This window comes from Zophobas morio, unplaced genomic scaffold, assembly GCF_036711695.1.
Source record: "Zophobas morio isolate AGI-343-1 ecotype UQ-CSIRO unplaced genomic scaffold, CSIRO_AGI_Zmor_V1 ptg000023l, whole genome shotgun sequence".
In the NCBI taxonomy this organism is placed as follows: domain Eukaryota; kingdom Metazoa; phylum Arthropoda; class Insecta; order Coleoptera; family Tenebrionidae; genus Zophobas; species Zophobas morio.
The window spans coordinates 3,574,605-3,836,111 of NW_026972128.1; the positions used below are offsets into that span (position 1 = coordinate 3,574,605).

Consider the following 261,507-nt stretch of genomic DNA (forward strand, 5'->3'; position numbering starts at 1 on the left):
CACAGTGAATTTTTTTAAGAACTTCCTTTGAAGTGAAATTTATGGGCTCTCCCATTCAATTTGAAATTGCCTTCTTCCTAAAGTTTAACTTAAAAGCAGCGTAGTTTTTCCAAAATGATCTTACAAAGCGCTTTTCAAACTTTTTAATTAATAGGTGCGGTGTATGAAAAATCAAACTACAATTTTCTCAGGCATTTTTGAACTTGTAGTATCATCAGCGTGGAAAGTAAAAATTATCACCTGTAACCTGTAGACGATGTATGATGTTTTTATCATTTGTTTTAACATATCTGCAGATGACTTTAAAATTTACTATGTAATCAGTTGTCCAGATGATGTCGTACATAAAATTATATGATTTTAAATGTGGATAGTTACTTTATCACTATTATCAGTAATAATATTGTTGAAACTCCCACCTTGTTTCCAGATTATAAACTGCATATATGTACATTGTACATACACTACACTATATTCTTAAACAGTTGAAGCTGAACAAAATTTTCAATGGATTCAGCATGAAAATGGTTTACATCTTGTGACATAGTCTTTCAAATCGTCTCCGTAACCCAAGGGGCAACATATAATTGTACAGACTATAAAAAGATATTATATTATTTATTTAAAAACAAAACATAATCACACTGCTATGTTACATTTCTTGCATGTTATTATATTTAAAGTAAAGCGTGTTCTAACAGGGACCATTTGACGTTTTACGTCTTGTATAATATGAAACATTCCGTCTTCTATGTCTGTCTGTCGTCTACCTACTCTTTTAAATACGTGATCCTCGAAACTCTTAGATACTGATAGAATTTTGTACGTTAAGAACATTGTTTAAATACGTAAACGCTAACCAAAATGTGTTTATTTATCTCTGAATTTTCCTGGGAAAATCATGTTTGAAGTTTCTAAAATAATATGGTTATATATATTATATACTTGTGGTTTATTACTTCATCCTTTTTAGCTTAGAGATCTGGATCCAGATAAGTTTGAAAATGTATTTAGAAAATACAAATTCGGCTTGTAAACTCATTACGGCTATCGTACACATGGGGAATCGGGAAACAAAATTTCCTTCCAAAAATTTAATTTGATTTCAATAATAATTATTTATTCCGTCCAAAAATTTAATTTGATTTCAATAATGATGTCACTTCAAAATTTTACTTGATAAATCCTCTCTAAATAAATAAAAATTGGTCTAAAGAGTTTAGACAGTACTTCCCTCGCTGTCGGAAACTTGACGACTGCATGGCTATTGTGTTTTTTTCTCATTACATTTTTGTAGTGGGAATTTAAAAAAAATTGCGATGACGTCATCAACATTTTTCCAAGGACACGTATATCAGTTGGGATAGATGTAGTGTAATACTAAGAATAAAATTATTGTATTCCCAAATTTTCGGGAAAATGAATTGGGTCGTTTTGAATATTGATTTTTTATAATCAATAAAATAACGAAACAATTTACTCACGTATACGGCAACTGAAAATCGTTTATGTATAAACATTCTTAATTTAAGATGACAAGCGTAACAGCATACGTGAGAGTCAAACAGAGAAACTGTAAACAAAACGACCATCGGTTTTATTGCTTCGACTTCCGCTTATTATATAAAACATTGGGTTTTATTTTAATTCTTGACGGTGAAATTCACAATTGGTTGATTATAAACATGTCTATTTCACATTCGCGGAACCAAGTGAGCGCATAACACAAATGCAGGTCTGTAATGTTAAAGTCGATGTAAATAAGCGTGCTACCCTTATGTTTCAACCGAGTTTTTCCTTTAACAAATTTTGTGTCTACCAAATTGGGTTGGTTGGGGTGTAATACTAATAATAAGTGTTGCCTTTAATTTAATCAATAAAATAAATTGACTTCATTAATTTTTTTGAACCACCTCTTAAGAAAATCTAAAAAATATGAATGGAATGATAAATCACAAGTACAAACTCATCATATTTTTTGCATTTTAGACAGGATTTATTCAGCAAAATTTAAGGGTGACGTCATCAATTTTTTTTAGGAGGGATGAACAAATACATTTTGAACAAAAGTTTACCATGCTTATAATAACTTTAAAATATTCCCAAGATTTCAAAGCATTCGGTTTTGTAATTCCTGATTAAATCGATAAAATAAATTCACGCCTTCATTAATTTTTTTGAGTCACCCTGCATATGCAAATCCAAAAATATGAATGGAATGATAAATTACAAGTACAAACTCATCATATTTTGTACATTTTAGATACGATTTATTCGGCAAACTTTTGAGCTGACGTCATCAGTTTTTGGTAGAAGATAACCAAATATATTTTGACTAAAAATTTATTATGCTCTTTATAACCTTAAAACATCTGCAAGATTTCAAAGCATTCGGTTTTGTAGTTCCTGATTAAATCAATAAAATAAATTTACGCATTCATTAATTTTTTTGAGTCACCCTGTATATGCAAATCCAAAAAATTTGAATGGAGTGATAGATCACAAGTACAGACTCATCATATTTTGTACATTTTAGATAGGATTTATTCAGCAAAATTTTGTGGTGACGTCATAAATTTTTTAGGGGGGACGACCAAATACATTTTGATCAAAAATTTACCATGCTTATGATAATTTTAAAATATCTTCAAGATTTCGAAGCATTCGGTTTTGTAGTTCCTGAGTAAATCAGTAAAATAAATTTACGCTTTCATTTATTTTCTTGAATCACCCTGTATATGCAAATCCAAAAAATATGAATGGAGTGATAGATCACAAGTACAGACTGATCATATTTTGTACATTTTAGATATGATTTATTCGGCAAATTTTCGAGCTGACGTCATCAAGTTTTTGGAGGGGATAAGCAAATATATTTTGACTAAACATTTATTATGCTCTTTATAACCTTAAAACATCTGCAAGATGTCAGAGCATTCCGTTTTGTAGTTCCTGATTAAATCAATAAAATATATTTACGCATTCATTAATTTTTTTGAATCACTCTGTATATGCAAATCCAAAAAATATGAATGGAGTGATAAATGACAAGTACAGACTCATCATTATTTGTACACTTTAGATATGATTTATTCGGCAAACTTTCGAGCTGACGTCATCAATTTTTTGGAGGGGATAAGCAAATATATCTTGACTAAACATTTATTATGCTCTTTATAACCTTAAAACATCTGCAAGATTTCAAAGCATTCGGTTTTGTAGTTTCTGAGTAAATCAGTAAAATAAATTTACGCATTCATTAATTTTTTTGAGTCACCCTGTATATGCAAATCCAAAAAATTTGAATGGAGTGATAGATCACAAGTACAGACTCATCATATTTTGTACATTTTAGATATGATTTATTCCACAAACTTTTGAGCTGACGTCATCAAGTTTTTGGAGGGGATAAGCAAATATTTTTTGACTAAAGATTTATGATGCTCTTTATAGCCTTAAAACATCTGCAACATTTCAAAGCATTCTGGTTAGCAGATTAAAAATTAAATTTCAAAATGTTGTTTTATAATTTTGATTTTTTTTCCAAAAATCTGGACGTTTCGGGTGAAAAGTCGATTCAGAGTTGTAAACTACATGTGTAGGACTATGTTATTTTATACAATTGAAAACCCATTTACTACGTACAATTTTGAAGTGACGTCATCGCATTAGTGGTGGGGATGATTAGACAAATTTTGGTTAGCGTTTTACCATCTACATGATATTCTTAATATAAGTACAAAATTTCACAACAATCGGTCGAGTACTTTCGGAGATTATCTGTCTAATAAAAATCCGGGACGGCAGACGGACAGACGGACGGACAGACGGACGGACAGACGGACAGACGGACAGACGGACAGACGGACAGACGGACAGACGGACAGACGGACAGACAGACGGAAATGGGAGACCTATTTCTTCGTCTTCTAGGGGTCATGAAAGATCGAAATAACGTAAAAGTAGAGAGTCGGCCGACGGACTCGATTACAATACTTCCTTTGCTTACGCTCGGGAAGTAAAAAGTGCAACAATATTATGCATGTTCACTTGTTGACTTATCATCGCACCTATATGTTAATTCTCTACGTGCATATGTTTATATAAAAATCGAAATTGTAAAAGATACATGTACGTAGCAAGAAATTTTATTTTTTTGTAATTTCATTTTTTGCTCTTGTAAACTAACAAGACTTCCATTAAAAATAAATATGGATAATCTCACTTTTGTGACATCGTCAGTGAAAAATAATCAAAGTGGATTATATAATATAACCCGTATAAAATTTCTTGCCAATTATCAAATCCCAGTTTTTTAACGTCTTTGTTTCAGACCATAATGTAAAAATAAGACCTAAAACCAGATTCTTTATACAATAACATAAACATTATTCACAAAAAAACAGTGTCAAGCTGACTCTGATACACCTTGTTAGAAATCTTATAATTAATATTGTTCATACATTTAAAAGTGGCTACTACGTCAGCTTATATTATTTTAGATAAAACTAAAATTTAATTTTCGGGTTTAACAGTACTGTTACGAAATAAATCCACACGACGCCTATGGGGTCTAGTATGTATGGCGATTATGACTCATTGTCGATGACCCCGGCCGGAGAAGAGCCTGGAAGCTGCGTTCTCAATCCATCGAGAGGAACGTATAGGTTAAATAGAGGCGTTCAGTTAATAAGTCGGGTCCAGAGAGTGTCGAGAACCTAGCCAAGTTGCGCCGGACTTATTTTGTACATAATCGTTGTGTAATTTGACGTGCAAATTTGAGTTACTAAGAAATAAATTGTTAAGTTTAACCCACGCCGATTTTATTCACCGATCAACGTAACAGTATTTATGTTTAAAAGATGAGAGTGTGATTTAATAATATTTTATTACAAAACAATAACATTTTATTCGAAGTTATGTATATCTTTTTATAACATAAGCAAACAACTTATTTCAAACCACACTAACTCGTTGCATAATCGTTCAATTTCACTTCTCGTAAATGCGTATTTTTTCAACTTCTTTAAATATTTTAAATCAAGTGTTTTTAGGAAATTATTTCCGTAATAAAACAAATACGTAAACAGATTTAAAATTGAAAGCGAAATATCGACTTTATTCTTGATCATAAAAACAGTTTTCTTTTGTAGAAAATTGTCGTCGTAAATTGAAATTGTAAATTTTTTGATACACAAAACTTTATGTAGGTAATAGTAATTTTGTAATATGACGTGATCAACTTTTTCCAGAGCATGAATAAATAGATCTTATTTATAAATTTCCAAGAAATCCATTACATATGAACCTTCTGAAATTTAATTTGATTTTAATGCCCTAAAATCTTTTCTAATTTTACTACTTTGACCTTACATTTTAAGACTGTGCTTGCACATTTTAAAAATAAGTGATTAAATTTCGTGTTAAGTTTACTTAATGCTATTTCAAGATGACGTAATCATTTTTGGCAGGAAAAAATATTATATTTTGGTCAGTGTTTTACCGTTTTCACGACACACTTGAATTAATCTCAGAAGTTGATTTTATCAGATGTATTTCTAATAAATTTTTAACAAAAAGCCCGCAACAGGAAACTTGCTTTTCCGCATTCTACTTTGTGAAACGCTACTCAGAATTAAAAAGGAAAAAGTTGTGTCCACTTATTAAAACATGTACCTAAAACTACAACAAAAGTTTGTTAAGCTGAAGTTAACTTTTGTTCTAACTCTTTACTTTCACGTTTACGTAATAATCAGTTTTCGGATATCAAAACTATTACTGACCTCCATTTTCTGTGTGGGAACATGAAAACTATCATTAATAATAAACACAAATCATAAGGTCATCGGCCAGGTCGCTAAATAACCTAGCGGATTTTCTGTCACGTCCAATTTTTTTCTAAAACTCAAAATACCAACTGCACTAACACTGAGAATTCGTCTAACTGTACATGGATACAGGAAAAGAAATACACGCTAAGCAACCGCTGCGATAATTAACAAAAAAGTGTAAACCGTGAGTAAACAAATTACACAGGCCTACAAAAAACAAAAAAAATTTTGGTGCAGCGTTTTTTGTATTTGTCATCCATAAGATAGGTACAGTACAGTATATTGACATTTGTCATTTCAACCCATCAGCTCTAGTGTGCCTACCATCTTCATTTTCATTTTTTTCCCGGTTTTATTCGAAACAGTCAATCTTACAAGAGCACAGATAAAATGTATCTACTTATTTCATTATGGCTAGTAAGTTTAGACGTTGTATTAACAACCCTGATATGTTTTGTTACGTTTGTGGTGAATACATATTCAATAATCAGCGAAAATCGATTACGGACTCTGTGATCCGCTTGTATTTTCCTAACTACGGTATCTAAATACAGAACCAAGATAAGCCGTGGGTGCCTCATAGTGCATGTAAAATGTGCATTGAACATTTGCGACAATGGGTGAAAGGAACGTATGAAGTTTGGAGTACCTATGATTTGGCAAGAACAAAAAAATCATCATGACGACTGTTATTTTTGTATGACCAATATAGTGGGCATCAACAAAAACAATCGACACTAATGGAAATATCCCAATGTATCTTCAGCAGAAAGACCTATTTAACCCATTCAGAAAATGATAATAATAATAATAATAATAATTTCTTTGCTTTAGATACTTAACCCAATGACAGGAAATATAAAAGAATAAGTGTTTACAATATGAAAACGAACAACGAGAACCAACGGAACTATTAACTACTAAACAACTAACCTTTGATCTTATTAACGAACTAAAACTTTTTTGAAAAGCTAGCTTGTACATATTATTTTTGTTTTTACAAAAATCCTTTCAATAAAGTATTGTAGATGTTTTAAACGAAATGAAAATTTGCGAAAATTATTATTTTTTTTGGTTCATTTGAAGTCCGAATTCAAAAATATTCGGCCTCAAATTAGAATGTTTAAAAAATTATAAAATCGGTTTCGATTATTTTCAGAATTGATCAAAAGTTTCATATTGGAAAATCGTCATTTTGAAAAAATCTAAAAATCTACAAAAAAATTTGGGATTTAGATCTGGGTGTGCTTATTCCAGAAATATAGCGTGTTCAAAGTTCCAAGGGAACATTTTACAAATATCCGGTTTGACTGTCCGACAAAATCACTTAAAAGACAATTTCTCGAAGTATAAATTGAAAATAAACCGGTAGTTCTGTAAAAATGCATTTTTTTTTCTATCTCGTAAACAAGAGCTGATACAGAAAAATAAGTAGTAATTTTGATATCATTTGATAAGACATATTTAAAATCAGGTCTAAAATTCTAGGCACCAAAATGTGTGTAGGCCAGTGTTATTATTGCTAATACATGCAAAATTGGCGATAATTTCTAGAACAAAGCACGAGCCCACATTCCTGAAAACCGCAGGAATCTTCTCCCACAAGGTCGCAATGGAATTGTCCTGGATTATTCAGCAAAACCAGATGTTTCCTGCAACGTGCACTCCAAATAAAACAAAAACAGGAATTTACTACAACGGTCCTGAAAAAGCTCCCTTTCCTCTAATTGCTGCTAAAGAATTTACACTTTCATCACACAGGAATGTCTAGCAAAAAATTAGCGTGGCATTTACGTTTCGTTGAACACCAAACAAGACTGAATTTCAGTTATCAATAAAGTGGACATTGAACCACGACGGGCGATGGGTGAATTCTTTAACCACAAGTGACAAAAACACGCATTTAAGAGATCACAATAATAAAGTTCCAGTTAGCGCCAAAGAAAAATGACGGATGGAAAATTGATTGGAAACGCGAACAGGACCGGCTTCCAAAAAGTGTTCGGATTCACAGGTATGCGTATGAATTGAGTGTGTAATTTAAACTCGCATGTTGTCAGAGTGATATGTTCGATTACTGTTTACTACAAGGAAGGCAGTTTTGAATGTGTAATGTACAACAAGCTTGGTTGAGTGTTCGAAATTGCATAGCACGCCAGGTGAGATTCGATAATTAGTGTGTCGAGGGAGCAGTATATTAAAGAGAGATATGTAAGTGTCGCTTCAGAGTAGCTATATTTTAACGTGGATTTAATGATGATGTGTTTTATAAGTTGTAGATCGTGGCATTTATATAAAAACCACTTAATTTTTTTATGACGGACCTGACTGTAATAATAAAATTATTTTATATTTCACTTCGACGTCTAAATCTTTCGGGTCGGAAAGGAATTTATTGACACCTTCATAAAAGTGACAATAAAAATATTTAGCGCGACTTTTTCAAAAGTTTTACTTTAATTTCTATGCATAAAAGTCTGTGAAGGTATGCACACGAAATGTAGTAGTTATATTTGTTGCAAAGTTTAGTAGATAATTTTTAAATTACGTCATCGGCTACTTGGTGGGGACAAATAAGTAATCTCGAACATAACCTCACTGATAATAATTTGGGGAAAATTACATAAAAGATGATTTTTAAATAATCCATAGAATAAATGAGCTTTTAGATTTTTTTGGCACATCACAATAGCCTGGTCCATGAAATATGTATAATCCGACAAATCTCGCTTCTTTAAAAAATTATAAAATTCGATTTTGCCATTTTCGTTTTTGTGATAATTTCTATAAAGTAAAAACTAGCGGAATAAATAACACCCCCACAGCCCCTGCGCCAAGAATTTGCGCTCCCAAGTGCAGACAATATAAAATATATTTAAAGCTCCTCTCACTAATAACAAGCGTTAGTTCAGGTGTTTATGTTTATAAATCGAAACAATGTCACGTAGAAATCAGTTTGATTTGAATGAATTTGTCTCCTCACTTAAATTAATATCAATTAAACCATTCATATTTTTTATGGTAAGTCAAATGCTAAAAAAAAAAATAAAAGATAAATAATTATAATTATTGAGTCAGACCAAATTTCCAAGCTCACTTTTTCAATCTTTATTGCAATACAACAAATTCTCAACTGTACTTACCTGATAAAGGGATACTGATTATTCATTAAACGAGAAAGTTTTAACATTAGTGAAATTACCATTCCTAATGTAATTTCGACATTCTAGTAACTAATTTATGTTACAAAGTTGTTTAGTTCATATCATAAAAGCATCCATATAAAAATGAAACCTTAAATAGATACTTAAAAAGCAAAAAAATTGAACTCCACAAAACGCAAATGAGTGCTGATTACATAATTGAGTAAATCGAAAAAGTGAACTATTTCACAAAATTTACCTATCAAACCAGACAGGTTGCAGAATTATGAAAGCAATAAATAACATTTATAGCGCTGTGGTAAACAAAGCTGATAATATGTAAATGGAAAATTCGATGAGTTAATTTAACATTTTAATTTGTCCTGCTCATTAATGCATCTTTTGATTAGAAGCGTCTAGAAAAATCACTTGAAAAGTTCGAAAATTATAGATCCATCTCAGAAAATATTTGATCCAGTATGTAGTAGGAAAAAAGCGCAAAACAAAAAGTAAATGATGAGGATGAAAACGATTCACTGCCAAATACTGATAGTAAAAATCTTGAAGTAAAAAAATTAAAAGTTGAAGTTTGCTTTATTATAATTTTAATATTATTTGATGTTTAAATACTTATTCAAACTAAATAGCTGACTTTTTTGTTTATTGCTTACAAAATTAACACAAATTTCCTGCTAAGACCTTGCGTTTTTAGCAAATGTATTACAACTGATAATTTTATCACAACTTTGGATAAGGGGCCAAAAGTAATGTCGCCCCCACCATTATTACGTATACTCATTAGTGTTACAATACGAATTATGTTACTTAAAATCGTTGGAACATGAAATGAATTGATCGTTAATTAAGTTAACAATCACACAGTTGTATAGAGAGTAAATGTTTTGGTGATTCCTAGAAAATTAGATATGCGAAACGGACAAATAAAAATGATAAAATTAAATGCAAGATAAACGAAAAAGCAGCACAAAAATATTAATAAACAAGTTTTCCGTTTGAAGTTGGCTGTGTATTGATTTTAAACTAAGTCATAACCAGCTGTAAGTATTAAGCTTATTACACACTGAACATTGTAAAGATAAAATAAGAAAAACTTAAAATTTGCTAGAAGAAATTTTATAAGGATAAAAATATTGGTAATGTATTGTAATAATCATCATAACCTAACGGGTAGCACCGTAGTTAATGGAGAGTAAAGCTGGAAAAATTAAAGCATTAGAAAACGTTTACGATAAATATCTGAGAAAGTTACAAGTATAGTCTGATCAAATTTTTGCACATTTTCTAAAAAATTTATTCGGCAAAATTTTGAGATGACGTAATCAATTTTTTGGGGTTAATAAACATTTTGATTAAAAAGTTACTATAATAACTTCACAACGCAACGTCAAGATTTCAAAGTAATATTCAGTTTTGCAATTCTTGCTTTAATCAATAAAATAAATTGACTCAGTCATTAATTTTTTTCAGACACCCCGTATAAGCAAATCTAATAAAAAATCCAAATAAAAAATTTTAATGCAGTGATAAATCACAAGTATGGACTCATCATACTTTACACATTTAAGATAGGATTTTTTGAGCAAAATTTTTGGGTGGCGTCATCAGTTTTTTAGGGGAGATGAGCATGTAAATTTTGATAAAAAATTTACCATGCTTATGATAACTTTAAAATATCTCCAAAATTTCAAACCATTCGGTTTTACAGTTCCTGATTAAATCATTTAAATACATTCACGCATTCATTGATTCTTTTGAGTCACCCTGTATATGCAAATCCAAAAAATATGAATGGAATGATGAATCACAAATACAGACTCATCATATTTTGTACATTTTGGATAAGATTTTTTCAGCAAAATTTTGGATAAGATTTTTTCAGCAAAATTTTGGGGTGGCGTCATCAATTTTTTAGGGGGGATGAGCAAATATATATTTTGATCAAAAATTTACCTGTCCTAAGATAACTTTAAAACATATCCAACACTTCAAATCATTCGGTTTTGCAGTCCCTGATTAAATCAATAAAATAAATTCACCCATTCATTAATTTTTTTGACTAATCCTGTATATGCAAATTCAAAAAATATGAATGGAATGATAAATTACAAGTATAGACTCATCATATTTTGATATTTTAGATAGGATTTGTTCAGCAAAATTTTGGGGTGACGTCATCAATCTTCTAGGGGGGATAAGTAAATATATTGTGATTAAAATTTTATCATAGTTATCATAACTGTAAACCATCTGCAAGATTTCAAAGCGTTCGATTGTGTAGATTCCAAATTAAATGTCAAAATGTTTTTTCCTAATTCTGATTTTTTCTCCAAAAATCTGGACGTTTCGGGTAAAATTTCAATTCGGGGTCATAAACTACATCTGTAAGACTATGTTATTTGATACAATTTAAAACCCAGTTACTATGTACAATTTTGAAGTGACGTCATCACATTAGTGGTGGGGTTTTTACCATACTTTCGGAGATTATCTGTCTAATAAAAATGCGGGACGGCAGACAAACGGACAGACGGACGGACAGACGAACGGACACACGGACAGACAGACGGAAACGGGAGACCTATTTCTTCGTCCTCTAGGGTCGAGAAAATACAAAAGTAGAGAGTCGACCGATGGACTCAATTACAATACTTTCTTTGCTTACGCTCGGGAAGTAAAAAAAGAAAAGCCAAGTTTGGAATCGAACGCGCTATGCCCGATCCGTATTTCTCAAGCTCAACAACACCGCCACTACCGGGATGCTTTACACTGATGGTCAACTACTATTATACCGTCCATTATGTTTTTGCAAAAATTTGGAGGGTTAGGGTAAAACTCAAAACGGATTCGTAAACCACAATTATAGGAATATACTGTTATCTATATGATACTTCTAATATATGTACAAAATTTGAGAACAATCGGTCGAGCTGTTTCGGAGATTACGTGTCTAATAAAAGTGGATACAGACAGACAGACAGACATACAGAAACGGGGGACTACTTTTTTCGTACTTTAGGGGTCAAGAAACGTCGAGAAAATATAAAAGTGGCCGTTCGTCCGATGGACTCGATTACTATACTTCCTTAGCATACGCTCGGGAAATAAAAATTTTTCTGAAACAACGCAAACAATAAATTAAGATTAAACGAATTTAATGATATTAAAAAGTGAGAAAAAGATGTAAAACAAATAAAATATCTAAGAAAATGAATAATAATGAAACAAGAACTGCAAGCCAAAACAAATAACTTGAAGTACACATAACAGAAATTACAAAAATATGTATAGAAAAGAAGACAGAAAGCTGATCAAAAATAATACGAGTATATATATCATACCAAATAAAGTTGAAAATATATATTCAAATTTTCTGGCAAATGAGGTGAAGCGTTTTTGATTTCACCAATGAAATAAATTGCCCCATTTATGAATATCTTTGAGTAATAAGTAATTCTAAAAAATATAAATGCATTGATAACCCACAAATATAGATAAATGTAGATTTTTTTATATTTCAGATACGGTATATTCGGTAAAATTTTGAGATGACGTCAACAATTTTTTGGGAGGGGACAAAAGGATACATTTTTGAGGAACGATTCACCATGATGGTTATAACCTTAAAAAGTTTACAAGATTTCAGAACATTCGGTTTTACAGTTTCAAAGTTATATGGCAAAATGTTATTATATGTACATTTTAGATTTTTTTCCAGAAATCTGTCTGTCTATGGTAAAACCTCAAGACTGACTTATATACCAATTATTAAATTTAAACAACAAATTTACTTCTGTAAATTTTTAAGACGACGTCATCCCATTGACGTAGGTATAATAAACATGTAACATTTGGCAACAATCAGTCCAGTAGTTTCGGATATTATCAGTCGAATAAAAATCGACACAGACATACAGACGACAGACAAGCGGAAATGCGATATCTGCTTTTGCATACTCTAGGAGTTATGAAACGTCAAGGAAACATGAAAGTAGTAATTCGTTGTATGGACCCTAATACAATGTTTCCTAATTAGCTTACACTCGGGAAGCTGAAAACTTAAAAAAAATCTCCGTATTATTTTCGGTCATTCAACAATATTTTCATTTAACATTCATTCCTTCAGACGACTGGATCCATGAATAATCACTTAACAACGTTCCGCCCAATAAACCCCTCTTACTCAACTTTTAATTGCCAAAATCAGAAGTGAACAGCGAAACCTAATTAGCACCCGCTCAGAAAATGAACGATTTCCGTCGAAAAAGTTCAAGTTCACATTGCTCTATGTCAGTGCATTTTTAACTCCGTAAAAAGGCAGAAAAAATCCATTAAATTCGCTAATTAAACCGCACGAAGCGCTTCAGCACCACCAAGACACTCTAGACCGCCTCGGAGTTCGAGAGCTTTTTAACCCGCTCAATTAGCGTCAACTATCAACTTGAATGCATGAAATCACCGAATTATCGAAAGCTCCTCCGGAAGCGCATGTGCGTGGTGTTAGAGCGAGCACTTCTTCATGAATGAAGGAAAGCTTTTAGTGTTATTCGCGCCACCACCAAGTCACAAGTTGAATGGACTTGGCAATGAAACGCGCTCATCAGTTTTGCGGACCCACTCGCGAGTGTTGTAAACGCCGCTTTCGAGTCCACACGAGCGGTTTTTTCGCCAAGATTTAAACTCTGTTGGTAGTTGTGGAGAAAAGTGACTCGTTTTTAATTTTCGATTTTTTTTACGGATTTAGTGTTAAATAAGTTTTGTTTCAAACTTTTTCGAATAGTGTTAGGTGTATCTTGGAGCGACGATGACTTCAGGACCGGTCTAATGACTTTTTGCAACATAGCTGGAAATCAAGCGGTAAAATAGTCAAGGTAAGTTATTTTTTGTTTACTTGTTGTTATTTATGACCGGTTGGTTAAGTATAGATAAATATTGCGAGCACGCGGGAAAAAGTTTAATATCAGTTGTATCTACCAGTAGTAGTGACATAATCGGGGAAGTTTAGTGGAAAGTTTTTGAATTTTTTTTCACTTTTAATTTCACTTCTCGTATAAAATATTTTATTACATCAGTGTCGTTTTTCTACAAGTTTTATGTTGTAAAAAATAATTCGACTAAATGTCAAACTAGATGTTATTACTAACAGTCGTGTGAAATAACAGAGGAAAAAAATATAAGTAAATCTTTTGGATAAATATAAATTTTTGAGTCATTGATGACATCAATAGTGACGATATTCTTGTGTCTAGTAATTTTTTATGTGTAAAATGGTGCTTATTAAAACTTCAAAGAAGGAAAGAAAAATTATCCGTTGAATTGAATAAACACACAGTTTGTTATTTTTCACCAAATGAAAATAAATATAAAATTAAATTAAACAGAGACATAACTGTGTTTTACTGTCTGCTTGTATCTAAGGAAGTGAAACGTTTAAAGGTGCGCTAAAATATTGTGATGTTGGATCAAAACGTCCTCGTACAAAGTAGGTTATTTTGGAATTGAATGTTGTTAACTTAGTTTATCAAAAAATAAATAAAAAAAATACAAAAAACAATGTTGGACGATACTAAGCGTAATATGTGAAATAATAGCTAATCAAAAAATTTCTGGAATAATTTACTACCCCTCGTTTGATTACAGATACCCAAATATATTACAAGATAGAGTTGAATGAAAAAAATCAATAGAGACCAAACATGAAAAATGTAATGAAAGGCAATTCAATTTTTTTCTGAAAAAACGGGTAACCTTGACGAGCGTTTCTGCAAAATAATAGATTTATTTTTTTTATTATTAAAGTGAAGGAAGTTATCTAATTTTTGTAAATAATAGTTGCTTCTTTTATATTATATGTGGAAAACGAAAGTTTTCAAAACAATACGCACAAATTTTAAGTTATAAGGTAAAAATTGCAAAATTTCTTCTTTGTTGTAAAAATTATTTTTAAAATTTTCGCACAATTATAGTACTGGTCCCTTTTAAAAACCAAAAGTTATTTTTTTTTTAATTCAAAAAATAAAAAAAGAACACAAAAATGAAACCATGCCAAAATATAGTTAGAGATGGATTTTTTCGCAATGCTCACTTACATAGAGCTCAGAGAACCGAAACAAATCAAGTGGCAACTAAAACTGCACTAACATCTTTTAATCATGACTTATGATTAATTAGTTTAAAAATACATAAATGTGGGCGCGTGTTATAAAAATTTCTAATTTAAATTATTACCATAAGAAGTCGTGATATAATAAACAACAAATTATGCAATAATTTTTAAACCTTTATGGAAAGTTTATATCAAATTCGATTCTAATCAAACTATTATTCTGCAACTATTAGTTTAGACAAAGTACTGACATTTCGAACTTTGGAACTGAAATAAAACAAAAATTTTAATTCAAATTAAATGACCAAAATTAGTATTTGTTTCGTCAGGCGATTATTGTTTATATATTGTTCTTTAATAATTACAGTTTCAGTCCATAGCATTTTTTACTGACAGTGCAGTAGTAGTACAAAAATAATATAATCAGATTATTTTTTTCTTTTATTGTGTACGTTTATATGTATGAATTAGTAAATTCATTTTATAAAAATGTGTACAAAAAAATAAAAAATTTGCTTCCTTATTTGTTTGTCTCAAGTAGGGAAAAACCGACTCCGTTGCAATTACTGCTTTATTAACTTCAGTTGCATTCGTGTTTCATCTTTAAACCTCTTGTCATAAATGTGTTTACTCTTTTATTTTGTTTTCGTGTATATTTTAAACCGGTATATAATTAACGAAAAAATGTCCTCTTTTTCAGTAATTTGAATAACATTTAACAACTTCATTAACGCAGCAGTTTGATTGTGTTTACTTCATTCAATATTTATAATTGCAGTTTAAAATGAATATTTAAAAATTATGTAATTAATTAACTTGAGGTAACCTGCCTTCACTTTTCACTCGAATGTAAAAAAAATTAAGTACGCAACACCCCTCAAAATATTCTTTTTACAATAAAATCATTGTACACGTTGCCCCGAGGCTCGTTCTATGTATAATTTAACTCTGCGAACAAAACTCGTCACTCAGGTACTTTTTTAGAATTTTTTTTTATTGATGAATTCGACATACACAAATTTTTATTTGTGTGGGACGAAAATGTGTAATTTAAAATATTTCCGCTACAAAGAGCGATACAATCAGCGTAGGCTAAATTTTTAATTTTCGGGCTTTGGTGGAAAAATTGTGTTTTTTTTTTATTTTGGTCTTTTAATTTCGCTTGTTGCAACTTACTTATAAAAATGTTGTTCTGCTGTTCGTTAACAACACTGGTATTCAGCCTGGTGTTATTATTGAAAATGCATTTAATTTATTGAGTGAAATATTTTTATTGCGTGAGACCACAATTTCTTTGCAGGTTTCTGTTTATGTCGAAAGTCGAATCCACATTCAATGAGGCAAAAAACCTGTCCCGGCATTAATATTTTGCCAAGATAGTCAATAAACAATTCCAACATTATCGATGTAAAATACCTATGGATTTTTATTGTGAATAAAGTAACAACTTCTTTTCTTTTTGTTAGTGTATTTTTTTAATCCCATTTTTCTACACTTTGAAATTCTGGCCAACATGGTTAGTTTAAGAATTTACTCTACAACATAACACAAAATTAATTTTGTGGTTTTTAACTCACCTCCTTAAGAATACCTCCAGGACCTTGGCACGTGTTCTGGTTATGTAAATTAAACACGAGATGGATTCACCCATCATTTCGAGAAATTAACAGTTTATATTCGAATTCTTCAAAAAGTTTAGTATGTTTTTTAGAACTCATCAGAGACTAGTGTTGGTAGGGATAAGTTTAGGGCTATTAGAGAACTCACAAATCTATTTTTTTATTTATCGTTGATTAATAAATAGGCGACGCTACATTTTTGTAGTCTAATAATTGGAGAATTTTTATTACTCGGACACTTGATCTTATTGTTGTAGTTTTAAGTTCACTTTCGACATACAGCAACCTCGACTCGCGATTTTAAAAAAATAGTTATGCGACCGCTTTTATTTTAAGCGTGTGGTGACGCTTTATTTTTGATATTATCGAAACCATATTCAAATTAAATGTCCAAAAAAAATTTTAAATAAACATATTTATCACGATATTCTTGTTGCACTATTTGGAGGTTTCGTGTTTATGTTCTAAAGTAGAATAACTTTCAACGATTCTGGTTTTTGCCTTAACCATAAAGTTAATATTTCGTAAACCACGAGTGGCCCTTATGTATGCTTTTATGTTTTGCTTAAATATAATTTGGGACAATTTCACAGCTAATAATTTCAGTATGATTTTATAACCATAGTAATGCAGTAAAAACATTGGAAGCTGTCAATGGCCATATAAAAAAGAATGTAATGTTGAAAAGCAATTAATTTAAATCTGGTGGTTTATACATAAGGTATGGTAAGCTTATGATGCCGTTGATTTAAATAAATTACAAAAAAAAAGTCATAAAACATGAACAGAAGACGTTATTGTATGAGATAAATAGGCGAGAGTGCTTCGTATTCGACAGCAGGTTATGAACCTAAGACACGTCCATTTGATTGATTGGGTACGTGATAGAAATAAAGAAGTAATCTAATCATTATGAATGTAAACATTTAAGATCCATTATCAAAAATTAACTACGATACGTGATTACAAGTGTAAACTGCTTAATTAGGGGTGGAATAATAGTATTAATGGAACATATAAGAATTTAGTACAGAAAATTTTCTGCTCACACTTGGAAACAGATAAAATCTTGTAGTACTTCAAAAGGTGTTTGTTAAAATTATTATTATAAGTATGAATTTGTGAACCATGTGAAAAAAATCCTCCCTGTGGCAAACGTTATTATCTAATTTTTATTAATATAAATTTCGTTATATAAATTATGCATTTACATAATCATAAATTACGTTGTATTCAAACAATCTGCGCTCTGTGTCTCTGTGTCGTGTTTAAATATAACAAGACTGGTTAAGCAAAACTGTAGATTAGTTTCATAGATAAACTATAAAATTTTATGGTGACCTTATCAACTTTTAAGCGAGGAGAGTTTTATACCTCAGTATAACAGTGTTCTCAAAATGTCGGCAAATTTAATTCATTCGTTTTTTATTTAATCAGTAAAATTAATTACATCATCCATTAATTTTTTTGAACACCCTGTATAAACAATTCTAAAAAAAGTAGAATTAGAATGGGCAGAGTTCTTTGTACATACATTGCAACCGAGATCCACTGTGTAATAACATGACGTCATCAAATGTTGAAAGGGATAAACAAATAAATTCTAATTACGATTTTGTTCAAATCTATGCAAAATTTCGGAGCAATTTGTAGTTACTAGGATAGATAATCACATTTTGATATGTTTCCTAAAAACTACTTCCCCAGAGTTAAAAACATGAGTAGCTAATAAACTAATGTACATAAACATGATATTTTTAAATATTTACTTAACAATATTTTGAGACCACGTTGGGGATACAGCATACACATAAAAATTTTGGTTGCCAATCTTAAAGTTCACCTAAAATGTTACAGTATTCTGTGCGGTAATTTTAAATATTAGTTATTTATTAATACAATCTGCAACAAACAAACAGACAAGCGATCGCCAAACGGAATTAGCAGTACTAATTTTTTTTTTATTCTACGAGCTATGAAAAGTCGAGAAAACATTAAATTAACCTAATGGATCTGATTACAATATTTTCTTATCTTACGCTTTGCAAATAAAATTTATCGTTGTAACTGCACTTTTTTAATTATATGTTCAATTATTTTCTTTCTTCTCGTCTTGATTTCATTTATACATAATAATGTTAAAAAAACATTTCAAGATATGTAAAGAATTAGTGATCACATTCAAGCCACTGACTGACAAAATAGAAGTGTTGTAGATAAAATCTCTCGTTATTTAAAAAAAATATATGATCCGAACTAGTTTAAAATCATACTGAATCATCCAGGTAAAATCAAAACGCTACACGATGAACTACCAAATTTTGCTAAATGGGATTTAACTGGAAATTCGGAAGTCACACAAGATCCCTTTTTCTTATATATGTTCATGCATTAAATAATTTAGGAAAAAGATTATTATATTTTTTGACTTAAATTTAGTGGCCCAACAGCATTAAGCATTTTTTTTAAATAACTAATTTTTTGTAAGCACAAAAACATATCTTTGGCAGAAAAAGGAAATCACATTAAAGTTTGATTTTAGAAATTTGTAACTATTTTTTAAGTACTGCGTGGAATAATTTTTTTAAGTGCACATATCGTGATAATCTATTCATGAGCGGTGGGAAATCAGCTCAAAAACTATTTATATAACTTATACGCTTTTTGCTCATTTAATTTCCAGCAGAATTACTCAGACTTTATATGTATATCGATTGAACTAAAAACACAAATCATTTCTAGTATGTGTTGTTATTGAAAATGTGATGAAAAACTTACAGAATGGTTACTGAATTGTACATCACGACAAACATGAAACTTTCATGAGCCTACATTTTCCACATAGAGAATGCATGACAATGTTATGAAAATTTAAATAATATTACCTCGATATTACAACCAGTGTGAAAGGTCGTGAGAAGTGATGTATGGAAAATAGTTTCCAAACGCTAGTCTACTAACAACGCAATAAATCTTAAACATAAATTTGAGTCTAGATTTACCGACAAATAACAGTAAGCAAATTACATAAACAGAACCTAACCCAATAATTTTTAGCTAATACAATCGTAAACTCAACCGTAGCGACTCTCTCCGTAAGTCTCATGTTATTATATTTCTAAAATAATAATCTCTTCGACAAACTGTAAAAGCTAACTTTATCCTTGACGAAACCAAAAGTATTGCTCAAGTTCATGACATTTTTAAGAGAATGTTTTTTTGAATTAATTATTTCATAAAGATCTCGCACTTTTAAAATAATTTAGTCGCACATTTACGGTAATTTTGAGATAACAAAGATTAAATCCTGTAACGGAATTATAATTTTATTAGTGTTTTTTTATCCTTATGAAGTTGTTGTGTAGACAGGTATAACAAGATTTATATTCACGTTTGCAAGCAACGAAGAATTTTTTTTTTTTTTTTTTGGTTGTTTGAATGAAATAATTGTTCCACTTTTTTAAAACTGTTGGTTTAAATATTGCGGAAAAATCATATATACACTATCATGCGGTTTAAAAAAAGAGTGATATAAAGTTCGTCTGCAACATTTAATTTGCATATTTTTCTGCGCAGCTCAGTCAGCACTTTAAACTTTAAGATGCGCATTGCACAAACTTCGTAATATTTTTTTACCGATATCGTGAGCATTGATTTATTTGCAAACTTCAAATACAATGTTGATTTTTCCGCTATTTCACATTTCTACTAAACACGTATCGCATATTTTCAACATTTCTAAAGTATATCTGTTCACTTTAAATATTTCCAAAGTGTTTGTTTATTCATAAATGCCCAAACTATGTTATCGGCTCTTTAATTTAGCGATAAGCATGCTTCTCATTACCTGCTTAACATTTTTGAGGTTTTTGGCGTATACAAAAAAGGTAAATAACAAGTAACAACTACAGTAAATAAAGTTAACCATGTCAAGTCGGTGTACTTAAATATTTAGCAACCCAGTTGATATACGGGACACGTTCAAGGTAATAATACAGAATTACTTCCATAGTTACTTAGCAACTCAGATTTTTTTTTTGTTTTATTCATTTATGTTAAAATACCACTGGTCGTCGTTGGATATTTATAGTTCTAGAGAATCATGAACTATTGTTGGCATTTTTGGGTTGGCAATTCTAAATTATTGGCAGCAATTTTTAATATGCCACCAACTTGACAAAAAAGTCTCAAATAGTCACTCGGCATTTACACCACTTGGCTTTATTTAATTCGATTGTTACTGGAAAATATTGTTCTGCTCTGAATATATCGGCGTTTTAAAATTCTATTGTATGCAAATGTTTACGATTTTTTTAAATTATTGATTAAATTTAATGTATACCCACATTTTAGGGACAATCGAAACCAGTGTTCATGGCTGTGCAAATAATGCACGCATCATAGATAAAAAGATAATTTTTGTTTATTATCAGTGATTTATTTTGTCACAAATTTTGAGCTAATACAACACATTCATTTACCTTAAAGTTTAACTCAAACAAGAGAGAACAAATGTCAACATATTTCGCCAACAATATCGGCACCTGCACAGAATAAAAACAATTAAACTACTGAACCGCTAAAAATGCCTAAGAATATATATAGAAATCTTCCATAACCGAATTTAAACAAATTCAGTTTTTATGTCTTGTAGTCTTCGGTCTTTTTAAGAATATGTTGAGCTAACCATTATTTTTTCCAACCTACTAAGCTTGATAAAACCTGTTTAAAGTACGTGGTGATTGAGTTCGCGTCTAATCTTGTTTGCCAAATAGACTTTTAATTGCAGTCTCTACAATTAATTTTATAAATCTCCAAGTTCCCATGAAGATTAGCTTTATCCTTCGAGTGGAACGAAAATTCTAACGGCTCAGTCGCAAATCGTAATTGATTTTCATACCGAGTTCGACAGCTTTTTCTTACCCTGTGATATTTAAAGGAGTCAATAAAAGTGTAGCCAAAACTGTCTGCTTTTATTTATCGATTTAACGGACACTTTTCTCTTTCTCGCCACAGGCTGCAATTTGTATCATTTGAAAGTTTTTTTCTTGCCCAGGTACAAAACATATGTATTCAAAACTGTATATATTCAGTATCTACCGGAGTTGTAGATAACATACATGTGTGAACATATTTTTGGAAATTTCGGCATTTTTAGAAATTCCCCGTGTCAATACTGTTGTGTCCAGGAAGATGGCAACATAGTTGGCGAAACGTGTCAACCAATTTTTTAAATTAACTTTTTGGACGATTTGTACTATGCACGAAAATTAAGTAAAAATTCTACTTGCAATTATTTTTGTTTAAACTGAACTAAAAAAGAAGTAGGACATATTGAGTATTTGCTTCTGTTCACCACCCAAAAATTTAGACAGATATGCACTTTGTTGCAATTATTGGGATGGTTGATAATTTTTTAACAGTCTAAAATAAGAATCTGATTTACATTATGTTTTGTGAGTGACAAAAATACTACATCGCTATACATTTTTATTTGTAACATTATTTTTGTTTTATGACTTTTTTATTATACATATTTTCCAGTTTTTCCCCTGACTTAATTGATATCATAACAAGTTTTGTTTGAAATACTACTGTAATTACTACTAAACACTGTATTTACATTAATTTTATTATCAGTAGACAGGAAACAGTAATAATGTAAAAAGAAATAAATAAAATGTTGCAACTAAACAACATATATAACTACTGAATCCATAGTTCACACCTGCCTATTAAATTTAAAGACAAAGGAATTAATAGTAAGTAAATGACCCGATAAGACTACAACGATAACTACATATTATATTTATTCCTACCTCTAAAAAATTAATGACGTCATTTTATTCAAAAGTCTGTTACTTAGACGAAATTTTCGAAATGTGTGGGTTCCTTGTCTCCCAATTTAATATTTCTTAACTAACTATTATCGGATACACCATACATTAAAGAAGATAAGTAAATCAAGAAGGTTTCTAAACATCGATATTGGTTGTCCTTGTGTGGTACGTTCGACCAAAATAAATTCTCTATTAAAAAATCGTCCCAATCAACGTTACAAGTTTGACAATCAACTACCATAAAATGTCATGATATCATATATTACTAAATATTTACATGATTTTTTTTTGTTACGATTTGAGGGAGTTGTATTTTTTATTGTTTCATCGATTTGAATGCTTTTAAATTTGTGTGTTACTGGAACAAATATTTGATTACTTAAATTCAAAATATAACCTGCTTGATCACGAATTTTAGAGTGAGTAGGTGTAGATCGTTTTAATGAATTAGCAGTTGTTTGATTTTAGGGACAAATTATTAACACCTCATTTAGTTTTTGTAAATTATTGAAACCTGCTTAAGCAATCACTGGTGTATTTTTTATTTTTAAATCTAATGGATACTATAAACAAGAATGACTTTACAACCGTTTTAAAAACTTCTTTTATACAGTGTTATCTCTCAATATACTACTTTTAACATTGCAAACGATTCGATGATTATGTTTGTACTATCAACATCAGTTTCGCAGCTTTGGCCATTTAATAACCGTTATCGTACGACTTATTATCACCGTTGGATTATACACAGGAAAGTAATAATAAGGAAACATTCACAGTAATCCAAAAATCTTCCAATTTTCTGCGATTGTAAAGCCACTAAAAATATTTTTCCATTTTAAATATGGCGGAGTTGAGGTCTTTTAATTTACTTAAAAAGCCAAATATATTGGAAATTGTTAATTAAAAAATCTTCATATATATGTTACTCCCTATAGTTTTTCTACTTTTTCATTATATATACATAAAACTAAATCTGAAAAAACCTATAAGGTCTTAAGTTAATAAAATTACAACTATAATGTCTAAGTAACCTTCAACCTAAACATCCTGTATACGAAATCAAGTCTCATCTTGTTGAAAGTTTTGATAGTTTTTCCCAAGCTTCAATGCATATGGAAAGGCGATTATTTTTCAGAATTTTAAAATTAAACAAATATATTTAGATTATACAGTATCTACTCATGCATGTAAATCACAGTTTGGACAAAAATGTCATTTTTATTTAGCCAAAGATGTAATTATTTCCATATTTGTAATTTATCCCTTTCTGCTCGTAGTACTCATTCGGATAATCAGATGGAAATATTTTCACATATTTTGCGAATACCGAATTTGGTTATAATTAGGTAAACGTTTTACCTACTAGTTATGGTTAGAGGAAAAATTTCCACACAAATGCCCGAGACAAACAAATTGCTAAAGACGACGCAAATATGTTAAAGAGAAAAATTGTATATCTTAAAAATATAGAGAAATAACTTTAATTTTGTTTATTTATTTAGTGGACACAAAAATAAGATTCAACAGTCAAACAAGTTTTTAGTCAATTGAGAGAAAAAATGCAACACCAATAAATCTTCCCTCCGTTCTATTCTAATTGGTGCGTGTAGAAATTACCAGCACGATACGTTTTTCGAGCACTTATATCATCAACCCACATTACGAGCAAAAAACACCTCCTACAAGTTCGTCTACCTGGGGCCTGTTGCACAATACTTACAAGTCTAATAATATTAGTCTTGTAAATTGTAATTTGTGGAATTTTGTTGCACAATCATTTAATAAATTTCTACAAGTTACAACTAATAGTTTTCAAACCCATTAGTATAATTTCTACGAATTTACAAGTGTTTGTTGCACAAATAAAATAATTTTCATTAGTTTGTAGAAATTTTGACGTTTCAGTAATGAAATTTCTACAAGTCGGTAGTCTCCAATAATTTTGTTTACAAGTATAAAAATATGTTGCGACACTTGTTATTTGACTCGTCTAGTGAAGATGAAGAACCAAATAGGTGGCAGGTAAACCGGAGAAGAAAAATATTTCGTCCGAGGATCAATTTCAATTTTCAAACAAGTGTAAAACATACGGAAAGATTTAGAATGTCCGCAGAAAAATTGGATTTGCTTCTAAATGAAATAGGGCCTCTACTCCTGCATAATACTAGTAAAAGTGGTGCTTTAACCCCAAAGCAACAGTTATCTGTTTCTGTAGCTTTACACTGGCTTGGATGTGGCGCCCAATACCACATAGTCGGTGATGCACATGGAGTTGACAAGAGCACTGTTTGCCGTACTGTTCAAAGAGTAGTGAATGTAGTGAATAATGTTCTTTTAAATCGAATTGTTAGATGGCCAGAAAATTTTCCTAACGAAATAGAAAAGTTTTATAGAGTCGCCCACTTCCCCCACGTTTTTTTTTGTTTTTTTTTTTAATTTTCTTTGTTCATCGCGCTTGCCCATTTTGACAAAACTTAAAAACTATTTGACAAATTCTCTGAGAGTCACAACCTTTACTAATATATTGTTTTAACTACTTGTAGAATTGTCGCTCAATCTACAAGTAATTATTTTTAGATTGTGCAATACGATTTACTAGTTCTAATATTTTGTAACTTGTAAATTGTATTTTGTAACTTGTAAAATTATTTTAATTGTGCAACAGGCCCCTGTTGTTTGCTGAAATGTCTCAGAAAACACTTACTAATTCATTATTTTAAATACTTGGCCGAAATTACTCAAATTTAAATTTCACATTTGTTTTGGGCGTTTTCAGTAAACTTAAAACAAACCATTAACATTTGACCATAACTGCAAGTGCTAATAGCCACCACCTTTCTAATTTTGTTGAAATTTTAGCACCGTATTAGACCCCAGCCATTAACCTGTTCTGCTTATCTCTGCAATACCCACGGGGCATGCAAATATTTGCCACCTTCAGTCAATATTAAAACCGAAGGGACTCATTTAAAGCATGCAGGTTGGGTAATTGGTGCAGTTTACGGTCTATAAATTTGTCACACACTCTCAAGCCATAAACACAATTTAGCCCTTTTGTTGTTAGATTTCACTGCCTTTTAAATCGCCAGTATGAATATTCACAGTACTTAATTCGCCTACATAATTAAAGGGCTTCAGTGAGACTATGACATCCCTTTGGCCCAAATGCAAATGTAATTCAACATGTTTTGTGATGAAAAAAAATGACATAAATTATGAAGAGGGTCACAGCTTTGCGGTATGCTTAAAACGATAAACCAGAATTAGGTCAGTGCAATTTTCTTCCTGGGATGTTGTTTTGCGAAGAATTAGAGTACAAACAGCTTGCAAAGTTTTGTGAAGGGAGGAAATTTCCCTTATTTTCCACATAAGCAAGAATTTATGGAGGTACACTTAGATAACAAAATATTAAATTGCGGCGTTATTGTGCCATTAGAAGGGCGCTGATAAAATAAAAAGGCAGAATAATAGCATCTACTAACATTCAAAAATAAGGAAAGGTATAAATTTTCTTGAAAAACCTTTAACTCATTAACATACAAATTGGAATCATTTTGCAAACCATCAAAAGTGGCAATGTTTTAACAACAACAACAACAAAAGTGATAAAACCGCAATAACCAGCACCGTAATTTATCGTTTGCGAAAATTACATTTTAAATTTGTGTTTTGTTTTTTTAACGGTTATCAGTTGTCGCTACCGTTAGCTTTGTTTTTGTGGCGTTTATTTTCTCTTTTACCCTTTCACAGAGAGCAACGCCTCCTACTTGGGATTCCTTTCAGACGCCTCTTCTCTTTAACAACTCAATAACCATAAAACGCCACGTTGAAATTTTAAAAGAAGGATTTTGCATGTTTGTACATTTCAAAGAAAAAGGCGGCACATAATCTTGTTTCATGCATGTTTGTTGAAGTTGTCGATGCCTTCGCAATCGAAATTCGTTTGTGAAACTGCCTCCGACTTTCATCCTATTCAAAAAGTAGCTTCGATCCGATGTAAATTTGTTCAACTCTTTTTATTTCATAGATTCGATCTAAATTTTTAACTTGACGAACGCACATGGTGATACTGAGGTGATATTAAGGAAACTAGTTCGGCGTTTCATAATTAAAAATGAAAATGTGGAGTTTGCATACATAAGGAGGTTAGAAGGTTAAATTTATACCGAAGGTTAAAAGATAGTTGAAGGATAGTTTAGCTTCGTTACGAGGTTTTCAAGATATGAAAATAATAACACTTGGCACTTGGTTAACCAAGTTTCTTCATGTGTATTTGTTTAATTTAAATTGTGTCTGCGTTATCCGAAGGCGATAAAACAGCGACATTATTTTACACTTGCTACGAGTGTTTGGGCGAGTTAAATTCTGTTCAGAGGAGTTCATGGGATTTTTAACATATTTTCAAAACGTAATGTCTTCGTTATTGTTATGAAATTTAAAATGTAATCGTTTTTTTTTAATAGTTCATCGTCATCTTTGTTTTAACATTTTGGTGAAATGTTTCATAACGTATCTTTAAAAATCAATATCTCTACTATTTATGGAAATTTCGTAACGTACTTTTCACCACTGTTTTCAGTGTACAGAACTCTATACGTTACCTGGAAAATATTGTCGATATTTTGTTATTCATTTGCATATAAAAATTCACAAATCTTTAAAACTAAAAAAATATAAAATATGTGCGTGACACCAAAAATAATGAGATATGCACATGAAATGCTAAAATATGCACAGACATAGTAATAAATGCCATACCTTAATACAGTTTTTAAAATTTTATTGCATTTATACAACACAACATACAAAACATGACAATGTTATTATAAAATAGGTACAGTGATTTAAAAAGTCATATAAACTAATAAACAAAAAGCATTGTACCAAAGTTTTTTAGACCCAACTTTCCCATCCTCGAAGTACAATCAAACAAATCCGGTTTTTTAGGTAAATTCTAAACTTTGATTCCGCGAATTTTTTGTTATAACCCAGATAAATTAGACTAAAAATATGTATGTATCGTCAAACTCCAGGTAAAGACGCCCATGATGCGTATATTCCTGGTGAATTTTTTCTAACAAAATTTTATGAAAGCGTCATCAACTTTTTAGAAAGAACACATATATACATTTTGACAGGTACAATATAATACTAATAATAATGGTGTTATGCACTTGATATGCCTTAGACGGTACCTTGTTTGTTAACAAACTACAAAATATTTACAACAGAAGTCATTCACCGCAGCACCGATCGATTGTTACTATTTAAAGTAAGATAAACGTCAGTATTTGCATATTTATGAGGATTCTTTTTTATTTTAGAGTGTCAAAAAATACCGTTTATCATCAACATATAACCGAGGAGATATGTCTTAGTTTTACTAACAAAAACTAAATAATTTCCTACAGCTGAAGATTTTTTTCTATATATATCTCTAATGTAAAAGATTTTCATTTGGCAGTTCATCAGTTCATAATTTTTTTGCTCTGAGTCACTACTAGTAAATTATAATACATTCAAAACTGGTTTGAACTCAAGTTTTAAAAACTTTAATTGAGTTGCAGTTATTCTTTTAAAAACGCTTTATACTGATATTAGTAGAAATAACTTCCATCAGAACTTTAGGAGAGTCAATAAAAGCGAAATGGAGCTATACCAAGAAGCCTCATTTTGTATAAAAACTACACCCTCTGCACCAACTGTTGTCTCTCAACCAAGCTTTTAAACATTTTACGGTAAAACTTAAGTGTCGTAATTTTTTTAACTGAAAACTTTTATCTAAAATCTTAATAAGATGGTTTGTTTTGACATTCACTCGTTCTTTTAAAGTGAATCTAATATATGAGCGATATTTTTTAAGTAAATTTTTATTAATAATCGTGAGAAAGTGTTAAAAAATTTGAAAGAACTTGAAACCAATCTAGAAATAAATTGTAATAATTGCGTTTGTGACTAAAATGAACGGTCCTGGAACATTGCGTGGAAATGGGTTCCGTTTGATTAAATCTATATTTTATGAAAAACCACTCGTGTTTTAATTAAATAAAGTTGTAGAATATTTCAGTTTCAATCACGAATTCATTCTCCCATCTCCTGTCTACTGTCATCTTGATTAAGACGGCAGAATTACGCTCATCGCAAAAAACCGTACCTACGCAAAATAGTAAAGACTACCTACAGAAATTAAGTGGTATTTAAATTTTATAGTGAAATTGTTATTTTTATTTATACATTTCTAAACAAATCACAAAATACATAAGGTTTCTTCTATTCTTCATGAAATGTGTAACATGTGACAATCTGTAGAGCTAACGGCATAAATATCCCTGTTCCAGACTGTTAAATTGTTACGTGACCAGTTGATTAATGGAAACCCTTATTATTACCGAACTTCGTAAATCATCAGCTACTCCATTAACGATGTAGTGGAACCAGAAGAATTCTTGAAAAAGAATAATTAAAGAGTGACAGAACATATCCGCTAAGTGAAACGAACGATTTTTTCCTTTCACTAAAAGATCTTTACGCTTGTCATCCCGATGCTATCAAGGTAGAAGCCTCTACAATTAAAAAAAAAGCCTGCTTTATTAAAAAAAGAAACAACGATATCTGTTTCATATAAAGACTTCATAGATAACCTTTTCTTCCACCACTAATCTACTACATATTCATAAAAATGGGGCATTTATTATCGCTAAGGTGAGAGCCATTTTTTTGTAGGTCATAACTTTTTAATGTCACTTACAAAATTATTAAAGTAGCGAATTCAAAACTAGACACAACTTTTTTGTTGTGTTAAATAATAGATTAAAAAATTCTCTGCAGGTGCGTCATTTGAAATTGTACTTGACATTAAATATTTCCCATGCGACGCATTTTCTAAAATCTAATTTAAATTCTCTATTCCGAGTTTCCGCTTCCTCGAAAGCAAACACTGTTCGCTACAAAAGTTACTTAAAATACCAAATTAATACCCATTTCACGTGTACCTACTCATCACACGTACACACACATCTTCATAATTAGAACTTGGTCGTTCCGCAAAGTGTCCTGACACCTAGGACCGGATTAAACAGAAGATCGAATGGGGAGGATTTTCGACAAGATTTTAATTTCTTAATGAACTTTTTTATTAAACCTAACAAAACAGGTGCCCAAAAATTCAAAGCAGATTTTCAAGAAGAAATAAGATACGAGAAAAAGAAATTAGAGCAACAGAATTGAAAGAAACAAAGCTCAATGGGAAAAAGACAAAAGCACTGCAAAGGAGAATCAAGAACCAAAGTGATAACGAAAATGTACAAAGAAACAAATAAACCGTAGAAAAAAGGTGGACTGAAGAAACAAGTAAGTTATAACGAGAATATTCGAAATTAATGAACAAGGTAAAATTGAGCACAAAGTTGAAAAAAAAAATGAGACAATAATTGATTACGAAATCTGCGCAAGTTACACAAAATTGAAAAAATAAAGGAACGAAATGTGAAAAATGTAATATACATTCTTTTAATCTGCTGGTGAGACGTTAGCGGTTTTCATTTTTGAAATATACATATTTTTAAAATATCACTGGAACAATTACAAATTGTACAAAGAGCAAACATTATTCCCGCTAGTATGATAACAGGTTTTCCAACACAAACAATCAGGTGTTGTGCGAACAATTTATAGGAAAATTCGCCAAGGGCAGCCAAGATGTTCACCAAAGTCCGTCGAAACAGCCGATCCGGCCCTGCCCTCAACTACCCTCAAGTAATTAAATCCATCCAGAAACTTGACTTAAACCTGGCATGCTTGTCAGATTTACGATCCGAAATAACAATGCTAATTTGGTTGTTTTCAAAGGGATGAACTTAAGAGGCTTCCGAGACCCAGTTTTGAGTGTTTATCAACTCAGTGCGACGTTATTTAAAGCTACCGTCTTACGTAATAAATCAAATCGCAATCTTTCTCTCTACAGAATTAAAAAATCCCTGAAATAATAGTGCAAACATTGTCGGACCGGAATTTCTGCTACATAAGTACCGGCAGAACGTGTTTTTGGTAAAAAATACGGCCTGAGGTTATTATTATGCTCAATTTTTTAAACTTGAGTTGCTACAAACTTGTTCCTCTTATTTTTAATGAAATAAGGTTAATTTATGCACTTTTTTTTACTGAACGGTATGTGGTAAGTACGTTTTTTGACTACCTGAATGTAGATGAGGGTCGAACTTGTAGTTGCCTTACACAAATAAATTGGGCTTTAAGGATATATAGCGCCGGTTTTTATAGCAGTTATCATCGGAAAAATTTTAAGGCGATTTGACTTGCAGGAATTTTATTTATTAATTATTCCGAGAAATGTTGTCTGGATTTTTGTCGTTTTTGATGAATATTATTAGGTGTAATTTAGACCCAGCCGGAAATAAAAATGGTATGTTATTATAAAGCGTCAAAACTATGAAAATTATAGCCGGAGAGAAGGTCATCTTAGCAGCGAATTATTTATTTGGTTGTGAAATCCCTAAATACCGAACTTTTATGGCGTTTATTAGGCTGTGAAAACAAATTATTGCTGGCAATGGTCGGCGTAAAAGAGCCGACTTTATTTTTGTAAAAGATTTGTTAATTTTTGTACAAGGTATCACAGTTTATAAGCAATTATAATTTTTATAGTGCGACGTATTTTAATGTAATATCTAATGAGTCATCAAATTTAAGTTTGACTAGTAGAATTAAGCATATTTGTATAATTTTTCAGTATTAAATGAAATGTTAAAACAGTGACGAATTAAAATATTCGGAGAGATTTAAAAATTTTGAACACAACGACCAGCGCCTGCACTGGACTTGCTCGGCCTTGGTCAACGATTACGAAGATACATAACCTCATGTACAATTCAGTAACCTGTAACAATAAAATATGTGTAATACCATGTGTAATAAGTTAACAATTGGTCCGGTAGTTTCGGAAATTATCTGTCTAACAAAAATCAACATAGACAGACAAACAGAAAGACAGACGAGAAAGGGAGATCACTTTTTCGTACTCTAGGGGTTATGGAACGTCGAGAAAATATGAAACTGGCAAGTCCCCCGATGGACTTGATTACTATACTTCCTTACGCTCGGGAAGTAGTAAACCAGTGAGTCTCTAACTGAGACAGCTCAAACGACAATTTTTTTCTGGACGAAATGGCATTTCGGTAAAAATATGGAGTTTCTTTGTGTTTTAGACTCTCATAGTTTCAAATTTAATTTATTACGCTGATAACGAGAAATTTAGTTAATTAAAATTAAATGAAATAAAAATTAAGAATTTGTACTTAGTTACCGTTTCACAACTCATAGAATACGACAGTGTGGTTTTTCACTTGCCTTTTCTATTGTATATTAACTTTTATAAATTTTGATACTGACCGTTTTTTTGCTTCATGTATTTCCTTGTGTTCTTCGCGACTTCAATAATTAACTGAGAAATAACAGCTCTTAAAATTTCTGGCAATTTTCATATTCCAAGCAGCGAACTTTTGGAAGTTATAATTTAAAGTCGCTTTCATTCGTGCTATAAATAAACGAACGTTTTATTTGACTTTTTTGTGAAAATAAACTCTTAAATACAAGAAGACGTGCATTAAATAAATATTTTCGAATACGAATCGTGGTTAGTTTGCAAAAACGTTCACATAAAAAATAAACAATCGTGAACTCTGCGGCTATCAAATAACAATTCAACGACAAGGACAGAATTGCTTTCAGGAATCTGTTAAGGGTGCATTTTTTTACAAAGAAAAATATCGTACGCTGAAAAAGCAGAGATTAAAGCAAAATATTTTCATTATTTTAAGTAAAATCAGTCTCTTTGGATTTTTAAAAGTTATCAATGCTACAGAGTGCAAAACAATAGGCCTGAGGCTTATCCAGCTAGGAGAATGCCGAGACGTATATTTTTCTCCGACATCATTAAAAGAAAAAACTAATATATAAACTTTCCACGTAATTTAGATTAAGAATAGAATTGAAGCAGTTGTTGAATAACATGATTGCAGACAAAATGTGCTTGTTTTTTGAGTAAATTGCAATTCGAAAAGTAATTTTCGATTTTAATATTTACCTAAATTCATGACCTAATAGTTATTCGCATATATATCTTTTTTTGCTTCCCGAGCGTAAACAAAGGAAGTATTGCAATCTAGTCCGTCGGCCGACTCTCTAATTTTACGTTTTCTCGACCTTTCATGACCCCTAGAGTACGAAGAAATAGGTCTCCCTTTTCCATCTGTCTGTCTGTCCGTCTGTCTGTCTGCCTGTCCGTCTATGTGTCCATTTGCCTGTCCGTCTGTCTGTCCGTCTCTCTGTCCGTCTCTCCTTCCGTCCGTCCGTCCGTCCGTCCGTCCGTCCGTCCGTCCGTCCGTCCGTCTGTCCGTCCATCTGTCCGTCCGTCTGTCTGTCCGTCGTCACGGATTTTTATTAAACAGATAATCTCCGAAACTACTGGGCCGATTGTTGTCAAATTTTGTGTTTACATTAGGAATATCATGTAGATAGTGAAACACTAACCAAAATTTCTCTAATCATCCCCATCAGCAATTTGATGACATCGCCGCAAAATTTTGTATAATTAATATATCTTAAATTTTATAAAATACTATACTCCCACACTTGTGATTTGTGATTCCACCCTGCTTTTGTTTATTATTATTATTATTATTGCTCGGCATCACTGTTTTTCTACCATATAATACCTCGCCCAGTAATAGCAGAAAATGGCTCAGGTATCTGTGTATGTGGGTTCCAAACAGAAGACACGGGTATGATTCCCGGCGTTTCCAACTTTATTTCCCCTTTCAAATCAGAAACAGCACATCCCATTTTCACAATGTGAGAATACAATAATAAAATAGATAACTGGTATTATTACACCGTAGTCTATCCATGTGTTTTACAACGCATTCATACTTTTCCATAATTACGCTCCATCAATCAATGCACTGGATATAATAAACAAAATTAAAGTATGATTCATTAATGAATGCATAAAAAAGTCTTTCCCGGGAACTTTACAAGAATAACGTGTAAGTACTTGCTTATCGGCGGAATGACCATCGCCGTCGCGCCCAGACATATAAACAGTTCGTGCAAATATATAAACAAGCGTAATGTGGATGCTGTAGCGAAGTAAAGTGTGTTACATCACTGAAAGTTGAACAAAAATGTGGTTTAGGGTTACCTATACACAACTTCCCTCGCCCTTGAAATACAAGCGAACAAATACAGAGTTTAGCTTTGTCTAGATAATTCCAACATGGTTGGCGAAAGACGTCGAGAAAGTCCTATAAAATACAAAACGTTCGAAAAATTATAAATTTTAATTTTAATTTTATTTTTACTTCCTAAGCGTAAGCAAAGAAAGTATTGTAATCGAATTTATCGGGGGCGACTGGACAATTTTATGTCTTCTCAACATTTCATGACCCATGAAAAGTATGAAAAATTAGGTCTCCCCTGGTTCAGTCTCTACCGTCTATTCAGATTTTTTATAATAAATTTTATAAAAAAGCATACTCTTATATTTGCTTTATTGAATACAAAATCAAATTTTTTTTATTTTTCAAAGAAGCGGGATTTGTGGCACTGCACTTCGGGGGCGATGGAAGTCCTAAACTTCCGGCCAATTCTTTTAATGACATTATATTTTTCTGTGTTCTCTTTTCTCTTGATTTTTTCAGAGCATGCATTTAAGAACACACCCGCTTTTTTACAGCATAACCGTAATTTATATTTTTCAACGATTTCAATTAATCTGAATTAAAGAACATTTAGCCGAGATTTAAAGATGAAACGGAACATGTGGTTTAACGTTTACAAAAACCAACTGCTTTTATTTGCTTCAAACTATTGGCGATTTAGAGAAGTTTGTTGCAGGACAAACAAACTCTGTAAATGTAATTCTGCTGTTGTTAAAAGCAGCAAAAGTATTTTTTGAATAAGTTTCCTATCTGGCATCAAGAAACTTCCATAGCTGAGCGAATAACGTAAAATCTTTTACTCCTAGTATTTTTTTGTTCCAAACAATGTCACTAAAATCTGATGTTTGAAGTGTATTTGTTCCTGCCTCTTGCTTTAATTTATATGTAATTTTTCAAGCTGTATAATGCCTATATAATGCCTAATTAGTAGCGCTTTATTTATTAATTACACCGTTGCACGCTGTACATGCACTTCATTATTTCTTGTTATAAGCCCGCGTTTTGCTGATGCAAATCACCATAATTAATTGTACACAATCTGCACAAATTCGGGCTTCTGCTCTAATTTTGAATCACGCTATAAATGATGACTTATAAATATAATTATCAATAACTAATAACTGTTGAGTAGCTTTCAAAACGCTCCAGGAGCATCCACTGGGAATTAACTCGTCATGGAGGCTTTAATGGATACCGACCAGTCCAAATAGCCTATTTCCATAGATTAATCTCTCCACCGTGAGATTAATTGTTTGGACGTAAAATGCGAGATGAGAATCCAAGACATCTGATGGCTACAGAAAAACTCAATTGCTGTTTTGAGAATAAATCCAATCTGCTTTAGATTCAGCAATAAAATTACCAAGCGGATGTTTTTGCTGCTATTTTTACCCCCGAAGACTGATAATGGCGATTATTTTGTCCCGACATTGAGATGAGTACGCACAACAGTCGAAAACGTGGATGTGGAGGTGTGAAAATAAATAGTGCAAAAGACGTCAGCTTGAGTGATTTGTGCAGTTATATCCCAAAGAAAACGTCTGTCTTCATTACTCCACATTTGATTGATGTCGCTACTAGTGTTTTGGATTTCTAGATGTTGATTTAGTGAGTGATATAATCTTGGCATAAATCAAGATTTGCTGTTATAGTAGATAGGCGGCAGCGTGTGCTCGCGTGGTTTCTTAGTTGCCTCTTAATATTTTTTATTAATAATAATGTTAACAGTAATAAGAATAATTCTATTTGTTTGTGCTACAAATACCGAAGTATTTTTACATACGTCAGTAATATACTCAAAGGAAATATCTACCTATAATCCTCTGCGTGAGGTCAATATTTAAATTGACCCAACGAACTCCGAATAAAAATTGTCTTGTTGAATTTGTAATTCTGACAAAAAAAATATTTTATTCAGTCCTTATTTTTTGGGGGTCATTTACCAGCTGACCCCATGAATGAGCCGCCAGTGATCATGTCCACATGCCTATGACACATTAAAAGTAGCTCAATATATATTCGCAAAAATTTGACATCTTGACCTTCATGTTAGTAGCCCAAGCTCTATTCAGCTAAGCTTGGCGAATGTGGCTTTTATAAAACGTTAGGATACAATTGTGATTTTAAATTTCAAATACAAGATATACTATTTCATAAAATTTAAATACCATATCGGACGATAGATCTTACAGTCGTTAGACATATTAATTAGACTTCTATATGTTCATCATAATTAAATGTTTATGAAGTTGCTGAAGCAGTATTTTTCATTTTAAATTTTGTAGTACCAGAGTTTCTTTGAATTACTTATTAGGAATGTTTTGCTAAACCTAACGTAATTATTATTTATTAATACCTACTCCTATTAAACAATCTAAATTCTCTATCAAAGGTATTTGTTTGGATTCTAAATTGACCTTAAATTGCTGTCAATGTTCATAATTTCGTTTCAAATTATCTAGTAGCTTCTACAAAGAAATAACAGCTGACCTGAAAAGCATTTTAAGCATCACTTTTGACAATATTTAAAATCTTAAAATTGAATTTAAGCGACAGGCGACACTAACTATATAATTACCCTTTAATTTGTACAGCCTTTGAGTGTATTATCTCAAGAACTTCGTATTTCACCACTCCCAGAGTTCGTGAGTAATTAGAACGCCCACTATAATATTCCCCACAGACAAATTGGCTAAAAAACCTAAACAAATAAAACAAAAAAATTCACCTTCTATCAGAAAAACGTCCGTCTTATTTACGACGCTCTACATTTCAGCGTACGTTTTTAAACAACGCCTGTCGAATTTCTGTCGGGTGTGAATGTACAGCGAAATGGCAGCCCTCACACCATCTGAATTATTAAATTTCTCGAAAAGGGTGCATATTGTGTGCGAGGCAAAGGATAATAAGCGGAAGACTCAAATTCAATCATCTCCAAGGGTTGCACACTCAATTTGCCTAATTGGAGAGATTTTCTTGAGGAGATTTCCTCTCGATTGTTTTTTATTTCCCGCGTGGTTCCAATTTCCAAACGGCATTAGAAGCACACGAAGTCGTCTGAGTCTCGTTATGTTATTGTTTGAGCATACAAGGTGAAATCAAAATGTGTTGTTGATTGGGTTATGAAGGTTTGGAGACAACGAGAGTTGGACTGAGGTTGGGGTAAATGATGTGCAGGCACGCAAGTGTTGGGAAGTAATCAAATTTTATAACTGGTCTTAAATGGACATTAATTTATCATCTTTAACGTTGCCGTTTGACATGAAAGGGTAAATTTGTAGTTTAGCGGTCGGGGGTGGAACAATTATTTAGTTCCAGAGTTTGTGGGAAGTTTGGGCAGGGAGTGTAGAGGCGGAGTGGATTAAAAAAGAAATAAGTCGTGAATAATTATTACGCGACGAACTTTCTTACTTTTGTTTCTATAAAACTACTAGATATACAAAAAGTAGTTTAAAGTTATTTAAACAGAGTTCCCAACAATAAAAACACAAGGATCCTCATGATTTTTTCAAATTCTTTTAAACACGAACCAACAGGAGTGTTTTGCGCGAAATAAAAATCACCTTTTAGTTACACGGTTTATTTAATCGCACAAAAATTATAAATTGCCGGTCTCTCGGGTCGGCACGTCTTTACCCTCACGATACTTCTCGACGACTCCCCGAGAGCATGAAATAATAAAAATTAGGTAAACTACCCTAAAACGGGTGGGAGTAGGGTGGACAAATTGGCTACGCCCAAACCCCTGTTCAGGTAAACTGAACATAGTCCCCCCGTTGAAGTACTAACTTCAAGGATGACCTACTTATTGAGATAAACAATACATAATAATAAAGAAACAAAAAATGACTAATTAAATGAATACATGTCAACTAATATTATATGACAGGAATTAAATGTAAATTAACAAGAGTGCAATAATAAAATGAAATATATATATATACATGTATAGCCCAATTGCGCATTACATTGGTAACGGGCTCAATTTCCGCACTGATCTTTGCACTATCCCGTTTCTGGTTCGCACTGACACAGTCCTTATTTCACCATCGCGACCTGGATGTACGATTTCAACCCGACCGAAACACCAACACAACGGGGCCACGTTATCCTCGTGCACGATGACGATGTCGCCCACATCAGGTGCGGCAAGTGACGTAAGTGCAGTACCGATCAAAAAATGGCCAGGGGTAAGTACGGATAGATCGTCGGGATTTGAGGATAATGGGAGTTATAGGTTGAGAGTTAAGACACGCCTCGATCAATGTCAAATAGGTATACATTCCCTCATATGTGAACAATGACTGCCCTATAACTCGTTTTAGATAATATTTAATGGTCTTAATACTTGCTTCCCAAATTCCACCAACGTGTGGTGAGCGAGGTGGGATAAAATGCATCAGATTTAATAACACCGAAATGTGTGACTCGTAATTCGCGATTGGCTCCCTTAAAATTTAATGCGTTATCGTAGTAAATATTTGAAGGTTTCTCTCTTCGAGACATACATTTTTTGAAGGCTCCAGTAAAGGCTGACGAAGTACAGTCGGTGACTATTTCTAGGTGAATTGCCTTGGTGGCAAAACAAATAAACAAACAAATATAAGCCTTTATAGACTTTTTTCCACGACCCCTCCCTTCTCGAATTAGTAAATTATCGTCTAGAAAGGGGTTTAATTTGATTAAAGGAGTAGATTTTGGTAAGGCATTACCTTTTATGAGACACTTGAATTCCTCAGGAAATGATTCCTGTTGGACTATTTTAATAATAACGTTGCGACTATTTTCAATTTCCTTTACAGTTAGTGCGCTATTTACAGTTTGTCTATATTTGACTCTGTTGTAAAATCGTAAACAAAAGGCTACTACGTTTATTAATTTTGAAAATGATGAGTACCTTAATAATAAATCTGATGGTGATTGACCTTTATTGTGTACTACTACTTTTAAATAGACGGCCTGACGTCGTTCTTCAATTTCGAAAATAATATTTGTTAGTACCTTAAGATCATTAGAATGTGTGACATTTTCACGTAATAAAATTGGATATAAAAACGAGTGGATTTTTGGACCAACTAATAACTCGTCATTTAAGCTTTTATAATTACATGATCTAAATGATGTGTCAAACAAAATACGTAATTGTGGCGTGGTACTTTCTTTAAGAACACCGTGGTGTGGTAAATAATAACTATGTGGATTATCAATTTCGTCTTCAGGAACTTGTTCCGCATGACCTTGTTGTAAATAATTTGTAATTACTGCCGAAAAGGATAATTTAAAATTCTCGTCCTTTCGGAATTTGCATTCTAAAGATTTAAAAAGTTTTATGGCTCCTTCCCGAGAAGTACCTAAGTTTGGGTTTTCCGCCTTGAACGGAAGTGGTACCGAATACCTTCCCATTTCTAAGCGTTTATGACCCTTCATAAATTTCTTTTCGCATAGGATTTCGTCGGCCGATTGAAGTTTTACGGAAGTTTTAAATTTATCTAATTGCCAAAACTTTCCAACCATCCGTTCTAGGACGGGTTGGACATAATAAGAAGAACCCTGTTTTACAACCCCCGGATTATCTCCATGAGCATTAACCACTACCCAACCGAATTTAGTTTCCTGTAGAATAAAATCCTTATTCAAACATCTCCGATTAGGCTGTAAAATTTCGAAGAAGGCTTGAGCACCTAACAATAAATCTATCGTCCCTTTGACATGAAATGCGGGATCTGGTGATTTGTTGTGGTGCGGAAATTCTAAATTAGCGATTGAAAATGACGTGGATGGTAAAAATTCCGAGATTTGTGGTAAAATAACACATGAAAGGTTTAAATCATAATGTCGGTAATTAGAATTAATTTTAATACTTGCTAATTGTGAGGCACTAGTATTACAACGGTTGACACCAGCGATTGACAAAACGTTCGGTTGTGATTTAAGATTTAATAATTTTCGCTCTGAAATAAAATTTAATTCGGAGCCGGTATCTAACAGTGGCCGCACTTGATGTGTATTTCCAAATTTACCATAAATTTGTACTTGGGCTGTTGGAAGTACTTTACTAAAATAAACTTGTTGAGAATTTGCCTTAAGAACAATTGATTGATCTGATTCGACTTGATTATTTTCACTGCTCGTACTTGGTATTTCGTTTGGCTCGGGATTGTCTACATGTAACAACGTATTGTGATGTCCTTTACAAATTTTACAGACATACGATGATTTACATTCCGTAACTTTATGACTGTTCTGAAAACAATTAGAACATAGTTTTTTGGACCTCACGATCCTTAACCTATCTGTTACCATTAGGTTAATGAATTTTGCGCAACAAAATAAATTATGAGGATCGGAACAATATGGGCACGTTACCGATCTTTTTGAATTGGTATTTAAATTTGTTTTCTTGTTTTTATTTGTTGATTTTGCTGCTACTCTAAATGTTAATTCTGGCAGTTTTACATTAACAGCGCTATTTTGAACGATAGGAATATCATATTTTTTTGCAGATTTGGCTGAATATTTGGCTTCCAATGCCTCTAATTCGCACACAACGGTATAACATTCCTTGTCAAAAGTGATACACTCACTGCCGTAGATGTTTGTTTTAAAATAATTTCCAGTTCCTCAATTTGACTTTGAATGTTGAAAAATTCGTCATACATTGACCTGGTTCTAGTCAAATATTCTTGTATTATTGACAAACAAGTTGTACTTTCTTTAGATGACTTTAAATCGTTTATGAAGTTTTGAGCCATGGTTAATTTGCGTTTTAGCGCTCCCCGCCTCATATTTAAACCAGAAAGTTGTTCAGTAGTCATTGTTCACTAATGATTCAACGATAATCTACTTGACACTGATACGAAATACAGGACTAATGAAAAAAGGAATGAACTGCACTTACTGGTTGTCGTCAGATGTCACGATGCTCAAGATTGCCTTGGACGTGAAGCTGCTGAAGCAGTCGTCTACGCTTTGTGGATGTCGTCGTTGGATGCCACGATGCTCAAGATTGCCTTGGACGTGAAGCTGTTGCAGAAGTTCTGGGGATGCTGTCGTCGTTGGATGCCACGATGCTCAAGATTGTCTTGGACGTGAAGCTTTTATCGACGATACAGGCGAGAACAGTACCACTAATTCCGCGAGAAATCCGGCTCGAAGGACCAAAATGTTTTGCGCGAAATAAAAATCACCTTTTAGTTACACGGTTTATTTAATCGCACAAAAATTATAAATTGCCGGTCTCTCGGGTCGGCACGTCTTTACCCTCACGATACTTCTCGACGACTCCCCGAGAGCATGAAATAATAAAAATTAGGTAAACTACCCTAAAACGGGTGGGAGTAGGGTGGACAAATTGGCTACGCCCAAACCCCTGTTCAGGTAAACTGAACAAGGAGTCATCATTGTTTAAGTTCTTCAAAAATGAAAATACCCAGGGGCCCCAAGGCTCTTATGAGTCTAAAAAAAAAATAATTCTGCGAATTTTGTGGATTGTTAAACTACAGCTAAAAGGCATGTTGTGGATTTTTTGAGACTATTTTTTGAAATTTCGAAAACGTTATTTTGGCTTCAGACACAGATGTCAAAGTAAAACACTTTCGTTGTCGAAGATTACTCTGTAATTCATTAAAGTTGATAAATGTTAAACTACTAACAAAATTTGTCCTTGCTGATTATAAAAAAAACTTTACACAGGCTGAGTCACTGCGCTCGCTCTTCGATATCTCATTAATTATAGGAAATAGAAAAAAGTCTAAAATTAATCTTGTAGTGTTCTTTGAGGACCACATATAGAAATTATTTTTAACTAAAAAAATTTAAATTACATATCACAATTTTCAAATATCGTTGTTTCAGGTTTTTCAATTAGAGCAGCCTGTATTTCGTTACTTTGTTTTTTTTTTTTTGTTAAATACCTATTTTCTATATTTAAAGTTGATGATTATTGAATTTTTTTACTTTTTTAAGGGACTCACCTACATATTGCATCCATTTTAGCTTTTCCTCTTATGATAATATTCAATCTAATTTTTCGAACTGGTGTGTTCCCAGATGTGTGGAAATTGTCTATCATCTCACCTATCTTTAAATCTGGAAATAGAACTATGATTGAAAATTATCGGCCTATATCGTTAATCTGTAATTTTGCGAAAATTTTTGGGACTATTCTACATAAATTTATCTCATTTAATACTCGGAGTTTAATCACTGTGTCTCAGCATGGATTTGTTAATGGACGATCTACCACCTCCAATCTCTGCGAATTCACGCAGTTTGTAGCTGATAATCTTGATGCTAAACGCCAGGTGGATGTGGCCTATACAGATTTCTCTAAGGCTTTTGACAAATTAGATCATGGCCTTTTACTTGTAAAACTGCGAAATTTCGGCTTCTCAAGTGCCCTGTTTGACTTAATCAGTTCCTATTTATCCAACAGAGTTCAAGTTGTAAATTATAATGGCTATGAATCCTCCAAAACTGTTGTCTCTTCTGGAGTCCCACAGGGTTCTATATTGGGGCCGCTATTTTTTGTTATCTACATCAATGACGTTGTTAGGGATATCAAATCAAATGTTCTCATGTATGCTGATGATCTAAAAATATTCAGAGAAGTTAATTCATTCGAAGACTGCTTGTCACTACAAAATGATCTTCACACATTTCACAACTGGAGTAATTCCAATCTACTACCTACCTCTAAATTATGCTAAGTGTTACATCATGTCGTTTACTAACAAGACATCTTTAATATCGTATGGTTATACCCTTAATAACGGTATACTAACTAGAGTTGATACTTTTCGTGATCTGGGTGTTACATTCGATTCGAGGCTTACTTTCGCTGACCATATAAGTAAGATTTGTTCAGGAGCACTAAAATCTCTTGGTTTTATTATGAGATGTGGTAAAATTTTTAATCACATTAGCTGCCTTCGTACTCTTTACTTTGCGTATGTCCGCTCTAAGCTGGAGTATGCTAGTGTGGTTTGGTCCCCATTTTCCCGTATTCATATTGAATCCTTGGAGAAAATACAACGTCGGTTTCTTAAATACTTAGTATTTAAAGTTGATGGCATATATCCTGAGCGAGGTATCTCTCATACCCTTCTTTTAGAACGCTTTCAATTTCAAAGCCTAGATAGTAGACGAGTAAATGCGTCCATGTCCTTTCTGCGTAAACTTATTCATTTTCAATTTGACTGTCCTAATCTACTTGATAGATTATACTTTTTGGTTCCCAGATTGGCATCGAGATCTTGTCCCTGTTTTTACTTGTCCACTCCTCGTTTAAATATCACAAAACACTCACCTATTTATGAAATGTGCACCCAGTACAACACTCACCAGAATGATTTTGATATTTTTAGGTAGCTACTTTAGACTTCTTTATTTTGGTATGTGGTTATAAAGTATACGTATTTCTAAATCCGCTGTGTCTCTGTATCCCAATGGGTACTGCAGTAATATTAGCTGTTGTTAACAGAGTTGTTTCATCTAAAGCCAAAGTTTTTCCCGTTGGTCTGTAATTGGGTTGTAATACCTGTTGGCCAACGTAACTAATAATAATAATAATAATAATAATAATAATATTGAAAGAAAGAGAAAAAAAATAGAGTAAGATGCAGTAACAAAATACACAGTGTTCGATTTGAAACAACTGAAATATCAATATTTGAAAATTGTAATGTTCAGTTTTCTTATGATGTTAAAATTGTATTTAATTGTACCATAACAATTGCGTACCACTGTTTATTTCTCCGTAAAATATATATTGCAACACAGATCTTAAAAATAACTTTATTGAGATTTTGTAAACCCTCCCATTGCTAAAAAAAATTAAAATAACGAGACAACATTTCGCAGGAATTAAAAGAAAAACTATGTTTATAATAAGACTAATTAAGAATATGCAAAAAAATATCGTGTGCTATACCTCGAAAGCAAATAGTAGTGTAGTCGAAAATAATTTAGTGTTGCTGCTCAACGCGCCATACCACTTTAATCCGTGATTTGTTTCCATCTCTAACATAATTAATGAGAAAACGATAACCACACGCTTAGTGACTCACCCTGTATATTTATAATTTCTAAAAAAAATTGCAAAACTTGATAAAAAAAAATTAGTCGAAGATTATTTCGACAGAACTTCCCACCTATAAAGTACAGTACACTAAATCCAACTGTTTCAAAAGATTAAAAGATTTGATTTTGCTAATTTTATTTTTTTTTATGACAACCATTATAAGTTAAAAACACGGAAATCTTTTAATTAATCGCCAAGTAGACTAAAATGGGAAACCAAAGTTTTTGCATTTAATTTAAACATAAATTACTAATGTGCATTTTCTTTTTGGAAACCAAAGTTACTGGATGAAATAAATAAAATGTTTGGCCTCATAAGTATTAACTAATTACAAAATTCTCTTGAAGTGGTAGATGGAAGTATAAAAAATATTTCTCTTTTTACTTCCTCCGTGTAAGCAAGTGAAGTTATTGTAATCGAGTCCATTGGACAACTGGTTACTTTTATGTTTTCTCGACGTTTCGTGACACCAGAATACGAAAAAATAGGTCTCCCGTTTCCGTCCGTATGTCTGACTGTCTGTCTGCCGTCTGTCCAGATTGGACTGTACCAGTTGTTGTCAAATTTTGTGTATATATTAGGAATACCATCTCCACCAACAATGTAATGACGTCATCATCAAAATTCACATTAATATATATTATTAGAATTTACAAAATAAGAAACTCCAGCATATATGGTTTATCAATCCATGTTGAGTTTTTACCCCAGACATCAGACTTTCGAAAAAAATATCACAAATTTACAACATCTTGCAATTTAATTTTGAAACTGCGAAACCGAATGCTCTGAAATCTTGCAAACATTTTAAGGTTATCGTAAGCATGGTAAATCGTTAATAAAATTTTTTCGTTTATATCCCCCCTTCCATCAAAAAGTGATGACGTCAGTTTACAATTTCGCCGAATAAATTTTCTTTAAATTTTACAGAATTAGATACTAAAGAATTTATGAATCCATGTTGAGATTTTACCGTACACATTCAAATTTGTGGGAAGAAATTAAAATTGTATAACAACATTTTACAATTTAACTTTTAAACTGCAAGGTCGAGTACTCTGAAATCTTGCAAAAGTTTTAAGGTTATAGGGAGCATGATAAAGCATTAATCAAAATTTGTTCGTTGATGGCCTTCCTAAAAAATAATGACGTCATTTTACAATTTTTCCGAATAAAAAATGTTTTTTAAGTTTTATAAAATCCTTCTACATGTGTGAATTACGCACCTATGTTGACTTTTTACCCTTACCATCCAGATTTTTGGGAAAAAAAATCTACATTTTATAACAATATTTTACAATCCAACTTTGAAACTGCAAAAACAGAATGCTGTGAAATATTGCAAATATTTTACGGTAATTGAAAGCATTGTAAATCGTTATTCATATTTTGTCCGTTTTCTTACAGTTTTGCCGAATTTTCTCCAAATTTATGTTTTTTGGGAAAAATCTTATTGTGGTTAATTAATTAATTCTTCTTTGTTGAGGAGACAAAGACTCTTAGTCAAATTCTTTAGAAGTATAAACATAAACAGTCGAAGTTAAGCATGTACTGAGAAATTGAGAACATCTATATTTTTTCCGGCAGATAACAGCTTAAAATATATTTCACATTATCGACCCTTCTGCGGACCGCGTCCCCTTTGAATTTGTGCCCCCGCGGCGCAGGGGCTGTGGGGGTGATAATTAAGTCACTGGTTTTTGCTTTCTAGAGGTTACCATAAAACGAAAATCGCAACGAAGGAAATTCTGTCAGAACGGATAGATTTTATGGCTAAAATTTTATTTTAATTATGTATGAAAATTCAAAATTAAATGGCGAATATTGTTGAACAAATATTTTATTTGCGTGTTTTTATAATTTATTGTATAATGAACCACCATAAATTAAGTTAAATTAAAATAATTGCATAATAGTTTAAGTGCGGACCAGTAATGTACATTTTAAACTAAGCAGGTAGTAAAACATATATTTAAAAAATTGGTCAAAGGTTACTTCGACAGAACTTTCCTCGCTTGCTTTTCTGCTAATCTTTATAATTATATTAAAAAGTAGTGGTATAAAAGACACCGCGAACCACCTGCGCCACGGGGGCTCAAATTTCAAGGAGATACCGTTCGCAGAGATACGGACAATATGAAATATATTTAAACCAAATAACCAACGGAAAAGAGTGTACTATATATCGAAAGAATATCACGTAGAAATTTGTTTAATTTGAATGAGTTGTTTCCTCAAAACAGAGGACTAAAATTATTAATTAAGCCACAATGGAACAAAATGTTTTGAATGTGATTATTATTATCAAATAAGAATTTGATCATAATTAAATAAAGACGTGGCTGTTCTCACATTTTCTAGAAATGGTTCTTAATTTGATCAATAAAAGATTAGTCGAAAGCTACAAGGATAATCCGACAAATTCAGTTCTTTAAAAAAGTTATAAAATTTAATTTTACGATTTTCGTTTTGTGATAACCGCTGTAAAGTAAAAACCAGCGGCATAAATAACCCCCCTGCAGCCTTTGTGCCATACGGACAAGGTGGAATATATTTAAAGCACATAACTAACGTGATAAAATGTTCTTCAGCACTAGGTAATAGCAATCTGAAGCTCAAGTGTTTATTTATGCGTATACATCGAAAGAATGTAGAAATTAGTTTCATGTGTATGAGTTGTCTTCTCAAAACACATGACTAAAATTATTAATTAAATCACAGTCGAACGAAATGTTCTGGATATTATAATTCTTATTTTATCATTATTATTATAAAGACGTATGTTCAAATTTTCGAGAAAATGGGGTGACTCCATCTTAATTTGAGCAATAAAATTGTAATGACGTCATCAACATGGATAATATTAGTCGCAGCACAAAAGAAAAGGAGTCGCAGCGTATTACCAATGGAAGAAAAAAAAGTAAACGGCCAAGTTTGGCATCGAATCCACTACCACATGTCGTACGACTTCGCCGTAGGTTTCCTTGTTCTCCACTTTGCCATTGCGCCATAGGGACTTCTGTCCGGTGTTGGTAATATAACGTTATTATACCTTGTAAATGTTTTTGTGAAAATTTGAACCTCTGTTAAAAACTCCAAAAATTGGTAGTGATAATGTGGCGTTGGCCGATCCGCAAAATGGACTTAATCTTGGAAACTGTAATGTGACGTTGCTTAGAACAACACCGAAAACTAGTTACCGACGCGTTTCGCCAACCACATTGGCATTATCTAGATAAAGCTAAACTTTAAAGTATAAACGTTATATTATTACAGCGCAACGAGTGACAAAAAGATTCGTTGGAAAGTATAACAATATGGCGTAATTTATTTTCAAACCGGGTCATAGTCAGCTAACAGCGGAAACAGTAAATTTCTGGATTGTGTGCTACTGAATAAAGTATCCGTTAAAGTGATGTATCAAACTTGCTATTCATGATTTAACAAAAATAGACTGCTATTTTCATTCTTGACAAAATCATAGCGGTTTCATTAACCGTGCAATCTAAATAAATCGCCAGGGCAAACGTTCAAGAATTTTAATTTACAGAAAATCGGTTGTGTCTTCCCCCTTCTCAATTTGATACGGAGCTACCCATAGTAACACAGTTGGCCCCAATAAATCAATATAATTAATTTTAAAACCTACCTTTTATTAAAAATCTACGTCACCGTAAAACGCCATAAGATTATTATTGACACGAATTAAATGACATCTGTTATAAGTAAATCAACACAAACACAAAATAGTATATTATTATACTAGTTTAATAAGACGTCTTATTGTGGCACGCATGGGTTTGGGGCACGACGAGCGCAGCGAGGAGTGCTCCAAAGGAATAAGTGCCACAATGCGTCTTATTAAACGAGTATAATATACTATTTTTTCTACTTTGCATCTGATCGGAAACAAAAAATTAATAAAAATTCAAGGTTATAAGGGCCTTTTAATTCGAAACGTTAGTTGTAGCGTTGTGGCTGACTTCACAATGTCAAAGTTTGACATCTAACCACCGAACACTAACAATCTAACCTAAGTTTGCCTCAAAAAATGGAAGAAGGGGGCTTGCACGCCACCTGAAATACAGTTTAACAATTGATCCCATTATTAAACTGTTTTCGGTTTAATAATGAGGCCATTGTTAACGCAAAGTAGAAAAAAATATTTAAATCACATACAGCCTCACAAAAATTACGTCAGTTGTTTTTCTTCTTCAGCGTTGAAGGTACAGGCATTTTTTCAACTGTTAAAATATAGTTACAGATAATCTAATTAGGTGTTGGTGGATCTTCAACGAAAAACAACGGTCGAATTTGTGGTTTTGTAGTGTCTGAGCTTTGTCAAAAACTCCATGCATACAGCACGATTTTCGGCCCAGTTACACAAATCATGATCCTTTAACAGTACAAATTCCGTAATTGTTTTCTGCTTTTTTACCCATCCTTGTTTCCAAGTTTTCATAATAAAACCCTCCACTGAAGCTTGAGTTTAATGGCAGCTACATGATCAAATTAAACTTTTATTAAAGTGATCTACAAAAAGTCCCCTCATCTTGCTTTAAACCGTCTTTAAGTTGATTTACAGCGGCATTAAATAGTTATTTATGTTACAAGTGTTGAAAACGGTCCATTGCATTACGAACGGGAATACGGCGCGAGACGCAGTCGAGCGCTGTATGTAAGTGAGTAATGCAATGGAGTTTTCACACGAGTATCATACAATATTTTTTGCGCTGCCTTTTTGAAAAAATAACATTTTTCAATCGCTAAAAGAATAAATATTACTGAACCGAAATTATGTTGGTATTGAATTTATCACCAAATACGTCAAATACCAATCTGTCAATTTGTCCGGGCGAGATGTTGAATTTCACAGTTGAAATGGAAAATTCGTGCACGTATTCAGAGAACTGCAGATAAAGCAACTGCAAATTTGTTGCCTGCAAAATCCGCAAATCCATATGAAGCCGAATATCAAAAATGCATCAAGTGGTGCGAAGAAAATAAAATACGCGAATTTTCTGAAACGACGCTCTTGGTTTATTTTCAAATTAAGTCGGAAATTATGAAAGCATCCACACTGTGGACAATATATTCAGTTCTGAAAAGTACTCTTGGCATCAAACATAACATAAATCATTCCAAATTTTATAAATTAATAGCGTTTTTAAAGCGACAGAATGACACAAGCCCAAGAAGTCAGAAATACTTACCAGTGGAAACGTTTTTATATACGGCTCCAGATCAGAGAGAATCTTGTGATTATGATTCAGCGTGAGGTTGCGAATAACGTCAAGTTTAAACAGTTTTTTTAATTAACAAGAACTACTAACAAACAGTAATAACATAATAGTTGTCAACAACATAAACCAAACCACCGATTAGTGTCAACTGTCAAATTACTACCAATCTAAATTTTGATCAACAAATTCCCCTATTTAAGATTACAACTTAAATTGCACTTTTTTTTAATTTCGAGCCACTTTTTGTTATACCCTAAAATCGCGCGTATAGTCCGCCCCCGCGCATAGTCCGCCCTCACGTATAGTCCGCAGTTTTTAAATCTCCCTCCTAAAAATCAGATAGTCCGCAACCTCGCGTATAATCCGCGGACAATGTGCGTGTCTGTATGGTTCGATAAGGTTCGATATTTGCTACCTATTTAGGTACCTAAATTTAAGTATCTAGGTACTTTTGAGAATCTTTTTATTTTTGTTATATATTTTATTTTTCATTTATATTGAGAATGCCCAATAAATTTTTTTATTTTGCGTTTAAATTTTTTGTTGGTTTTCCTACAGCGTATAGTCCGCCCTCGCCTATTGTCCGCCTCGCATATAGTCCGCACCCGGCGTCAGGAAAAACAACGTATAGTCCGCGGACTATACGCGCGATTTTAGGGTAATAACTTTAGATACATGATTACCAATTAGTAGTAATTACTTTGTGATAATCAATTTATTTTTTCAAAGCTTAAATTCCTCGTTTGTATTTTGCGGCACTAGATCCTTTTTCATTGCCATGTCGACACGCCACGTGTCAACGTAAAATGTCAATTACAACTATGGCAGCGCAAAAAATAATTTAACAAGAACAACAAAGTCGCTGTCCTTCTATGAACATTTCCTTGCAAAATTTCAGTTCAGATGTTAAAACCAAACTACAGGAAACGTCAGAAAGTTCATATATTATTAAAAAACCACTCCAAAATGTTGCAAATTATTAATCAAGGCTTCAACTTTTTAACTTAAATATAAAGCTGCAAAAAGGGCCTACATTCAAAAATTAAAATGCTGCTACCTGATGATGGAAATGCTGTTGAATAATTGACAGAAAATAAATTTTGAGTGTTTTTTCCCTTAAAGAAGATGTACTCGTGGCTCATTAATTTAAGCAGTCGGTGTAAAATATATAGCTCTAGTAAGTAGTAAGACTTTCGAGTTTCACTCACACCACATTTTTTCAAAGGATTTACAGTTTGTAAAGTGAGTTTCTGTTAGTTTTACTAATAATTTGAAGCCATTTCTAAAGAACTCGTAGAACTTGTAAATATATTAATGGCGATAATCAAATAACAATTAGGATTCATTATCTTGAGTTAAATAATAATTCGTTCCTATTTTCATCAGGGTTAGCAGTGCCAACTCTAATCTGTTGTTTCACTTTTAATCATTAATCAGCAAGGCAGTTTTTTGTTGTCTGTAATTATATCCGTACGTCAAGAAGATCCTAAAAAATTTCTTAACTCTGCTATTTCTTTAGCGCTTCCTTTAATTTAGAAGCAAACAATTACAATTTCCACTCCACACCCACGACCTGCCACATACTCAGTTTAGATACATTAAAGCAGGAAGCAGGTCTAATGTTCCACTGCTTTTCCCAATAACTGACATGTTTATAACACTGCCGTTTACCACAGTATCGTATTTCTAACAAGATCTAATTATTACACCATTATCTGCAATTGTGGACACTAGGCAGGTTTTGTATTATTGGCTAAACATAAATTTAAATAGGAAGGCAGGTAACAAATTGCTGTCATCTCATAGAGAAATAGTAGTCTTGTATGGTGTAGTGAGTGCTTGAGGCTATGTAGTACAAGATTATCTCATCGACCCGCCGGCTGGGTGGAAATTACACAATATATTTGAAGACAAGACAAATTCCAACCTTGCGTATCATTACTGTGTTGTTTGTACATAAATATGCTTCAAGAATATATAATTACAGAACCGAGAAGTATTTTTAGATTACACGCGTCCCCTGTGAGTTAGGTGGGAAAAGAAAAATAATGAACACACGGTTTACTTGTTTTATTGTAGATTATCAAAAACCAAAAAATATTTAAAAGTTTATTATTATTATTATGAGGTGTTAGCTAATCTTGTATTTTTACTCCTAAGTAATTATAAGTATGTGTTTTCTCTTTCTTTTCATTATTTATTGGTCTTCTTATGTCTGTATAGTTGTCCTTATTGTTATTGTGGGCGTTTCCTACTTGTTTTTTTTTGTCATAAAATATATCAAGAGCGAGGGAAAAGCCTTCAATTTGTGTTGTAGGTTTTGAAGTGAAATGAAAAGTTCCGAGAGCACTTCTCTCGTCTTGAGAAAATTTTGAGATGGCATCAATTTTTTTTATGAAAATTGGTGAAATCACCAACCGACGACTTACAGAAACGGGAACTTACTCTCAAGAAGTAAAAAAACTCAAACTAACACCGACCTACTTCCCTTTGGTCCAAATCTTGCTTTCGGTTTTTTGTTCAATCTAATAAAAATTCAATAACAATAAATCGAAAACTTCTCTCTAGCCCCAATACCCTTCAGCTCCTGTTTATATTTCGAAACGTATTCCGCATATCAGTTTACTTTTACTGCTTGAATAGCTTTCGCCGGCTTGGACCAATTCCAAAAGTTCTGCCACACGTTCCAATGATGAAACGGGCAATAATTAAATGAACAGGGGTCCATCCGGTCGAGCAATAGCAAAACCACAAACTTGATAAAACTTGTACAGTGGTCGTTTTATCGATCTAGATGAACACGACCAGTTTCGAATTGCAAATCAATTTGTCAACAACTTGCAGAAATGGGTATTTGAAGACGTGACATTTTGCAGTTCCGGTGGTCCCGGTGGATTACCCCGTTTTATATATTCACCCCCAGAAAAGGGACGGTTTTCGGAGGATGAGAATAATGGAAATTAATGACGGGAAACAGTTTAGGGATAATTCGTTTTTGTGCTCTTGTTTCATAGGACAAAAAAACTTAAGTAAGTGGGACGTCTTCTCTGGAATATAATTTATAAGTTTAAACAACACTAAGCGAGTACACGAACGTTTCGCTTGACGTATTATTTGGCCCAATTAAATTATCTTCGATTTGATTTATAGTATTTCTATGGAAGTGTTTGAAGTCGATTTCATTGGAATTTACGTTGCGTCGAATTTAATTGTAGTAAACGAAACTGATCAATGTTTATTGAAATGTTGACAGCTCGTGATTTACTCTCTGATGAAATAGAACCATTTATTTCTGCTACAAAATGTGAGTTCGTTGTTTAGTTTTCCAAATGACTCATACAGATTTATGCTGGGGAATTATTAATAAAATTTGTTCGGAATTCGAATTTATATTACCGAACCAAAAAAAGGGCAGATTTTTCATGCAACTGCCACTTAAATTGGAACTTTAATGATACTGGATGGAGCTAAAATATTGTAATGATATATTTAAAGATACTGTTTTTCTCTGTAAGATTTAGTCACTACATTATTTTAAATTGAGTCCAAGTAACGAATGAACTTTATGAAATTTCCACCGAAAAACTGTCGAAAGTTTTAGGCAGTTAGTGAACATTTTTCGTTTATTTTTAGGTGGGTTTGTAGATTTCTGTATTCGGCAAAGGTGCTGTAAAAACAAATATAAATACGCAGGCTAAAAAAAGTCATGCGAGATTTCTGCTCGACGTCCGCCTCGTTTCGGAAATTCATTACTATTCACAAAAAAATTGGCATTTTTCATAGCATGATGTCAAAACCAGTCTCGTAAGTTACTGTATTTGTTGGCTCATTTTGAGTAAACAATAAATTTTGACATTGACAAAACGATTAAATAAGTGATTAAACAATTTAGTGTTTAACCTCTTACGATTTATACAACTAATACATAAGTTAATCTAAGTCTGAGCACATTAACGTTGTCATCTGTTTTGTAACATAATATTGTTACGTTTTGTGGGTGATTGAATTCGGCGTAGGTTAAAACTCAACAATTTATTTCTTAATAACTCGAATTTACACGACTAACTATTGCAACAATTATGTATAAGAGTAATTATTCCGGCGAATTTCACTGGACGCTCTTGACTCAACTAGCTGAATAATCCGTTCCCGATGGTCGCCTCTATTTAAACCCATCTTCTGCGATCGAGGTCTTTCTCGAATATCCATCGCGACTGCCGCTTCCAGACTTCCCTGGACACCGCTTCGAGACTTCCAATAACCGTCTCCAGTCCAGACTTGTCTTTATGCGCCCGCCGCTCGGCCGTCGATGAGTCAACCTTCATCGACACACTAGAAAAACCCCTAGGCGTCGCACCGGGGCGGTTATGGGTTTATTTCATAACAATATTTTTTCGGTACCTCAAACAGTGGCGTGTTAATTGTTACTTCTTATTCAATATTAGTTCTGAACTTATGTTGAAGATGTGGTTGCTCTCTATTTCACAGATTTGAACTGTATAAGTGTAGTCATATTAAATTTAGTTGTAGTTTTCCAGTTCACTCCATCTCTTTGCATACAGAGTGTTCCAATATCCCAATGTCTATTAAGTTGCCGCAGTTCCTTGGCCTTTATATTCACTACATATTTTTGCAGATTTAATTTTATCTTTAAAGTTGATTAAACTGAAATTTATCGTCCCTTTAGTATAGGTATACATAAAAATTTTTAATCATTTGCAAATTGTGAGTTTTCTCATGTTCCTCCACTGGGGAGATCCTGTATTTTATAACATTTTAGAAATTGTCTCTAATAAACTTCTTTTTCAACGTCGATTTACAAGGATAGACTTCAACAAATCTGTTATCAAAACATATTTCCTTAATGTTGTGTAGTTGTGTAACAATTCTTGAACGAAGCACCCTATATACTATAAATAGTTTTTCCAATAATTCATGGAGAATGCAGTTTGAGATACCCTGTGTGCGTCATATCAAGTTCAGTCACAACAAAATTAGAGTTAAATTCGCCTTTTCGTAACCTCATAGAAACATTTTTTATTTGTTTCTGATATACACTTCTTGTGAAGCGCACCTCAAGCTTTAGCATTTCATTAAATTTTAGTTATTTTTCACAGAATTTTACCCACAAAATTTAACACTTATTTACATGTAAGTGCTTAATGTCAAAAACAAACTGATAGATAAATGCAACAGTTAGTTTTTCTCGAATTAAAGTCCTCAATGTATCATAGCCTTATTCTGTTTCTAAAATGTCTGTTTTATTTTATTTGATATCAATATTGTCTTCATGGATTTCTTTAAAAGTCAAAGGTTAAAATTAGAGACAAACAATACAGGTCAAACTTGAGTCGAGATATTTAAAAAATCCACAGTAACCTAAGAAAAAAGCTTTATTTTTGTTCTTTATTTCAACATACAACCCAACAAAAAGCAAATAAAACATGTTTATTTATTGCATACTTCAAAACATATGTATATTTTTCTTTAACTTTTTTGGATCTCAGTTAGACAAATGAGAAAAATAATAACACTGAAATCTAAGATTGAGCACCAGAACGACGTATTGCCTTGGAAAGACTTTTAGAAAGCGAACGTTTTTAAGTTCAGACACAACTGCTCTAATGAATAATTTGTTCTTTGTTACAGACTTATGTTGTAGTAATAGACAGATTAAATATGAGACGGACTATAGTTGTATACTTTCTGGAGATGTCTCCAAAACTGGACTTAATTTGAAAGCAAATTCCTACTAAGACCTCCGTATAGTTGAGGCAAACTTTAGTATCCAGGGCTTTAGTTCAGGGTGACGTTGAAGAAAAGTTCTGAAACCGGAGGTAGTTTAAAAGTTGGTAGGAAATTCTACTTCAACTAGTTCTAGAAATGTGGACGAGCATTTCTGCATTATTTGTAAAATGCTCTAAAATATTCCACACGAACAAGAGAACGACTAATGGAGAAAATTGGCTCTTTGCTTGCGAACAATAAGGAAAACATTAAGCATCATCTTACGTTACTGTCCAAGCAATTTGTGTAATTTTTCTATAAAACTCAATGCACCTAATGAGCGCCATCTCGTGTTTCAGCTGAACTTATTTGAACACATTTTCCCATTTTAAAACCGCAATTGTGTCGTTAAAGCGGAGAGCTAGAAAGCTTAATGTCACCTACAATAGCTGTGCCACTGAACATTGTTATGAACTGTGTGAACATCTCCACATTTATTAGTTGTTGGTATCGAACCACCAGTGATTAGTTGTAAAACACGTTTTGAATTTTTTACATTGTATCGTACAACCAAACCGCCACGTAACCTTGCTACTACTTTATGCATGATGGCAAAACTACCTTCCGCTTCAATTTGGCATATATTACGAGCGAGATACCATACAAAAATCATGAAATTTTCATCATGCAGCCAGTTTATGTCGAAGTCAACGCGGAAAGAAATTTTTTCCTTACAAATTGTGAAGTCACCTTCGAAAAAATCGCATCAAAACCGTTTTGGTACCAGCTGTTTTCTCCCACGGCAAGCGCTGACTTCTTGGGAATGTCAGATATAATATTTTTATTATACCTGTATTACATAATTATTGTTAGGTAAAATGATTATTTACGAGGAATCATAAATTTGCACACGTATCTTTTGTTTGGTCGGTTTCATTGTGAAATAAAAATAGATGATTATTTTAAAATGCATTAGCAGGAAAAAAGTAAGTTTTTGCGATGGATTGTGTAGGAGATGAAAAATTTTAAACAAAAAGCACATTTTTTTTTTTGATGTGTGTGAGGGCGTTACATTATTTCTTTACCAGTTATCCACATTATCAAACGTCAGATTTTAATATAACATAAATTATAAACTCACTTTTAAGTCGTCAGTGTTGATAGCTGATTAATTACATTTACAGCCTGGTCAGGAGGGCTGGTGTCGAGGTGAATCGGTCATTACAACAATTATGCACCCTGTAAAATGCAATTGGGGATGTGAGCCATCGATTCCTAAAGTCGATGTGGCGAATTTGCTAATTGGGTGATACTCTTTAATAGCGAGTCCGTGTCATTTTGACTTATCAACAATCAACAAGTTTGGTACTACTTTATCATGAATATGACTGCTTTAATTAACAATTATTTCATCAATGAGCTCTGTCCAAGAGGTTGGAGTCACAACGGTCGAAATCGTCCGGTACGGAGTGTGCAATGAGTACTAAGGGAAAAAGTGAAGACGCACGAAGTACTCGCTCTCGCTACCGACAACAGGGTACAGTACTGAGTCGTGCAATGGGCGAAGGGAAATGAAGGCGCACGACGCCCCGCTCCAGTTACTGTCCCAGGACTAGTACCAAAGAGTGCAAGGACACCAAGGGAAAAACTGAAGACGCGCGAGGTGCCCACTTCGATAACTAGTCCTTTGACCACAAGGCATCAGGATTGATGCCCGCACCGTATCTGCCTACAACAGACACATCCGCCACAACGGATTTTATTCTGGCGCCTGCGACAACAGGCGCGTCCCGCACCAACGGGCATCCGCAACAACGGATAACAGGTCCCGCTACAACGGGCGTCCGCGACAACGGACAAAGGTATCACAGGAGGGCGGACAGTCTAATTAAATTAGCTCGACATGTCAAGGCTCATTTCATCACTTTTACTATTGCAATATCTCTCAGAATTATGTTAACATTATTTGACAACTGACTCGGTACCACTTATCAATAATCATGTCAAATGCAACGATTACAACAAGGAACGGACTCACCAAATCACAGTAGATAATCCAATTAGCTTTTACAACAATTAACAATGCAGATTACACCTGAGTGCAATCTCACTCACATCACCCCTAAGACCGATAACTCAGTGATAAACTCACCTCAACACTTTTTGATCAACCGCAACACGTAATATTAAAATCGTCTTAACCGGTACGCGTCCGTTTTAAAACTGAAATCTTTATCCAGGCCTTTTTAGTTACACCCTCTCGAAAGAAACACAGTCAACCAATCAACCCCAATCAGGTCTATTTTTTTGGGTCACACATGTGGTTTCTGTTTTCGCCTGTGACTGCGATAATCTCAGATTTGTCTCGCTCAAGTGTTAAGTCGCCGGACCACCTGCACCCCTGCATCGCAGGCCATTAGTAGGCGTGTGAAAGGGCATAGGCCATTCCCCAGTTTCTGGGAAATATATATTTTTACGAGCCCCAAATTAGCATGAAACTCTTAACTGCATGCTTTTACACCCCAAATATAAAAAAATATGAAGAGAAACACATGTTAAGTACAAACCTATCTTACAACTCGGCCATCCTGCGAACAACTCGCCCCGAGTTGCCGTTGTGGTGTTTAATTCGAGTGTTGATCGCCATCGGATAAAACCACGCCGTCCTCGCCACTTTCGCTATCGGTGGCATCGGAAATGCCTCCAGGTGGGCACCAGGGTCTCATCCGATCGACAGCGATGACTCTGTCGTAGCCGGCTTTATTTCTTGTCCGATGTGACTTCTCCATGTCCTGCACCACATACCGGTCGTTTGGCAGGATCGACTTCACGACCATGGGTCCACTGTAGGGTGGTATTAATTTCCGACTCGTCCCGGACGTTGTTACGTTCTTCGCGATTAGTACGAGATCACCCTCTTTATATTTTCTCGCCTTTTTTCGTCGTTTATCAAAATGGCGCTTTTGTTGTTCTTGATTTTGAGCAATCTTTGCCGCAGCCTCTTGTCTGGATGTAACAAGATCGGTCAAGATCGACGATATTTGCGAAACGTCTTTCTCCTCGTCGGTTTCTGGAGGCTTAGTCAGAATTTGGTGGATGCGCCGAACTTTCTCGTCCGTCAGTTGGCCCGACAACACCCAATCCGCCTTTTCAATGTGGAGTACGCTCTCCGATTTCTTCTCTTCCACCGGATTTCTGCTGAGTGCATCAGCATGCTTCATCCGGTTTCCAGGCCTGTACTGCACATCGAAAGTGAACTCCTGCAGTTGGAGCCACCACCTCGCAATTCGGGGAATAATCTGTTTCTTTGTGCTGGTGGCTTTCAGCGCGTTACAGTCCGTTACAACCGTGAAACTCAAACCTAACAAATATGATCGGAACTTCTTCAGAGTTTCGACCACTGCCAGAGTCTCCAACTCATATGAGTGATATTTTCCCTCGGCCTCGGTCGTTTGCCTGCTGAAATATGCCACAGGATGCAGGCGTTCGTCGGCCTGATATTGCAGTAAAATTCCTGCCAACCCCAGCGCGCTGGCGTCTGTGTGCACCTCCGTACGTTGTTGTGGGTCGAATAGCGCTAGCGTCGGTCTCGTGACCAAATTTTCCTTTAATTTACCAAACGCTTCTTCCTCCTGCGTGTCCCACCGCCACGGTACCGCTTTTCTAGTGAGATTCGTTAACGGTTTCGCCAGGGCGGCGTAATTCTTAACGAAGTGACGAAAATAACCCGTCAATCCAATAAACTGTCGTACTTCGTGGACAGATTTCGGCGTCGGAAACGAATCGATCGCACTGGTCTTGTCTTTACCTGGTCTGACTTTGTTATTCTCCACGTCAAAACCGAGGAAGGTGACTGACGTCGTCAGGAATGAGCATTTCTTGAGGTTTAGCGTTAACCCTTCCTCGCGAAAGAGTTCTAACACCTGCCTCAGGTTTTTCAAAGCTTCGTCCGTCGTTTGTGCGTGTAATAAAACGTCATCCAAATAAATGGCAGCGGAGGCGGAGGCAGGTCGTAACAATTTATTCATCAGCCTCTGAAATGTTCTCGGGGCATTCGTTAGGCCAAACGGCATCCTGTTGTACTCGTATTGACCGAACGGTGTCACGAAAGAAGTGTATTTTTTGGACGCTTCCGTCAATGGGATTTGGTGGTACCCCGACTTAAGATCGAGACTCGTAAAGTAAACACCGCCCTGCAGTCGATCTATTTGATCGTCTATTCTTGGTAGGGGATGATTGTCCTTTACTGTACGGGCATTCAGCTTTCGATAATCGATGCATAGGCGCTGCTCGCCATTTTTCTTCTTGACAAGTAGGACAGGGGAGCAGTAATCGGAGTCCGATTCACGGACAATGTTGTTGTCCAAAAGTTCCTGTACGATGTCTTTCACCGCCTCTTGTTCCGCTCGCGCCATCCTGTAAGGACGGTACGTGAACGGCTGATTATCAGACAACTGAATTTCCAGTTGTGTTGATTTTGCACAACCAATTTCGGCGACAGATGTGGCGAAACAACCCCTGTATTCGTCCAGTAGATCATACAATTTTTGTCGGTCCTGATTATTCACCGTTGGGCCAATTGTTACCTCCTCCCGGAGAATTTTTGGTAGCTCGTGTTCTGATACCGCCATGACGTTATTCCCGTCGGACTCCTGCGGCTTGCACGGCCATGCCCGTGCGTAAATTTCGTTCGTTTTAAAAGCGATCTCGTTGTCTGATAGATTGACGCACGGCAAAAACGTCGGCTGATTTTTAGTGCAACGGATTACAGTGCTTGGCACACAATATTCGTACCCTTCCCGCGGTCTCATCGCAGCCTCGATGAAGAGGTCGCCTTCAAAATCTCCTGGTGACACTGCGATATGACCGACATGATTGGCAGGCACGGCACGCGTTTGGGTCACTCGTAGTGCAATTTTCTGACACTCCGGTTTCTCAACCACTTTCGTCGGGTCGAGCGTCGTAAATTGTAAGCTCGTATCATCCTTTATCGCATAAACTCCCGGCATTTCGGTGAAATTTCTGCCGACCAGCAGCGGTACCTGTTGTGCATGATCGGGTACAACATACATTTTTATCTGTTGTTGTACCAGATCAACCATCAGCATCACTTCTGTCGACCCGATCGCCGTAGTGATGCCGTCGCCGTACCCCCGGAGTTTTACGGCGTCTGCTTTGTTCGGTTTTAGTCCCAAACGTTGCGCCTCCGTAAGTCTAATTAAAGTGGATGAGCTGCCCATATCGATGTACGCCGTTGCGAGTTTGCCGTTAACGAAGACTTCTTTATAAAATTTGGTGTTGTGGGGATCGGAGTTTGCGTCGGCTAGTCACGCGATTGGTTTTGCTGCTTGCGTATCCTTTTTCTTACGGAAGCAGTTGACCTCTAAATGACCCATTTTCCGACAGTACGTACATCGTACTGGATCCGCGGTTTCGTGGGGCCTCCGATCCGGACAGTGTTTGGAGTAGTGACCGTTTTTACCACAATGGTAGCAATGAGTTGACGAACTCTCCGACGTTCGGTTTCTACTCGGCGTAAAACGTTTTGGTTTCTTATGGAAGTGCGAATGGCTCTTCGATGTCGACGGTCGTGGTGTCGTGGACACGTCATTGATTGCCGCTAAATAACGAAACAGCGACTCCGGCGTTTGATGGTTACCGGCTGTCGCTCCCGTCTTAACGACAACATCATCGATGCCACCAATAATGCAAGCTACCGCGTCCGCTCCGGAAATCTTGCAGGCCGTCAGCATCGCGTTCTTTTCGTAAAAGTACTTTGCGTACGTTTCCTCCAGGCGCTTTCGGCGACGTATCATATTCGTCAGGTCATCGTAAAAATTGCGCCTGGACGGGAACGCACCTTTTATACGCTCCTTCCATTCGTCCCACGACAATTTTAGAGTAGGTTGTCCCTTGAACCACGTCTCGGCCAGCCCGCGAAGTTTTGATAACGCATAATAAATCGTGGCGTCTTCAGGCCACTTAAAAATCTCGCTCAACTCATCGACCTTGTTACACCAGGACTCGGCATTTTGCTCCCGGTCATCTGGATTAAAATAAGGCACCACTTCGCCCTTTGTCGGATAAGACGGTCGACTATTGCCTGCTTGTTGAATGAACGTCGTCATCACTTCGGTCAACCTGTCTATCGAGCTCGTTGTTTCGCGAGATTCGGTGCGCGAAAAATGATCGCTCGTCTGAGGGGACGGAGATTCCCGTGACTGTTGACGACGAGGACGACCCATTCTGATTTATTACTAAGTAAAATAAATAGTCAATTTTTACCCATTCAATGTGACTCACCTCGAGCACCCGTAACACAAATTTTGGGGGAATGAAAGTCTGACATACTCTATTAGCAGATTTTGGTTAATTCAAATTAAAATTGTTTTACACTCCCACGACGACAATTTAAACTAATGAACCATTCATTCGGACACATGAGTGTCAGATCCCACTCCTGATAAATTATGTAGGAGATGAAAAATTTTAAACAAAAAGCACATTTTTTTTTTTGATGTGTGTGAGGGCGTTACATTATTTCTTTACCAGTTATCCACATTATCAAACGTCAGATTTTAATATAACATAAATTATAAACTCACTTTTAAGTCGTCAGTGTTGATAGCTGATTAATTACATTTACAGCCTGGTCAGGAGGGCTGGTGTCGAGGTGAATCGGTCATTACAACAATTATGCACCCTGTAAAATGCAATTGGGGATGTGAGCCATCGATTCCTAAAGTCGATGTGGCGAATTTGCTAATTGGGTGATACTCTTTAATAGCGAGTCCGTGTCATTTTGACTTATCAACAATCAACAAGTTTGGTACTACTTTATCATGAATATGACTGCTTTAATTAACAATTATTTCATCAATGAGCTCTGTCCAAGAGGTTGGAGTCACAACGGTCGAAATCGTCCGGTACGGAGTGTGCAATGAGTACTAAGGGAAAAACTGAAGACGCACGAAGTACTCGCTCTCGCTACCGACAACAGGGTACAGTACTGAGTCGTGCAATGGGCGAAGGGAAATGAAGGCGCACGACGCCCCGCTCCAGTTACTGTCCCAGGACTAGTACCAAAGAGTGCAAGGACACCAAGGGAAAAACTGAAGACGCGCGAGGTGCCCACTTCGATAACTAGTCCTTTGACCACAAGGCATCAGGATTGATGCCCGCACCGTATCTGCCTACAACAGACACATCCGCCACAACGGATTTTATTCTGGCGCCTGCGACAACAGGCGCGTCCCGCACCAACGGGCATCCGCAACAACGGATAACAGGTCCCGCTACAACGGGCGTCCGCGACAACGGACAAAGGTATCACAGGAGGGCGGACAGTCTAATTAAATTAGCTCGACATGTCAAGGCTCATTTCATCACTTTTACTATTGCAATATCTCTCAGAATTATGTTAACATTATTTGACAACTGACTCGGTACCACTTATCAATAATCATGTCAAATGCAACGATTACAACAAGGAACGGACTCACCAAATCACAGTAGATAATCCAATTAGCTTTTACAACAATTAACAATGCAGATTACACCTGAGTGCAATCTCACTCACATCACCCCTAAGACCGATAACTCAGTGATAAACTCACCTCAACACTTTTTGATCAACCGCAACACGTAATATTAAAATCGTCTTAACCGGTACGCGTCCGTTTTAAAACTGAAATCTTTATCCAGGCCTTTTTAGTTACACCCTCTCGAAAGAAACACAGTCAACCAATCAACCCCAATCAGGTCTATTTTTTTGGGTCACACATGTGGTTTCTGTTTTCGCCTGTGACTGCGATAATCTCAGATTTGTCTCGCTCAAGTGTTAAGTCGCCGGACCACCTGCACCCCTGCATCGCAGGCCATTAGTAGGCGTGTGAAAGGGCATAGGCCATTCCCCAGTTTCTGGGAAATATATATTTTTACGAGCCCCAAATTAGCATGAAACTCTTAACTGCATGCTTTTACACCCCAAATATAAAAAAATATGAAGAGAAACACATGTTAAGTACAAACCTATCTTACAATTGATTGTATTTAAATCTCTAACATACGGACAAGGAAATGACGATGCGGTTTATTAAGATTTAACAATTTTAATTATGCAAACATATGAACTTACGGTTCAGTCGCAAATGTTGCGCAATATATTCCGTGCTAGTGAACTAGCGACCCTATTTTTGAGTTTAGAAAAATGTATTATACTGTAGTTGTTAATTTTCGTTTTAATTTCGTCATTCTTCTCTCTTTTTGTTTTATTTTCTATGCACCTTACGAAATCCGCTTCCATTGCATCAAGTTGTTTTTATCTTTTCTTAACAGAGTCCATGTCTCGCTGCTGTACATTGTTGTTGGTCTTACTATATTTTTGTCTAGTGCTGTCTGGCCTGCCCGAACTGCGGTGCATTTCTAATCGCCGACGGAACTGCGGTAAAATTCTTAGTTGGGGATTAAGCTCCTGTCTCGCTTTAATCATGGACACAGTTATTTAATACTGAAAATTCTGAATCGTGAAAATAAAAAAAAATTAGTAATAACATGAGCATACTACATCTATATATTTTCAAATTTACTGAGAGTAAATTCACTTTCTTTAGTTTTTGATCCTGTTATACATGTTAATTTAAAAACGAACCGTTGATCATTTATATGTATATTAATAAATTGTTGTGATGGTAGTTGTCTTGTTATTGTTTTTTTTTTTTGCTCTTTGAGTATCAAAGGACTTGGTTTTCTCTAATATTTAATTTGTAACACTAAATTAAATAGTAATATCTTTCAAAAGTTCTGAAAACTGTGTTATTCCTTGTTTTCCCGTATACTTATTGTATCAGTTCTGGTGTGTCTCCTAATTTTAATTTTTGTACGATTTCTTTCTGTTGAATTTTTTTTCTTTATTTATAATGAATCTTAATCTGAGCTCTTCAAAATTTTGCCCCCGTCTTTTAATTTGGTCCTGTTTTGCAATTATTTTTTCGTCTTTTCCTATTAAATTCATCACATTGTAATCCCTTTTTTTTGCAGCAGCAGAGTTCCATAGACAAATTTTGGGTTCTATAGCTTTTATTACCTTTTGAATAAATTTTAAACACGATTCTTGTTTTACATTTGTCATAGTCCTCTGAGTTTTTTGTATTGCAATGCATTTTGTTAGCTCTCATTCCACGTTGTCTTTTTTCATATTTTATTTCTTATATTCGTTTTGCCACTACATTTACGAATAATATTTTTGAATTTTTCCCATTTTTCTTCCACTTTGCATTTAACTTTTAACTCACTTTAAATCTTGAATTTATTATTTTCTTATATTTTGTCTGGTATTTGGTGTCTTTTACTTGATCGCATTTTATTATTTCTTGGATTTTCTTTCTTGTATTTAATTCCCGTTCACTCCTTTCCCATCAAATCCATCTTTACCTTAAGCAGTGGTCTCTTTCTTTCTGCTTGTTGTTCGTACTTTTATGCCACTTTTTCCAGTCATAAATGCTTGTTTAAAATTCATTTGTAATCTACACTCTTGACTCTCTTGTTTGCCCCAGCTCTCGTATATTGGGAAGGTCTTAAATTTGTTATCCCTAAATATTTGCTATGATATTATTCTCTCCGTTATTGTTTTTAGTTTTTTCTCTTTATTTCGATTATTTCTTTTTTACGTTCTCAAAAAAATCAGCTGTCTCTTTTTTCCTTGAACCTCACCATATTGGCGTCTAAATTTATCCTAACAGTTTCATTTCTACCTTTTAATCTCTTACGTTCACATATTCCTCTTTTGTAACTTCTTTTAACCTACTTCCCGCTATAACTAACCCTACTCCACTTTTTTCTGTTTCTTTTCTTTGACATTAGACCTAAATACCTATTATCCCTTATTCATTCTTGTTATCCCATTTCCTTCCTATTTTTTCCTGTTATTCTTCACAGTCTGTTCCTTATTCAATTTAACCCTGTTCATTATCTTATTCATTGCCATACTTTTCTTTCGTCTTATCCATGGTCTCCAATTTTTTGTCGACTTAAATTTATTACCTATTTCCTTTATCTCACTGTCTTCTCGATCCCATTTTCGTTATTTTCTATTTGTTAATTTCATACGACTAATTTTGACTCCCTTCTTGGAGTTTTAACTCCTTTCTTTTCGTATTATAGAACACGTATACGACGCGCGCCGGAGTAGGATGTGGATTTCGAGATACGAACTAAAGTTTTTCTGTACCGAACCGACACTAGTCTGAACTGAGTCTGAACATAGGCATGTAGCACTGCGCTATAGAAAGAGAGAGAGAGATAGACTGGTGTGAATGTGTAGGTAAGCGAAGAAAAAATGTTTGCTGCGGAATCAAACCGCACATATCCCGTTTGCCGGGCAGGTGGTTTGACCACTAGGCTACGGAGCCGCTGATCTTTACTTCGCTTACCCAGATATTATTGTGCCGCTACAAATGTAATCATGACCCGCTGGGCCGCTGGGACTCAGTAGCGGCTCATAATCACTGAATTTAATCGTCGCTTATTCCATAAATACAATTAACGAAAACGTGTAAGTAAATGAGAACGGGAATTAAGTCCGCTGTGCAACGAAGAAACGTTATTCTATTCTCAAATGAACGAAGTGCAGCCAGTAACTGCATTGAATTCCCCTTCCGTACCGAGTTTGACCTTGCCCAACCCGACGGCCATCCGCTGTCTATTATAATAATTAATTATGATATTTCTATATAATAAATAAATAAAAAAGTATATATATCATCATCATTAATCATCATTTTTTCAAAAAATACAAATGCAACATATTTTTGGTTTTTGTTATTTTTTAAGAGAAAGTTAATGACTTCGTCGCCTATACGTGTTTAATTTATATAAATTGACAACGCAGAGTTAAAACTCCATCCGTACGTCCCTGGGTTGACGCACTCTTTTTTTTTTCTCTTCCTTAGCCCATTTTTTAATTAGGCTTTAAATTTCTTTTTCCTAGTCAGATCGTCCTAATACCTGTAATATATGAATGAAGCTAACTATTTCTGCGATTTTAGATCGTACTAAGTTGCTTTACATGATTAAATAGTAACCGTAACGATAATGTGTAAGCAAATTGTCAATTATTTGGTAACACTATACTCATAAACGTGTCCAAGAACAAGATCTCGCTAAAAGCTACGTATTTTTTATTAATTGAAGTTGTCACTAATTTCAGTAAATTCATTAGGTATGGTATTTAGAATGCCACTAAGCTGTAAAGTTTGGCGGAGTTGTTGCCCTAAGGTAGGAAATCCTGTCCCTGAACATGAAATCCATTTCACATAGTTTCTTGTTGCACAAAAAGTGACAGGAAGGCTATTGAAACTTGGTAAATTGTCCAGACATACATATGTAAGTTTCCACATTAACTAAGTGTTGTACTGGTGTTATGCCTACTTCTTGAATATTTTGAAATAATTCTATTTAGATACACAAGAATTCTTGATTATTATTTTCCCTTTGGAGGAGAATAGAATTTTCTGCCTCGATGAGAAATAAAATGTGATAGCGCTTTCAACCATGAAATTTGCTTTTTTTGGGTAAGATAAAATTTTATACACCGATGTATATGTTTGAAGTCTGAAGTTTGAGGACCCGGGTGGGTTAGGTAGCTTCGTGCTTGCCCGCTACACTTTGGGTCGTGGGTTCGATTCCCGCCCGGCTCTGGGTGTTGTGTATGTCCCCCGTTCCCCTGTAATTGGGCCACCGGCCTGTAGGGGAACGTAATCAAATAAAAAAAAAAAAGTCTGATAAAGTGCAAAAAAATTAAAAATGAATTTATGAAACATTTAAAAAACATTAAATTAACCGTGCGTCAAATAGACACTATTACAACATCCCATATCTTAATCTCAGAAAGTGACAATACAAAAAACGCGCCTCACCACTAAGATATAATAATTAGTTATGTTTTGACTTTCTTATGAATTTCATCGATATTACTACGCCCCTGTAGACCCAGCGATCGAATTACAACATTTTGTATGATAACAACCCCATCCGCTTTATAACTACATTATTTTAATAGTCCTTCCTTGACTGAATTCGATCCGGAGGACGTAGCATAATTATCCCAGAAATGTCACCCTCGAAGTTACATCCGGTGTCAATATTTTGATAAGTACACTTCACGTTTTAACGAAGCTGCGAGTAGGAATTTTGCAGCTGACATTTATATTTTATGTAACATGTGAAACTCCAGGTGATCAATCAATTTTTTTGTCATAAAATATTATTCAACACACGAAAATATTTAAATATTTTTAATATATAAACAAAGCTAAAATATGCACATGGTTTCGTTACACACGTCAAAAGTCTAAAATACCGTACTAATCGGATTTATAAAGAAGTAATTAAATATATGTTAAGTATTCCATTAAACACTCTCAGGCTTCATAGCTTTAGTAACATGTGTATTTGCTATTAGCATATCACAGTAACAATCTACCGACTAATGTACTTACTGTTTGAACAGTTATTAGTGTACATATTGCTGAACAAAAGTAATGCCGAACTTTTGCAGCTATTATTCGTTCAATAATTTTATTGTGAAAATAAAAATCGCTATACACGTTTTGGTACGATAAATGTGATGGCAAAAAATGCCCATAAATAATTTAATGTGATAAGGTAAAATATACGTGCACAAAATTTATGGAGCCTAAGTTTAATCAAGCGATATTTTTATTGAAACGATGTCATTTGAAATGTTTCAAAAATGACACTATTGTTTCGTCATAGTACCTAAAATTATTAGTTACCTATTTCTTGATCATAATCACTGATCACCTACAACAAAAAACAAAAAAATTGCGTTGCATCGTTTGCTTGGAACGTGATTTTTAACTCATTCATCATTGTACTTTTCCGCGTTTAAATTTTTCATTCTTAACTTGTAGTCGCTAAATTTTTAAATTTAAATTTCGCGCCATGAACTGTAACAACATCGGAAGGGGGATCGTGCGCGATGAGCTGCGACTCTCCCCTTCGTCCTCCAGCCGTCGTTGTAGTAAGATGTGTCGTAAATATATTTTTAATAATTATAAGTCTTTAGAAACAAACCCTGCAAGCCCTGTATAATTCCGCTATAGCCACCTACAAATTCAGAAGTGGGATTCGTCAAGGAAGAAATTGGTTTTTGAGGAAATAAGGCGAACAGCGGGAAGATCGCCACGTGTTATTTAGAGGTTATGTTTATGGTTGAAAATGTCCACGTTGGGGGAGCTTCCCGAGATTCGGGACAACATTAAGTCAGCATCCGTAAACGCTGTGAAGGCTCTGCACAAAATTGTGTTCGAAGAAGACGCAGGTAGGCAGAACCGAGGAAACTTAAGAAAATTCCCTGGGTTCAACTTCGGTGTGGATTCTGACGAATTTAAGGACAAAGTTGCGTATGTGGAGCAAAACATACCGTTGGCTGATTTAATTGCGGCGTGCAATGTTATAAAATTGGACTACTCCGGTGAGAAACCAACGCTTATACGGCGCATTTGTATGGCTTTATCAAATTTGGAGAATTTAATTGCGGAAAACGAGGCTGATGACGCTGACGAGGATGAACAATCCGACCTTGAGGATGAAGTGGAAGAGGAAGACCAACAGGCCCCCGTAGCAGCGCCCCAAAGGTTCATTTTAAGTTTTAGGGATGTTGAAGACTCGCTGCGCACATTTGATGGGAAGAGTTCTTATCCGGTTGAGAGGTGGATTCAAGACTTTGAAGAGACTGCCCTTTTATTTGGATGGGATGACTTGCAAAAATTGATTTTTGCAAAGAAATCACTAAGAGGTTTGGCTAAGATTTATGTTCAAAGTGAGACAAATATTAGCACATGGGGAAAGTTAAAGAAAAAAAATTAAGAGTGAGTTCGGAAAGAAGATAAATAGTGCTAAGTTGCATCAATTATTAAGAGAACGAAGTTTACGAAAGGATGAGGATGTCCACGAGTATTTTTTAAGCATGAGGGAGTTGGCTAGTCGAGGAAATGTAGAGGTTGAGGCACTTATTCAGTACATCATAGATGGGATTAATGATTCATTAACCAATAAAGTTGTTTTATATGGTGCCAGTACCTTGCACGAGTTCAAAAAGAAATTGGAGATCTATGAAACCATTAGAACAAAGACCACCCCACCAGTGACAAAAGTGAATAGAAGTGTGATGTCAACAGGACAGCGAAGCACATCAGTTGAAGGAAACAAACAATCAATAAGAAAGTGTTACAACTGCAATTTAAGTGGGCACATTGCAGCGCACTGCCCAAGGCCAAAGAGGGAAAAGGGCTCCTGTTATAAATGTGGAATACTGGGACATTTTTCAAACAAATGTCCATCGAAACCTGAAGTAGGACGTTCCACCACTTTTACCAATACAGAGCGTCCAGGACCATCAACTCTGCTGATTGAGGAAGTGGCACCAGCAGACTGCAGCATAGCCGTGAAATTGGATCCTTGGATTTGTCCATGGGAGTTAAATGGCGTCTTAGATTCAGGTAGTCCTATATCATTAATTAAAGACAGTTTTGTGCCAGTAATATTTAGGAAGGCGTACAGTTCTTGTATTAGTTATTCTGGTATAAATTCGTCTGTGGTAGATATTTTAGGGTTATATGAGGGCACTATTCATTTTAATTCTATTCAGTTAAGTACTTTATTTCATATTGTCAGTCCTGAGACAATGAGGGCCGATTTGGTTTTGGGAAGAAATTTCTTGTTTCAACCTAATTTAGAGGTTAAATTTAATAACCAGCAGGTAATTTTGAATAAAATATCTGACGAACCACCATTTATCAAACCTTCTGGCTCAAATGAATTACTGTTAATAGATCCAGATATTTTTAAAACCCCAGATGAAAACTTTATTGTTAATCCTGATGTGGACCCAGTCATAAATTTTAAACTGCATGACATTTTAAACCAGCACATAGTAGCTAAAGAACCAGATGCACCTGCAATAGATTTTGAAGCCCAAATTATTGTAAAGTCTGAGCATACCCCATTTCATTTCCAACCAAGGCGTTTGTCATTTTTTGAAAGGGACAAGTTACAAGTTATACTTGATGATTTACTCAAACAGGGCATAATTAGAGAGAGCAACTCCCCGTATGCTTCTCCAATTGTTTTAGTTAAGAAAAAGTCCGGTGAATTACGATTATGTCTAGATTTTAGGGAGTTGAATAAACTAGTTGTTAGGGATCGATATCCTTTACCTTTGATCGACGATCAGTTAGATAGTTTAAAGAATAAAAAGTTCTTCACTAAATTAGACCTACAAAGCGCCTTCCATCATGTCAAGTTAACTGATGATTCGACAAAGTACACAGCGTTTGTCACACCTATGGGGCAGTACGAATATCTAAGAATGCCTTTCGGATTTTGTAATAGTCCTTCAATTTTTATGAGGTATATAAACAAAATTTTTCGTAGTCTTTTGAGTCAAAACAAGATCTCAATCTTTCTAGATGATATTTTAATTGCCACAGAATCAATTGAGGACAACATTGATATTTTGCAAGAGGTATTGGCATTAGTTAAATTAAATAAGTTGAAGTTAAGGCTGGACAAGTGTTGTTTTTTGATGACGACGATAAATTACTTGGGTTACCAAGTATCTGCCGAGGGTATCTCGCCATGTAATGAACATATTGAGTCTGTATTTAGATTTCCGACACCAAAAAATCACAAAGATGTTCAGAGCTTTTTGGGATTAGTTAGTTATTTTAGAAGGTTTGTTAGAAGCTTTTCGGAAATAGCAAAACCGTTGACTGACTTAACAAGAAAAAATGTTGCATTTAATTTTGGTCAAGCTGAATTAGAATCCTTTGAAAGATTAAAAAATTCTCTAGTCTCCTGTCCATTACTAGCGATTTATTCACCAACAGCTGAAACTGAATTGCATTGCGATGCTAGTTCATTAGGCTATGGAGCAATATTGTTGCAAAAACAGCATGATCAAAAATTTCATCCTATTGCATTTTTCAGTAAACGCGCAACAACTCCCGAAAGTAAATATCACAGTTTTGAGTTAGAATGTTTATCTATTATTTATGCACTAAAACGATTTCATACGTATTTACATGGGATCAAGTTCAAAATAGTCACAGATTGTGATAGCCTTCGTTTAACGTTGTCAAAAAAAGATTTAAATCCTAGAATCGCCCGTTGGGCATTATGGTTACAAAATTACGACTATACCGTTGAACACCGTAATTCTGACCGGATGAAACACGTAGATGCCTTAAGTCGTAATCATATTTTAATACTTGAAGATAATACCCTTGAAACGACATTATCTCTTCAACAAATGCAGGACGGTAACATAATCAAAATTAGGAATTTGTTGGAAGAGCGAGAACACAAGAAATTTGAATTAAGAAACGGGTTAGTGTATTTTAAGGGATCTAACAAGCTACTATTTTATGTACCTCAAGCGATGGAGTATCAAGTTATTAGGATGTACCATGATGAGTTTGGTCATGTGGGGAGGGACAAGGTAGTCGAATTAATTACACGGTTTTACTGGTTTCCGAAGTTGAGGGATAAAGTTAAAAATTATATTTCCCATTGCTTAAAATGTATCGCGTACTCTCCTAACTCCGGGAAAAAAGAAGGCTATCTTCATTCTATACCCAAAGGAAATATTCCGTTCGATACAATACACATTGACCATTATGGCCCTTTGGAAAAAACGCCAAGAGGTTACAAATATATTTTTGAAGTTGAAGATGGGTTCACTAAGTTTGTGAAGCTCTATCCCTGTAAAACGACTAATGTTAATGAAGTCATCAAACACTTAAATCACTACTTCGATTGTTATAGTAAGCCAATGCGGGTTGTCTCCGATAGAGGGTCTTGTTTTACTTCTGTTTCTTTAGCCGACTTTTTTCAAATAAATTCAGTGGAACACATTCAAATCGCTTCCGGGGCTCCAAGGGCAAATGGTCAAATGGAGAGATGTAATCGTGACATCACTCCTATCCTTGCAAAGATTACCCCATCCTTAAATAAATGTGATACAAAACTGCCCGATGTAGAATTTGCCATTAACAACACTGTTAATCGCAGTACGAAGGAAACCCCAAGTAAGTTATTGTTCGGACGAAATCAACGCGGCCCAGTTGATGACGCTTTAAGTCATTTCTTAAGTAATGAATTTGATGTGCGGTCTGACATTAACATGCTCCGAGCCAATGCCTCTCAGAACATACAAGTTAGCCAAAGTTACAATAAAGAACTTTATGATAAAAAGAGGAAACCTGCTCGACGGTATAAAGTTCATGACTTTATTATGATTTCAAACACAGATGTCACGCCTGGTGTGAACAAAAAATTGATTCCGAAATTTAGGGGACCATATGTAATCAGTGCTGTACTGCCTCACGATAGGTATTTCATAACAGATATTGAGGGTTTCCAGCATACGCAAATACCGTTTAAAGGGGTTTACGATTCTTCAAGGATGAAGCCTTGGTTAGGTAGTGATGTAAATTCAAGTTGTTCGCTAGATACGCAAGAGACCTAATAAGATTTGTTTTTGTTTATAAGTTCTTATATGTATTTTGTATGTATTTGTGGTTAGGTGGGATTATTTTATTGTAGCTTGTGTTATTTCGTCATGCCGATCTCAATTGTATGTAACTTATGGTCAGCTGTGGTATGTAAGTCTTATGTATGTATCCGCTAACTTTATTATGTTGTATATTATGTGATTACGTCACTTAATATTATGTTAGTCAGCTGTATACACGTTAGGTGCTTTTATGTATGTATTAGCTAACTTTTTATGTTTTATAGTTGTCATTTTTACGTATTTATGTCACATAGTTATGTTAGTCAGCTGTATACACCTTGTGTCTTAAAGCATATAATAGTAGACTATTTTTCCATTTTCCGTGAAATAACTTTTATGTCTTGTACATATACTACATGTTTGTAACTTTAGTATTAAGTTTATGATTCAGTTATTACGTAAGATTAGATTGGTTGTAACGGACGAGGTCGTCCTAAGTCAGAATGGCCGAACTGTAGTCGCTAAATTTTTAAATTTAAATTTCGCGCCATGAACTGTAACAACATCGGAAGGGGGATCGTGCGCGATGAGCTGCGACTCTCCCCTTCGTCCTCCAGCCGTCGTTGTAGTAAGATGTGTCGTAAATATATTTTTAATAATTATAAGTCTTTAGAAACAAACCCTGCAAGCCCTGTATAATTCCGCTATAGCCACCTACAAACTTGAAATTAAATCCTCTGCTGGATGACCCCAAGAAACTATCAACAAGCATTTATCGATGTCGTAGATGTTTAATATTTTATTTAACGAAATAAAACACTGCATGCATAAATAATGAGTCGTGATAATTTTATTACAAACGTCAGAAACGCGGGACCCGTGTTATGAATTTTTTAGGCAACCATTACATATCAAGTCGTTTTACGTCCCCAATCAGCAATCACATCTATGAAGTGTCATTTTTTCCGTACTGAAGTGTCAAAATTACTTGTTTGCACTCATTTTTACATTTCTGGACTGACTTGTCACTTTTTTAGTCAGATGTCGAAAACTTCCTTTTGCGTCCTTGGCCTTGTGTTTTTACCCAATATTTTTTTAAACCGTTATTGCAACTTCACCTTTACTGAATATTGTTATGAAATATGATGGTATCAATTTTTTCTTTAGAAGAGCAAACTAACTTGGTTCTATCAGATCTAGAAGGCTTTTCCAACAACGACAAAAGATTTTCTAACCTCAAAACCACTTACAAAACAAAATATTTTTCTATATAGTCACCTCAAAAACGTTGTGTGCATCTTGGCCAAAGAGAACTATTTCGGCTTCATGTGATTTGACGGAAAAGTTCTTCTTTAGGGCCTTAATGCACAAATAGCTATTGTTGCAGTACATTTAGAGTAACCAGAATATATACTTTTAAAATAACCCAAATCAACCAAGAAGATTTCAGAAGATGGATTTATTTTGTCAGCTACTACTTTAAAGTAGAGTGTTGTGCAGAAGTGATCCTTCTTTGTTTTAAGTGAACTCAGATTCGATAGAAATGCAAATTACGTTAACCGACATCCCTTCCCCAGGTTAATATTCAGTACGAACTATTGTTCAGAAATCAAAATGACGTCTAGTAATATAATTATCAAATTAGAGTCGCGTTAGTTTTACTTTTAAATAAGCCATCTATCATTGTTTTTCTTGTGACACTGGTAATATTGATGTCAAATGTAAATTAGGCGTAGCCACCTTGACCGGTAGTGATGTTGATGGTTTTTTTTTTTGCAAAAGACGTCAATTAAGTGCGAATCATGGATTCACTACTAATAACAAAATTACGAAAAAAAAATAATAGCAGTACTATTAATAATAACTCATTACATAGTATCACTAATTATTTGATTTTGTACTTGCAGTGATAGTAGTCTCGACTGAATGCCGATTATTTCCGCGTCAGTGGGGGTGGTATGTCGTATACATTATATTACATATTGTATGCAATATTTAAAATAAAGTCAACGTTTTCAATGTCATTCACAGAAATAAGAAAAAATGTGGGAGTTTACACCGATCGATCCTTGAGGAACGCCAAAAAAACAATCATTGAAGGTAGGGAGATCGGATTGAGTCACTGTTTGTTTTCCTTTTCAAACAAACATATTCCAAATTGTCTACGATTCCAAATGTTGAAAGTATTTCTTGAACGAGCAATCGAACGCTTTTATTAAGTCGCCAAATATAATTTATTCGCAAAGGCGCTCTTAATCTTTGATGCTACATGAGTCGCAGCTAATGAAGCTGATTTACTTTTCTTAAACAGGAACTGAGGAGAAGTTGTTTGTTTCGAAATAATACATGAAAATTTTGTTTCTATATTTAATTGAGTTGTTTTTTGTTTGGACCTGAATATGAGAAAGACAACATAATTTTGCAAACGGTTCGATCTTAAAATTAAAATTAAAATTAAGATGTTAAAGTTTAAAATACACAAGGGAAGAACAAAAAGATGTCATAAACATTACTGTAACGATTATTTACATACTTTAAATAATTTAGCCATCTAGTTCTTTTGTGCGACACAAAAAATATTAATTTAAACTTACCGCTACCGTGCTCAAACATAAATGCGAGGAAAGTTTTAGAATCGTCACAATGCATGTGCTCTATTAATTACAGTGGTAAATTACATATCACATGTATTCTCCGTATAACTTTTTTTTTGTATTTGATAACAGTCCCGCGGCCAACCTTACAACATAAAACAATTAACGAGTTTTGTCTCTATGGGTAATTATTATTCCAGGGTGCCTTTTAAACAAGAGTAATATAAATTGTATGCAAATTAAATAATTGAAACACAGTAATAATAACGCAACTTGTTTTAAACTGTAGAATTATTGTTCACTTACAAGTAGAGTGACTTCGCGGAATATTAAAACAAGTATCCACGTGCCATTTAAATTACTTAGAACGAACGAATCGAAGAGAGAAGTACACAACAGAGCGTAAATTATGACGAAATTTAGAGTTAAGTTTAGAGCTCATGCATTATGCACACAATTAAGTACTTACTTGCTTGCATGGTAATGGTTTTTTTTGTTTTAGGTATGCTGAAAAATCGCCATCAACACCCAGGGAATTAGGAACTTAAATTGCATTCCGATGCCGAGTCACGTAAGATAGAACGAATTTAATACTTTAAGCAAGATTTAAAATTCGATGAATTCTAGAACAAAAACTTAATGTATCGTAAAAATTAATTTTGAACGAGCACGTTGTAATGAAAGTCCAGAGCTGTGCTAAGAGGCTGAAAAAGCTACCATACTTTATTGCTTTCAAAATGCTTATATTAATTTTTTTGTAATATCGCTGAGTGTACACAACTTTCGTGTGTATCTATGTATAATAATTAATAAATTTCTGCAAACTTTGTACAAACATATTGCAAAATTCTGACCAATCTGGTTCGCGGACGAGGTTTGCTTTTTTCTTTTTTAATTTTATAATACTATTATTCTTTAGAATAGCTACTGTTTTTTCTATTCAATTACAGCTCAATATTGTGTTATACACACAAAAGCACAGGACACAATCATGTAAACACCATCACCCATGACCATCTTCCCAGTAATAACTGTCTTCATGTTCCTTGACCACGACCATCCTCCAAAATTCCAAGTTCACTCCACTTTAGCCGGTTGCATTAAATCATAACTTAACACGCTTAACCGACCGGAAAATTTATTTCTTACTTTATGAAAATTTATTTTGGCTCTCGCCACTCTGAAAAAACATAATTGACGCTCTCTCAACACTGGGATCGTAAATTCAAACATTAAATCCAGTGATTTCCTTAAGACGCGATAATTAACAAGGTGAGTTTTAATTAAATTACCTCGTAATGTTTCTTCGCAACTGCTGCTTTTCGTATCAAAAAACAATACTTTCCGGGTTATGAAAAACTGGATGTCGACGATTATTTGGCCACAAAGTAACCATTAATTTTTTGTGGGGAACGTGGCGAAGCCATTAATTATTTCTGTTTACGTCTGCGAATTTTGTGTGTGAATAAACTCTTCTTTAAAGCGGCTATGTTTTAGTCCCTTTCGGTAAGATTTAATTAACGGAACGCGAATAATTTTGTTAGTGGTGCTTCCTTTTTTTGCATTTGCAACGAGGTGTTGTGTAATATTTTGTGTTAAATGTGACGTTCCATCACCTAAATTTTTACTTAAAATGATAAAAACTGAACACAAAGTATATTTAGCATTTAGTATAATTATGGTTTCATTTTTTAATTCAGTCGAAAAATTAAATGTGATCTCGAAAGATCATCTCCTAGACTTAACGGCTCATAACTTACGAGCGTAACTCATTTTTAGAAGAAAACTTAATTAATTAAGGTAGTTTAAGGTAGTTGGCAACATAAGTACGCCACTGATCGATGGACTGCTGGAGTTCGATACGACATGGAGGGACTGGACTCATTTCAAGTGCCAAAAAGGGTGCATCAGAAAGCTCTGACAGATTAAGCTTTTTTAAACTTTCGCAAATTTGTTAATACTCGTATCTATTCCTATGGCAAACTGTTTACAACAATTAATCTACTTAATTAAACCGGAACTATTGTAATTTGTATCTAAACAAATAACAGTAGTGCGTATAGTAAATTGATAAATGACTGGTAGTCTACCTAATCTAGTTGATAACATATTCAAGTTAGAATATTAGTAATAGCAAAGTTTAATTTACAAATTCCACTTCCCCGTCGTTCGAAAACAATTTGCACGATTTGCGCGAGTGGTCATTTCTAACTAGTTCGAACCAAATATGTGTATCAAGCAAATCAGACCAGTTAACATTTTTCATCTAACAAATTTTCATCAAGCTCGGATTGCTCCCACATCTAGGCTTCGAAAAACATCAATTTAATTAAATTCGAAAACTTGAAACCACCGAAACCAGAGTGAAATATTTTCTTCATAATCCAGCATTCGATTGACTTTAAAGGCCCAAATGACGGCAGTTTGCACACGTTTGGTTGGAATCATTTGAGACTAGCGGCAATGTCCGGTGGGTGTTTTACGTTGTTGTGGTCGGAAGCAATATATGGCTTTATTAAATCGACTTTCCTTTGTCTCTACAGCTAGATATATGAAAGCACGTAACATAAATCATTAGACATGGAAGTTGGTCCATCTACCAGCGTTCATTTATTGATTAATTAATAGTGCTAGTTGAAATTTTTCACAACCACTTGTAACTACGTGTGTAATATTCAGTACATTAAAATTTTAGGATTTACTGTCGAAACTATTTGAAAAAAAATGACTTTTATTTCTTTCCCCCAAATTTTTAGAACGGAGTAAATTCACAATAGCGCCTGTATTTTACATATGATTTAAAATAAAATGTTTATTCATTCAGAAAATTAATAAAAAATCTTTAATGAAAACTCTGTAACATACACAGGGAATTGATTGCGCTTTGTGGATTTTAAACCAATTTTTTCAGTTCGGTTTTTCCGGATTGCTTACTTTGTAATGTTTGATTTTTGTTCTCTTAGTCGTTTTTTTTTAACATTCACCAAAAATAATTTCCAAAATTCAAAGGAGTGGAAAGAAAAAAATTTGACTTGTCTAAGCGTTTTCCCCAATCCTTTTTTTAATGTTCAGTCCGATTTGCTCAATATTCTACAAACACTTATGGAATTGAAGTCCTGAAACACAGCCTTCTCTGTAATTCCAAATTAAACGCAACATCGCCCTAATAACAAAATAATTAATTTTGCCATCTTCAACTCGTGTCGCGATTATTACCGCTGTTTAATTCCTAATCTTGACGAAATTAATTCTGAAACCCACACAACACCGCTAATCGTACCCCTTTTGTGTAGAACGCTAAGCCGCCGGTCAACGAAAACCAGACTTTCTGTTAAAATTAACCCAGGAAGTTTGTATGCTCAAATTTAAATAACATTTACATGCGTCTGCGATTGTTGGAGCTGGATTATTACAAGCATAGCACGGAGTAAATTATTGAGGGTGAATGTAGGCATTAGCTGCGTGTCTGTTCGAAACTGGTGCATGTAGTACTCGGTGAAGCGAAATGCTACTTAGGAAACATCCACCTACGTTTAAACTTTAATTAAAATCCGCAGAAAGCATCAGATAAATGGGACATCATGATCCTGCGTCATCGTAAAACACAGACCAACAAGTCACACAAAAAATACTCAGGAGAGCTCACAACGTGTGAGGATCTGTTGAAATTTTCATATCGGGAATTCTGCTTCATCCCCACGTGCCATCCGTTAAAAAACCAAAAAAAAGCTGTTTTCAGTGGGAACAACACCGCCTTCGCTGTTTGCGGGTCAATTAAATTAATGCAAAGGAATATTTGTTAAAATAATGAAGTGCCGTCAAGCGATTTTTTTTGATACACATTGTTATTTAAAGGTGAAAGTTCATAAATGTTCAAAGTATTTAACTGTATTTTTTTTGCGAAGGTAGAAAGTTAGCGGGTTTCAGTTTTGTTTAAATAATACAATTTCGTTTCAGTGAATGTTGGTAGATAGTTCTACCATGAATTTAACTTCTTGCGCAAGCCTTGCGCAACTTTAATTCGGTCCTTTTTTTGTAGGCTCGAAGTTTTAGTAAATTCATTAAGGAAAGGTATACTATTTCTGAGAAATTTATGAGAACTCTAGACCTCTCGACTGTTTCAAAGAAAAAATATGGAATAAGCTTGGTGGAGTTCCATTTTCTATACATTTAAGGAAGAATGGTGGCTTAATATTAAAGTTGGAATAATTAGATGAATTCTGCTCACAGTTGAACCACGCTTGTGATAGTTGACGGATAAGATAACTAAAATTTTAGTAAACTTGTATTTTCTTATTCTACAACATATCAAGATATGGTGCGTTTACGACTGTGATTTCATAAACGTTTTACAGCGGATATCTCCTAAAATTCAATAAATACAAGCAATGGCACGTTAGACAGACAAGTGGACACGTGCTGTATTGAAATAGTTTTCACTTGTTAATTGAAGTTGAATAGCAGTGAAGCCATAACTACGCTATATTTTTAGCCGGACTGTACGTAATGGAAATATAACATTATGGAATACATATTTAAATGTTCGCACAAATGTACATTTTTGTAAATTTTATTGATATAAACTCGAAGATTATGAAACAGTGTGTGCGCGCTTGTTGACATTACATTAATTTAGTTTCATACTTATTTCTAATAATTCATTAAAATTCATTGTGATCTGGAAAAAAGTAAATGTATTTAAGATGTTTTTTTATTGATATATAACGCTTTCCGTGAATAGATGTTGCGTTGGCGTTAGGTTGTTCTTAAAAATAGAAAATGTCACGTCAGGGGAAGCTGATAATTACAATATATAACACCATTTATTGCCCGCAATTTATTTATAAAACAATATTATAAAACAATATATACCTACTCCACTAATACTGTCAATGCAAATAAATTAAAATTTTTTCTCAAAAATATCATCATATCTATTATCATTTTTAATGATTTAAGTGCCGATTTCATAATCAAGTTAAAGGAGTTTTAAAATTAAAGTTGGATTTTTACCATTACAGTGGTTTAAAGCTTGCATTAGTTAGAGGTCCTTTAAGTTTTGATTATGAAACCAGCCCTTACTAAGGGTGATTTTAATAATGGGACACACAGATTCCGATTATCTGTTTATAGTGTGTAGATGTGAAAATCCACAGCAGATAGTGAAAATCCGTAGGGACTTAATTTTTTTACCAACATATGTTTAATACTATCGAATGCACTCATAAAATCTGTCTATATGATATCTACTTGATCACCGATTTCTTACTAAGATGCTGAGCAACTGTTACCAAACTGGTAGCGGTAGAGGAACCAGGTAGAAAGCCATGTTGATAAGTTTAAATATAGCTCTCAACATTAATTAGAATATTTTTACACATGACTTGTTCCAGAAGTTCGATAAAGTTGGATGGAATGGCAATTGGGCGGCAGTTTCCTAATTGGAAATCATCTTCTTTTTATGTAGAGGATTCGATGTAGCGTTTTTCCACCTACCCGGAAATGATGATTAATTACGCTGGTTAGTGGTTTAACAAAGATTACTCGTACCTATGGTCGTCACCCGTTGTGAATTTATTAGCAGGACCAAACATAATAGTTGCTGCTTGTTCTTCAAATATAAATTAGTTATTAGACGATCAAATTTATTTGTAGGAATGGTCGATGTTTTGAGTTATTGTTTTTCTCAGATTTTGTTGTACTTAACCACTATCTGCTGTAGACTATTATGTATACTAATCCTAAAAAATTATCAAATTTTCTATGTTCTGTAAGTCTCGTATGATTTCTTGGTTAGTCCTGTCGAAACCCTTCAAAACTTGCCAAACTTCTGATAGTACGCTGTGTTCTTTGCTTTTTATCATTTTTCTCTGAAAAAGTCTTTATTCTTCAATGTTTTTGTGATTTAAGTACTAAATCAATAAAGAAATCTATTATTTAGCGAATTCCATTGGATTTATAAACACAATTTCAAAATCATTAAAACGGAGCCAAGATCATCATATAAGCTGTTGCAACTGGCCTTTTAAAGTTATATCTTAAATTATTCCAGAATTTTAAAATTTTACTTCAATATTCGTAGGAAAGTTATTCAAGATTAGATCAAGAAGTATATCGTTACTGTTTAAAATTTGTTATGTTGTTGAAACTCAAGAAATCTGCAGAAACTTATGTAATTAAATAATATTTCTATACTTACAAACGTTCGAATTTTGATTGTACGATTTACGAATACAGCAATATGCCGTTTGTCATTCAAAATTTAACCCTCTCTATCCAGTGGATTATTAAACTAAACAAAAAGTGAAACAAATATGTATAAATTAATATGTAAGTTTATGATAATGGAAGTGTTGACCCTTTTTAGTAACAGAGCTAAAAAATGCCAATAAATCAAATACATATATCCAAAATAAATTGACAAATCGGATAATCACCTGTTTTCTAAAAAAAGTTGCTGTTAGCTGTTTCGAATTTAATTAGCATGGAAAAACAAACTGGAAAAATGAAAATTATTAAAACCTACGTCACATCATCACTAACAATACTCACAAAAAATTCATTCAATCAACTTAAAGCTATCATACATATTTCTCTAAAATCAGCCAGCAAAATTTTCAACACCAATGTACAATTTATTATTCCCCTAAATTATAATGAAAACAAAAATTCATTTTAATTAACTCTGAGACACTCCAGTTTCCAAATATTTAATTAAGTAAACGACAAAACAAGATCATTTATTTTTTTGCAAACTGGAAAATCCAAGGAATGATGCTTTTTACAACTTATAACACGCTAAATTAAAATAATACCTACATTTATCTTGGGCTATCGAAAATATTTTTCCACGCAGTCCGAGCGAGCTCATTTACAGCCACAATTAGTTTTAAGCATACAAAATGTTCCAATTAAAAGTTACACATTAAAGTTTTATTATTTTAAATGGAAGGTGTGAAGTACGAGTATATTTTATACTTACTTATTTTTTTCAGATTCAGTTAAATTCTTTAGGAAATGAAACACATTAATCAAATGCAACGTTTTTTGAATAAAGATTTCCAACATATTTTAATTTTTAAGAGTGGTGTGACTTTTGTGCAAAATTTCAGCCATGTATTTTAATACAGCGTAGTTGAAAATGTTTAAATATGTATGTTAATTTAAAAACTTCCTGTCCAGTGTTGTTTTCCTTATTTTTTAATAATGATTCTAAATATTGGACACAGTTAGATTCAACTGTATTTATATTAGTGATAGTTGTAATACTGTGTAAGTCATTGTTGTTGTAACTAATTGGTATTACAAGATACGTTTATCTAAGACCTACTGAATTACAATCCAAGTAAATCACCCAGTATATCAACTATAATTTTACATACAATGTCATATGAGTCTGACTAACTAAACTATAACAAAAAACTTTTTAACTTGTGTTGTAAGTTACCTGAGTATATGATGAACAAGCTTTAAACTTTTAAGATTAGCTTTTCTCCTGGATAAAATCAAAAGTTGTAAAAGAGAAATTTGCTCGTTCAGGAATTAAATTCACACAACAAACCGAACTCCCAAAACTTTCGACTTTGGTGAAGAATTTCAACGCAATCAACGCCCCAAGTTTCGCATGATTAGTTGACCCAAACAGAAGTCAAAGGACGCACTTTCTGATAGAGTTGGTAACGATTTTGAATAATTAACACACGTGACACGATTTCAGATGGCAATTACACCGTAGAGCAAAAACAAACTACTATAAATATTGTAGTGTTAATTGCTTAGTTAAGTTACGAAAAAGACAATTCATTTTATTGCGAAATACTGAAAGTTGATTAAAAGTAAGTATTATTAAATTTTTTGACTTTTCCTATAGTTGTACGTTTTAATTAAAATACAACGAGCCCGTCCTCTGAAGACCTATTCAAAATTAGTTAATTAAAACTCTAACTACATCGTTTCCCTATTGCGTAGGTTTTGAAACAAGAGCCATAAAGGAATCGTTTAAAGAAAGAATGTGAAAATTTATCTGCGTACTGATATCGAAAAAGTTTGCAATAGTCGTTGATGCTGCGTGAGGAACAATATTTCTAACATTAGTGAATCCTGTTTTTATGGATTTTTTTTCTAAGTACATAAAAGAATGAAGATTTACGACCGCACCATTTTTGCGATAACAAATAGCAAGAGCGAATGTGAGATAATGATACAGGAATTATTCAAGTGGAAGGACATGTTTTTGCGAACAAAGGAAATTGGAGAAGAAATTCGAGGCTTCCTATGTGCAAATACTTCTAGGTAAAACTATTGTAAGAAATGTGCGAAAAATTTAATAAATGCTATTTGCTAGCGAGTTTCAGCTATTATTTTGTTATCTCTGCTTCTCGGTTATGCGACGCACGCTCAAGAAAATTTTATTTTCAAGGATCTCACGTTTCAACAACTACATATAAAAATCTAGTGTCTCTTGCGATTTCTATTTGTTCGTTGACCAGTAATAAATTGTTTGATTTCATAAAGATTTCTAGTTTATTGGAGAACGGATTTGCCTAATCTTAAAGGTTTTTTATTTTCTTCAGGGATAAATGGGGAAATTTGAAAATCTTATTTCAGAATAGTAAATGCATTTTTTTACACTTGGGTTGAAGTCAAATAAGTAAGTTTAAGGACAGAGTAACACAAAAATGTATTTATTAAAATCCTTCACTAAAGAATTTGTTTCTATCTTCTATTTGGGTTGCCGATCTAAAAGGCAGATTACTATTTAACTGTCAAAGCTTCAGCAGTGTAATGAACCAAAGGTAAAAAGACTACCATGTAATCATCTTTCCTTCTTAGTTTTGATACCTAACAATTTCATTTTACTGAAAATGAAATAAACTTCCTTCGTAGCTGCACTGAAGTATGCATAAATTAATCTAAATAAAGAATTTTCTGAACTTTCAAAAAAATGAGTTGTTGTTTAATAGAAAAATAAGCTAACATACAGGGTGCCTGTGTATCTTTTTTCATATTTTAGGTACATAATGATCTTATCAAGCTTGAGCACTAAACTTGAAAGTTTAAAATAAAAAAAAAATTAATTAATCAGACATGCTGTTGTCTTTATTTTTTAGTAAGAAGCGGGCAACATTTTTTGCTCAATAATTATCCAAGGATAAGATGAAATATCTATACCTGCTAAATTAGTGTGGATTAAAGAAATGCAAAAGCGCATAAATATTACTTTCTTTTAAAAACTAATTGAGATAAAATAGTGTTTCAAGTGAGCAATTTAATACAGAAGACTCGTTAGAAGCAAATATTTTCACGTATGTTTACTAAAAGTTCCCAAAAGTAACATAAATGTGTTTTGATAGCTCGATAAAGACAATAAAAAAATCACGCAAAATGCTCGTATATTCGTCCCTCCAGAAAATGATGTCACGTCAAAAATACCTCGAGTATTTTTTAATCAACCTTTACAAATCCAGTCGTTTTACATCCGCAATCACGTCCATAAAGTGTCACTTTTTCGTACTGAAACAACAAAGTTACTTTTTTGAACTCCCTTGCCCCTTTTTTGTACTCGAATGTCAAAAACTTACTTTTGGCCTTGTGTTTTAGTCCAACATTTTTTAACATAAAAAAGTCTGATACTTTGACCTCTACTTTTACTGAATATCGTTATGAAACATAACGATACCAATTTTTTTCTTAGTAGAGGAGCAAAGTAGCACTTCTTAGAATTTATCATATCCCCTGACTCCTCAAAACCACTTACATATAAGTCATATAACCAATTATTTTTCTGTGTGATTGCATAAAAAACATTGTGTGTATGTACATCCGCCAAAGACAACTTTTTCGGCGTCATTTGATTTGTAGGTACCGGCTACATATCGACTTCAGACTACAAATTGGTCGAAAAGTTTTTCTGTATGATCTTGATACACAAACAACTATTCCGTGTACTAAGCAACTTGCCATATTAAAGCTTACTTTTACTTCGGTTGCTAGCTCCCCCTCTCAAACATAAGTAGGGCACCAGACGACTAATAATCGCATCAGTTTAAAAACGTAGAAACAAAGATAAAAAATTACGGTCGACTAGAGTATTGAGTTCTGTAGCTTCAAACTCACTAATTTAATTAATTCATTTTACCTTAACTCCGGGGTAATTAAGACTTGAGTAAATATTGTTAGCATTGGATATAATCATGATGTAGGTGTTAAATACTAATTGTTCTCTCTACATAACTGTTGATTTGTCTGCTTTTATAATAATAAATAAAAAAAAAATGGTTATGACATACTCTGAGTGGGAGCTTTAGAACGAAAAATGGTGTGATCCCATATGGTTTTTAGATGACATTGAGTGGTCATATATTGTAGCCGTTAAAGCAGAAAGGCTAGCTTCTTTCATGAATTGAGATTAGCTTTTACTCTTGTCTAGTAGATAGTTAAAAACGATAACGTTAAGCCCTTGTTATATTTATTTTTATTTGTTAAAGATCTCATCACCAGTAGCAAATTTTATGATCTTTATAAAATATTCTCAGAAATATATGATAAATAATAATGAGAAGCTTACCTAAAATGTCAGCTTCAAGTCGAAACCAAAAGTACCTACGTAATACATTGTGTGTAATTCTTTTGATTCTTGAAGCTAACAACTAGTCGTAACAATAGCACTTCTTATGTTACCAATTCGCCCACTCAATATTAACGACGATCACGTTGCCACAGAAGGTGGCGGAAAACGTTTCAATCAAAATAACATATTAGTGCAATAACGAACAAACGTGATGGTCTTGTCCCAAAGCTATCGTTCAGAACTGTCGCCTGAAATATCCTGCGCGTGTCCTTTTCAACCTCATTTCGATGTCTCGCCACTTATTCGATACTTTTTTGTTTCAAACTAGCTTATTATCACACTAACAGCAACGCTTCAAACTTTATGCAAAGTTATGCTGATAATCATGCCGGAACCAGCACTCGTCAGATGAAGACAACGTTGGTTTACATTTGCTCAGATATTAGTTGATCGTTTGTCGATACAATGGGTCGACGCTACGTCTAAAACCAAAACAATACCCCCTGGCTTTTGGATTATGCAAATGTATTCAGATTTGGCAAGTAGATTAATAGGTTTGACGCCTTGAAGTAAATAACGTTAGACTTATTAAACCAGGTAGAGCACGTCTTTTTCTTTTAGCTGTTAAACGATTTTCGCTCATCTTTATTCAAATTTACAGATTGGGATGTTAGTGAAATTAAACTGCGGACGGGTTCATGAGACAAACAAGCGGAAGCCACGTTGCAAGGACTAACCAGAATAAACGCGAATACAATAAGATCAAAAGTTTTGTTTATCTTTGATGTCTAATTCTAATGGATCGGACGCCAGCTTTTAACGCTTAGAGGGATTATGAACAAATCCGTCATATAGCGAAAGCTATTTGTTTAAGTTGGGTTGATTACAATGGGTTCTGTGAAATAATTTTTAATTATAATCTAAAGTGATGAGTTCTCTCAACACATACGAGTTGTCATCACTGGAACAAAGTTGTATCAGGCATCTCAAAGTTAGATTTGCGCCCAGGGCAGACAAAACTAACTGTTATGAAGCTACTAAAGCAGTATAAACGGTAATTTAATGTAATTTAATTTAGATATGGAAAAATTAAAAATCGAAAAATTGCAAAATAGAATAAATGAAAAAGTTTTAAAATACAATAATTGAAAAACATTTTAAAATCGTAAAATATAAAAAGTCAAAAATCTTAAAAATTGTAGTTAGTATTATTACAAATTTAAAACGAAAACTAGAAAAATTGCAAATCAGAAATTGAAGACACGAAAAATTGAAACATCTAAACATTGAAAAATCGAAAATTGAAAACTAAAAAATTTTAAATTGAAAAATTGAAAAACCAAGATTTGAAAAATTTCACATTGAAAAAAGAAAAAAGTAAAATCAGAACATTGAAAAACCAATAAAATTGAAAAAATAAAGAAAACAAAAAATCGAAACCCAAAATTGCAACCAAAAAATTGAAGACACGATAAATTGAAAAATCTAAAAATTGAAACATCTAAAAGTTGGAAAACCGAAAAACCGAAAGATTTAACCCTACACCGTAAGCTTAAATCAACTATCAATGAAACTGAGATACATAGCAAGTTTAAAAAGATACGGTCTGAGATAAAACGTGTAATCGACTTAGAATACAAACGATATATAACTAACGTTGAGGTGAATATTAAATCTAATCCCAGTAAATTTTGGTCCCATGTAAACAACCTTAGTAGGCATAGGCAGCTGAGCTACTCAAATAAACTTCTTAACAAACCTGATGATATTGTCAATGCATTTGCAGAATATTTTTTCAGTAATTATAATAATTGCACCGTGAATAACGCTGACGATTTTGCTGATTATCAAATGTTAAACCCAATAATAAATCTAAACACTATCTCGGAATCAGATGTTCTAAACGCTTTGAAAAAGATCAAACCTAATATGTGTTCAGGACATGACGATATTCCAGGCTTTATTCTGACAGATTGTGCCTGTATACTAACTCCACCTCTAACTATTCTTTTTAATTTAATTCTAAGAACCTGTAAATTTCCTGAAATATGGAAACTATCAATAGTATCTCCAATTTTTAAAACTGGCGAAAGAAATGTAATTGAAAATTACAGGCCCATATCATTAATTTGTAATTTTTCTAAAGTTTTTGAAATAATATTACACAAGCATCTTCTTTTTAATTTCAGAAATGTAATTAGTGAATATCAACATGGTTTTGTCAACGGTCGATCCACGGTTACAAATTTATGCACATTTACTCAATTTGCAGCTGACTCGCTTGATTCCAAGCTCCAGGTAGATGTAGTATACACTGATTATTCTAAGGCATTTGATAAATTAAATCATGTAATTCTATTGGCAAAATTAAGTAATATTGGTCTCTCTGTTTCATTAGTTAATTTAATTGAATCATATCTATCTAATAGGTTACAGTGCGTTACATATTATGGACACGAGTCGATAAAAAGACCTGTTCCCTCGGGGGTGCCTCAGGGCTCCGTGCTGGGCCCTCTTCTGTTTATTGTTTACATTAATGACATTGTTAAGAACATAAAATCTAACGTTTTAATATATGCTGACGATCTTAAGATTTATAAAGACGTCTCAACCATAGAGGACTGCATCTTGTTGCAAGATGATTTAAATAGGTTTCATGAATTTAGTTTGTCTAACTTACTCCCAGTGAACTATAAGAAATGTCACATAATGACCATTACCAATAAGTGCACACAAATTCAATTCGACTATAAATTAAACAACATGAGTCTTGCTAGAGTGGATACATTTAAAGATCTAGGTGTCATTTTTGATTGTAAGCTCAGTTTTGCTAATCATGTGGAACATATATGTAATAGTGCTTTCAGGTCACTTGGTTTTATTATAAGGTGTGGTAGAGATTTTACACAGGTTGATAGCTTGCGACTGCTGTACTTTGCTTACGTTCGCTCAAAGCTCGAGTATGCATGTATTGTTTGGGCTCCTTTCACACAAAATCGTATTAACCATCTGGAAAACATACAACGACGTTTTTTAAAATACACAGCATTTAAGGAGGATGGTGTTTATCCAGTCAGAGGTATTCCTCACTCTGTCTTGTTAGAACGATTTAAAGTAGAAGCCTTAAGTACTAGACGGTGTATCGCCTCGTTAAAATTTCTTCGTAATGTGATAAATGTTCACGTTGATTGCACTGATCTTCTTGGTAAGATATTCATCTTGGTACCTAGAATGTCATCTCGATCTAATCAATGTTTTTATCTTCCAACTCCTCGTCTAAATATCGAAAAACACTCTCCAGTCTATGAAATGTGTCACCAGTATAACTTAGATCCGTATGTCTTTGATATCTTTAGATAACTTTGTCTAGTATTAGTTTCAGTTTTGATATCGCCTTGGCATGCTGAACTCTTATCAAAGAACTCCAGTAATTATAGCTGCAGTATTTCTTCCTTTCTTCATGTTAAGGCGTATTATAGTTGACCTGTAATTGGGCTTTGACCTGTTGGTCAACTTACTACTTAATAATAATAATAATAATAATAATGAAAATTGATGATCGTATCGTACAATCGAAGGAACAAGAAAAAGAATAATTGAAAAATTGGAAATCAAAAAATTTAAAAAACAAAATTATAAAATTACAACATTAAAGGGCCGGTTTATAGAACAACGAGTTAAATATTTAATCCTCGATTAGTTTAACAGAGAATTAAAATGTAGAATATGAGCCTGTGATTGGCTGAAACATGCACGTTTCCTAGCAACGAACCTCAGTTAAAATTTAATCGTGAATTAACTTTAACTTCGCTTTCTATAAATCGGGTCTAAAAGTAAAGATGTACCGACTGTAGGTCTGGCCGACTAACCGACTAGCCGATTCTTCGGCCAGTAAAAACCGACTAGTCGGCCGACTGTTCGGCTTTGCTAAAACCGGTTTATAAATGCGACAGACAGTGTTTTTTCTCTATTTTTCGGACTACTTTAAAAATTTGTTTTATTTTAATAAAAGGAATAACTAAAGTTCCTTTGTTTTCCAAAAAATATGTTAAATTTGTTTGGATAATCCTAACATTTATTTTTTTTTTTTTTGTAGTAACTCAATACAAAAATAAAGAATAACACAATTTAGGGCCAGTTTATACAATATTTTAACTGAGATTAAGTGATCGCGCATTTAACAAAGCCATTAGCGACGTCTGATTGGCGTAGAGTCGATCACATGGTACTTGACGCGGTGTTAAAAATTAAATCGCAATTAAATATTTAATTGAGGTTCTGTAAACCGGGTTTAATTGTTTTATATACTATTTCAATTTTTATAAAAAAAAGCCGACCGGCCGGCTGTTTAGCCGACCAGTGGCCGACTGTCAGCCGACGATGAAAAACGGCCGAATAGTCGGCTTAACCGACCGGTCGGCCACTAGTCGGTACATCCCTAAATTTAATATTTAAATATTAATATTTACTACTTAGGAGATGTTAAATAAAAATGGTTTACATTTTCTTGACACGTACCTAAGCGGCTTTTGGCTTTAAAAAAATCTTAAATAAATAATGTTGAGGTATTCTTTAAGAGATTTAGAAATGAAAAGAAAATTCTAAAGAATATTTTAGTATATTTAAAGCCATTTTACAATCCAACGAGTTTAAAATCTGACAATTAGTTTTAGCAATTTAGCAAAATTAAACCACCACACTTTCGACATTTAGCATTAATTTTGCAAAGTTTATGTAAAATTATGCTGAATATAGACACCGCTTTTTAATTTTTTTTTTTTTCGATTTTCTCAACCGCTTGTATGCTTCAAGTTCTCTGACCTAGGCTTAGCGTGCAGCAAGTTCTGAATTGAAACAAAATATGCACTCGTCTTCACCATTAATGTTAGACAATAGTTTATTTGATAATAAACTAATTGAAAATAAACTGACGTTTATTGCGGCAAATAAACTAAAATCGTTAATTACTACCTAGAGTAACTACAGACTTTTTATTTCTAAGTTTATCTAGTAAATTCGGTGTTCAAAACGAGACAATCGTGCATTTTGGGTAGGCAGCGATTTTTTTTTAGAGGTCTCATAGGATGGTGGGCCGTAAGTGTAAAACTGAGTTTTCAGGACTAGAAGTGTTATTGGGCCGCCATCTTGAAAATAAGGGTGCCATTAATTTCTTTAATTTACGGTAACTCTGACAAAAATTTTGTTAAGAGATTTTTTGTATATGATATGATTAGCTATAACTTTAATAATAAAATGTTAAGAACAGAAAAACCTGAAAAACAGGGAGTGAAAAACCTTAATTCTTGTGGATGCCGGAAGGCTGGCTATTCTACCATTTGTCGACTTTGCGGTGAAGAAACGCGCGGGAACGTGGTGGAAGTTTTAAACCTATAAGGCGACAAGGATATCGAGGACGAATATCCTGCACTACTACAAGCTGAGTTCGATAAGATATCTTTTGGCGACGACACGGAAATTCCCAGCGACCAAAATCCTGCGATATTCATCGACGACGATATCTGGACACAAGGCAGTGCGCAAGCTCTCAAAAAGAAGGAAATGTAAATAATCTCATGTATCTCTAGGATTGAAACTACAAAAGCTTCTCATCCTCTATTTTTTCAAATGTTTGTGTAACAACTTTTTTATTATTAATATTACGCCGAAAATTTATTAGTAAAAGTAGCGACTCAATTACAGCACCCCCAGTCCCGAAAACTCAATTTTACATTTATGGCTAACCCCCTCTACGAATCCATAAAAAAAATGGTTGCCTACTCAAAATGCTGTTTGCTTTATGGGTCATCTTCAACGAATGGTTAATTTTCAAATTTTTAAAACTAAATAACTGTATAATTTTATGCAATTAGGTATGAAAGAAACGGACCTCTGTATGAACACTATTAGTACTGTCAGCGTTATTTAGACAACCAATGTTTGAACAATCTTCCCGGTAGGGATCTTCGTCAATCCTTCACAGAGGACGCGTGCCTCACTGAAATCTGCTTAAATTTCAAAGTAGTATTTAGGAAAATATATAGTTGATCGTAGCAGGCTAAATACTGGAATAAAATAACAAAAAATTTCATGATTTTGAAATTCATCTACATACCACTTATAACACAAACAATAAATTATTGCTCTAATCCGCCCCTATTCATTGTTTGCCAGCCGCGAACCTTCAACTGAAGACCTGTAATTTATTGCCTTAGGCCCTTTAACTTTGTAGTTGTAAAATTTTATTTCTAGACAAAATTGTGTGCTTACGATACTAATAACTCCATATTAATTAGTTTCGGAAACAAACCAAGGTAACTAAGATAAAAAAAGTTCGCCAAGGAGTTATACAGGGCTTTTATAAATTATTCTAAGGGCATAGTTGGTCATGAATTTCAAAAATACCGCTTCGCTGAAATTATGGTTCATTATCACTGTTCTCATTTGTCGCATTAATGTCTAATGTCACTTGTAACCTATCATTTAAAGTCGTCGTTTTTATTGTTTTAACGTTTTTCAAGTGCAAAATAACAATAATTCTAGTTGATCCAAGCTCAAAACAACAAAACAGTCATTTTCAGAACTCTTGGTGGTAGCGTACGAAAATTTTGTTTTTGTGCTAGAAAGCGAAGACTGTGAAAATGGTTTATTCTGTTGAACAAGACACTTTCATCGTTATATTTGGTTATCGCAATGGGACTTCGTAAACGAAGAGTTGTGTATTCTGTAACCGCCTATAAGCAAGAATATCTGGCCAAATACCGTCATTTAATCATTCAAGAAACATCGTCAAAGGCTTATATTAGAGATGTAATCAACAGATTTGTTCGAACTGGCAGTCTCAACAAAGAGAACTTTCGTGGACGATTTTCAGTATCTGGGGAAGTTGTTGATGACTTGAGACGACCTGAGCAGAATTGAACAATTGAACAACGGGTCCAAAGTATTGACTAAAGGATGTTACAGAACATTTTTGAAATTAAAAAGAGAGTGAACATATGCCTTGAACAAAATGATGAACACTTTCAACATTTACTGTGATGTTTAACCGCAATAAATAGGTTTCTTTATAATCATTTATAGAAACCCCGTATATACTCAAATGAAGACGGCTTAATTGAATCAAGAAAATTCGTTTGGACGCCACAAAAGTAACATACATCACATAACAAATAAATATCTGTTTTTCGAAACTAATGCATTCGAATTGGTAATTTGTTTTTATTTTATAAATCTTCTTCGTTGGTCCTTTTTGTTCTCGCTAGATTCCCAGTTTTAGTTATTCCAAAGCGAACTAAAATGTTTAACAGACGTAAACCTATGGATGGAACAAATATCTCCATACACACTATTCGAAAGTGAACGTTGTAGGTACACAATTCCATCAGGAAAGTCTACCAATACCCACGACCAGGGCCGGCTTAACACGGTAAGCGAAAGATGCACCGCATCGGGGCGCCCGTGACAAAGGGCGCCGGGTGGCGGGCGCCGCCTATGCTATTATATTAACTCTATAAAAAAAAATAATATTAGTTTTGCATTGAATCACTACCAATAAAATATTATAGCAGTAACAGACCAAGGCGCCCATCGAAAACTTTTCAGAAAAAGCTACATTTTAACATTCCACTATGACCACCAAAACAGATCCCAAGAAGTCAATTCCTGGCACTTTCAAACTGTGCGCTTTTGGGTTGGGTGATGGGACCTTTAGATCAATACCGACAAAAAATAACCAGATTTAGGATGCATTATCTGGGTAACAATTTGACGAGACAGCGGTATGACCACACCCAGATGTTTTTCCTAATATTTGTCACGTTTGTTTTTACCATAAAAGTCCATGTCGGCATACTTAAAAATTTTATTTTCCAAGTCTAGTCGATTGGTTTTAGTTGTGGTGGTTGTTCAACAGTTTTGTTATATTTTTCACTGTTCCTGTTTGTAGCCGAAATTGGTTGTGTGTATCATTTCGTGGCTTTTTGTCATCATTAATTTTAAATTTAAATTTCGATTAACATTGAGGTAAGTCTAAATTAAAAATAACTTTGAAATCGTATCAATTTTACAATATTAAAAATTGAAAAACGTTTACAATATAAATATTTTTATATTTATACTATATATAGTTTAGGAAATATCGGTGTACCCTATAAAATTTTATTGACAATAACGAGGCGGACAGTAGTAGAGTGCTTTTCTCTAAAAGGTACATGGGCGGAGTCAGAAATCTGCGCGTGGACGTTGGCGGGAATAGATGATACTATAGACAGTGGCGTATCTTTTGGATATTGAATCTGGGGGCAATGTTATGTGGTACTAGAAATCACAGCCAAAAAAATGGAAACACAAATTTATTTTGTGAAAATGTCTTTCCGATGTTATAAAATCATAGGCGTAACAATTTTTTCCCAAAAAATCAAACTATACACTCACAATAAACCAAAAAAATTCTCCAAAGAGTTCTCTAACGCCAGACGCCACTGAAGATGAATCACCACGTGCTGGATTCTTTCACCCCGCAATGCCGAACCAAATTTCGTTTCTGCGCACGTTTATTGGTGTGTACCTTTTACAGAAAAACACTCTACAGTGGTAAGAAATATGTATGGTTCACACCATTCCCTCGAATTTGTAGAAGAACATTTAGCAGGTAATTGTACGCATAGGATCGGACTTCCGCTGCTTTAGAAATTTAAGGTCTGCGGATTAGCGACATGCGACAACTTTAAGTTGTAAATATCTCTTGCTATTGTACTACTGTCCGTCTCGTTATTGGCAAGAAAATTTTATAGGGTACAACGATATTTCCTAAACTATAGAAAAGTTGTTGCCCGCAGCTCCGTTTGCGTGGAATTCGCAATTAGGACTCATCATTTTTCATACATGATCGTTTTCCGGGTTGGAACCGTGTAAATTGGGTTTTTGGGCTCAACGTTTCGCACACTTTCGTAAGTGGCATCTTCAGGAGCAGGGTTAAGAATAAGGCAAAAGAGCACGGTAACTCAGTATGTCAACCATACCAGAGGCGAAACTCTTTTGAGAAATTACACGGTTCCAACCCGGAAAACGATCATGTATTGATTCCGACCGTGGAAGCCTCCGAAATTATCATTTTTCATCTAGTTCACTCCTCCCTCCCCAGTGAACCCGTCTGACTTAAAAACTCACGGCATTTCTGCACAAAGCTTCATCCCCTATTTTGTCCCCGTAGGGGCGGAATTTCCAGAAATCTTTTCTTAATGGGTGCTTATGACACAAAAGTAACCTACTGTCCAAATTTCATGTTTGTAGCTTCAGTAGTTTAGGCTTTGCGTTGATGAATCAGTCAGTCTGTCAGTTAAGACAAACATTTTTATATATTAAGATTGATTCATCATAATTTTATGCATGTTTGTTAATAAAAAATATCTCTCTACAAAAGTATGTGATTACAAAATTTTGTTTTTTTTTTTACAAATTTTTTTTTAAGGGCGTTGAACAGTAAGTTTGCATCGGGGCGCCTGGTCCCTTAGAGCCGGCCCTGCCCACGACACGAACAGAAAATACTATCTGTATACTTATTCCATAATTAATTTTAGTTTCTGCTTTTCGCATTCTCCATCATACGCTATATAATTTTTAGATGTTACGGAAATTTAAATATCGAGATTTTAATTATTATTATTTTTTGTGATTTCTTTAATACATCTATATCTAAGAGTGTGACTATTAGAAAAATAGTGTGCGTTGTTCAAAATTTATAGCAGTATTGTTTTCCAAAGACTGTCCTGTTTTAACAAGCATATTTTAACATTATTAGTATTATAGAAAATGTCATGTTTTTTTTGCGTTTCAATGATCAGAGGATATGGTGGCAATCCGTTAAAAATAATTTAGACACTCATATGTCAACCGACCAATCAAACTTGTCAATATTTGTACACTCAAACAATCAGCATATAATTACGTGGCGGCGCTGTAGTATCTCACAGCAAACTACTTCGTAAATCATTTCAGAATTATTTTGAATATGTTTGTTCGTGCAATAATAAATAGTAATATCCCGATTGCACACTAGAGAAAATTAGTTTAATTTCATTTGCATAAGTGGATATTTGGCACACTATTTTCTGAAAAAAAAGTTGTACATTTTATCTTTCGATTCCATTAAATTTAAGAGATTAACGTAAGTTACGCAAAAATTACGGAAAATTAAGTATTTTCTGGATCTGCAAGCATTCGCGTTATTGTTGCTCAAAATTATCAATAACGTTGTGATGCACTTAACAAAAGTGGTGAACCATTCATAAAATCGTATAAAAACGTTTTCAGAATTTTAGTTGTAGGTATATCTACAGAATTACATACACCTGCCATGAAAATTACAGCAATTCTTTGTTAAATAAAAGAAATGAAAATGGATTTGTGTTAAGTGACGTTTATAACGTAACCTTTGCGTAGCATGAGCTTTGCAGTCAGTTTTACAATCATACAAAGACAACGCGGCTTCTGGCAAATAACGTTTTCAATTAATTTTTGTTTTTTCCTGCTTTTCTTATTATTTGTGTTAAGTGACGTTTATAACGTAACCTTTGCGTAGCATGAGCTTTGCAGTCAGTTTTACAATCATACAAAGACAACGCGGCTTCTGGCAAATAACGTTTTCAATTAATTTTTGTTTTTTCCTGCTTTTCTTATTACAATGATGAAAATATAAAATATGCAAGAAAAGATAAAATCGCGTCGCATTTATGTCACAGTTTAGAAACTACAAGAGCAAATAAAACCGACCACAATTTTAACAGCACACATTCCGACAAATAAAACTTATCTCACACATGCGTTCCGTTACGTAAATAAAATCTTTACACCGCCTTAAAAATGACGTTGATAAACGACCCGGGGTGATTCCGTCGAGCTAAACAATATTGTCGCAGACGCTGGGTGTCTAAAGAAATCCCTTTCTCCCAATTCAGTTCACATAAAGATTATCTCAAGAACTGAAAAGCGTAAACAAGTGCCATAATTGAAAAACTTTCAATACAAGGAACATCTCCTGCCATACGTAAAATTTATTACTTTTTCACTAATCGATTACATACTTGTACGAGAAAGGCGGTAACGGCACTTGCAATGGTATATACAAGAAAAACCTTCAAGTAGTACTCGTTCATTTTCAAGGATTTTTAAACTGATTCTTCTCCCTATGCTGGTGATTCTTCTTCTTCTGCCGCTGGTTCTCCTCCTTCTGCCGCTGGTTCTTCGGCGGCTGGTGCTGCCTCTGCTTCTGCACCGCCTTGTCCTGGCTCTCCTTGTTCAGCTTTCTGTTCCCCTTCTTCTTGACCTTTGTCTTTAAATACAGCAGTATGAGAAATGACAGCAGCAGCGCATCCGATTATTATCAGTAGAACTCCTATGGGATGAATTGGGCATGGTGAACAATCCATATGTTAATTTTTTGACGAAATACCAAAATCATGACAGGTGAAAATGACAAACGTGCAGTTTATGGTTACTCGGTAACATGGTACGTTGTGGACATGCAAGATTGATCAATAAATGGGTGTGCGCCTGGGGTGACTTTGAAGGACCATTTTCGATGACTTAAAAGGAGTGAAGAAAGTAGATGTATTTTCAGCACTGTACGTATACGCAACCATGCATACAAACATAGAATTTTAAAGAGCTTCGAAAAGAACATGGTTTTTCTTAAGAATTCGGTGTTTTGAGTTCCACGTGATGGCATTTAATTTTTGTAAATTCTTTTCCAAGGGTGTCGCGAATTAATGTATTTATTATTATTATTGTTATATTTATACGGCATTGTAGACGCTGTACTTGATTATGTGAAAAATGCTCGAACAGGTCGATTTTTGATTCAAGAGGGACGTGTAACGTTACTATTTTCGTTCTTTTACCTTCACCCAGGAACGAGGGGCGGGTATCAAGTTAAAAATCTTAAATGCCTACTATAGGTCAAAAGGCAACTTATGTGGAAGAGCTATTAATTATCTTTCTAACAGTGTTTAAATTTTTGAAGACGGTGGATTGGTTCCTGAGAAATTGTATTATGAAAAATCAATAAAATAACACCTCTTTCACCTCTTTTTACCCATTCGATAAGAATTTCAACGTAATAAATGTTGAAAATGTCGATTTGTTCGCATAATCAAATACAGCGCCTATGGTCCCGTCTGTTTCGTTTTATTTGGGCTACCCTGTATCTGGCTCAAGGATCGAATTTCTGCGTCACGAACCAGGATCGACTGGTTGAAACCAGAGCATCGCACATCTTTTTTTTTAATAGATAAAATAAATTTGATAAAATTAATCACCTTCTAATATTTTATTGACCAAATTAAGAATGAGTCACCCCATTTTCTCGAAAATGTGAAAATAATAAACAATTTTTACTTCCCGAGCGTAAGCAAAGGAAGTATTGTAATCGAGTCCGTCGGCCGACTCTCTACTTTTACGTTTTCTCGATCTTTCATGACCCCTAGAAGACGAAGAAATAGGTCTCCCATTTCCGTCTGTCTGTCCGTCTGTCCGTCTGTCCGTCCGTCTGTCCGTCTGTCCGTCTGTCCGTCTGTCTGCCGTCCCGGATTTTTATTAGACAGATAATCTCCGAAAGTACTGGACCGATTTTTGTGAAATTTTGTACGTATATTAGGAATATCATGTAGATGGTAAAACGCTAACCAAAATTTGTCTAATCATCCCCACCACTAATGCGATGACGTCACTTCAAAATTGTACATAGTAAATGGGTTTTAAATTGTATCAAATAACATAGTCTTACACATGTAGTTTACGACTCCGAATTGAGTTTTTACCCGAAACGTCCAGATTTTTGGAAAAAAAATCCAAATTATAAAACAACATTTTGCAATTTAATTTTGAATCTGCTAATCCGAATGTTTTGAAATGTTGCAGATATTTTAAGGCTATAAAGAGCATCATAAATCTTTACTCAAAATATATTTGGTTATCCCCTCCAAAACTTGATGACGTCACCACAAAATTTTGTTGAATAAATTCTATCTAAAATGTACAAAATATGGTGAGTCTCTTCTTGTCATTTATCACTCCATTCAAATTTTTTCGATTTCCATATACAGGGTGACTCAAAAAAATGAATAAATGCGTGAATTTATTTTATTGAGTTAATCAGGAACTACAAGACCGAATGCTTTGAAATCTTGCAGATGTTTTAAGGTTATAAAAAGCATAATAAATCTTTAGTCAAAATATATTTGCTTATCCCCTCCAAAAAATTGATGACGTCAGCTCGAAAGTTTGCCGAATATATCCTATCTAAACTGTACAAAATATGATGAGTCTGTGCTTGTAATTTATCACTCCATTCATATTTTTTGGATTTGCATATACCGGGTGACTCAAAAAAATTAATGAATGCGTAAATTTATTTTATTGATTTACTCAGGAACTACAAAACCGAATGCTTTGAAATCTTGAAGATGTTTTAAAGTTATCATAAGCATGGTAAGTTTTTGATCAAAACGTATTTGCTCATCCCCCCTAAAAAATTTATGACGTCACTACAAAATTTTGCTGAATAAATCCTATCTAACATGTACAAAATATGATGAGTCTCTTCTTGTGATTTATCATTCCATTCATATTTTTTGAATTTGCATATACAGGGTGACCCAAAAAAATTAATAAATGCTTAAATGTATTTTATTGATTTAATGAGTAACTCCAGAACCGAATGTTTTGAAATCTTGCAAATGTTTTAAGGTTATAAAGAGCATAATAAATTTTTAGTCAAAATATATTTGGTTATCTTCTACAAAAAACTGATGACGTCAGCTCAAAAGTTTGCCGAATAAATCCTATCTAGAATATACAAAATATGATGAGTCTGTACTTGTAATTTATCATTCCATTCATATTTTTTGAATTTGCATATACCGAGTGACTCAAAAAAAAAGAAATCTACTGCGAAAAAAAACATAATAGACATGCAGTCGTCACGTTTCCGATAGCGAGGGAAGTACTGTCTAAACTCTTTAGACCAATTTTTAAAGTTTTGTTTTGCGAAATTTTTCAGGGTGGCCGGGTTTTTTTGCCGGTCAGTGTATTTTTATTTTTCGAAACAGCTGGATTAGATGTACTGTACTTTATAGGCGAGGGAAGTTTTGTCGAAATAATCTTCGCCCAACTTTTATTTTGAATCTTTTTTCCAATACGTTTCTTTTTCAGCTGAAAAAGTCTCAATGATGTTCTTTTTAAATTATAAAAAAAAAACATGGTGGGTTCCCAAGGTTTTATTAAATTCTTTCAAAAATAAAATACAAGAGCCCCGGACGCTTCTTTTAGATCATAAAAAAAGATCTCTAGGCCCCTTCAAAATTATTTCAAACCCTTTCAAAAACCAAATTACCAGGGATCCTGACGATTAAAAAAAAAATTAAATAAATTATAAAGGGCTCTTTCAAAACAAAACACCATGGATCCCCGAGGATATTTCAAATTCTTTCAGGAGTTCTTGAAGATACCTAAATATTCTGAAAAACAAACACTATGTTAAGAACCCCTATTTTTATGTTATTAATCAATTAATCAAGTAATATTATAATATGTTATTCCAAATCTGTAGGCTAATGTAGGCAACTAATAATGTTTTTATCTCTTCTGATGCATTAGTTCAATAATTGTATCAATTTGTCAATATCAAACATCCGAATGGATTTTGATCTTTCTTGTTTTCCATTTAAACTGAACGATGTACTTTCTTTGTTGTAATTTGGATATATAAGGAAGCTCTGCTGTTCTAATCATTAAGAATATAGTCAAGTCTTGTTGCGGAAAGTTGTTGTGATACTAAAGTGATTGCGCTATCGACTACTGTGTAAAGATCCTAAAATTGTCTTCAGTTTAATAAAACCTGTTAGTAGTGTTTGTGCTGCGTTTCATTTGAAAAAGTGTAACAAGTTGTGCTTAGGCATAACAACTAGATACCCCCAAAAATTTTTTGAAAAATACGAAAAATCCTTAAGAGTCTTTCAATTTCTTTCAAAAACAAAAAAATCACCAAACATTTCTAAACTTTTTTCATAAAAAAATTAAACACCAGGAGCCCCAAAGAATTTTTTTTTGTACAAATTCGATGAGACATTTCATTAAAATGCAGACAAATCAGTGTGTAGCTTTTAGTGGAAACACCATACCTATACATATAGCAGAAAATATTTCAGTACATCGAAATATTTACCATCATCAAACGACAACGCAATGTATGCATAAAAAGAAAGCAATTTTTGAATTCTGTAAACATCATTGTTTTTCCATGTCGAGAAGATTTTGCAGTTTTAGAATTTTGTTAAAGCCATTGTGTTTAGTTCAAATCCCTGCTACTCACGCACGTCAGCTTTTGTGGCTGTCGTTTTCGTGGCCTAAAATTTACTGTTGTTTTTAAAGTAAACTCCAATTCAACTCAGACTTTTATTTAGATTCATGAAAAATGTATAAAAAGAAGAAATATTTTCGTAACGTAAAAAGGAAGTGTTGAAATGCACCATTTTTCAACAAATGTAATAATAAAAAATATTTCACGAACTAGGGTTTCCCCTATAAGCGTTTACAAAACTTCAACAAAGCACTAGTTTAAAGACAAAACATGCTACATATAAAACAGAAACAAATCAACATATGCCAAATACGTAAATATTGAAACTTCAAACTGTGTGATAATTTGGCATTCGCTTGGTGACGCGATAAATAACGAAGTGTTTGGGGTATAAGCGCATAATCTCTTTCCAAGTGCGAATCCCTCGCTTGTGTATCATTTCGATAAAATTTTAATTAAATCCATCCCAGCTTTGTCAGCAATAATCAGCGGTTTGTTTCCTTGTTGTGTTTGTCAAGAGGCCCGGAAACAAATTTACTTTCCATTAAAGTTTCCAACGAACACAAATAAATATTTACATGTTTTCCATGAAGCACTGGCTCATGTCGCATTTGTAATTATTTACTCTCGGTTGACAATAATTTCGGGTCAATGTCGTGATCTGTCGTCGAGCATTCCTTATCTGGACGACGAAAGCGGATAAATCCAATTTTGTCGTCAAGCTTTCGAAAAGAAGCTCAAGTTGATACAAACAAACGCACAAAGAGAAAGATTTAAACAGAGCTTCTAATAAAATTATCTTTCGTTAAGCGTAATTTGGGGAGGAAATAATAATAAAGCAGTTCGAGGCAAAATCGGAAAGCTGCCTAAGCCAATTACGTATTCGGGCTTATTAGAACATTTTTCTTTCGTCCACAGGGAAAATCGGGGAAATTTATAAATATTGGAACGCTAGGAATGTGAGAGGCTGTGAGCCGTGTGTTCAGAATTAAATTGACATTAATATTCCTCGAGCAACATTAGTGTTCATTATTGTTAGCCGTGTTCGCCGTTATTACACATTTAATAACTACAACGTTATTTATTGTAGCAAATTTTAATTATATTTTATAACACGGATACTGATATCGTAGCAATAGCACTGTTAACTGAACTTTAATGCTATTCTAAAAACAGGTTTTTATTTAATTATGTCCATAAACATGTTCATAAATATTTTGTTTAAATTAATTTGTTGTGTAAGTGATTATAATGTACTTTACCTTTTCCGTGCTGTTTATGTAGTAACTGAATACTGACGGACGTGATTATTATTAGTGTTATATATTGTAATAATTAATCGACGTGTAGAAGACCGGTTCCAGAAACCTTAAATTATCAACTGACAATCGATACGAAATTATATACATATTAATATGCTAAACTTGTAGTTAATATGTATAAATGTATACATAAACGGTCTCCTCTATAATTTTGAAATCAATATTAACTCCAAAAATATTGCACATTTGCATTTTGTTTGAAAGCCAAAGCTTTTTTTTTCTTATTTTATTATTTTCATTTTTTCTGTTTTGTAAGTTCAGTTACATTATATCCTAGGTGTATACATTAAATATAATTAGGACTAATAGGAGTAAGATTTTGCGCTAAAACGCAAACGTAAATCAACCACAAATCGTGGCATGTGATCTCATCGGAGTGGAGGACATTTGATGCGTCAAAAAACGACCTTTCTGGAAATTTTACGGCTACAAACGCAGTTGAATACATAATCAGCGTTGTTAACCGTTTTGCAGCAAGTTTTCTAACGCAGCCTAAGCGAGCAAGGCGTCCTGAGTAATCTAACGAAAGTCACTAGATGCTAAATGCGTGGTATGTCTCTCGTTTATGGGTTTGCGAGTAGGTAGTGTTACAGTTTTAAATTTTAGCTACTTTTAAGTTCCTTTCGGAAATGCGAGAAATTTGCTTAATCAATCATTAACTGTTTTAATAGCACAGTGATCGAGAGGACTACGACATTTTAATTTATTTGTGAAACTACAAAACACCGAATGCTCTGATATCTTGTAAACGTTTTAAGGTTATCGTAAGCAAGTTAAATCATTAATCAAAAATTATTGTGCGTTTATCATACCCCCCCAATTGATGATGTCATCTGAAAGTTTGATCATAAATTCCATCTAAAATATGCAAAATAATATAGTAGATACTTGGGGGTTTTCAATGCATTTATACAGTACTGTTATCATTATTATTATACTTCACCTATTCAGGCTGATATAGGTGCCCGTGCTAAAATATTGATGACATCGTCACATAATTTTGGAATGGAAAAACTCACTTAAAACACACACATAGCATGGTTCTTTACCTTTACTTTGACACTACACAACACAGATACCTTTATTTTAATTTATCGGAGTCATCATTAAGAAAATAAAATTTGCTAAATCAGATTTTATAATTTTTCCAAAAAAAACTACATATTTTCTCCTACATGTGAATCAGGGATTGTCTAAATCGCCTTACGCTAATTTTTTGTCTACGTAAAAAAGCTATAGGAAAACTAGATATTTTTTTGTATTTATCTCAATTTTGAAAGTTGTATAATTCTTTTTATAAGAATCTTAAACTTGGTTTCGTTCACAAGTCAGCTTGATTACTGTTATCAGTCAAGGTGCATTAAGTTTGTTGATCCTCTGCACGAACAAGAGCATAAAAAATAAATAAACGTAGCAAGTTGTTCATCAAATACTTAATGTTTTCTTTGGTAGAATTAATATAATAGTATTTTATATTGTAATTTAAGCGAGAGAAATGCTATATTATAAGTTATAAGTGAGTGAGAGTGTAGGGTCACGAGCGCGTTGGCGTAAGTGATACTGCTCTCACGAGCTTATATTGGAATTTCGTTCACGTGTAATAGACGGCGTTCTATCTTACAGTAGGGAATTAGTTTTTATAGTATAGGAAATATGTATTAATAAAAAAATTCGTAGAAATAAAATTATAAACTAATTTTGTTAAGTTTGTCAATAGTTAGAAATTTCGAGGAATTCACAAACGTCTTGGAATTTTTAAAAGGAGAAATGTAGTTAACATTCAAATCGTCCCTCTACACCACAGGTGAAGGCCTACATCACTGATGAAGTGAGAGGAGTCCTAGTTAGGGATAAATAAGCGTCTACTTGTAATTTAGCTTTGTCTGGATAATGCCAATGTGGTTGGCGAAACGCGTCGACAAATAATTTGTGTGTTTTTGAACGTTATATTATTAAAATGTTGTCTTAAAATTTTGTTTGTTCCTCTTTGATTTTCTATCCGGTTAACATAAGCATATATATCTTTAAGCTTTCTCCTTTGACTGAAAACCGAAACTTTGTATACGTGGGAGGCAAATGAATTGAGCAGGTCTTAAATCTTGTTTTCGAACAAACAGTTTTAATATTATTCCTATACTAAGCCGATAGATAATTCGACTTTCAGAATATTTTTTCAGCACGTCGCATCGTAATCAGCGTTGTTATTTCAGATTTCTGGAAATTTTTTACCAATGAAGTGGTTCACAAAAAAATTGTAATAGGGTTATTTTTTAAATCTGTGATAAGACATTTTGTGAAAAGATAAATAAAGGTTAAAGGTACGCGTTTTGTTGTGGAATAAATAAAACTTAAAAAGTCTTATTATGCACTCTTTATAAAAAAAAATAATTATTACAATTTCCAAATTTCGATATTCCAGGTTTTCAAATACTTAGAACATCTTGTATTTTACTATCGCATCTTATTTCGTTTTTGTTTTCTTTCTTTTTTGTCAAGTTTTTTCTATATTTAAAGTTAATAAGGAAGTATTGTAATCGAGTCCATCGGACGAATGGCCACTTTTATGTTTTCTCGACGTTTCATGACCCCTACAATGCGAAAAAACTAGTCTCCCGTTTCTGTCTGTCTGGTGTCTGGTATCCATTTTTGTTTTAGTTATTCAAGAGACACACTAACATGTTGAAAGAAAGGGAACAGAAAAAAAAACAAAGTTATGTGCTATACCCCAGAAACAAAATAGTCTGTGTAGTCGAAAAAAATTTTAATGTATGCTACCCAAAGAACCGTACAACATTGGTCCTTAACTTTTTTTTCGATTTCTAATAATAATTAATAAGATACCGAGAATCCCGTATTTAGAGAGTCACCTTGTATATAACTATTATTACTAACTAAATAGTTAGAGTAGAAATCTAATATTTTTATGATAACGTTTGCAGTCAGCGTTGTTGCTGCAATGGCCTTGCAAAACTGAATACTTTCTGGTATATCACACGCCAGTAATTCCCAATATTAATGAAATGGTATTGGCAACCTGCCACACTCGACGTAAAACATCCAGAAAATGCGCATATGGTGAACAAGCAATTATTTTAAGAATTAAAGTAAATGTTTTCAGGAGTCGTAGCACGATCTAAAAAATATTAATCATCGCAGAAGGTTGCCACAAATTTTTCAAGCTACCGCAACCCATGAATGATAGATTTCTCCTTTTTTTTCAGATAATCTGGACCTATTGGGCCCCAATAAAGCCATCAGAGCCCACTTTCAATAGCCGTCAGTGATATACAGGTGATAAATCTCACCGTTACCCGCATCTGGGTGGATATGGCTATCTGTTACTACACGTAATACTACGTGAATTTTCGTACTTAGGCCTCCATTTATATTCCCCTCTAGACTCTAAGGTTGGCTTAAACTTATCGATTTATATAAAACCGACAAATATTGCGGTTTTCGAGTATAATGAAAATGATATCCTTATAAATTTTGAAGATTTACAGCCTCCATAAAATACCACAATCCCTGTTCTTAGTCTCCGTTTTGAATTCATTGTTTCGAATAGATGTGATTAATATCTAATAATATCGTTCGTTCGTGTTTGCTGCAATATAGATTTCTGGGGTTCCAGGGAGTTAAGGGCTGTACCTGGAATAATTTTCAGGATCGTTCACGGTTTTGTTACAGCTGAATGTATAATACACTTGTACTACCGCTGTTCGCTAATTAAGGTAACAAAATTCGGGATTTAATTAAAACGATTTATTTTAGTATTCTAGTCCGTGACAGACGAAATATTAGTCATTTTCATTATTTACAGAGCAGAACATTGCATCCTATTTTACCTCGACAAGATTTTCCTCTTTTAAACGATCTTGAACAGGTAAAACATCATCATAATAGATTTCTTAAAAATTATTATCTCCTGACAGAGGTGATTTTTTTGGGTGATTATCTCATCATCAGTCAGTCGTTTAAATCGCGGGATGTCTGCACGTGTATTATGTTGTGCCAAAACATTTTTAAAAAGTCAGGGCCAGTTATAACCATTTGTCTATCTCGTGTTGAATCTATTTCGATTTTTCCACAAGAATGAAACTTTTCAATTTATTGCATTAAATTTTATTTTAGGATTGTATGTATTAGTTATCCCATCTAAGACAATGAGTAACTTTTGTTGGTGTACTCTAATGGTGCTGATTTGAACTATTTGGACAATACATCAGTTCCCAAATGTTTTTTATTCTGATAAGATTCTGAATAATAATAATAGATTTTAGAAAATGTATATAACAAGCAGGTCTCAAAATAGAAGAAGCATTTCCTCAGAAGAGCAGAAGGAAACTGTTAGATTTGAAGTACACACCCTAAATCTATCTAATAAATAACGAAGAAATTCACACACGTCGGAAAACATAATTAATGCACTACAAATGAAGCAAATACACGGACAGTACTTCAAAGATCGTGTTAACAAAAAATTGTCATTGATTCCAAAAAATAAAAAAATCGAGTTTCTATGCCGAAAGAGCAAGCTTTTCGTTTGCAATTGAAAATCTACTGACTAAAACAAAGAAGTACAGAATGCAACGCCTCATTTCTTCCAAGCAAGAACTAAATACAAAGCGGGACATGGCAAAACCTACAAGATCATCCACAAAAAATAAAGAATCTATAATAATATGTGTTAAATACCGGTTTTTGTCAACACGTTCATTATGTTGGCGATAAGATTCGTCATTCCTGGAGTCTCCTATTATTCACGTTTCGACAATAAAATTTTAAAAAATATTAAATTTCTTTACATGCAGTTTTTGCTGTAGCTGTGTTGTCTTTAGTAATAAGAAATATAAAGCTAAAATTAAAAATAAAAAATATAGTAAAAAGCCAATACAAGAAAACTGTCACAAAACCAGTATCAATTTCGAACCCAGAACAAATATATCTTAACCTGAGAAAGCTGTTTTTTGGGAAATCTGTAAAACCTTTCTCAGATTACAACACAGATATTTATTTTATTATTAGCCACTTGTTTGACTTTCATTTCGGTAAATAGCTTTTGTAAATAATATGGACGAAATCTATATCCTTACTTGATTCCTAGTAACTGATGTTATTTTGTTTAGTTTAGTCTTCTACCACGCAACGTAAAAATAATAACCCGATATTTTCTCATTCCGTATAATCAGATAAAATGTTGACTCTGCACACATCGTCGCAGGTGGAATTCAATTTAGTACGGCTGATGGATAACGAGCCTTTTCCACACTAAAATGTACAATTGTAAAAGTTAGAAACATTTGTTGCTTTTAATAATTTTCTCGCTTTCCCAAATCCACAACCCACGTTGGTAAAAGTTGAAATCAAACAAAATTGCATGTGTTGGAACAATTCAAAGACTAATTTGAACGTTAACATAAAAGTAATTGCGGGAAAATGTTAATTCGCAGGGGATTTAATAAGTGGGTATTTTACCACGATCAAATTTCACCGCCGAATTCAATCACAAAGCAGTACATAAATCATATGATGAGAACGAGTGAAAATGTGTTCAGTGCCAACGCTGCTTTTAGCGAAGTCCCGATTATGAATTAATTGCTACTTAGTACTGGCTTGTTTTAAGTGATGAAATGATTTAATGTCCTAATTGACCGATTTATCTTAATTATTTCATATATTATTACTGTCTAATAAGTAAGTGACATAATTTCCGTGCACTTAACGATATCTTTTTGAGTTATTGATAATAATTAAATGTTGCGTTTTATTTTTTAACTTGAACTCTGAATTAACATCGTAGTTGGGTTTGTGTTAAAACAATATTACTAAGTAACTACTGTGTATATTTTGATGAGACAGCCTGTATACAACAGTTAAAATATATACACCTGCTACACTAATAATAAAAACACAACAAACATAAAAGCCTGAACATAAAACAAACACTCTTGTCCTGTTCCAAACTTTGCTAATTTGATTAGATCTTTAATGAAGTCACTCAGTCGAGATAAAAGAAAAGTTAATTCACCTCTGAAACGCACTTCCCATGAAATTCAGATAGCGTCTATAAAAATCCTCGTTTATATACCGAAATCCACGTTGTGACGTAAATGGGACTTACGTAATGAACACACTGTTGAGGCAGGTCACCGTTGTAGGTCAATGGCAGAATTAACTTTTCTCCGAGGTGGAGTGAAAGTAAAAAATTGCTGTTTTATTGGGTGCACTGTCCTCGTTGCTTTTTCTCATTGTGATTCATGTTATCCCACAATGAATGAACGTAAATGCAACTATTTTTGGATTTTATTGATGACGAACTCTTTACTGTTTCTATTCAGACAACTCAAATGCCGCAAAATCTTGAAGTATTCTTAAAGTGCGGTTTGTAACCTCTGGCCTCTAAAGCAACACTTATTAATTAACCACAAATGTATAATTAAGTTCCGTGTTTCCTACTTCCTTAAATAATAATCTTTGCCAATTTAAAATTTAAATTTTCACATCGATATCGTATTATAAAACCAGGTAACCTTAATCGAGTTACCAGTTGACGGTCGTCAACGTTCGAGTTGTATTAGAGCGAAAATGAAAAACGTCGGACCAATATCGTTGAAAATTGAACGTCACGTAATTAGATTGCGTTCAGCTGATTTATATGTAATAATACCAATCTCTGCCGAAGATTATTGCTGTGTCTTTGAGCTGAAATGAGTTTGCGACGATACCATCAATTTTTATATCCATACCGTGACTGGACTTTTCCAAACGTAACGGGGAACTTTGATCGCAGATTTTCCTATATAAAGGCATTTTATGATGTTTTTAAAACTTTTATACTTTAATGTAGATTCGCTTTTTATTGTATTAAAAAAATGCTATTGATTATAGTATTTTTAAAAACGAGTTAATTTTGTTGTTGACGGTTACCACAATTTACAGTTACAGAGAAATCTCTTACGTTATTTTGTGTGATAGAAACACTAATTACAGTTATTAGCACAAAATTAGCTTCTCTTGATGCTTCTGCGCGATTGCTGCTGTCTGATTATTGGTTACTTTTTGTTTTAAATACACGCACACACTAGAGGTACATGTTTCTATAAAAAATTTCTTTCCCGTATTTTTGGTCTTTAGTAGTACATAGATGTAATTTTGTACATAAATATTTGCCAAATATGTAGCTATATTTTCGTAAACTTGATCTGTCTTTTTATGACAATATTATTGAAAACTGGTAAACATATACAAGATGTTTGCTAAACATGCCGCCAAAAATTCAGGGGGTTATTCCATGAGTTTTTTTGAAATTATTACTCCTTGTATGATTTTCGGAAAAAAGCTTTGTTTCGAAGATACAAAAATTGCTAAAAAACCACCACCAGCTAAGATACATGTGTTCCAACATCTTCTCATTGACTGCGGAACTTTTTCAAAAATGCCGGGGTTGTTTCTTATTGAATTACATTCCTCAATTATCCGATTTGGATCTTCTTCATTTTCCACTGGAATAGTGTACGCAAATGTTTTCAGATGGCTTCATAAATAAAAATCCAGGGGATTTAAATCTGGGGATCGGGCAGGTCATAACCAACGTTCAACTCAAGCAGTGCAGCGATCTTCATTATGTTGCACTACACCTTAAGTACTTATACTTTACTTTTATCTTTCCGTATCTTCGAAACAAGGCGTCTTTCTGAAAATCATTCAAGGACAAAACAATCCTAAAATAATTCATAGAATGTTTAGTAAACACCATGTATACTACTGAGTAAGGAAGTTCCATTAGATGTCCTACATATCAAAACAAGTTTTTTAAACGGTCATAATTCTGTTAACATTTTATTTTTTTGAAACAGATTATGTAACATTTGTTGTGAAGAGTTAAAAATAATCACATTGGGTATATATTAAAATTAAAAATTCTTCACATGGTAAGTTAAATTATAGAATAATGATGTCAACACAACCTGAAAATATTAGAAGTTAGGCAAGCGTGAAAAGTACATAAAAAATAGTAATCAAACAAACTAATAACAAATTAATCAGAGTGGTAATACTCTGAAGCTGAAATATTATTGTTATTAATAGTCTAATAAAAATGGAAAAAAATGAAAAAATGCAATTAAACTTTGTAATCGGTGTTACAAACGTCACCTATTGGCAATTTCATGAAACAAACAGATAATATCCGACATTACTGGATGATTGTTGTAAAATTTTTATGTATTTTAGAAATATCAGGTAGATGATAAAACGCTAACAAAGTAATTTGATGGCGTCATCTCAAAATTTTGCGTAGTAAATACAATTTAAATTTTATAAAATAACACTTTTATAAACTGACTGTTTATGAATTTTTGATTTTTTACCCTAAGTATACAAATTTTTGTATGACAACATTTTGCAATTTAACTTAGAAACGGCAAAAATTCTGAAATCTTGCAAATGTTTTAAGGTTATCTTAGGCATGATGGTAAATCGTTAATCAAAATTTTATTTCCTTAAAATGTGCAAAATATCATGAGCTATACTTGTAGTTTATCAATGCATTCAAATTTCTTAGAATTGGTTATATTGGGTGTGTTTACGACGCAAGTCATATAAGCAAACAACAATATAAGGAAGATGGACAACGAACTCACCCTGATTGCAACGATCTTCCTCGACGATTTCTCTTGATTGAAGGCACCTGGGCCTTTTGTAGATACGAAGAAAAGGCGCTGGGGCCTCTTGCAACAACGAAAATGAAACAACAAACAACAATAACAACGGGCCGCCACGAGATGTTCTCACTTCGACGGTTAACGAACAACGATGAAAATTCGTTACAAAAATGTTTTTAAATTTTCTTCTCCCAGAGGGCGGCTTTCTTGTGTGGGTGGGGATTATCGGCGGGTGGTAGTTAAGGGTAGGCAATAAGGGGGTGGACAGGAATTGCTGCTTGCCTATCTTTCGCAACCATAAACATATGTACGAAACATACCGCCCACCAAAATACGGATCCAGTATTTTATTTACAAGTTACGCTTGCAATGAGCTACAAATACTAAAATTAACTAAGCAGAAAGGAAGAAAAAGACAAAAAAAAGAACAACCAAAACTAATATATATATATAACAGGTTTTAAAGATTCGACATTGGTTTTATTGGTTGGGCAACGGACACAATTTGACAAGGGGCCGTTTCATCGTCCCGTGACTGGTTTTAACCGTGGCAACGCGAACGATAGAGTCAGTTCCAGGGAATAACTCCACGATGCGACCCATCCTCCATTGCAAGGGAGGCGTATTATCGTCCTTGATGAGGACTACCGTACCTATTTCGACATTGTCTACGTGCTTAGAGACTGCCCATTTGCCGCGCTGATACAAGCTATGAAGGTACTCGTTTTTCCACCTACGCCAAAATACTTGTTGCATATGCTGCACTAGTTGCCATCGAGACAACCTTGAAATTTTCAAATGAGATAGGTCGGGGTTTGGAGGCGATGTGAGTGGCTCCATGGTAAGAAAATGACCCGGGGTTAAGGGAGCCAAATCGTTTGGGTCAGAGCTCATATTACAGAGAGGACGCGAGTTGAGCATTGCCTCAATTTGGATTATCAATGTGTTGAACTCTTCTAGAGACATGATCTGGGTGCCAACTACTCTAGATAGATGGGTCTTAACCGACTTAATCCCACTCTCCCAAATGCCTCCAAAGTGAGGTGCCGCGGGGGGATTAAAAGTCCATTGAATCAACTGTGATTCGGCCGCTGTTCTCATCGTCTTTACAAACTCGCGATTTGCCCCGGAAAAATTGGTCCCACAATCACTAAATATGTGTGTACATCGACCACGGCGACTAACAAAACGACGAAGTGCCGCGATAAATGCATCCGTGGACAAACTAGATGCCACTTCCAAGTGTACCGCCTTGGTGGCGAAGCAGATGAATAAGCACAAATATGCCTTTATCACAGTTGCCCCTCTAATCCTAGCAACCGAGACTGAAAAGGGTCCACCGTAATCTACACCAACGCAACTAAAGGGTTTTGCCTCGGATACTCGCATGGCGGGTAGATCGCCCATTTTTGGCTGTGCAGATAAAGGGTGAGCTTTAAAACACCGAACGCAAGAGGACAGCACACGTCGAACTGTGCGCCGAGGGGACAGAATCCATACAATTTGACGAGATAAGTACATGGTTGTATTTATGCCACAATGAAAATTATCTTCATGAATTTGACGAATCAACAAATCTGTAAGGTGATGTTTGCTCGGAAGTAAGGCCGGAAATTTAGAAGCCGACGGCAAAGTTGAATGACGAAGCCGCCCACCTACGCGTAAAATTCCCTTCTCGTCCACAAAAGGTGACAAATTTAACAATCTTTTAGAACAGGGCTCTCTTCTTTGAAGCCTTGACAATTCTTGGGCAAAGACAGTTTTTTGAACCTCGCTTATGAGGTACAAAAGTGACTCAAAGAGTTCTGCCGCCGTCAGCGACAATGAAGAACCTTTCTCCTTTCGCACCGCTCTCCGACAGTAAGCAACAATTCTTTGTATTTTCCTGAGCGAGGAAAACCGACAGACCAACGTTTCACCAATAGTAGGCTCTTTGGTTTGAGCAACAAATAGCTCGATCTTGCGAATTTCTAAGTCTGTGTCGACTGACCCAACAGGTGATTCTTGAGGCCAATACTGTTCGCGAAGTTTCAAGAATGACGGGCCCGCCCACCATAAGGAGCTTGAGACAAAATCCTCCGGCAAGAGCCCGCGTGATGTTACGTCAGCGGGGTTATCGGAAGTAGGTACGTGCCTCCACCAACTAGGTAGTACTCGATCGTGAATGTAAGAAACTCTATTGGCTACAAACACCTTCCAACGACTAGGTGAAGAACGGATCCACGACAACACGATAGACGAATCCGTCCAGGCAAATATGCGACTGAAATTCACTGTGCTTTCCAGTGCCTTTTTAACAAAATCAATCAATTTGGCCAGCAGTACTGCTCCACACAACTCCAGCCTAGGAATGGAGATACATTTCAAAGGCGCGACTTTGGATTTCGCAATCAACAACCGAATTGTTGGTATGCCCTGTGTAATTGTTCTCAGGTAAATTACACAACCGTATCCTCTTTCCGATGCGTCACAAAACCCATGTAACTGACAGTCCGATGTGACAACGAGTGGTACGTGGCGTGGTATCTTTACAGATGATAGAGTGGGAAGTTGCTCTTTTAGATTATTCCACAATTGACTAATCGATATCGGAACCTCTTGATCCCAATCAACACCGGCCTTCCAGAGCAACTGTATAATATATTTTGCCAAAAACGAGACAGGACATAAGAATCCGAGAGGATCATAGATCCGAGCAATTTCCGACAGAATGTTCCTTTTTGTGCAAGGTAAATCATTCGGTTTTACGGAGAATGAAAAGTTATCACATGCAGCATCCCATTGTAACCCTAGTACCTTTAAGGCGACTCGCAAGTCCTTATCAAAATTAGAAGGTTGTAGCTGCTTGTGGCCCTCGGGAATATCCTCCAACAATTCCACACAATTGCTAGCCCACTTTCTCAGCTCGAAACACGCCGAAGACAATAACTGAATTAACTGTGACTTTAATTCCGTTGCCTCTTCTAGTGACTCAGAACAACAGACAAGATCGTCGACGTAAAGATTTTCTCTCAATGCCTTGGAAGCCAAAGGGAACTGTAAGTGGCCCAGGTCTGCCAAGTGCAGCAGGGTCCGGATAGCCAAAAAAGGGGCAGAAGCAACTCCATACGTGACGGTGTTTAACTGGTATGATTGGATTGGGTCCGACGCGTCGAATCGAAAACGGATTAATTGAAAACGTCGATGTTCGGGAGCAATCAAGATTTGTCTGTACATCTGACGAATGTCGCAAGTAAAGGCAACCGGTTTCATTCGAAAAACTAATAATAATTGGGCAATGTCTGCCTGCAGTTTGGGGCCAATGAGAATTGTGTCGTTTAAGGAAATATTATTAGACGCCTTGCAACTGGCGTCGAACACTACGCGAATCTTATTCAGATTCCCTTCGGGTTTGATTATCCCATGATGAGGGATATAAAACGAATCACCCTCAGGGAATTCGTCCGTGAGTAAAGACATGTGATTGGACGTCAAATAATCACGCATGAAGTCCAAATACAGTGCTCGAATGTCGGGTTGTTTACTTAAACGACGTTCAAGAGCAAGAAGTCGTCTATCTGCTATAGCTTTAGAGTCTACAAAACTAGGTACTACGTCGGTTTTAAATGGGAGCGCGACGCCAAATCTACCACCCGGGTCTCGAAAAATACTCTGTCTAAAGATTGCCTCAGCTTGTGAGTCAGATGGTGCAACAATTGTCCTGAATGGGACTTCTTCGACGGACCAAAAATTTTGTACTTCGTCGTTCAATGAGGGCTGGAGCGATATATGTAATGCCTGCATAGATGGTAGCGACATGGATTGAATCGGACCCAGCAAAGCCCACCCAAATATAGTTTTAACCATGGCGGGTGTTGCGGTGTGGTCCACCATGTGGTTGCAGACAATCGCCGAATATACGTCTGCCCCCAACAACACATCAATGGAACCCGGTTTGTACCAGCTGGGATCCGCGAGATCCAGCTCCCGAGAGAACTGAGATTGTGATGGATCTATTAGTGACGCCGGGAGCTTGCCGCAAATACGTGGAAGTACATGGAATTCTAAATCTAGAGTCGGCCGCCGAGATTTACGCGGCCGTATCTGCGTAGATGTAATGTATGATGCATTGGTTATAATTTGGCCTACTCCAGAAATCGATACTGTCGATCTGGTTTTGAGTAGACCCAATTTATTGAGACTGGCACTCTCAATAAAAGACGCCTGGCTACCGGGATCCAACAAAGCGCGCATAGTTTGGAAATTTCCCCATCTATCGCGAATTTCCAACACTATGGTCGCCAACAAGATATTTTTTTTGTAACTCAAGGGACTGACAAGTGAATGAACAATGCAAGAAGTGAGAGACTCTGACGGAGTTCTGTTTGTATCTGCCTCCGTGGTATCAGGTTCCGATGGCGCATGCGAGGTTTTACGAGATTTAAAATGCAATAACGTATGGTGTCGTCCACCACAATCACGGCAGCACCCCTTTGATGGGCATTTACTCACCGCGTGTTCTTCTTTAAGGCAATTAAAACAAGTCCTAGTAGGTTTTATCAATGAATATCGATCAAAAGGCGACGCTTGTACAAATGTTGGACACTTTACGACGTTGTGAGTTTCTGTGCAAAGCGGACATTTTTTTACTGAGTTCGACGTAACAACAAATGACGCCTTGTTGTGACTTTTAGGGCCACTTAAATTAAACGATTTCAGGCGAGCAACTCCTGTGGGATCCGGACAACAATCTAGTACTTTACAATGCGATTCAATAAAGTTTTCTAGATCCTCGCGAGTTGGAAAATCAATCTTTTGAATCCGACATTCGGCCTCAAAAGCCTTCCTAGTATTCACATCTACCTTATCTAACAGAATGCTAAACCACAAAAAATCTTCTAAATTGTCAGCAATTTTTAAAGCTTCCAAAGCCCCGCGATGCTCTTTGAAACTGTCGAGTACTGAGCGAAGTGCTTTTGCAGACTCCCTTGTTAGCTTTGGGATGGACATAATCCCGTGAAAAAATTGAGCTGCCAGTTTGCGTTTGTCGTCATACCGATCGGTTAGAATTCTATATGCTATCGGATAATTATCCTCTGATAATGTTAACGACTTTATCAGATTTAATGCTTCACCGGACAGGCAACTAAGCAAATACTGAAATTTGTCAACGGGGGGTAAGGATTCGTTATTGTGAATTGCCGTATTAAACGTTTGAATGAACGGGTACCATTTCACAAAATCGCCGTCGAAGTTTCGCAACGAGATTTTTGGTAAACGAATATTATTTTGTCTCGTTTGACTATGATCACTAGGAGTGGGAGTATTCAATGCCGAGGACGCGGGAAAAAGTTCACCATATGCGACTCCGGTTTCACAATACAATCGATCAAATTCTTTCCTCACCGCATCTTCGCTTTCAAAATCCGGTTCGGTTAAGCTAGATAGGCAAGAAATAACCGCCGCGTGATATTTTCGAAAATCCTGTACAACTTCCTCAACGCGTTGGTACCGGAATGAAAATAAACCCTTGAGCGTAGTTTGCACTAACGCGGAAGAGGCTACGTCGTGGGTCTCTACCATTTGATTATACGCAAGGGCTCGCATTGCTCTAGCCTCCTTCAGTTTTACAGCCATTACAAATTTCACGGATCTTTTTCAGCACAAAGCAAATTTTACGAACACGTGTTCCGTTTCCGTTAGCACCCTCGTTCAAGGTCAAGCAACCCTACCAATAAAACCAATTCTACTGCACAAAGAAATGAGCGCAAAAGTGTGCACGCGAAATATATGAACAGCTTTTGCAGTGTACCACGAAACAAAACACTGTAAACCATGAGCTAATTAAACTATCCGGCTCGAAGGACCATATGTTTACGACGCAAGTCATATAAGCAAACAACAATATAAGGAAGATGGACAACGGACTCACCCTGATTGCAACGATCTTCCTCGACGATTTCTCTTGATTGAAGGCACCTGGGCCTTTTGTAGATACGAAGAAAAGGCGCTGGGGCCTCTTGCAACAACGAAAATGAAACAACAAACAACAATAACAACGGGCCGCCACGAGATGTTCTCACTTCGACGGTTAACGAACAACGATGAAAATTCGTTACAAAAATGTTTTTAAATTTTCTTCTCCCAGAGGGCGGCTTTCTTGTGTGGGTGGGGATTATCGGCGGGTGGTAGTTAAGGGTAGGCAATAAGGGGGTGGACAGGAATTGCTGCTTGCCTATCTTTCGCAACCATAAACATATGTACGAAACAGGGTGACTCAAAAAAATATTAATGAAGCAATTTATTATCCTATTTTTCCAAAATTAGTATTATAGTGCACCTATGCAATTGATGTATATTTGTGAAAATATTGATGACGTCATTACACAAATTCACTTAAAAAATACACATAAAATGCTTCTTTACCTGTAGTTTAACATTCGATACATACGTTATTTTAACTTATAGAGGTTATCATAAAAAATAAACTTCCCAAAATCAAATTCTATAATTGCTCTAAGAAACTAGACGTGTTTGATTCTATTTCAGGATCGAAGAAAATTTTAACTAAATAATGTTACACCAATTTTTATCAGCTACAAAGGACTGGTTACAGAAAAACAAAATGTTAGAAACATTTTTTATAAAATTTAATTTATAACGTGTTTACATAACCTTTACCAAAAGTAATTAACATTAACAAAATTTCAAAATTAAAAACGTATTTCCGTTTCGGCCATTACGAAAAAATCCCCACATGCTTATAAAAACATTATCTAAATTGAAGCTCCGAAAATGTCTCATTATCGCTTTTTTATCAGAAAAGTCGGAACATTTCAAGTCCAGCGTCAACGTGTTCAACCCAAATTACGAGAAATTTGTAATTCTATCTTTATTTTATTCAGACTTAATGTGCTCAAGGTTTCTCGCCAATGCCAATTGTAATTGATTTTCCAGGATTTAGTAGGTTTACAAGTAAACTCCATTTCCAGTTTTAAATTATAGTTTGTTGTTATCGAAAATATTGTCGTAAGTGCATGAAATCAACAGACTGAAAATTTAAACAGCCCCGCCAACTATCTGCTATCGACTTTTGCCGATTCTTCTCCACTTCTTCTATTGTTAAACAACGATTCTTATGGTTCTATAGAGAATTTATTGTTGAGAGTCGTTAGCTGAGTTCTGGGAAATACGAAAGTTTCGTTATAATAAGAAGCATAGAATGGAAGTAATACACAAGCACGTGATCCTGCTGAATATGTGTACTTGGTGTGAGATATATCCGATTATAAATTCTGTCTGAGAAAACCTAGAAAGGAGAAATCTTCAAAAGGCGTTTACTGGGAAATACATGCGATTTACGTTTTGTAACTATTTATTTCACATGTAAATTCATAAATTCATATCGCTATGTATAATATATGTATGTACATACGTATTAATTCACGAGACTAGTGAGCAAAACAGTAATTTTTTGTTGATACAGAATATTTATTGTAATCTACATATTTTTTGATGTTGCGGTTTAATCTTACTAACAGTGGTATTTCACTCTTTACATGATCTGTGTCTTTCTCTTCCCAGATTTTCTCGTCTCCCATATTCTCCGCACTTGTCAGTTCTTATCAAGTTTATTCAGATGTCTAAACCAGCGGATCTGAGAATGTACAAATTGTTTCCAGGCACTTTTTGCCCCTAATTTGACACTGAGTGTTTCATTTCTGGTTTTATCTAGTCAGGTGTGTCCGCAACTGGTCAGAACTAAAGTTGCACGGTTCTTTAAATAGCATACATTAAAATTATTCGACTATACAAAGTATTTGTTGTTTTTGAGGCACATCACACGACCTTTTCTAAGTAGGACACTATGGCTTTATAAACATAACCATCGTTTATCTTTTATATCTGACATTGCCACGTTATTCTAGTTTTCTTGAATTTTTACTTCCCGAGCGTAAGCAAAGGAAGTATTGTAATCGAGTCCGTCGGCCGACTCTCTACTTTTACGTTTTCTCGATCTTTCATGACCCCTAGAAGACGAAGAAATAGGTCTCCCATTTCCGTCTGTCTGTCCGTCTGTCCGTCTGTCCGTCCGTCTGTCCGTCTGTCCGTCTGTCCGTCCGTCTGTCCGTCTGTCCGTCCGTCTGTCCGTCTGTCCGTCTGTTGTCCCGGATTTTTATTAGACAGATAATCTCCGAAAGTACTCGACCGATTGTTGTGAAATTTTGTACTTATATTAAGAATATCATGTAGATGGTAAAACGCTAACCAAAATTTGTCTAATCATCCCCACCACTAAAGCGATGACGTCACTTCAAAATTGTACATAGTAAATGGGTTTTCAATTGTATAAAATAACATAGTCCTACACATGTAGTTTACAACTCTGAATCGACTTTTCACCAGAAACGTCCAGATTTTTGGAAAAAAAATCAAAATTATAAAACAACATTTTGAAATTTAATTTTTAATCTGCTAACCAGAATGCTTTGAAATGTTGCAGATGTTTTAAGGCTATAAAGAGCATCATAAATCTTTAGTCAAAAAATATTTGCTTATCCCCTCCAAAAACTTGATGACGTCAGCTCAAAAGTTTGTGGAATAAATCATATCTAAAATGTACAAAATATGATGAGTCTGTACTTGTGATCTATCACTCCATTCATATTTTTTGGATTTGCATATACAGGGTGACTCAAAAAAATTAATGAATGCGTAAATATATTTTATTGATTTAATCAGGAACTACAAAACCGAATGCTCTAAAATCTTGCAGATGTTTTAAGGTCATAAAGAGCATAATAAATGTTTAGTCAAAATATATTTGCTTATCCCCTCCAAAAACTTGATGACGTCAGCTCGAAAATTTGCCGAATAAATCATATCTAAAATGTACAAAATATGATGAGCCTGTACTTGTCATTTATCACTCCATTCATATTTTTGGATTTGCATATGCAGGGTGACTCAAAAAAATTAATGAAGGCGTGAATTTATTTTATCGATTTAATCAGGAATTACAAAACCGAATGCTTTGAAATCTTGGGAATATTCTAAAGTTATTATAAGCATGGTAAACTTTTGTTCAAAATGTATTTGTTCATCCCTCCTAAAAAAATTGATGACGTCACCCTTAAATTTTGCTGAATAAATCCTATCTAAAATGCAAAAAATATGATGAGTTTGTACTTGTGATTTATCATTCCATTCATATTTTTTAGATTTTCTTAAGAGGTGGTTCAAAAAAATTAATGAAGTCAATTTATTTTATTGATTAAATTAAAGGCAACACTTATTATTAGTATTACACCCCAACCAACCCAATTTGGTAGACAAAAAATTTGTTAAAGGAAAAACTCGGTTGAAACATAAGGGTAGCATGCTTATTTACATCGACTTTAACATTACAGACCTGCATTTGTTTTATGCGTTCACTTGGTTCCGCGAATGTGAAATATACATGTTTATAATCAACCAATTGTGAATTTCACCGTCAAGAATTAAAATAAAACCCAATGTTTTATATAATAAGCGGAAGTCGAAGCAATAAAACCGATGGTCGTTTTGTTTACAGTTTCTCTGTTTGACTCTCAAGTATGCTGTTACGCCTGTCATCTTAAATTAGGAATGTTCATACATACACGATTTTCAGCTGCCTGGGATACGTATACGTGAGTAAATTGTTTCGTTATTTTATTGATTATTACAAATCAATATTCAAAACGACCCAATTCATTTTCCCGAAAATTTGAGAATATAATAATTTTATTCTTAGTATTACACTACATCTATCCCAAACTGATATACGTGTCCTTGCAAAAATGTTGATGACGTCATCGCAATTTTTTTTTAAATTCCCACTACAAAAATGTAATGAGAAAAAACACAATAGGCATGCAGTCGTCAAGTTTCCGACAGCGAGGGAAGTACTGTCTAAACTCTTTAGACCAATTTTTTGCAGTGCAAGAGTGGAGATAAACAGAGGGACGCCCTTGTACTATCCATGAAATCAAATCTTAATATACAGAGTGTTTATGAAAAAATTCTAAAACGTTACAATTTTCAAATAGAGATATTTCAGTTTTTTCAAGTTCTATTTAATTAGTGCATCTTACTATATTTTTTGTTTTCTTTGTTTCAGTATGTCGTTGTGTCTTTTAAAAAAGTGCAAAAGCGCAATAACTATCAACTTCCGATATAGAAAACATTGTACAAAAATGAAAGACAACAAAAACAAAATAAGATACACTAATAAAATAGTGTTCTATTTCAAAACAGATTTTAAAAAACACCCTACTGCGATTATTTGTGAATCCTTCCACTGCTAACAAAATTCCAGGAAATTTGAATAACGTATTGAATTCTCATTGGAATTTTAAAGATAAACTCTAGCTATAAAGCCTAAAAAGATGTCAACCAGAATATGAAAAAATATATGGCATAATCCACTTGAAAAAAGTGAAAAAACTAAAATGTGTGTTACGTTTTAGAAACAAAATACCCTTTGTACAACTTTGGTCTTTGACTTTTTTTTTATCTCTAATAATTAGCGACATATCGAGTGACCGTATGCTATATATAATCTTATTATTAATGTTTATTTTTGTACAATCCCTTTTTAATGTTATCAGTAGATATTTGTATTGTCATTTGCTCAACATTCGGATTTTCAAACTTTTTAATTTTTGCTGTCACTACTATTTTGAAAGAGACTCCTGATGAAATTTATTTAAGAATGAAGTTAAAACTTTTTGAAATTTAATTTTGAAAATAATATAGATACAAGTTACACTACCTATCCGATGATCAATATCGATTGTAATCGCGTAAAAAATATGTTTTTTTGTTGTACCTCCTGCTCACTGGTTTTGCATACGGCTCTAACGGCCAGAAACCAAAAATTGCCTGACTAGTCCAGCAAAAATATAGAGATTTTTTATGATTATCGATATCGGTTGGTATTATCGCTTGTCATTCTGTCACTGAAAAGTGGGTTATCTGCGCATGTTTCTGCAACAAAGCAAAATTTTTCGAAGTTTTGAACTAGAATAACCAATTTAAGGTAACTATTAAAATGCTTTTTTAAGAATAAATAAAGTAAATGCGTGTAATGCAAAAAAATTATGAAAAATAGTACAATTTACGAAGAGAAAGTGGTAACAATAATAATCATAATCATGAACTTCATTCCGACGAACATTAGTGATATGATACAATTATTATAAAGTTTAAAACATGTAGCTAATGGACAATTAAAGTGGTGAAAATAATTTAGAAGTCAAGACTCTGGTTTGTTGTGCCTCGAAAAATTAATCAATTGATGTTTATAGGAGTGGAAAAGGGGTCAACCACGTTGTTAGTGTAAATATTTGAACTTACAGTGCCCTCACACACGGCAAATGCATTCAGAACGACAAGTGCCACTTTCCCAGCAAATGCCAAAGCGAATATTTTAGGACTGAAACGACATAGGGGATGGAAATTCTTCTTAGTTACAGAGGGTTATGCAGAAAATTCTATAAAAACAAAATAAAATTCTACAAAAATAATAAACAGAGGGTAAAACAACAATGCTAGTCCTGGTTCATCATTCGACGTCAGAGCCAACTCGTAGACACAATTTAAAAGTAATGACGAGTGATATATTAGCATGTAATAATATTAATGTTAATAATACTTTTGTTGAAAAATGATTACAAATCCTGAAAATGGTATTATCAAGTTATATTTAATAATATTTGTTCAAATTGTACGTTTCATTTTCGTTTTCATTATTTTATAATATTGTAAAAAATGTATCTATCTAAATCGATATATTTTTATATTATATATTGAGGTACGGAATTTTTTAATGATTTTTCTCGAACTTGGACTTGTGAATTTAATAATGTTTAACGTGCTGTATACATAATCTTTTATAACACACACTACCCCAGCACCCTTTCATTCGAAAATAATAATATCACATTCTTTTAATTTTTTAGTGTCATATTTTTTGGTTCCCGTTAAAGCAATCAGCGTTTATTAACAGTTCCAAAATACCTAATACTTTTCCTCTTAAATTTCGTATGTCTCGTATTCCAATTTTCACCTATTTATTCTCAACCATTTTCTTTCCAAAAATTACTTCCAAGAATAATTTTTATCTCTTTCTAATGCCAGATCTGCCTCGAATGTTTTCCTTTGTCTTAGTGTTTTTTGTCACCTATTCCTTTCTTGTTTCATTATCATGTTTCTTTAGACAATTTCCAATTCTCACAACGATATTGTTCCATAAACTGACAATAGTTACACATAAATATGGCTATTCAGACAATACATGTTATTAATTACTTCACGTAAATAAATCAAGTGTTAATTGTTATTATTATCATGGACTTCACCAGCTTGATTCCGTTTAACACATCTGCGCCACGGATATTGCGAAACACGTGCTTGATCGAGAGCTTTAATTTTAGTACAATAAGTTCTTCTCCTTTTTAGACGTTTATTCCCAACCCACGGAACTACCGAATCGGAAAATCATTTACAGATTAATGGTCTCACGTGTGAGGAATATCAGTCAAAACCATAGAAATGTTTTCATCCGGAAATGTGGCGTATTTCTCTGCCCAAGCTTATAAATTATTAATACATCTTTTTGTTCAACCTTCTGGCTCGTTCGTATCATTGGATGGTGCGACAAAAATCTAATACTTACATAATACTCGTCTGAAGCTCGTTACGACCATGGCTCTAGCTCTTTTAAATTGTCACAAAAAAATTAAATTTAACTCTCATTCATTAAAAAGGGAGTGATGGGTTTTTTTAATTTTTCGTTTGAATACATATTTTCTTGGAGATGCACAGGTATAATAATTTACATTAAAATATAATTATTTACGTGTTTATTTTTTGTTTGAGAAGTAAAATTCTTTTGTTTTGCAAGTGTCGTTTTTCAGACGGTCATGAATATTCATGTACTTCCACCGACGCAGCCAATTCTTTTCAGGCTGGCTTTGAAGAATTCTTTCTGTGTTTTTACGAACTGATTTCTTGCTGCTTAGCTTCATTAAAGCACTGAAAATGGATGTCTTATTGCGATTTCGTTGTTACCTTAATGAATTCTAGTCTCAGAAACCACATCAAAATAATTTGTTCTACCTACGTGTGTTTGAATTTTTTCGTAATCCCATAGTGTTATTTCAATTTTACGGAACTCAAATGACAAATGAAAAGTCATCCATAACGGCCACCAGCCATTAAGGGGTATAACGCCAGACGGCTGTTACGCTTTTATAATGATAATGATAATTATAACCCTTCATCGAACAAAATCTAAATTTATTTACTGTATTTTCCTTAATTTGTTTCATGTTTTACAGAAATGCGTACAAGCCACGAAAAAACTATATTGTGTTTGGAAACTGATCCATGGTAACGAAACCCAAAATATGGCACGCTATTTTTTAGAATTTTTTTTTTCGGATATATGTATGGGATTACGAAAAAAATTGAACTACACAAGGTCGAAACGCAAATAACGGACTCGGTTGCCCGTTTTCGGCCTTGTATATACTATTTTTTTCTTTTAGATTGCGTTTTAAGTAAAGTGTATTTGTTCCATATTTGACAGTATTTTTGGGTATTATATGTATGCATTTCTAGACTTTTCGAGTAGTGAGTTATTTTATAATTGAAACAATTTTTCATTTTCTACAGATTTTTTTTTTGCTTCATTGTAATTATATGTACATCTTACAATAAACGCCAACACAAGTGTGGGTAGTTTTCAGGCCAAAATTTATGTGTATTAGGTAAGTAATTTTTGTTTACATTTGTCTTACAATTTTATTATGGTCTAAGTTAATGCGACTTCATTCAAACATTTCAAATACACATTTTTTGTACCTCACAGTTCATTTTTTTCAATTCCATTAAAACTTTTTATGGTGAAATGTCAAAAGACGGGTATAATGTAAGAAAGCACTGCCATTTCAGAATTTTTCTTAGAAGGATATTTAATTAATGAAACGTCCCACATGTAAAAACGTTACCATGGTCCAAAAGTTCGCACAATGAATGACGCTTTCAAAATAAAATCAAACTTTTACGATTAATACATCGTTTCGAGTCTGTGGTCAATTAACCATTTTATTCCCACTTACTACGTTGCCGATTTTTTTTCCAAAGAGAAACTTGAATCACACTTACATATTTGTTCCGAAGGAACTTTAAAACAAATCTTTAACTTTATTTGCAGCTGTATTTTGTATTTTACAAAATGGAGTTATTAGTTACACAAAAGTATATTAATTTTTAAAGTTTGTCCCATAATTCTAATTTTATGTATTTTCTTATTACTGTTATTATTATTACTATTCAAGAGACTAACTGCCCATTCACAATGGACATAAGACATAAGAACGAGCGCATAACCTAATTTACGTTTTTAGTTTGTGTCTGGCTTATGCTTATCTACGTTCACAGTGGACATAGTGAACTCTGTAAGAGTTGTTAAACTGCGCAAACGCAGAACGGAATAACTCCCGGCTAAACAGAGAAACGGCTAACCTCAAACTGAGTCAATCAAAATATCTAACCTACAATTTCGTACGATATTCGAACTTGACAACTCGCAGTACAGAACAGACTCGCAGTGTGAAACTTTGATTATAATATATATAATATAATCAAAGGTGTGAAGTGCCAAGTGCCAACTGTCAAAGGGAATTCAATAGCAGCATTCAAAAGTCCCTAGATTTTAACATAATTTTGACATAATTCGTGCACAAAGTTGAACTTATTTCAACTTTGTGTACGCAGACAAGGATTACATAAAACGTTCATAAGCATAAGAATTACGTTCGTCCACTGTGAACAGGGGTACACGTTTTCCATCGTTTCAACTTTATGTATTTATGTAAGCTTTATGTACTTGTTATGCCTTATGTCCATTGTGAATGGGCAGTTAAAGTAACGATCAAAAAGTTTTCAGATTATGGTAGGCTTGCATGATGAAATGTCTGGTTTAAAAGGTGAAAACTGCGATGGACGATTCCATGTCGGCAAAAGGTTCATTTTAAATTCACCGCTCGTTAAACATTAAACTTACGCTTTCTCGACTTTTCACGACCCCTACAAGACGAAGAAATAGGTCTGCCGTTTCCGTCTGTCTGTCTGTCCGTCTGTCCGTCTGTCCGGATTTTTATTAGACAGATAATCTTCGAAAGTACTGGGCCGATTGTTGTCAAATTTTGTATTTATGTTAGGAATATCATGTAGATGGTAAAACGCTAACCAAAATTTCTCTAATCACCCCCACGACTAATGCGATGACGTCACTTCAAAATTGTACATAGCAAATGGGTTATAAATTGTATTAAATAACATAGTCCTAAAGATGTAGTTAGAGTTTTTACCCAAAACGTCCAGATTTTTGGAAAAAAAAATGAAAATTATAAAACTACACTTTGCAATTTAATTTTGAATCTGCTAAACCGAATGCTTTGAAATCTTGCACATATTATAATATTATAAAGAGCATAATAAGTTTTTAGTCAAAATATATTTGCTTATCCCCTCCAAAAAACTGATGACGTCAGCTCAAAAGTTTGCGGAATAAATCTTATCTAAAGTATACAAAATATGATGAGTATGTACTTGTAAATCATCACTCCATTCATATTTTTTGGATTTGCATATACAGGATAACTCAAAAAAATTAATGAATGCCTAAAATTTATTTTATTGATTTAATCAGGAACTACAACACCAAATGCTTTGAAATCTTGGAGATACTTTAAAGTTATCATAAGCATGCTAAATTTTTGATCAAAATGTATTTGCTCATCCCCCCTAAAAAATTGATGAGGTCACCCCAAAATTTTGTTGAATTAATCCTATCTAAAATGTACAAAATATGATGAGTCTGTACTTGTGGTTTATCATTCCATTAATATTTTTTGGATTTGCGTATACAGGGTGACTCAAAAAAAATTGTCATTGTATTTCAGGAGCGAGGGAAGTTCTGTCGAAACAACTTTTAACATTTTTTTAACTTTTTTTTTTTATTTAATTGTCAATAACATATCATTAAGTGGCCTTTTTTTATATGTAAAATTACGTTTCCATTTAAATGAAGTCCTTTTCAGGTAGTGTTTCCGTGCCTGCTATTCTAAAGAGGTTCCGAGTACAATAGATTTGAAGGAGGGTTCAATCCACCCCGAAAGGTAGCTTTATAAAGGAAAAAAAATCTTAATATAATGGTAAATTTTGTAGAAACGTCAACGTTCCTTATTTTATTTAATTAAATTAATATTAGGTCTTCTATAAGATTCTTCTCATTCTGCCCTGTATATTATCGAACACTCATCGTCATTTCAACAGCCCCCTTCTAAATGGCCTGAGGTTGTATATTTGTGTAATGTTCAACACCTTTTTTCACGATTTCTGTAATAAAAACATTAGGAGCAAGCTTTTATATGTATGAGTAGCTACTTAGAATCTAAGAACTCACGCGTATAAGTATAAAAAAAATTTGGTTACTTCATTTTGGTCATTATTATTTTTTTTTGGCTGTCATATCATGTATTTTTTATTCACTTGTATAGTTTTTACTTCCCGAGCGTAAGCAAAGGAAGTATTGTAATCGAGTCCGTCGGCCGACTCTCTACTTTTACGTTTTCTCGATCTTTCATGACCCCTAGAAGACGAAGAAATAGGTCTCCCATTTCCGTCTGTCTGTCCGTCTGTCCGTCCGTCTGTCCGTCCGTCTGTCCGTCCGTCTGTCCGTCTGTCCGTCTGTTGTCCCGGATTTTATTAGACAGATAATCTCCGAAAGTACTCGACCGATTGTTGTGAAATTTTGTACTTATATTAAGAATATCATGTAGATGGTAAAACGCTAACCAAAATTTGTCTAATCATTCCCACCACTAATGCGATGACGTCACTTCAAAATTGTACATAGTAAATGGGTTTTCAATTGTATAAAATAACATAGTCCTACACATGTAGTTTACAACTCTGAATCGACTTTTCACCCGAAACGTCCAGATTTTTGAAAAAAAAATCAAAATTATAAAACAACATTTTGAAATTTAATTTTTAATCTGCTAACCAGAATGCTTTGAAATGTTGCAGATGTTTTAAGGCTATAAAGAGCATCATAAATCTTTAGTCAAAAAATATTTGCTTATCCCCTCCAAAAACTTGATGACGTCAGCTCAAAAGTTTGTGGAATAAATCATATCTAAAATGTACAAAATATGATGAGTCTGTACTTGTGATCTATCATTCCATTCATATTTTTTGGATTTGCATATACAGGGTGACTCAAAAAAATTAATGAATGCGTAAATTTATTTTACTGATTTACTCAGAAACTACAAAACCGAATGCTTTGAAATCTTGCAGATGTTTTAAGGTTATAAAGAGCATAATAAATGTTTAGTCAAAATATATTTGCTTATCCCCTCCAAAAACTTGATGACGTCAGCTCGAAAATTTGCCGAATAAATCATATCTAAAATGTACAAAATATGATCAGTCTGTACTTGTGATCTATCACTCCATTCATATTTTTTGGATTTGCATATACAGGGTGATTCAAGAAAATAAATGAAAGCGTAAATTTATTTTACTGATTTACTCAGGAACTACAAAACCGAATGCTTCGAAATCTTGAAGATATTTTAAAATTATCATAAGCATGGTAAATTTTTGATCAAAACGTATTTGGTCGTCCCCCCTAAAAAATTTATGATGTCACCACAAAATTTTGCTGAAAAAATCCTATCTAACATGTACAAAATATGGTGAGTCTCTTCTTGTGATTTATCATTCCATTCAAATTTTTTCGATTTGCATATACAGGGTGACTCAAAAAAATTAATGAATGCGTAAATTTATTTTATTGATTTAATCAGGAACTACAAAACCGAATGCTTTGAAATCTTGCAGATGTTTTAAGTTTATAAAGAGCATAATAAATTTTTAGTCAAAATATATTTGGTTATCTTCTGCAAAAAACTGATGACGTCAGCTCAAAAGTTTGCCGAATAAATCGTATCTAAAATGTACAAAATATGATGAGTCTGTACTTGTGATTTATCATTCCATTCATATTTTTGGATTTGCATATGCAGGGTGACTCAAAAAAATTAATGAAGGCGTGCATTTATTTTATCGATTTAATCAGGAATTACTAAACCGAATGCTTTGAAATCTTGGGAATATTTTAAAGTTATTATAAGCATGGTAAACTTTTGTTCAAAATGTATTTGTTCATCCCTCCTAAAAAAATTGATGACGTCACCCTTAAATTTTGCTGAATAAATCCTATCTCAAATGCAAAAAATATGATGAGTTTGTACTTGTGATTTATCATTCCATTCATATTTTTTAGATTTTCTTAAGAGGTGGTTCAAAAAAATTAATGAAGTCAATTTATTTTATTGATTAAATTAAAGGCAACACTTATTATTAGTATTACACCCCAACCAACCCAATTTGGTAGACACAAAATTTGTTAAAGGAAAAACTCGGTTGAAACATAAGGGTAGCACGCTTATTTACATCGACTTTAACATTACAGACCTGCATTTGTTTTATGCGGTCACTTGGTTCCGCGAATGCGAAATAGATATGTTTATAATCAACCAATTGTGAATTTCACCGTCAAGAATTAAAATAAAACCTAATGTTTTGTATAATAAGCGGAAGTCGAAGCAATAAAATCGATGGTCGTGTTGTTTACAGTTTCTCTGTTTGACAGAACCGGACAAAAATCCGCTCTCTACATATTACACACCGACGTCGTATACGTGAGTAAATTGTTTCGTTATTTTATTGATTATAACAAATCAATATTCAAAACGACCCAATTCATTTTCCCGAAAATTTGGGAATACAATAATTTTATTCTTAGTATTACACTACATCTATCCCAACTGATATACCTACGTGTCCTTGCAAAAATGTTGATGACGTCATCACAATTTTTTTTTAAATTCCCACTACAAAAATGTAATGAGAAAAAAACACAATAGGCATGCAGTCGTCAAGTTTCCGATAGCGAGGGAAGGACTGTCTAAACTCTTTAAACCAATTTTTTCGGTATTGTGTTACCTGTAGGAACAATCTGTCTGATAGTGTGAATAAATTTTATTTTTGTTTTTATTAAAAATTATTTATGAATATGATCTAAAGTCATAAACAATTTTTTGTACTTCACGTGTTATTCTCCCATCCCCAATTGTAAAGTAAAGAACTATTATAAATATTATTAACTACTGTAGAAAAATACATTTTGTTTATCACCGTCGTTAGATTTACCATATCAAAGCAGTAATTCCTACACGCATTTCTTAACATTTTTTCTTATTCTTATTAAACTAATTTGAAATAACTTCTGAAATCGTAGATAGAATTTTATAGGCTACACATATGGACTTAGGTATGCATTACTACCATGTTCGATCAAGATATTGAACATTATAAAAAATACGGGTATATATTTCCGCTAGAACAGATATGACCTCATTTTACCACAATGATTAATGATTACACTGATTACTGATTAAAAATACTTTTAAACATGCCATTGCTGATATGCACTTTTCCAGTGACTTCTGTTTAAAATCCCACAGTAGAGAATATTTACAAAAAAAAATTTAATTTATTAGTTTAAAATAAATAACTAATTTCATGTTAGACTTTTTTTTTTAATTTCCCTTTAACCATCTCAGTGGCGTAATTGAAAACTGTTAAATAACCACTGTATTTTTTTAACAAATATTAAAATTCCCCTTTCAGCAGAAATCCTCGGTTTTGTAGTTCAACTGATTTAAAGTCAACTCGCGTCTATTTGCCTGGAAATATTTCCACAAACCTTCACCGCAATTTTTTTCTCACAGGCGCGTATAAAACACGAATTCAAATCAATTAATCCAAACAGAATCTAAATTGCTTCATTTTTAGACCGTATGAAAATGAAACGTCACGTTCAGCAATCATTTTTCATTGTCTGGTGGTCGAAAAATCGTACCTACTTCAGATTTTTATCACATTAAGCAACATCATTTGGAACCTGAAGTCGCCACTAATAGTACGAAGAGTCATACCGTGGACACAGAAGTGTGAAATTAGTCATTTCCGCATATTCTCGCCCGAAAAAACTTTATTAAAAATTTTTGGATTATCCAGAATAGCCACAATTCGTTGTTCTCCAACTGCGCTATTATTAATTGTCATCACACTATAAATTTGGCACGCAGCGATCTGTAACGTGACAATTTTCGACTTTAACAACTGCTGAAGATTAATTTACTTGAAAATGGATGGATATGTTTGTCACAGCGGTCCTTGAAACCTCACCAGACGACAATAATAATTATTCAAACTATTCCAAGAACCGCAACCTGTTACGTCGCACTTAATCTATCATTTTCGAAATTTATGAAAACGCTCAACAAAAACTTATTTTGCATGCGGGATTAAGAAATGCATTACCACAAAAATTCCTGCATAAGCAGGGAGCGCTTTTACATACGTAATACTTCGAGGGATAATTTACCCGATATATCAACGTCGTATGCAGGGAGTTTTTCTCGACAAAAATATTTATTTAACCCCTTCAAGGTTCCAGCAATCGTTACGAGAATTAGAGCCTCAGTTTCTTATACATGAGAATAATTTATGGGCTCATTCTTCTTGTTGCGATGTATCGATTTACCCATTCAAATTTATCTGTTGTGGTTCGGGAGAAACTGACATTCGAATTAATTTTTATATTCTGCCTTTCGCTTTCGTAGTGATTTTTGAGGGGTTCTCATGAATAAATTATCCACATACTGACGTTGCGTTCGTTTCTTTTAAGGTGAGGGAATTGTTTAACAGACGACAAATGATAAGGTTACCGATCAATAGCTGTCAAATGCCTAAGAAATTCGTGTTCCAGAAGCTGTTCAAATATGCGTTTCATATATTACACATGTAATCTTCTGGAGGACGGAATAAATACATTTTATTTGGGACAGTGTCGGTTCGTTGTATAAGCAATTTTAGATTACCGCACTCATTTAACGCAACTCGGCTAGCGCCTCCTTAAAAGTAAACCTACGTTCGTTGAGAAAAAAATTGTCAACTACAATTATTCATTGGTGTTAAGCGACTGGAAAATTTTGCTACATGTTTTTCACGGTTTTTCGACGAAGATAGGGTGAGATTAGTATGACTTCAAAGGGAGTCGGTCGTATTTTAATCATGAATGTTTGCGTACATCGTAAAGCGTTAACCTCGTTTATTTTTTATTTTTTTTAGTTGAAACCTGTACAATCTCAGTATGTGCATCACAGCTTCTAAAGACGGGTTGGCACATACAAAGTTTCTCTAAATATTTTCTAAAACCTTAGCTCAATATTGCCACAAATGGCGAACTGATAGCGACGTTACAATTTTCGCTCGAAAATTCCCTGAAGGTTAGATGATCTACAACTACAATAATTAACATTTAGCGGGAGATAAGCATGCCAATGATTTACGACCGTTACGATACCTCTTATGAACACCCCGATAGGGGATGATGAGGGAACGCGTGTTCTATGAAAATACACCAATATAATTTTACTTTCCTAATCAGCTTTGAATTCTTGAATATTCTAAGATAAAAAACTATAACAAATTAGCATATAATTTTACTTTCCTAATCAACTTTGAATTCTTGAATATTCTAAAATAAAACGACATAACAAATTAGTTAACATCTAAAAAAGTGGGAGGTCACGTTTTACATAAATTACTAAAAACTCACTATCATAACTACACAGCCTTAAAAAATATTACGGTTACAATGACTGGTAATTTTAAAGAAAATGGGACTCAAAATAGCTGCTTGTGTGTTAATAACCACTGAAATAATAATCTCAAAATATGATCTATTTTATTTATTTTTTGTTCTAATATATAATATCGAATTTATAATTTTTTATGAATGTACATTTTTGTACGATCATTTGATTTGCATACGTTGAACGGGCGTTCAATTAAAAAAATCATAAAGTTGGCTTTGTTTAAAGGAAGTATTGTAATCGAGTCCGTCGGCCGGATCTCTATTTTTACGTTTTCTCGACCTTTCATGACCCCTAGAGTACGAAGAAATAAATCTCCTTTCTCCGTCTGTCTGTCTGCCGTCACAGATTTTTATTAGACAGATAACTCCGAAAGTACTGGACCTATTGTTGTAAAATATTGTATTTATATTAGGAATATCCTGTAGATGGTAAAACGCTAACCAACATTTGTCTAATCATCTCCATCAACAACGTGATGACATCCCCGCAAAATGTTGTATAATTAATATATCTTAAATTTTATAAAATATTCTACTTCCCCACCTGTATTTTGTAAATCCACCCTGCTTTTGTTTATTGTTATTATTATAATTATTATTGCTCAGCATCACTGTTCTTTTACCATATAATACGTCGCCTAGTATAGCAGAAAACGGCTCAGTATCTGTGTATGTGGTTTCCAAACACAAGACCAGGGTACGATTCCCGGCGTTTCCAACTTTTTTTTCCCCTTCAAATCAGAAACAGTACATCCCAGTTTCACAATGTGAGAATACAATAATAGAATATATAACTGTTATTATTACACTGTAGTTTATCCATGTACGCATTCATATTTTTCCATTATTATTGGTACGATACATCAATCAATGCACTGGATGTAATAAATAAAACTAAAGTATGATTAATTAATGAATGCATAAAAAAGTCTCTCCCGGAAACTTTACAAGAATAAAGTGTAGGTACTGCATCAGTTGCTTATCGGCGGAGTGATCGTCGCCATACTGTCCAGACATATAAACAATTCCTCCAAATATATAAACAAGCGTGATTTGGATGCTGTAACGAAGTAAAGTGTGTTACATCACTGAATGTTGAACAAAAATGTGGTCTGGGGTTACTTATACACAACTTCCCTCGCCCTTGATATACAGTCGAACAAATACAGAGTTTAACTTTGTCTAGCTAATGACAACGTGGTTGGTGAAATCCGTCGACAAATATTTTGTGTGTTTTCGGTGTTGCGGGAAACAACATTCTATGAAACACAAAATGTTGGAAAGATTATAAAATTTAATTTTGCAAATTTTATTTTTACTTCCTGAGCGTAAGCAAAGAAAGTATTGTAATCGAGTCAATCGGGGGGCGACTGGCTACTTTTATGTTTTCTCGACATTTCATGGCCCATAGAGTATGGAAAATTAGGTCTCCTGGTTCAGTCTGTGTACCGTCTGTTCAGATTTTTATTAGGCAGATAATCTCCAAAACTGCCGAACCGATTGTATTTCAAATGTATGTTAGGTATATCGTGTAGATCGTAAAACACTAACCAAAATTTGCCCAATCTCCCTGTTAATGTCATTCATGACATCTCAAAAATTTGTATAATAAATTTTATAAAATAGCATACTGTCGTATTTGTTTTATTTAATTCAAATTCGCAAAATCAATTTTTTTTAATTATTCAAAGCAGCGGAATTTGTGGCACTGTACTTCGGGGCGAAGGAAGCGCTGTCGAAATAACGTTCGACCAATTTTTTGTAAACATTGTGAAGTATGTCTACAATTAACCTCAAATTTAATTGATGACACGATGACAGCTAACAACGCGGAAATGTCAATGTATATACGAATTAGTAAAACACATGCTTTTTTCTTCTACGTTTTCTTCTATCAAAACATCAACGCCAACTTGATGACTTTTTTAATTGAACTCCCGATATGTATGCAGGTGTCCCAATTATTATCTATTGGCAGAAGATTACGTATTAAAGGTAGACTATTAAGAAATTCTTCAACGAAGCCTAATAGAATTCATTTAGAGTTACATTACAGCACAACACCAAGACTTCCCAAATCTTTTCAAATTCTTTCAAAAACAAAACATTATTGGATCCCAAAAAATATTCTCAAAAAAAGACTAGCTGCTGATGCTGTCAAGATTCCTTTAAACGGTTTCGAAAAGCAACACGAGGATGACATTACCAAGGTTATAATACTTTTAAAACTTGTTAGATTGGCCAGTCACTTTTATAGTTAAATTGTAGAAAATTTAGTATCCTAATTAGAATTAATAATACCTATTTAGTGAAATAAAATATTTGCATAATTTTCTTTACGAGCACATCAAGTAAAATCCAAATCTGAATCCTGATGCTTCGGACAACATAATTTTACAAGTTGTAATATTTTTCCAGCTGCGAGGCTTACAAAAAAAAAACTGGATTAAGCGTTATCTAAAAATCTCTTTTCACTCCGACCGTCTACTACACAATTCAATGCCTCCGTTTTACTCTTGCTGGTCACGTACAAACACAACTGTCTCCACGACGCACCACAGCTTTTTATAAACCACACCACAATCTTCCCACCGCAAAAAAAAATTAAAGGTGTACATAGGGAATATTGTATAAAACAACAAAAAGCTGTTGATCGGAAAAAACATCAAATTACCAGTGAGGTCTACGCTTCCGTGCCTGAAATATTATTCACGGTAAAACAATTTCCACAGTTCTTATTAGAGTCACATTAGCTTGACGTTTCGGCAATTCGTCTTTTTTATTTTAAATACGTGCAACAAAAGAAGTGCCAGGGCTTTCAAAGAAAATGTAATAGAAAATGTCACTGGAAGAAAATCTCGATATGTAATGCTTAGTCAAGTTCTTTCGGTTATAGACGTAAAAACGATAATGTCCTATCAGTCACAATCACTCCAAAAGAGGAGTTTTCGAATTTAAGACTGCTGTGAAGTGGAAGGAAAATATTTCCACTCTTGGATGAAAGTAACTTTAAATTAAAGCTGGAGATCATTTGTAAAAACTTTAATCTCATACAATAACGTGCTTTCAAAAGATGCATATAATATTCTGCTATTCTCTGACCACCCAGAAATATCAATCCTACTTTCTGGAATTCTTTGAATATATCGCGAATGTGTTTTTTTGTATGTTATATTCGTAGGTACTGAATTGAGGGTGTATTTTGGTGTCCCAAAAAAAGTTAACTCTCTCGTAGCATCGACTTACTGTGTTTGTTAATAGTATTGTTACGTAAAGAGAAAAATTACAACGTCTACAAACACACTGGACATGGCAAAATAGTAATTTTCAATATTTAAAAAATTATCCGGAAATTTGTGTCATAATTATCAAAACTAATTTTTTTATCTCGCTCCACTTGTATAAAATTAATCAAAACTTACTTCCACTTACATCTAAAGATGTGTCTTGGATATATGATATATTATATCTGATGAAATGCTGATATAATCCGGGAACAGAGACCGAATCATGGCTGATTTAGACGTTTTGTTTACACCGCTGCCATGACAACCTCACGTCGTAGCCGATTGATTCACCTGGACTGGCGGTCCCATTCCGACAGTGCTCGGGAAGATTGAGTTAATATCGCAGGTTTTAATTTTCATTCTGCGCGAACACGTATGATAAATATTCTTGGATAATCTTTTCAGTAATACAGACATTCGGAAACAACTACACACCGCTTATATTAATAATATTCGGGCACATAATGCAAGGGTCATATATTACGCCGATTGATAATGTACATACAATTTTGTGGAGTGTTTGAATTTGCTTTACGTGGACATGACGAAAGTATGGAATCACAAAATCCAGGTATATTTCGAGGTCTGATTGATTTTATGCCTGAATTAGACTTTATCAGATCATTTGAAAGAAGCAACGGTTTCTAAAGGAACGCCTAAAACTGTCCAAAATGAACTTTTAGATGCCATGAACGTAAAATTTTTACCGAAGGCGAAAAGGTATGTGGCGAAATCCTTTTTTATTTTTATTGAATGTATTTTTGTATTTATTTCCGTCACACAATTTCGTCTATTAATTGGTAATAACAACCTGTGTTATATCTTCAATTTAACTCATCAATCAAATTGTATCCCCCCATTTCAAAAGGTCACGAGCCGCCACTGGAGATTTGATTCTTTTACGAAAAGATTTTTCTTAGTTTACCGAATTTTCTTTCTGGAATTCAAATTAATGTTCCTCGACGCTCCTGTCGAACGTGAGCTAAGGAAGTATTGTAGTTGTATCCATCCAGCCTTCTGTTGTCTGTTCGATTTTTATTACACAGGTTATCTCCGAAACTGCAGAACTGATTGGTGGTAGATTTTATGTGTGTTTTAGGAATATCGTATGGTTGGTAAAAATCTAATCAAAATTTGTGTAATTATCCCCACCAATAATATGATGACGTCACATCAATTTTTTTGTAGTAAATAAGCTTAGACCATTTTTTGTTGTACACATTTTCGCATTAATAAAGCATTATTATTAATATCGGAAAATTTAGACGGAAACGCTATTTGCTTAAATCTGAAAACGGCGTCAGTAATGAATTCACTAATTAAATATGCTAATTCCTCTCGATCAATGTTCATTAACAAATATTTGTCGATAACGAACTTCTAAAACTAGTTCTAAATCCGTTTTATATCTAAATGTCCAATTCTAGTTAATTTAAAACAACAAAAACGCCTCACATTCTAGACGGACGTGAATTTACAAACGGCTGCGAATTCCCTTTCTACAAAACACCCATCCCAGCTGTAGATCCGTAACCGAATTTTGACACATTTCCCACTAAAAAAGAAAATTATCTAGTAATTTGGCGAAAATAAGTACCGATGTTTTTGCCAACCGCTAATTATTGTTTGTCTCAAATTACCGGCGGCCAGATTCGAAATTATCAGCTGAAATGTATAATCAGTGATATATGCATCGCAATTTGAACCGTAATTGATTCGGCCTTCAAAAACCAATTTCTTTAATTCCTTCGACAATAATCCGCTCCGAAACCCTCTACTCATTTCCCATTTTTACTACCTCATCAGCAGAATTTAGCTTGCTGCTGCAATATTTTAGATTAGCTCGGTCGATTCCGTTCCGAGGCCACTTTTAATAGAACATCTCGCTCGCAATACTTTTTTTCCGTTCACGTTGAAGAATTCAGTTTTTCCAAGAATGCAGCGCTCTAAAGTCAATAAACAAAAAGTGATATAAATTGTCGCGATTTATTTTCGGTTTTCAAGCAAACAGTGGGTGGCTTTAAAACGCGAAAAGGTCTGTACTTTGTAATGGCGAAACCACTCACCGGAAAAGCTGTGACACTCAAGATAAATGCGGTATATTGAATAACCAAACAGAAATAAATTGCTCAATTGATCAAGGGCATCATAAATATGAAGCGGTAATGTTGCAGGAAATGGAGCAGCGATTTATTAGTTGACTGTGAGCTTTTTGCGCCCTTCAGAAGTTTCCCGAAAGTTGGAAGTTAGAAGCAGAGTAATCTTGAGATGTAACGCTTAGTTTCGAGGATAAAATGTTTACATGAATTAAAGGAATTATCTACTGAATTATTGTAGCGTCTGTTTTACTGGGTATAGTAGCGCTATAAGCTCTTCTCCTAATTTAAAATAAGAGGTTTGTGGTTAAACCACAAATATGCTACACACGTGAAAGCCTGAGGCATCACCAAACATACTCATAATTTTATAAGTACATTATGAATTTTTAAAGTTGATGTTATTTGAAAAGACGTGATATTATTATATGTATGTTCAGTGTTGACTCCTGTTAATAGTTCAAATACTTTACTCAATGTTTCAAATACTTTTCACTCAACTTTTCGTAGCTGGAAGTAAAGTAAATACTTCAAGTAAGTATTTTAGTCTTTCATTTAAATAATTTTGATTTCTCAAAATACAAAAAATACTTCAGTACTTATAAACATCGTCTGCTTTATCAGTTTAGATGGATTCTTTTTTCTAAGAACGTTTCTGTTTCATGTGAGGAACTGGAAAAGTTTTCAATATGAACGTGGGACTGTGGATGTCCATTTGAATCTTTACTGCTTCGGATAGTGTATTTACCTAAAAATTTTAAAACATAAAGAACTGGAAGAAACTATATGTAATTGAAAGCAAGTTTTGGAAGATTCATGCCTGCTAAAATTTTGAACGATGTTCTCAAAACTGTCATCAATCATCATACAATGCGTGTGAAGCAAAGTCAATCCTGTTGACGTGGAAAATTTTGTAAATTTTGTAATGTGTTCCATAGGCGATAGAACGATCTCTAAATTTTCTTACACAAAAGAGAAACTCATCCACGGAAATGCAAAATTGTCAAATTTACGAATCCTTTTTTTTCAGGTCCAGTACTTAAGTGGATCGATAATTTCTTCTTTCCAATGCAGACATGTTTTTATTAAATGTAATATCTGATTTTTGTAAACTAATACACGACTCTAGTTTTCCAAATTATCGCCTTAAGTTATTTCTCAAAAATGTTCAATTCTTAGATTGGTTTTTTTGTAATTTTATGTCAAAATGAATAATAATTCATCACTAATTTAGTTAAAAAATTTTCATGAGAATAAAAAAGTTTGCCACACTACACTACTGCTGGTTTTCCGGATTTCCGGAAAAATGGTTTTTCCAAATTTCTTCAAAAATTGTATCTTCTACTTTCGTAGGAAATAAGGCCAATTTCTATTTGTAAATGGAGTCATTTTTTCAGTTCTTAAAAAAAATACAAAATGTAAATAAAAGCAAGAAGTCAGTGAACTAATATTGTATTATAAATTTAAATATTTATTTACTCCAAAAATTATTTATAAAAGAACTGAAGTAGTTGTAGTAGTTGTCTGTCGTGTGATATAAGTATTATTTAACCACAGCACTTCTAATTTTTCATATATAGGTTGACCTAAACTATGTTTGGATCTTCAAAATTTTATTTTTGTTGTAGAACTTACGTAACTTAAAATTTTCCCTACTGACTGAATATTAATCAAGATTTATGTATTATTTTTAGTCGGAAAAACTTCTAATAAATCTTTATTTAAAAATATGTAAATAACATGACGGATTACTTGCTTAGACAAGATAACACGTTCAGCTGTTAATAAACAAATCCATTTTCTTTTTTCCGCTTAGATTGTAATGCTGGATTACCCAGTGCCCTTGTACAACAAAAAACAAACATGCCACAACTTTAACGTGTAACAAATGAAACACGTATAAACATAACACCCACCATGTTCACTTCATATCTACGTAATTTATAACGAGGGTTCTGTGAAAGTTATTTACTAAATTAAACGATTGTTCCTGGATATATGTTCCCTCGACTCTAACCTGATTATGAACCTGAACATCCTTTTATTTCGCAATTAGTCTCTAAAATTATGCCCATGTTATGAATGGTGAGTAAATTTTAACTTATAAATAGGAAGTGAAGGCTAACCCATAATTTGGGCTCTCACGTGTCAATTTCTGCGTACCAGAAACATCATAACTGACACATTGTTACGATCGTGCAGATTTTTTTAATTATTTACGATTTTAATTGTGTTCGCAACAAGGAAGCTCAAATGTAGCAGGCTATTTTTAAATAACTGATACTTTTAAGACTAAATTAAAAAAAACAAAAAATATTATGCATCTTGTGTTTTTTCGTGCTTTAAGGTTTAATTAAAGTGTTTTTTCCTCAGTAAAAACACCATTCGAAAAGGAAAATAATTATTATAACACACTTTATGTAATTAACAAATGTCTTTTTAGAGAATACAAAGCAATGTTTACAGGGGAAAAAGGAGATTCGACTCACAGATTAACTATGCAATACAAATTTTAAAAATTCATTTATTTTTAAAACCCTGGAGTTGCATTTGTCACGTTTTGTCTTTGACAAAACCTTCAATATTCGTCATTTACAGTTATGATTTATTACAAAACCCCCACTGAATTTAAAAATGTCTCTAACAAAATAAAACCATAGATAAAATTCTGATGACATCCGAATTAATTTTAATAAATTATGGCCACGCCACAAAAGCCAGAAAACTCGATCGATCCTCTTCCTTCCCGCTTTTATTCTAACTTTTATGGAGCTGTAAAATTCTAACAAAGAAATTTGTTCGTTCAGCGTTAAAACCAATCAACAAATTTTCACTTATTAACTATGACTACCGTATCAAGTCTTACAACTCTTGTTAATTTTAGACATTGGGGGTTTTGATAAGTTATTGATTAAACGTTAAAAGCTATAATTAAAATTTTCTATGAATAAATCGAAACTTTGTTTTTTTTTAAGTAGCTTGTTCATTGAGGAGGAATGAGTAAAATTGACTCTGCCTTGTTTCAATCGATGGCACGCTAACATAGTAACTAATAGGAATTATCTCACCTCAACGTTATGTAAATTGTTTTAATTTTTCATAAACGATGCCTTCGGGCAGACGTTGAAGAATTTAAATTTAATGTCTCTATTTTTTTAATTCTTAAAGGTTTTTAGGTAAGTAACATAAATGTTGTTGTTGAACACGAATAGCAGGAAATATCGTCTTTAAATTAAAGAGTCGACCTTTAACACTGAAGGAATCATTTATAGGGGATTGTAGTTTTTGTTATATTTTTTTCTAGTTCTATAGAGTTACGCGACCGGTGGGAATCCTCTATCTAGTCGACGAACCGATAGAGAATCTTAAAAACAAGGGTTTCATTTGTTTTAGGTAGCCAAACTTCCGAAACCTGATCTAATTTACTTGACGCTTCAGATAATAGCTTTCACTCCACCTGACACGCCTGTATCTGAAAGGAATTTATTTTGTATTTTTGGAGAATCAATTCTTACAAACAATGTATTCCTTCGTCCTTTGTCCTTAGTCCTTTTCCTGAAGTTCGTTGCTCCTTTTCACACTTCAATATTGGTAGTTAAAATTAATTAATTACCCTCCTTTTGAGAGTACTTTAGCTAGATAAATGTTCTCTCGTGTACTTAATAGTCAGATTCCAAGTTCAAAAGTTTCATAGTTTAGCGTCACATGTTTACGATGCCTGATGTGCTCCATTTGCTTTCAGCGTAAGTAAGTTGGAAGTCATTATGAAAATAATGGTTAGCAAGTTTAATTAATCAAGGAGGATAATTATTTTCCCAACTTTTTTGACAGCATAAATGAAAATGTTGACCGGAGAATTAGTGGGGTTTTTCAAAAGTTTTAATTAAATTGTGGCTAGAACTGCAGGTTATTAAATTGTTAATGCATCGAACTTCAAAAATAAAACACTGGATTTGTTATTTTTTAATTAAAATGGTTAAACAAAAATGATTAAAATTCCCGCGATTTTCAGGCACCGAAATTTTTCGCTATAGCGAAACGGCTGCAACAAATTTGAACAAAAATCTTGAACAACGGCGCAAAAACCGCATTACTTTGTTTTAGTTGCTGAAGTATTGTCAGCAAAATATGTCAGGCCGATTTGAAAAAATTTTGGATAGCCAATTGTTTTCTTTTTATTAATTCCTCGAAAAGTATGATCATGTTGACCAAAATAATCTAACACTGAACGGATTAGACCAGAGTATTACAAGTAACAGGAGATAATATTCGAGAATAAAAACTAACTTCTTAGTTTGTACAGTTTTAAAATAATACTCAATAGCTTTAAATAAATGTCACTTAGGAACTTTTAGACTTTTTGATAAAAAGGTTAAGAACTCTGATGTAATGAAAAATTTAACCATGAAAGTATCAGTTGATGGTGTTAAGAACTTCGGAAAAAAAAACAGAAAAAATTATAATTTGGAATTGTAAGGCTTGAAAAAGAGTTGTAGCAGGCGAACGAAAAAAATACAGAATGAAAAACGAATTTGAAAACTTTAAACTATAATTACCTACTCTTAAAACAGGCAAAAGAAGCTGAAATAATTTAATGAAAAAATAATATAAAAGGAATTAAAAATTGTATCTGTTGGAATTGTAAATGAAAACAAAAACGCGTATGACTAACCTGCCTTGCCCTGACTTACCCTGACCTCACCTGTAAAAAAAAATACTATGTAAAATGAGAAGAGAGCGTAATGGTAAACAACAAATAAAAGAAAATCAAATAGCAAAAGTAAATCACCAAAAGAAGTACGAGGGCAGGAGAAACCAATACGTAGAATTCTCTCTATTGGTATTGGTTTCTTCCGCCCTATAATTTTCCTAAATTTTAGGAGCAAATAATTGAAAGCAAGCGTGATGATCAGGAAATACAAAGATAAAGAAAGTCAGTGAATTAAACTAAATAAAGAAATCACAAAGGACGATAACTATATTTGAAAAATATTTAATAAAAAAATGACTTTAAGCCACATCCAAAAAAACGAGAATACTGCTCTTTGGAAAAAAAACAATGATGGGAATAAAAAGAACATGATTAGAAGCTAACAAAGCGTAGGGAAAAACATGTTGTCTTTTATTCTATTAATAAGTTAATAAATCTCTGAAAGTATTGATTCTAACTTTTTGGATTCTATCAAATAAGAGTACAAAAAACCTTTCCAGGTCAAATCGGCCCCCAAGCCTATATTTAACTTGTAAAAAAGCAGCCGGTTTTAATAATCTCTTTGAATGTTAAAAAAGTAACAGTATGTTTTTTTCAGGTTTCCCAAAGGATCTGCGCCTCCATTAACTCAGAATCCACGCCTCGGCTTTGTAAGTGCAGGATATTATTTTTATTTTATTGTAGGTTTCCCACCACAGGCATAATTACATGAAAATGAAAACTAATGAATACTTCCTCGTATAATCGAAATCGAAGTGTTGAATCGTAAAAAGCCACGATTGTAGACTCCGGCACCAGGGAGGCTTCAAAGTATTTCCGTGTTTCCATTAAAACATCCAATTTGAAAGACAAACATGTTGCATTAAAGTTTTAAAAAGAAGCAACAGCCAGGAGACGAAGGCAAATTAAATGCGGCTGATGCTCCTAAATTTTTTATTTTCATATAAATGGATGGTGTCGTATGCTATCCATGTGGGAGACGTCTTGACAGAACGGTGCGTTGCATAACAATAAACCGAATTGTGGTATGGAGATCTGCATAGATATAATTTAAATCCAGGCAAGTCTATTTTAATTAGTAGTTCCACTGACGACAATAAAATAAGACATTTAGCGAAAAGGACAGAAATTTATAAAACAAAACATACGTTTCATTTCATTAATGAACTTTTTTTGTTAAATCAATGTTACAATTTCGCCTACGAAAACTAATTTCATGTGCAGGTCGATAATAATGTATTATGTATTCGAGGACGTCACATTATGAATAATTAGAATGTTCAACGAATTCTAGTATAATCATTAAACTTTGATTAGAATAAAAAATTTTCTAGGACGCCCAGACTAATTTCGTTCCTAAAATAATGAAAATCGAGTAATTTACAGTTTTATATAAATTTTATTTAAAATTCAAAATCTTAACAAAGCCTACAAGAAGGCGATGAAGCAATAAAACGCTGTTTACATAAATCTTCGTCCGTCACTTTTGACGGACTCTAAATTAGTTTGAATTTGTAAAAAATTACCACGTTTAAAATTCATCACAAACAGGAAAAGTTTTGAGTTTACTCTCGAATTCATCAAAAGCGTATTTACCCCAACATCTAAAAGTTCGATAAAGTAAAAAATCTCCCCTACCGGGAACATTCCGGGAACGAAATATGACACCTGCACCTACTTAAAATCAAATAGGGACTTAATTTAAAAATTCCAGTTTGTTAGAAGGCACTGAACGAGAATACTTCAGATTTTCTTATATTGAGCCACTTGAGCTACTAAAACGTATTATTAAAACTTTTTTATCCGTCGAAGGTAAAGTCGTGTAGGTCTTAGCTACAATTTTTAAATCAGAATTATACTCAATTTAAAGCGCCATATTTGCTGAAAAATTGCAGTAACTAAAACTGTAATGAATTACTAATTATAACTCTCAAATTTTTTTGGTCATCCTAGTGTATAACAAACAATTGACAAATTTAATTACACCACCACCAAATATGTCACTGAATGAAAATTCTAAATCAGCCTTAATTACAGCAAATGAAAATGGTAATTGAAAATTAGTGAGGATCTCGACGGAGAAACCCTTTCGACTCGTTAAATTTTACAAGCCTGCGATAAAATAATTAAAAGTTACAGACTTCAAATATCTGATTTAATGTCAAAAATCGTCTCATTAAGAGACATTTTCTTGCCAATTTCTAATAAACGAGCCTCAAGTGACACCTGCAACAAATTTCAATCGCAAACACTTAAACTTTTTTTTATATATTTAAAAATTATTCACATAGCTACATCGCTCCTTTAATCTTTAATTAAAAATTAAAAATTCCCAGCAATTACATCCTCATGCGAGTCAGGCCTCGGCTATAAAAATTCTGCGAAATCGATCCAGCGCCCCATTTATTACATTCTGAGCCCCTCTCACTTTTCCATTTTTAATTACCGCCGATTGTTAAACGCCGAATTCTGACGGAAAACACAAAGGAGGAAACAATTTCCTCAGGATTTCTTTAATGCCCAAGATTAGCGGCCCCGCATTAATAAACCATTTACAAAAATTGAAATCTGTGAAAGTTTGATGGAAAAATATTATGCATTATTAAAAAAATCTCTCGCGATCGGCAGATGTTGTCCGGATTAATTTTAAATGGGAGTAAACGAGGAAATTATTTGTAAGCCCAGGAGATGGGGCATCGGGGTTGTGTTACAGTCGGTCTTTATTAATGGCATCGTATTAGAACTGGATAAATTGGAACAGCAAACCGCTTACTGGCCTTATTTGCTTGAAATGTCCTTCGATGCCATAGCGAAGACAAATGGGCAATGGCCAGAATTAATTGCGAAATTTGTTCAGAGGGCTAATTTTATGTGGGTTAGAATGTTACATTTTAAAACTATGAAACATGCAATCACTGTTCCTAAAATATTAAGCTTTTTACGACAAGGAAATCGTTTGTATTATGGAACATTTTTTTATATACCTTTTATATACCTACAATAGATTAAACATTTTTGAGTGATTCTATCTCATTAGTCATTACTTTCCGATATTCATGCTCTAGTTTATACCATTAGAATTGGTATCCCAAAAATCCCTTGGTTGTTAACACCTGTCCACAAATTCATATTTTGGGAAAGAGATTTAGGCTTATAGTCGTGATAAAAGGAATCAAATAACTGTTGAAAACGACCATAAATACAAGAAGCTAAGGAATTTTGCATTAGCATGTCTTTGGAGACAAAAGAAAGCTTATCTCGAGTATGTTTACGAACAATACCAGTTTTTTTTTTCATATTAGTATTTAATACAAATATTTTTTAATTCAAATAATCAGTTCGTGTCGCGTATTTACAAACAAAAGCTAACGAAAAAACTTCGTTATTTAAACTGTAACAGGCGATTCGAAGCTACATTATATTGAAACCCAGGATACGCAAACAATTTTAATTAAAAAATATCTAAAAAACTAGTCTTAATTAAAAATTAGCGCATTTGTAAATTACCAGAAGTCGTTCAGGTTTACATTTACCCCTGTAATTAATCCCCATCAACCTAATTACAATTGTATGTTTGCCTTGTATAAATAGAATCAACGACTCGTAAATAATTAAACTTGAATCTATCAATCAGCAGCTAAGTTTTAATTTTTTTTCTCGTAAATATTATTTTTCTCAATTAACTCTCCCGTACATATTACTCATCAGCGCTAATAACATTAGTTCCAAATCGAGTTCTTGTTTGTCGTTAGTGCCACTCTGTAATCCCGATGACTTCCAGGTAAGCACATTACACAATAATCCCCTTAATAAAATACCATCCAACCCCGCATTTTCGGGCTTTCAACAAATTATTTTGCCTTTTGAAAACACAGCCTGCCGTCGCAGAACCGTTACGTCATTAATAAATCAGTTTAAACTTCCACCCAGTAATCAGTAGATCTTTACAGTATTTCGAGGCTCATTTTTCATCGTTATAGACACCGCCGCTTGGGCTTTTCACTTTTCCGGTCACATCTGCCAGTTTTTTATCGCATTCCCAGTGGATTTTTTTCTGATGGATATCAGTCGCGAAAAGCTCATAATTTGATAAAAGAGAATTAAATGAAGCTTAACCTCTTGTCTCGCGTAGGTGGAACAATTTTTTTGCGGTGGATGATACATTTGATTTATTTTGTAAACTGGGATGCAAAATTTCAGTGTTTGTTTAGAGATTTTGATTTTTCAGGTGATACCTAAAGGAAGAAGAGTTTTCGTTTTTGTGAAAATTTATCATAACGCAATCTTCCACAATGAAAGCTTTATAGTTGTACTTATACTCCGTTGGGAGACTCTGTATATACAAGGTTCGTGTGCCCATCCAATTTTTCTCTAAAAGAACAGTCTATTTTTCATAGATTTAAAATAAATTGAGTTTTCTTTTGATGTGTGAAATCATAATGGTAATAATTTAAAACAAAACGTTTTATCTCGCTTGTAATAACTGCAACTTATAATATTTATTGATTAATGATATAAACGCTGCAGTAATTAGTTTCCGATAACTGGATGTCTGCATGATGCCGTGTATTACTATGAAATATTAGTATAATGATGTACAAAGCTTAATTATAACAATGTCCAACCCAAATTTGAAAACCGTACATAACTTTATTTGCTAGTTTCCCAGTCAAATACACAAATTCGTATCTGTTGCAGTTTGTTTTGTTTACACTCGCACGTGTTGTGCTCTAAAAACTGAACAAATTTAACCACAAATAAAAAATATTAACTTTTCTTAATTCCATTCTTCGCTAAAAGAATTATAAATACTCAAACATCACACCAAAGCTCAAATTAAATTTACACGATCCTGTCACACTATTATTAATCGTCTTTACCAACTACAACTGCGAGTACTCGTATCTCCAGTTCATAACCTGAATTCCATATATTATCCACTTTTCCCTTTATCTCTATTCATAATGTAGTAGCTTCCAAGATATTAATCACCGTGATCAATTAGACACGTACGAATGAAGAAGAGCTTTACACACGAGCTAACATCAACATAATTATGAATGGAAGATCTCCCAAATCTTCCGGGGGTGAATTACCTAACTTGGCGTAAACAAGCGTTGTTGTTTCAAGGGAAAAATAACGGAATATTTGGAGTATTAGATGAAGTGGAGTCTTGGGATCGAGGGTGAATGCTTCAAACAGGTGACGCAATAACGAATTGGGAACGTCGGGTGTGTGAATGATGTGGTGCGGAGGTGTCCATTTCGCCATTCAATGATTTGTTAAAAGCTAGGAAGGTTATTTGATATTAAAGTTCTGTAAATCCCCGTGGATTTATTTTTTAATTATGTAATTTTTTTAGTTAAACGTCGTTAAAGTTGATGTTATTAAAATCTAACATATGGCTAAATGTTGGACAAGCTGCTACAAAGAGATTGCACACATGGATCGATAATCGTAAAGACGAAATATTTTGATGGGCTATTTGGTTGTTTCTATCAAAAGTTAACGACAAAATATTGGTCAACATTCATGTTCACAACTTACATTATGATTATTTTAGATCTACTCTTTTTGAATTAAATTTAAAATTGTTGCTAATTCTTTGTGAATGATGTCTGAGTTATCGTATGTACTTAGCTTTGTATTCAGTTTAAGTCACGACGCTACACTAAGAAATCATGAATGTATTGAATAGTTTCCTGTTTTTCTTTACAAAATCGACAACACTTCTCTCTTATTCTTCTTTTTTTGATGGAATTAATGTGTTTTTTGTAATTCTTCGTATTAATTACTTGATCTTGAATCGCAAATCGTAAGCCTTCTGTTTCCACCTGCAGAATGAATTTTTTAACCTAATCTACGACTTTTCTTGTTAAAGTGATCTTCGTTTAAACCTTTAAACATTTTTTTGTGTAGTTGCTTTCTTTGTTTTAGCCTACTAGTTATGTTTTCTGATATATATGAGGTGTGCATTTCTTCGGTTTTAGATGGATTTGGGGTATGTGGTTAAAATCTGTTCGTGCTAAGGCGCGAAACCGTTCGTTTCCTTCTACTTTCCTTGGACATATTTTTCCAGTTGTGAGATTTACTTGTATACATTTTTAAGCTTTGGATATCTCGTCCCCCATTTTTCTCGGTAACAAGAATCTCGTGTTTTCTCAATTGTGTCAACACTTTTCTTGTTGTGATATTCGAATTTTCTGTATCTACAAAAAAAAAATATATTGACCACTTAATTATTTTGAACACTGAACAGAGAATATGTTAAATTCAAAATTAATTTTAATTGGAGTATTTTTTTAGGGGATCATTACAAATCTAGTCGTGTTACGTCCCAAATCATGTCCATGAAGTGTCACTTTTTTATACTTAAAAGTCAAAATTACTTTTTTGGACTCAAATGTCGAAAACTTCCTTTTTACTTTCGAACGTCAAAACCACTTACATAATTAATCATTTTTCTCTATGGTCGCCTGAAAAACGTTGTGTATACCTCGGCCAAAGAGAACTTTTTCGGCCTCATCTGATTTGTAGAAACGTCTCAAACTTCAAATCGACCGAAAAAGTTCTTCTTTATGGACTTGATGCACTAATAACTATTTTGATACACGATTTTCAATTTTTCAAATAATTTTAGTCATAAAAAAATATTCTGTACTTTAATGCTAGAGTGCGCAAAAAATTGCATAGAAGTTCAAAACGTAAACAAATGATAATATTTTCAACGTCCGCGCAGTTTCTTGCGTTCTTTACCATCAATATACAAAATAATTTTCTTGTAAAAGTGCTAACATACACTTTCATAGTAATTTTCGTGGTAATTTTTGGACTTACTGTGTGACGTGTAAAACGGCTGTTGGTTTGGCTACTGGTCTTACTTTTCTTAAATTATTTTACATTTCTTTATTTTGAATACCTCTTGTGATCGCTTGGGCTTCATTTCTCTAGACCAAAATACATTCCTCTCTCGAGAAAATTGTTCTGTAAAATTTAACAAGTGGATCAACTGAGTTTTTGTTTGATGTTATTATTATTTCTGTACAATTTCTGGTCGACCTTTTGATTTTATTTCATATTTTCAGTTACTAAAGAAATTGTTAGATTCTGTTTCAAGAAACGGTCTAAGATTCTTTAAACAGAACTTCCCTCACCTTTAAAATACAGTACATAAATATATCCAGATTTTTGAGAAATTATAAAATTTTATTTATTTTACGATAACCACTATAAGCAAAAATATAGATAATAAGTCACTGAAAAAAATAAACGCAGACCACAAACCATAGACAAATACATATCTACACGATATTCCTGACATACATATAAAATTTGACAACAATCAATCTAGTTGTTTTGAAGATTACCTGTCTAATTCATATCGACACAAAAGACAGACGACAGACACATATGAAAGCGGGAGATCTATTTTTTCATACTCTAGAGCCCATGAAATGTCAAAGTAGTTAGTCATTCGCCAGATGAAGTCTATTTCAATACTTACACTCGAAAAGTAAAACGGAGCCGTAATATTAATTCGGAATTTAAAGTTTAAAAAAGAACACTTTTCTTGAAATGAATCTATCGATAGTAATCTTAAAAATAGGAACAGTACGGATGCCTATGCCATGAATTGTAAAAGGTCAAAGTTCTTATTAGTTAGATGAATTAGATCAATAACAAAGTTACTTAATACATACATCAAAGTGTCAGTATTTCCGGATGCATTGAAATTACTGGAATCCTCCCCACTCCTACGAATCAGTATGTCGAAGTTTAAACCTGTTAATATTCTCCCAGTTATAAGCAAAATGTTTGAGCATTTAATAAAGTTACAAATTTGTATATTGTTTGTATTTATGTTTGTTAATGTTTATTTACGGAAACTTTCCTTAACATTAAATTAACAAATTTTTATACCGTACAACTGAAAATCAAATAATGGAATGATTTAACATAATGCAGAACACGGGTGAAACTTGAAATAAGTATATAATTATCTCGAAAATAACAAACTGTTTAGTCAATGGCAGTTCGTTTTCAGAACAAACTTCTTTATATAAATAACACATAATTTATTGCATCAGGTATCAAAAGGGGCCTTTCAAAAAGGTAGTTTTCTAGCTTTGCACTTCTATGTTATTATAAAACAGTTTGGCTGTATTTCACATGAATTGGTTTTGAAAAGTTAAAATTCTATCATCGGAGACAAGTTTATATTTAATAAAATCGTATTTATAAAATAGAAAACAATATGTTTCAAGCAAAGATAAGTTTTCTAAAATCAGTTATATAAAACTTGGAGTGGTAAAGGGGCATGACTAGGACCTATCTTATTTTTGATTGATATCAATGAGCTACCAAAATGTTGCAATGGTAAATTTATTCTATAAGCCGCCGACAATCCATTACTTTTGGTGAGGATATTATTAACATAAACTTTACAGCGAGAGATATATGTACACTTACAAGACTGGTTTGTTGCATAGAAGATTTGTGTCGATAATGTCAAGGGACAGTGCTTAGCTTGTTGTCTTCAAAAGACTGACATTTTACATAAACCTATCAAATTTTTCTATATGGCCTTAGATGCTAGCTTCCCGTGCCATTATCATGCAACAGAATTGCCAGAAACTGACACGCAATTATTCGCTTTAAAATTCATAATTTTAATACAAATTCTTAAAACAGCATTATGAATGTTCTCGTCTGCTCGTCAATATTTGAAGAAAACTCTAGCGGAACACTGTTCGGAAAATTACCTCAGGTTAATTCGTGTCATACAAGTTAAAGTAAAAATTTAACTAAATTTTGCAAAAATTACTATTTTATTCTAGTCTATCTTCAGATCGTTAGAAAATAATGCCAAGATTTTCAATATTATCTTATCATACTTAATTTCGTTGAGTTTAATTTTGGCATTAATTACTTAAAGTATGTAGACGGAAATTAATCCCAATGTTAACAACCCTGGTTTCACTATTGGCACAATCCTCAGTAAACAGACATCTTATATCAGAGTAATCAAAACTGGTTTAAACACCATTTCTCCTCCTCGTGTTAATACTTACCTGATTTGTATGTACATTTAGACCCTTAAGAGCTTAGTTTGTCTAGCATTTCCAGTCTGGTGATTCTGGTTCCTTACTCTTTGAGCAAGATGTGTTTGAACGTTTTATAGACAGTCTTCATATTGTTTGGTTGCATTTTTATTGAACTTACGCTTGCTTCGAGCTTCACGAACGTGGAAATTCTCGTAAAAAGCGTATGAATAAAAATCTGATGCAATTATCATTTATGTTTATCTTGCGAACGTTGCCTTCAGCTAGATATTGAGTTTTTTTTTGCATGCACTTCATTGAGGTCAAGAACACGAATAACTTTCGCTACACTTTCGATTCACTCCATTTTCATTACTTAGCCATACTCACAGCGCACGTAGCTTTTTTCTCATGTTAATTTACCTAGAGCTTTTAAAGTTCTACACATTTCGATTCGGGTTCTTTTGAGGATTACTCCGGGAAACCGGACGAAACGAAAGAGACGCATTAATTCCAACTTCTCCTAAACTTTGCTTTCTTTTAAAAACTGGAGTTTTATGAGTTTGCACTTTCGCTTCTCACTAATTATTTCTTATCGATTCCGTATATACGAATCGATAGCTTTTCAACGCTTCCTGAATCTTGAGAATTCTTATTTGCTTGTTAATTCACAGCATCGCAATTTTAATTAACTGAAGACCTCATAAAGCCGACTTACCGTCAAGTTCTCTGAGTTCCTCTTCAATTCAAGGGGAAATGTGAAACTCTAAATTTGTTTACTAAAGTTGAGACAAGACGTACTTAACATATATTGATATATTCTCGGTTATTATTAGAGAAAATAGATCCTAAACACAAACATGCCTCTGCCGATTTAGGTTAAAATTAATGATATTATTGGAGCATTCGAGATTTGTGAATTTACGTTAACAAATAATGTTTAAATTAGCACCCAAATAATAGAGTAGCTTGCTTTTATTCATAGATGTTCACTCGATCTTCGGCCTCGCTTCAAAACATCTCAAAATATTTGAGATCATCACGTGATGATTTTAACGAAAATGGTTACCTCATTGAATATATATTAATGATTTTGTGCACTAGTTCTATTCACTACTACCGCAGTAATTTTGAGAAACTGCCAATTGTGCTGCGGTTGCTTTATTTTCACTAATTACACATTTATCAAATCCGTAATCTATTTTGCTTTGCTACGCTCGTGTATCCTACTGGTTTATGACATTGATCTCTCAAAATAAATGTGTTTCTGAAGCATCTGCGCTGGAATTTGGAGATAATTTTAGGGAGATAGAGAACATTACTCTTAAGAAATTTAAAGATTAAAATGTCTTATATTTACCACTGGGGGAAGACAAAGTTGTTTGTAAATTATTGTTTTGGGGATACACAAGAAACACAACTTGATAATACAGCGCCGTTACAGGGGGTTCACTTAACTTCCGGATTTAGAACTTGTTTATTTTTTTATTTTAAGTAACGTCAAAAACTTGTCTAGCGTTTGGAGAAAAAAAACACACTGGAATTGTTTTTTCTGAGATCTTATCTTATGACTACCTTTTAGGACAACTGTCGAATAAAAGAATGTGCACTTTCATTTAGAATTTTCCGGGCGCTACAAAACACACAATACTTTTTCAATTTGGAAATACCACACGCTTAATAAAGTTCTGAGTGATTGTTTGTTTACTTCATAATGCTTCGCCACAAGCCTAAAATACTCTTTTGAGGTCAGTTTATGATTAGCTAAATGATTTTTCTTACTACTGTTCAACAAACAATACACACCCTGCATTTGCAGTTTCAGCTTTTCCGGTTGTACAAGAAATAATTCATATATTTTCACTTTGAGCTTTTCGGGCAGCTGTAAGACAATAAATCGCACATTTTCAGCCTGAAGGGATTTTCCACGTTTAATGAAGTTGTGGGTGTTTTTTTCATTTCCTTGACGATGTTTAATCAGAAATTCAGTTTTTTTTCGAAGTATTGTAATACAGCGAATTTGACGGATGGCTAGTTTCACGTTTTCTCGACGTTTCGTAGCTCCGAGAATATAAAAAAAGGTGTTTGTGTCCATCGTCGCTCTCCAGACGTCTGACTGTCTGTTGGAGGTTTTCTTAAACAACTAAAACTGAACCTTTTGAACATGTTTGGAGGATATTGTGGTGAATTGATTACTGTAATTTTAGACTTTTTTCTTTAAGCGTATTGAGGCTTAAATATCGTTCAACTTTAAAATTCATCATTTTGTTAATTATGCAAATATTAGAGTGGAACATAATTTTATCCAAAAAGAAAATGTTTTTTTTAATGGAAAAATTGCTCATAATTCTTTGAGAAGTTGCCAGCTTCACACACGGAACACATTAATATTTGCGTCAAAACTTAATGTGTTTATTATGACGTTTGACCTTTGTTATAAAATTATTTTAATAATTAGAAAAATATGCAAAAGTAATATCTATTACTTAAATCAGGTTATGCTTAAAATTGCCAAAACTACACAAACACTTGAATATACAAAACAAGGAAAAAGAAATCAGCGACAGCCGCTTCTAAATAGAGTTTCATGTTAATGATGTATGGAAATTTCTGCACTTGAAAATTAAGTGAGCTGGCAATAATCTGATTAAAGAAATACTTAAATGAGCTAGTAGTAAATATTGCAGCGGAACGGATAGTTCCAAGGGAAACTATTGACCTAGTTGGGGGCTTTAGTAGAACATTTGGAAGACTGTGGTGTATGGGTATAATGCGGTTTCCGTAATTTGAACAGTAAAGACAAAATCGACGTTGTAAAATGAAAATATAAATCACTGGAAATTTACGACTTTAGACTTGTTGGCAGTGTATCCATACGTTTTCACAGATGTAACACCATTTTCAGCAAGAACGAGATCATATTTTTCTGTCAGCCAACATCGTAAAAAGTGCTTTCAAATCAAATCTGTATGAGCGCAAAATATTAAATATTTCAATATCGTGCTACGTACACGTTACTCAAAGGGGCCACTGAAAAATTGTTGACTGGAACTTCATACTACAAAATTTTCAATTAGAGAAAAGTTATTAGCTTGATGTTTGCAATTTATTAACTACTCATTTCAACAGTTTCGACAAATGATAATTAATAAAAAAAGTTTGGAAGTTCAAACACAATGCCAGAAATAAGAAGGAAGACATAAGAACAGTGTTTAGCACGTACAAATGGGTCTAAAAGACCACAATATTTGTGTTTATGTCTATATGACATTTATTATTTCTTATTTCTTATCGCTTATTCCTTATTTATTATTTCTTACTTTCTACTTTAATGTTTTCCATATATTACATGTATGTACCTACTCGTATACATATATTTTATCAAAAAATGTATTTACCCCGTAGAAGTTCGTCTCTGCGTCACAATATTTGCTCGTATTATAACAACAGAAATGCAAATTAGACCAAATTAGTAAAGCATGAGTAATCACAAAAAATGCAGAAACGTTAATTTCATATTAATCTTCTCGTTGATAAAATAAAGGAAATTATTCCCAAAAACATTTTACGCGCCAATAATTTAATTTATTTACATATTTTTGTTGATTTGGTAGTCCAAAACAATTTATTCGCTCAAAATTTATGTATTACATTGCATACGCTTCACTGTCTACTTTTGTACCCAAAAGTTCAATAATTATAGGATTCTTTTACTTTCAGGCAGGGATTCATTTCCCTCAATACTGGAAGGCTCCCACTTTTAGTGTGGTCATAAATTTAAACTTTAAGAGGACAAAAAATGTTTGGTTGCCTACATTTACAAAAAATGTCATATTTAAATTTCATTCTGTTCAAGAACTAAAAAATCTATGATTTAACAAAATACATATAGATCTCCCATTTTCATTTGTCTGTCTGCCGTCTGCCGTCTGCCGTCTGCGTCAGTCTCTATTAGACAGATAATCTTCCAAACTACTGGTCCAAATTTTCTATGTACTTTAATTAGGAATATCGTATAGATGGTAAAACGCTAATCAACATCTGTCAAGTCACCCCTACCAGTAGTGGGATGACGTCATCTTAAAATGTTGCATAGTAAATGTTATTTATATTTTGTATACTAACATACTTCTACGTTTGTTGTTTATGAATCTGTGTGATATAAGAAAAAAATCTTAATTAATTAAATCTGCATTAGATCACTAGTAATAATATTAATGACTTTAAATAAATTTTAATACACCTCCAACTTAAACACAAATTAAATAATTATTTCACATTAAACTTAAGCTTATTTAGTTGCTGTTCCAACAAGCTTCCACTTTTGTGTCAGCCAACTTTGCATAAAATAACAAGAAAATAAAATCAGCGTCTTACTTTAAAACTGAGAAATCGTAAAGAAATTGTCTCCAGCTCGGCTAATTGCCCACTTTCAGCAAAAGCTCTGAACGTGAATCCCGTATTAAAACCCAGCCACCATCAACGCGAGTTCCAACATTGTAAGATTTCGAGACCACAAAATTTATAATTCACAATTTGTGAACATGCTTTGTCGATTTATAAAATATAAGTTCAAGTTACGCTTAAATCCTACTTTCAATTTCACCGAAGCGTTTTATTCCGGTTTTCATCATTTCGGACGTGTCCTCAAGAACACGTCCACTGCTTCGACATCAAGTAGAATCCTTGCACGTACTATTACGACTGTTCTTTTGATGCTAGAAGCGCGAACAAAATAAATATTTAAGGAAGTCTTGATCGGTTATGGTGTTATTATTTTTATGTTATTCCCTTGGAGAATATTTGATGTTACAGGTGGAAAGAAGTTTTTTATTTGTGTAGAAGCTTTTTGATTAAAAATTTACAAGATTAGCCCAGACCGAGCAATGTGTTTATTTTACAGCAATAAACTTGTTTGTTTTATGGCGTACTTTGGCTTGTTGCATTCACTGGAGTATCGAACGTGGCAGCTTGTGATAATTGAGTAAGAGAAAATAAAGCAAACACAAGACAGTTTGCTTAATTTACATTCTGTTGCAATGAAAAGTTTTTCTGTTTCTCAAGGGATATTTTTTAGTATAGGCGGAAAATCAGTCAGAATTGTAAAACAGAACATGCATTATGTGTCGTAGACGTAGGCACGTTTATATGTCTAGATGTAACAAACTAGCAATAAAGTCTACGAGTTATTTCCTTTCATGTCGACTACTTGACTCCCGATGGAAAACCTACTTCCGGAGCATTTTTCCTCGATATCTATTTTAGTTTAGGTAAGTAACGTCAACTTCTATTTGTTGTTGTATTAACGTGTTCAAAAGTAACACTTATTCTGATAAATTTTGTAATTTAACACTTGAATAGCAATTTATAATCATAAAAGAAGCATTATTTCAAAAACTCTTTGTGACCGGTTCATTCTTCACCAGCAGTTACAATCTGTTAGCGGATTTCTTTTCCTCTCTTACACACACACGAAAATCAGTCGACATGACATTTAATTTAAGACCGAATTAAGCGAAACATAAATTTACATCTTGAAATGCAATTTCATTCGTACCACACATTTACTAATAGAAAACTTTGTATTTTTTATAACATATTTTGTGTAGATGTTTGGTAAGAACATTCGATAAAAACTAGTCGTAATTATAAATTCGGTCTTTTTTCCGCTGTACCTATCTCAGATCGACAAAAATAAATCAGTTTTCTGTTTAGAGCCTGACTTAGAAAGTTACGAAGGTTTTTTGGTTACCGAGAAATTCAATTCACGTTGTCAATCAATAACAAAATTTGCAATTCTAAAAAAAGAAATTATTCAAATTCGCTCATCCCTTCTTGAGTTCACTGACTGCATAGACGCTTCCAGATAATCGCATTTAAGTACTCGATAGAAATTATGTCAATTTTAATTTAATCACAATTTAACTTTGCACGTAATCGGATAATGATAATATAATCAATGCAGCAAACTATAACTTTCCGAAAATTAAAAAAAAACTGAATTTAAACCACTAATTCCAAAGTTTTATTACAAGGTACCCCACAAGGGAAACCTAATTACGGAAGGCAACAACTGTTCTCCCACACGGATGATCCTTTATATCCTGTCTCTCAAACCTCAAAGTAGGACATTTTCGCCACTTCCGTCCCTTCCCGTTCTAAAATCTCCTCTACCGTAAGTTGCTCATGTTTAAGAATCAGTAAAATTAAATACGCTCAAAAGTCTTCGTTAAAACAAAGCTAACATTCTTTGTAAAAAAAATCTCTTGAATTCAAAAGGACTGCAGCTATGTTGAAAATGTAAAACTCTCTGAATACGGAAATGCCAAAGAAACTCAAAGATAGATTAAATTTGTACTTTTATGGAATCCAGCTCCCTGGAATATTAAAACTCCAAAAAAAAAACTCTGTATAGCAATATTGTTGAGATTAAATTTATAATGACAAACCTGGCGTAATATCATTTTAACTATTATTATTATTATTATTATTATGCAAAACCTTAATAAAAACGAATAAAATCAGCCTCTGCCGGCACTTAGAATGAGACAAGAATACTGAAATCTGATGAGCGGCCTCTAAAATAAATCACGTCTCATCAATATTTCAGGATTGAGTTTCTCTTACCCTTCCTGGTGTGGAATTACGAAGCAGCAATCCTTATAACGTTTCTAGCGAATTATCCATTTTTCAGTATACTAAGTATACGAAAGTATCAGAAACAATAGCATTTTTGTGTACTCACTGCCCTTTACCTAAATCGAATTTGCTTTGTGTGGCTTATTAGATAAGATCTTCAAATTCGCACAAGTGTTACGGTTAGACAGAGTTGCTACGTTTCAGTAGCAAGAGTTGAAATTGAATTGGATATAAGGTTATTTGGTATTTTGTTTACATGTGCCGGAGAAATTGAATTGTCTGGGTTTCGAGTTTGTTTATTTGTATGATAGATAGGTAAGTGAAGTGGTAGCAGTATTCAGACTAGGTAAACTTGGTTGGTAGTTTTGAGTAAATGGGCATTGCATATTAAAGCAAACTGCAGACCGATACGTATAAATGCAGAAATCCACTTTAGAACTTGGCTTCCGTTTCACATTGTGGGGAGTCTTTCCTTACTTGGATAAAATCCCGTCCTACTTTCCGTTTCAGCACTAAAGATGTAAGAAGTATTTTTTGCAACCTTCTACTGAAGTATAGACTTTTTAGTTGTCATTATTTTTGAATTTTATTTTTTGGGGTAAAATAAACAAACATCCGGGAACAGTTAGACAAATATATCGTCATGGCATTCGCCAACATAATGAACGTATTGATAAAAACCTTTACATATAGATCATTGCGTATTATAGACTATATAAAATTGGTTATGAAAATTATTATTAATATAATAAGTGCAAAATTGTGCGTTGTATATGTGTCGAAACATATTTAAAACAAAACCTCATGAAATATTGGCGTAGAACTCGAGTGGAGAATTATTTACCTTCGTTTCTCACTCTCCATGCTCCTTGTACAAAGGAAAATTTTTCTCCCTTACATAATATTGACCCAAAAATTATTTCTTAGGATGGATCTTCTGTTAATCAACCTTGTACACGTCTTTGGAACACTTAATTATTCAACATTAAAGAGTAATAATTACTTGTTATAATAATTCCTATCCTTGGCAATGTTACACAATAAATGACATATTTTTTTTATTTTATTAAAATACATATTTTCGGTCAACCATTTACATACTTACATTATTCGTAGTATTAGAAATAGAAAATACTGTTGGCACTTGCCAAAAAAAATGAGGGTTATATAGGTACATGAGGTATGATGGATTCTTTTTTTTATCTCTTAAGACTGTTTCTACACCAACACCAATATGCAAAATACATCTGGATATAAAACCCATGCAAAAATCAGCATATTTTACATAGATTTCAATTTCAAAATTTTCGATGGAGATGGTTGGACGAATTTTTGTTTGCCTTTGACCAGCTACACGTCATTCTTAAAATAAATTTAAATTTTCACAACAATCTATCCAGTAGTTTCGGAGATTACATTACATACTAATTACCAACAGTTGAAAACCGGAAATTTACTTTTTCATTCATATTTCACTAGATGGATTCCTTTATTTTTAAATTACACACTAAATATATATTTTTTATATTATTCTTAATATATTAATAGTTCTGTATGTAGACTCTTGTAGTAATATAATTTTATTTATTATGTCGTTTACACTATCAGTTCTTAGGGTATTTGTACTTTTATTCAGAAGACAAAAATTTTATTTCATTTCAAAACACAAAAAAGGTACCAAATATTTTTAGTCTATTACAGAAGATACTTAATAGGCATGCTCGTGTTTTATTTACGTTCTTTTACTTTCAGATAAGTTTTTAAATAAATCTTCTTTTGGTAACTAGTTATTGTAAACCTTTAATCTATATTAATTTTTTTCATTATAAGGCCCCGGTTTATTTAAGCATTGTTAACGTAATCACGCGATTAATCATGTGTTCAAATTCAACCAACTGAATTCTTATAATCTGGTTTTAAAGAAGTCTTAAAAATTGAGTAACTGTAATGAGGTAACATTTTCTTTTTTTTTGTTTTTATATTTATTAATTATTACTTTAAAGGTATTTGGTTTGGAAAAAATCAATCAGAACATTCTTTTTAATCATTTGGAATCAGAGTGAAAACTCATGTTTTGTGTTTTTTTCTTCTGAAGAACTTCCATATTTATTATGAACTATTGTATTTCAGTTAATGGAAGTTTAGTGTCCTATATTTATAGACAAAACAGCTTTTAGCGCAGGAAATAGTTTTATGCTTTATACTTAATGCGTTGGATCAGACTACACTCACACCATTTTCACTAGATATTATTTTACCTTATTTGGAATCAAATTAATTTTCTTTAACTAAAGACCTGGGTAACTTAAATTCCCTTTTTTATAAAAAAAAAATATTAATGGATTTTTTCTATTACATTCTATAAATACTCCTATGAATATTTTTAATCTCACAACAAATAAAAAACAGATAAAAAAGTATTCAAATTCCTTAAACTCAACAAAAAAAACGAAGGTTTCTGATTAAATTTCGACATTTCGCATTAGTTTATTGTAAAAAGAAATTTCATTTGCATATTGAGGACGCACGTGATTGTCAAATGTCATACATTTGGAGAACGAGATATCGATTGAGCTATTTAATCATTCTACTCTATTTTAAAAACATATGCTACATTTTCAGCAACACAGGTTTACAAGTTTAGGTTAATGCATACATTTTTCAAAAGGTTAGAATTAATTCACAATATTTAATAAACTAGGAATGTAAGACAAAAGCAAGAAATTCCTAAAAGCTGATCGAGCAGTAATTATTACTGACGTATTGATCTTCTATCAAATTATGGAAGGAAAAAACATCTTCTAAAATATTCATACAGACTTGTACCCAGCCGTAGTTTATTGTTAAATAACTGTGCTGTCTGTTGTACTTTACATTTATTATAACGACAAAATTCTAATTACATATACAGGGTTTCTATAAATGATTATAGGGTCGCAGTAGGCCATGTAAACGTGCCGCCTCTCCGATTTAATTGTACGGAGATCCGTACTAAATGCCCAAGGACGCATGACAAAGATCACACATGGACCACACACATGTGTATAACTGGTTGCCTAGACGGTTCACGTTTTTAAAAAAATAAAACTAATTCATTACGATAAAAAGAAACAAATTTATTGCAGTTAAACATCACAGTAAATGTTGAAATTGTTCAGAATTCTGTTCAAGGCACATGTTCACTCTCTTTTTAATTTCAAAAATGTTCTGTAAATCCTTTCGTCAATACTTTGGACCTGTTGTTCAATTGTTCAGTTCTGCTCAAGTCGTCTCAAATCATCAACAGTTGTCCCAGATGACGTCTTCCACGAGATTTATCTTTGTTGACACTGCCAGTTCGAACAAATCTGTTGATTACATCTCTAATGTGAGCCTCTAACGATATTTCTTGAATTATTAAATCACGGTATTTGGCCAGATATTCTTGCTTACAAGCAGTTACAGATACACCCACTCTTCATTTACGAAATCCTATTGCAATAACAAAACAGAACGATGAAAGTGTCTTGTTCAACAGAATAAACCATTTTCATAGTCTTCGCTTCGTAGCACAAACACAAAATTTTCGTACGCAACCACCAAGAGTTCTGAAAATGACTGTTTTGTTGTTTTGAGCTTCGATCAACAAAAATTACTGTAAATCGCACTTGAAAAACATTAAAACAATAAAAACGACGACTTTAAATGACAGGTTACAAATGACATTAGACATTAATGTGACAAGTGATGAGAACTGTCATAATGATGCATAATCAGGGGCATAATTTCAGCGAGGCGGGATTTTTGAAATCCATGGCCAACTACGCCCTTAGAATCATGTATAAAAGCCCTGTACATAATAACAAAAACTAAATTGATTTTTAGTGAAAATTCTTACTCTATAGTTCTGCCTATCCCGAATTCACGTCGGTTCTAGCAACTGTAACTACTAAAAAACACCAAGTTTGGAAAAAGGTTTGACGGAATCAGCTATAATTATAGAAACACGGTTCCTTTATTTTTATGGCAATTATCACAAGCGAAAAACAGATAATTACTTTTTAAAATATAATAAGTTTTTCCAATTTACGGAGAAACCAGAAATATTTTTTACCAAGATTATTTATTGCTGTAAATTATTATATATTTTTGTAAAATTTTTGCCTCCTATTCTCATATTAGTTACAACACAATTATTGGATTGTTGAACTGAAGCGAAACATCCTCTACACCATCAAACGCTTTTCCGCTGAAATTCGATTCCATACATGTTCATAATAATAATGAACACAAAATCGCCAATCACCATTCAAAACCACCGCACCAATCAATCACTTCCACCTTATCTGTAATATTATTCATAACTTCGTTTGACGAAATAATAAAAAAACATCAGCGTTCACCTCTGCTTGCGTCGTTATTTCAGGCATCCCATTTTATTGTAACATAAAGCTTTGACTCTATTTACAAAGCAATTAAAATTCCTTCGACATTTTCGGTTGTACGAAATAAGCTCGCAATAAATTTGGGCGAATCATGACTACTCGGGCGAGACACCTGTGTTTTAATAGCGAAACTCATGAATACGCAAAAAATGAACAAAGCTCATTTCCCGAAACGGCCGTACACATTCCCGAAAACAAATCTCGGTATTATTTTATGATCTCAAAGCTCTGTTTACAAAAGCAATAATACGGAAATTTCATCAAGGAACGATTTCACTTTTGGCCAGCTGTCTTTCGGCTGTTATCTTTTGTAGTATCTTTCAGCGTTTTATTGGAAGTGGAAGTGCGGGATAATCCAAATTCTTTTTTATATGGTCGTGGAGTGTGGTGACGACAATGCGGCTTCCTGAACCGGAATAAATTAAAAATGATAAAAGGTAGGTGGATGAGCGTGAAATAAATCAGTTACGTTGCGACACTACTATATCTGAAAAAAAAACTCACAACTGCGGCAAAAATGTACATCGTTTAAAAACGAAATTTTGTTTCACAAAATTACAACTGTAACATAACAGTATTGTGTTGTAATAGCAATTCGTGCTATTTTTTTATAGTTGATATTGCTTCACACGCTTTTTTTTGTTCCTTTTGTAATTACACAGGTCTCATGATATCTGAGAAACGCGACAAACTTTCTTGCTATCAGCGTTCCCATCTTACCCACTTCTACATAATTGCGGCACTAATTATAATTTCCTTAATCTTGAAGGCGAAGTCGTAGGGTTTTTGTGCTGAAATTCGTACTCCGATAAGGTTAGTTTCAACGTAAAGGGCAAACTTAAACGAAGATTGATTAACTGGAAACGTGTTTTGGTTAATAAGTGTAACTGCATTTTATTAAATAATGGATTTAAAACATGATATTATATTATTCTGTGTTGCTTCTAATCAATGTAACAAGCTGTTTATGTGGAAAGAATTTAGCTAAAGTAAAAGCAGTTGCAAAATTTAATAAGTTATTAAAAATTTAATAACGCACATATTTTTACCTGCTAAGGAATATAAAATAACCATCGTCCTCTTATATTATAGACATTAAAAAAAGTTATTATAAAGATATTTAAAAACTGCTTCAGGGACGGTCCCAGCAGATGTAGGAATTCTGAAATGTAAAGAATTGGCAAAACTGTTTAAAACAGGTACGTGCTTTAGTGCGTCAGTGAGCCACAGTGGGTAAGGCTATTATGTTGCACTTAACCAAGTTAAGACCTCCTTAAACACAAATTATTATTAATTAATTAATTGTGAGCAGAGAATGTCAAAATTTGTGTGTGGTTCCAATGGTTCAGAATTCCAGAACACTTCATTAATAAGCCTTAATTTGCATGATCCATTCTCCATTGGTTTCACTATCTTGAAATTGAAATTTTAGCTCTAGTCGGAATGGTGGACTAAAGCCGTTTTATTGCTTTTATGCTCATTAAATATATATGTTTCTACAAAAAAAGTTGTCCGGATCAATTTAAAGAACGAAAATTGGATTTACGTTACGATCTGCCACACTGCATTTCTAGCCAGCGCCCATAATAGAACCAGAAAAAAGCTAAACATGAACAAGAAGAAACCGGATAAAAATTTTCGAGGCTCGTGATTTGTGGAAATATCCTATATAACAACACTTATCAGACGTATCATTCAGGTAATGGGCGACTTGAAGCAAGAGAACACAATTCCCTAAAAACAATATCAAACTCAAAGGTCAGTTTGTTACTCTAGTGTTAAAAAGCTGCGAAAAAGTAAATTGCGCTCTCAATTTTTTCAGCAACTATGAATAAATATGAGAGATTTTTTTAATTATATATAGACATACCAATATACATAAAAAAATCATCTCCGTTTTGAGAAAAAATGTCCTTCATATTGTGCGAAAATTTCCTATGTGTTTAATAAATAAAAATTATAAATAATTAAATGAAACTAATTTACAAATGTATTATTTAAATTCTAATACCACCAGTGGCTTCAGGACAATTTTTTTCGTTTCCTGTTATTCTTATTAATTCGCATTTTTATTGTTAAAATTGTTGATCTATTTATATTTACAGGCAATTAAATTAATAAACGCCATTACCAGTTTCATCAAATTCGAAAACAAGTTTGAAATCAAATTTACTAACATACTTAGTTTCAATTTTATTTAATTAGAACTTCCTTCAATATAACGTATTTTAACATTTTTTGTCTTTGCTGCATTAACAAAGTTTAAGTCGATAGCACAACAAGCAAAAATATAGTTACTAAAAACTGTAATAGGTAATTGAATTTGCTTTGTAAATAACAATTCTTTAACATTGCAATAAAGTAACAATAAATTTCTTGATTTGGACTTCTCAAAGTAATGATGTCGCAGGTAAAGTAGAAAGCGAATACAATTTTCAACGGTGTGCATCATCATCTGTCTTTAACAAACGAGATATTAATAATAACTCGTCTGCCAAACTTCGCTGTTCTTGTTCCGTGGTACTAGATACTACTAAAGATTATTTGTCTGTATACATTCCGTTAACTAACGTATTTTACTTATTTACCGTTTCTAAACCGTAACCGGACTGATATTCCTCGTTGTGTGCTTCGGTTGCTCATTAAACCTAACTTAATTGTTTATTTTCAGCCGCTCACCTGTCGAACTCTGTTACTGCAGGCAGCCTACCAAAAACACCCTTGTTTACTCAGAAACTGTATTACAGGAAACAAACGTGAGCTTATAAAAAATTGCACCTCCAAAGTATTTACGTTACTTATTCAAGAGAGGCATTTTTGTCTTTCATTTTCGGTAAAAAATATCAAACGTCACTTTTGAATATCTTTGTACGTTATATATAAAAAGGCTTCGTCAAAGAAAGTGTTGAAGTCTGTGAAAAAAAATTGTTTAGAAGTGTGCCTGAAGCGAATCCAACCTTCGATTTTTTTCTGTTGTCTGTTAATAAATTTAATATCAGCAAGAAGAATTTTAGAAGCGATTCGTACTGTGAACACATTTTTCTATTTATTGGCAAATATTTCAGAGTGGTTTGGAAATATCTGTCGAAGCTTTTGTTCCAACGCTATAAGAATTGTTTAGCTCTTGAAAAATGGGGATACATCATTAAACCATAAATAAAGAAGCAAATTTTTTAAGGTAAAATAGATCTGAAAATAGCCAACAGACGGGAGACCTACTCTTTATATTTTAAGAGCCATGAAACGTCAAGAAAATATTAAATACATTTTATAAGTGACTTGACGCTCGGGAAGTAACAAATTACATAAAAATTAATTACAGCAAACCCTCATGTGAAGAAATTTGTTCATTATGATGATTCGTTTTAAACGTTAAACAGCAAACTTTTGAGGTAATTAAAAAAGAAAAAAAACTAAACAAACGAGTGCTCAAAACACGTCCAGTTTTACTTTCAATTAATTAATTCAGCAGCTGCTTTCCAATCAACAGACTACTAAGCAGCTTTATAAGCAAGGGAACGTCAATAATGGAACACTATTGTCTTTCCAAGCAAAATTACTGCTCGTTTCTCGTTTCTGCGCCCCTTATTTGTTAATAAAATAAATTTATTGATCATTAAATAATTGTAAAATATTACCTCATTTAAAAATTTCCACGACACCTTTTTACAAAGAAAATAATTATTTCACGCCAAGAAATATCTGCGAGCCTAGCAAGCAAAAAATCCATACTGTTAACTCATAACATAAACTTGATGGCGCGCGGAAAAATGATGCCTCTTGTGACAAGACGACAGTAAACCAACCCTCAAACTTGCCTCACGTAATAAGTTTTTCTTATGAGCTTCCAAGTGAGGGATCGATAAATCCATTCGTTCCATTAACAAACTACATACTTGGTGTTAAATTAAAAGCGCGCGCGTTCCACAATTTTACAACGCTAGCACCGGCTGTGAATGAATGGAAGTTTTGTAGAGACCCAACTTGTAAAACTAATTCAATGAGAACCTTTAACTTGTAGTGTGTTCATTTGAAATTTTACAAAGCAACCACAAACAATGAACCCTTCTTTCAGCAAATTGATTTGCGCCACTTCGAAGCGTAATCTATCCAATATATCTTCAACACCTTGTGCGTGATGGGACCGATGTTGGTGACTTTTAACAGATTGCTGACTTAAATTTTAAACACCTAAGATTTGTCTTGGATAATGAGCAGACTCTTCACGTTTAATCAATTTCAAATTTAAGATTATTATTTTAGACCCATGACTTACGCGCAAATGAGCGGCATTCAGGCAAGATTTCTATCACTGCGGGTACAAACACTAAGTAATGATATCCACTATTGAGATTAATAAAATATCTTTCGAGCTCATATAAATTTGTCTGCTGTTCTCTAATCTCACCCCAACAGCGATCACCTGGAAAGTGTCCTACTCTACTCTGATCTACTTGTACTAACCTAATTTGACTGGCATAATGAGACTGTTCGAGAAATATACGAATATAACTTTTTGAATTTCAAATTCTCAAATAAGCTGTTTGGTCCTATATTTACACTGAGGATAACTAAAGGCAAAATATTTTTTGAAAAATTAGCATCGCCTTCCTTTCTATCGATTACTCTAAATATTTGGATATTTTGTAATGGTTTATTTATATTATAGTCTTTGTGCTAGGAACTGTGCCTATTTTTGGTTTAACCCTTTTATTGTGTTTTCTAGTATCTATATCGTGTGCACTTCTTCGGTATTAGATTTATCTTCAATTGCTGTGAGGGAGTCCGTTTATTTCCGCTGTTCCAAGGAAATATCTCTGAATTTTGTCTTTTGTATAAATTTTCTGAAATTTTGTTCCTCCATTGTTTCCTATCATTATGATTATTATTAAGTGTGTTGAAAAAACCGTTTTGCAGTGGATAATAATAAACACGAATTATCACTTCTGATCGCAAATTCTAATAGCTTTTTGAAAGAAAATTAATTGTATATTCAAATAATTGGTGGTTTTCACGTCTTAAATTCGGACACATCATTTTTAGACCATCCATGTATCAGTTTGAATTCTCAGTCAAAAACAATAGTTTAGTAGTAACCAATAATTATTAGATGTAGCGGATCGTTAATAAGGAGAATGGAGACAATCTGTTGAACATAAATAAAATGCTGAAAACTCTGTCTTTGGCTGGTGTATATATTTAGGTTTTTAATGAGACAGAATAATAAAAAGCAATATATCTACCAAAAATACTCACCAAAACCCTTTTTATGTAACGAACACTATGGAAATAAAAATAGCACCTAATGAAAAATAAATTTTAGTGCGTGCAAAGAATCTTTAACAGTAACTCAACAACAAGTCCATTTCAGAGCTTACAAGAAATCTCTTACACGTTTATATTTCTAAATATAGTAGACAAGAGGCAAATAAATCTCATTATCATAAATCAGTCCTTCCCGAGAAAGTAGGCGCAATACGCTCCAACAAACTCAATTTTTCTTTATTAAACGATTTATTTATTACGCGTATTACTTTACGTATCGTTTCCTGCCATTTAATAAAACGCGCATTTACATTTTGGGGGATAAAAGCTGTCTTGCAAATATTTACATTGACACATAAATCTTTCGTTTCATCCATTATGTAACCTAATGGTGTACCCTTCTACGACACAAAATTGCTTCCAATAATTCAGTGCTTTTTAGAAAACGAAAGTAATTTAGTACGAGAACAGAAGCTGCATAGTAAATTATCGTGTAGAAAAATAGATTCAATTGCAGTCTCATTATCTAAGTGTGATTAAACTTTCCGACAATGAGGCGACAAGAAATTTAACGGTGTTTTGTTCTAATGCGCTTTTTGTAAAAGTAATGACATACCTCGACGTATCAGAGTAATTTATCAATTTATGGGAAAGGTTTATGTGCTTCTATTAAGTTCACAATGTGGGAAATATTTGACAGAAATTGTTTATACCACTCATGTACATTAAGATTTTAATCTGATAATAATTACACGGTTGGTTTTGTCAAATTGTAGACGTAGCAATCTTTGTCGGGGAAAAGAAGTACTTCTTCATTAATTAATTGTTTATTGTTAAAGATAGAAACTGAATGGCTGCTACTTTTAACTTGTTAAATCTTAGTTACAATATAAAATATAACGTTTCTGTATTTACTTTACTTAGGAAACATCAAGCCGTTAGTTCACTTAAGTTAATTGAAAAACACTTCCAGTTTATTTGCCAGTAAAAAAAAAGTTAATAAGTAGTTCTAGCGCATAGATGTTTACATGAATTTTACTGCTTCCTATCTTATTTAAGTTTTCGGATCGTTTAGAACAAGCAGACAACTTAAATACCGACATAGAGAATAAATATTTCAAAATCACGCATCAAAAATTTATGGCGCAGCGTTCTGAAATATTTAGTTCTCAGGAAAGATATTAAAAAAACAAGTGCCATAAAAAGTTATTTTGGAGTACGGATCCCCAAATTACAATTATCATTCATTCATGCTTCATTCATCGTTAAAGGTCACTGCGAAAGATTATTCGTTGTATAAAAAAATGGTGGTCCTGAGAAGGACCGATTTTTGGTAATGCTTCACGGTGATCGACTTTTTATTCTGGGTGTTTGGTCCTTGTCACAACGATTCCACATTGTTTATTACAACAAAAATAAGAACACCTTAGAATGGTACTACCTTTTTACAAACAATGTTGAAAATGTTGTCCTTGACTAGCAGTACAGGGTTTAGAGCCTCGCAACATGTTTGTTGATAGTAAAAAAACCACCGAGTGTTCCCCGAACTGTAGCGTTTGCCACTTCCACTCGTTTTTGAAGCTCTCTCTCATTTGTGTAAAATCATTGTTGAAATTGTACATCTTGAAGAGCGTGTGGATTTTCATCGGATCAAATGTGAGTGTAGTGATTGTTGAAAACAGCTTTGTGACTGCTGTAACAACCATTTGCAGTAAATTACACAATGTGGAAAATCAGCGGGCTCCTAACCTTGTACTTTTTCAACACGGCGAGTACTGATGTCGGGCTCTTCTTCGACGCGTTCCAAAATTTGTTCTTCAGCTTACAGTATTCTTTAGGTCCTACTATGGCCACGATCGTGAGTTTGAGGCACACGCGAAGCGACAGTGATAAACTGATACATGACTCCCCGTATCGTCTTTATGCACGTTCCTTATCTATCAGTGCACCTTTTTTGTGGTCCTTAAGCCTGTTCGCTCTGTGCCATTCATTGTAGTAATTGTAGGTCAGGAAGAACTACCAACAGCGCGTATAACAATTTATATTTAATTTCAAATAATTTTTTCCAGACATTGCTACCACTTAGGAACGGGAAATTTACACAGAGCAATAATCTTATTGCGAGCTATTCCCCATTTTTTTATTGCACATATTTCGAAATCACCGTGTATATACCTGCGCTGCTTTTCAAATACCCATGGAAGGTGCTTGATATTTGAAGTATTTGGTAATGGTAATTGCTTGGCACTTTACTTGGAAAATAATTTAAATCGTACTTTGTATTTAGTACGTTTGTTGCTTTGTTTAGACAGCTCTACCAAACAAAAATGTTTGCATTAACAAGGATCACTGCAGTATTTTATAAATGACTTTTTTCCATTTTATGCAGTAAAAGTCATTTTACTGAAATTATTTATTTTGACTATAGCTACAAAAATTAAAAATACAATTATTCTAGTTTGGGAAAAATTTTGCACCCCGACTTTATTATTTATGTATTTTGAAAGAATGTTCTGCCGACACCATGCAGTTCCTAGTTATATTTGCACGATCAAAGACAGCCATGGATTTTTGAAGAATTGTCTGTAATAGAATTTTGATCTTGTTAGATTACTATCAATTTGAGAGTTTGAGTTAAAAATGCAACGATCAACGACAAACTTTCAAAAATTCTTGGTTGTCTTTGGTCGTATTTTTTATTACTCTCTCGGTACTATTAATGGCATTCCAAAAACTATTTTGTTGAAAACAGTGAATGTAAATTTAACAATAAAATGCATTTTTTTAATAGTACTTGTACAATGGATTATATTGTTAACCAAAGCTTCGTCAGTCATTGCTTTCTATTAAAAAATGGAAGTATTTGGAATATGCGATAGCCTTGTAGACAACAATACGTTGAATATAGTTGAGTTACAAATCACAGTTTTTTAAATACTAAAAATGGAGTCCCAAATTTAAAATTGTCAGCGTTATAATAATATTAATAATAATAATAATAATACTTTATTTTTCTACAGGCTTAAAACCCAATTACAGAAAAATAATAATTAAGAAAAAAAACAAATCATTCTATAAAAGAAAAAAGAAAAAGCAAGTCATTCTAAAAAAAGAAAGTTCTATCATTTATTTCTATCAAGTTATCATTTATATTCATAATATTTCATTAAATACAGGGTGTTCATTTTATCTGTTCACGCCTGACAATTTTCGCATAGGCAACATATTATACACCCCAGGGACGACTTCATCTAATTTAATTTTTTTTTTAATAAACAATCATAGCAATCCCAAAAAAAAAATTACAAAGATGTCAATGCCAAATAATGACAAAATTGAAAAAATAATTAATACTGAATTTCAGTTCAGGTAAGTGTCCGTTTAAATTTGCTTCAAAAAATTTGGACCAATGACGTGGTTACCAACAATTCCACACCAAGTATTAACTTCGAAAACTTCTTGGCAGTGGTTTTCCTGATACTAATGGGGATTTTGCTGGGCAAAGTAATGTGAGTTGTGTCTGTTTACACAACCGTTATTGGTAAATGTGGTTTCATCCGTAAACAAAACGTTAAATAAAAAATTTTGATTTTCTCATAATTGAAGCCTCACGAATTCGCAAAAGACTAACCGTCGGATAAAATCGCGTTCTGATAAACGTTGGAAAATTGTCACATGGTATGGATGATGTCGGTTTGCCTGTCACTTTGACTCACGTGGTGATTTTCTGCTACAATTTCAATTAGTACAACTTCATTATCCGACGGTGTTACAGTTCGATTTCTAACGTTATTTTTTTTTAATTGTCCAAATTCTTGTAAATTTTTTTCAAGTTTTCTAAACACTTGATTTGAGGGAGTTCTTCTATTGGGATATTGCCTGGCGTAGAGGCGAACAACAGTATCAAAATTTTTGTCACACTTTCCCAATATTAATAGTATGTCTGTTTTTTCAGAATTGGAAAACATTTTAAAGCAAACGAAAACTGAAAATATTTGGCTAACAAAAATAATTTGTTATAATTTTGGTTCTGATCAATGCTATCCATGCGTTCATTATTATAAAATAAAAAATCTGTTTATGCAACGTAAAATAGGTTGCTTATGCAGAAATATTCAGGCGTGAACACATAAAATGAACAGCCTGTATATTAATTGTGAAACCTGCACTTACCCGCATGACTTAAAACTTCTCACCATCATTCACTTATAGACAAACAGCATTCGTTGATCACGTACACATCTACAAATTTTTCTCACCTGACGAAACCGCAAGACGTGGAGGCGACCTTTCCAAGACAAACAATAAATCGAAAACTGGAAATATGACGCATCCCTTTCATTCCTTCATATTACGGGCAATGTTCTGTAAAAATCAAACGACGTTCAGCACAATTTAGTTTTGAACGCGAAAATATTACAACCGATTTAGATTCATGTCTGGTGATGAAATTGCAGACTATGCATAATATCTGAAAAAAACGTTTCACTCGTCTATTCCACCTGCCTTATAGAGGTTCTGATCGATATCTTTGTAACATTACATCTACCCGTGATACTATAGTCTGCGCTAAGAAACGATAGCTTAGAAGTAGCAATAAAATATCTCTTGTCACAAGATTATACTCAAGGGATCTATATTTGAGGAAACCTATATTTAGGAGAGTTTTATCAAAAATTGTTAATAGGAAAAATGGAATGGAAGATTGAGATAACGCGTACGAATATCCTACATGTTGAGCAAATTTTACAGGAAGCTATAAATGGTTTAAAGTTATTTTTTAATTTTATGAATAACAAATTAAAAACTTGCTGTACGAGTACCTACACTTGTTTCTTACAACTGTAAACAGTATTTTTTTTTAATAGAGTCTATTACTTGAAACAAACGCATATTAGTCTACTTCATTTTGCTGTTAAGTCCAGTCTGTTGTATTTTTTTTTTCAAAATAATTTTCAACTGTATCTCCTTTGGAATAATTAAAATTATGATCACAGAAAGAGAGAAAAACTTGTTCTATATTGTGATTTGGATTTAGCGTGGTACATATATCGCTTATTTTAAATACACAGTCAATCTATGTCATGTTTTGATTATATCTGTGGATATCGTAGAGAGAACAATAAATACGTTAAGCCTAATGGAATTCCTGAAATAGGATAACGTTTAAATCGACAACTCCAAAAATAAATATCATGAAATATTGTTTTTTTTTTCTTTAACTAAATAAAATTTCAGAACATAAATAACAGCCTTCCTGCAACAAGTTGCGAACCAATCAAAACTAATCGCGAAACTTCCAGTCAAGAGATTACATTATCGCAACAAGTTTCTTTGTGGTATACCCAATAATATCCTGACGTCGATATAAATTTCGCTGATTACGGACAACCTTTCAGGAAATCGTTCCTTTATTGCCGAAGTAATATAAAATTGTTATTATAGTCCCAAACAAGATAACAACTGCATCAACGGTATAATCCATCATATTTTATCTCGGCTTCTGTTAATTTCGATTAAGTCGAAGCCGGTGAATGTACGATTGCCTCTTAAATATACACCTCGTGGTAAAAGTTTTGTTTGCGCTTGTGGGAGTTTTGACGAGTTGCGACAGTAAATTACCTTTGTCGAGCTTTAAGCGGAGAACTTTTTCTTTGCCGGAAACTTTCATTTGTCGCTTTGCCAAGTCTGTGCTGTACAGTGGGGTGTTTATTTTGGCGCGTCTAGACGTTTTGTGGAGGTTTTGAACGATTTGTTGCTAAAGTAACGTATTTGGTTATCAAAGACAGTTCATATTGTATAGAATGTGAGCAGGTGGATCAAATAAGACAGTACTTTAGAGTAGCTAAAACACCACATATCATACAATAGTTCAATGTACAAAAAATAATTTTGAACCAACCCGTAACGATGAATACAGGATACCGCTATCAAAAAATTAAAGACACTTTATTACAGCAACTTAGTTTATCCCGAAAAATGGTTAAATATACAAAAACGCATCTCAGAAAAATTCATAACTATCATAACACTCACTTGATTAATATCGAAAAATTATTCTACTGAAAATTATTAATTGGTACACACGAAACTCAATTAACTAATGAAGTTCGCAGGATATAACAACTTTCTGGTCAAAACTTTGGTGTCGAGAATTTGAATTTAATCAATTTTCCCAGTGGATTTCTCACGTATCCGGGAAACTCTAAAATTACACCAACGAATGATAACACTTGACGAATGCCAAACCAAACAAGATCCATAATTATTTCTGGATCAAGAAGTTCACCTGTGTACACTTTCATTTGCTAAAACATTTGAACCATTTCTTCGTAAATCTATCCACATTTCTAAAATTTAAAATATATCCCTTCAAATAACTTTGAAGTGATCAAACCATTAAAGTAGATCCAATAATTTTTCGAAGACGTATCTTTCAAGGAGATTCCCTTAGGCCACTATTGTTATGCTTGGCAATAAATTCTCCCTCAGCCAATCTTCACAGCTACAAATAAGATTTTAATATTAACGTTTAGAGTTCTGTAATATAGAGGAAGATGATTATATAAACTGACATTTAAAGAGAGTTAATCGGAAACGTTTGGATCTATTCAGGTTATAATTGCTGAAGTTGACTGAGAAAGGTTGAGTTTATTAATTACGTTGACAGTTTCAATTGACACTAAAGTCGTAAACAATTTTCACTTAGTTTTATTTAAAAACCACATGATGGGAACATACTTAAGTAGATACTATCGTTTGTTCCTTTATATATTTAATTAATTATTGTCTTAGAAAGTAAAGTACTGACATAGATGTTTTTACTTAAAAGTCATAGTGCTGAACATGTACATGTACTTTTTTCAGTTTAGCAAAACTCGCTCGCAAGGAACTTATAAAAACCCAGCCCTGCAGTGAGAATGCACTTATCCAAAATCTTCACAATCTTCGGCCCCTTTTAATTAATTTAAGCTTCCAACGGATCATTACCTCGGTAGCAAACTACCTAAGCCGTTAGTTTCGACTTTATAACGCCCGAAGCTCCCGAAAACCCACTGCACAAAACCATCCACGATATCTGCTGGCAGGCTACCACGTTTAAGAAAAGTTTTAATTACAGTTTCCTTTTTGCACACTACATAAATTAAACGAATTTTCTCATGAAGCTTCCCCGACCCGGAAAATTGTGGAACTTTTAACGAAATTTCACATTCAGACTGTGGATGTCGGCCAAGTTCGTCTCAGCTTTTTGCGTTTTTTATCGCGTTTCTACCCACATCAGTCGAAATTTCCCTACGTATAGTTTTCAGCAATAAAAGTTTTTCTGAAAAAAACTCCAGTGCGTGATGGAAGGCAAACAAACTGTCTCGACGAAACGCCTTTCTATTAAAATTTACTTGTTTTAAATCCGATTAGTTTTATCCGTCTGGGTCACGATTTATCTGCTGGTAGTTAATGAATTGGAGATCAGTAGTTTAGGCCGAGCATCTAGACGAGAAAGGGCTTAAAAATTGCGATAAAATATGAATTCCTTTGACAGTTGGGCATGCGGGCAGAGGGTGGGTGAGAATTTTTTTGGTGATGACGCAACGACTAGACAGTAAAACGCCGGTAAAAGTTCGTCGATAATTGGGTAGCAGTTTCGTTACATACTAAAAATAACCAAATTATTGCCATTTTCGTGTTACGTGTTTGTGGATCATTTGTTAGTTTAAGAAAATTTAATAAGAAGTGCGTGCAGTGTATTTATAAAATTTTATTCTATTACGCTGAAAGGAATAATGTTATTTATTTATGTTTGGAATTTATTAATCCGTGAATATGGAACCAAGAAGTTTAGAATAAAAATATGTGTATTCCAAAATATGTATCAGTTTTTGTTTTCTACTGGTATCTAAAAATAGTAATTTAAATGATAAAGGAAACGCACATTTTATTTTCCTTGGAGGACTTGAATTTTTAAACAAAAAACTACACTCATCGCTTGGTTTCTATCGCCCTTGTTCGTAAGGAGGCTTTGTGTATAATTAAATTACTTTCGTATTTTCCACAGTGAAGAACTAGAAGACACTACACGGTATATTCGTTAATTTTACTTACACCAAAAACTTGATGATCTTTATTCTTACTTACCAATAGGACATTTCTTCATGTAGATACGTCGCGTTTGAAATTTCTATAAATAAAGAAAAATACTCCACAGCATTCAGAAAGTGTAGAGCAGCATGTTTATAGGCTGAGAAAATGACAAATACATAGTTTTCATTTGTTGTATAATATATGTATAATATGTAATATCGCATCAACTATAAAATTTTGGATAAAGGGAGGCTACGATTAGGCTTGTTTTACTTTTTTTCAATAAATATTAGCTTTCTGCGTATGATGTCCTATATGCGTTAATCGCTACCTTCCTTGATTGTATTGTATATAACGATCGTGTAACAATAATAATAATAATAATAATTTTTTTTCACTAGTAGCCATGAAGCATGGAACTGTCGACTTGTTTGAAGTAGTAAATTTCAACTTTTGCTATCAAGGTTAAAAAAGAAGATTGAGGTTATGTATGAAATACTTGATGTTATTATTTCTTAAAAAATGAATAAATGTGTGCTACTAACATTTTACTTGAATATACGTATGGTAGTTGGTAGACGGTAAAAGATAAAATGATTAATTCAGCGACAAGTGTAAACGGTTTTCTTTGTGTATTGTGTTGAAGATTTAGGTTAAATTTGATTAGAAATTAAAACAAAATCATTTGGCGTAAAAAACTTGAAGATTTATTTTTTTTCAATTTATTGTCTAATTTACGGTTTCTACTAGTGAAAAAAATAGTGTATAGACTACGGTTGTGACGCCACTTCTAGACCTCGCGCTTTAAAGCCCTCGATCGACGATGCGCGTCTCGGGTTCTAATTTGCGATCGGTCTAGAATGCTTCGCTTCAAACCTTGATTAATAATATACTATTTTATCCTTGCGTTAATAAGTGTCCAACGTTGTGTAATTTGCATAACTGAAGAAGAAAAAATGAAATCTGGTGTTCGACAAAATGTGTATTATATTATATAATATAATAATTAATAATAATATACTATTTTTAAGAGTTTGTAGATTAAAGTCCTACGAACGTTCAAGTAAATGTAAAGATAATTTGTAGCAATGTGGTGAATTTGAAACTTTATATTCGAATTTTCAGCTCCACTCTACCTCACATTATTTTCGGAACGCCTGCCTTAAATTTACTTGTTAAATTATTTCATTCCTATAAATTTGAATTTGACCTGTAGTAATCAGGAAGTCGATTCAAATTGGCTAAATTATTTCTTAAATTTCTACGTTTCTTAAGAATTGTGTATTGAGACGTTCGGTCGTGATTTAATAAAGTAATATTTTTCAATAGCTGCTGTAATTACCGTTTTTTAATAAAATAATAAATGGCAAATATAGCCTTTAATACAAAAAATTCTAAGTAAAATATTATTCTAATTATAATTTTCAGTGTGATGCCTGCAACCAAATAAAATAAACTTATACTCTTAAAGTTGCTAAATTCAAAGCTTAAAAAAATTCACAAAACATCATTTTACAAGAGAGTAGGTGAACTTTTTTATTTGAAGCTAATTGTCATAAGTATTTTAATTCTCGTTACGTCAATATAGCGATTTTAATGATCTTAAAATGGCACGAACTTTGCGGGTGACATTATAACATTCGACCAATTCGTGATGTGCCTTGAGACAAGGCTTAAGCTATTACACTAGACATTTGAAATTCTATATCGCCAACACTTTGCTATAAATTTCTTAAAATGTTTTGTGAGAAACTTTTACTTTTTTCACAAAAATGAATTCTATTCATTGCATGCCTGAAAAATATTACGAACAAAACTCTCGTTATCAACAGTTACAAATATCAGTCAGTAAATACTGTGGCACGACGATAACAACTCTATCCAGAATTAAAAAATCGTTGGCATTTTTTATCTAAACACTTCCAGACCCATGCGCCTATTTATAAAACGAAGTGTTTCCAATCAATTCATTAAATATTTTCGATGAAATTCGCACTGATTAATATTTGTTTTAACTCTATGAAAACACGATATCATATACGAAAAAATACACAATTCGTCTTTATCTGGCTCACTTCCCTGTTACCGCTCCTTCGAAAATTAAAACGCTATTTATTATTTTACGCCCGGTTAACTTCGACCTCTGCTGATAAATCTTCCTTACAAATTCGCCCCCAAAATTTACATAAAGCAAATTTATCGCTTGAACTTTGGGATTTTTAATGTTTTCACCACAAATTTTCTTTTCTTTTCAGAGGGAAGTAATCCAAGCTAAGTCACATGTACAAGCTGAGCCCACCCGACATGGCTTCAGAAAATGCTACACGTGTTTTTGAAAGCAGAGTCGATAACAGCACCAGTAGCAGAGATGAAAATTTGGCAAGAGTGGAAGTGGCAACATTGGCGATCATTTTTCTTGTTACTGTGATTGGGAATAGCACGGTGCTGCTGGCCCTGTGGACCAGAAGAAGGTATTTTTAAGGGTTTAAAATAATCACGAACAGAAAAAAAAACTTCGTTGAATTAAAGTTTTAATGTATTCAATATCAGGGGAGTCGTGATTTTCGTGTGATTATTACCCACAACTTCGTTTCAGTAACTGAATTTTACACTCCAAAAGATCCACTTAGTCCTTTATTCTATAATAGAGCTGTGGGCATAGATTTACGAAGCACTAATCTGCAATAACTAACTTAGACATCTGCTTCAATTTGATACAGACAATCGAGGTGAAATAAGTTTCCTTTATACGGATTTCTTGAAAGCATTTTATCAAATTGACAATTTTATTTTTCTTGAAAACTCGACACATCTGGATTTAAGTTTTTTTTTTACATTATTTTATTCAAACTGAAATTCAAAGATAAATGTGATTTAAAACTTGTTTGATTTTACCTGAAGCAACAGCTTACTTTTATCGTCAAAAGCTTGTTTTCAGGAACTTCAGGCAGACACTTACCGAATTGATCTTTGCAGCAACACTCTCACGTTTTTGTTCCGTTTCACTTTACTTAGTTAAATGAAGTCCCAGTTGTAAATATTTTCTAATATTGACTACAACGTTTAGAAATCTATGTGACAAAACATTAAAAATACACCTTTAATATCAATCTAGTGAAAGATACAAACACCGAATGTAATAAAACCCCAGTAAATATTTTCTAAGATTTACAAGACATGTGTTAATATTATATTATGGATGATAAGTACTATAAGAAATGATTCAATTTTGTGTGTGGAAAATTAGACTAAAGATGTTGTGTATCAAGAACAAATTATTAACAGTTTCATCCATTGTGTTTACACACTAATTAGCTCTGAAATTCGATTATTAGTTAATGAAATTTTTCTTGAAATTGTAAGTCTTGTAGTTACAGTACGCTCTCAATTTTGACACATTAAAGTTTTAATCAATCACGTGAAGATTATTTCCGATTATACTAGAATCGCAGAACAGATGTAATATTAAGAGCTCGTAATCAGTATGTGGACAACGAACCTTGCTTTACCATTTAGTTAAGCAACATGTGTCTTAAAACTTCAATACATTCAATAGAATCAAATGCCTAGCAAGTACTCGTAATTTTAACGTTAGCTTCAATCTACTCACCAATAACGCATTTGCAGAATACCCGGTTATAATGTAAATTTGTCAGAGTTAACAAAAAATTGCATCAAACTATCTAGTACATATTAATTGCTTTGATAAATTTAACGTCATTTTTACTAAATGAATATTACATTTATGAGTTATCTTGCTATTTTTAATTTTGATTTATTATGGCAATTATGAGCATAATTCATTTAATTTTATCATGGTTTCCAAAAATGACACACTATTTATTGACATATAGTGAATGTAAAAAAAAATGTGGATCGTAAATCATTCAGTATTTGTAGAATATATAAGCTTCTAAAAACCGGACTTTAATTTATTGCTCTTTGAAACAAAGTGGCTGATAAACCGTTTTTTTTTTTAGGGACTCCGGCAATACAAATCTCATATTAAAATAAACAGTGCGCCAAAAAACGAATTTATTTTTTCACGCTATCATCAATTAGACGCACAGAAAAAACATATAGCATCCTTTTGATAGCTAATTATTCCAGACAATCTACTCATTGCCAGATCCAATATAACTAAAACGTTAAATTAATCACCGGCCCAAGTTAAGATAAATTATTTCAAATCAGCCTGTCACGACAGGACTAATTGAAGCGTTTCATTCAAGACTCTAATAAGCTTAGTGCATACCTTCAAACTTTAAAATTTAATTCCCATTCATTAACATTCCCTTTACTTCCTCAATACACTCATTTTCCCTTTCACACACCCACACAACTCTGATTAGAACGAATCGTATCGATAATTCAACTTTCAGCTTCGAACTCAATTAATTATTGCAGATACGCCGGCCGAAAGAAATTATCTCGAATGTACTTCTTTATCCTGCATCTGAGCATCGCCGATCTGATAACGGCATTTCTGAGCGTCCTTCCCCAGCTGGCGTGGGATATCACCTACAGATTCTACGGCGGCTTCTTCCTGTGCAAGCTCGTTAAGTATGGGCAGACATTGGGGCCATATTTAAGCTCGTACGTCCTCATGGCGACGGCGATTGACCGTCACCAGGCCATCTGCTACCCCCTGACGTACTGCTCGTGGACTTCCAGGAGGTCTAAAGTCATGGTGTACTTCGCGTGGATCGCCAGCCTAGCCTTCTGTATTCCGCAGGTATGTTATTTGACTTTTCTTAAACGTTGTGCTTTTTAAAATAAATTTCAATGCCACCTAAGTGTCATAAAAACCCCTTAAAGACCCTTGTACCCGTGGAATATTAAACTGCAGGAGACTTTTTTATGAACTTCGTAAAAGTTCAATTCACATAATAAAATATTTCCTCATTTCATAAAAATACGAATATTAATTCCATTCCTTATTATTAGGACCCACCACTGACCCGAAAATGACCGGCATTCAGACAAGACTTCTATCATGACGGGTACTAAAAGCAAGTAATTAAATGCATTGATTAGATTAATAAAAAACTTTTGAGATCTTAGAACTTGAGCATACATATTCGTCTGCTATTTTTCCCTAATCTCATACCATACTCAAGAGCCTAGCGTAACTACCGATCATTTATCCACGCATCCCATGAAAAGTGATCTACACTACTTACTCTCACCTGCTGGTGCTAACCTATTCTGACTGACATGATGAGACTGTTCGATAAACTTCCGAACAATGTGGCATGTTTCAAAAAAACAGCTTTTAACATTTTCACAATTATTGCTTCATTTAAGTGTAAATATTTCAAATTCTCAACTAAACTATTTGGTACTACACCTACATTGGAGATAACATTGAATAGCAAACAAGAACCCTTCTGTTTGAGCGTATAAACTTGATTTCTTGAGCCAAATCAATGACACTTTCTTGTTGATGTGAGTTTCGTCTAGCTCTTTGAAGAATTTTCCATGCAGTTGCTTTTGTTCCAGCTCACTTATTATGTTGTCTAGATTGTGGGGTCTGGGGATTTCTTCGGTATTGGATAGATTTAAGGATGTGTGGTTTAATTCTGTCCTATGGCGAGAAACAGTTCATTTCTTTCTGCGCATCTGGAATATTTCTTCAATTCCGAAAGTTGTCTCTTGTATAAATGTTCTATGTTCTGGAATCCTCTTCCTCCGTTCTGTTTTAGTAATGAAAATCTTTCAATTGATGACTTCGGATGATGTCTTCTATATTGTGTGAATGATTTTCGTGTTGAAATGTTGAAACGTTTAAATTTTCCAAATCAGTTTTTGACCATTTAATTATTCCAAAAGAATATATTAGCAGTGGAACACAGAATGAATTTACTGCTTACATTAAATTCTTTCCGTCTGATTGTGTCTTCAATAGTAATTTACACAACTAGTTCGGGATAGCCTGCTTCCCGCATGAACGCTTGTTTGCGGCACGACCGAAGGGAGTGACGCATTTGCGTGAATGCGGGAAGCAGGCTCACGAACGTGTTGTGTACAATATTTTTTGCAACGAATAAACCTTTAAACTGAAGAGATTAACTGTGAGTTATTTATAAACAACGGCATTGACAGCGCCGTCAACACGTCACAATGTTGGCACTACCCGAGTATTTTAAGGTTACCATGGCAACGGAAAGTTAAATGCACGTGTGCGGGAAGTTCGACCTCCTGCACTCTGGTGAATGCGCGAAAGCTATCAAAAAAGTCAGGAGTGCAAAAAATTAATTTTAATCTTGCCAGATATTGTTCTAGTTTTGACATGATCCATATAGGAAGACTGATGAGAGCCTAGATATATGTATGTATCGCTTCTTTCTTGAGCTTAGATTATTTCATTATTCTGGGTTATATTTGGTATTTGTTGTTGAACACCTTTTCTGATTACTTGAGTCTTACATTTCTCAACACCGAAGTTCATCTCAATGTCACCGGAAAACTGTTCTGTTAGATTTATTAGACTTGTCAATTGATTTTTCGTACTTGCATCATCCATATGTAGTAAGTGACTTAACCTCATTTCTGTTTTGGTGTTAATTTTTATATTGAAACCATAATTGCAGCTATTCAAGATGTCGAAAAGAGGATTTATTGCCAAACAGAACCGTAAGTGGGCTAAGGGAATCGTCTTGAAAGATTCCCCTTCTGATATTATTGGATCTGATTGAACTGTTTGATCATTTAAGGTTATTTGGAGGGTGGTTTCCAAAATTACATTGAATATTTGAGAGAAAAGCAGATATTTTAGAATCAATTTTGTATAATTTCAGAATTTTGCATGCCCACGAATGCGGAACTGAAACATAATAATCAATAAAAGCAGTACATATGTTTTAGTTTTCTTTCCTAGCTTGTTTCCAGCAGATGGAATCTATAATTAATTATTTTTGTCATTATGTATTATTATTGAAAGTTGACCAAGAATGACGAAAAAAGTGCTGGCCAATTTGGTATAAAGTATAAAGGTGACATTTTGAACTAGAGGAAAAAAACCTCATTAGTTATAGTATAAAGTGCAGGGACATTTTGATAGTAAAAAGATAAACTTTTACAGCGAGAGGTATTAATATTGTCGAAGTTTGAAGAGGACGTAAATGAATTGGAATAAGATGATTTCCATATACCAGGATAAATTTTAAGTGGCGATAAATTCTCCTTCTCCTCATAACTACTAAGCTTCCAACTACTCCGCAACCTCATTTAAATAAACTCCACATTCTCACCTTCACCATGATTTATTGTTTATTTTGTATATTTATCTCGCACGTCTCTCAAACGCGACGTAGAAATACAAAGGTTTTGAGAAAAGCGAGATAAAAATAATGGCTCTCTGGTGTGTCTTGGACAGAATTGTGTTTCACAAGCAAATACTTTTTTAGTGAAGGTTACAAATCCACTCACCAGCGTTACCGTATCAACTAACCACAAAACCAGAAGCCATAAACAACGTTTATTGTGAACGTAATGCGCCCCTCGTCAAACGTAACATTTTTTTTATGTTAATTGCACGTTAATTCGTGCCATTTAGCTACCATTGAAATGCAATGAACTTCGCTTAAATTTCACAGTACTTGGAGCGTTTGAATTCTGTTAAGTTCTCTCGTTCGAGACGCAAACACGAACCGTCACGTTAAATTTATCTTGGTTTTCTCGTTGCCTGAAGAGTTATTATGTGCGCAATAAAAATTCTTGAAAAAAATTTGTTTAGATTGCGGCTGTTTTTGCAGAAAAACCCTTAACTTTTTTGTAATTTTTGTAAAAAATCTCTGTGTAGGTTGCAGGTTTTTACGTAGGTATTAAATTTCCAGAGCGTCCTTTTACATGGCTTGTAAAATAAAATTTAAATTGATTTTTTATATTTTAAATTTTATATACGGTTAGTTACTTGTTTCGTTTACAAAACATCGTTTTTATGGAACAGTAACAATTTGTAAATACTTACTTAATTTTTTGAAGAATGATTTATGTTTCAGTGGGATTAGGTTATTACGTAAAATGTAGTGGTGAAATATTATTATTATTATTATTATTATTTAATTAAATTGCCCAACGGAGAAAATTCCATTTACAGGGCAAGGTTAGAAGTAATGAATATTAACAAACAAACAAGAAAATTGGTGAAAGAATTCAATGTAACTAACACAGCAAGAAGTGTTCACGAATCCTATTGAAGGAATCTAATCTAAGAATATCTACAGCGTGTTCAATATTTTCGTAATTTGTAATCATTCGATAGATGGGAGAGTTAGATAGAATGTTCGTTTTGAACTTTGATATAAAGAAAATATTATGAAGCCTTTTATTAAATGCTGGAACTGCAAAGTTTATATTATTTAGTAGCTCTGGACTATCGATTAGGTAGTGAATTAATTTAAATAAGAAAATTACAGAAAAATACGATCGCCTGCAAGACAGAAATGGGAGGTTTATACGTTTAAGAAGTAAATCTTCTGGGTAACCTCGAGGTGGATAAACACCGTCCATCAAGAATAATGCAGATTTAGCAAAACGACGTTGCACTTTCTCAATTGATCTTATGTGTATATTATAATTAGGTGACCACACGACACTCGCGTATTCCAACTTTGGACGAACAAACGTCTTGTATAATAAGATGAAAACATTAACATCAGAGAAATGTTTTGCATTTCTTGTGACAAAACCCAAACACTTGAAGGCGGAGGACACAATTGTATTTACGTGTTCACGAAAGTTTAATTCACAGTCAAAGGTCACTCCCAGATCCTTATGTGAGTTACGTCTCTCTAACGCAGTACACTCAACTGTGTAGTTAAATATTATTGGATTTTTTTTCTTTGTAAATGACATCGAATAGCATTTCTTTAAATTTAGCGGTAGATTATTAAGAGTACACCATTCGTTAGTTTTTAGGATATTATTTTGCAGTCTAACACAGTCCTCAATGCTATCAATTTTCAAAAACAATTTAAGGTCGTCTGCAAACAATAAGTAGTTGACATTCAAATCACATACAATATCATTGACAAACAATACAAAAAGCATAGGGCCCAAAACAGATCCCTGAGGGACACCAGAAGACTGTTCAAAATTATGAGATCTATATCCATGACATTGTACATATTGATACCTATCCTTTAAGTAAGATTTAAAGAGATTCGTCAGACCATTTGAAAATCCATACGACTTCATTTTAGATAATAATATTTGGTGATCTATTCGGTCAAACGCCTTCGAAAAATCCGTGTAGACCACGTCCACCTGACCCGACCTGTCAATATTCTCACAAAGATGTTGTGTCAATGAAACTAAATTTGTAACAGTGGAACTACCAGCCATAAATCCGTGTTGGTGGATGGATATCATACTAGCTATGTGATTATATATTCTCTTATGGAGTATTAACTCAAAGACCTTACAGAAATTGTTAATGATAGCAATCGGTCTGTAGTTTTCAACTTCAGATTTATTCCCTTTCTTAAAGATGGGACAAACACGTGACGTCTTCCAGCTGTCAGGAAAAACCGCAGAACTAATTATTTTATTGAAAATTGATGTTAATGGTCCTAGAAAAATGTGCTTACAGTCAGATATTAGAAAAGCAGGAATTAAGTCTGGGCCAGCTACCATGGTAGGTTGTATGTTATTTAGAGCCTGTAATACTTCAGCCTGCGTAATACTGGATAACGATAACACATTCAATGAGTCAAGATTCATATCAGGGTAGTCACTACAAAGGGGATCAGAGAAAGAACTCGAGAAATACTTCGCAAAACCGTTAGCTATCTTCTGAGGGCTATCTAAACTAGAGGACCCATAACTCATAACACTTGGTAAACCACCAGACCGGGAGATTTTGTTCATATATGAAAACAGCTTTTTTGGATTCGTTTTTATATTATCCTTAATTACTTGTAGGTAATTGGAATAGGCATCTCGTATCTCCCTTTTCAATTCAGACCGTAGTTGTTTAAATTTATTACCGTATTCTTCGTCACTAGTGGCTTTATACCTTTTCCACAATTTATACTTTTGTTTAAGACGCAAAATGATGTTTTTATTGTACCATTCAGGAAAAGCTCCCATAGAGTTATTTTTATAGGGAATATGTTGTGCAAAGATTATCATTAGTTGGTCGTAGAAGACATTGACCATGTCATTGCTGTTCAAAACCGTATTTAAAAAGTTCCAATCTACCTTTAATAAAGCAGCATAAAGACCCACAAAATTGGCCTTTTTAAAGTTAAACTCATTTAGGTTTGTGGCGCAGGATTTTATAGTTTTTGATGTTTCAAAACTAATTCCAATTTCTAATGCAGGGTGATGTTTGTCCTCCGGTAAGATTATTTCACTAGCTTTGCAAACTGTAGGAAATTTATTACTAAACACCAAGTCGAGAAGTCTACCGATTGAATTTGCAATACGATTAAATTGTTTTAATTCAAAATAGTTAATCAACTTATTAATAATATCAAACTTTACGGAGTGTGTATTACATTCTTCACAATTAAGAAATTCCGAGATATTAAAGTCACCAATAACTATAAGATCAGACCCATATGTAAGTCCTGCCAAGCGGAATCCTAAGTCGAGAAGGACATAAGATTGCGTAAGTTCTACCAAGCACAACGCTAAGTCGGGAAAGACCAAGCGCACTCTGCTTCGAAGGAGCTTGTGTCAGCTCAGACAAACACAACACTCCGCAATGAACATAGCCTTTTTATAGCGGTCGTTCCTTCTACACTGTAGTATGGTATGCATGAAAGCCAGTGAGAACGCATACTAGAGGAGCGTCCCGATACTAAGCTTATTTATGCTACAGTATGTTTTTACGAATGTTAGTTAAAGCTTACCTACATTGCTACTTTTTAAAGAGTTCTTCTTTAACTCTCTGTGGTATTTCTTTTTGTCATGAACATTGTTCTTATTGTTTTGAAACGTCTAGTTGATGCCAAAGTTCTTTTCTTTATTTTTTTTTCAGTTCCGTTTTCATGGTTTATTATATTTCTTAGATACTGGTATCTGTCTACTTGTTCCAGTTTTGTTCCTTTTGCTAATTTTTTATGTTCTCTTTTATATTTTGCTATATTAGTTGATTTTATTTTGTTCACGTTCAGGCCCCAATTTCTCATGTACATTTTGTCGTCTTTAACTCGTTAACTTCCTAGCTTAACGTCTTTCACTGCGGTTTCTATCACTGAAGCGAACAGTAGAGGGTTAAGATAGCAGGATTGGCTTACTCATTCCTAAGTTGTTATGAATTTCTCCGAAGTTACATATCATTTATTAATTCCCGAAGAATGTCTCTTTATTTAAACTGTTTACAAGGTGGATCTGTGACTTCATATCGAGGGTGGTTCATGGGGGTTCTGGCCTATTCGATTTTTAATTTGTTTTTTCTATATTTCGACACTACTGCGGTAGGGGATGCCGTGGTTAAAATTATTGCATATATTTCGAAATAGCCCTGTATATTCTTCTAATTTTCTATTATTTTTCGCTTCCTTTCCATTTAAATATCTCATGACAATGATCTTTTCATTTACAGCCTCCACTACGTTTTGAAATTTTTACTAAAATGTATCTTTTTACTTCCCGAGCGTAAGCAAAGGAAGTATTGTAATCGAGTCCGTCGGCCGACTCTCTACTTTTACGTTTTCTCGATCTTTCATGACCCCTAGAAGACGAAGAAATAGGTCTCCCATTTCCGTCTGTCTGTCCGTCTGTCCGTCTGTCCGTCTGTCCGTCTGTCCGTCTGTCCGTCTGTCCGTCCGTCTGTCCGTCCGTCTGCCGTCCCGGATTTTTATTAGACAGATAATCTCCGAAAGTACTCGACCGATTGTTGTGAAATTTTGTACTTATATTAAGAATATCATGTAGATGGTAAAACGCTAACCAAAATTTGTCTAATCATCCCCACCACTAATGCGATGACGTCACTTCAAAATTGTACATAGTAAAAAGGTTTTCAATTGTATAAAATAACATAGTCCTACACATGTAGTTTACAACTCTGAATCGACTTTTCACCCGAAACGTCCAGATTTTTGGAAAAAAAAATCAAAATTATAAAACAACATTTTGAAATTTAATTTTTAATCTGCTAACCAGAATGCTTTGAAATGTTGCAGATGTTTTAAGGCTATAAAGAGCATCATAAATCTTTAGTCAAAATATATTTGCTTATCCCCTCCAAAAACTTGATGACGTCAGCTCGAAAGTTTGCCGAATAAATCATATCTAAAATGTACAAAATATGATGAGCCTGTACTTGTCATTTATCATTCCATTCATAATTTTTGGATTTGCATATACAGAGTGACTCAAAAAAATTAATGAATGCGTAAATATATTTTATTGATTTAATCAGGAACTACAAAACGGAATGCTCTGACATCTTGCAGATGCTTTAAGGTTATAAAGAGCATAATAAATGTTTAGTCAAAATATATTTGCTTATCCCCTCCAAAAACTTGATGACGTCAGCTCGAAAATTTGCCGAATAAATCATATCTAAAATGTACAAAATATGATCAGTCTGTACTTGTGATCTATCACTCCATTCATATTTTTTGGATTTGCATATACAGGGTGATTCAAGAAAATAAATGAAAGCGTAAATTTATTTTACTGATTTACTCAGGAACTACAAAACCGAATGCTTCGAAATCTTGAAGATATTTTAAAATTATCATAAGCATGGTAAATTTTTGATCAAAACGTATTTGGTCGTCCCCCCTAAAAAATTTATGATGTCACCACAAAATTTTGCTGAATAAATCCTATCTAAAATGTACAAAATATGGTGAGTCTCTTCTTGTGATTTATCATTCCATTCAAATTTTTTCGATTTGCATATACAGGATGACTCAAAAAATTAATGAATGCGTAAATTTATTTTATTGATTTAATCAGGAACTACAAAACCGAATGCTTTGAAATCTTGCAGATGTTGTAAGGTTATAAAGAGCATAATGAGAACGGGAATTAACAGCAGAGTGCAACGAAACAACGTTATTCTAATCTCAAATAAACGAAGTGCAGTCCGCAACGGCAATGAATTCGCATCCCGTGCGAACCGTACCGAGTTTGGCCTTGCCTAGCCCGACAGAAATCCGCTCTCTAGATATTACACACCGGCGCCGTATACGTGAGTAAATTGTTTCGTTATTTTATTGATTATAAGAAATCAATATTCAAAACGACCCAATTCATTTTCCCGAAAATTTGGGAACACAATAATTTTATTCTTAGTGTAACCAGCCTAACTAGGCTGGGGCGTGAGTTAAAAAAAAAACTAATAATATTTTGAAAAATTAAATTATCTTTAATCGGGTAGCGTGTTTTTATCTCGTCTTCTACCTGAGAAGTGTTAATCACACATCACAGAAAAATGGGAATTCTCTTACCTTTCGAAACTTCCCTTTTCGCTGTTCGAGGGCACGGAGTCACTCACTAGTACCGCTGTTTCCATGCACTATTATTTTAACGCAAGGGTCGGCCGCAAAGCCCGCAAAAAGAAAGTCCAACGTAGTTGAAAATCGGTCACCCTTATTTATTTACACACACTAATGAATTAATCAAAAATTTACACAAGAAAACCAAAATGAACAAGTGGATCACCGCTCGCGGTGACTTCCACAAATTTAGAAAATAAGACAAATAAAAATTTAACACTGAACAAAAATGAACACTAAGACACTTTGAAGCAAAATTTAAAACAAAGAACGCGTCGAGAAGGAACGAGTTGCACACTACAAAATCCCGACCAGAGAACTGACAAAAATTGACCAAACTACTCTTTTATAATTTCGCCAAGAGTGGAGACTCCACCCGACGTCAAGGGGCTAACAAAGAAAAACCAATGGGATGAAGAAACCCCCTGTGTTGGAAAGAAATGCTTTCTCGTTCTTTCTCGTCTACACCAGCAAACCGCTCAAATCGCCGTCGATTCACATATTCTTATCAAAAGTCCCTGACAATATCAATTACATTATACCATGAATCTATCGAACAGCTTTTTGGAGTGGTCACTGGTTCGCGACTTAACTAGGATAGCCAGACATAGATCTCGAACCCATCAAACGTTCTTTTACTTATGACTCGGCTGTTTCTCACAGGTGGAAACGCAAACTTTATTCCACCTGTGGTAGGCTAGATCTATGTCCGTCATCCATCCGACTTTCTAACCTTTTGTTTTCTCAAAACATCTGTACACAATCATTTACAAAGTGAGGAATCGCATCATGCCATTTCAATAACGGGATCTCTCAAACAAAGCTCTTCTCTGCCTCTGTCCCCATCCATCGTGGTCGCTATAAGACTGTGCCGTTTCTTGAAATTCGACAAAAGGGCTAGGCACGCTTGAAACTCAATTTACTTTTTTAACGACTCCCTCGGAAAAGATTGGGCATGTGGTACTATAAAGTTAACCCGAGGGTCCAGTGCCACATGCAGAGAGGACGGGATATAGCTAGATGGGACAAAGGAAGTATATGGATCTATTTGTTGGGATTTTCTGGGAAGGTTCGGAAGAAGTGATTTTTAAGGGGTCGTTAACAAGAATTTCGACCCATGATGAACAGCCGAGACAAATCAGCTCGCGACAATGACCTTTCTGGGGTTGCACGTGCACTCGTAACAAATGCACTTGTTACATTAGTATTACACTACATCTATCCCAACTGATATACGTGTCCTTGCAAAAATGTTGATGACGTCATCACAATTTTTTTTTAAATTCCCACTACAAAAATGTAATGAGAAAAAAAAACATAATAGGCATGCAGTCGTCAAGTTTCCGACAGCGAGGGAAGTACTGTCTAAACTCTTTAGACCAATTTTTTTTTCACATCTTCGTTAGGTCCGTACCTACACTGGCATTAAATTTCAAAATCCTCTCAGTCCGTCAGACTATTCACTAGTTTTAATTTTTTATTAGAAGTCCTAGTCCGGCTGCTGCGTTCTCCTTCTTCTACACTCCACTCTATATTATCTCGTGCCCATCGTGTATTATTTTACACCCTTTCCTCATTAAGTTCTATTTCCCCTTCTTTCATTTCCTCGATAAGTTCCCTTCATTGCCTTTCAATCCATTCACATTCCATGTTGCGATATTTTATAATCTTTATATTTGCGTTTTCGTTTCCTTTTTTCCATAATTTGGAACCTTTTCTATTACCTTTTCTGTCACCTGCGTTTAGACCCGGTTTTTTGGTTTCTTGATGTTAAAGTTTCCCATGGATTTGTTTTTACAGTCGACCCATTTCCAATGTGTACCGTTTATGGTTGGGTTCAAATACCCGACCTTAACCCAGTTGCCCTTATTTTATTCTTCTTTATTGTTTTCTTGTGTCGACTTTCTTTCTTTCCCTTTTGGTCATTTGTTTTTTGATGTTTCATAACTCGTAGAATACGAAAAAATAAGTCCGCTGTCATCTTCACCAATAATTTGATAACATCTCCTTATAAACTTGTACATTAAACATTATTTAAATTTTACAAAAATAATATAATCCCAGGTTTATAAATCTGCCTTTTTCTCCCAGCCGTCCAAACCAAAAAAAAATCAAAGTATGTATCAGCTACATACTTATTAACTCCTCCTGCATTTCTTAATTTGATATTTATTGTAACGGTTCTTTCTTTATTGCATGGTTCATATCATACTTACTTAGCAGCACTCCTTCGATCCAATGTATCATCGGGAGAAGAATAAAAAATACGATCAAAGACAGCCATGGATTTTTTAAAGTTAAATTTATTTGAACATATTATTATAAAAATTCGAAATTAAACATAAAATGTTGCGTTTATTCGACTAATTGTAAATGGTCTATATAAGGAACACTATAATTGGATAAAATGATCTGGTTTTAATAAGTATATGCATACACAATAGAAGCGAAAAAAAAAACAAAAATTGTGCTGACGCTTACGAACGCAAACTCTTGAGTAAAAAATACGCCACAACCTACGTATATAAATAAAAAATTTCTTTAAGTTAAAAAAAAAAAATAATAGTCCTAGGACTCGCAACAATATTTGCGGCCCCTACGACCGAACCCCAAAAATAAACGAGCAAAGGTATACATTTCCGTCCTGTTAAACTCAGAAATATGTGTTTGTTCTGCCGTAATTACTTACTTTCCCAGCATGCCACCCACGTAATCAGCAGATTCTTATTTCCCAAAACTGCCATGATGCCTCCACGTTTTCCCAAAAATATTGTACTCCAGGGCACGGCATGCATATTTGCGTAGATGTTGTCAGAAATAAAAGAAGCTTTATTGCACACTAGCGTTACTTCGCGAATTTAATATCAACAACCACGACACACACATCGAGTGATGGAATTCTTGTTCGAAATAATAATAAAAAGAAACGTTGTCGAATGATGAAAAAAACAAATGTTGTGATACGAAGAGCATATAAAATATTTGTACGAAGGGAAACGGAGATTAAATTGTAAACCATTTACGAGAGGTATAAATTGTGTTATTCCTGAGCTTTGGAGGAATCCGTCTCAGTTATTCTAAACGTTGTAAAAACAGGATTTCCAAACTGATGGTAGCTTGCACAAGACATAAAGACTTTAAATCCTTCTGTTCGTCCTCGTGGGAGGATTTGCTTTATGTGTAACGAATAGCGAAGAACACAAAACTTCAATGTATTTGTTTGAGAATATGTTGAAGACGCTGAGTGCCAATTTAATTTACGATCGGGACCTAATAGCTATCGCAAAAAATCATGTCCGGGCTATGCTTAAACGCCTCGACAATGTCAGGAAACTCGTCAAAGTCAATTTCGATGTCACTCGTAAATCTGGAACTCGAGAAATTGGAGTTTCTTTTTATTATTCTGCGGTTACTGACGGCTGGATTTTTCTGTAAGATTATGAGGGGTGGCGGTGGCCACATTTGAGAAAATCGGCACGTTTCTTTGATTAGGGGATCGAAGCTGGATGACCTCAATTTTCATGTTGTCATTCGAGATGTGTTCCGACTATTTTGGAAGAAGAAATATATTGGTAATGAATGGAAGGAGTTTTGGAACTTTTCTGTAATGATGAGTTGGCAAGACTGAATGAGAATGAAAAATAAATTACTGGAATTTTAGCGATCCTGGAATGGCATGTGTCCGTAAATGCTTTAAAAAGGTCTTAGATTCATAATTGAAACACCAAATGAAACTAATCTTCCTATATATGGTAATTTGGTTCGATTTTTAAAATTATTCCAACGAGTTGTTTCCAACTTGAGACATCGTTTTCAAAGCTTAAAATTATTTATACGTACCTACTATAAGTACTTATAACAAAGGATACGACAGAAAAATAAACATCACCTTTACCTACGGTAAAAGAAGCATGCTCAATTTCGAATTTAAAAGAGTACCGCATATTAATTACTACTTAATACTTTAGTATTTATTTGGGTGATTAATAATATTTTTAATAATACATTAACAAAGAAAAGATTTAATTGTCATATACGCTTCTGGATTCTTATTCTGGATTCTTAATTTATGGGGGCTGACCGTAGCCAGCCGGCACTTAGGCCTCGCCTTTGGGCCCATTGTACCTTCCCCAAGTCTATATCAGGGTGTTTTCCCGCTCCTCTACTCGTCAAGCCACCCAACTGCTTGAATGTACTTGAGTAATGCAGAGGGTGGAAACTCCCTGATATTTGCCATACTAGGCCAGATGTCCCCTAGTATGGATTCCCTGTAGGAGGCTAGGGCTGGACACTCACGAAGAATGTGCTCAGCTGTTTCCTCTTCTTCATTGCATCCACGACAGATTGGGTCTGTTACCACCCCTATCGTATATAGATGTTTGTTAAACTGGTAATGTCCCGTAAGGAATCCTACCAGTTTACGCAGTTTGTCCCTTGAAAGTGAGAGATAAAATTTCGTCAACTTATACGCTTATTTTAAATTATTCTATTCTCATTTGCTGGTGATTTTATGAAATTTTAGCAATATTAGATAACGAACAGCATTACCCGCTGACATTTAACATATAAATTCAGCGCCTTGTAAGTAATAAAAGGTCATTAATTTAATTATTGTATGAGTTCGAAACTCATTTCCACTACACTAATTAGAAGCAATACAACACACCATTATTCCAAATTTAACGCTTATAGCTTTATATTTCATAGCTGACAACACATAATTAACTAATATAAAATATGATCGGAAAAATGTTGAACCATCGTTCACAATCCAGAAATTTTCACAACTGTTAGTAAATTATTTGAATCTTAATAAAATTTCAATTTTACTCCTAATTATTTTTAGAATGCAATATTAAGAACAAATTATGTTGTGGATCAGTGCAGGTTAGACCAGAATAATGTGTGAATCAACGGTGGCTAATTAAGGGAGTTTTTCAAAAATTAGAAATTAATAGTGGACAAACAAGTATGTAGTGTTGGCTTTGAAAACACAAAATAAATTATCCAATATCTAAATTGTGCAAAGTGGGCAACAAATTTCAACAATTACCTTTAAAGCAATTTTAAGTAAAATTACCCAAGCATATTTTTTCTAAAATTATTACTTGTTTCAACTTTACCAACGATCGTTACAAAAGCATTACCACGAAGATTGAATCCATTGTTAAAATATACATGAATTTGCTTTTTTCCTGTTGGAAAGAGAGTTTAAAAACCTCACTTGTGTTGACCCATATTCACGCATTTTCAACAATTAACTTCATTTACGATTACAGTTATTATCTGTGGAATCAGGATTTACCGTTTTTATGATAAAAAAAGAGAGCACTAATTTATTCATTTAAATATGACCAAATTACACAGCAACATAGTTGTTTTTGCTTCGTCGAAAAAAGTGCTTAAGACCAACAGCTTAAAATTCATTTCAAGTCTTCTTACAATTTATGACAATAATATATAAATGGTTTAGTAAAAGTTACTTGTTAAAATTCCAAAAATTATAGTCTACGAAAGTTTAAAACTCACTACATAGGTACTTAAATTTTACTACATTCCGCTGTGTCTTTTGGTACTAAATAGTTGGTAACAATTAATGGTACAATCTCGAATTCACTAATGTCGGGAGACCCTGTCCATAAATTAAATGCACACAAAATACTGTCTTTCTAAGTTCTACCTCGTGAAAATTATAATTATGTAAACAATGTGCTAAGTAATAAACAAAATTCCAATTTTGTGTCAAATAAACTAAAATTCTAACTGGCAGCAAACTGCATTTGAATACTTTACAACACACAAAGAATAACTTTTGTGAGCAACGATTTTTGTTTGCTTGCCTGTTATTGTGTGACTATAGTAATAAGTTACGAATAAAACCTGCACTGTGAATAACCGAAGTTTACTTCATTATTCTGAACTTCGCGACTTATCCAGATGTTTATGTCAACAAGTACGAATAGACGAATCTTCTAAGTTTACGTAACAAGTCTAGCATAAAATATACAAAATGAAAATGTATCAGTATTTACAAAGTTTGCATTTACAGCTCCTTCAAGGTAAAAACATATTGAATACTGACCTATTTTACCGTGCCGACATAGATACAGGATGTACGTACAATCCGTTTTATTTTCATAAATTAATGATTCTGAAATACAGTCATTAAGTATACACCAACATGATTTTTCAAAATGAACATAGACAAAGTAGCACTTTTATGGTATAAAATTTGTTGCTTATATATTTACTAATAATCTTAATGGGTTGCACTTCAGTAGATACATTTGCGATGTGTTGAAAAATCTGTTGAAGGTCGAATTAGCAGCTTGTAATGGGTCCGTTAACTCGGCATTACTGGAAAATAAGATTTAAAACCGATTGTTGTTCTATTTTTTCCTCCCTGAAAATAGCTAAAGGTGCAAATGTTCATGCTAACGATGATTTATTTAAAGAGGAATGAAATATAAACTAAACATTAAAAGAACAAATCAACAACAATAAGTTGATGATTATTAGTAGTGAAACGAATAGGAAGGCTAGAAGCAATTGTTTTCCAACACTTCAAAGCAACATTACTCAACACACTAGAGTAATTTACACAATGGTTCGGGAAAGCTTGCTTCCCCCATGAACGCTTGTTGGAGGCACAACGGTAGGGTTGCTCCCACCGTAGTTTTCTAGATACTTCCCGAGACTCGCACTCTCCAATGTAGATGGTGCTCCAACACCTCCCTTCGAGTCAAAAGTCGCACCATTAAACGAATGGCATCGTTAGTACTTAATCGACCTGAAGCTCTGACATCACCCTGATTCTCGACGAATTCATCACGGCGACGTTGTTCGCACGCGTGCGCGTTCTCCGACACAAATTAAACACACGTGATTCCGTTTATTTAAGCTCTGGACCCATAACCGGTTGTTGCAATCAAGGGAAACACGAACGGAATCAAAATGTATATATTAAGAACATAAGGCATGTACCACAATATATCAATAAAAGAACGGGACAACATGGCGATCGTGCTCGCTCTGACTTCAGTACCGTTGTGTCTACTTTACAAACATGGTGTATCCTAAATGGGCCGTGGCTTTCCACATAATGTTCCAGAAACTTCCAATACAGTTCTTTACATACCTGTACGTAACTGGGATCAGAATTTTGCTTCCTTTTGGTAAAGTCAACTATGAACTTGGCTGTACTAATTAATATATTATGGTTTTAACATTGAATATGTCTATATTACAATATGTCTATATGACAAGTTCATTTTTAAGTAAAGAAGCACACTAGACCCTCTACATTTTATTCTTTCTAACATCAACGATACCCAGGTTATCTTTAAGTTGACGCCATCTGAAACGAATTCCAATCTGTCATTAAATTCTGACGCGCTTTGTAATTGTTCCCCACGTCGTAATTTAACAATGAATTCTTACAGTTGTGCGTCATGTTATTCGCTTCTTCCAACTCCACAATACTCTAATAAAGGGTACAACAATCGCTTTTAATTTAAATGGTAATACCTTAGACTAGATTAATTCAGTACGTGTTTATTATAATAAAAAATTTGCATTTTAAAACTCATATTAATCACGTTTTGTTACTAAATTCTACTTCAAACAGTCCTGCTACCCTTTATCAAATTATTCCAGAACGTAAATTTTCTTTTCCAACAAATCACACAATATGCAACATTCGGCATAAAATTCGGCATGGCCTACGATAATCGTAAAAAATAAAGAGTACAATAAAGTAAAGTCAACAGTGTGCGAACAGTATGTTCTAATAATAATAATCAACAGGTTCATTCGTTTCCGTTTTCAGTACTTTTTCTAGCGAATCGACGATATTTTAGCCCGACAGCTACCCATTCGAATAAATTGCACACCCACACACATTTTTCCCACCTAATCCAAGCAATAAATTAAAAGCAATGTCGATAGGCTATAGGTTTTCACGGTTAAACTTGGCGCATCCCCGTTTAAGTGGATTATAAAACGGACAGACCCCATTAAACGCAGGAAAAACTTTATAACAAGTGTTAACCCTGTCCAGCCTCCCTTATCATACGAATTCGTTTCGCTGAAATGAAAGTTTCGCGGTGGAAACTGTACCGATTTAAAGTTTCAATCAACGATTATTCCTAAAGGGCGGAAGGAAATTCTGGCGACATTGTAGCAAGGCTTATCGCTTGTTGTGGTAGAGAATAATCCGCCACAATGCCATTGTGTCGAAAATTTGGCGCAATTAATACGGGATTAGTTAGTCGAACACGCACCGAATGCGAAGTATTGTCTGATTATGATTATGGAAGCTCGAAAAATGTTGACGAAATGGGGTTAGGTTAAGATCGGTACGGGGAGGAACCAAGGACGGAGTAAAGTTCGGGACGAGTTTTAACTTCTTTAAATAAACGCACAGATAAATGTTTTATGGATGGCTGGCTTTGTGTAGTAAAAAATGCAGCCAAATGTGGGCTAGACAGTTAATTTCCCAGACGCAAAAAAAATATTTTAAAACAATTCATTAAATGCGAGCTGTGCGTTTTTTATTTGAAGTGCACGAAAGGAAATCGATACTTGCTTAAATTATAATTAAATCTAACTTTATAACATCAATATTCGACCATTCTTTTTTGTGTTTTTTCAATATGATTAATATAAATAGAATAATATAGTGACTAGACGACACAGTCATTTAAAATCGGTCTAAGTAATGACACGTATAGCCAAGCGTACTGTAAGCTTTATTGGTAATAATGTATATATTGTGTAATTCTAATTTGAGAATATATCACTGCACCAAGATCATTTAAAGCATTCATATTTTTTAATATTAAATTATCAAGATAGTGGCACGGCTCATCTTGGAAATATATGTGTTCGTTTCATAGAGAAGCGTATACATTTACAGTTGGAGAAATTTAAATTCAGGTCGTTGGGAACACATCAAACACATAGATTACAAAGACTTAACTGTAAAATAAGTTGCTTTTAATATTTTCTCAGATGTCAAAACAAAAAGTAGTGAGCCCAGTTGAGAGTCTTGGGGTACGCCTGAGCTAACTGCAAAATCTCTGGTCAAACAACTATTTACTTTAACGGTTTGACTTCTGTTACATCAAATGAACAAATCCAAGATAACACTAAATTCCGGCTTCATAACAGTACAGCTTACTTATTAGTCTATAGTGACTAACAGAGTCAAAAAATTTTTTAAAATCCGTGTAAATAGCATCGACTACAAATCCGTCTTCTAAGCGCTGATTAAATAATTCGTGAGATAAAAAACATTACATTATTGTGGACCTCGAAAAAACAAAACCATATTTTTCGTATCTACCTATCAATTTTGCATTAGATAGTGAAAAATTACAGACATATAAAACAGGCAAAATTAAAGCTTCGGCACAAGATTTTACAAAAATTTGTGGTAATCTGTCTGGATCTTTATGGACATTATTTGAAACATCTAAAAGTTCTTCAGCTAATAGATTTATTAAATGACTGATAACAACAAAACGAGAGATTACTGTTAATATAAAGTTGAATCTTAGATTTGTAAACACAATTAAAGTATTCTACAAAAATTATCGATTTTATTTAATTTAAATGGTCTAAAGTTATTTAGGCATAAGTTAGATCATCCCCAAAGCATAGTCAGTTCTGTGCATCCTTTAGTGAAAATTCGCGTATAAATATCAATAAATCGACACAATACACTAATAATGCCTCAACTTTGAATTTTTATTTTGATTATTATTAAACTACACTCCTCACGCCAAGCTCAAACTTCAGACAAAACTGTAAACCCTCCCTTTGGCCAAAACACCTCAAACGTCCCATTTTACAAGTTTGGAACAACAATAAACAAAATCCACATGGGAAATAAACTTTCCAAAAGTACCCACAAACTTAAATAAAACTGCCTGCTAACTAAACCCCGAAAAATTTTACGAGCTATATCATCGCATGTTCTTTTAATTCGCCTTTATATTTATAGACGGTAAAATAGAATAACAGCGGATTAGATGTTCATAATCGTAACTCACCATGTGCATCCGACTGACGTCCAAAAAGTTAAACCTGATCAATAACCATTCACGAAGCACTTATCCTTTGACGTCAAATGCCCCCAATGTCGAAACGAAACCAGATATTGAAATTAGTGGGCAAAAGTTTCGATGGATTTTTCCGTACTCACGACCCCGGAGCAAACGGGGTTGGGCTAATAAAAGCGCAGAGTTTGGCAAATATTTGAATTGAAACGTAATCGGAAATAGTTTTATGGGACAGTGGTGGTTTAAAACGGGGTTGCATGTAAAATGTGGTTAATTCAGTATGATGAATTTTTATTCCTTTAGTTATGTAACGATTTAACAGGTACCCAGTATAAACTTTAATTTAATTTAACTTAAATTAGTAGATATAAATAAAATAGGCGACTTATTTTTATTTGGGTAAAATTTACGAGTGTACACCCAAAATGAACATGAATTAATTACGGAAAACTATTTAAAAATATTCCAAAAATTTACATATACTTGACACAATAAAAAAATAAAACAAAAATTAAATAAAAAAGAGTTAGTGTTAATGCATCTGCAAATTTTAAATTCTTTGAGATTTGTTGACCTTCTACAAAAAAAAGCTGTCGGTCGTTCACAACTGGGGACGACATACCTTATTTATATTTGTAATTTACAGAATTATGTTTCGCAATTCCTAAATTTTATATGCAGCGTGATTCAAAAATGCTACACTAACTCAACGGTACATTATGAAGTTCGGAAGTCAAGACAAATCATTAAAAAATTGCTTACATAAATTTGATCTTCCATATTTGCGTCCAAGGGTTTTTACTTTTTTATTTTTTCTTTGCTCAATAAATAGCCCTTAACAACGTGCCACCGAGTCAGTGTACCATGTTTGAATCCCTTAATATATAACTTGGAAAATTTACAAGAATTATTTATACTCTTGCAGCAGCTTTAGATGCAACTCGCATTTTTTTTTATATGTTAAATGTGCTAAGATTGTTGACAAAAATTGACCAAAGCTTAATATAACTGTAAAGGAATTTAAGCATCAATAAAGCTGGATATAAATCATTATGTGGTAGACGTGATCCATCCACAAGGATAATGAAATGAAAGTTTTGTTTAGAATTCTCTGGAATTTAGAACTAATTCGTCAAATGAAGTTTTCCCTTAATGTATTACAAGCGTATGTCTGGAAAGTTATAACTCTAATGAAATTTCTTGCTATAGGGTTACAATGTTTTTTAAGAAACATCAAACATTGTTCTTTTAATTATAAATCTTATCTAACTTTCAGAAAATCGTTTGTCTCAATCTTATTTGGAGAAGATTTGTGGTATATTTTCACAAATCTTTTTTAAAAAACAAACCGAATTGTTTCGTATTTTACATAAGTTGAGCTACATGTCTGCAGATATTACACGATAATGAAAAAACTGAAAATATTGTAATTGTAATTGTTATATTTCATAAAATTATTCAAAAATATTTTTCAATAAAATTTGATCAAATGATATGCGTCGACTAAGATTCTGCCAAAATTTTTGAAAAACACGGAACCCGGAGATTTTTTCAAGTTCTTTTAAATAAAACACAAGGGGCTCCGAATATTCTCTTATATTGTTAAATAAAAACACATTGGACGCCCTCAAGATTCTTTCGAAAGGTGTTCAAAAATGAAACACAGGAACTCTGGAGCAGTTTTCAAATTCTTTAAAAATGAAGCATAAGGAGCTCCGAAGATCTTCTTCAAAATCTTTCATAAACAAACACCAGGGATCTTCAATATGTTTTTTGAAATTTTTTCGTAAATAAAACACTGAGCGGTCCAGTCTCATTTCTTAAAAAAATTGACTTTGTGAATTTTATTTTTTCATTTTTCATTATAACTCTTAAAAGTTAAAATCGAAATAAATGTGGATTATTAAACTACAAGTAAAGAATGCATAGATGCATTTCAAGTGAGTTTTTCTTCATAATATTTTGTGACGCCATCAACTTTTTACTGAGGATAAATATATCAATTTGAATATGTATAGTATAATATTAATAACAGCACTGTATTCCCAGAATTTTAGGACACTAAGGCAAGCCGTTTTTGATTTGGTCAATAAAATAAACTGCGTCATTCAAACATTTTTAAACTCCACTATAAGCAATTTAAAAAAATATTAATGATTTTAGACACGATTTATCCAGCAGAATTTTGACATGACATCATCAAGTTTCTGTAGGGGATAAACGTTTGTAAGATTTCAGAGAAGTCAGTTTTATAACTTTTATTTGTTCCTCACTTGTAAACATCAATTTACCAAGTCACTGTATTCATAATTAAAATGTCACTTTACTGGCTAGCCAGTAAAATTTTTACAGCCCTGCTCGTGCTCATACAGTCATGTATTTTAAACATTTTAAACTATTATAAGTTGAAATGACAGCCAAAATTAATTCAGGTAAATTTTTACTCACAATTGCTGCTTCCTCAGTAATAGAGCTTGCGCCACACTCATTTCAATACATCGAAAACGATAAATCGAAAAATTTAACTGACAGAACTAGACAACACAATAAGTGCTATGATAAGTGCCATGCTGGTGTGCGTTTCCAAGGCAATACGTCTAAAGCTCATACGATGTTTCTTCAAATATTGGACCTTCTAGAGTTTTTAATAGTTTATAATAGATATTTACAAGTGAGAAACAAATACAATATTGAACAATACACGCAAGGTAATGGGTTTTTACTGGCTCCAGAAGGTGACTAGCTCGTCTGCGGCTTGCCAGTCATATCCTTGTGTCCGCCAGAAACAACCCTTTTACCATGCTAGTAATGTTAAATACTAACTATAATAATTAGTAATGATTCGCAATTTTGATTTTTTCCCCAAAAATGCAAACGACAGACAAACAAAGGCAATATTTGTAATATCTTGTTCTCAAAGTGCTGCTGCGGACATCGAGATAGGTTAAACAATTTCATTAAAACACTACCAATGGAAATGTAATTAAAATAATAACTTGTTCAAACTTCGTAAAGTCTAAAATTAATCTTACAGTCCGAGATAAATTAATGTACACAAAGCTGTCGCAATAATTAGTTTCATTGTTAAATACAATATTTTCAGCAAAAATCGAGACACTGTGCTTCTAGGAATATCGGACTAAACATGCGAAAATAATATGTATTTGCGAGAAATATGTAATCAACTAACAAAAATGAGTAGACGTCATCAATTTTCTGGAAGAAGTGATTATTCAAAATTTCTAACATTTTCACAAAGTTCCCACGAATACACCGAAATGGAATGGACAATTGACACACAGGCGAAAACCCTCTTGCGTAAATTTAACAGTATCAGATTATTACTCCTTTCACTTTTTACTGCTAAAACAAAACGAAATCAATACCCTTTCCGGTGACACCGGAAGCAAGGATCATTCGTCGCAACGCACGACAAGTACGAACAAATGCGATATAGATGGAAAGTTCATGCGAAATTTATGGAGAAATGTAGATGTAGAGCGACGTTCTAAAAATGGGATTTTCGTTTGAGGAGGAGCAGTTTTTAGGGTAACGCTAAATTACGCGTTCGCTGACACACTTTTTGGTATTCGGGGCGAATACTGCGTCACACAACACTTACTTCGATGAGATTTAAGAATAAGCTCATATTTGTCTATAAGCTTTTTTTTTATGCGATTTGTTGCAAAGAGAGAATCTTGGATGGGAAATTGAGGGAGACGTCAATCTTATCATTTAGTCACTTCTATCTGGTTGTACGGGGGACGATTATTGAATAGATAAATAGGCAAAGTGTGGAAAGTTTGAAAGATCGTTCGAGACACTTGTTGATGGGCTTGTTTATGGCTTCTGAAGTTTTACAGCGCCTACGAAAGGGACCGAAAACTTTTGTAAGTAGACGTGTACACAAAAAATTGAGGGTAATTGAATCGTCTGGAACCGAAACCAGACCTGTCTTAAAACAAAATTTTCAAAATATATGGCTTTTATAGCTTTTAACTTCGTCATTTACAATGCAAACACTTTTAATCAACCTGATGAAGCAGTCCCTTCTCGTGCTTTCCTTATATATGAAACTTTTCCGTGTCTTGTTTCAGTCAAGTTACATCCGTTGCAAGACAAGTGAAAATATAAAACTTAATTACCTTTGATGCTCCCTAAAATGAATAAAAGATCGATCTTGCGACTTTGCTGGAACTCCTCGGCTTTCAACAAGTTGAAATATGATCGGGGACAAAGGGAAATTGCCCAACTTTAACACTTACTTCTTGTTCCAGCTGACAATTTTCACATACACTGCGGTAGGAGAAAACCAATATGACTGCTGGGCTACCTTCCAGGAACCGTGGGGAGAGAAAGCTTACGTCACATGGTTTGTATCCAATCAAATAAATAGTTATATCAATTTTATAAACGAATTTCTCTAGTGTGTCATAAAATACTTAACTAGAGATTGCCAGTGCCGCCAGGTAACCTGGAATATCATATAAGTCACTACTAACTTTATATGCATTACAACAAACAGCTTAAGTATATCAGGTGTTAACAACAACAAAAAAATTATGTGAAACAGACAAAAATTAGTTAATATGATTTAAGATAAAAACGACGAAACTGGATCGCATGTCAAACGTGAATGTAGAGCAAGGCTCGCATCTAACCCTAAGTGGACGTTAGTCATGCTATATGACACCATGTTTGGTGTCCTCTTACATAAAATAATGTTTTTAAATGAGTCAAGCATCAAATATATGTCTGATAATTTCAAAAATAAAGTAACTCGAATTTAAAAACTACTGTTTTCGGTTTTAAATTTCAAATCCATAACGCACGTAAATCAAAAGCGCTAATAACTAGTTGGAGAAATAGACAAACTTAGTGAACTTATAAAATCACAGAAAAAAGAATCGACAAAACATAACATTTAAAGGGGAAATTCACCTCCATCTTGGAAGTAGTTGCGTGCTCGTAAAATTAAGATTGTGCTCGTTCACATGGATTTTGTTTATTCGTAAGATAAGAAAAGTAAGTTTTTCCCTAGCTTGTCTTGGTTGTTTGAGAAGCCATAGTTTTTTTTAATTGCCAATACAATTTGGTAAATATACAAAACATTGAAGCGCCATTTTTATAAAAATCTTTTTATATACAATTAATATAAATTTTCGTTTCTTTGAATTTCGTACCCATACATGTAGGCGTCCGGGTAATGTATTATTGTATAAAAAAAATTATCCGCATCGTACACTTGGTATGCATAAAATAGCCGAAGTTTATTCAGTAGTCAAGTGAAAATACTTTAAGAAGAACACCAAAAAAAGTCGCAGCAGACGTAAAACAACAAGTCTGGTCCACTTCCAGGGGAGGAAACTGTAGTGACCATACCTTCAAGCAGTGACTATATACAGGGTTAGTCACGAGAGAATTACTGTTGTAAATGTACCATTTGATATTAACTGAATTTAAAATAAAATGCTTAATCCATGATTGCTTTGAGTTTGGCAATCTCATTTTGACAATTGTGGAAAAAGAGGTTACGCGAGTGTCCATGGTGGTACCGCAGCCAGTCGGAAATCTTCTCCGGCGCCGCTAATAAATTTGTCAGTGTGCCTCTTGATCTTTTGCAACCGATTAATCACGAGAAAATTATTTCTAAAAATTCCTTTTACGGAATTTTATTCAAAGGTTACAACACAAACTCAAACAAGTAAGTAAATAATTTAACTACTAATCTGTTGAGAATGTTGGGCATTTTGGGGGGATGCTACGGCTTTTTTGTAAATGGATGGCCGAAGAAGTCCAGAGGTTGCAGATTTGCACTTCGAAGAGGCTCTAGGTGAAGCAGAGATGGTGAATTAACACATGCACATTAGCGGCGAACAACATTGGTAGAGCACTTACGGCTTCAGTATAGCCCAGATTGATCTGACTGTATGTCGTCGATCGAATGGGGCTCTAGAGGCGAGTCAACGATGAAAAAAAATGTTAAAAATTAATTAACGTCAAGTGACACTGCCAAAGTCAAAGCAATCGTGGATTAGGCATTTCATTTTAAATTTAGATAATATCAAGTGGTACGGGGTATTAGTATTTTGGGTTGCGTAAAAATAATTTTCAGAAGTAATTCTCTCGTGACTAACCCTGTATATATATTCACTGCTTCAAGGGTGTTCTTCATTCTGTTTAGTGATTCCTTCATGAGCACTTTTCGTGCTTCATTCAAATTATTTTAGAATGCACCCGCTACAATGTTTCCAAAATAAGTGACAGATTGTAAAAATTCAACATGTACTTTTCGTAATATCCAGACTTTAAAAATTATTACTTTCAAATACAGTGAGTGCTCACTTTTTTATTAAAAAGGATATTTTCTCAATATTCAAAAATACAGTCCGAGATGACAAGATAACTTATAAATCCGGTGCGACACGAAGCGCCATCTTCCTTCCAGACCAACATCACCAAATGAAGTGAAGTGCTACCTCATGAGTCATGACACACAGCCTACATATGCTGAAAAATTCCCCATGGAACTGCCAAAAGTTCCACTCACCACTATGGCGTGCAAGTTTAATACTCCGCTCGAGTCATGAGGTCAAAAGCTTGAGCCATTGCTGCTACCCTTTGACGCATGTCGTATCAGATTTTCCTTCTGTCAACGTGGAAATTTTTTTTCACACTTATGACACCTTCCTGAGCCCATAACCTGTTCGAAAATCCGTGGGGCAGCAAAGCACAATAAACCGTTTAAGTGCTAGATATTAACATAAGAAAATTATGACACGAGTTGCCATTTTCCTTCCTAGCCGACATCACCGGACGAAGTGACAATCAGTGCCAACTCTTGACATAATAACGCACACGTTCCGAAAAATTACCTATGGGATCGTGACTTGTACTGTGTCGTGCATTTCCAACATTTTACCTTTATATCAAACAGCACACCAATGCCAAAGCTAAAGTAAGAATTACTACAGTGATTAAAACCAAAATACATAAAAACTGCAGTGATGGTGAAACGAATTATAAATCTAATGAGAAAAAATATAGATATCATAATGAAATATCAACGCATTAAAGAAGAATACAGAAAGAATTGTAATGGATAAATAAAATAATCTAAGAGAGGTATTTACAACCTAGACTTGGAGAAAAACGAAATCTAATAACTGAAGAAGAAAATGTACAATAAAAAAATATATAAAAATGAAATGAATAAGAAAAGCAGACATCTTACAGTCCAAACAAAAGAGACATACAATGAAGTAAATAAAGCAACGACACAAAATTTATTATAAACACATTAATATACGAGTAGTTTTAACAATTTTTTGATATATTAGAGTCATTTAAACCATCCAAAGACCCTCGTCAATTTATTTCACATTGTACACATTTGAACTTTATTTAAATAATCACAGGGTTGTATCTAGGATAATCGTTGTTCATCAAAGATTCATTCCACTAAAATCTGAGATAAAATAATACCATCATGTTGGAAGTCAACTACATGCCTACACAACTAGTTAATATTCTAAGTCTGTGGCACGCAATGATTATAGGCAACTCATTTAAATTCATTACGGCCCTGTTCACCGTCTATCGATCGCCAAGTTCCAACTCAGGGTATGTCATTTATAGTTTTACGGATTAGGAACTTCGGCTGCTTAACTTTTGCGTTCTAAAATTTTATAATACATATGTATTACAGTACAGTACGTATATACTTACTGTAATTGATGTTCTTATTCGTGAAAAATGTAAAGGAGGGCATACAGTGCAAGCAAGTTTGCCAAACTTTATTTAAAATAAATTGACAAAAAACGACAAAAATCAGAGAAGAATTATTTGTCAAAAAATTAATTAAGAAAATAATATGAAATGCTGGATGTGAAGAGGAAGTATTTGCATTGGCAATAAAACGAACATAAACTGAAGAAGTGTGTACAAAAAAAGGAGAACTGAAGGTGATACAGGTATAGGTCTGGCAAAGATTTTATTTACAAAAAGACAAGAACTGAGGAACTGAGACAGAAAAAAGTGATAACTCAACAGGAATAAAGAAAAAGGAAGATGCGTGGTTACTCGAGAGGAGATAAAATATTAAAAATTGCCTGATGCACAAAGAACGTATCAAAATTATCTGTAACAACTAAATTGCTAGATACATAGAACGAAATAAGTGGAAATAAATGTCGAATGAAAGATAATAAAAAACTGTTATATCTAATATCCTAAACGTTTTCACTTGTTGCCCATGTTGACATGAGTTTTACATTTTTTTTTTTTCGAAAATTCCTAAATCTTTTGAGGTCTTATTTATTTGTTATTTCAGAAATTTCTCTAAACTCTCTTCAAGTTTGTATTAAGTAGGTGATTTTAATTCTTTTGCAAGTAGATTTATTTCTTCTAGTGTGGCTTTAGGAACCACAAGTTATATAACCTTTCTGCTCATTTAAACGATTTTGAGTAAATTTTTCCAGCATTTATTAATAGTAATTAATGTACTAAACTCTCCAAGATAGACCAAAACCTGAGAAGATATTATCATTAATGTTATTAAAACTCACCAAACAATATTAAACACTGAGAATTTAAAAAAATCAATTAATTGAGGGAATTGGTATACCTAAATAATTAAATATGTAAAAGAAAACTTGATCAGCATCTTACGAGCAAACAGCACTACGCACTCAATTGGTAACCAACAATACAGACACTGAAACTATTTTTTAGCTCCTTTTTTTAAAGTGAGCGTGCAGTTTTCTCCAAAATATTCTGTTAACAATTCATGCGAAAAAATATAATTTTTTCTTGCTAGGTCCATTACTTTGAAGCGTTTTTTTAACTTCTTGTCACTATAATAATTGTAAATGTTGCTACTATATCCTGTGTATAACTTTATTATTATGTCTTTCAGGTACAGCATTTCGGTATTCATGATCCCCCTCGTGGTCCTAATATTCACATACACATCCATCTGTATCGAGATCTGGCACAGCTCGGAGTCCAGCCTGCGCCCCAGAAGCTCCCAGAAATCCGCCCCCGGCAAGAAAACCCCTTTGATCTCTCGAGCGAAGATTAACACTGTCAAACAGACAATTGCAGTTATTGTAATGTATATAGCTTGCTCCTCCCCGTTTATCCTGGCTCAGTTGTGGGCCGTCTGGGATCCCAAGAGCCCCTTATTTATTGAAGGTAAGTATCATCGAGAGGATATTTTTCTTGTGCCTCACCTCTTACACACTATTTGTTTCGACATCTAGAGTCGGATTAGGTTTGCTGCAATTACTTGATTGGAGAGGTTAAAACAACGTTAGCCTTTGTAGTGGTGCTTAGTGTTGTTATTCCACCAATCCCCTCTCGAGTTACCAATAAAAACCGAATGTTGTTTAATCTAAAAGTTCCAAGTTTTTTTTACGAATTACAAAAGCGGGATCTGGAGAAGTTAGAGATTTCTGCTTTACTGATGATGGGAGATAAAACTTTAAGTTTAACATGGTTGACATATTTTGCGAGTCCTTGCTGAAGTCGTTTTATTAAAGTTCTCGCGCGGGTCGAATTAAGTCGGTGGGATTGAGCTAATTAAGGGGTTTGTTTAAATAACAACAAACATTCTTCTCGCTTGGGAAAAAAATTGAATTACTTTCTGTCTGTGTTGTAACTTTTAACCGACCGATTTCGAAGCTTCTGATGGTTTTTTATAGAATCTCGAAACAGCCAGTTCAATTTAAAATAATTGTTTACTCGAAAAGTCGCTTTATTAAGCAAGCTTTTAAATTTTACTGAAGCTTTTTTCTAAACATTTACTTGAGAGGTCTTTTATAAGCAATTCCATTATCATCTCAAAGTCAGCTTGGTCGCGTTGCTAATTCCTGGGTGTAACGTTGTTGCTCTTTATTTTAATTTAAAAAACGTCGATTAAGAGAAGTCGCTGGAAAAGTTCAACCCGAGGTCGATTGATTTTTTAAAGACTGTTGGAGACAGCTTGAAGCTCTCTAAAAAAGTTTTAACTTCGGAAACAATTACGAGCTCGTGACAATTCTATACGTGGCCGAACCAAAAAATGCGAATTCTTGAACAATTTGAAGTGTTTTAACGTATCAAAGTCTTTCAGTAAAACGTGAGAAACTTTTTAAATATTCTTACTGAATAGTTTCCTTTTTTACTATGGTTATCTGAGTGAGTCTGAAAGGATACGGACCATAAACTTTTGTAATATTGAGCTGACAAAGAAAACTTTTTATCCTTACTTTATGGTTAAAATTGTAATTACGTGTATATATAAAGTAAATGGCAAGGAGGGTCTAGAAACTCAATAAAAAACTTCATATTTTATGTCGGGCGACTAAATCATGAGAATTTTTTATTGTCAGGGACGTTCCGGCAGTAATTTATTTTATTTTTTAAACGGAATTTTAAACGCGAGTGGTTCTAAATAGACATTTATTTAATGTTTCTGTTACAAAGTACAATTTATTTCATTTAGATTCTAAAAATATTCAGAACTATTTTGCACTCTATTGTGTTTAGAATTTTAAAATACCTGTTCAAATTTCAGTTTTAGCCAACTTTTAGTATGAATAGGGTAATAATAATAGAGACAAGTCTTGTTTAACAAAATAGAATAAAAATGATATTTAATTTGACTACAAAATAAAGTCAAAGTTAATGTCTCACCAATGAGTAATTAATCACTTGCATAGAAATATTTGGTTGTGATAACCGATATAGTTATTAAATCTTGGTATTAGCGAATTAAATTTCGCTAACTGAATTTATTCAATAATTTTGCACAACCATAAGATTGACAACAGCGTGATGTAATGATTACGATTTATTAATTAATAAGAGTTGTTAAAAAACTGTTATAAATCGATCAAGTAAGTTTATAAGGGTAGTTAGGGTAGTTATGGTCTGTATCGATTTACTTTTCGTTTCTTTGCCTTTGAATAATTAGATAACAGGGTCTGACCTTTAGAATTACAAATTCTTGTCTCTTATATAAAATTCAATTTTATCATCAGTTTTGACCCAAAAGAATATCTGGCATTCGAAGACAACGTTGATTCTTGTTGTAATAACATTTTGGGTAATTGAACATTTTCATTTTCTTTTTGTGTATTTTTTCGCGATATTAATATCGAAATATTCCAAGACATTATGTAATTTCTTCAGCTTTTTTACAAGCGTTTATTTTATTTATCGTAAACTAAAACAATTCTTTAATCAATCAATTCAATCTAAAAGAACTAGATTTACAATTATTTTAGAATGAAAGAAGTGTTCCATTTGAAGATTAAACATCAAAGTTACATTTTAAAATGGGATGCTCTACATATTTTTACAGATTTAAATTATTTATTAAAAAAAGAATAAAAGTTATGAAACTTGGACCTTTTGATCAACAGTTTTCAGGATGTTTTCTTTTTTTTTTTCAAAAAAGTCGTCAAATTTAAAATTCACAACTCCAACATTTTTAAGAATGGAGATTTGGAATTTTGCAAAATATTTTTTTGTCTTTCCGTAACTTAAACGTAAAAAATTAACAAGACAAATTTATTTGTACTTAGGAACAACTTCGAAAACTTGACAACCATAAGAAGATTAACAATTTGCAGATTTAATCACCTGTAGAAATAATTCAAAAGATTCTTCAGTCCTTTATATGTTTGAGAAGGCAAAATAATAGAAAAATTGAAACTAAATTCGCCTTTTTGTTACATAAAAATGCATATATGTAGGAAATCTTTGATCAAAAAACCTTTATTTCTTTTTTTTTAATAAAAGATTTAAATCTGTAAAAGTATGTAGAATTTGCTTTTAAAAAATGAAATTATGGTGTGTAACTTTCAAACAAAACAACCTGTATTATTAAAAATAATTTTCAATTGTAGTCCTAGACTCATAGACATCTGGAACACCTGGTATAGTGCAATAAATAACAGAAAACCGTAATCAAAGAAAAACAGTATCATTGACAATAAAATTTTAATAAACTGGAAGTGAATCAGAAGATGAAGTCTACAACAAATTTTGCAGGCGTGCTTGCTAAAAATTTTAGACTGAACTATTTTTTAATTCATATTAAATTTTGTACTATTAGTTCAGTACATGTTTTAAAAACACAGATGAAGTTATTCCTTGAAGCAAATAAAATAAAAATTATGGCTTAAATTATCCCTTTTACTTACATATTGCGTTCGTTAAATTCCATTCTTGTGCGTTTTAACTAATTTGTTTCATAATATCACACGAGTACATCTTCAGTATCGACTGAAACAATATTTGAAATGTTTTTTTACAAGAAGCACATATCCCCGAAGAAAATTTAAAGACTAATTAGAAACAAAAATCGTTTCTTGATCAGATCAATACAACAAAAGATGCCACTTTGTCCTCTACTACCTTACTACCCCCTATAGAAAAACAAAAAGAAATGTGAAAAAATAAACACACCGTTTAAAACACAATCATACTCTCAGCAGCTAGCATCACAAGATAAAATAACCATCGGTGTCACAATAAAGTTTGTTTTTCTTTGTATTCAGCAGAAACTATGCTATACAAAGACAATATCATCAACACTAAATGGCGGATCCCAGCTAAAGCTTTTTAAAAGAAAACTGTCTCGAGTGCTGGACTGCTATAATGCGACTCCAACAGGCAAAAGTATCATTACATTCATGAGAGCCGACTCTCGGTGTTTTCACTGCGAATTCAGTGCAATCTAAATAAACTTTCCTGAAAGGGTTAATTGTTAAACTACATTTAGCAGGTTAACTATTATCAAATAAAAAATTTCTCTAACTACCCTTTTTACCTCTTAATTAAATATTATTGATTCCAAATTGGACAAGTGTGACACAAACTTGACATATATTGTCTGAATGTTTAAGTTATGAACCAATTTAAAATTTTATAAAATTGGAGCTCCTATTACAGAAAAAGTAAAATTCAAAGGACTAATTTTTCATGTTATCGACGCCTATAATCACACCATATTTAACCCACATCCAAACAAACCTACTAAACCAAAAACCGATATCACGCACATTTCAACATTTTATTACGACTATGTATCACAACAAACGAATAAGTGTTCAATGGGCCGGCAAACAATAACATTATTGTCACAACAGTGATTGTTTCGCCTTGCTAATTTTCAGGCTGTTGCTTTTATTGTTGGAAATTCAGATTTCGGGGAGATTAACACTTGGATCAATATTTAATTCGCACATTTTGATTTCGGTGGAAAGTGGAGGATCCTCCTAGTGTAAAATTTTGGCTCATTAGGTCCATTAGAAGGCTCCAAGGGCAGAATTAATGCAGATGAAATTAGGGATTATCTGTTCGGAGCTTAAAGTTTGGAGAAGGAGCGATAATAATCAGTGTAGTTATTTAAATGTGGACGGATATAAGCCCGCCGTAATAAGCAGAAAACAAAGGAGGAGAAAATAATTGAAAGGCGGAGGTTTCAGATTAAAAAAAAAAGATGTTGGGTCGATAGCGGGCTTTTAATTTTAAAGGTCAAAGTTAACTTCGGAAGGGTCTATGGAAAATGGAACTTATTCCAAAAATTAATTATTTAGAATTTAAGGAAAGTATTTGTTTTTGTGCTCCTTTCCAACACAAAGAGCTTTTTCAGAATTTCAAAGTAACTGCAGACTACTCAAACTGATAAAAAATGTAACGCTAAAAAACCTACAAGAACAAATTTTTATTGAAAATTTTGTTACATGACAAGGAACTTTTGAACAATTTTCCATAAGACTTTTCTTTTTTCACATAATCGACGCTGTGGACTCAGCCTAAGGGAACAATGCGTCTAATGAGTCTAGCTTTTGGAGATTTATTCTATAAGTAGCATTTTGTGTGATACTTATGAGATTTTTTCTGATACTGTGATATTAAAAATTTATTCAGAATAAATATTTCTGGCTGGAAATTGCGACCCTGACTCTGTGTGTGGTTCTGATTACACCTGTTATCAGTTACACAATAAAATTAATTTACTGGTCTCGAATTTTTTAATGTTCAAATTCACACCTAAGTAAAAGTCAGGGAGACGTACTTTTATATTAAGAGAACGCTCAAACAGTTTGTAAATTTAACACTGCAGTGGGATGGTGATTCGTATAGAAAACAGAGGATTTACATCGTAGGGAAAATTGCATTCATACAAATAAACTTACTAATTAATACTAAAGAAATGTTTGACTTATTAGCGAGCTTATTACAGTTTTAAAGCAAGGTTTGTTTTAGCAAGAAATGAATTACAGCTTCGTTTTCTTTTATTTTTTTAAATATAAATATTTGTTTAATACTTATATCACTTCACTCATTTGCCGCCCTGATGAGAAAAACGCCGAAGTCTAGCACAGAAAAAATAGGATAAAATGACTCATCGAAAATAATCATCCAGCTATAAAAACCAGTACTTTTTCATACCAAAAACTCAGAGGCGACTCTTCTGAGGAGAAGAGACAAGACAGACTAAAAGTCTCGTCAAAAAAACGTTTCTATCATTTTTTAAATCTGCGCAATTATCAGTTATATTACAGGAATTACGTAAAAGTTCCAAATGGGCACTGATTTGTTCCGCCTCTTTCGGATTGTATGACTGTCTTGCTAAGTGTTTAATTGATTGCATAATCTGCAGGCAAACTCGCAATATTATTCATACAAACTATAAAAACGTTCCATTGGTATACATTCAAATTTTACAATGTCATTACAAGGGGTTGGCTAAGCTGTTCACACACTAAGTTTCCCACCGGCTTGACATGCGTCGCTTTTATTCAACCGGAAAAACGGTAGGCAAGAACCGCTCGGAATACGGGTCTTTTACCTGCCCGGTTTTAAAAGTACAATTTATGGTGGGTATGAACCGCTGCGAAGTTAACTGGCTTAAACCATCATAAAATTTTATTGTATACAAAAGGAACGTTGTTAGTGTACATACATAAATAGTATGTTCATTTAAAATGGTATGATAAGTTATTTATTTAAGTAGATAACAAACAATTTTATGTATACATATATAAAAATAGCTGGAAGGTTGTTTCGAAAGAACTTCCCTCGCATCTACAATGAAACAGATCCAGCATTTTCGAAAAACTATACAATACTTCCTTAGATTACGTTCAGGAAGTACAAATATGAACGGAATAATAAATTGTAAATATAGACTCATCATATTTTGCACATTTTAGATAGGATTTATGGGACAAAACTTTGGGAGGGGGAGATAAGCAAATATATTTTGATTAAAAATTTACTATGTTTATCGTAACTGTAAAGCATCGGCAAGATTTTGGATTTTGCAAATTCAAAATTAAATTGCAAAATGTTGTTAAATAATTTTCCGACAAAAACTCAATATGGATTCGTAAACTACACGTGTAGGACTATGTTATTTTATACAATTTAAAACCCATTTGCTATGTACAATTTTGAAGTGACGTCATCACATTAGTGGTGGGAAAGATTAGAAAAAGTTTGGTAGCGTTTTACCATTTACATTATATTCCTAATACACATAAAAGTTGACAACAATCGGTCCAGTAGTTTCTGAGATCTGTCCAACAAAAATCGTCACGGACAGCGGACAGACAGACAGACGGAAACGGGAGACTCAATTTTTCGGACTCTAATGATGCTCTAGGGGTCATGATCCATTGAAAAAATACGAAAGCAACCGGTCGCCCGATGAACTCACTGACCCTCGGGAAGTAAAAATTAAATTTTATTAAGAGACAGCACTAGAAAAGATTTTATTTTCTTGATACACGCACTCTTTTTTTTCATATTTTTTAAACGAATCCGTAACGTTTCGTCATTTATGTTACGATAAAACTATTGACGTTAAATACTTAATCTTCTAAATGGTCAAATAGTAAAAAGTCAGTGGCGTAAGTTCAGGGAAATGTGGTGAAAATTCTGGATTTATAGCTAGATTATCATAAACCAACGTTAAAGCTCCTGTGTATACTGTTGTTGGAAATAACCTGAACGAAGTTCTCCATCATACAGTTGGTGTATATAATACAGATGCAAAAATTCCTCTCTCTCTCTATCGTTCCACAATTACTAAACCCTGGAAAAATGCAAGTCTATAAACTCTTCTTTATAAACTTTTACCATACCTACTCCAATCTTCTGGAAATATTGAAGGGTCTCAACAAAACTACTGTATATAGATTTTCAGAACTCCACATTCCAAAAGTCTGCGAATTAACAGAACTATACAAATAAAACCACGTTTCATCAATAAAGAATGTTACATTCAATATTCTGTCACGACTGAGTTGAAACAATGTGCAATTCTCAAAGCGCCGAGAAACCTTTGAAGGTAAAAGTTTATGCAGAGTCCGGTCTTATATGGATGCATTGGTAACCTCGTTTCAATAACTTTGTGACATGTGCTGAACAGAACACCACTTCCCACTCTCAGAATTAATTCTCACAAATCTATTAATTACATCCCGAATGTGATTTAACAGTCTGCTGAACTTCAATTTCTGGGAAACTTGCAGCCTACAATACTTGTCTCTAGAAGCCTGCATTAAGCAGGTCCATTTACCATAATGTCTAGTTCCAAAGAAAAGACCATTATTATTGCTAAAACACAAAGTACCCTTTGAATTAACGTTATGTCACAATAAAACAACGAATCGATAATAGTAACACAATACAAACGAATAACTCCAAACATGGTTTCAAACTCATAATTATTTTTACAGATGACAGATTACTTAAGATTCTAAAAGTGTCCATCATTATGAAAAGTGGCAAGTCTACTATTAATAAATTTCACAGGTCACTAGTTGTATGAAACATTTATGAAAGGTTACACATTAAAGATGTTTTTTTAAAGGGAAGGAATAAGGTGTCAGATACAAAAGTTTTAATCAGTAGTTGTTAAATTATTTGAATTTTTATATTAAAAAATCCAGGACGGCAGACAGACGGACAGACGGACGGACGGACAAACAGACAGACAGACAGACAGACAGACAGACGAAAACGGGAGACCTATTTCTTCGTACTCTAGGCGTCTCGATTACAATACTTCCTTCGGTTACGCTCGGGAAGTAAAAATTGTCATATGTAAAAATCCTCAACTCCGCCATGTTTAAATACGAAGGCTTTCGCTGAACTTTCCTGTAAAATTTTACTCTCGTCATTAGCTGACATTTAAGTCACAACCTTAAATGATCCTTAGACAATTAATACACGCTCTTTACACACCACAATACCATCTTTGTCCCCAACCGCACTGCCACGCAAATCCTCCTAACTAACAAGTGTGGCGTATAATAACACCCACAAGAAGTCACCCAAAACTCTCCAAAATAATGAAAACGGCTTATGTCATTACAGGTCCCGTGTTCGTAATCTTAATGCTCCTATCCTCGTTAAACAGCTGTGTAAATCCATGGATTTATCTAGCATTCAACAGAGAATTGCCGCGTCTCCTCCTCAGGCACTACACCGCCTCCAGCAAGAATTACAGAACAGCGACAGGAGGTAAGATATGCAGCCGAGTGATTGCTTTTCTATTGATTTGCAGGGAGTGGGACTAAGCTTCTCTTTTGCTCATTTTGTTGCTTTAATAGTCATTATCTCAAGTTTTTCCGCTACATTTATAGACCAGACAAATTAGATACCATTGCAAAATTGGCGTTTAAGAATTTGTTGCAAGTCTAAGTGTAGGGAAGACATTTTCTAAATTTTGAAATTAAAAACTTTTGGTAAAACACTGGTAGCCTTGAGCTTCAATAAGGACAGCAATTAATTTTTGGCACTAAATTAAACTTTCAGGCTAACTTTAACAGCAGAGAGAAATTCAGGTTTGTTTTAAAACAAAATGGACATTTACTAATCCATTGCATATTACTTTCGTGGTTTTTGTGTTACCATTGGGCCTTCCCGTGAATTCTCAGCTAGACGATGAGTTTTATTTATTTTTTAATTTTGTTCTTTTTCGACTTCTCAACAAATTTGATCATTATTATTTTTTTATACCTTATACTGAATCTATTCAAATGAATCGGCAATATTTTGTCTTAATGATTTAATAGCAAAGTTAGCTAGCAATGACGCGAAATGACATTTAAATCATTCTCAGTTTCATCTTCCCTATACATCGAAAATTGCTTGTAACGTAGATTATTATACCAAAGAAAAAAATCCCTAATAAAATTGTACCAAGGCGTGAATTCTTTATGACAACTTCAAATTATGCCTTCTGTTCCGAAAGACGGATGCCTAGCTTCGCGACAATTCAGCGAATTATACTAAAGCAAATTGACCCAAATTGACTTTGACGCGTTTTGTCATACATCATTATGATTCTAGTAGCTGTTACTGTCATACATCATTATGATTCTAGTAGCTGTTACTATTTATTGAACGAAACCGGAATTTTAGCCTCCGCACATCAATCGTTAGCAAAGTCTACTGCTTAAATCTTTCTAACAAAATTACTAATTCATCCACATCGTATAAAGTACAAATATTCACTTTATATGCTTAGGGAAAGCATACTCTTAATAGTGTTAAAAAAATGGTGTTGAGAACCATACGATTGAGAAGGAGGTTGTCAAGTACCTGTTTAGCATAAGAGCGAACTTTATTAGAAAGCTCTAAGCAAGGCTATTCGTTTTATGCATCTATTTCGATCGACAATGTGGTACTTATAGAATTGGCAAATGCTTTGCTAACGATCGATATGCAGACATTTATTCCATCCATTATATTTAACTAAATAACTTTGTCATGAGTAACAAAATAATTTGGTGAAGTTAAGTTGACTATGATTTAAGCAAAACCCGCCCTCTAGTTCCGGGAATTCGTGGAATGGCCCACTCCATTTTCGCTTCAGTGTGATGTTCCATGTAAATCTAATTTATCTGTTCTGTCCATAGCATTTATTTTCATTTTCTTTATTGCTTGGGCACAGGTAACAGTGCAAGTAACTCCTCAGGTGACGCCCAGAGCACCTCGCTGCGGCCATTCTCGAGATGGTCGCTGTGCAACAGCGCTAGATCAAATAAGTATCCCTCGCGTGTGTCTCACAGGCCCTACGTTGCTCAATACAACGCCAGACGATGGGTAGTCACAACGACCACCTGAAATATGGAGGCTGGTGGTTGCTACAACGTTACCAACCACGACAAGGACGACATTTCAGGCTCTTCGCTGATCGAGATTAGTGAACTGACCACCGAACTGACCGAACTGGAAGTTACTGAAACTGTGATGTGACAACATACGATTACAAACTAGCTACTTGTACCTGATAGGGATTAAGTTAATTTAAAAACTGCGATGAAGTAACGTTTGCCGGTTTAAAGCTGTGAAGAACTCACTAGTGTTGTTAGTAGATTGACTTTTGAAATGCTTGAGCGCTTGGAATTTGTCTATTTTATAAATTTCAATTTAACGATGTAGTTTTGTAGTACGTATTGCTTAAGCGGAGTCGATTTAAAGAGATAGGTTTTCGAATTCTATTCGCTAAGCATACTTAAAGTTACCAAATCCATTTCTGTCCACTCCGTGTGTGTAATTTTATACCTCTGAATTTCTGATGTGATACTTGTTGAACCAGTTATAAATTTATTACTGTTCCTAGGCTATGTCATCTTGTGAGATATTGAAATGTATTTTGTAAAACGTTACATGATTTGCTGTAATATTTTTCTAAATAAAAGTTTCATTATGATTGTAGTGAGTGTTTCTATTGGTTGTGGGCGAACAATAAGGCGAACGATTGATTTTTTTTTTCGAAACACCAACATAATACAGCACAAATAATAAAATTTTAAACAAGCGAAACTCTCTCACAGAATGAAATTTTCTTGCCTTTATTTTTCTTTTCTCCATCACTGTTTTTCTAAAGGCGTGCGACGGGTGCTTTTAACGACTTTGTTGTCCTAATAATATTTCCATATAAATTTCTTGAAAAGTGCATCCGTGCAGAGTGCAGCGGCATTCAGTACAAAGTTCGCAAAATTCCAACTGAATCACTCCCATTTTATAAAAAGTTAGTTGCAACAAACCAAAGGCTTTATGCAGTAAATACTAAGAGAAACACTGAATTAAAGATATGGTCGTTCCAACCGAACCAACAAACTTTGTAACATATTGTGCACACTTTTCGCAAAGAAAAGATGTTGAAGTTGAGATGAAAGTGGCTACGGCATTAAATTATTATTATTATTATTATTATTAGTTTTGCGTTCGGGCAGAGGCCTAGCCTGTTATGCCCGCGCTACCTGGCTACCTAACTAACAAACGAATCCAATTAATTTTATCCATTATAATTATCAAATTTAATTTTGAAATTTGTCACTGTATCAGCTTCAACAATACTGGCTGGTAAGGCGTTCCACGTCTCGAAAACTCTATTGGAAATAAAATGTTGCCTCACTGTGGAACGGAATTTATCCTTCACTAGTTTAAAACAATGCCCTCTAGTTCTACTAAGTGTATTCAGGGGAAACAAATGCCTGATGGGCGATTGCGGATCTTTAAGCGCCCGAAAAGTTAAAATTAGATCACCTCTCTTACGCCGATTGGAAAGCGTTGGAAGACCCATCATTGCAAGTCTGTCAGCATACTGCGGCCAAATTCTACCAAATGGAATTCTTGTGGCCCTTCTTTGCACAGATTCTAATAACTCTATATCCCGTTGAAGAATCGGAGACCAGATGTAATTGACAAACTCAAGAACTGGCCTGACATAACTCTTATAGAGCTTGCTAATGACAGATATATGACTTCTCGCAAATGCTCTCCCCAACAAATACACCATTTTGTTCGCCTTTCTAATAGTACTCAAGACATGTTCGGACCAAGAAAGAGTGGACGTCACAAGTACCCCTAAGTCGACGTGGGAATCAGATTTACACATATCTACACCGTCTATCAAATAGGTATGTTGGGGATTGGCGTTCCCAATGTAAAGAACTCTACATTTTGCAATATTAAGTGGAAGTAACCATTCCGAGCTCCATTTGCACACTTCCAGAAGGTCTTGAGTCAATGCCATCCAGCTATTACTTAAGTTATACAATTTAACATCATCTGCGTACATGGCAAATGAGGACCTAAACCTAAATTTCAAATCGGCTGTATAAACTATGAACAGTAGCGGCCCAAGAACGGATCCCTGCGGCACACCACTTAAAACTTGTACACAGTTACTTAACGCACCACCGACCCTCACTCTGAATGTCCGCTCCGATAAGAAAGCGTCAATCCACTGGTAAAGATTTCCCCTAATACCTAAATGCTGGAGCTTAAACAACAAATGACGCTTAGGCACACGATCAAAAGCTTTAGAGAAATCCAAGTAGATGACATCAACCGAGTTTCCCAAGTCAAGTTCTTTTGTCTAGTCAGAAAGACAACAAAGAAGATTGGATATGATGGATTTTCCCGGGAGGAAACCATGCTGCTCCATTGGTACAAGTTGATGTTCAGTAACAAATTTTAGGATGGATTCATAAATTATTGATTCCATTATCTTAACAACTAACGAAGTCAAACTAACAGGACGATAATTTGTTGAACAGAACTTGTCCCCTTTTTTAAATATAGGGCGAACTATGGCTATCCTCCAGTCACTCGGTAGAGTTCCCTGGGAGAAGGACTGCTCCATCAAACGACTTAAAGGTTGGGCAAGAAAGTCAGCACAGTTTAGCAAAAGGGAGGCATTAATTTCATCTGGACCAGGCGACTTAGTACATTTTAATTTTTTCAGTTTCGCGCAAACGACCGTTTCTGGAAACTCAACACTGTCAAGATAAAGACCATGACTAGGTCCAGCCAAGCTTGGAAGTATGTTGTTCGGCGCAATCGTGAATGCACTAGAAAAAGTTTGTGCAAAAATCTCAGCCACACTAGCACAATCCTCGATGACACGACCAGTTTCATCTTTTAGTTGCGGAGTGGTAACCGAGCCAGATATTTGATTCCGAACATGTTTGTAAAAACGTTTGACGTCATTGTGATCAGCAATGCGTCTCTCATAAGCAATGCGAGCATCCTTAATTGTGGTTAAGAGCCGATTTGAGAAATCTCTGTGAATTTTGTAGTCCGTGTCGCTGCTCGATCGTTTAAACTGGTCCCACTAGTGCTGCCAACTTAAAATCCAGGCGAAAAATGGCGCCTCCTTTAAATTAAAAATTGTGTAAAATTAAAATTTGATACACAAAACAGGAAAAATTGTTATTATTAATATACAGGGTGTTATTGAAAGGTATGTACAACAAAATGGACAGTTCTTCGCGAAATCTAAGAAGTCGGAAAAGCTTATTTTGTGTTATCAAAATTATAAGGGGAAGATTAACCCTTATCCAACCTATTTAGATGCTACTGAAGGATAAATAGGTAAAATTAATTTATTTTAGTAAATCCCAGCAACTGTAACAATAAAACTTTTGTCAAGACTAAAGGTTGCTATAGAAACGAAAGATGATCTTTTTATCAGAGGCGTACAACGAATTTGGACGTAAATTTTAATAATTTTTATCTCTACAAGGAGAACACTTTTACCTGAACTTTTTTTAACTTTTAGCACCTATACTTCGAAACCAATTGCCGATTTTATTTTGTACGTACCTTTCAATAACAGGCTGTATTTATATATATTAATTATTGATTTTAACGCAAATCTCCACACGAATAACAGAACATACTTACTTGCAATAAACAACAAAATGATGTTTTGAGTTTTGACAACAAAACAGGCTTTGACTCTGTGCTACGTTGTAGTATATGAATCTCTCCAAGAAAATGGGGCAAAAAAAAGCATATGTATCTCCTATTATTTTTATTCATAGACTTTGAACTGTACACTATTGTTCTGTTATTTTGGTTACGTTTTTTTACATAAAAATACACCCTACTTCTTATATATAATTTAACAATACTTTCAATTATGTTATTGCCGCAGGTACAAAACATTGCTTTTTTCCAAACTGTTGAGTACCATATTGCATATTTGATCATTTTTAATGTTATTGTTATTTAGAAGATGTAAAGTGTTTCGAAATATTTTTTCCATCTTCACAAATCGGCATTTTTATTGAATTTAACGCAAATCTCCACACGAACAACAAACACACGCACTTGCAATTAACAACAAAATGGTCTTTAGAGTTTTGACAACAAAACATGTTTTGACTTTTTGTGCTACGTTGTTTACACCAGGGTAGACAACACAAAACACAACCAAAACATCTGACATTTAGTTACTTCAGTGCAACCAACACAATTTGGGACCAGCCAAGAGACCCAGGTGACGCTACTATATGTAATCTAGTGGCTATAGTTTAAACTTCCGTCATAAAGCTCGTTTAGTCCTCACAAGTTTTAAAATCTTTGCAGTTATCCATGGTTTGGTTGAGGATCTTTTTACCGTGATAACAGCGGAATGTTTCGAAACCGTGCTTCGAAGTACATTTTTAAACACCTGCCAGTTTTGTTCAATTGATTGGTCAGAGAGTAAAGTGAACCAATCTAATTTTTTGAGGTCATCGTTAACAGATTTATAGTCTGTAACAGTTCTCAAAAATGAAACCGTTCTTTCTCTACGAAAGGTACAAATCTGCATATTGATCTTGAGAACTACATGGTCAGAGTTACCAACTGGATAAAGATACTCTAAGGGCCGGTTGCATAAACGCAAATCAAATTTAATCTCTGATTAACTCCATAGTAACGATTGTTATTATCATAGTTACAATTGTTCTTAATCAGAGATTAAATTTGATTTGCGTTTATGCAACCGGCCCTACATTAGCTAGTAAATCATCGTCAGATGTAATAATTAGATCTAGAGTTGAAGGTTGCTGACCGGCTCGATACCTGGTAGGTTGATCTACAATTGTATTAAGTGATGGGAAAGTAACAAATCAACCAACAATTGCGAAGATCCACTATAGCTATGGGACATCTCGAAAGGCCACTTAACATCCGGCAGATTGAAATCACCAAAGATAAATACCTTATTGTTATTGCTTGCTAGCTCCGACAATGTTTGAAAAAGCAATTTGTCGTCATTCAATACTGAGGAGGGGGGTCTATAAATACATCCTAAAAAAATGGAGGGAAGAATAAAATTTATTTGTTATTAGGTTATTACCGATATTATCCAGTTGCGGATAATAGTCGCCAGCACCTACGACAAATTTTGAATTAAATTTCCTGGTTAAAAAAAAGAAACGTATTAGAGTATAATAGCTCCTATGAGCTCTACTCTATAACAAATCAATAATCAACAAATCAAAAATATTAATAGTAAATTTGTCTTACTGTTCTTGAAAACTAATGAGATCACATATAGTTTCAAAACGTCTGGAAAAGAGCACTTTTTGAAATAATTATTGTATTATTAAATACAACTGTTAAGGAACAAAAGAATACGGAAGCAGTTTAATGTTAACAAAACTTAGTATATAGCTACTGCATGGCCACTGTCAAATAGGGTTTGATGGTTATCAAGGTTTCAAAAACGTCGAATTCGATTTGTTGCACGACTCATCATAAAATCAATTGTAGAACCTGTACTGTAATCAGAATATGGGATTGGAATGATTGGATATGTTGCGTATAGATAGGCGTTTATAATCATTAATAATTAATTTAGTATTTTGCAAAATGTTGTCCAGATAACTCATTTAGGACAATGTTTTTCAAACGACTCATATGTGTTTAAAAATTGCTTGTTTACCCTAATAGTGGCTTCCACATTTTGAGTATACGCGGTAAGCGCCAAATATTCTCGGCCTAACCAAGAAAAAGACCTGATGGAAAAAAAATTAAATATTTATATTTCAACATAATCTCTGTTAACTTCAACACATTCAAAACTACGTTCAACTAACAGCTCTATCCCTATTTGCACCTCTTTATCCGTCCCAAACGTTTTCCCTGCAAGTCGTTTTTTAACTTAGAGAACAGTTAATAATCGTTCGAAGCTAATAAGTCAGTACTGTAGGGTGGGTGATCAAGTTACTCGAAGTCACAGGCCCCTATAGCAGCTTGAGAAAGACATGCGGTATGAACGGGCGCATTGTCATGAAGCAATCGAACGCCTCTTGTTAATTTTCTCGGCCTTTTTTCCCAAATACGTTCTCCTAATTTATGTATCTCATCCTTTAAAATTAATCAACAACATGCCTTTACAGTCCCAAAAAATTGTGGCCATGATTTTTTTGGAAGATTGGTTCGTCTTCAAGGGTTTCTTACCCCATGCGAAATAACTGTAATCATTTTTTTTAGTAAAATGTGAAGGACAAGCTTCAGCAAACACAAAAACCATCCATAATTTTTCAAAGATTACTCCTCAAATGTATCAAAACTAATGGGCAGTGGGGCTTGAAATTTTACACACATACTGCGGGGACCCTCTAGTCTTTTATGAGTTGTACAAATTTCCCGACGAGCAATCGCAAATATATCAAGCCGAGAATATATTTGGCGCCTACCTCGTACATCTGATAAACTATTACGAGGTCACATGGTGATTTTAAGATTTAAATTTATGTTATGTATTTCTGCATTTAAGTAGGTCTGGAAATTATTACCACGCCTTTTGATTAATCTTCTTAGCTACAAAGGGTTTTTCTCTTTTATTCTGCCTTAACGTCGCCAGAAAGTTTGCTTTTATTAATCAGATTCCTACGGTCTAAATATTTATCAACTCATATTTTTTATCAACATCATATTAAATATGTTAATTTAAAGCCATGTTTTTACTCTTAAAGTTAACTATTCGCCTTTAGATTAGTTTTAAAATTTAGATTTAAAATTACAAATTATACATATATGCAACCAAGAATACACAACGTACACAGATGTTAGCGCCTTTCAATACTACCAATATTTTATTGGACTTGTCCACCAATATCAAGCATCAAAATCACCAACATCTTTAAAATATTTTCTTTATTTTGTACAGAGAAATTTGAAACAATATTACAACAACAATATTTAATTACATTTATTATTTTCCATAAAAAATGCATTTTTTTATCCTGAAAAATTAACTTTTTTCAGTAAAAAATTAGTGACATCTATGCAACTGATTGAAAACTTCCAACTTGTCGTCAGATTTATGAACTGTCAAAAATAACTAACCTCACCTAAATTAATAGTAATAATACCAATTTAAATCAAAGTTAATCCAAGGTTATCACAGTTCTTCGTCGAGAACGGGCACTTTTTTGCATATGAAGTAAAGTACCATCCACACACAAAAACTGCGATATTATTCCCGACTTAGAAAATTCAAACCGGCATTTGAAATGACCAAAAAAATTAAGGTAAACCACTGTTAAATATTTCAATTTCCACTTAAATTTTATTAAGTTGTCTATTTATAGATCGGCATTATCGGAGGCTCGGGTTTAGATAACCCCGACATTTTAAAAAACGCCACAATCAAAGAAGTCACTACTCCGTTTGGAAACCCATCGGACTTCCTAACTGTGGGCGAAATCGAGGGTGTGGAATGCGTCCTGTTGCCCCGGCATGGTCGTAAGCATAACATAATGCCTGGAAAAGTCAATTATAGAGCCAACATATGGGCACTTAAAGACCAAGGGTGTACTCATATTATTGCAGCAACTGCTACTGGTTCATTGCAGGAGCATATGAAACCTGGAAATGTAGTTATTTTAGATAATTTTATAGACAGGTGAATATTAATTATAAAATTGAAAGTAAATAGTTTTTGTGTTAATGTGTAGAACACAACAACGCAAGCAAACTTTCTATGATGGAGAGAAAAACCATCCTTTTGGAATATGTCATTTGCCAATGGAACCAGCGTTTAATGAGAGAACCAGACAAATTATTATTGAGACAGCGGAACAGCTAAAAATTGACGTCCATAAAACAGGAACTGTGGTAACTATTGAAGGGCCACGATTTTCAAGTAAGGCTGAAAGTCATATGTTTCGGCAGTGGGGAGGGCATCTAATTAACATGACCACAGTTCCTGAGGTAATTTACCTTGTTTAACATTTGTTGTACATTTGTAGAGGCTTTAGATTGACAGTAGTACTAACTATGTATTTTTAAGCCAAAAGTGATCAAAACTATTCACACTTTTTTGCGTCAATTTCAACATATTATTAAGTTCAGATTTTATTGTTTATGAATATCATAAGATGTAAATTACAATAAATTTAACAGACATTTCTTTTCAGGTTGTTTTGGCTAAAGAAGCTGGTATTTGTTATGCAGCTATTGCTCTAATAACGGATTATGACTGCTGGAGAGAAAATAAAGATGAGCATGTAACAGTTTTCGATGTTCTGGCCACTTTTAAGAAAAATGTTGCTAAAGTTACCACACTTATTAAAGCCATAGTGCCTAATATAGCCAAAGAAGATTGGGATCAAACTATACAAGAGCTTAAGGTTGTTTTATTGTTAACTCTGACGTTTTGCTAAACTGTTTTTCTTTTTGTTTAGGATGTCGTCAAAAACAGCGTCATGGTGTAGCATTTCCAGTGAACGGATGTTTCTCAAAGAGGATAGTGTGAAGTTACAACAAATGTGTTACTTTTGCCAGTTTATTACTTTATTTCAGAACATTTGTTTAAGTTTCTACATTGCATTTACGTTACGTTATTACTTGGTTTTCTTAATAGAATATTTACAAAAACTGAGTTTTATTGAAATGCGAAAATGTATCAATGAATCCGTTCTTAATTCTGACTTACTGAGCGTAAGCAAAGGAAGTAATGTAATGGAGTCCTCGGCGGACTCTACTTTCTCGTTTTCTCGACCTTACATGACCCCTAGAGTACAAAGTATAAATAAGCCTCACGTTTCCGTCTGTCTGTCTCTCCGTCTGCCGTCCCGATTTTTATTAGACACAATCTCCGAAAGTACTCGGCCGATATAGTTGTCAAATTTTGTATTTATATTAGGAATGTCATATATGTAGATGGTAAAACGCTAAATAAAATTTGTTTAATCATCCGCACCAATAATGTGATGACGTTACTTCAAAATGGGTTTTAAATTCGATGAAATAACAGTCATACACATGTAGTTTATGATTCCCTATAGTTTTTACCCAAATCGTCCAGATGTTTGGAAAAAATCAAAATTATAAAACAACATTTTGTAATTTATCATTCCTTTCATATTTTTTGGATTTGCGTCTACAGGGTGACTCAAATAAATTAATGAATGCGTGAATTTATTCTATTGATTTAATCAGGAACTACAAAGCCGAATGTATCTGTTTATCAACCCCCAAAAATTGATGACATCATCCCAACGTTTTGCTGAATATATCCTGTCTAAAATGTGCACACTATGATCAGTCTATACTTGTAATTTCTCATTTTATTGATATTTTTTAGATTTGCTTATGCATCAATCAGTCAATTTATTTCTTCTTGCACTAATACACGCTGTGACTACTTTTCTTTTGTGCTGTGACTAGTATTATCCATGTTGATGACGTCGTCACAAATTTTTTAGTGGTCAAATTAAGAACGAGTCAGCCCATTTTTTCGAAAATGTGAATAATAAGCACGCCTTTATATAATAATAATAAAATAAGAATTATAAAAATTATAATATTCAGAACATTTTGTTCGATCGTGGTTTAATTAATACTTTTAGTCCTGTGTTTTGAGAAGACAAACCCATTCACATCAAACTAATTTCTACGTGACATTCTTTCGATGTATAAACATAAATAAACAGTTGAGCGTCAGATTGCTATTACCTAGTGTTGAAGGACAAGGGTTGTTAGAGATGGATTATTTTAAGTTTAACATGGTGACTCATCAGAATCTGACAACGGACTGTCACTCAGTAGCGTAACATGCTCACTTCAGAAAGGAGTGGTTTTTAAATTTATTTTATTAAATCACACACAATAAGACAGGGAAACATAAACTTAAGTAAACTGGTCAACACGCTAGCACGAATGCGAATGAATCTATTAGGCACTAATCTAAACAAGTAGCAGGTACCCATTTCAGGTAGAACAGTTTACTATGACAGAGAAACGATGACGGGCGCCTCTGAGGGTGCTGCTATTCGAAAATACTAGTTATGGTGTTAGTGAGATGGAGTGAGCTGCACTGATGAGATACAACAAGATCGAAACTGCAGTCTACAGCTTCACAACGGGTTGTCTAGGGTTCGGTGTGATTAAACACTTTGCAAATACTGGATATGTTTCATTGTAGTTCAGGAGCGAGGGAAGTTCTGGCGAAACAACTATCGACCAATTTTTTTACTCTGATACAAATGGACCAGATATTAAACACGTAATAGGTTTTTCACATGTATTACATATGCGGATGCGCATTATTTAAAGTCTTCAAAGATTGCATAAAGACTGAACTGTCAGTTTTTGACTTATTTGACTTGTCTGCAAACTTGAGGACTCCATGTACTTAAACATTGTTTAATAAAATTCCACAGATTTCATTGAATATTAAATAAATTATATTTCGTTACTTAGGTAATTACACTGCCGTGTCAAGCTAAAGAGCACTAAGGGTGTTTTATATAAACTATTAATCTGAACCTATATTCACCAAATTAAATTGACAACATTCAATGCATATATCTAATACTACTATATTGCTAACTCTTCAGAAGAGACAGAAGATGTTGTTGGAAAAAAAATCAAAATTATAAAACAACATTTTCCAATTTAATTTTGAATTTTCTAAACCGAATGCTTTGAAATCTTGCAGATATTTTAAGGTTATACACAGCATAATAAATTTTTAGTCAAAATATACTTGGTTATCCCCTCCAAAAAATTGATGACGTCAGCTCAAAAGTTTGCCAAATAAATCCTATCTAAAATGTACAAAATATGATGAGTCTGTACTTGTAATTTATCATTCCGTTCATATTTTTTGGATTTGGATATACAGGATGACCCAAAAAAATTAATGAATGAGTCAATTTATATTATTGATTTACTCAGGAACTACAAAACCGAATGCTTTGAAATCTTGAAGATATTTTAAAGTTATCATAAGCATGGTAAATTTTTTATCTAAATGTATTTACTCATCCCCCATAACAAATTTATGACGTCACCCCAAAATTTTGCTGAATAAATCCTATCTAAAATGTAGAAAATATGATGAGTCTCGTCTTGTGATTTATCAGTCCATTCATATTTTTTGGATTTACATATGCAGGATGACCCAAAAAAATTAATAAATGCGTAAATGTATTGTATTGATTTAATCATGAACTACAGAACCGAATGTTTTTAAATCTTGCAAATGTGTTAAGGTTATAAAGAGCATAATAAATTGTTAGTCAAAATATATTTGCTTATCCCCTCCAAAAACTGATGACGTCAGCTCAAAAGTTTGCCGAATAAATCCTATCTAAAATATACAAAATATGATGAGTCTGTACTTGTAATTTATCATTTCATTCATGTTTTTTGTAATTGCATATACAGGGTGACTCAAAAAATTTAATGAATGCGTAAATTTATTTTATTGATTTACTCAGGAACTACAAAACCGAATGCTTTGAAACCTACTGCGAAAAAAAAACATAATAGGCATGCAGTCGTCACGTTTCCGACAGCGAGAGAAGTACTGTCTAAACTCTTTAGACCAATTTTTTAAGCACCCTATACATATACTTCCTGGTTGAATAATTGCACACAAAGGCAATGGTAACTAACCTACTCGTTCGTCATTCCCTATAATTTTGATTAGCAGATTTTTTTATATCTTGAGCTCTTAAAAATTCAAAATTGATGTAAACAGACTACAATAAAAAAATAGTTTAGGATACGACGTAGACCGGTCAGGAAACTTCGAATTTTAATTAATCTTTTTTCGAAAACATCACTACCTTTCCTCAAGTCATCTAATGGAGATTTCAAGGAAACTATACATACAAGGAATGAAATTTGTTTAAGAATGTCCGGAATAGCATATAATGTACATAGATTAATTTTTATATCGTTTATCCGGCTTAATTCTATATGAATAGTAATTACATTCACCCTCTTGTTGATAAAAAACAAAGAAAATCATATCTTACGTCGTATCAGTTATAGTGACTAAGTGCAGTGATTAAATTTTTGTATCAATTGAAATAAAATCTACGCGGATATGGGGACATCCTTGCCACAAAGTGGTCGGTCGTAACACGTACCACTATTTTATTAGCGCAAATTTATCTAAATGACTTACTGTATTTGTGCAAAGATAGGAGTTCAGTGATATTAAATAATCGTTTTATGAAAGTGTAAACAAGTGCAAAACTGTTTTATTATTTTTACCAGTTTATTAAAAATCAAAAATGATAATAGTAAGTATTGCTTAAATTAATTTATAGGCAATGAAGTTTCATTCAATTTTAAAAGCAAACACGTTATTTTTCTATGTATGTTATTCAAAACAATTATCTATTATAGTTTTTCACTATTTACGTTTTTCTTTTCAGAATCGAATTTTGAACTCTGCAAACTCCACAAAAATGTTTTTTCTTATTTATCAAATTTCAGTTAGTGTTTGTACAGTACAGGTAAGTCCCATTGCGCTTTTTTTAAACAAAATGATAGCTTTCCTATGCGAGATTTAATAGGTCGATTCTGTAACAATTAGTTAACATTATGTTATTTTAAATTTCTGTTATTAAAATTGCTATGTTATCAGGACGTTAACATAAAACAAGAAATGTCGTATTCTGTAAACCGTTATGTTAGTACCTAAATAACAGATGTGCCATTTGTCCGAAAATGTTATTTTTCGAAATAATGACACCATTTTCATCATCTGTCACTGTCAAACAAATAATTATACACATTTGTTGTCGAATGAGTGTTGCATTATTGGGAAAAATGAGTGCCAAAAACAAGGTTGACAAAAATAAAAGAGAAGGTAGGACGAGTTCGGATCAATATGATCACTACCTCACATTAATGGAAACAGATGAAATCTTTCGCACCGGAACAGTTAATCCCAGCGTAGAAGATGGTTACATCGCTAAAAAATGGGAAAATTTAGTGCAAAAATTGAATTCCTGCGGAACCGGACCAAAATTAGATACCGAGGGCTGGAAAAGGGTAATATATTAATTCATAATGGCATAAACAATGTTTTTGTTGACTATATAAATATTGTAGAGATTCACAAATTGGAAAAATTCTACGCGGGCTAAGTACCGAAGAATTTTAGAAGACAAGAATGGCACTGGGGGTGGAGAAGCGTCGGCATCAGGTCTGACTCCACACGAGGATCGTGGAATAACCGTTTGGGGGAGAGTTGCCATAACAGGAACCCCAAAGGTTCAACTTACTGGTGGTTTGCAGCTGGTTGCCGTTGAGACAGAGCATCAGCAGGAGGAACAGCAGGCGGACTCTGGAGAAATATATTTGGAAAAAGAAATAGCGGCTGCAGAAATTGTCTTAGAAAATGAGACAGAAATGGAAGAAAATGAACCACTGCAAGTTTCAAAGGAAGGTAGAACTAGGCCTTCAACTGCAACCACCTCCAGTAATGGCAGTAGGAAATATCACAGGCAACCGCCTTATATAAGACCCTTTGCAAGACCTCTTCCAATCAGACCCAGTAGAGCAAAACCAACAATGGTCGCTGTGGGCATGAATATGTTGGAAACATTTAAAAGTGAAAAACAAAAAATAGCGGAGGTGGAGAAAGAAAAGCTGAATTTGGAGAAAATTCGATTAAAATTTGAAATTGCAAAATATAAATTTGAAAATCCCAGTTTTGTTTTTGATGAAAATTTCTAGTTGTTGTGATCAGCTTTTCTTTCTCGATCTCTGCTGTTTTTTTTTTCAATATCTGACATTTTGGAAAAGAGTTCTTCGATGTAACATTATGTATATATTAGGATTAAATAAATATTTTGAATAGTTATTATTAATAACCTATTTTCTTTTACAACACCAACCTACTAATTAATAATCACATAAAATTATTTTCTATATACTGATTTCTAGCTTGTTGACCAAGTTGTAGTATGTTATCGCCCAACTGATCGGGAGCAGGTCCTTGTGGTAAGTCATTCTCTTGTTCCTCATTATTTATTGGTATGTCTTCTTCATCCATCTCTAAGCCGGCCCAAATGGCAATGTTATGAAGGACTGCTGCTGCGTAGATAATATAGGCAGCCTTCTCGGGTGTATAATGCAAGACCCTATGTCTTAATAAGCAACGAAAACGTCCTTTTAAAACACCATTAGTCCGCTCAATGACGTTTCTTGTGACTTTGTGTGCATTATTATATGCTTCTTCAGGTGTATTGGGTTGAACCGCGGCAAATGGGGTAAACAGCCAGGGTTCAAGCCCATACCCACTATCACCAATTAGTCGCGATGCGACATCTCCCCTTTGGAATCTTTCGCGGAGGTGGGTTCGAATATTGGATAATCTCCATATAGCCGCATCGTGTACAGACCCTGGATATCGGGCATCACATCCTAAAATCCTGCAGTTCGAATCACAAATAAGCATCACATTGATGCTGTGATATGACTTTCTATTAATGTACACGTGCGGTGGATGATCTTGATCTGTAGTTGCTGGTGCCACAATCGCGACGTGGGTGCCATCGATACAGCCGATGACACCACGAAAATGTGTTTTTTCATAAAATTTTTGTTTAGTAGATATTATCGCTTCTGCGGTCGTTGGGAACTGGATCCAGACAGGCATTAAAATTTCACTAATTAGGCGACAAATTTGAGTCATGGCCCTGCTGACCGATGGTTGACTCATGGCAATAGAAGAAGACATTCCTACGCAGTGTTGGTATGAGCCATGGCCTAAGAAGTTCAATGTGGCTAAAATTTTTAAGTATCCCGGAATACCACTGGCACGTAGATTTGCCAGATGAGGTTGCAACCTCTCTAGTAAGAAACGGGTCAGATTTTTGCTAAAACGGAAAGACTTTCTAAATTCCTTCTCTGTTAAACTTTCAAAGGGATTTTGATTGTCGCGAAGTTCCCTCCTTCGAATTCTCATTCTGTTCCTATAATACATGTATTGTTATATTTTTAGTAATACTGTGATATGAAAGACTTACCGTTGAATTTCGTCTTCTAATAATAAATAACCGAAGACAGGTAGAAAATCATCCACTTCTGCCATTTTAATTCCTTTTGCCACCGCAGTCAAATTTGTGATATTATTAATTAATAAACGTCAAAATAGGCGCATTATTTTAATAACATTGACTCAAATGTCTCTGTTATTTTACAGAGAATTTTAATAACATAATGTTATTAACATAACAGAAACAAGCCTAGCGAATTGCAATTTATGTTAAATATGTTATTACATAGCAACAACAGAATGTTAGCTGTGTTTACATAGTGATAACAGAATGTTATTAACATAACAAGTTACAGAATCGATCTATTAGTTTATCTGTTGCTTTCATTGTTAGAATGTTAACTCAATCTTTTTAATTTTTTTAGGACAATCTCAATTTTTATAACATTTTTGACACTACGAATCCCGTACCTTCCGTTCAAAACACAGCTAAAACTGAAGACAAAACATACGATGACGCGCTTTACAAATCAGCCTACAGAGACAATACAGAAAGGTTTTTTAAAATGGAAGGGTTAGATAATGAGGGACATTTTGGTCTAGACAGTGTCAAAGTACCCTCTCCACAAAACAGTGCTTTTGGAGACTTTCTGGACACTATGTGTTCTGAAATAAACACAAATGACCATGAGTCGGTTAGACAGGATACATACGATTTCTTCTCGGAAAATAAATGGTATCTACACGGGTTGGTATGAAATTGAAATTTTTGTACACTTGCTAAATTGGAACTTTTAGTGGAATAGGAGCTTTTGGAGTCAGTGCCATTACTTTTATTGTTATGGTTTACCGAAAATGGCGTCAAAAGAAAATTAATTCTGAAAACGGCAATTTCCCGAGTGTGGATAATCAAAATTCTCAAGAAGACAAAATTGTAGTGAATACAGAGGAAAATAAACAAAGCGAAGGTACAGTAAAACAATTTTTGTTAACAAATTGGAGTTGTGATGTGCCGAAATAGCCTTTACATTATTACGATCATTTCTATACTCAAATTACTCCAGTAAATAAAAACAAGTCACAACACTCAGTCGTATAACTTTTGTTTCATTTTTTTCGTTGTTATGCTCACTGACCCAACTTGTATAATAATAGCTGTTTGTCATATTATCAAATTGTAGAAATCCGGAATTATCAAACAAAGGCTTAAAGTTCTTTTATTTTTGTACAAAAATGGATGCACAAAAATTTTTTTTTTGCTAAATTATTGCCGACTGATAGAAAATCAATTTCGAAATGTTGTCTAATATATATTTCTATTTTTAGGAAGACCACAAGCATGCAACACCAACGATACTGTTTTGCTAATTTCTCTTTAGCATACGAATTCCGATTACTGTTGCGGTATTGTGAATTAACAAGAAAATAAATTATTCACCCAAAATAAAACTGAAAACTTTGTTAATGTGGTGGTTTTATGTTTGATTTTTCATTGTTGCATACAATAGAGGTACTGATTTTATCAGAGTATTTACTTATTAAATATTTTAGAAATCTTTGACACAACTTCACTCTGTATGTCATTATAATTCCCAAAAAGATCTAGGCGATACTTTGTACGTTGATTATAATATTAAACTATTACAGTTAATATAATGAGTTTTTGATTTTCATTTGCAATATCGTTTCACTCAGTAGACGGTACGGCAATTATTTTTTTAAGGCTGATTCCTTTTTAGTAGACACTTTTGTATTATGTGTATCTAATAGTAAGTCAGATTTATGTAAAATTAATATGGGTATGAATATTTCAAAAATGTAAGTGCGTAATAGTCCCTCTGTGCCAGAATAAGTGTCCTATTTCTATATTTTGCTAAATATTACATTTATTTTTCAAGATGAAGAGACTTTGTTTAAAATACGGGTGTGGTGACAATGTGGGTCTGGAAATAAAACCAGTTGCCCCAATTTAAAAAAAAGCCTAATTTAACAGAAAAAAACTCGTCAGGGCATCTACCAGTTTCTTCTTGAAGTATGTATAAATGGAAAGATTAAGCGCGGAGCCATGTAATCTGCGGCTATAGGATATTCGGTTTCAACGAAAACTGTCAAATTTGGTATGGAGGACGATTCTAGAAAGTCTCTGTATGTGAATGTTGCATTTATATGGTTCAGAACAACCGAATAAATACGAAAATCTGAGAAAATGTAATTCATTAACATGATAGATAAGGAGGGCAATCTGAAAATCTGTTGTTTTAATTTATTGCACGGAAAGTTCAGTATTATAGCAAAACTTATTACAAGATGTAATGTTTGTTTTAATGATAATAATAATTTTCCATTAAAAAATACACCTTCCCATTGATTTAAAAAAAAATCGAATTTTTTAAAAAGCCGACACTTATTTTGGGACAAATTTATTTCCAAATCGGACATTTAATTTGGGACAGAAGGATTATTATTAAAGTGGTGTTTGTTTTTTTGTCATAAAAAATTACTGTAGTTAAGTATTTGTTTATTTATGTTTATTTATTTATTAAATCTCCATAAAAATATGACAAAACAATATAATATGTATTTTCATTACCTGTTATACTTACATTGGTAGATAGTCAATTTGCAAAAAATATGGTAAAGAAGCCCGTATTAGATTTCAATGTTATGGAGATGTTTGCTGGAAGAAAATGGTGGCATTTTTATTTTTGCCGTGTTATTGTATTCACAAGAAGTTTTCGTGTAAAAAAATAAAGACGAAAAAAATTAGAGTAAACGGATCAGCACCCAGGAAATTTGGGGTTGTAGGGTTTATTTACAAAAGAAAATACTTTTTTCCCTTCTCATCTTTAGACTTGTATATTGAAACAGCAATCTTTCCAAAATTTGCCTGTTTTTAAAATGCATTTTCGGTATTCTTTCATTATCGTTACTGGTACTAGTTATCATAGCAATTTTTGGATAAATCAACCACTGAATCCGCTAAAACTTGGCGCGCATCGGACAAACCTTTCGCAACAAGTTGACGTAAATTGCGTCACATCTGTGGTAGTAGAACGAACTTGAAATTTGACGCTATTAATTTCTTTTGCGTCGCTTGCCTGACGCAAAACTGATTTGCTTGAACGCAAATTAACTTGAGACTGACCCGTCATACTCACCGAGGAGGGTCGTATAAAAATACACAGATAATACGGTGAAATGTGTGGCACCAACCCCTCAAAATCGAGGCACCGTTTACAACTATGTACGCCCCTAGGTTCGAAAGTACCTCTAAACAGAGGCGGAGCAATGTAGTTTATCATCCGTTATGGGGATGAAACAAGCTAGTTTTAGTTTGTTTCAGTGAAAACGTTCTAATATAAGGTAACTACACACAAAAGGAATGGTAACTAGCCTACTCGTTCCGTACGCTGTAGATTAACATTTTTTTTTCTCTCAGGCTATTAAAAATTTAAAACTGGTCAACTGTAAGCATAAACATACTACTATAAAAACACGAATCTATTGTAGAATACTACAAAGACGCAAAGTCCGGTCAGAGAACTCCTAGTTTTAACAAATCTCTTTTCGAAGACATCTCAGAAGACTTTGAGAGACTTTGCTAGAGTCATCAAGTAGACTTCAAAGAAACTAGACATAAACGAAATAAAATTTGTATAATAACGCCCTGAATGGAAGTAAAGCCATATCAACATTGTCGGACTGCCACATTGCAATTTTTGTGTCTGGAGGATTTACTTTAAATTAAACGGTTAAAACTATTTCATTTACACATTATAACGATTGAAAAAGTTACGTTTATTCTATAATATCGTAATATGCACTGCACATGTGTTGTATTAGGGATAGTGGAGGATGCTATCCTCTGTCAAGATAACGCGGACAACTCAAATAAAAAGTAAATTAGAAGTACTTCGACAAGAACAACTGAATTTCTTATATTCCACTCATTCATTTCTTTTTCCTTGACACAAATCCACACCGTAAGCACAACCATATGGAAACTAAGAAAGCATTTTTGGGTACTGTTTGCTCAGTGCATTAATAAATCAGCGTTTTTTGTTTACTAATATATATTTAGCTCTAATTAAAATATTTTTCAGCTGCAGTCGATAATGTTGATATATCGTTCAAATTTCATGGAAAATCTTTAGCAATGGTTAGGATAAAAGAGTAGATCACTAGCAAAATATGTATAAACGCAAATGTGCTTTTACATTTTTTCATTTTGTGAAGAATCTTATCCATTTTTTAGTGTTTATAATGATAAGATAGAAGCCTTATCAAACACCTACTATATTTATTTATTTAAAGTACAATAAACAGAAGCAGGGGCGTAAAACCGATAGGTCTCCATAATAATAATAGTGCGGTATAGATTACATATTAGTGTATTACATATCCGGGTTAGTGGTGAGTTCTGTAATAAAAATGATGTATTTCCCTTTCTTGTTGATAAACCCGATACTACTTTTTTTAAAGCATGTGCAACTTAACAAACCCCCGACTGGAAAAATTAACGAGTTACAGTACCACAGACACACAGACAAAGGGCTCAAAGCTATAATAAGCCTCTTTTTGCGTTGGGGGTTGAAAAGGCAAATAAAAGCATATCTTTAGTGGTCTTAATTATAGTGACTAACTGCAGTGATTAAATTCGTAACAATTGAAATAAAGTCTAAGCGGAAATGGGGACGTCCTTACCACAAAGTCGTCAGTCACACCAGTTTGCACTATTTTATTAGCTACAAGTTTATCTAAATGACTAACCATGCTCAGAATTTTACAATATTAGAGTTCAGTATTGTTAAATAATCTTATTTATTAAACTACTAAGTAACAGTAAACAAGTGTAAAAGTACGTTACCAATTTATTAAAAATCATAATGATAATAGTAAGTAATACTTACAACAATTAATTTTAATTGAATTTTAAAGCAAATGCATTATTGTTTTCTATTTTATTTTATTTTTTTTAGAATCGAATTTTGAACTGTGCAACGTCCAAAATATTTTTATATCTTAGTTATCAAATTTCAGTTAGTGTTTGTACAGTGCAGGTAAGTCCCGCACAGCTTTTTTAAAAAAAAGTGATAGCTTTCCTATGAGAAATTTAGTTTATCTCTTACTTTCGCCGTGAAAATTTTAACTCAGTCGTTTTAAATTTTTTAGGAAAATCTCAATTTTTATGACCTTTTTGATAAAACAATACCTGAAACTTCGCTTCAAAATCCATTTAAGACTGAAGACGTTAACACGCTTTATAAATCAATCTACAGAGACAACACAGCAAGATTTTTTAATATTGAAGACCCTAAATCGCATGAGTTAAAGAATGAGGTACATTTTGGTCTAGACAATACAAAAATACCCTCTCCACAAAACAGTGCTTTTGAAGATCTTATTGACACTATGTGTTCTGAAACAAATACGAATAACCATGAGTCCCATGAGTCCCATGAGTCGATTCGACAGGATGTGTACGATTTCTTGTCGGAAAATAAATGGTATCTACATGGGTTAGTAAAAAAGTGAAATTTTAGTATGTTCGCTAAGTTAGAGCTTTTAGTGGAATAGGAGCTTTTGGAGTCAGTGCCATTACTTTTATTGTCATGGTTTATCGAAAATGGCGTCAAAAGAAAATTAATTCTGAAAACGGCAATTCCTCGAGTGTGGAAGATCAAAATTCTCAAGATGAACGACTTGTAGTCAATACAGTAGAAAATAAACAAGACGAAGGTACAGTAAAAACTTTTTTTTAATTTCTTAACTAAAATTGTATGTTATAAACTGAAGCTGCTAGTGTTGGGATGTATTGTCAAAATAGCCTCTACTTAGGCTTTATATTATTCCGATCATTCTGATGCAGCGTTGTCGAGTTACTCTAGTTTACTTGAAGTCGATTTAGAAAAGATGACTAACATTTATTTCGTTTTTCAGAAAGACCACAAGCAGACAACTCCGACGATACTATTTTGCTAATTTCTGTTTAGCATTCGAATATGTATTGCACAATGCTGTATTGTGATATTGTGATTTAACAAAAAAATATTTTTTCCACCCGAAAGAAAAGAGAATTTTTATTTCTTGATCCTAAAAGACAATCTACTTAAAAATCGATGTTCACTTTTAGATTCACAAGAATCGCTGTTGGGTTTTAGTTTTTTGCTGTATACTTTCTGGGTTCGTTTAACGAATGTATTCTGTAATCACTTGTAAGCAAGAATATCTGGGCAAATATCCTGATTTGCAAATTCAAGAAACATCGGTAGAGGTTCACATTAAAGATGTAATTAAGAGATTTATTCGAATCGATAGTGTCAACAAAAGGAAATTTCCTGGAAGATCTTCAGTTTCTGAGGAAGTTGTTGCTGATTTGAGACGACTCGAGCAGAATTCACAAACATCTTTGACAAGATTGTCTCAGCAGTCAGGAGTTCCTGTTGCAACATAAAATTGAACAATGAGTCCAAAGCATTGACGAAAGGATGTTGCAGAACATTTTTGAAATTAAAAACGAGAGCAAACATGTGTCTTGACCATTTACTGCGACGTTTAAAATAAAGATTTCCATAGTAGATATTACTAAATCTAACACACATTAACTTACATTATTACATTCGCATATATGCACATTTCTTATTTTATGAAATTAAACGACTGAACACCATAAATGACACATAGAATGAATGATAAATTGATATCCAGATTTTCTTTCCTTTAGGGAAAGGATTTTTTAAATTATTTTTTCTTTGTCGATATAGGAAGTGGGCCGTTTCTGCAATACTTGTGTAACATATACATATGACAAACGAGGTAATCTTTTAAGATAGTGGAGGAAGTAATAAACACCCACATCTAAGTAACAGTTTATTATCGAGACATCTTTACAATTGTTTTATACATTATGTGCGAAATAACTCCGCAACCTTTACCTACCCCTTGGAAGAAACACAGCAATTTAATTCAAACATCAATCAAATTACTTTGTTTCGTGTCAGCATTGTAACAAAAACCGTCACATAAACGTTACTTCTTTTACCTTCATGAGCCTATATTGTGCAAGCCAATGAAAGTTAAAAAGTATATGTGTATATGATACCACAAAATTAAACCTAGTGCTGCCTCAATATCTACTGTGCGATTTTGTAGCACAAACAATAAATAAAACATACTGGAGGTTTTTAATAACATTTCGATTAAACTCACTCATTTCCACTCCAGGAGGTGTGATATCACAAGACGAAATTACCTATAATGTTTTAATGGTTCACATTACCCCAGACCCATTTCTTCAAAAAATTATCTTCTGTGTCAAAATATAGACTAGACGTACGCTACATTTTTTAGAAAAATATACCCTTCATAATTTACATTGCTAAGGATAACTGTGGTCTATAAATAATACAGTCTCTCGATTGTGATTTCGTTAAACAACTGTGAAAATTAGAGATCGCTAGTGGTAGATTTCCTCCTGACGTATTTGTTGAAGTAGTCTGGTCTCCAGCACTTACAAGAACCTGGGATCAGGAACCAGTCGTAGTAAAGTCGCACTTGGAAGCAGCCAAGAGCGTCTACGCCGTCACAATGAGTGGGCCTGGAAGTTGTGGAGGAGTCAATAGGGGCAGCTTGAAGACCCGCCCTCTTGTGGAGATATTGCTGATAATTCTGAAACAGTAATAAAATTAGCAATTAACATTATTGCAAAATTTTCAAAAAAAAATTCGTTCAAGAAATCAGAGTTTATATATAACAGATAAATATTTCTATTATGTCTAAATGGAGCTATTCTATGAATTAATGAAATTGAATTAACAAAATAAATAAATGAAATGTACCTGAAAATCTTGTACTGAAGGTGGTTGCGACGCCGCCACCGGACTTCTGGGTGGATTCACGGTATCACTGTTACTCAAAACGGTATCAGGATAATAAATTTCTGCAACCAAGAGACTCGACCATCGTGGAGAAGACAAGCACCCACCATCTAAATAGTGGCAACGTGATTGCAAACATCTACAACAACAATAAATAATACACCGTTTTACACACTCTTTCTTTTTCCCACCTCGTTACTTCAACTGTCTGCGTGAAGTACCCTTCGTACGGAATCTGAACCACGTATCTCCACACCCCTTGATAGTTCTTCGCAAAAACAGGAGTAGCATATTCCACTTTCGCAGGACAAGGAGTCGGAGGTCCTTCATACCTCGGTTGCACAACCTCGTCTCTTCTTTCCACTGGAAGCTGCGAAGACTGCTGGGTAACGGTGGTCGTAGTGTAAGGTTCTCCGTTGATGGCTTTATACAACATGCAGAAGAGTCCTCCCTGGTCGCAGAATTTACGTCCTTTCCGCTCTTTGGTTTCTGGGGTAGAAGTGGCATTCTTGGAGGTTTGTTTGTCTGTGGTTTGGTTTGCCGTCCTAGTGTCTCTCTTAACTCGGTCGTTCGTGTGGAATGGTGTTATTCTGCGGAGGATGTATTAGTGGTTTGTTGATGGTTTTGTGGGTTCTACTCACGTATTTTGTGAAATGAGGTCATCTTGGAGCTGCGCAACTTTGGGTAATGTTTCGTCCGCCTTAAGAATTGGTAATGTTCGGCTTAGGTATTTCAGTGTCATGTTTCTGATGAGGGCGCTATTAAAGAGGGAATGAAGAATTTTAGTCAAACATCATTCATATTTATTATCAAGCGAAGTTTTATTTCATTAAAAAAATTGCCTGAATATTAAGATTTCGTGATCAGCACTCTTTAGAATAATACTATTAAAACTTTACCTTTTTAAAAAACAAAACGTTAAACTAAATTTTTTTCAAAGTATAGAGTTTATAATAATAGAAAAGCAGGTAACTGAAATACATACAAGAAACTATAAAGTAATACCACAAATCGTAAAATCGGTGCTACAGTATTAATAAATGCAGTAAAATGCTAAAAATTTAATACAAAAATACCGCAGAAAAACAACAGGAAAAGATGCCACATCGATGCTTCCAAAAAACTGGTGCAGCGAGACCACGAGGTGGTATTTATTTACTTTTTAATTTTATTTTCAAATTGAAAAGTCAAGATACACTGTTGTTATAGTTAACTGTTATCCAACACTATTATTCCTGGGCCGGTGACATTTCTAAGTCAGACTATGAAGAAAAACAGTTGTAAGTCCTTGAAGAGTAGTCACTTTTCTCAATCTAAAAAATTTGGTATCATATCCAGGGCCCGTTTTTTTGAATATCGTCCTCAACTGTTGTTGTGTAATTAATTAAAAACTTGTTAACAATAAAGAAACGAGTTCTTTAGCACTTCACGCGTTTAGTGTTAGGCTAAAATATTTAAATCTCCAAGAAAAAATTCTTTTATGCCCAATTGGAGTAAAAATTCTTCCTAAAAAGTCTAAACTGAAATTATCAAATCCTGCGGAATTGCGTGTACAGTAGTAAGCACCAACTTCAACTTTTAAAATATAACGAAGTATTGAATAATACATGGCATTTTACAGTAAAATAGACGAGTGACGTTATTTTTTGTAAGTATAATTTAACCATTACGAAATTCAGTTTCTCGTCAAGTGAAATGTTAATTTACCTCAAGAAATCATAGACCAAGTAGTCTTTCACCAACTTTTAGTTTTTGTCCTGTACATCTTACTTTCAACTCAGGATTTTTGTTCACTTTTAATTTTACTTTGCGAGAACAATTCAACTCTCCCGTCAAAAGGCAAAAAAACGCAGAAATAGATAACTGTTTGCTCAGATCTACTTACAAAGGATAGGGAGAACCCAACACATTCTGCCCCATAGGATTTCTAGGAATAGTCCCTTTGTTTAGATCTCCACATAAATTAAAGGGAGACGCGTGAGGGCTCTTAAGATCATCCTCTTTGCAGTCGACAGGGGCAAATGAATAAGATGGTGGCCTCAGACGTGGAGGTTCCGCATTGGGTGATTCCACAAAAGCGTAGTAACCTTCCGGAGGTTCTTCGGCTGCATTTTCTGACGGTGGAACTTCATTCGCAACCACCACGTTTGCAATGCACAGAGAAAAAATCTGAAAAAATATGAATAAGCAAAAATGGCAGAGAGAAAGTCCAAGTAGTCGGTATGTCATTCAGATTTTGGCTGTCACTTCATGGTAAATTTGGTTACAATTCCCAAAATTTTTGTGGTTTTCATAATCAGTTAACTTTTACCTTATCTTCAAAATTTCATTTTGTTCGGTAAAAACAAAAATAAAAACAACTAACTGCTTGCTGTGTTTTTATTTCCATTTATTGTTTTTAGCAGCTCGGGTGTCATATTTACACGGCTTTACTTTTTGTGTACTTTCCTTTATGGTATTACATAGCATAGTTTCTTGTTACGTTATTATTAACGTTACTTATAAAAGTCAATGAACGTTGAAAAGTATTTGCATTAAAGGATGCGGCAAAAATTAGTATTCCTGGTACCGTTACGTCCATTAGCACAATTAATACTTTTACTTTAAGGAGATCGTGATATTTTTGCAATGGTTGTTCGTAATAGTAAAAGTGACAATTGCACTCGGGATTAAATTTTTTTGGTTTCGTGCGTGTAATGAGAAAACCTCTCGCTGAAGAAAACAGAAAATAAGGTTGCGTCCAATTATTTAGTTGCGTTAAGTACATATTTATCAATCACGCTGTGACGTCTGTGTGATGTAATGGATCTTACGGCACACAAATCACAAGAAACACAATTTTGCCGGGTATGAATGTACTATTAGGTATTATTAACTGAGATATGTTAAAATTGCTTGGGTAAGAAGTGTTACATAAATAAAAATGAGATATTTAAGTCTCAAGATTTTAACATAGATGATATTTTATACCACTAAAAATTGCAGTTTTCAGGACTACACCTAAAATATTTGTTAAAGAAACGTTAAACTAAAATTTTTTGGTGTCAAATGTAAATTTTGTACAGTTTATATAGGAATTTTTTTTTAACACCTAGTTGTTGAAATTGACAATTACTTCATATTTATATCGAAATTCACCATGAAACAAATCTATATATTTTTATTAACCTAACATTCCATAAATAATACTCCTGTTAGTTTTTTTTTATTATTTTTAGAATTATATCTATGATTAATATAAACAAACCTAGAAAGCAAAAGAAGTAGAATCTTATAAAGTTTCAACATCAGATTGATATTAGTCCTCTACAATTATCTATAATTTTTTACGTTGTGAGGTCAATGTCTTTTTTTTTGATGCAGCTACTGTATCATTATAAACTGACACGATTTATAATTTTACAACATACAGTGTATTGTCCAATAAATTAAATACTCCCCCTCTGTCCCAAAATAAGTGTTCGATTTCTGTATTTTGCTAAGTAGGTATTACCTTTATTTTTAAAGATAAAGAAGTTTTGTCTATCATGAATTTGGGGCATGCAACATTTTAATGTAAAAAAAACTTCCGAAGTTTTGTTTTGGTAATAAGAATTCTTTTTTTTTTGTAAACGCATTTAAAGAAACTTCGTTTAAAATGTTAGAGTGGAGACAATATGTATTTGTGGTAACTGGACACTTAGTTTGGGACAAAATTTATTTCTAAATCAAATACTTAATTTGGAACAGAATAGCTTTTTAAATGACATCATCAACTTTCTAAAAGAGTGACTAAAAGAAGTTTAGTTAATTCTATTTCTTTGAAATAATTCATATATATAAAGTCAAAACAAATTGAATTATTACACCGTAGACAAAAAAGAACGTTACGCCATATTCTATACTAAATAAAACCTTGAGATGACGTCATCAGTTCTTTGAAAGGGATGAAAAGAGACTTTTGGATAATGTTTTCGCAGTTTCGCAGCAATTTTAAAATACACCTTAAGTTCTAAAGTGATTATAGTACAAATAACATAAAGATGTAAACGAGGATATTTTGCTATCAAAATATCAAAACCACCACATTCCAATAGTTCTTTGAGACATCGAGAAGTAACAAAAGTATTAAGAGTGGAGAAAACTACTCTTATCGTATAATCAAGAAATGATATTTCAAAGACTAAATGCGATTTAAACTAAGTTCTATATTTTTGACATAACGGAATGAAAAAATAATCAAAGATTCGTCTTCTCACACCCCTGAACTTCAGTCGAAAAAATATAGCTTCTTCGAAAAATTACTAAATGTAATTTTGCCAATTTTGTTTTTAACTGTGTCGTCAAATTTATATACTTACAAAAATTTATATGACTTATGATATTAAAAGTCAAACTTAACATTCGTTTGAGACAACCTATATACTAAAAAATTAAAAATAAGGTGAACCACACGTAAAGTACAATTTACTTAATAATTTTAACACCTTCACATTAATTTTTAAATACACCTGGACCCGATTTATAGAAAGCGAAGTTAAAGTTAATTCGCGATTAACTTTTAACTGAGGTCCGTTGCGAGGCAACGCGCATATTTCAACCAATCACGGGCTCATATTCCACATTTTAATTCTCTGTTAAACTAATCGAGAATTAAATATTTAACTCGCTGTTCTGTAAACCGGCCCCTGAACTTTTAAAATAATCAGTTCAGTAGTTTCAGAGATTATTAGTTTCGTAGAACGGTGAACAGATGACACATATCTAACCGTAGACATAAGAAAGTGGGAAACCTAGCGAGACAGTCAGATAAAATAGTAAGCCATTAGTTATTACAACTACCATTTATGAAACGAATATTTTAAAAATTCGACATAAATTTAAAAAAATTATCAATTAATGTCAAAAACATGTTAATAACGACGTGGCAGGTGTATCTTCTACTAATCTAAAACTTTACATGTATGTGAAGATTTATTGCATTCCTTCTACTTGATTTTTCACATTTTTAAAATTTATGTATTTTTTATATCCAACTTCTTACGTCACCGGCACACATTTCCATTCCCAGAAAAAATTCATCCTAATCATGCTAGTGGCAGTGGTTACGCTCCACATTAATCTCCTGCCCCACATCTATAAGGCGGCATTTTGGAGCCAGCCACCACCCACTAATCCACAAAGAAAAAACATGTGCCAACCTCAGCCAAACAAAACCACCGACGTTACATCAAACTTTTGATAGTAACAAAATAAATAAAAACCATGTTATATGCTCCAATTACCCTCCTGAAAGAGACATTACTCAGGTGGATTATACCGTTATATAAAAAAGACATCCAAAGTAGGTTATTATAGCACGGCGCATAGACACGACAAATTATATAACGCAGATAACACGAAAACGTTTTGTCCGGGCCAACAATTACGAAGAGCTCCGCCCGAGTCTCGCCTCTGACAAACACGGAAAACGCTTGGGTCGTCGATTTGCGCCCACCGCTCCTCCTAAGTCTCGAAGACGGCGAAGCGCTGTAGATGCTTCACACGAAACGTTTTGTATAAAGTAACGCGTCCGCTTCCGGTTGCTCCTATGAGTTCCGGCTCCGCCTGGTCCGGTAAACTGTACTGACCGCTTTTAAATTTGAAACGGTAAAGTTATCGCCACGGCATGGGTTTCGCTGTGGGTGAGTTGGATCCAGAGGGTTGGTAAAGTATTAATGTATGTATAACTAATAAAATAGTAATTAGTTTGTTCCCGAAGCGCTGAAATCGTTATTTAACCACTGATTCTTACAATTAATCTGCAATTTTTCGTCTCAGTGTCAGCGTAAGTAGTAATAGTCTTAAGGACAATTAATTATTGTGCAGGATCTGTGGTGCTATCCGTCTTCAACAGAGGTATATATTTGTTCAATTCTTGAAGACATTTAAAACATTTTGTTCTTCACGTAGCTGATGCTTCTCAACCAAAAGAACTAAAATAAGATTGATGCTTTATGCTTTCTCTCATCATTCAAGCAAAACATAAACAAACAATTACATCTGAATATAACTTAACCAAATCTACAATTTGCAGTGTGAGAGCAAGACTATCGTAAGTCAAAATTTCTATAAAAATGTATGTCGACCTTTATTTTGTTATTATATTTTTTAAAGGGCATTTATAGCCACTTCAAACTCTGCTGGCACCTAATAGTTGATTGTCATACTAAATAGTCGGTATTATTGAAGCAAAAATATATTGGTGATTTTTTAGTTATATTTTAATTTATACTTATATCGTATTTTGAGACACGTGAGTCTTGTTCTGACAGTGCGGCAAATGTTCATCTGTGTCTTCGAATGAACAAGTAATTGTGATTTCATGAAGATGATAACAACTGCAAAAATATACTTTTACTTTTAGCACACAAATTTAAAATGACCGACATTTGAGTAATATGATACTCCTATTTTGTAAGAATTTAAGTTCAAAGTTATGATCCTGTCAAACCGATAACGACTGTAAAGAGGTATTTTTTGTTTAGAATTCAAATCAATTTACCGATTTTTTGTCCTTTTTCTGCTGCCAGTTTTATTGAATGATTTGTTTTTAATTTTTGTTCTACTTGGCCATGACGCTTATGTCAGCCGTTTCAATTTCACTGCTGACGTACGTGTCATGGCCAACTAGAGCAGAATTTTTTTTAAATCACCCGGTATTTCGTTATAAATAATTTCATTAAATTAGTTAAATTAGTAACACTTCATTTTGATTGAGAATATGTCTTGGTTTAAATTTCAGTAGTAAATTAAATAACCATTTTGAATTTTTAATTATTACATAACGATTTTTACGTTTTTTAGTATTTTTCTTTCTCTGGGGGCTCAACTCAGCTCAAAATATTTCACTCAACTGCTTTCAAAATCTGATAAAGTGAAATGACAAAATATTGCCTGTAAGTTACACAGTTATGTCATTGCTTTGAATAAGTTTTTTTTTACGAACGGACAGATTAATTAAATTTCATTTTCAAGCAATAAATGAAGATATCGAAATCTTTAAGGTGGCGGTTTCGCAAAATCTTAGTTTCTTACTGAACATTTACAGGTTGCCCGTTACCATCAGGACGGGGTGTAAGCTTTCCGTTATTTATTTTTTAATAATATTAGTTCTGAACACAGCACAGTTCCTTTTAGTCAGCTACTATCTTGTGAAAGATCACTGTTCTTTCAAACAAAATTTAATCGAACTCCTAACGAAATTTATATTTTAATTTTGAATTTTTGATGGAGTTTAATATAGCAACATACAGTAATGGTTTAAATTTGCCGTCGACTAAGCATATCTGACCACTTCAGCAACTTAGTTTCAAAGTCGCACCAAACAATATTTTTAACGTTATATTGTAGGTGTTTAATGAAGAAATATCTACTGAGTTAAACTTCGCCACCAAGAAAACATTCTTTTTGTTAATAAAGACGATATGTATTTTTGTATTTATTTATTTATTGTACCTAGTATTTTTTATTAATTTTTGTTTTGATTCTGTGAATATTTTCTCCTTTGACTATAGATGAACGGTTTCGATTTCATTTTAGGGAAACAATAATATTTTTTTTTCAGAGCATTTTCCACTGCTAGTCGATTACCGAAGGAGCTTTTGTTAGAAGGAAAAGCTGAAGTTCCCTAAAAATTCATTACGAATAACCACACCAACACCATATTGTAAAAACCTATTGTGGGTGCAATTTTTTTACTGGTACATATTCTTCAATTTTGCATACAAATACTTAGTGAATTAGATAAATTAGAAAATCTTGGTACCTAAAACAAAGTGTTAAATAATAAGAATATTAAGAATAAGAAGGTGATAGAAATATAGAATTGGTTGAACGCGATTTCCTCTAAGACATTTTGTTACCTTTTGGAATTCATGACTGTAAAAAACTGGATTATACCGCAAAGATTAAATTCGAACTTTTCACTTATACCTGTGTAAAAGGTTTAGTCGCCCTTCAACAAACAAACTTATAAGGACTATCTTAAACATATGGTGCTTTCAGCTCATTTACGTCCCGTTATCATCAGGAATATAAAAGTTAGTGCTCTTCATGCATACTCAACTTTCACATACGAGTATACTATAACTAGGTGACCAAGCTGTGTATAATAACAACAGGGTTTTGGTCATTTGGTTTTAATAAAAATTTTTTACAGTAACTGTATGTTTAGCTTCCTGAAAGATCAGCATTTACGGAAATAAATGAAATCCCATCCCATGTAACATTGTGCTTTTATTTACTCTGCTTTGTACAAATGAAACCTGGCGATGTTCATAAGGAAATAAACGAAACTCGTTGACTTACGTAATTTCAGCCTCCATCCTTCCAGCCTTATTCAAACCAAAAATTTTTATTGCAAGCTTAATAATTTGAAAGAACAGAAAACATTGAGTGTAAACGAGCCTGGATGAAATGGTGGTTCTGGGATGTCATTTCACCCATTCGACACAACGTAGGTCCACTGCATTACCAAATTTTCGTTTCTGCTTTTTGGGTCACGACCCAACAAAACACCAACTCAGCAAAAAACCTCTACTGACCGATAACGAGCGGCGATTGTCTCCGTCGCGCTCTATTTGCTCCAGAATGGATTTTTAAACGGTGGATCTGAAGAAGTCTTAACGATGCAACTACTTTCCTTCCCGTGTAATACCATTAGCATAATTGGCACGCAGCGTGTGAGCAATGGCGGTCGATTTGGTCAAAATGCAGGCACGTAAGTGAGCAATCGGAGCGATGCGATATTAAAAGGTGTTATACAGTTAGTTGGATGTTAACGGGACGTCAAATTCTTCTTGGAAACTAAATTTACATATGTACAGTTTATCTGCGGCGCTGGTGATATTGTACCAAAAACAAGAGTCGACCTGGGGGAATCTGTTCAATAACCTTTGAAGGAGAAGGACGCAGCCGAATCCAAGGTCACGAAGAAGTGGGTCTCCGGAGTCAGGTGCTCGATTGCGTGATAGAATTTCAGGTGATATTGTTTTGGTAGGTTAGAGGCGGTGAGTGTGCAGTGTGATGGCATGCAGGAGGAATTTCCCTAGACGGGCTAACCCATGCGTTGTTGGTTATCTTTTCGCTTCAAAGCAATGACTAATTTGATTTGAACACATTCTGAGGTATTAAATTTAAGTGAAAGAAAAAAAACTAATTAAATTTGGAAAGGTGTTAAAGATTTAGTCAAAATTATGCATTTTCATGATGTTTTTTGCCTATCAAATTTATAGCTGTAGTTTATTTTGACGAGCTAATTTGGCGTTTGCGTATTAATAAAGACAAACCGAAAATTTCCAAGTTACTGTCAAAATGTTTTCTATTAGTTGATTTTGACTTGTCAAATTTCTCAAATTTCTAATATCCGGAAAAAAACACTGGTAGCATATATATGAGATATTTTTTCTACGTTAAAATGAAATAAATATCTAATTATTATGTACCCTTTCATGGAAAAAAATATATAATTTCCTGAAGAGGCTAAAAATGAGTATTTATTTCCGTGCACGAATTACATTTCATTAAAAACAAAAGTTTTTACAGAAGAAAAACAAGCTTCAAATCTTATACCAAAAATTACTTCATAAATATACTAAGAAAAATATTCAGGAAGATATTTCACATCTATTTGATAAATAAATAATTTTCCCAAACATATATCAGAAAAAATTACAGAAAAACGAAACTGTTCAAAAATTGACGCAATTAAAAAGTAGAGAATGAATAATAGAAAATACTGGTTTTAAAATACCATATTAATATTTTATTTTAACACTGTTACGTTGAGCGGGTATTTAAAATCGGCGTGAATTAATCACACAACGATTATGTACAGAATAATTCCGACTCGACTGGAATGGATTTGACTAGACTCTACTTCTCTCATTGTCTGGACTGCACTGACTGCTCCCGACGATGGTTCCCATTTAAACAGCACGCGGTCCTTCTCGAAGATCTCCGTCACCGCTTCTAGGCTTGATCTGGAACACCCATCGCGACGTCCGCTTCCAGGCTTTTCTTTAGCGAACGTCGTCCGGCCGCCGTCACCCATCATCGCCGCACAGACTCGAAAATCCACAAGCGTCGAATCGGGGCGGTGTATGGGTTTATTTCGCAACCATACCTACAGAGCGTTTCATGTGAAATGATGTGGCAAACTTGCCGCGAAACTACTCCGTGGACTTAAGCATATTCACAAAAAATTAAAACAAAATCAATTTCGTCGATAATAAACCAGTGAAAAATCACTAAATTTGTAAAAATATATAATCAAATTTTCAAAAAAATCGAACCTGAATTTTTCCTTCTTAAATATTCGGAATTCTATCACCACAGAAGTTGACAACTATACTTCTTCCTGATCATTCCGTGCACTAGATTCATACAAACACGTTTCACACTCCCGCAACACCTATAAACATAGAGTCAAATTTCATCGGCGGTTCACGAAAGGAAAAAAACAGGATTTGCTCTAACATTAAACTGTTTCTCTTCGGGAAGATGCCAAAATTGTTGATATAATTTGTAACAAAATTAATTTAGATAAGTATATTATAGACGCCCCAGTTCAGATAAAACCTAAATAATAAATACGCAGTGCCTAAATTATGTTGATCCTAATAATTTCCTAATTGATTTTCCTAATTCGAAGTTCATAAAAGGTATAGTCCTTCCACTTAAGAGCAACTTTTAAGAAAATTTTATTTTTGTAGTTTAGTGCCATTTTCGCAAGAAAATAACAAAGTTTCATTTCTCAGTCCCTAATGTAACTTCCTTTACCGTTACATTTTTTTCTCCTTTGTAAAACAGGGTTGCGATTATTTACATTTTGCAAAATTGCCATTGCTCAGAAAGAACGTTTTCATAAATGAATAATTAAAAATGTTATTATAGGAAATGTAGACAGATAGTCCCTTTGGAATTAATTACAATACTAACGTGTAAGTCCTGGTTTTTTAAAGTTTCTAAAAAACGAAAATACGTATCTCTTGTTTATCTTGGTCTGTCGTCTGCCCATCTGTTGGTAGTGTTTTAAAACTGACTGCACAGAATGTCTCAAAAAGTTATATATGAATCAACTGATACTACCTGTAATATAATCAATAAGTTTTCATTTTAATTAACATAAGAAAAAAACAATAAAATATCAACATGAATGTTTTAAGATGCACGGAAACGGAACCAGTGTATCTTTTAACAAAAACAATTATATTGACGTAAATACTAAATTAAACACTTTAACAAAATAAATAAATAAATAAATAAATAGAACAATCACTTGACGACACAGTTGACGTACAGTGACACAGATACAGAATAAATAACACATTAACTTTGAAAACGTTTTAAAGCACTCAACTTTAACGTAAATAAAAACGTGAAAACATGTAAGAATGACATTTTGAGGAAAATTAGGACTTCCGAGATCAACGTGCGATGTTTGTATAGTGACATACAAATGTTCTAGTTCTAGGAAACACACTCTACATGATCTCATCGACGAACTTAAACACTATCCTCCAACCAGAATACCGCAAGATCACTCGTTTTCAAATCAGAAATGGTGAATTCCTAACCGTACAAACACCGCCGAGTCTCTGTAGGTGGTTATTGTAAAGTAAAAGGACCCATAAACAGTGAACCGTTGACCCATTGAATTAAATACCTACAAGCTTTATTGCTCGCACAAATTAAGAGGTTCTGCACTGACCCGTTATCAAATCGTGACACAACGCCATTCCAAACAAACAACGCAAATTCCACCAAACACATTCTATTTATTTGAAACAAGCCGCATAGTCACAAGGCAACAAGTTCCAAGAAACAGCAAAGTGTCACTTATGACCATATACATGAAATCAGCTTTCTTCGCTTCTTGAGAACTTGACACTGGAAGAATTTCTTCTCCGGTTACATATTAATGTGATTTCTTCGGTCTCTAGAGAACATGTTTTAGGGTCACCTCATCAAGTAAATCATCGCGTTCTAATTTTGTTCTAACAATGGGTACATTATCATAATGGCGTGTGTTTGGTCATGAAGGTGAAGGCAATTAGGTGGAATGTTGGCGGAAGAGAACGCCCATGCTGGGACGAAGAGGAAAGCGCGTTTTTTGATAATGTTTGCCAAGAAGATGTTGTTTTTTATAAATTATGTCATAAAGTTAAAAGGAGAAGTCTTTTTATGGAAGGTATTGTACGATGTGTTCGTCATGGCTACTTTTGTCACTTAATGAAAGCACGCCAACATACTTATGAATCTTATGATGTAATAAAACAGCCGTTTGATGTTTAATGGCAGCAAATGACTGTGTGTATTATATATATTTATGGGTCTACGGTCGTTCTATCGCCTAATCTTTTCACACTTAATCACTAGTTGATTATTAAGGGATAGTAAATTTGTTGGGGCTGTACCAACCAATAGCAGTAGGTACATCAATCTGCGGCGCACTTATGTGATTGTTATTAATTTATTAACTATGGTTTACGTATTTTCACTGTCTTTACAATAAATTTGCAGTAGTTTCGTTGAATAGACGTATGTAGATGTCTTCTTTTTTCTTCTATTAGAATATTTTTTATATTTCAGAAAAAACTACATTATTCTCATTACATTAGTTGACAAACATTTTCCCTGAAAATTCAACGGCTTAAACTGTGGCGAATCAAAATTTAAACTTCTTGTAAACACGTGAAAGAGAAATATCTAACACCAGTGAAAATCACTTTCTAACATTTAAAGTTTTCAACAGTCTTTACGACATCTCTTCTGCGAGTGACAATTATAAAAACATTTAACCGATTCAGAACTCTTTATTTACGATTTATAAGATGTTTTGATTAAAAGATTTGTATTTGTTCACATGAAAAAATCATATGTCACCTCCTGTCAAGTGCCAAGTAATTTGGAACCTACAATTTCTATTTCATGAAGATTTTTAAATTTCATTTTCAAAATTATCAACGATATTATTGTTGCTTTTGTATCTAAAATATTGAACACAGTGTTTTTAAACTAAAGAATCCATTTAATTTAGAATCAATTAAAAAATATAATGACCATAGACAGTTCTCATTTTTCATGAATGCAAAATTAATGTGAGAAATGAATAGCCCATGCAGACTTTACACTGTAATTTTCTGGCGAATATCACTGTGATTTTGCTTTGTGGTTTAACAGGCATACACTGATTTGACAATATAAAGTTTGAAATAATGTCACTGTCAAATAAATCACCGCCCACTGGAAACCCGGGAGTAAATGATCGCACGTGTAGTTAATTAAATCTCCAAGAATTTCGAATGTAGGGACTATTTAAGGTTTCTATCAGCATTTTTTTCCTATAATTGAGCTAAGTATACAACCTGATCTTAACGAAATAGTGTTTTCTCATTATTTTAAGCGCCACTAGCATAAATAAACTGCTCAACTTGAAAATTAGTGGGAAAAAGTGTTGCCTAGATCTACATTAAGATATGATATAATGAAGGTGTTAAAGAACTCAAAACTTACAATTACAGTCATGGACAGAAGTGTTTCTATTAAAAATATTAAGCATTATCCTTGTAAACGACTATGAAATAATAAATAAAAAATGTTTTGTCACAAAATCCATACTTTTTCAAATACAGTCACTACTGTCAATAATTTTATAAATGAAATATTCAATGAGTTTTAAATTTTAATCCAATTTAAAATTTTGAAAATCTATAATATAAAAAAAAGAATAAATTTATGAAACAGAAGAAATCAAAATAACATATTTTAAACAACTATTAACACATAACTATTTGTGGATAATTACTATAGCTAATAGTAATCTTTAATTTTAAAAACTTAATTATTACAGTTACAGAGAAAATGTTGCATGAAATGCATGTAGAAAGCAAAGTAAATGACCTTCATCAAACTCTAATCTTTCATAATATAGTCGTTTTATTTTAATTAAATCTTAATTATTACAGTTACAGAGAAAATGTTGCATAAAATGCATGTAAAAAGCAAAGTAAATAATCTTCATTTATCTCTGATCTTTCATATACTAGTATTACTTTGTGTACAAAATGTTATACTTCTCAAGTGATTTAATCACAGCGTGACCAATAAGATCTGAAGTTAAATGGACTGCGTGTGGAAATAATTTGATTGTAAATGACTTATTACAGGTGAAGCAAGGAGAAAAACAGTTGTAATTTAAATTATATATCATACATTATTATAATTTACAAGATACTATTGTAATCAATTTAGAAAAATGCTCTTTGTGTCTTCAACCTTTGAAAACTGACACTTATATCAAAACATTCAATCTTCTTCTACAAGAAAAGAGTTTGTTATACCCTTTAAGAAAGACCCACCAATTAGCCAACTTAACTGATAGAAGTGCCGAGATAACATTTTTGGGTGACCACTAATTCATTAAAATTTTATTTATAACCGTATTCACCGCATTTTAATATATTTTAAATAAATAAATAGTAATTGCTTTTAAAACTCGAGTAAATTAATAAATGACCGTCAAAACGTAAAAGGAATGAATTTCGCCATTAAAAAAAACGGTAAGTATGCTTTTGTAACTCTACCAAATAAACACGGTTTTATGACCTTTTTATAAACCATTTCACGGTATGTTAAACTAACCTACAAAATGACAGCTTCAGACAACCGATAATTCACGTTCCTTCCTGTTATATTATCCAACGCAAACTCAATATTAGACAGTTATTTAATTTTCTTCAGTGAAAAAATTTTATTGTTCAACACTTCCCTAACGCCTCCTCGTATTTCTGTATTGCTAAACGACAACAAAAGATAAACATCTTCATCTATCGTCTAACCATGAAGTGTGACTAGAAATCATATTGTTAATTATTTGCACTAAGACCGATTTCATATTGCATAACTGTGTCGGACTGATAGATTGCAACCAATTGCATTTTTATTGTCTATTAACTTCATAAAGTGCAGGTTTTTCGAGAAAAAAGGTAAATAGCAGTTGTAGATTAATAGTCGAGAAACTTCCGTATTTTATGTAACAAGAAAAACAGATACTAGATCTGAAACCGGAAGAAGCTGGAACACCTGAGAACCGATAGTTTCTAAACGAAACGTTCGCGCTCGAGGTAGAAAAACCGTAAGAAAAATTTTTGCACGAAGAGCAAGCATAAATTTTAACAACCTCTGCCCTAGAAAGTCATCATTACGTTAATACTAATAATTAAGCCGAAACGATTTCCTCAATTACGCTAATTCAGAAAAATATTTAAATGTGTTTATTAAAAATAATGATAATAATAACACAAAGCATTAATCACTTACGGCTATAGTCCTCCACTGGGTCTTCATCTTTTTGTAGATAGTTAACGTTTCGTGCGATTCAGAGGAACGATTCACAACATTCGATCGCAGCACGGTTACTTCTAACACCCTGTGTTATTGTTGATAGCGCAATGAACACTGCGGTGTGGCGCGAAGAACTGTTGGTCAGTCCCGATTACCATGTCTTGTACATACACCTGGAGGACTCGTTACGCTTAACGGGACTTGCATAGCTTCATCTGGTGGAGCGTCTTGATAGCAATCGAGTGATTTAAATCGGTTAAATATAGATGCTCAGGAGATTTAGCTCCAATTAGAGTATTAAAGAATCTGTGATAGTTTTACTGGATTGACTGATTAGCTTTGTAGAGGAAATATTGTTTTTTTTTCAATCATTATAAAACACTTTGTTTTTCAATAAGAAACTTTTTACTTGAGCCATTAACAACTAAATTCAATGTTTTGGCATCAAGGGAGGAGTTGTGTTTAAAATTAAGAATTAGGCTCAATTTCATAGAGTCCCATCTGATTTTTCTTAGAGAAAGTAGGGTAAGATGAGTAGTTTTTCGGTTGCATGTCAACTTGTATTTTCTAAACATAGCGACAGATTTTTTTCATTGTTGAATAGCTAATACGTTTTTTTTTTTTTTTGTCCCGAACACTTATATGACGACAAAAACTTACTGTGTTTTCACAATAATTATATGCTAAATGACGCAAATTTTTGGCTAAAGGAACAATCAAAATTGTAAAACAAATCTTTACAATTTTATTTAAGAACTACAAAACCAAAAGCCTGAACTGTTGCACACGTTTTAAGGTCATTATCAACATCGCTAACCAGAATTTGTGTCTACACCCCCACCAAATGTTTATTCCTCTCATCTCAAAATTTTGACAAACAATTGTAAAAGAACCGTAAAACCTTAAAACTCGCATTTTTCATAATTACTTGTACAGGGTGTCAAAAAAAAAGAAGTGCTTCATTTCACTACACCACTGTATGCAAGATCGTGATGCTCTGGTACCGTGTCTTCTTCGTCAGCAAATAACAAACGTCACATTAAATCACAAAATAGCTCAAAAAAATATCCATTTATTTTTATGCAAGTTATTCGTTTTCTCCCTTTAATTTGTATTTTTTTTTCAATATGTCAATTTTATGAATTCTTAAACAAAATAGGGTACATAAAATTTAGCAATTAATTTTTCTGTTCAAATTTTCATCGTTTCTAAAACAGTCACGTATATCCTCCCTAATTTTGAAGTGTGCAATATATTAGGTGATCAATATTGATTACAATCGAGTCATCCATCACAAGGTAGACCTTACCCTAAGTGCAATGGATCTTAATTGTACTACCTAAAACAACAGCACTTTTTATTAATAACATAAATAAATGTAATATTTTCCCAATTTATTGTGGAGGAATTTTGTTAAAGTAATTTGTTTATTTTTTATCATTAACATTACAAAGAGTTGAATTATTTTTAAGATAACCTTCTCGAAAATTAAGGAATACAATACTGTTATTATTAATATCATGGTACAAGAAGACAAGCTGTTAATCACGCTATTGTTATGTGGTGCCCATGAAGAGCACATTTGAGCGGGAAGTTTGAATTGTGTCCCATGTGTAGCGGGAGATTCAAATTGATCTGTTGGTTTTGCGCAAAGTTATCTGTTTGGTTTATCGATTTTTAGCTGAAGATTTATGGAATGAAATAAAACACAATTCATTTTAAAATATTTTATTGGGGAAATAAATAACTGGTTGTTTAAAGAGCAGATATACTTGTTATCACTAGAGATGTGATTATGTGAGCAGATAATGTTTTACTTTATAGAAGTAAGAAGTACTAACGTACTTGACTTGATATAATATTTTAAACTAAATAATAAAAATTTCAAAGCATCTGAACAGTAAAATGAGTCTATAAAAGAATGGAATATTTAAGTTACTATTTTCTTGATTTTTATCTACTAAATCTTGAAGAAAAAAGTACAAAGTATTAAATTTAGTTCTACATATGTTTGTACCTATATTACTCTAGATTTATTAGTTTTTACATTAATCGAACATTTACGAGTACCTATTCGATGAAACCTGATTATCGTGTTTATTGAGAACTGCGTTAAAGAAAAGTAAATATATATACGTATGTACTGAAACTGAAACGAAAAGAATGAACTGCAACAACTGTCTCTTCTAGTGAGGAACCGTTAGTAACTCAATTAGATAACAATATCTGTCTACAAGAAAGAGTAATCAGCAGCGGCACTGTAAACCCATTACAAAACAGATAGGTACAGCACGCAAGAATGTGTGCAACTCATGCAAAGCCGGAATCTCGTTAAGTGAATATGGTTGGTTCCTTCTTTTTGTATTTACTAGCGAAATGAACTAGTGACAGTAAGATTTTTTTCAATCTCTTCCTTTCTGATTTTTATCCAATTCATTAAATATCAAAAATGGTTTATTTTTTTTATAATTGATATGGTATTTGCATGTCCTACTTAATTTCATATGTTAAAGTGCGCAGTCTAATTTTAATTCCTGATTTAATAATGAAAAACTAAAATAATACAGTCAAACCATCACAATCCGGCCTTAAATAGATAGCACGATACAGTACCAATAAATTAGCGACCTTTTATATTGTTTATGCAACTCTATATACTTGCTTATACTACTGGTGTTATACAGTTAGAAGTAAATGGTTTTTATGCTGATTACTACTTTACAAAGATAAACAAAAGTCATTTCATGCAGTATATTGCGCAAACATATACTTATATATTAAAGGAATTTAAAAAATATTATTATTTTGACGCTATTATTTCTAATAGTAAGGGTACCTTTATATAGGCGATTCAATTCTGAAACAGTAAATGAATCTCCCAAGATTAGACAAACTTATGGAAAAAACCCAAACATTTTTAACTATCGCCTCCAAAAGTAGTAAACACACTTTTCGTTAAAAAAGTTACACAATTCTTATCAATACGTAATCTTTCGTATTACTTAGGAAATATACATAACCAGTTTTATTTCACGTAGACCTAAACCTGTCAGTTGTTCGGATAACCCTGTAAAACACCTTTTTTGGGGTCTGAACAAAATCGTTTCATTTTTTTTTTTTATTTTTAATTTGAAAACGGTCCAAAAATTTTAAGCTTCTCAGATAAAATCGGTAATCAGAATAAAATATTTTATTTATTATGGTGTTCTAATCGTCGACTTTAATCCATAAACACACTATTAACGATTGTATCTCTAGACATTAATTGCAAAATAGCCAAATATTTTTGAAACGTCTAGATAACAACTTGTACAACGATTAAGTGAATTATGGTTAGCGTTAGTAAACAAAATAAAGAGTGTTAATTAATTCGCGTAACATAAAAATCAGAACAAGAAGCAATTAAAAAATACTTTTTTCGCTTACTCTCGGGAAGTAATAATAATTTTGTAGCATTTACACCTTTCAACTAAAGCGCCTTAAAGTGATACCAGAATTTATGAAATTGTAAATGTAATCGTAAAATATTTAGATGAAAAATTTGGAAATTTTTGAATACCTATTACAATATTCACAAAATTTTCGAGCATTTTTACTTCCCGAGCGTAAGCAAAGGAAGTATTGTAATCGAGTCCGTCGGCCGACTCTCTACTTTTACGTTTTCTCGATCTTTCATGACCCCTAGAAGACGCAGAAATAGGTCTCCCATTTCCGTCTGTCTGTCCGTCCGTCTGTCCGTCCGTCTGTCCGTCTGTCCGTCTGTCCGTCTGTCCGTCTGTCCGTCTGCCGTCCCGGATTTTTATTAGACAGATAATCTCCGAAAGTACTCGACCGATTGTTGTGAAATTTTGTACTTATATTAAGAATATCATGTAGATGGTAAAACGCTAACCAAAATTTGTCTAATCATCCCCACCACTAATGCGATGACGTCACTTCAAAATTGTACATAGTAAATGGGTTTTCAATTGTATAAAATAACATAGTCCTACACATGTAGTTTACAACTCTGAATCGACTTTTCACCCGAAACGTCCAGATTTTTGGAAAAAAAATCAAAATTATAAAACAACATTTTGAAATTTAATTTTTAATCTGCTAACCAGAATGCTTTGAAATGTTGCAGATGTTTTAAGGCTATAAAGAGCATCATAAATCTTTAGTCAAAAAATATTTGCTTATCCCCTCCAAAAACTTGATGACGTCAGCTCAAAAGTTTGTGGAATAAATCATATCTAAAATGTACAAAATATGATGAGTCTGTACTTGTAATTTATCACTTCATTCATGTTTTTTGGATTAGCATATACAGGGTGACTTAAAAAAATTAATGAATGCGTAAATATATTTTATTGATTTAATCAGGAACTACAAAACCGAATGCTCTGAAATCTTGCAGATGTTTTAAGGTCATAAAGAGCATAATAAATGTTTAGTCA

At 33.5% G+C, this 261,507-nt stretch overlaps 7 protein-coding genes across 15 annotated transcripts; 5 read left to right on the plus strand and 2 right to left on the minus strand.

The window, feature by feature from the left end:
• Nucleotides 1-7,691: 7,691 nt before the first annotated feature.
• On the plus strand, nt 7,692-219,459 carry LOC135134331 (mesotocin receptor-like). 8 transcript variants are annotated; one of them, XM_064062973.1, is made up of 9 exons: nt 7,692-7,845; nt 75,481-75,549; nt 143,392-143,443; nt 178,497-178,712; nt 180,649-180,976; nt 204,049-204,143; nt 208,689-208,966; nt 217,154-217,300; nt 218,736-219,459. In XM_064062973.1, exons 4-9 carry the CDS (start codon nt 178,522-178,524, stop codon nt 218,906-218,908), a joined length of 1,212 nt encoding a protein of 403 aa, XP_063919043.1. In that variant the 5' UTR covers nt 7,692-7,845; nt 75,481-75,549; nt 143,392-143,443; nt 178,497-178,521; the 3' UTR covers nt 218,909-219,459. The 8 variants fall into 8 exon arrangements, with proteins under 8 accessions (XP_063919043.1, XP_063919045.1, XP_063919047.1 ...); XM_064062972.1 differs by lacking the exons at nt 7,692-7,845; nt 75,481-75,549 and adding exons at nt 13,497-13,863; nt 105,447-105,516; XM_064062974.1 differs by lacking the exon at nt 7,692-7,845 and adding an exon at nt 75,340-75,402.
• LOC135133996 (uncharacterized) lies at nt 111,369-116,504 on the minus strand. The gene has a single exon (XM_064062562.1). It carries the CDS (start codon nt 116,502-116,504, stop codon nt 111,369-111,371), a length of 5,136 nt encoding a protein of 1,711 aa, XP_063918632.1.
• A 6,421-nt stretch (nt 219,460-225,880) lies between the features above and the next one.
• LOC135134053 (S-methyl-5'-thioadenosine phosphorylase) lies at nt 225,881-227,455 on the plus strand. Its single transcript, XM_064062642.1, has 5 exons — nt 225,881-226,107; nt 226,168-226,481; nt 226,534-226,789; nt 226,996-227,208; nt 227,263-227,455. Exons 1-5 carry the CDS (start codon nt 226,090-226,092, stop codon nt 227,290-227,292), a joined length of 831 nt encoding a protein of 276 aa, XP_063918712.1. The 5' UTR covers nt 225,881-226,089; the 3' UTR covers nt 227,293-227,455.
• Nucleotides 227,456-231,117: 3,662 nt separating this feature from the next.
• LOC135134327 (uncharacterized) lies at nt 231,118-235,412 on the plus strand. Of its 2 annotated transcripts, XR_010281285.1 has the most exons (6): nt 231,118-231,192; nt 231,253-231,333; nt 234,251-234,573; nt 234,624-234,793; nt 235,152-235,285; nt 235,336-235,412. XR_010281285.1 is itself a non-coding variant. In XM_064062968.1 (5 exons), the coding sequence occupies exons 1-5, from the start codon at nt 231,148-231,150 to the stop codon at nt 235,202-235,204; spliced, it is 672 nt and encodes a 223-aa protein (XP_063919038.1). In that variant the 5' UTR covers nt 231,118-231,147; the 3' UTR covers nt 235,205-235,411. The 2 variants fall into 2 exon arrangements, 1 of the variants encoding a protein (XP_063919038.1); XM_064062968.1 differs by having other exon boundaries at nt 235,152-235,411.
• Nucleotides 231,650-232,561, plus strand: LOC135134609 (uncharacterized). Its single transcript, XM_064063332.1, has 2 exons — nt 231,650-231,874; nt 231,935-232,561. The coding sequence occupies exons 1-2, from the start codon at nt 231,650-231,652 to the stop codon at nt 232,559-232,561; spliced, it is 852 nt and encodes a 283-aa protein (XP_063919402.1).
• Nucleotides 235,413-238,669: 3,257 nt separating the features above from the next.
• LOC135134329 (uncharacterized) lies at nt 238,670-239,883 on the plus strand. The gene is made up of 5 exons (XM_064062969.1): nt 238,670-238,720; nt 238,805-238,885; nt 238,998-239,344; nt 239,395-239,564; nt 239,766-239,883. Exons 1-5 carry the CDS (start codon nt 238,712-238,714, stop codon nt 239,816-239,818), a joined length of 660 nt encoding a protein of 219 aa, XP_063919039.1. The 5' UTR covers nt 238,670-238,711; the 3' UTR covers nt 239,819-239,883.
• Nucleotides 239,884-240,682: 799 nt separating this feature from the next.
• Nucleotides 240,683-257,222, minus strand: LOC135134079 (uncharacterized). Its single transcript, XM_064062675.1, has 6 exons — nt 257,045-257,222; nt 243,588-243,871; nt 242,344-242,460; nt 241,894-242,292; nt 241,664-241,841; nt 240,683-241,493 (listed from the first exon to the last, which is right to left on the minus strand). Exons 1-6 carry the CDS (start codon nt 257,069-257,071, stop codon nt 241,272-241,274), a joined length of 1,227 nt encoding a protein of 408 aa, XP_063918745.1. The 5' UTR covers nt 257,072-257,222; the 3' UTR covers nt 240,683-241,271.
• Between the last annotated feature and the right edge of the window lie 4,285 nt (nt 257,223-261,507).

Excerpts from the sequence above, each read along its gene's own strand:
- LOC135134327 (XM_064062968.1), top strand. The coding sequence starts at position 231,148 with ATGAAGTTTCATTCAATTTTAAAAGCAAACACGTTATTTTTCTAT. Across the intron at positions 234,574-234,623 it reads AATAAATGGTATCTACACGG|TGGAATAGGAGCTTTTGGAG; the intron begins GTTGGTATGAAA and ends TGGAACTTTTAG. Across the intron at positions 234,794-235,151 it reads GGAAAATAAACAAAGCGAAG|GAAGACCACAAGCATGCAAC; the intron begins GTACAGTAAAAC and ends TTCTATTTTTAG.
- LOC135134053 (XM_064062642.1), top strand. Across the intron at positions 226,790-226,995 it reads ACATGACCACAGTTCCTGAG|GTTGTTTTGGCTAAAGAAGC; the intron begins GTAATTTACCTT and ends ATTTCTTTTCAG. Across the intron at positions 227,209-227,262 it reads AAACTATACAAGAGCTTAAG|GATGTCGTCAAAAACAGCGT; the intron begins GTTGTTTTATTG and ends CTTTTTGTTTAG.
- LOC135134329 (XM_064062969.1), top strand. Across the intron at positions 239,345-239,394 it reads AATAAATGGTATCTACATGG|TGGAATAGGAGCTTTTGGAG; the intron begins GTTAGTAAAAAA and ends TAGAGCTTTTAG. Across the intron at positions 239,565-239,765 it reads AGAAAATAAACAAGACGAAG|AAAGACCACAAGCAGACAAC; the intron begins GTACAGTAAAAA and ends TTCGTTTTTCAG.
- LOC135134079 (XM_064062675.1), bottom strand. The coding sequence starts at position 257,071 with ATGAAGACCCAGTGGAGGACTATAGCC. Across the intron at positions 242,293-242,343 it reads GACCTCATTTCACAAAATAC|AATAACACCATTCCACACGA; the intron begins GTGAGTAGAACC and ends CATCCTCCGCAG. Across the intron at positions 241,842-241,893 it reads CAGACAGTTGAAGTAACGAG|ATGTTTGCAATCACGTTGCC; the intron begins GTGGGAAAAAGA and ends TTGTTGTTGTAG.
- LOC135134331 (XM_064062973.1), top strand. The coding sequence starts at position 178,522 with ATGTACAAGCTGAGCCCACCCGACATGGCTTCAGAAAATGCTACACGT. Across the intron at positions 178,713-180,648 it reads GCCCTGTGGACCAGAAGAAG|ATACGCCGGCCGAAAGAAAT; the intron begins GTATTTTTAAGG and ends TAATTATTGCAG. Across the intron at positions 204,144-208,688 it reads GAGAAAGCTTACGTCACATG|GTACAGCATTTCGGTATTCA; the intron begins GTTTGTATCCAA and ends TATGTCTTTCAG.
- LOC135134609 (XM_064063332.1), top strand. The coding sequence starts at position 231,650 with ATGAGTGCCAAAAACAAGGTTGACAAAAATAAAAGAGAAGGTAGGACG. Across the intron at positions 231,875-231,934 it reads ATACCGAGGGCTGGAAAAGG|AGATTCACAAATTGGAAAAA; the intron begins GTAATATATTAA and ends TAAATATTGTAG.
- LOC135133996 (XM_064062562.1), bottom strand. The coding sequence starts at position 116,504 with ATGGCTGTAAAACTGAAGGAGGCTAGAGCAATGCGAGCCCTTGCGTAT.